This window comes from Monodelphis domestica, chromosome 1 (genome assembly GCF_027887165.1).
Source record: "Monodelphis domestica isolate mMonDom1 chromosome 1, mMonDom1.pri, whole genome shotgun sequence".
NCBI lineage: Eukaryota > Metazoa > Chordata > Mammalia > Didelphimorphia > Didelphidae > Monodelphis > Monodelphis domestica.
This window is the reverse complement of record NC_077227.1, coordinates 113,527,896-113,783,250: the sequence shown is the minus strand read 5'-3', so window position 1 is coordinate 113,783,250 and position 255,355 is coordinate 113,527,896. Positions and strand designations below refer to the sequence as shown.

Sequence of the window (255,355 nt, the reverse complement as noted above, 5' to 3'; positions counted from 1 at the left end):
TGATTGTTCTTTCACAGAAAGCTCTGCAAACATTTGAATACATCTATTGGACTCCCACATTCTCCAGTCTCAAAAAGCCCAGGGTTGGCAACCTAGCTTAAGATTCATGATATCGAGGCACTTCCCAATCTGGACATTCTAGCTTATCAATGTGTAATGGGGAAAGAGAGGGAGACTAGCTAGTAAAGCCCCAGTTCTTGGAGCATGCTCAAGTTTGTCCTTTTGGGTGGATTGTATAGGGAAAGCATAGCTTACTCCACTAATTCCAGTCCAGTACATGGCACTTTGGGGGGCCTGTTTCTAGCCATGCATGACTGAGGAGCTGATTTTCTGTGATGATATAACCGCCTAACTGGCTGAGAAGCCAGAAGGACTGACCATGCAGGGACTTAAACCAGATTTGAGTTCACCTACAAAAGGGATCACTCGAGATCCTTAGTCTTTTCTTTCCTAGAAGTGAGTACGGCAAGAACTATTTCGTAGTACCAAGTGGGGATGCCATCCTGTCTCCCCTGATCCTATCTCCTTTGATGGCCACAGACACAAGCCTCCTCTGTTTCTTTGTGTTTATTCTTCCCTCATCTTAAGTGACTGAGTATCCAGAGACAGGATTGATCAGGTTACAATTTTATGGACCTTTAAAGGTCAGCAGAGCCATCTGAGATCCAGGTGGCAACCCGAGTTGGTAGTGGAACCCACTTGAGGCAGTAGCAGTGGGGGCCAAGAGAGTAAGCCTGCGTATGGATCTGGAAGAGGCAGTCACTCCAGGACAGAGACTGCTTCAGGGATCATAAGTCCTTGTTACAGAATGAAGCATTGACTAGAGACTGACGAGCACTATCAGTCCTTGGAGCCTTGCAGGGATAGACTTAAGGATGCCCCACAAAGGAGAAAAGGACTTTCAGGGCCAGGAGTTGGGGTGCTACTCCTTTGCCATGTGTGCTTCAAGTCCACCGTCCTTTAAGTTATCTTGGGTGTGCTAGGAGAGAATATGTCTCCAGTTTGAGGAAAAGGATTTTTAGAACTCCTCTTCCTTCTGCTCGTTATCAATAAATCCCTTTTCCAAAAGCCAATGGATTCTGATTGATCCTGGGGAACATACAGGTGAGGGACCCTGGAATTATGCCATTAGAAATCCTAATTCCTCAGGTCTCTACCCTAAGTCCTTGAAGAGAATGAGAAGACAAGAGAAAGAATGAGAATGAGAAAGAGAATGAGAATATCTAAAAGTACCTTTGGAGGGGATACTATAAATATCCTCTTTAAATGTGCCCAGAACTGAATCTAATATTCCAAATATGGTCTCACTAGGATGGAATCCAATGCTAGTATCTCCTCACTTAGTTCTAGATACTATACAATTGTTTGTGGCAGCCCAAGTTTGCATCGGGCAACTAGGTGGAACAATGGATAAACCACTGGCCCTGGAGTCAGGAGGCCCGAGTTCAAATCTGATCTTAGTTCTAGCTGTGTGACCCTGGGCAAGTCACTTAGCCCTAATTGCCTCATTTTCTTCCTCTATAAAATGAGCTGGAGAAGGAAATGGCAAACTGCTCCAAATACTCAAGTGGATCTATGAATTAATCAATATAAGGCTGTCTATGATGGTTGAGAGCTAGGCCCAAAGGTCCTGGGTTCAAATTTGACATCAGATAGTTCCCAACTGTGTGACTCTGGAGAGGTCACTTAATCCCCATTGCCTAACCCTTACCACTCTTGCCTTAGAACCAATACACAGTATTGATTCTACTACAGAAGGTAAGGGTTTAAAAAAAAAAAAGAGTGCTATGAATATAGATTGCAATTTACCTAGATCTTCCCATTCTATAGGAATCTTGTTCTCTCTTTAGTTCTTCACTGGGGTTCTGCTCAAAGTCTTCAGAGGTCTTCTTTCCCTGACATTTTGCTGATATCAGTGGAGCCCTTTGGTTGTCCACATGTCATATTCATTTTTATTTCTTCAAAGGCGGTTGTATTCCATGTTTTGTTGCCATGTTAATATTAAATGTTAATAAATAATAATAATAAAATATTAATATTAAAAAGATGGGTCTTGCATTTTGCAATTTCCCAAAGGCAATTCGGGCTGCTATCTTGCTCTTATTCAATTTTGGTCTAATCCATTGTCTACTGATACTGTCTGTCCCATATACAGTTTCGGTTCCGTGATGAAATTGGAAATCAGATGGCAAAGGGTTGAGAAATGAGTGAAAGAGACTCAGTCCAGTGTTCTAGCCTATACATATATTTGGATTCTGACTCTGCCACCCACTGTATTAACTGTCCTTTCCAGCTTTATCCAAGTCATTGATAAAAAATGTTCAACAGCAGTGGAGATAGGGAAGGTCCTTGAGGCCCTTCACTGAAGACCTTCTTCTGAATTGACATTCAATCATTAATGATTTGTTTTGGGTCCGTCTAGTCCACTTGTTCTGGCTTCATCTACTTGTGACTTATCACTGCACTATTATTTATCTCAGACCTTTTCATTCTTTATACAAGAATGGTAGGAGAAACTAACTAGGAGAATGTAAGCTCCTGGAGGGCAGGGTTGCTTTCATTATTGCCTTTCTATCCCTTGCACTAAGTATAGTGCCCTATAAGTGTTTACTAAAGGCTTGTTGAAAGGAATTCTCAAACTCTGTTGAATTATATCTATTGCATTCCTTTGATACTAAGCCAGAGTTTAGTCATTCTTGCCAAGGAGCTGTATATACCTTGTTTAAGAAGGATGCAAGTTCAGTTTGGCATGACTTTTTCTTGGTGAAGAGGTGACCTCTTTGGGGTCGTTGCTTCCTTCTCACTTCCCTTTTAATAAAACCTTTTAGAATCTTTCAAGGATGAGAATTCAAGATCCCAGTATTATAGTTTGTAGACTTTATTCTCTTCCATTGGTGAAATATTGGGATATTTGACTCTCTCCAGGACTGAAGACACTCATCAATTCTCTATGATCTTTCAAGATTAATGACAATGGCTCATAAATCACATCTGCCAGCTTTTTCAGGAGGTTGCTATGGTGGAGTTTCTTTGAGCCATATGATTCCAACTCCCTAGGGCAGCGAGGCACTATCCTTTTCAGTTCAGAAGTCATTCTTCTTGGCCTAGAATCCCATGTAAAATAAGAGTCAAGCAGCTCAACCTTTTAGCTGCTACTTGTTGGCCACCGAGCAGCAGTCCTATTACTCCCTTAATTGTCTTTCTTTCCTGAATTTTCCTTTAAACACACTCACATGCACATACATGTATCCTTTTTTTTTGTTGCTCTGGGTCTTATTCTTGCTTTTGTTTTCTTACTTTTATGCTTTTATATTCTTACTCCATTATGTATTTCCATTTTCTATGTCATTTAAAAAATATAAATTGGTTAGAGAGTTCCCTGTGCATCCACATCAGTCTCTTCATTGGAACCATTTGGTTTCATATTTTAAAATTTTTGTTCTTGGGAGCTTTTCATCTTTCCTATGGTGATTTCCCCCTGTGGAATCCATCTCTTTTCTGACAACCTTTGAAATATGATTTTCTAAATTCTAGAATGTATGTTAGGTTAACCCTGGCTGTCTTTTCCTCTATCACAAATTCTAAGATGGAGTGGTTATTTCTCCCCAGGGCCCCAAACATTTCTACCTGAGCAACCAGGTCTTCCTTATTAGTATGAATCATATCTGGGTAATTACATTCTGTTTATGATCTCTTTGCCAATCTCCTCTCTTCCTCTTTCTGTCAAGGTGGTCTGCAAAAAACTCTTGTGACAATATCATTTCCATTTTTGCCTCCGTTGACCTTCACTCAAATGTCTTTAAAAAAAAAAAACCTTTACCTTCTATTTTCATATTGATTCTAAGAGAGAAGAGTGGCAAGGGCTATGGAATTGGGGTTAAGTGACTTGCCCAGGGTCACATAGCTAGGAAGTATCTGAGGCTAAATTTGAACTCAGGTCCTCCCAACTTCAGATCTGGCTCTTTATCCTCTGTGCTACCTACCTGTCCTCCAAATGTTTTCACTCATGCTTCCCCTCTTTGGTTCTTTGATTTCCTTAGAGGTGTATCTTCTTAATATGCAATGCTTTACTTCATTGGAAGCAACTACATGGTATATAGTGGGTAGACTGCAGGGCTTAAAGTCAGGAAGACCTGGGTTAAAATCTGGTGTCAGATACTTACCAACTGTATGACCTTAGGCAAGTCATGTAACTCCTGTTTACTCAAGTTTTTTCAACTACAAAATGGAGATAATAATAGCACCAACCTTACAGAGTTATTATAAGCATTGAATGGGATTGTATTTGTAAAGCACTTAGCCTAGTGCCTGGCACCAAAGTAGGTGCTATGTAAATGCTTATAAATCCCTTTCCCATTTTTTTTTGCCAGTTTCTTTTGAATAAAATATAACCTTCCAGAGCCTCATTCCAGTGACAGCTCTCATCCCACCCAAGCACTTAGCATAAAGCCTGGCACAGAAGTACTACATAAATGTTAGTTATCCTCATCATCGTCATCAACATCATCATTGCCCTCAATACCTCTGAAGGCAAGTTTGCCTTCTTGCCTGAGGATCTCGAGTTCATCTTGCTTTCTGTCCATAGCTTGTGTATTTTTGTATAGATATTTGAAGCAATGTTTTGCTTTGTCCTTTTTTTTTTTACTGACTGCTTTCTTGGCTCTGGACCCCTGTGGATGTCTGAATCACCACTGCTCTTCTTCCTACATTGTAGTCATTCTCAATGGCATCTACAGTAGCTTGGGAGATGACGTGCAAAGGAGAGTTTTCTCCCTCCACCTTCCCCTGTGATTGGCTTGAAAGGCTTTAGATTAAATTTACAAAAGCTACAAAAAGAAACCATACCAGTCCATGTTAGAGGCACTGCTCTACTTAGCCAGAAGCCTGTCACTCCTATATTTTGGGTCATGATCCAGGGATCCAAAGCCAGTTCTCCAGTACCATCTTATTGCCTTCTGAAATCTGCCTTTCTCTTCTGAATGTCTTGCCTTTGATGGCCAGCCAAGATGGACCCACCACCTATGTTCACCCTTAAGGATTTGGGTTTCTTGCCCCAGGATTCCATAACCTTTAGCAATACTTCTGAGGTTCCTTCTTGCAAGGTCATGACAGTAGAGGCCATTTGGCAGTTATTCACCAACCACTATGACCCTTCTTCTTTTGACCCAAACTGGACAATTAATCCCTTACCCAACAGCCTCCTTGGAGGGACCCCCAGTGTTATTCCTTGGAGAACAAGCAGTGGCTTCCCCCTCAGGACATAGAGGTCCTCATTTTCAATAAGAGCCTCATACAGTATCTGTTTCTTAGCTCTGCAGATTCAATGACTCTTCTTTTTCCCTTTCTTTTCTTTGTGATGTTCTTCTACCTTCCAACCCTCTTGACAGTGGTCCAGGATTCTTCCTTTGTCTCCTCAGCTCTTTTCTTCTTTGGTTCCACACGGAAGCCCTTCTTCTTCTCCACCACCATCTATCTCCTCTCATTCCACTCCCCCAGCCTTTTAAAAGGTACCTCATTCACCCTCATTACCTGGGATTCCTTGAACTCTTTTTACCTTCTCTTCTAGGAGGGAAGTAGCCACTTCCTTGACCACTCATGGCAGAAAGACAAATGTAGCAGGTTGCTACAAAACTTCCCTTGTCCTACATACTTATTAAATGTAAGATCCCAGGTCTCTGTCATCACTGTTCACAGCTCCCTCAGAGAACGCCTGTGGTGAATGCAGATCTCCTTATTAGACATGAAGTTTAATAATCTTTCATCTATACTACGCTGCCTCTCAACTCGTTATGGGAGAGAGGAGATGATATTTAAATCCAGAGCTAAAATTCACATTATAATAGATTTAGAGCCTTTCCTTTGAAACTACCCCTAATTTATCCTGTATCTGTTGTTTGTATGACATTGTTTGCATGTTACCTCCCCCATTAGACTGGGAGCTCCTTGAGAGCAGACAGTTTTTTGCCTTTTCTTTGTATCCTCAGTTTTTAGCATAGTGCCTGGCACATAGTAGGTTCTTCATAAATGCTAAATGAACATCAGAAGCCATCTAAGCCAACCTCCTCATTCTCAAATGGGCTAAGGGATTTGTCCAAGGTTACATAGGAAGGAAGCATCAGGTTCTCTGGCTTTCTTGTCCCCCCCACCTCCCCCATATTACAATTGCTGTTGAGTTTTTGTTTACTGGGATGAATTATCATTGACAAGTATTAGCTGAGCACTGCATACAAGGAGAGTATATTATTATATACCTATCAGAGCTGTGAGGGCAAACTAATCCCTGGCCCTGAGGTGAAAGGACAAACACATAGGGCACTCTGTGCTAAGGATAGATATGGACAGAGTTCATAGAAGAAGCAGTTGGAACATCAGTCAGTTAACAGTCAACAAGGAGGGGGTAACCATCTAAAACTTGCCCCTAATGCTTGGGGAGAGACTGCTTAGCCTCCTGGTACAGCTATTCTTCTCCAAGATAGCAATATAGTGAATGGAGCTTTCTGCCATTTTATAAATAGATAAATTACTAAACTATATGGATGGAGGTAAGGGGAGGAAAAAAGCATTTTTACAGTGCCTACTTTGTATTAGGTTCATTTGATCCTCAGAAGTAGATGCTATTGGGGGAAGCTGGGTGGCTCAGTGGATTGAGTCAGGCCCAGAGACAGGAGGTCCTGGGTTCAAATCTGGCCTCAAATACTTCCTAGCTGTGTGACCCTGGGCAAGTCACTTAACCCCCGTCACCTATCCCATACCAGTCTTCTGCCTTAGAACCAATATCCAGTATTGATTCTAAGATATAAGATAAGGGTTTAAAAAAAAGAAGTAAATGCTATTATTATCTTCATTTTACAATTGAGGAAACCAGGCAAACAGAGGTTAAGTGACTTGTTCAGGGTCGTAGAGCTAGTATGTGTCTAAGATCATACCTGAACTCGGGTCTTCTTGACTCTAGGCTCAGCAGGCTTAACAGAGTCAACATTGTACCATGAGCTTCCTCTGAAGTAAGGGAGAGGGAAAAGTAGAGAATGAGTGACATTGTAAGCTAGTCTGAACAAAAGGATGGCAATGACATATGTCAGCAGAAAGAGGAATGTATGGGAAGGGACTGATTGAGGGAGGAAGATGATGAGTTCCTCTGTTTTGAGTATTTTGAGCTTGGTATGCTTATGGGACATCCAGTTGGAGAAATCTGACAGGTGGTTTGGTGATGGGGACTCAATCCCAGGAGACAGATGTGATGGAGATATGTAGATAATTGAACTCATGGGAGCAGGCGAAATCATGGAGAGTGGCTGTCAAAAAAGAGGAGAAAAGGGCATAAGGATGGAGCCCTGGGAGACAATGATGGTTAAGGGACAGGGATGGGGGAAGATCGAACCAAAAAGATTAAGAAGTGATCGGAACCTGACCGATAATGAGAACAAAGAGTATTGTCATAAAAACTGGAGGAGGAGAGAGGATGCAGGGAAAGATTGGAGTCAAATGCCGCAGAGAGGTCAAGAAGAATGAGAACCAAAGGAAAGGATATTGGATTTTGCAAGAGATCATTGGTTACCTCAGAGAGACCAATTTCAGTTGTGATCAGATTGGAAGCCAGATTGCAAGTGAGTGGAAGGAAAGAAAGTGAAGCCATGAATTTAGATGACTTTTTCTAGGAGTTCAGTTGTAGAAAGGAAAAAAGATATAGGATAAGAGTTTAAGGTGACTATAGGACCAAATGAAGGTTTTATTTTAAAGATGATGATGACCTGGAACTTTTTGTAAGCATCATGGAAAGAGAGGATATGATTGAAAGAAGAAGCTCCAGGAAGAGAAGAGAAAGGAATGAGATCAAGTGCTTAAGAGGACAATTTGACCCTAGTAAGAAGGGTCATCTCCAAGAACTAGAACAAAGGAAGAAAGAATGAGGCTTGGAGTCAGAGAGGTTGGGGATATAGAACAGGGGAAAAAATGCTCATGTTGGGGACAGCTGGGTGGCTCAGTGAACTGAGAGCCAGATGTAAAGAAGGGAAATTCTGAGTTCAAATCTGACCTCAGACATTTCCTAGCTATGTGACCCTGGCAAATCATTTAACCCCTATTGCCCATATTACAGGAGAGTATTACTACTCTCCTGCCTTGTAATTGATACTAAATATTGATTCTAAGATGGAAGACAAGGATTAAAAAAAAGAAGAAGATGCTCATGATGAGTGGGCTTTTATTTTCTTAGTTAAATAGGAGTCTGTTCCTATAACGGGGAAGGGGTTGTTGTAGGAAACTTAGGAAGAGAATAGAAGGTTTTGCACTTCATTTGTGACTTCCTATTCCAATGGAAGTTGGAATTCAAGAAGGGGATGGTAGTGTTAATCCTGGGTTGGGGTTTGTGAAGGGAAGGGGGCAATAGAACAAGGGGGCATGGGATTCCAAAGCAGAGGAAAATATATCATTGAGCAGATAATTATAATGGCAATATTGTAAAGTGAAGAAAAGAAGTAGAGTAAAAATAGATTAGGGCAATGGACTAGGAGAACAGGAAGGGGTGAGGTAAAATGGATGTCAAAATGAAAATGGAGCTTAGGTTTAGGTATAATGCAGAGGAAGAGATGAGAGGATAACAGACTGTAGTTAGAAGAATTAAAGAGTTTTGCATCATGGAAGTAGAATAGTTTGAGGATGATAATGGGATCATGGGATCATGGGTATAGTCCTCTGCTTAAGGTATGGTTAGAGTGGAATGAAGAGACAAGTCACGAGAGTTGAGAAGGTTGATGCACTGGGAGGTTAGATATGTAGAAGAGAGGGGAGGGCATTCTAGGTAGGGAGAACAGGATGAGCAAAGGTATGAAGGTGGAACTAAATTTGTAGGGTATGAAGAACTGATATGGCTGAACTGTAGGGTATATACAGGGAAGCAATTGACTATAAGATTGGTCGATTGGAATATATATTGTGAGGTATTGGATGGCCACTGAAGATTTTTGAATGGGGAAGAAAATCATTCTGACAAAGGGTATATACGATAGATTAGAGCTAGGTTGGAGGTAAAGAGATTTTGGATTAGGTCTTAGCAGTGGGAATAGATCAAGGGGAGTATATGGATTTGAGAGATATTGTGGAGGCAGAATCCAAAGGACTTAGTGACTGGGACATGTGGAACATGGAAAACAGAAGAGAAATTCTGGGGTTTGGAGAATGGCTAGAGAGGAGAATAAAGATGCCAATGACAAAAACAGGGAAATCTGAGGGGATAGCACATTTCAATCTAGGCTGAGTCAGAGATGGTTCAGTTAATCTCCTAGAGGCTTTCCTTTCTAGATGTAGGCTTTGAAAGGATTGTCCCTACAGTAAAGCAAGCAATTGAATTCCACTTGCTGCTTGTGTAACTCAGAGAAAATGGCTGTAAACTCAACAAAAAGTAGACCTTGGTTGGGCACACTGTGTCTACACACTTTGTGCCACTTGTCTGATTCACCAAAAATATCCCTGACCCACCATCAGGCCTCTTACCATTCCCCGTACCCTACAAATATAGTCCCACCTTCATACCTTTGCTCATCCTGTTCCCCCTACTCAGAATGTCCTCCCCTGTCTTCTGTATGTCCAACCTCCCAATGCATCAACTTTCTCAACTCCTGTGACTTGTCTCTTCATTCCACTTTAACCATCCCTTAAGCATAGGACTATACCCAGGATCACCCTCAAACTCTTCTACTTCCATGATGCAAAATTCTTTAATTCTTCACTCTAATATCATCTCCAATAATCTGGATGGTCTGCACTGAACCATTGGCAGTCTGTTACCTGGTCTTATTTGGAACTGAAGAAGTCTCTTTTCTTCTCTCCAACCTCCTTCTTCTTCCAGGCTCTAAATTCCAGGGCTTTCTCTAACCTAATTCACTAAGCAACCCTATTTCTTTCTTTATTTTTTTCTCAATTATGAAGCATTTCCTTTTTTCTTCTTCTCATTACTTTCCTTCTTCTCATTATTTCTCCATCCACTGAGTTACCCAGCTGCCCCCTCTATAATCCTATTCTTAAACCTTGCATCTTCCATCTTTGTATGAGTCTGCACTGTATGGATTGGATTAGATGTCATTTAAAGTCTAAAAATCTACTATGTGTAGCTTCTTTAACTCTTACCTTCTGTTTTTATTGTTGTTGTTTTTTAAATCCTTACTTTCTGCAACAATGCTGTGTATTGGTTCCAAGGCAGAAGAGTGGTAAGGGCTAGGCAATAGGGGTTATGTGACTTGTCCAGGGTCACACAGCTAGGAAGTGTCTCAAGCCAGATTTGAACCTAGGACCTCCCGTCTCTAGGCCTGGTTCTCAATCCACTAAACTACCCAGCTGCCCCCTTTACCTTCTGCCTTAATATCAATTCTAAAACAGAAGAGCAATTGAGCTAGGCAATTGAGGTTAAGTAATTTGCCTAGGGTCACACAGCTCAGAAGTATTTGAGGCCAGATTTGAACCCAGGTCCTCCCAAGTTATCATTGTCACTGGAAGCTGGGGAGATTACTAAATTAAATAATATAAAGAGAAAAGGGCTCAGGACAGAGCCTCGGGGGACCACTAGGATTAGTGACCCTGATATGAAGATTTAGCAAAGGAGATAAGTGGGATTCATCAAATAGCTAGGAGAACCAGGAGAGAGTGGTGTCTTGGGATAACTTAGAGTGGAGAAAAGTACTCAGGAAGGAGTGATGGACAATGTCCAGTGCTGGACAGAAGTAAAGAAGGAAGACAAGTGATAAAAGATCATTAGATCAGAAATTAAGAGATTGCTAATAACTTAAACCCTTACCTTCTGTCTTAGAATCAATACTGTAAGTTGGTACCAAGACAGAAGCATGGGAAGGGCTAGCCAATGGGGGTACAGCTAGGAAGTGTCTGGGGCCCATTTGAACCCAAGATCTCTCCTCTCTAGTCCTGGCTCTCTATCCACCAGCTGGCCCGATAACTTTGGAGATGGCAGGTTCAGGTGAATAATGAGGTCTGAAGCCAGACTGCAGACGTTTAAGAAGAGAGGAGAGGAGAAAGGGGAGGCACAAGAGGAAGAAACAGACAGGACCAGACTCTCATTTGTAGAGATGGGAATGGGGATGATCTTGGAGGAGATACCCCAGAGAAGCCTGGCGGGGATCACGGGTACGAGGAAAGTCCCTTGTTTTTGGCAGGGGACCAGTGATATCGGGGAGGGGGGTCTGAATTGGATTTTAGGGAGACAGAGTTGCATAAAGCCGTCAGGCTCACTCTCTCTTCCGGTCATCAAAGTCCAGGGGCAAGACAAATGTTAGGGAAACCAGGTGGCGAGGGCCCAGGATGCTGTGGATGGTCTTGGCGTCTTGGATGTTCCCCAGCAGCTGCTTCATGGCCACTGGGCCCCGCTGCTCTCATCTGCCCATTCTGCCAGGGGAAGCCTTCCTAGGTTTAACTCACCCGTGGTGACCCTCAGCGGTGTAGCCCGCCTTGGCAGGCAGCTTTCCTGGGGAGGGCTGGGGGGGCACTTCTTGGAGCCGCGGTGAAAGGGGGGCATCAGAGGTGAATGAACGTCGGAGGCGCCCGTCCTCTCCGAACACCCCCCCCCTGGAGCCAAGGAGGAGGGGGAGGAGAGAGAGCTCCCCCCAAAGACTTCCATTTTTAGTGAAGTGTGAATTGAAGTTCCCAGTGCCGAGGGTGGGGGGAGTGTGAGAGGGTGGAGGAGAGCCCCGCGGGCCGAAAATGGCCCTGCCCAGGGGCCAGAACGGTGGAATGATGCTGCTGCGGGATAGTGGAGAGCACACTTGGGGGGGACCCAGTCTGTGCACTTCTGGGACTTCTCCGGCTCTGTTTAGTATCAATAAGGCCTGTTTACCTGCCTCCCAGGCTTTGATCATTCTGACAGATTTGTGTGGGAGGTGGAGAGTCTGGGGGCCTCCTCTGGAGGGGCTTCTCTCCCCAAGAAGCTTGGGCCTCCCTCCTGCAAGCCTCTTGGTGGGAGAGGAAGGTAGGGAGACACGGATCTGGATGCCTCTTCTCTCTCTCTCACCTCCAGCTTCCTGGCTGCTTTCAGGCTAGGATAGCCAGGTGCAGGCCCTGCCCCAGGCAGGATTCCACTTCCAAGAGTCCCTGGGGACAGGAAGGTGCTGAGCTCCATTCCACATCCCAGCCCCCCTCTGTGAGGCCAGAGCTGGGCGCCTCCTGCCCCACCCAGCTGTGCAGGCTCCAGTCAGCAGAAATCCTGGCAGCGTCAGCTGTGGCCGAGAGTTCCAGGGAGGCTTTGCAGCAGGAGCTGCCATTATAAGGCTCCAATCAAGATGTTTCAGAGGAAATCAAAGGCAGAGATGGGTTCCCTCCTCCTCCCTGAAGCTGGAGCTCCTGACCACTCTCCCTCCCTCCCTCCCTCCCTCCCTCTCTCTCTCTCTCTCTCTCTCTCATGCCCTCTCTGTCTGTCTCTCTCACCCTCTGTCTGTCTGTCTGTCTGCTCTTTCTCTCTCTCACCCTCTGTCTGTCTGTCTGCTCTTTCTCTCTCTCACCCTCTGTCTGTCTGTCTGTCTGTCTGTCTCTTTCTCTCTCTCTCTCTCTCTCCCTCTCTCCTCTCTCTGTCTCTGTCTCTCCTTTCTGTCTCTCTCCTCTCTCTGTCTGTCTGTCTCTCCCTCTCTCTCCTCTCTCTGTCTCTCTCCTCTCTGTCTCTGTCTCTCCTCTGTCTCTCTCCTCTCTCTCTCTCTTTCTCTCTCTCTCTCATACCCTCTCTGTCTGTCTGTCTCTCTCCCTCTCTCTCCTCTCTCTGTCTCTCTCCTCTCTCTATCTCTCTGTCTCTCTCCTCTCTCTGTCTCTGTCTGTCTGTCTCTCCCTCTCTCTCCTCTCTCTGTCTCTCTCCTCTCTGTCTCTGTCTCTCCTCTGTCTCTCTCCTCTCTCTCTCTCTTTCTCTCTCTCTCTCATACCCTCTCTGTCTGTCTGTCTCTCTCCCTCTCTCTCCTCTCTCTGTCTCTCTCCTCTCTCTGTCTCTGTCTCTGTCTCTGTCTCTCTCCTCTCTCTGTCTCTCTCCTCTCTCTATCTCTCTGTCTCTCTCCTCTCTCTGTCTCTGTCTGTCTCTCTCTCCCTCTCTCTCCTCTCTCTGTCTCTCTCCTCTCTGTCTCTGTCTCTCCTCTGTCTCTCTGTCTCTCTGTCTCTCTCTCATACCCTCTCTGTCTGTCTGTCTGTCTCTCTCACCCTCTGTCTGTCTGTCTGCTCTTTCTCTCACCCTCTGTCTGTCTGTCTGTCTGCTCTTTCTCTCTGTCTGTCTGTCTGTCTGCTCTTTCTCTCTCTCTCACCCTCTGTCTGTCTGTCTGTCTCTTTCTCTCTCTCTCTCTCTCCCTCTCTCCTCTCTCTGTCTCTCTCTCCTCTCTCTGTCTCTCTCCTCTCTCTATCTCTGTCTGTCTGTCTCTCCCTCTCTCTCCTCTCTCTGTCTCTCTCCTCTCTGTCTCTGTCTCTCCTCTGTCTCTCTCCTCTCTCTGTCTCTCTCCTCTCTCTGTCTCTCTCCTCTGTCTCTCTCCTCTCTCTGTCTCTGTCTGTCTCTCCCTCTCTCTCTGTCTCTCTCCTCTCTCTATCTCTGTCTCTCTCCTCTCTCTGTCTGTCTGTCTCTCTCTCCCTCTCTCTCCTCTCTCCCTCTCTCTCCTCTCTGTCTCTGTCTCTCCTCTGTCTCTCTCCTCTCTCTCTGTCTCTCTCTGTCTCTCTCTCTCTCACCCTCTGTCTGTCTGTCTCTTTCTCTCTCTCTCTCCCTCTCTCTCCTCTCTCTGTCTCTCTCCTCTCTCTGTCTCTGTCTCTGTCTCTGTCTCTCCTCTCTCTGTCTCTCTCCGTCTCCCTCCCCCCCACATCTCTCTCTCTCTCTCTCTCTCTCTCTCTCTCTCTCTCTCTCTCTCTCTCTCTCTCTCTCTCTCTCTCTCTCTCTCTCTCTCTCTCTCTCTCTCATACACACACTTTCTGCCCCCAAAATAGGTTAATGGAAGACTGAGAAGAATGGGAAACCGGTAAGGAATTACTTGGGGAGGGGGCTAGAGCAGCTGTGGATAAATATACCCCTTCCATGCATATGCATCACTTACACAGCTGCCGGGCCTTCTGTTCATTAGGTCCAACTGTTTTAGAGAGCAGTGTATGTCTGTGTGTTTGTATATTGTGTGAGGGTAAGTATTTAGCTTGTTCTACCTGTCTGTCTGTCTATCTGCCTATCTGTGCAATCCATCCATCCATCCATCTCTGCCTGTCTGTCCATCTATCTATCTATCTATCCATCATCCATCTCTCTCTATGTCCATCCATCCATCCATCCATCCATCCATCTACCTACCCATCTATCCATCCCTGTCTGTCTATCCATCCATCTATCTCTACCTATCCATCCACACGTTGTCTCCCCCATTACATTGGATTATAAGCTCTTCTTTGTCTCTTTTTGTATCCTCTTAGCCTAGTGGCTGTTACACAGTCGGTGCTTAGTGAATGTTGATTGATAGTTGTAGGTCTGGCCATAGGAAAAGCTCGGTGGTGATGGTGTGTTGCCCTGACCTCCCCCTTCACAGTTCCTTCACTTGTTCCCCCTTGGATGGGTGTCCTGGGATAGGTAAGAAGAATCATAAAATCATAGGCCTGGAAGGGTCCTTAAAACTCACCAAGTCCAACCCCTAATTTTACCCAGAGAAATGAAATGATTTGCTCACACAACTGAGGTGGGATTGGAATCCAGGTTCCCTGACTCCAAGATCAATGGGCTCAGCTGTGGAATCACAACTAATTCAGACTTTCTCAGCCTCGGTTTCTTCTACTGTAAACTAGAGATAATGGTCTGTAGGATGACTATATAACCTCACATGAGATGACTTGCATAAAGTGCTTCGTAAACTTTAAAGCACCGTATAAATGCCAATGACTACTGTTCTCCTTAGCATCTCTTCCAGGGCTTCAACTCTCAGCTCTATGTAGGTCATTCCTAAGTTTATATCTCTAGCTCTGACCCTGCTTCTGAGCTCCAGACTCCCATTTCTAATTATCTGTGGCCCATATTTGCCTGATTTTCCTTCTGAAACTAAGATCAATATATCCAAAACTACCCCCCCCCAAAAAGGGACCCCATCCACCAGCCTGCCCCTGGAGGCTGAATTCCTATTTCTGTTCATGAATGTTATCACCATCCACTCACTAACTGAAAGGCTCAAACTCTGCGGTCTTCTTGGATTCCTTTTTCTCTTCTTGCTCTGGTTCCTATCCAATAAGCCACCCAGTCCTATAGATTTTTAACTTGACTAGAGCAGTAGCTTCCTAAGAGATCTTCCTTTGTCTAATCTATCTTGCCCCCAACTCAAAAGTAATTTTTCTAATAGGCCTCCCTAATTACATTACTCATCTTCTAGAAAAACCTTCAGAGATGTCCTATCTAGTGCAAACTCTTCAGCCTGTCATTCAAGGCCCTTCACCATCAGCCTCCCTTTCCTGGCCGTATAGCATCCGACATTCCTTCGTATATCCTACAATCCGGACAAATGAAATTCTTCCATTCCCTGAGCAGACCCACAAACATTTTCTTGGCTTAGATGCCTTACAACACCCTTTACCCCAGATGTTTAATTCTTTCCTGTCCTTCAAGGTCCACCTCAAATTCTACCTTCTCTTAAAAAGCCTTTCCTGATATCTGCTCCCAACAATTTCTCACCACTCATTCCAAAGGATCTTTTTTACCTTTCCTGATGTGCATCACGTTCTGCCTTAGATACACTAATTTTATTTTTTAAAATTCATTTATTTATTTAGAATATTTTCCATGGTTACATGATTCATGTTTTCTCCCTCCCCTCCTCCTGGAGCTGACAAGCAATTCCCCTGGGTTATATATGAGATATCGTCATTTTGACATACTAGAAAGATCACTGGCGTTGGAGCCTGAAGCCTGGGGTTCAAATTCCACTAACTTGCTTCATGATTGTGGGCAAGATTCTGGGCCTGTTTTCTAATTTATAAACAAGGAGGTTGGTCCCAGAAGGTCTCTAAGATCCCTCCTGATACTAAAAGCCTACAGTCTGTTTTATTTTTTTAATATCGGTCTCAAAAGCAGGTTCTCTTCCTCTCTTTTGTGTCCCTCTTGGTGTCCAGCAAATGTGTGAAAAACAAATGAACTTGCGCCTGTGTGCATATGTGTGTCTAGGCCCCAGGTCTGCCTATGTGCACGTGGGTGAGCCTGTGGGGGTGGGAGGCAGGGCTGGGAGCTGCTCTTTCTCCTCCCCTCCCAGCCGCCTGCTTCCCTGGGCTTGGCAGTGTTAGAAAGGGAAATTGCTGAACAGATTGCAATTAAGGGGGATGGAGAGAGAGAGAAGCCCTAAAACGCTGCTTGACTGAGTCGTCAACTGTGTTTTACCCCAGAGCCAATCGGGTAGCTCAGAGATAGGGCTAATTCCAGGAAGTGGCTGAGCTGCTGGCTGAGGCTGCTGCTTTCCCCCAAGTTCTAGACCAGATCCATGCTTTGGGGACAAGGTGTGAGAGACAAAACACACCCAGCTTCAGCAGGGGAAGGAGTCTTCTCTTGTCTGCCTTCCCCATTCCTCTTTTCTGTCCTGCTCTTTCGGAGCTGGGAAAGCTGTCCCGTTGGTCTGAGTGGGTCTGGGGCCAGGCATGTGAGTGTAAAGCTGCCAAGATGAAAAAAAAGCTGAGATGGGTGGTAGAGAGATAGGGATGAAGGTGGGAGAAGCAAGTCCCATGCTCTCCCACCCTATCATGGTCTAGTAGAATGACTGACAAGTCTGGAGGCTTGGGTCCCAATTCTAGCCAGTCCATCCACTTAACTTCTTACTTTTTGGGGGGTTTGTTTTTATTTTAAAAACCCTTACCTTCCATCTTAGAAGCAATCTAGTGTATTGGTGCTGAGGAAGAAGGGCAGTGAGGGCTAAGCAATGGGGGTTAAATCCGGGGGTCATGCAGCCAGGAAATGTCTGAGATCAGATTTGAACCCAGGATCTCCCATCTCTAGGCTGTGCTCAACTACTTAGTCTTTGTGCCTCAATCTTGCTTTTTAAAAAATGAGGATGTTGGATTAAGTAATATCTAAGATTCTTTTCAAAGTTTTATGACTCCTTTCCCTTTCTTCTTCTATGGTCTGTGGGGCCAGGCCGGGCGAAGGCTTCTTCCACATTTGGCACCTTAATACCTTTTACTGCATCTGAGAAGTTTATTGACCCGATGGAAAATGGCAGGTTTGGACTGCAAGATCCAGTGTCTGATTCTGAGGAGCAATTCCCTGTGGCTAGTAAAAGGCCCAGGAAGGAGAAGTAAAATCCTTGTGTGGTTGAGGGCTGGGGGGATGTCTGGAGTCTGGTGGCCTTGAACAGGGATACTAAAGATTGAGGATTGCTGCCTGTCACCAAATGGGTGACAACTGGCCTTCTGAAAAAACACCTTGAAAGAGACATTTTGAAATGGGACAGCGTTCCAGGCCCCTCCCTCCATTTCCTTAAAGAGCACAACACATTCCAAGCTGCTCTTATTTCTACTAGATTTATTTGCTACTTTTTTTGACAGACGTCTAAATTATACATTGAGTTTTCCACATGACCAAACCCCTTGTCCCTCCCTTTGATTATCATTTTCCAAAGGGCCTATAAAAATGGGTCTTTAGATGGCTTAGAATGAACCCTGAAACCACAAGGAATGGAGCAGCTAAAAATACAAGGAAAGAAAGGCTTGTCTCTGAAAGAAGAAAAATAAAAGCTGACTCCAATGACAATAAAGCAAAGTGTGCTGGCCTTAGTGACATGGCATTTCCTGGGGGTCCCCAGCTGCCCCCTTGGAACCTTGGCTGAGCTGATCAGCAACAGCCAACCGTTGAGGAATGGGGGATTGGGTATCAAAGAAATAGCTTTCACTTGAGGGAATAAAGAAATTTGTCAAAATCAAGGGAAGACAGTAGCAGAGAAGGAGGGAGTAGGCTAGGAACATGTCCTCCCAGCAGCTGCCCCGAGCTTCTGGCTTCTCTAACCCTGGCATAACATTTCTAACCGTTGTAATCACTGACTTTCAGCTGTGCTCTGACATGTTCCCCTGCTCGGCCCACATCAATGACATCCTTGTTTCCATAGCAACAATCGGATAGCAAAGAGGAGGGGGTGCACTGCTTACAGGCCAGGGCAAATGAACTCAAAGTAACTGGCTGCTGGGGGTGGAGGAGAAGGGTGCTCCAGTTTCCCCCGACATTGGTCTGTATGGGGGATATGCCACAGTCAAGCCAGTGGGGCCCTTTGGCCAATTTATTCATTCCCTCCACCCTTACCCCAGGATTGAAAAAAAATGTGCCTGTCTTTAGCCTTGCTGTGAATAGGAAAATTTGTAATCCTTCTTTTAGGAGGGGGAGTGGAATCCCAACAAACATTGTTTCCATAATGGGGGCTTTAAAAAAGGAGCTTTTAAAAATTATTTCATGCTTCCCTCCTGCCCCTCCCCACAAGATGGAGGCTGGTGACTCCAGTAATTACTTTGCATTTTATTAAAAGAGCTACCTAGGAAAGTTACAAAAGGTGGCTGAGGATGTGGGAGGGCAAAAATTTAAAAGCAACTTTGCAGGCTGGTGATAAAAGTGTGAAAATATATTAGAAACAGTACATGGCTGCAGCCAGTCAAAGCCACACATTTTAAAATCAGCAATCACACCCTTTGCCCTCTGGGCTTTCAGCCTTTTAGAGTAGAAAGGGCCCTGCTTTGGAAACACTAGCATCTGGTAGTTTAGGGGCTCTGCTGGTAGCCTGGTGAGGGGGGATCCTAGTTTGCTTCCAGGCAGGCAGCTCTTCTCCCTCACCAGGAGGACCACAGATTAGGGGTGAAATGACATCCCAGATGGAGCCAAGCAATGAGTGATTTTTTAATCAATTTATGCATGACTCAGCAGGGCATCTTTTTGTGGTTGGTGAAGGATGAGAATTTTTATCAACATCCCCACCCCCACCCCCTTTAAAAATTGATGTTTCAGTTTCATATGCAAAGCTCTTTTCCAGAAAGATGGATGGAGTCCATGGTCCCAGGACTATGGGGCTGGTACCGAAAGTCAGCAGCTATGCCAGCTTGATTCTGACTTGGTCAGAACAGGCCACCTCTGGGGATGAGAAGCCAGCTGGTCTCTTTAGCCCATTCAACTTTCCACTATCCTGCCGAGACTTAAGGGTCAACTGCAGGGAAAGTTAATGTGAGGCAGACTTTCCACCAGAAACTGGACAGAGAATCTCAAATTCATTCTCTCAAAGCCTGAGCCCCTAGGCACCAGAGTACAGTCTAATTAAAGAGGTGTGGTAGCTCTGAGATAGGCCTTACTAAATTGGGGACATTTCTTAGGGCAAGAAAAAAGAAACTCTCCCAACAACTCAGAGCCACAGCAGATTCCCTTCCATCAGCCTCATGACCAACCACAGGCGGGTCCTTCAGAGTGGGGCTGGGAGCCTGGTTTTCCTGGATGTGACCTCTGGAATCACTGAACCAGTGTTCTAACAGCAAATCTTTTCCACCCTCATCCTACTCCACAAAGTTGCTGCTCTGTAAAAATTGATCTCATCTAAAAAATCGATCTGTGCAGCTTTTCTCTGTGGAATGGGTTCACAGTAAAGCGGCATTTATTTTTAAAATCTGATACCAGGGGCCTATTGTAATCATTTAAACACAGAATTCTTTGAGCTTTAGAAATCTCTTCTATAGGAGCACCACAGAGAGGCCAGCTAAGCTGAGTAGGCTGCTCCGTGCTCCACTGAACTGGAGAAGCCTGTTTATGCTAGTCTGTACCCTCGATCTAAGAGCGGTTTAAAGGACTTTTTAATTTTTCTAGAATTAAACCTCCCACCTTTCCTTACATTCCAGTTGTCATTACTGCCAGAGCCCTAAGAAATTGCTTGTCTCTGTTGCTGGGGGTGGGGGGAGGTTCAATTCTGTAGTGACTTGTTTTCAATAAAGGTTTTTTTTTTCTTTTTCCATGCCCAAAGGGGGAGGATTACATGCACATTCTCCTACCTGCATGACAAGATGGTTTAATCATCTGCTGCTCCCTCCAGTCCCCCACCCCCTTCAACATAGGAAGAATGTAGCACCAGTTCAATTGGTGATGGGAAAAATCTGACCAACACCAGGGAATGTTCGGTGTGGTTTCCAAAGTGCTAGGGGAATCCAGGGAACAGGTCAGTGAATAAACGAACTCGGCATAAGCTTTTTTCCTTCTCTCTTTTCTAAAGCCCACTGGAATGGTCTAAACTGCACTGCAATCTCTTGTTCATTTATAAGATCTCATTTTCTAATCATGTGCTTTGAGACATTTAATACTATTTCAATTATGCAGAGGAAATAATGTAATTCCTTTATTTGAAAAATGATACTGAACCTCAGAGATCAGTTAAACCTACTGCTGGAATGGGGATTCTTTTTGAAACCGTGCTGTTCCCTCTCTTTAAACAGCTGTAGCTGTACACAGATGGTCAGAAAGCAGCAAATGAGTGTTTTCAGGACAGAACTCAGCTCCCGTGGCTCCTGTGTTTCCATTCATCTAGATTTTATTTCTTCTTAGCGTTGACATTTTTGCAGACCCAGTTCATGCCGTCCTTTGAGGGAAACATGTACAGAGAAAGGCAATTTGTTAGTTGAGAGAGGCATGGAATGCCCAAAAGCGGTGCTGTCAGAAAGCCAAATCTTTTGTGCCCTCCCCTCCCTGACCACCAGCCCAGAGGCATCTGCCCATGAGCATGGCAAGTCTCTCTTCCCTTTCAGAGGGGTCTCCTGGGTTTCCCTGGCCTGACTATGGCTGGGAACTAAGTCTCCCTGGGGATGGAGGAGGAGGAAAGGCTGGCAGCAAGTGATAGTGACCTCTTCTGGTCAAGTAGGGAGGGGCCCAGAGGAACAGAAAAGAGAGAATGAGCTCCTTCTTTGGGAACTGAATGAGGGTACCCATTGTATGAACTTTGAGATGGGTCTTTGGGAACTCCCTCTGAAAAAATAAACACATCTGCCTAGATACATGTCCCATTGAGGAGCTATCAGGAAAGAATTCCAGTTATTTTTTGGCTTTTTCTAAAGATGACCTTTGCTATGGCACTAGCTGCAATAAGCCCCTTCTCTGGTGCCCCAGTGTGTTTAGTGCGACAGTGTACACTTGGGCTAAATTAAATTTCTTTTTGAGAAAACAAACCAACTGCAGTATGCATTCCTAGACATACACTGGTACACTGTACATTTACTTCTTTTTGGGGCACAGCACAGATCTGTTTAAAAAGAATTGGCCAGATTATCATAGCTCTAAGCACAACCAGACAGGAAAACTGTGGAGGAAGGTTCACTTAAAGGTACAGCAACCTTGAAAAGTGTCCTTTTCAGGAAGACTGCAGAGCAAGATAAGTAAAAATTGTTATGCTGAAAGCCAACTAGAAATTCAGCTCAGAAGCCGACACCCTGCTCACCCACACAGCCTGCCACGGACCTCTTCAACAACCTTAAGAATCATATTTGACTCCTTTCCCTTCATCTTCCATCTCTCCAGCCTTCAAAAAGATAGTGAACATTCTCAGTAGCAGAGTACAATCAGACTAGATTCCTGGCATGACTCCTCCCTGCATCTGCAGTCCATACTATCTAAAGCCCTAATCACATTTGCACACATTGGGGCATACATGACACGCAGAGTTCTGCATTCATTGTGACTGTAGGTCTATTTGCTGAACCAGAACAGCTGAGACAGCTTAAAGTAATAAATATCAGCTGACACCCTGGGCCTTTCAGAACACTAATCCCATAAACAATACATCACAGCAAAACAACAAGCAGCCATCCTATCTCCCCACTAATCTGGCCATAACCTGAATTTACAGTGATTAGAACTATGCTCACTGCCTTTAAAGAACTCCAGAGGAGAACCAGATCATTGGAGAAATGTCCTGATGACCATAGTCGAGGCGGGTTTTTGATGGGCTTTTGCTTTAGAAGCCCAGCAGCAGCAGCAGCACAGAACAGCCAGGGAGCAGGGGGAAAGAAGGAGAAAGCTCAAGGCAGGAGAGAAGGTGAACTCTAATGGATTTCCACCTTACAACTGGTCAGCTTAATTTACTTTGAAAGCTGAATGCTGGCTTTAAGGCCATTTTCTGAAAATTATTAATTTAAAGAGCACATAGATTTTAGTATCTAATTGGCTTCTAGGGAAAAAATGATTCCCTGCCAGGAGACAAAAGGGAAGATTTTACAAATCAAAGCATGATGAATAAGATAACCATTCTTTCTCTGATGGCACTGCTGAATAACTTAGCTCTTACATTCAACTTTTCATCTTCAAATACCAGTACAAACACTGATAAATCGGGCACCTCAGCACTGGTCTGCCCAGATGTCTGTTTTTTTTTTTTTAATTTAACCCAATTTAGAATCCAAAATGGTGAGAGGAGGGACAACCATCCAAATGCCACATTTTGGGTTTCCAAATGGGGAAACTATTAGTGGGAGGGTTTAGTTATACTATATGTGACTATGCAGAAACTGAACTAATAATACAGGCAAGGAGCTGGGGAAATGTTTACTCAGCTGCAAAAAGCCAAAGGGGAGGGGGCAAACTGGTGGGCAGCTCCAGGCAATGCATGTGGGAGAGAGGGATAAGGGAAAGGTCTAACAGAGCAGAACTGACGTGGCCATGCTCCTTCTAAAAGGATTGCAGTGCTACTGGCAGCCTGACCCCACAGGTAGCTCCCCTCCCTGGTAGCTGCTGGGCTAGCAAGGATAAGAGGGAAGCCTGGGGGTCATGATGCTTATTTGTGGCATAGCTGCCAAGATAGCTAGATTCCTCATTCAGTTATGTGTGGTAAAAAAGGGAAATCATATCAGGTATAAACTTCACTGCTCCTAACGTCCCTATTGGACTACTGCAACTCCTATTCTAAGGGAGAACAGAGAGGCATCAGATGACCCAAATCACGGCATAGTCACACAGGGTACCAACTTTGTTAGGATCACATTAATAAGGGACCTTAATGGTGGATTCCAACCAGAGCCAAAAGATGGATAAGAACTGTAGGAGTACAGGGTACCATGCTATAATAGGGAAGTGAGCCTTTTTAGCCCCTTTCCATATTTTATCTATCAGGCCTGAAGAGAATTTCTATTTTATAAACCTTGGAAAGCTTTTCTGTACTGTATTATGTGAATACCAAGATATTTCCCTAGGTTTAGGGTGGGGCCTAACCACTGATCAGTAAGTCGCCCAATTGTCCAGCATTGATATATCTTCATGATTGCATAGACATGCTACATTTACCAAACATAATCTCAACTACCAGTACAAAAAGCAAAGGAAACTGAGAAAAGGTTTCATAAGACAGAATCCTCTTCTGTCCCATATTCTTTTAGACCATTTGTTTTCCAATTAAGTCAAGACTGAATTAGTTCACATTGGCCTTTCATGAATAAGTGAAAAAGCATTATTAAGGGTTTACTATGTGCCAGGCACATGTTGTATGGTTTTACTTTTGAAATAGATATAGTGCAAATATAAGAGCTTGAGAAGATAACAGGAAGTAAAATGGACAATTTTGAAATATGAAATAAAGCTTTTGCACAAACAAAACCAATATGGTTAAAATTAGAAGTGAGGCAGGTAAATTGGGGTGAAGGGGAAATCTTTGCAGCAAGTTTCTCTAGTAAAGATCTCATTCCTAAGATCAATAGAGAACTGCTTTGAATTCTTAAGAATAAGAGCCATTCCCCAAATGACAAATGATTAAAGGATACAAATAGGTAGTTTTCAAAGGCAGAAATCCAAGCAATTAATAACCACATGAAAAAAATAATTTAAATCACTAATAATCAGAGAAATGCAAATTAAAGCAACTCTTTGAGGTTCCACCTTATGGCCATTAGAGCAGAAAAGGAGACAAAAAAGTAAAGTTATAAGTACTAGACAGGCTGTGGGAAAATAGGTACACTAAATGCACTATTGGTGGAACTGTGAGCTAGTCTATCCATTCTGGAAAGCAATTTGGAACTATATCCCAAAAGCTATTAAACTGCACATACCCTTTGACTAGGGTCACCACTATGTATATATCCCAAAGAAATCAAAGATGAAAGGATGTGTATATATACAAACATATGTATAGTGACTTTTAAAAATGATTGTAAAGGACTAGAAAGAGGGGGTACCCATCAACTGGGAATGATTGAGCAAGCTATGGTATATGAATGAGTGGAACACTAGATGGTTGTAAGAAATGAAGAGTTAGGCACAACTAAATGACTGAACAATAGTTTTAGAGAAACCTGAAAAGACCTCTATGCACTGATACAAAGTAAAATAAAACAGAACAAGGAGAACAATTTATGTAACAACAATACTGCAAAAACAACTTTGAAAGAGTTAAAGTCTCTGCTTGGCACAATGACAAATCACAATCTCAAGGGATTCACTACTCATCTCCTGATAGAAAGGTAATAGCCTCAGAGTACAGATTGAGACTTTTTTTTTTTTGGTGAGGGAGAGGTAACATGATCTATTTGGGAACTTGTTTTGCTTGACTTCATATATTTGTTTTGTTTTTCTTGCCTTTTCAATTTGAAGTGGGGAGGAAAAGACTAAGGACTTGAAAAATTGAATTATAAGAAAAAAATAGCTCCAGTGCTTTAGTTTAATATTCATATCTATTAAAGCCATTTACTTACAGTGAAGCAAGGTGAATTTGAGCTCTGTTTCCAAAAGCTGGAAATAGTTCCATGGCATTACCTAGCACTTATGCATTTAATTTAAAACAGGTTTAACTCATTTTCTTCATATTTGCCTCCCCCTTCCCAAATGACAATGAGACTCCCTGTTCCCTACTTTTTCTAGAGATGAATAGATTCTCTTCATTTCAACAAAACAAATCACAGAGATATGAGCAAGCCTCTATACATATAAAGCTTTGGTCTCAAACTTTGAGTCCAAAGGAAAATAAGAACTGAATTTTACCAAATCATCACACCATTCACTGTAATAAAAGGGTCCTTGAGAAACACTGATATATGTGGTCCAACAGTGATTTTCCATCATATTTTGGGCTTCTTAGAGGAGACGTGTCTCTAACTGTCTCTTTCAATGTGTACTCTTGTAACCATATATCATTTTCTCATCATTGGCAGAAGTATCAAAAGCTACAAGTGGGACTATTTTTTAGAGCATTCATGATTGCACTATCACATCAGCAAGCATTTTAAGAGGATAAGGAGCACAGCCCCTTTGCCTATAGAAATTTGACTTCTCCCATGGCATCATCAGAACCTTTAGATTAAGAAGCAGCTTCAGGCAACACTGACATTAAGCTTGGCTGCCCTTGATGACACTTCTGTTTACAACCACCACAAGAGGTAGCAAAATCATATCTTCTGAGTAGGATGGAAGTTAAAAAACAATTCCTTATGTTCTCTATTTCTAGCCCCCTCCTCACAAAAAAAAAGAAAAAAAACAACAACCCCAGAGTACAATTCAAATTTTATTTTATTTAAATATGGTAAATATTCTTAGATATAACCCACGTAAACAGAAGCTCTTGGGATGCTCAATAATTATATTTAAATTGTTAAATCTATGGATAATGGAAGACTCTATGACCAATCAAGGATAGAGAACATTAGAGGATGTAAAAATGGATAATTTTGATTATATTACATTTAAAAAGATTTTGCACAAACAAAAACAATGCAGCCAAGATTAGAAGGAAAGCAGGAAATAGGGGGGAAAAAACTTTTATAGCAAATTTCTCTGATAAAGACCTCATTTCTCAAATATAGAGAACTAAGTAAAATTTATAAGAGCCAATCTTAATTGGTGTACTCAAAGAATATGAAAAGGCAGTTTTCAGAAGAAGCTATCCATTGTCATATGAAAAAATGCTCTAAATTACCACTGATTAAAGAAATGCAAATTAAAACAACTCTGAACTACCACCTCACATCTAAAAGAAATGTTGGAGGGGATGTGAAAGGGATGGGACTGTGAACTAAATCTAACTATATTATGCCCAAAGAGCTATTAAACTGTGAGTGCCTTTTGACCCAGCAATACCATCATTACTAGGTCTATAGCCCAAAAAGATAAAAGAAAAAGGAAAAGGATCTATATGTACAAAAATATTTACAGTAGTTCTTTTTGTGGGGGCTAAGAATTAGAAATTGAAGGGATGCCCATTAATGCTATAAGAAATGATAAAGGGGGCAGTTTCATAAAAACATGGGAAGACTCACATGAACTAATGCAAAGTGAAGTGAGCAGAACCAGGAGAATTATAGTAATAACACTACTGAATGATGATCAACTGTGAATGACTTAGCTATTCTTAGCAATATAATAATCTAAGACAATTTTGAAAGACTTATGATGAAAAATGCTATCCAACTCCAGAGAAAGAACTAATGGGAATACAGATCAAAGCATACTTAAAAAAACCTTTTTTTTTTTTAAAAACAGATCATCCTTTTTAATTTTCCTTTTCTTTCTTTCTTTTTTTTTTGCAAAAGGACTAATATGTAAATATGTTTTGCATGACTGTACATGTATTATCTATATTAAATTATTTGCCTTCTCAATGAGGGGAGGGGAGAGAGGGAGAGAATATAGAAGTCAAAATTTTAAGAAACATGTTAAAAAATGTTTTAAAATGTAATTGTGGGAAAAAACCCCAAGAATACTGGCTTATTCTTGTGAAAGGGAGGAGAAAATCACCTAAAAAACCCAAACTACAAGTTAGTGAATAATTTGTATTTCTCTGCAAAGCTGACTTTAAAGCATGAATCACATATCAATGTCATGGCTAGTGGTCCTAATACTAAATTGTCCATGTGGTAATATCAGTAAAACAGATATCTAAATAGGCTCTGGACATAAGAATTAGGAAAAAGAATCAGTAATGGATGAATTCTAAAAAGAAAAGTTTATTTTGGTGGGGTAAGCATGGACTGCCATATGCTAAAGTTCAGAGTTAGTTGGAATTTTGAAGTCTAAATGTATTTGAGATTAATGTGGGTCTATGCTATCAGATACAGCTTTCTAGAACAACTTGGCCACAGATTAGGCCAAAAATTCTACTCTGTGAGGAGAGAAAAAGGGATGAACAGCCCTTGCTGGTGCTTTAGTTTAAGATTCAAACCTAATTTGTAGAAAGGGAAAACTTGACAAAGGCCTGCTTTTACTGCATTTCTGGCTGGCTCTAATTTAGATCATTTGTTCCTTATTTCCAAAACACCCAAAGAAGAAGCAAGGGAAAAGAAAAAATGCAATAAGTTTCTATGCTAAATGCCATGAATTGGAAAAGGCTTCCATAGCTTAGGCATCTTGATAAGGGAGCTGAGAAGAAATTCCAGATCTATTGTCTTCAATAACTGTTGCTTTTTTCGTTCAACCTTTACTTATTTGACATCACTACATCTCCTATAACTTCTCTGGGCCACAGGACTCTTAAGTGGGAACAGTACTTCCAGGACTAATATTCTTGCCATACTTCCGTTTCTCTCCAGGTCCTTTTTGCTCTTGACAATTTCCATTAAAAATCTGCTTAAAATCTACTATGGTCTTGGATCACAGTCACCATAAATAAGGAAAAGCACACCAGTTCAGATCTAGATCAATGCCCTCAAAAGTCAATTTCATCAATCAGAAAAGGTGCTATTGAACATTATACCTTACTTCCTTTTTCTGGAGGCACCCTTGATAATATCAGAGGAACAAAGTTTTCCATTCTATTTCACCATTCCACCCTTTTAAAATTCCAAAACAGCATTCACCTTTTCTTTTTTTTAATCTATTCCAACTAATGATATGATCCACCCACACCAATTGAATCCATTGGGAAGTATGGAGTCTAACATGTAAGTATCCCTCCCACTCTAGTGTAGCCATAATTTATCAGAAAAAGACAGGCCTTTTTAAAGCACATTATAACACAAAAGACACAAGGGATACAATTAGAGAGATACAGTCTTCAAAGAGCTATAACAGATAGAGACTGCAGGTTACCACTTTTCTGGCCTTCATATATGCCTTTGGGGTCATGAGACCTGTGGTTTGCAATGCTACCTGAATTCTTATTGAACACTTATTGTCTGGTCTTCTTTGTGGCTGTTATTAGACAACCAGTATTAAAGGCTAGCTTTTAGGAAAAGAATAAACAAGATATTTTACAAAATAATAATGTGTCAAAGTATATCCAACTAATACAAATTATTAAACTCTATAGTTTTTTCTAATAAAGCGTTTTACTTTTAAACATAATAACCTTCAGGCTTGATGAACAAAAAAGCATTAAAGGGCCCACAGTTTTAATGAGCAAAGTCAGAAGGGAATTAAATGACTTAAGTGACGTGCTAAAGTGGAAAACAAGAAAATGACTGAGTGGGCAAAAGCCTGGGTCAGGGGCATTACCTGGGGAAAGGGTCATGGTGACCTAGTACTACACAATGAATATGCTTTTCACAGAAAATTGTCAATGACCTTTATTCAATCCCAAAAGGTTAACATTAAGGGACAATAGACATCAGATTCCCTTCTTAATTAACATTTTTATTAAATAACCCATTTCAAATAATGGTTAAATTCTCTAAATTTATATCATTCTATTAACCATAATCTAATCTCATTAACCTTGAAATCCCAGTCTTAACTACCCAATTCTATACACCATGGTACTATCTACTAAACTAATTAAGTGACCTTCAAACTATTCCTCTTCCATAGAAAGTCATTATTTTTCTTATTCATAGTTCTTTCTTGGGTCTCTTGTGCTGTTTTTTCTTCTGAACTTGGTTCCTGAAGGTCTTGCTCTGAGTAGTTTCCTTTTTTCAAAATAGTACCACTGGCATATTCTTGTTCTAGCACTCTGTTTAAATTAGTCTATCTTTCCACCCATCTGGTATGCTCACCTGCCTATAATTTCTAATAAATATGCTGTGCACCAAAAAGCATTGAATTTCTTCTCTGTCATGATTTCAAAGTCAAGGGAAAAAACATGCTCTATAATTTACTCCTGGCCAATAATGGGAAGGAAAAAGGGGAGGTGAAAATAAATGAGAGAGTGATTCAGAAGAGTACTCTAAAGTTATGTCTTTCTAGTCTGATTCTATTGCTCAGAGTACTTCTAAAAATCTCTCCCTTCCCTTTCTTTGGTTCTGAAGACAAGCTTAAGGAACAAAAACCTTACTGTTTTAACTGAAGCTTTATCCCCCAACCTCCCTTCCTATATTCTGTCGAAATGAAAAAAAGATTACCATTTGCTTCTAAAATCTATTTCTCCACCCTTTTGTTCCTTAGACTCCAAGACACAATAAACTAGTGTTCTGGACTATTCTGTGAGAAAAGAAGCCCTGTAGATTCACCAAAATTGGTGTAGTAGAAGGAACACTAGTTGAGAGTCAAGAGACCAAGGTTTTAGTTTGTGGTTTATTATTAACTAACTGTGTGATCTTGGGTAAGTCTCTTTCTGATTTCAGTTCCTTCCTTTGTAAAATGAGGAGATTCGATGAAATCAACACCAAAATCCTTTCTGGATCTTAAAATTCTATCATTTTAAATGTAAAAGATTGCCTTCTTCCCTCATTCATTGGTCAGACTAATGAATATGGATAAATTCCCATGTCTACCTTAACTTTTTTTCTTTTTCAAGCTAACCACAAGTTATTAAATAAAATGATCATACTTTTACTGTTTAGATTGAATTATAATAATCAGAATAGCTCAGAAAATATTGAAAAAATTATTGAAAATTAATTTTCAGAAAGTGATTGAGGCCCAAAGAACCCCAGAATAAATACTGGAGGAGGCCTAGATGATCTGTGGCTAAAGTTAGTGCTCTCCCCTTCTGGGAAAGTAGGAGAAGACAGCTTTGTTGTGGTAATGGAGGTCAGCATTCAGGGGTGAATAACTTGTCTTTATTGAATGTTGTGGTCACTTGCTTCATGCAGAATGAGTTTCCCCTCAAACTTAGAAACCCAATGGAGGTATAGCTATGGCTGGATGCTGCCTGTGTATGTATCCTAACAGAAAGGCAAGCAGCAAACCATGAGGAAGAATGGAGACAATTCTAGGAAGTGACTGTTGTGCTTATGATAAAGTTTGTCAGGCAGTTTTAAGACATGTCCGTGTTAAATGTCTTGGGTGAAAGGGAAGAGCATCAGAAGGGAAATGGAAAGAGGTTACAGAACATAGCTCAAGTATAAAATCTTAGCTCTTATCCCAATCCACCAAGTTCAGAGAAGAGCAAACAGGTGACCTCATTAGAGACCAATGTCAGATGACAATTAGAGGTTATAAATTAAAAAAAAAATCTTCATTTTCTGTCAATACTAAGAATTGGTTCTAAGGCATAAGAGTGGTAAGAGCTAGGCAATTGGGGTTAAGTGACTTGTCCAGCGTCACACAGTTAGGAAGTATATGAGGCCACATTTGAACCCAGGTCCTCTCAACTCTAGGCCTGGTGCTCTATCCACTGGTCTACTAAGCTGCCCCAAGGTTCTAAGATTTTTAAGGTCAGTGAAATCTACCAAATACTTAAGCACTGCTGTCCAAGACTTTTATAGTATTAATACAGACCAAACAGGCAGTAACAATATATTCTATTAAGCAAACCAAATGTTTAAAGAAGAGGGATGTCTTAAATCCTCAAGGCTTTATGATAATGACACTATCTTAAGAGGCATGCAATATATGTTGTTAATTGACTAACTGATTATAATACTATCTTGTAGAGAGTATCTGAGGTTGGAGAGTATCCAAGGCTGGAACAGTTAACTATTCTTTGGGGATGTAGGTTCTTGGTTGACAGTTGTTTAAATGAACAAAATGAACGTGACATATGCAAATTTTATGTATAAAACATAGCCTGCTAGAGCTTCCCAATGGGGAAACCAATCAGTAGTAAAAAGAAATATACCAAGGAGAAGCGCAGAGGAGAAAAAAGGATGAAAATTACCAGGTCAACAAATGCACACGACTCTTGATGGCTCTATCATGTCAATATATATTTGTAAAAGCCTTTATAGTCATCTGCTTCTAGTTGTTGTAATTCTGGTATATCAAACTGCTGCTATTGTTTTGGTTGCTAAGCAAAAATGTTTTAAAAACTATTACTGTGACCTTGCTATAGAGTTGCAAATTACCTAACTGTCAAGAGTCCTTCATTTCATAGCTTTCTATGTTCAGACATTCTCTGATAGTCACTGTGCTTCTCATCACACACATCCTTGTCATCTCACCTGTACTCCTTCTGCTGTAAGGGCTGAGCAAGACTGGATTTGCCAGACTCTGTCACGGATTGTGTGTAGGTTCAGTCCTTCTGCAATCTCTGAGGCAGGGGCTGCAGTGAGCAAATCCTGCTTGTTAGCAAAGATGAGCACGGGGACACCACTCAGTTTTTCTTCATCCAGTAATTCAGCTAGTTCCTATATAATTTTAGAAAGGAAGGTGAAAATCCATACATGACTCTGTGCAACCAAATCTCACCTCTAACAAGAAAAACATTTCAAAAAGGGACACAAAACCAGGCAGGATTATTTTGTTACTCTGACATTAGGATTACTATACATGCCTCTTTTCGTTATCGCTAAAATAGCATATATGGTTATATCTACAATTTTTGTTTTATTTTATTTTCATTTTTTCTTTTTATATTTGAATATTTATAAAGGAAGGTTAACATAAATTTTATTTTGAATTTTAAAAAAGGAAAAATATTTAGAATAACTGATGGTCCCAAACCTTCCTAAACTGCTGAGATCATACTGTTAGAAAGTCAAGCTTTACACAATATTTTTGTCTGTAACTGACAAAATGACTTGCCCTTTGATGACGTTCTTGGAAGACTATGATGTTAAACTAAAATAAATAGGTACTTAGAGGCTGTAACTATTTTAATCACTGTTTTGTTGAAAACATGGACATATACCCAAATCATGTATATATTATCACCTATGTTGTCACTACATTTCATAAGCTTTCTCATATTTAGATTATGGAAGGTGATGTTCAGTTGTATGTTGGCTTTCTCTGTGCAGTAAATCTTTGTAGGAAGGCACTGCAAGCAATCACAAATATGTTATTTCACACAGAGTTTAGCTACTAAGAAATAATTTGCTCAGAAGCTAGATGGTTCATGTGGTTGATCATATAAGGACCTTTGAGATAAGATATAATTCTCCTATTTAGTTCTGGATCAAATTAATAAGGATGTTAAGTCACTATGGTATGGTAGGTAGTTCCAAAATGTATGACAAGTTCTTGATTCTATTCCTAGAGAAGAGGAAAAGCTACCAAATGTCATTTGAACAACTGTACCCAGAAACTCCATGTTGAGACTATAGAAAAGGCTCATGACCCTATACTAATGTGTGAGTCTTACCTCTCTAAAAAGGTGGACTAGTGAAGAGGGTACATTTCTGTTTCATTTAAAAGAGGAAAAAAATCAGTCTACTTTCATTTTATATAAGTCCCTTCACTTAAAAAAAAATGTGTACACAGGATACTATATATTTAAGAACAAGATGGATTTCAGGATTTACAGTTATTTGGTTTGGAGACAAGGGCAACCCACTTGGGTTACACATTTCTTACAATTTTTGTAAAAACCCCTGAGCCAGTTATGTTAATGTTGAAAGATATAAATAAAAACAAGCTATATAATAAAAAAAGAATAAAGTTCTTTTTGGCTTCATTTTTTAACAGGTCTGTGAAAGAACCTGCATCAGTTTTAATCTTCATTTTAATTCCATTTACTGTCTTATCTCTTTTATTTTATTAATATTTGCATGTAAAGACCTCAACCAATAGCCTTTGAATCAACTTCTTTTTTTGCCTGATTCAAGGCCTGTTTTGTTTGAATTTTAAAGGTTAAACAAAAAACAGCTCCTTAACTTTCAGACATTTAACAAGGTATATTAATGGAGAATCACTCATTTTGGAAATATTTGGATAGAAGAATTATTTACCTGACCCGTCTCTTCAAATCGTTTTCTGTCTGCACTGTCGATAACATATATCTATTAAAGGAAATAGGAAAGGAGTTATATTAGTTAGCAGGGATAGAAAAAATATAGTGCTGCTTCTAGAAGTGAGCAGTAAATATGAGGTTAGTTTTTCATTGAGATGTCCAGGGTGGCACCCTTTATCTCATTTGGGCATGCAAAAGAAAACATAAAATGCCTGAGAAAATTCTCTTCCTAAACACCAATATCTAGGAAGTGATGGAAGCCAAGTGTATCACACAGGCAATATTCTTGGAATTAATGTATATGATAAAGGAAGTTGCCCAGGTATGTTTCACATTTATGTTCAAAATCTAGCCTGTCTTGTTTATGGGATGAGGAGAAGACAACTGGGAAAATCGGGAGGAGAGTTCTGCTGTTGGTACAAGACAATTTGGAATTTGTTATTTCTATATATACATAACAAATCTAGAACTTTAAAAAATAATTAGAAATTAAAATTAAAATAATGCATAGACAAATACAAATCTCATCTAAAAGTAGTCTTCAACAAAAGAAACTAATCATCTTCAAAAGTAGTAAACTACTTAAAAATGCCTGTGCATAGGCAGTCAAGTTCTGTCTCATATCAAAACCAGATTCCCTTCTAAAATACAACCAAGTAAAATTCTTCTGCCAATTGCACTGTGAGTCAATCACCCAAAGCTAAGAACTAGAAAGTTCAGTCTAAAACCACTATAGAGATAATTCTTGCTCTCAAAGACCATCTATACTTTCATGGTTTTTGTTGGTTTTATTTTTCAGAGAAAATCAAAGGGAGAAGAAAGGCACAAAAAAATGTTTTGGGCCTCACTATTCCAAAATCTGATTGTTGTTATAAAATATCCAAAGAGGATCAATAAGATACAACACTATACTTCATACATGGTGATCATGTCATAAATGCTGAATAATGGACAATTTAATATAGAACATGAGATTTGAAGGTACTTCTAACTCCTAGGCTTATAATTTCTTTATTACATGAGTGGTATAAATACTTTATGTAGAAAGGAAGGGGACATATTGGCATAGTAGCCATCTTTATGCTAAGAAACATTAACCATGTAACATGGAGTTGGTTCTACTGTTATTTTGCTTGAGGGAGTAAGTCTAAACTAGATTGAAATGGATTTTATTATTAAGCAATGTACCAGAAAGATGATGACATTATATCAATAGTGATTAGAAGGATGTCCCCGTAAGGAAGGTTGCCTAGAAGATTTCATGCAGGTGACATAGAAAGGAAAGAATAAGAGTGACAGAATTTCAAAACTGAAAAGGGTCCCTAAAAAAATCTAGTCTTAACCTATACATGAAAGAATCCCCTCTATTAACATACTTTAGCAAATGGCCATCCATCTTTTGCTTTAAGGACCTTTAATAAGGGGGGAACACATTATTTGCCAAGGCAATCCATTCCTTTCTGACAATTCTACTTGTTATCAAGTTTCTTCTTAAGTCAATTTTCCCTTTTGCAATTTTTACCCATTTTTCCTGGTCCTGTGGCCTAATCCCTATTCCACATGACAGTAATTCAAATACTTGAATAGTCATCATGCTCTCCTTAAGCCTTCTGTTCCTCTGTCTAAACATCTCCAGTTCTGGTCCAAATATCATTTGTCCTCAGTATTCCAGACATGTCTAATGAAGACAGCATATAGTGGGATTGTCACTTTCTTATTCCAGGATGATATACATTTCTTAATGCAGCCTAAGATTATGTTAGGCTATCATATAACATTGATAACTCATATTGAGAGTATATCCTCTAAACCTCTCAAAATCATAGAAAAGGAGGGAAATGTGCTTGCCTGGAAGGAAGAGACTGAGTTTTAAGAGCAAGGATAGAAAGAGCTTGGAAGGTATAGTATGAAGGCAAAGACAAAGTATTTATAGTCCATCACAACATTATGTCAAGTTGGTGAAGGGTTCTAAGAAGTGGAGAGATGTGGTCCCAGGAGAAGGCTAGAATGCTGACTCAAACTCAAATAGAACTGACTGGCAAGTTCAGAGGCTGAGGGAAAACAAGAATAAAGCTTTGGCACTGATTTATAGCTAGTTGGCATTTTTATACAAATAGTCCCATAAAAACACTTCTGTGCTGTGGCAAGTATGTTTTCAAAAGTAGCCATATTTTCCCTCAATCTATACATATGTTTTTCATAGTGTTTGGCTTATCTCTAAAATCACTTTCAACATTTGGAAATGATTGTAAAATAATTCTAAGGAGAGGCCTACAAAATAGCTACCCCATTTATTATCTAAAAAATGAGTCAAGTAAAAAGCAATGGACAGGCTTGTCTAGTAGGTCTATTTTGTTTTTCTTCAACATCTTGCTTTTTTCTTCTCCACCAATTTTATCTTTTAAAAAAATGTCTATCTCCTTGTGCGGCATTGCCACTTAGGAAAATGATACTGCCTTGAGAGATGATCTATTTTCTAATTGTCTGTTAATCTTGCCATATAAAACACAAACCCATAACCAACTAAAACAAAGCATCCTGTCTTCAGCATTAAAGAACCAGAAAACCGTGGGAGTAGAAACCCAGAAGAAAAACAACTGCTTGATCACATGGTTCGATGGGGATATGATTGGGGATGTAGACTCTAAACGATCACCCTAGTACAAATATCAATAATGTGGAAATAGGTCTTGCTTAATGACACATGTAAAACCCAGTGGAATTGCTTGTTGGCTACAGGGGGGTGGGTGGGAGGAAGGGAGGGAAAGAACATGAATCATGTAACCATGGAAAAAAATTCTAAATTAAATAAATAAATAAACTTTAAAAAAAATCAAAGAACCAGAAAAAATAGAAGCTTTATTACTCTTCTAACCTTGATATTAAAATAGTGTGGACCAGGATAAACTAAATTATTAGCCCTATTCTGAAACCTTGATGTAGCTCAGGACACTTGCAATTTTGCTTAACCCAAAGATAAAGGTAAATGCACATGCCTTCTGGGAAATGACTGAAGCTCTATTTGTTCATGAAAGAAAGAATGATTTTTTTTCCTGATGTGATCGGGACTCCCAAAAGTTCATCCAACTCCATTATCCAAGGAGTAATCATTTAGTCAATGAATTGAAGGTTCTTTGTTTTTCCTCCTCTTCCCTACTGCTGCCACCTTTTGGCCACTTTGATGCTCATAAATTATCTCTCCACCAGAGGGGGAACACATCAAGAAGAAATGAAACTCATATTTTGTTAGTAGCTGGGCAAAAGTTTTGGGGAGGAATACTGAGGCTATTGATTGAAATGAGGTTTCTGGATTATCTATAAAGTTATACAAACTGTGCTATAGCTATTTCACATCAATACATTTCCACTGTTTGCTGTAGTGTAGAAATTATCTTGTTTCAGAGAATTTGAGACAGATATGAGTTCTCAGTGGAGATGAGTAGAATTATGGTATGATTTGGTTACAAGAAGATGATGGGACTTCGATATAGAAAGCTATTCCTTGTGTGAATTTTAAAAGTCTCCATCTTGGTCTAGCACCCAAAAATTGTGCACACCCACCTACACGGGCATGCGCTAGTCAATGACTAATCAGAAATAACTAACTGCCCACCTGGGCTGTCCTAAGCCAAGCTAGAGCCAACCATTGGATTTGTGAGACACAGGAAGAGAGGTAGGGAACAGCCTCTGAGATTGGCGGAACTTCCTGTGGAGAGAGCTAGGGGGAGTTGGTGTTAGGAGCTTGGAGAGAGAGGACGCCCGCAGACAGCTTTCCTTCAGATCGGTCACGTGAGTTAAGGACTGGTTCTTTCCACCTGGGCCTTTAGGCCTAAACTCCCTCTGCCTTGGTCAGAGGTTGAGTAGCCTCTTTCCCTTTTCTCTTCTCTCCTTCTCTCCCTAACCTTTTCCCTACTCCCAGTGTGATTAAACCTCCATAAACCTCATTCTGACTTGAGTGTTTCATTTTAGGAATTTCATAAGTAAATTCCTTGGCGGCCATTGTTAATATTATATAAATCTTGTAGCCACATTTGTAACCATTACTATATTATAACCTTCTCCCAGAAGCCTTAAATTTCCCCATTACACTTGAGAATCAGCAGTGGTATCTGTTTCTGTTCTTTCGAATCAGCTTGAAAAGTGGTATCTGCTCATTACTTCTAGCACACCTTTTATCTCCCCTCGACTATAGAATTAGGAAATCATGAACCAGATGCTCTTCATGCTTTTCATCTTCCTTTGGGAATAATTTGGGCTGTGTTTAGAACCTGAGTTAACCCTTTCAGGCTCTCAAGATACTAATTCCATGTGGCATCCTAATGGTTGGAAATGGTTGAATTATTGAAATTCCTTGATTTTAGCAAAATAGCTTAGAATCATATTTTCCCAACTTAAGAAGTGAAGAACTTAAAATAAACAAATAAAAAAAACTGCATCCCCAGGTGCTACAGAAAATCTGGCAAAGTGGTGCTATGGACATGGCTGAAAACCAGGCAATGCCTGATCTTAAAGGCACTAGAATACAAAATTGAGTCTAAATCTAAGATGCAACCTTGCACTGTCTGCCTGAAACTATAAAGACCCCTTCCTCATTTGCTGGGCTGAACTGATTTTTGCTCAAATATACGTAGCTTGCTGGGTACATATGAGTTACCCATAATACTGTATCTGTGTTCACATTACATAATCTTTGCATCCAGCCCATACTAGCTCTTAAATTTTCACCAAAGGACTAGGAAATTTCAGAGATCTCCTCTGGGAATCTGGCAAAGATGTGTGCCCTTATACTATCCACCTTTTAGAATTTTCCTTACTGCATCTTCTACCTGCAAAGGCCCTGATATAAACTTTATTCCTCTCCACAATCTCTCTTCTTAATCTATTTATGTATTTTTTAGTGCAATTTGAGAATGATATTTAAATGTTTAATATTAGATAAATATAAGAATGGATACTATGGGTAGGCACTTACTAGTTTTCTGAAACTAGGAGCAGTTTTTTTCTTGGAAAATTTTCATTCTTTCTCCTAGGTTTTTTTCCCCCTTTCTACTCAGCCTGTTTTTTCCACACCAACACAAACAACCAATTTGGCATCTAGGCCAAATAAGCCTTCTGCACAAAAGTTCAGATCATAGTATGGTTCTTACAACAGTGAATTACATGTAGTAGATATACAATCAGTATTTGTTGATTTGATTTTACAATACTAACATATAATTTCTGATATTATTTTCATTTGAAGATAATGAAAAATTAATTCTCAAAGCATTCTTATGAAGTAAGGGCTCTTCTATTTTAGAAAGGGGTGAAAAAAGTCTCTAAGCTTCATTAAGATGATTATAGTTAGTGTTATTCTATGATCTTTTAAATTTTGTCTTTCTGCTCAAATCACTGGAGTATGTTTATAAACAGTTAACTTGGCTAAGGTATGGAAGGGCATGATATTGTTACCAAGCAACAATCAGTGTCTTATAAAGTCTATTCCAAGAGTGCTTGCTTCACAATCCACAGCCTTCTGCTGGCCCTGCTAATAAGTTCATGATGATTAATGTTATGGCAGTGGAAATACTGACAATGAGAACATTAGAGTGTTAATGTTCCTAGCACACAGCAGGAAGGGCTTTGAATTAATGGAGCAGCCTAGGCAGTACTTACAAGTACATCAGTATTTTCAAAGTAATTCCTCCAGTATGGCCTGATTTTCCTCTGTCCACCAATGTCCCAGACATTCAGTTTAAAACCTTGTGACTGTACACTTTTGATGTTAAAGCCCTGGAAACAAAAAAGGCAGTCACTCAGTTATGCTTTGAAATCATATTGGTAACAAGGTCACATTTAACAGCTTTTTCTTCTCCCACTTCTGAGGAGGTATTGACAGAAACAAACACAGTACTAAGGAAAATTATCTACTATGAAAATAATAGGGAGGAGAAGAAGGTTAGCTCACAGTTTACCTCTCCAGTGTTGAAGAGTCAGCAGCTTACACGGTCAGAGAATTGACATATGGTTTTGTACTTCATTCTCCATCAGCAACTCTGCTTGGTTTCTATTCCAGAGAATAACATGCCCTCTTCCTTCCCCAAGAAAAGTTGATCACTAGAAACCTCATTACCATGACTCAGGTTTGGATTTGCTATATATTATCAACTCACTTGAAGTTGCCATTCCCCTCTGGAGAGCTGGAGGGTGGAGCCCTAAACTCTTCCCAAACCTTCCTTTCTAGAGGGCTCACAACCTTCCTGGTAACTCCATTCTCTATCAGCAGCACTGCCTGGTTTCCATGCCATAGAACAACACTGCCTCATATCAGGCATTCTCTGATGCTCCATCCTAGTACCCCTGTTTTCCAGCTTCTCTTGTGTGCTGTCTTTTGCCATCAGACTGTAAAGTTTCTTGAAGGCAGGGACTGTCTCCTTTTTTCATTTGTATCTGGCACATAGTAAGATTTTAATAAATGTTTATTCACTTGAACCAAATATATCTATAGTGCTTACAAGGGTTGGAAAGGTGAGATATTGAGATCAATTTTAATAGGCAAAAAAGAGCGACATCAGAGAATCTCAGAGTGGTGAAAGGTATTGAAAGTATATAACAGGGTATGCAAAAAGCTAAACTTATGCTAATACATATGTGAGAGAATGAATTTGCACTTGAATCACAGGCCCTTTATTATAGGACCATAGAGTCACATACAATCAAACCCTGAAGTGAGAAGTCATATTGTGGGCAGTGGTTGGGGAGAAATTTCCCTATCCCAAAAGAATACTTTGCATTGTTCTTTAATAGTAATCTTTAGGTAACTTGGAAATATGTATTGAATTTCAGGAGTTACTGCAATGGAGAGCTTAAAGGAAGATGAGCAAATCACAGATCGTTAGATTTATGAGTCAGGAATTAATTATGAGAACAAATGAACAAAAAAGTTCAAGGTTCAGATAACTATGATTATATTATATAAATACATTATTTTTCTCATAAGAGATACAGTGAAAAGGAATTTCATCTTGCTCAATAGAAATTAATAAGGAGAGGGAGCTCCTTCATGAACATTTGGCAGATTTGGCTATATGCCACTACCACTACTTGAGATCTGAGACCAGGACTCACCACATAGGAGGTAAGGTGGTACCAGATACAGTGTTGGTAACTGTCTTTTCCATAAAACTCTGAATGGAACAGAAATAAGTAAATGTTTGATCAACTTAGGAATGAAGACAATGGGTAAATAAATGGAGAATGTATTTTAACTCCTTGCCAAAACTATCTGAAACTGTGACTTTAGCAAAAATGTTTCTTTCAAATATACTGTTAATTCCAAACTCTGTCAAGTAAAGACATAGATGTATAGGAATATGAAGGTCAGGAAGTACAGTATGAGTCTATGTTTTCAAAGAGTGCCTTGTCCTTTTTCTGAACACCCATAAAAAAGTATCTTTTTTTCCCCTGTAAAGGATTGACACACTAGAGTATGTGTTTTTTAGTCCTTCCAGGAGAAACTATTATAATTTAGTATTCTTTGTACTGTAAGAATTGTTCAGAAGCTGTAAAATTGCTTGTTAGATAGCAGCTCAGTGACTTCAGAAATAAGGTACAAGTCAAAAATGATCACTAGTAATGAAGTACACATATCAACAATTATACTAACATAATACCAAGGTCTTAGCATTCAGAAAGAAATTGATGAATGACCCCAGGTCTGTAATGTTCTTTTTTCTCATAAATGCTAACACTACAAGGTTACTATGTACATTAGATCAATTGCTAGTCAATATATCCAGGTATTATTTAGTGAGGAGGTGATTTTTCTTCTTAAAATTTTTCTCCTTATTTCTCTTCTGAAGACAAGGAGGTACAAAGGCATTCACTAGAATTTTTCCATCCTGAACTTGTTATTATAGTTATGGCTGGATTTGTATACTGTTGTCTAAAAGTTTCAACAGATTTGCAAAATGTAGCCCTGGTACTCTCTTTATCCTAATCTTCATTTATTTCAATTCATCCTTATTAGTTCAAAGTGCCCTAATACAATTCCATTCTTGTGGAATCTTTTCTGAGAAGCTCAGTATTAAAGGTATTTTTTGATGAGCAAAAATAGTACAGAGAATTCTCGTTTCCTCAAGCACCAGCTATTTCCCTATCTTTTAGATTCATCTTAGTTGGCCTGAGCTTTAGAACATAAATTGGGGGTTATAGCCTGTGGTGATCTTCTTTTTTGTATTGTCAGTCCTACACATACTTAAAAAAAATGCATGCTCTCAAACAGCCCGAGTGTTCTTTCCACTGGTGCAATCCTCGTATCCTGAGTAATTCTTATCTGTGTCTTTTTGTAAACCCACTATAAAATATCCATCTAAAGCAGTGAGTCTTCCTCTGATTCTTTAAATATTTCATGGATTACACTCAATATTTCATGGATATAATCCTTAGGCTATTATCTTTCACTGGCCCACCTCCCTTTTTAGTAAAAATATTATGTGCCTTGTACTTAATAAAATGTGTGATTCTAAAGAATGCTGGTTCAGAATATATGTAATATAAATGTTTATTTTTAGATGGCCTAAAATATGTTGTTGGGCATTGAACTAAGAGCTTAAAGACAAAGGTTCTGTTTCTCCATCATATACTTCATGCCTTAGTCTTCTTTTTTCTAAAGGTTACTATGTATGTACCATGAACCAAAATACTGCACAGCAGAATGTGTTTACCTGTGTAGGTGTAATGTGGCTGATGTCTTCAGATGCAAGCTGCTTCAGGAGTGTAGTTTTGCCAGCATTATCCAAGCCCAGGAGAAGAATTCTCACCTCCTGGTCTGGTGCGCTCTTCAGTTTACGCAGGATTGAGAGTAAACCCTTGGGTAAATCACAAAGAAGATAGGTTACTTTGGAGCTTTACCATAAATGTCTGGATCTCATTGTACTGGCCAATAGAGTATAGATTTATTCTCACTGTACAGAGATCTTCATTATGGACAGCTTCCAGTAATGTCTTTCAAACAAATGCCATTTATTCCACCTGTTTTTTTCCTGCATATCTTATCAGGAGTACACCAATGTGCTTAAAAGTAACTTTAATAAACTGCACTACTAACCTATTATTATAGTTATGTCTAGTCTCTAATGCTGTTGTCTCAAAGTTGCAATAAGTTTGCAAGTTGTAGCCTCTATATTTTGTTTTTCCAAATCTATTTCTGTTCACCCATATCAGTCTAAAGTGCCCTATTAAAATTTCTTTCTCATGGCATCCCCTCTGAGAGTCTTGGTGTTATATGTATTTTTTTTTATAAGCACAATGACACATAAAAATTAAGTGATTTGTTAAAGCCAGTGAGGAATCCCCAAATAGTCAAGAATTAAAGAAGAGTATTTCCAACTCACCCTAAATTTGTTAATCCATAGATCCTTACTTTGAGTATTTTCTCTTTTGAAGGCTTTTAGGAAGACTACCAAGTTACTTTTTGTGTTAGGTGAGGGCATGCAAAACAATTTACATATTAGTGGGCTATTTACTTCTTCAACTAACTATCATGCTCAAAGATGACATGGGTAAACAAATGGACTAGGTAATTCTCAAATTCATCAACTAACTTAAATAAGACAAAAGCACTTCTGCAAAATAACACTCAATTCCTCAACTCTGGTTATGGATCCTTAGTATCCTGGTTGTGTCAATTACTCACTGAGGGACATTAACCCATCTTTAATGGAGAAAATATATATTTCAGAGAATCGGCATGGCTATAGTGCAGTTTATCAAACTCAAATAGAAATGGATATGTGTAGGTCTTATGGGGCTTTTAAAAGTTACAAATTAATATTATATATACTGTATTTTAATTTATTTTTTGAAATATTTTCTAAATACATTTTAATCTGGCTTGGGCTACACCTGTGAGTTTTGCATAAGCTTGAAACTTGCATTATAGTGGAGAGGGAGCTGGTCTTGTACTTATCAAGACCTAGATACAAGTCTCTAACAAGTCACTTAACATTCTTACTGACTTAAGTAACTCTCTAAGATTCTAAGTTGCAGAGCAGGTACAGATCTGCTGGGGAGGGTGGTGTTCCCAATTAAAGCAGGTATAGTCCCCAGAAATCCCATTAATGCTTGTTTTGTGTTTTTTTACCACACTCCAAATTTTTTTTTTTTAAACCCTTACCTTCCATCCTGGAGTCAATACTGTGTATTGGCTCCAAGGCAGGAGTGGTAAAGGCTAGGCAATGGGGGTCAAGTGACTTGCCCAAGGCCACACAGCTAGGAACTGTCTGAGGCCATATTTGAACCTAGGACCTCCCATCTCTAGGCCTGGTTCTCAATCCACTGAGCTACCCAGCTGCCCCCTACACACTCCAAATTTTTTCATTTTAAATCCCTCATTTCAAAACACGTATAATTTCTGTTCATCCTAAAAATAGTCAGGAAGAAACTATTAGAACTTTATAACAACACAAAATGGATAGAATAGAGACTATAGAGAAGAATGCTTTTTATATTTCTAATAGCAATTTTCCTTTGGAAAGAATATGAATACAAAAACTTGCTTTCAAAGAAAATGACACTAAAAATAGTAGCCTAATAGGTTTAGTGCTAGTGGTGACTATAATCCAATCCCACACCCTATTTTACAGATAAGGAAATTGAGACCCAGGGAGGTGAGTGCCTTGCCTAAATTATATATATGATTGTAAAGTGGCAAGGCATTTTAATCCAGGCTCTGACTCAAAATTCAGTTTCTTTTCCTCTATCTTTTCATGGCAGAATGATGAATGGCATTAGAAAGTGTAACAGCACACCAACAGACAATCCTAGTCAGTGGATCACAGGATTATAAGGGTTAGCTAAATAGGGAAGATATTTATAGAAATCAGTATTCTACCTGAAGTGAATGAAGTAAGCTGATTTAAAAGCCTGAAGGTAAAGCAAAGTAAGTTTGCCTCCATGTCTACTTGTGTAACACTGTTCATCTGTTTATTTTAAATGTTATTTGATCTGAAGTTCACAGAAATTAATATTCCTAGCAATTAATATAAATATTACTACTTTTAAAATATGCCTTTATGAACAGCTAATCATACCAGTTAATAAACTCATAGCTAGAATATGGTTTTAAGATATATTTTTAGCATCTTACCCTAATATCACTAGAATAGCATTAAAATTTTTTTTAGAAATTAAAAAAAAACCTTATTCTTAAACAAAATTCAACAATGATTTACTGTATATATAACTACAAAATATGCAGAATTATAAAAGTTCTTTTGATTTTTCTTCCCTTCACAGCCTTTTTAGTCAGAATTTAGAAATAACTCTAAGAGGGTAAGCATTAAAAGATTATAAAATATAACTTTAATTGTATGCCACCACATATATGGTAAGTAGAGCATTTATTATATTCAAAGTGGTGGACTAAATAGGTCTAATTCACATATAAAATATTGAAATGAACATTTATAGTAAATAGGCATATAAGATTGAAGTGCTATAGACATCTATTTAGGTAAATTACTGGCAAGGGCATGTGGGGAACCTAAGCTGAAATTTTTATAGCCTAGGCCATTCCAAGTTTAGATGTAGAGAGGAATACATAAAAACTTATCTGAAGGGGAATCTGAACCATACAAATGTGGGATAAACCTCCCATTGTCTGTGGCTGACACAGGTTCCCCTCAATTAACTTAAAATGGAGATGACTACTTGTATCTTTTAAAATCAACCATAGTGCCATTAGGTAGACTTTTCTAATCTCCAGAATCTTGTGACTGGACCTTATACAAGATTTGTCTACAGTCTGGTCTTCTCTTACTTCAAAGAGCTTTGAGTCTATAGCTGTTGTTATTTCCTCCATCTTACTAGGCAATCTTCAAGAACTTTAGCAGACAATCTCATTGTCTTGATATCAAGCTAGATTAGTCCTCAGAAAACAAACATTTCAGTTCAATAATAATCCTGTAATCAAAGCTTTTCCAGTTTGGTAGAACTGCTCGAAAGCTTGTGGTCTTCAAAAACCTAAGGGAGCATCTATATCACTATGAGGCATTAGAGTACTTAAATTGGAAGGAAGGAAACATGCATTTATTAAGTACCTACTATGTGACTAGCACTGTGCTAACTTTAAAAACATTATCCCATTTGATCCTCACAGTACTTTGGGAGGTAGGTGCTATTATCACCCCAATTTTACAGTAAAGACAATGGAAGCATACAATTTAAGGGAGTTGCTAAGGTAACATAACTAGTAAATGTCTGAGTTTGAATTTGAACTCAGGTCTGTCTCCAGGCCTAGCAATTCTAGTCATTGTACCATCTATCTGCAACTAATTAAGATTGGTCATTTCTATAATACAAGAAAAGTATGAATTTTCTTGGGGACGAGGATGCCAATGTTCCTTTCTACCAGTGCCAATAGGACTTTTCTTCAGAAAGATTGGATCAGTAGTACTTTGTCCAGAGAACTTTTTATATAAAGAAGTTATTGAACAGTGTTGTCAGACACAAAAGAAAAAGAAGTTGCTAATTTGTGCAAAAGGATCTCTATTAGACGCATATTGGCTTAGTTTCAAAATGTTATCTATGTTTTAATGTAATTTTATTTATTTTATTAACTATTTCCCAATCTTAAACACCTCTGATTTAGAACAATTCTCAAATGCAAAACACACTTGAAAACTACCAATATATCTAAAAACAATACACAATACAACAATAATACAAAGTAATAACAAGTAATACAAACAATACCTAGTACAGTGCTTTGAATTGTTGAGTGATGGAATGAAAGAACTGGTTTAAAATGTGGTGGAGTTAGGATCAAAATGACTTATTTTGTATTTCATACATGTGTCATATAACCATCTTAAATTATTTGAAGAAACTATCAGTGAATGAATGGGATTTTTGTTATAGTAAGCCTAACTATAAAAACAGACAAGTAGCAATTATCAATTTTTAGGTTAAGGTTTTGCAGTTTGCTAGGCCTTTTATTTCAGAAAGATGGTACTTGTATTTATACTTGGTTTCAGTTTTATAGGACTTAAAGTGAAATTACATTTGCTTCTATAATAATAGCAGTGTGAATACTAGAGTCTATTATATTAGAAAATCATTTTAAATTAGTAAAATTATAGGAGCATATGGAAAAGACTAGATAATCGGTCGGTTACAAATAATTATTTCAGAAAATTAAGGGTGACTAAAAAGCCCAACCACAGAATTCTGAAAATTCACATGGAACATGCCACACTAAGTCACATTACAGAAGCTAAAAATTTGACATTTATTTTCTATTTGGCCCAATGAAGAAGCATTTACCAGACATCCAATACTGCAGGGAACTGAGATACAAGGATAAAAATAAAAATCAGGTCATCTTATGGAATTTACATTCAACTGTAATAATATTGGACCTTCTTATAGATAAGCAAAAATTTAAACCAAACATCATAAAGAATGCTTTGTGCTAATTCTTTGTCATATATTTAAGGAAAAAATCCAGAAAGACCTCTGAAAATCAATTCATATCTGAAAGTAGATATTATAATTATTATTTGTAATTTCAAATTAAATAAACAATTTATTCAGTCCATTTGATAGATACACTGGTAAAGTTAGCCAATGATGCATTTGTCATCTTTATCTTCTGTTGGTCTGATGTGCCTATTTAACTTCAGTTCTAGTTACTTTTGGTATAAATATTTGTGTTCTTTAATGAAAGCTTTCTAATGAATAGCTCATAAACAAATGATAAATAAAAAGATAACACCAAAAAATACTTACACAAATCTGTTTAGCCTGAGGTTAATAAAACTGTTACATAGAACGTGCAAAATCTGGTTGGCAGCATCAGCTCAAACAATTCTACTTATACTTAAAAATCTGATCTGTGCAATCAATTGCTTTTTCTATATTTACTCACTGATCTCTTATTAAATATTTTAAATGTTTTCTTACTTTGATTCAGCTTTTTCTAACCCCTTCAGCCACTAAAATTTTCCAGTATTTTTAAAGGTAAAAAAAAAATTAGGGAGTGGAGAGCAACTCAAACTACAGTTTCAAACATCACCATCACTCAGGCTACAAACTACTTTTCCTTTCAAATGAATAACGGACCAGCATCCTCTTGAAGCCTGAGAGTCCTTTTTTGATAGAAACAAACTTTAAAAGATATCTTCTCAACCACTACGAAATGAACCACTCAGAAATCAATAGGGTCCAATGTAGAAAAAGTCACACTATCAGAAGTCTAAAATCTGGGAAAGTTCCAGTTTGGGTTGAGAAGTGAGAATCCGTGCTCTAAGTTGATAACCTATCCCTTCTTTGCCTGAGGTGGCCCAGAGCATTCTCATAGCTAAGCTCTTCTCTCAGGTTTGATCAACTCTAAAAAGGGGGCAAACCCGAAGTAAAAGGATGGCGCAAGGATCAGTTGGTACACGGGATCACGATGACCCTGGGCAAAGCTGGGACTCTGGGCCAGCTCTCTGAGCACCCGGGATGGGCAGGTCCCCAAACCATAACGGAGGAGGCACCAGTTAGTGCAGGAGCCTCTCTCCAGGGAAAGCCTCTCAAGTGCATTAGGCTCCCCGCTCCCCAGGGCCTGTACCTGTGAAGGCGGAGGCCAGCGAAGCCAGGCCAGGAGAGCATGCCCCCCACCCGGCGCCAGGACCTTCCCGCCACTCCCGGATGGTTGCGTGCAGGACCCCCAGGGTCCTGGGGAGGGAAGAGGGGAGGAAGGCTGAAAGCCGCACTTTACCACCCTCACTCACCCCACCCGGGCTTGGATCCAGTTCCCTCCAGTACCCGGCCCCGCGCAGCTGGGGGAGATTCCCGGGAGCCCCTTCCCCAGTTCTCCATCCCCAAGCTTCCCCCCTCCCTCAGGCCCCAGGCCTCCCATCCGGTCCGCTTCAGGTTCTCCCTGCCGTCCCCTGGGATCCCCAGCACCACGGGAACTGTCTGAGGGCGTCTCGGTCCCTTTGCCTGGTCTTGCCCGAGCCCCAGGCTCCGAGAGTTGACCGGGGGGTGGGGGGGGGGCTCGAGAGCGGCCCAGACACACACACTCACCATCCTCCCGCCGACTCCCTCCACCTCCTCCTGCCTCCCCCCGTTACCAGGGGCAACTGCGGCGGCACCGCCCGTCCCCGGCGCGGGCACCGCCCCCGACGTCTCGCCGCCGCCACACGCACAGAGGAGGAGGCTGGGGCGGAGACACGGAGGAAAGGGAAGAGGAAAGGGGTCCCGCGGCTCCCTTCCCCAAAGAGCGCAAGCGCACAGAGACGCGGTCCAGCTCGACAACCCCCCCACCCCCCGGCCAACTCCTTTTCTGCGCAGGCGTACTCCTTTTTCTGATTTAAGCCAGCGAGGGCGGGGGGGAAGGGAAATTTGCCCACGTGGCCAACCAGGGACAACCCTTCCTTTGATTGGTCCGGAAGCAGAGGCGTGGGGGGCGGAGCCAAAGGGAGGCCGAACCCTCCTGGGAGGGATGGTTTTCTCGGCAGGCGGGCTTCCTTTTGCCGTAGCAGTGCAGACGTCTTCCCTGGCATCAGGTTTGTCTTTCGGGGAACTGTCTGGGGCTGGGGGCAGAGAGGCGGCATTGCCTGCCTCAACTCTTTCTGCAGACTTCGGGGCCTGGCCTTTAATAGGGAAGAAGGATTGCTTTCTAAACAGGTTCAGGGCACGCAGTCTTCAGGTGTGGTTGCCTACAGCAGGGTTCCCATGTGCTGCTGGCTCAACGTGGCAAAAAGCGGGAGGCCCAGGTTGGAAGAGTGGCATTGCCCTTCCAGGCACTCCTTAGAAAGAAAAGAGACAGGAACCAGTAAACCATTATGCACAGATGATGATCCCCAGTGGGAAAGAAGAGGACCCCTCCCATGCATTCAGCCCCCCATCCCTCAGAACCTTGTGCTAGATTGGGTGTCCCTGGAGGTCGAGGCGTCTCTGAGACCCCCAGTGGAGAAAGGAGGGTTCTCAGAGGTCAAGGATTGACACCTGGCAAAGTTCCCTGAACTTGGACCCTGAGAATCATGATATCCTGGAGTTCCTATAGGCCCCCAAGCACCCATCCTGGAATCCAGTAGATGTGGCCGCAGCTGTTTATACTAGTGGCTAGGACATCTCCTTAGAAAGCCCCAACCCGGCATTGAGGTAGGGTCTTACAACGCTGCTTCGAGGGGCAGAACATAGTGGTATTTCTTCTCGTTTGTTTGGAAAAGGGATCTTCAGTGAAGATATGACCATTCCAATATTTTCATTTTATCTGTGCCCAAGCTCAGAAATGCTTCTTCTAAAGCACTCTTACACTTTATCTTAATGTGACATTTACATAGCAACTTAACATTCCCAAAGTGCTTTGTTGTTGTTGTTCAGTAGAGTGTGCAACTCTTCCTGACCCCTGGACCTTAGTGTCCATGGAGTTTTCTTGGCAAAGATACTAGAGTAGTTTGCCATTTACTTCCCCAGCAGATGAAGGCAAATAAAGGTTAAGTGACTTACTTAGGGTCATGCAGCTTAAGTCTCTGAAGCCAGATTTGAATTTAGGTCTTCCTGGCTCAAGACTCCGTGTTTTAGATCCGTTGAGCCCCTAGTTACCTCCTGTCACAACGGGTTTACATTACCTAATTTATCTGAAGCTAAAGTAACCAGGCGATCTAGGTGGTACAAGCATCATTATCTTCAATTTTTCAGATTAGGAAACTGAACAACAGAGTGTTTAAATATTTCAATGATCAAGTAAGGCACAGACTGGATGTAGCAATACCAGTAAATGACAAAGCAAGGATTTGAACCTATGGCTTCTGACACTAAATACAATATCCTTTTTATAACAACACAGCTATTTCTTTAGAGGAGCAGGGATGGCTTAGATTTGGAAGATTGTAAGAAGTTTTGTTTCTTAAGAGTTTGTAGTTGTAGGATCTTACTCTGGGACATACTCTTTAAAAAATTAGTTGATATATTTTGTTTTTACATCATCTACATTTCCCAGTGTATTCTTTTCTCCCCTCCCCTCTTCAGAAGATCATCCCTTATAATAAAAAAGTTTAAAAAACAGTTCAGCCAAACTAACCAACATACTGTGAAAGTCTGATATGTGCACTGTTCTATATCTATAGCTCATTTCCATAAAGAATAAGGAAGGTGGTCATCCTCCTAGTCAGGAGTCAGGTTTGTGAATCTTAAAATTTCTCAGACTCTACCTTGGATCATTTGGTTAAGGCTATTCCCCATTTTAAACAATGGAGGTACTTAGTCAGGAATGTATGTGAGAACTTTACATTACTCCACCCATACTTAGGCATACTTTAGGGGAAGATAAAGTTGTAAACTCCTGATGGAACAATGAGAAAAAGTCCCCAACTCATACTTATAGTGGAGCAAAAACCCTAAGCTAGGTGGTCTATTTTTAGATCTAATACAAAAGGGTGCTAAATACCTATAAGGGTTAAATTAATCACTAAAAGGTCAAGCAACTTAAAAAAGGCAAGCTTAGCAAAGAGATGTGAAATACTCAGAAGATATAATCTAATCAGAGAAGGTGATAACAAAAGAAGATGTGAACTAAGAATAGTCAGTTCTGGGGAAAATGTCTACTGTGCTTGGTAGATGTGAAAATTTAGGGGAGGTGACATAAGAGAAAATTTTCTTAAAAAGGAAGGAGCTTGAGGCCTCTGAAAAGGAGTTCAGCTTTAGAAGCTGAATTGGAGGTCAGGAGTCAGAGCTGACTCTCTGAACTCAGTTCAGGAGTTGAGGATTTCAGTGAAGAATTGGAGTTTTGCTTAGGACAAAATCTTTTGGTGAGTGATTAAAGACTGACTTAGTTTCTCTCTTAAAGAGAAAGGCCTCGACCAATTGGCCTGGGCCCTAGCCTTTTCTTACTATTTCCTCTTACTCTGTCTCTTTCCCTTTCCTTAATTCCTTCATTTGAATTAATTAAAATCTCCATAAAACCCAGCTGACTTGGGTATTTCATATTTGAGAATTTTTCCCATGGCGACCACTTATTTTTGATTTAAAATCAAGACACTAAAAATTATCTTTACAGTTTTGGCATTTCAAAGTCTTGAAACCCACATTTTCGCGGTCACAGGTTGCAGTAGCAGTAGGCTTTTCTGTCTAGCTAGAGTCAGTGGACTTTGCTCACAGGATAATTTCTTAATTAATCATTTGTTTTGGATGCATTTTTAGAATTAGACTTCTGTGCTTTATATGGCGTATGATGATTTTTGTTGTTGCAAGAAAGTGTAATTGTTGGCACTTAATTTCAGAGTTTAGACCGGGCCCAAAGCATCAGAAGAAGCTCAGGTCAAATTAGGGGGAAAACCCAGTTTCTAGTCATGTTTCAGGCAATGCTTCTCCAACTGGTATACATCCAGCCCAGCCTGGGGACCCACTTTCAGTTTAGGGTAGTGAGATTCAGGGTGGTTTACATGGCATCCAGTCTGTAGCTGGCACTTATCTTGAGCAGGTTTCTGCAGAGGCTGAAGGAGAATGTGCCCTCTCTGTCCCCTTTTCTGTAATTGCAGAAAGCACTTAGCAGTGATTTATCTTTTATGAAATTATTGTTGGAAAAAGTTTGATGCCAAGGGGAGGGTGATATCTTCCTCAGTTAAAATAGAAATCAAGAGACAGGTGGAAATAGAAGGCTTATGGGTAGAGAGGTTGACCAGGTGGTTGACAGTAGCAGAGGTGATGATCATCTGTGCATAATGGTTTACTGGTTCTTGCCTTATGAGATCCTTCAACTGGAGGATGTTATAGTCTACTGTAATATATGTTGAAATGCTAAATGGGTAGTCAACCAGGGTTCCATACAGTCCCTAACTGCTGGTCTGGTGGTCTCCAGACTACTGACTCTTGTGCTAAAGAAATAATCTAAATTTCTGCTTCAAAATGACCTGAGATTATTAATATATTATATTAACACAATAGCTTCATTTCTCTCATTTCTGAGATTATTTGGGTAAACTCTGACATCTAGATATTTTTTGTTCAAAAAGAGGTCCAGATTAGTAGTTATTGAGTCCAGCAAAGGACTGATGGTGATTAGTCATCCCTTTGTTTCTCTTTCCCTAGTATAGGCATGCCAAGAATTTTATGTCTTCCTTTCTTGCTTGTGTAGAGCTTGAGGAGGCTGTGAGGGTAAAAGTTCTTAGGAGAGGAGAAAGTTATTTGATTTTTTTCTGTCCAATAAGAGAATCCCAAAACCTTGGGAGCAAAAAACCTCTCAGTACTTAGAAGTCCTTTCTTCTGAGGAGAAATGTTGCTTGAAAAAAGGTTGCAATGAGGTACAGTGGGAAAGAACACTTAGCTAAGGGTCTGTAGACCTGGGTTCTAGACCTAGCTATGCGACTTTAGGAAAATCAATTCCTTCAAATATCTCACTTTCTACCTCTATAAAATAAGGGGAATTGGGGGCTACTGGTGGCTCAGTGGATTGAGATCCAGACCCAGAGATCCTGGGTTCAAATTTGACCTCAGACACTCTAGCTTCGTGACCCTGGACAAGTCACTTAACCCCCATTGCCTAGCTCTTACCAGTCTTCTGTCTTGGAACCCATACCCAGTATTGATTCCAAGATGGAAGGTAAGGGTTAAAAAAAATTTTTTTTTAATGAGGGGAATTATACTAGATGAACTCCAAGTTCTTTTCAATTCTAACATTTTATATTTTTAAGAGTAAGAGTGATTTTGTTAGGTTTGTGCAGGAGGTGAGGTAGGAAGAGTTCATCATTAAGTCAGTTTGTTTTGGTGCACATAAGTATAGCACCTGACTTGGGTGAGTACCATTTGTATAAATATTGTTCATTTGGGTTGACAGCAAGGCTCAGACCATCTTTCCTGCCCACCACCCCAATTGAGGTCTTGCTTGGGACCAGAATTTCACCCTCAATTAATCAATCAAAAAACATTATTCAGTGACTGTTATGGGCCAGGGCATTTTGCTAGGTAACGAGGATACAATTACAAAGAATGAAACAATCCCTGCTTTCAAGGAGCTTACATTCTAGTGGGGTCTACAGCATGCACATACATGTAGCACTTGGCATTGGCAATGCCCCATTATCATTCCCTGGGCTGACTTGTTAACTTGTTCAGGCCAGCCTGTCCTCACCCAGGCAGATCTGAGATTCTCCAAGAGGGTGAGGTGCTGTAGCTATAAAAATTCTCTCAAGCTCCTAGGAATCACCCTTTTGTGGCCTTCTACTAACCATTGGCCCCTGAGGACTCATTGTTGTGCTTCCCATTTAGAGGGGATCAGTCTGTAAGACACAATTTATTCTTAAGCATAAAATGTTTTTTTAAGGACAAAGCAAAAGCAAGAATTATTAAAATATCCATATTACTTAGTATGAGAGAAATGCAAGAATAATCAAAACATTTCAGTCTACCCATAAACCTCAGTCACATTCTCCCATCATTTTACCTCCATGTTTGTGGTAAAGAGTGGATATACAGAACTCTCTCCCTCTCTCCCTCCCTCCCTTTAATAAAAAAAAGAGTTAAGTTATTTATAACAGCCTTCTTCCCTTCCAAATATAAAGCACAAAAGAAGAGAAGTCTCATTGTTAATATCATTTACCCTCCATCAGAACAGGCTGATAGACACAGACAATGTCTCCCCTCCTCTCTTTTCCTAGTCAAGAGTTATATGAGGAGAGCCATCTCTAGCAAGTCTTTCAAACCCAGCCCAAGTGATGTCAGAACTTCTCCAAAGAAGTGCAGAGCCCATAGCTATGCACCTTGTCCTTTGTAGAATTTAAAATGAACAGCAAACCTGTGAGTGACTGCTTTCTATCCCCAGCCTCAGCACACTAGGGCCTCCCACCCATACAGAACTCTCACCTCCCACCTGAAGCAGAGGACTTGAGCTGCCTGCCTGTAGGTACTCCAGCCCTACCTCCCCAACGCTAGTTCCCCAGTGACCAAGCCACAAATATCATACGTTCCATTTCGTGGGTTAATTTTTCTTGCATGAGAAAACATTTATTTGTAAATGAGAAAACATTCAGTAGAACTTTTTCAGTCATATAATCGGAGAGTCAATAGGAATGGGAAGGAGACACATAAGTGGGAAAACTCATGCTTGGGGGCAACTTATAATTTTTATATTCTCATACTTCAAATTGATACTGGAGTTGCTACTTTATCAGTTATAATCTATTGTACTTCAAAAACAATCATATAAATACATCAAAAGAACATAGTACTTACATTAGTATATAGAATTAATATATCATAACACAAATAAATACAAGGTTGTTTAGAAGAGAGGTAACTAGCTGTTGGGAGCATCCATACATTTCTCCTGGAAAAGGTAACATGGAATCTCCGTCTTTAAGGAAGAGAGGAATTGTGTGAGGTGGAGGTGAGGAGGGAGTGCATTCCATCTATGGGGATGGCTAGGATTAAGGGATGGAGTATCCTCTTTAAAGGACAGAGGGAAGACTGGTTTGGCTTGATCACAGGGTTTGGGATGGGGGGCAGGTAATAAACAGTGAGCTGGGAAAGATAGGTTGATTACAGATAGGCCTGATTACAAAATGCTTTAATTGACTAATGTAAAAGATTGAATTCAAGCTGACTATTGAAGACCAGACAGTGGGGAAGGACAATGAACAACTTTATATATGACTCTATTTAAGTAATATTACCATCTTTAAAGGCAGGAGTGCTTGTGGCTTAATGAGAGGGGTTTTGGAATTTCAAGGAGAGGTTTGGATTCCACTCCTTATTTTGAATTTCACAGCAAGAACATGGGCTATTACTGTTTTGACTGTAAGGAATGTAGAAGATATTATTAGGACATACTAGACCTTTAGTCATAAATAAATGAGATGATATCTTTGAAGGAATACAACTGGGAAGGGGGTGGAATCAGAGTACCCACTGGATTGCTTGCCTGGTAGGATGTTTCACTTTGTCAGCTACCCCTGTGATTGGTGGAATTTTGGGAGACCAATGTCCTGCTAATGATTCTCAGTGCCTAAAAGTTCGATAGAGTTTAGCCTCTGACAAAACCTAATGGGAGTATAAAGTGTTCTCCCATAACACTTTAGTGGTCTGGTCTGGATTGTGGCCCTGTACCCCTTGAATTGGTCCCATGACCAACCACATCTGTTTCCCTTAATTACTCCATATCTTAAGTAAGCAGAGGTAGACAGGAGCTGCAGGAGATTAAAGTGTTCTTGCTTCAAGGTTACAACTTCGTGGTAAGAGGGTATAAGAAAGGAACATAAAGTTCTGGTCATTCTCCTCACTGTTCAGTACCCAACTTATTCTTAGATGTGAAAGGTCAGAGTCAGGGAAAGTTACCTATCTGTCCCAGGGCAGATGTCTCAAATCCAATTCATTCCTGAAATGAAGACTGGGAAGATGCTATTATCATTGACAATGATGCTCCCTTTAGACCATAGTTTCTTTCTTTCTTTTTTAATTTTCTTTTCCCCCAATTACATGTAAATATAGTTTTTAATATTTATTTTTTTTCAAAATTTTGAGTCCTGAATTCTTTATCTTCTTTCCTCATCTCTTCCCTTGGTGAGGCACTAAGCAATCTGATACAGATTTTACATGTGCAATCATGTAAAATATTTTTCTTTATTAGTCCTTTTGTAGAAGAAAACTTGAACAAAAAAAATGAAGAAAGAAAGTGTAACATAGTATATATACTTTGGTTCAGAGTCAAACTCCATTAGTTCTTTCTCTGGAGGCAGATGGCACTTTTCATCATGAGTCCTTTGGGATTGTCTTGGATCATTATATTGCTGAGAATAGCGAAGTTATTCACAATCATTCATTATACAATATTGCTATTACTGTGTACAATATTTGCCTGATTTTGCTCACTTCATTCTATATCAGTTTATGTCAGTCTTTCTAGGTTTTTTTCTGAAGTTATCCTGCCTATCATTTCTTGTAGCACAGTAGTATTTTATTATAATAATATATTATAACTTACTCAGCCATTCTCAATTGATGGACATTCCTCACTTTCTATTCTTTGCTACCATGAAAAAAGCAATTTTTGTATGTATAGGTCCTCTTCTACAACAGTTTTTTTTTTAAGAAGTTGGAAAAGACTTTATTTTTTAAAAATTTTATTTAATTAGTCAATTTAGAACATTATTCCTTGGTTACAAGAATCATATTCTTTTCCTCCCCTCCTCCCACCCCTTTCCATAGCCGACATGCAATTTCACTGGGTTTTACATGTGTCCTTGATCAAAACCTATTTCCATGTTGTTGATATTTGCACTAGGGTGATCATTTAGAGTCTCCATCCCCAATCATATCCCCCTCGACCCATATAATCAAGCAGTTGTTTTTCTTCTGTTAGACCACAGTTTCTTAACTGGGGGTCTTTGAACATTTTAAAAGAAATATTTTGATAATAGTATTTCCACATAATTGGGTTTTGGGTAAACATATATTTTTTCTCATTCTCTTGAAAAACATTCAGAGAAATGACCCATAGATTTTATCAGACTGCCAAAGAGATCCATGACACAAATAAGGTTAAGAACTTCTGTTACAGACTTAGCTGGGAAGGTTGACCTACAGACCAAGAATTTGTTCTGAGTGCCTGAGCTGGTGTTTCTGTCCTGAGCTACAATCCCTTATCTGGTACTTTTCAGACAGTATTCTTCTTTCTTGGAGAACACATTGGATGAGAAGAGAGGCAAGATGAATAGACTTGGAATATCAGAGCTGGAAGAAATCTTAAGTATTATCTAGTCCAACCCTCCATTTTTACAAATGAAGAAACAGAAGCCCAGAGGGAAAAATACTTTGCATTTTGGTAAACACAATAAATATTTGTTGAATTGATTTGGCCCAAGCCTTCACACATAGTTACTCATTGACAGAACTAGATTAGACTAGACTAGAGCCCAGATTTACTGAGTTTTAGCCCTAGGATTCCTTTCACAAGCCTCTGGGAAACTAGGCCCAGGGAAATTGTTGAAAATTTATCAGTTTAGCCACCAGTTAAAATGTTGAGGGCTGTATCATAGAGAACCATAGGAAAATAGTGACAGCTTCTATTGGTATGACGAAGATCCCTTGATATGATTTAAATAATTGCTTTTCTACTTCCTAGCTCTATGACCTTGGATTAATAATCTAACCTCTCTAAACCTGTCTCCCCTTCTACAAAATGGGAATAAAAATAAGATGCAGAATGAGGTAGTAGAAAGAGTTCTGCACTTGGGGTTGTCGACTAGAAAAAACGCAGAACTATTAAATAGTCAAAATCACTCTTTAATCAAGGGAAAAGGGGTTAGCGCTACTAAGTACAGAGACAACAGAGCTGCTTCCCAAGACTGCACAGAGTCTGCACGCCCTGGTCATTAGCCCCTGGGAGTGCCACCAGGATGGACTTTTGTTCCAGGAGGAACAAAAGAATTTGGGGAGCCTATATAACACTCTAGATGACCTTGGGGCTTGGAGAGGGATAGTTGAGTGACTCTACAATGGTAAGAAAGGAAAAAGAGGAGTTCTAGACAGGAATAACAGTGAGGGGCTGATGCCCTACAATGGACATAAAAGGGAAAGACTCAGCCCAGGGTTTACCAAGGGTCACCCTTGGTAAAGGACCTTAGCCTAGGGGGAGAAACCATTGGGACAAAAGGGATGCTTAATATTGGGTGGGATTAGCTGTTCCTACCCAAACTATCAGGAAGTCCATGGTCTGGTGAAGAGGGACCTTCCCTCAGGGGGAAACCTCTCCTGTGACAAGGTCAAAACCTGGGGTTTCTACACTCAAACTAAATAAACTGGGGATCTCTATATTTCCATGTTGACAGAGTCGAGAAATGAATTTGCATACTAGTTTAAGTGTTTGATGATTTTATAATCCCAATCCAGACAGTTTAATTTTCTGAATCTCAATTCCCTCCTCTATAAAATGCATAAATACTTATAATGCTTGCCTCCCAGGATCATTATGAAGAAAGTACTTTGTAAATTTTGAAGCATTATATAAATATCAGTTAGTATAATATCTCTGTCTATAATGTGAAGAGTGATATGCTTACTTCTTGGATGGGTGAACCAGGAAGAGGAGAGATCTAAGGTCTCTGTCCTCAGGGTGCTGACTCTCTGGTTAAAGAGACAAGACAAACCCACCTACAAAAAGTTTATTTTTCACCTACGAAAAAGATATTCTCTCAAGATTTGGATTATGACATAAGAAACGTCTCTGGCAGTTGGAACAGTAAGTTATCAATGATGACCAGCATGGTGCTAGTCTGAGTCTGTTTTATTCCTTCCTGATTATTCCTACCTTTATGTAAACAATTCAATTCAACAAGTATTTATTAAGCCCCCTATGCTTTTGAGACTTGTGCTAGGCATTGAGTCTATAAACATACACACATACAATGTTTATATTCTAGTATGGAGAAATAGTATATGCATAGAAAATAAAGTATAAAACACATACAAAGCAATTTCTGGGAGAACAGAGGGATAGAACATTAGATTTAACACTTACCAGAAGCACTGGTAATGTTGATTTGATTACTGGTCCCTAAGCTAGAGATGGGAATGAGGCCAGTGGGGCAGATGACCAGTCACTTTTCCTATGGAGAAGTGAGAGCAGCTTGGAGACCTGAGGCCTGGCTGATTATTGAAAGTGGGAAGGCATGTTTGAGGTACTCAGAAAGTAACCTCTTTGAGGGTAAGGAACATTTTTCATTTTGTCTTTGTCTTCTCAGTGCCTAGCCCAGTGCTTTGCCTGCTTTTTGGCTTGGACCAAATGGCATTCTTAGGTCACTTTTTCATATGTCTTGCATTCTCCAAATCCTCCTGATTCTTCCAAGTCAAGCTTAAGGCCCACTTGCTTTGTGGAGCCTTTCCTGACTGATGAAGCTCATACTGATGGCTGCCTTTTCTGAACCTAATCTATGATGCATATACTTTAGACCTCCAAAGCCTTCTAGACCATTCAGAATACATTAAATCAATCAAGAAACATTTATCATATATCTGTTGTGTAACTGACATGATACTTTGGGGGAGCAGACAAAATGAAGCAGTTTCTGCCTTCAAGGAGCTTGTATTCTTTCAGAGGAAATATACATATAATTTGAGTGATTTTTTTGGTGGGGAGACTAACATCTGGAAGAAATCATTTGAGCTAATCAAATAGGTCATTTTGACTGGATTGTAGAAAAAATGACAGAGTATTGTCATAAGCCTGGAAGAGATAGATTGGAACCAGGTGTTAAAACCCTTTGGATATCCAAACATTTTTACTTAATCCTAGAAGTAATAAGAAGCCACAGGAGTTTATTGAGCAGGAGTATGACATAGTTTGAGCTATCTTTTTAAGACTCTCATTTTGGCACCTATGTGAAGAATGCATAGGAAGGAGAGATTTGAGACTAATAAAGAAGCTACAAGTCTAAAATGGTGATAGATAGAAAGAATTATAGAGGTGGCTATGTAAGTAAAAAGTCAGTTGTAAGATGTTAAAGAAGTAGAATCAACAAGATGAGTGAGGGATAAGAGTGAGCTCTCTCCCTAGGAATAGAAGATTCCTAGAGTCTTTCCCTGCTGCCCTGGGGCAGGGGTAATACCTGAGCTAGTGAGAGGAGTGTCATGGGCTGGTATCTCATAGCTCTCTCCCTAGGAATAGAAGATTCCTAGAGTCTTTCCCTGCTGCCCTGGGGCAGGGGTAATACCTGAGCTAGTGAGAGGAGTGTCATGGGCTGGTATCTCATAGCCATCTTCAAACTATCTTTTTTCCTTACAGACCTGTCAAAATGTTTTTGGGAACCATATCATCCTGAGGTTGGGAACCTGAGTGACTGGAAAGATGATGGCACCCTTGACAGAAATTTAAGAAAAGGAATAGACTTAGTAGGAAAGATACTGAATTCTGTTTCAGAAAGGCTGAGTTTGAGATGTCACTATAATATGCAGTTTAAAATGCCCAGTAGTGAATTGGTGATGTAGAATTGGATACTAAGGGCTAATCCTATAGATCTGGGAGTCATCTGAACAGAGGTGATCATTAAATCATTGGGAGCTGTTGAGGTCACAGAGAGAGAATATAGAGAGGCAGAACCTTGAGGAACATGCAGCAATTAAGGGTGTTCAAAAGAAAAATGATCTGGTATAGGAAACCAAGAGAATAACAAAGAGAGGGCAGTACATTGCTGTCTAGTTGTTCACTGACTGTGAGTGAGGCAGAATTCCTTTAGGGTCAAGATTGAGTCTTTTATTTCCTCTTTAGCATAGTCAGGAAAAGGGCTGAGAGTGGTAGTCTGGGACCAGGAAGGACTTTATGGATTGCCAGCATACTAGAGTGCTAGTGCAGATGGCAGATTATATGAGTTCAAAGTGATTGATATTTGGGTCATCTTCTGAGAAAGGTACTCACTCCTATCTTCATTCTCCAACTTCCCAGTACTCTGTGAGAAAAGAAGATGGAAGTAGATTTGTCCAGCTTCAACATTGATACTCCTCGATGGGACCAGAGTACCTTCTTGGGTCGATTGAAGCATTTCTTCAACATCACAGACCCTCGGACAGCTCTTGTTTCAGAGCAGACACTGGACTGGGCCAAGATGATGGTTGAAAGTAGCCGGTGAGTGTCTAGCAGCATTGGGGTTGGACTCAGTTGGCATCCTAGGCATTAGCAATGCCTAGGTGTGTGTGTGTGTGTGTGTGTGTGTGTGTGTGTGTGTGTGTGTGTGTGTGTGTGTGTGTGTGTGTGTGAGGGGGGGGGTGGGGAACCAGTTGGGGACTTTTTTGGGGGAGGGGGGGGAGACTGACTTTTATCTTCACTCTGCTTGGGGACTGAGGGCTGCAGGCACGGTACAGTACCCCCAGGTACCAACCAAGAGCAACTGCTATATGCCAAGAAGCTCTACGACTCAGCCTTCCACCCAGACACTGGGGAAAAGATGAACGTGATTGGACGAATGTCATTTCAGGTGCCAGGAGGCATGGCTATCACAGGCTTTATGCTCCAATTCTACAGGTAGGACTGGCTGGGGCCGAGTAGGAGGACCTGATGGGATGCCAGGCCATTTGTATCTAGAGTATCCATTTTGATCTCTAGCATCCTTAAAGCTGTTGGCCATCCCCGGGACGGGGGTACTATGTTCTTATCATCGGATGCTTGACTGCTCATTTCCCACCTTTCCTTTCCCTTGACAGGACAGTGCCGGCGGTGGTTTTCTGGCAGTGGGTCAACCAGTCCTTCAATGCCTTGGTCAACTACACCAACCGGAATGCAGCATCCCCCATATCCGTCAGGTAGTGACTGATTCCCTCCTGGCCCAGGAGGCTCAGGGCTGCTGCTGCAGTTTCTTTGCAGCTCCCCTCCTTGATTCCGGGGCTAGAGGATCCCCAGAGTCTGCCTCAGCAGGGACCCAGCCTAATCCTTTCCACTCTTCCTCCAGCCCTGTTGAGAGGAGTGTTGAAGGCTGGCACCTTACTCCCACCTCAAGGCTGACTTTCTCCCACAGCCTGGTTTCTGTGTCTTTGGAGACTCAAGGCTCAGGAGCCAGCTGCACATTCCTTTCCATCAAGTCTTGCTCCTAGTGCTGCCCACAGCATCTCTTTCCTCCTCTAGGCAGATGGTTGTGTCCTATTTCACAGCGACATCCACAGCCCTGGCCACTGCCCTGGGGCTTAACATGTATGCCAAGGTACCGCTGGGCCCGTGGGCTGCCACGAGGGGGCAGCAAAGTCCTGGGGAAGTGTCTTGGGTGGGGATACCAGTGGGCTTCCTACAAATGAGAGCCGTCTGGGGCTTAGCTCCTGTTCTGAAAGCCCAGCAGATTAGGCATTGGGGTACAGGGCTGAGGGTCCCCTCAGGCTAGCTCCATGGGGGAGAAGAGGAAGGTCTGGAGCCTTGTTTTTTCCCCTTGTTTTTATATAGATTCTCAAACCTTCTCCCTTTCTTACATAGCCTGACATCTTCCACTGTCCCCACAGAAAGCCCCACCTTTGGTGGCCCGATGGGTACCCTTTGCTGCTGTTGCTGCTGCTAACTGTGTCAACATCCCTATGATGAGGCAACAGTGAGTAGGAGTATTCCCCTTCAACTTTGCTTTCTTGCTCTTGCCAAGTCCCTGCTCAAACGATCATGCATAGAGTTTTCTGTTGTATTTTCCCCCCAGTAGTAAGCAAGTTCTCTGAGGGGAGGCACTGGTTTTTGTTTATCTTAGTATCTCCACTGCCAATATTTATTGGATTGGATTTTTGGACAAAGGGGAGAGTGTGTGTGTGTGTGTGTGTGTGTGTGTGTGTGTGTGTGTGTGTGTGTTGAAATAGTTTCCCCTATTTTGTGTGCTTGTTTAAGGTGTGACCTTGCTTTCCAGACCATCTAAGGCAGTGTACAGACCAAAACAAAACTTAATTAAGAGAGGACAATAATAGATAAAATAGAACAGACACCCTCTGAAGAGATACTATTTTCCTGAATTGGGCAGTCAGTGTCATTAGGGTTGTAGTTTGCTTCTAAATATTCTGGCAGCTAAGTTAAATAGAGACAGGCAGTGAGCTATGCAGGTTTTGTTTCTGATGACTGAAAGCAGCCGGTGACCATCCATCTATGTCTAGGGAGCTCATCCACGGCATCAGTGTGACTGACAGGAACTCCCGGGAGTTGGGTCACTCACGGGTGAGCTGGAGGCATCTGTGTGTTTGGGAATGAAGGTCGGGGAGGGAAGGGAGGAAGCCAGAAGTCCTTCCAAATACTAGGCATACTCTGAGCTCTGAATTTAGGTAATAATTTACACTCATTTTCTTATGTTTTTTCTTTACTTCTTACTTCTCCTCTTTAATTCTCACTGTTGTCATGCTTGGCCATGCTGTAGGGCCTTATGGAAGGTATAGCTGGCCTTTGGGTATTGTTAGAATGGGCTGTGATCTTCTTTGCAGAGCTATTCCCTGTGCCTTTTGAATGGGCTCTGTTAGAGCTATAATGCTGTTTCTTGATTCTTGCGTGGGTGTGGGATGGTCTGGTATCTGGGGTCTCTGATGGCTTCTTCCTTTCCTCTATTCTCCCTACTCTTAGAAAGCTGCAGTCATTGGCATCTCCCAGGTGGTCATTTCCCGAATTACCATGGCAGCTCCTGGGATGAGTAAGAACTCAAGAACTCAACCTACCCTGGGACAAACCCCCCTGGAGGGAGGGAGGATGGAGATGGGGGTGGGGTCTGAGTTTTCATTATTGTATTGGTTTGACTGGATCCAGGGAAAATAGGCAGCTCTTTGCAGTGTAAACTGAGGCTGGTTAGGTTGTTGGAGGTTCTTAGGAACTTCTTCCAACCCTTCTAATATATGATTGTCACTTTTTTCTTCCCCCATGTGGCCTGGGGTTGGGGGTTGAGGTGGGATGAGGAATGTGATAGGGTCAAATTTGTTTCTAGCTTTTCCCATATAAGACTTTGTCTCTGAGATGTCCAGAGAAGAGGCAAAGGAATAGTTAGTTCACTGGTTTGATTTCAGAAGGGTATTTGGGGAAGGTTTAGGTATCACTCTTGATTTTCATTCTCTCTACTCCCTAATTCTAATCCCTTTCTAGTATTACTTCCCATCCTCATGGAAAGGCTGGAAAAGTTGGCCTTCATGAAGGTGAGTAATTCATTGGACCATGGATTTAAAGCTAGAAGGAATCAGGGGCCATCGGGTCCAATTCTCTTATTTTACAGATGAGGAAACTGAGGCTGAGTGAGGTTAAGGTCACATAGCTAGTAAGCATAGGAGGGAAAATTTGAATGCAGTTCTTCCTAAATCCAAGTTCAATACATTCTTCACGCTGCCACCTCACTTTTGTTTCTCTCTCCTCCCCCACCTGTTAGACCAAATAAACATGTACCTAGGGTTTCTTGCCTGTCCCAACTCTTCACTACTTCTACTTAATCCCCCTCTTCTCCTCAGCCTCATTTCCTAGGACTGGATTTATGATAGCCAGATCTTCTGCATAATTATTCCCCTTTTATTGTTTCCAGCCTTCCCCTAAAGAACAAGGAAGCCAAAGGGTCTCCCTTTCCCTCACCTCATTCACTATAGGTTTTCTGCTCCTCCATTTCTAGAAGGAAAATGGTGCCTAGGTCTCCTTGCTGATAGTTAGCCAGGCAGTCGTGGAAGCTCCATTGATCTGTATGTCTGCTTTTCTTTCAGAAAATTCAGTTCCTACATGCCCCTCTGCAGGTGATGCTGGCTGGGGGCTTGTGAGTATTGCTTTCTCTGGTTTGTGTTTTCAGGCATCCTGGGAGGGATACTTCATCCATATTACAGACAAATATATAAGTTGCTGGGTTATGTGACATGCCCTTGTTTAATCTTTTTGGAAAGCAAAGAGAACTGAAGGGTCAAAGGAGTCACAATTTACCACCTGGAGGGGTCTCTCTGGACCATCTCTAGAAAATACAGAGCAACTACTAACTCTTCAAGTGCCTTTTATTTCCATGAGCTTCCACAAAACTTTGCTTTGAGCAGAGATGAGTAGAGGGGACTGGCAATGACCTGGCATTGGTTTAGCTAAATCTCATAGAGTAAATTAAATCCACGGGCTCTTTATTTCCTTCTCCCCTCTCCACCCCACCGCTAGGGGCCCAAGGAGTGTAAGGAAACTCAAATCCCCAAAATCAAAGAAGCATTGTAGGTACCTATTTATTCACCATCACATCTAGACAACAGAGACATATTCCCTAGCATCCTTAATAAGCAGGGGCCTAATGCTTGACCTGTCTTTTTTCACCATGTAGTCATGCTTGTTAGGAACTTGAAAGTGACAGATTTCACTTGGGTATCAGGGAGGCTACCTGGGCACTTGAGTGGAAGAGAAGGAAGGAAAGAGACTTGGTATTGATTTGAAGGGTCCCTGGACTCTTGTGAGGCTGGAGTTGGGAATGACTTTGTATATTCTTTCCTCTTACAGTCTGGTCTTCATGGTACCTGTGGCTTGTGCCATCTTTCCACAGAGATGGTAACTCTTCATTTTTCTCTTTATTTTAGTGACTAGACCCCCTTCCCCATTCTTACTTGATGTCTTGGAGGAGGGAAGAAGGAATCATAGGAACCTAGATTTAGTGTTGTAAAGGGCCCTGGAGGGAGACCTGCCTCATCAATAAGAAGAATGAAGCTTAGAAAAGAAAAGTGACTTGCCTAGGGTCATGCAGATAATAAAAACAGAGCTGAGATTTGAATCTAGATTCTCTGACTCCAAATCTCATAATCTTTCCACCATATCTCAATGCTTCTTTTAGGACCAGAGGTCACTTCAGACAGGGCCATCATTTTAAACTCTTATCTCATTTAGCTTGGATGTCTGATAAACAAGACAGATCTTGGCATTGAGAAGAGAAAGGGAATAATTATCTTTATGGAACAGGGGCTGCTTAGATAGTGTTCATACCCATGAAACTAGGTAATAAGAGGGAACTCCTTATTAATACAAGCATCAGTCACTTTGGTTTAAATTGGCTTTTGGAACTAAATAAAGTAGATGATATATCTGTAACTAAAGCAATTATGAGCCAGGATGATTTTTCAAAAGTTGTTCTTTGTCCACAGTTAGGACAGTACCCCCCAATCCTCCCCTATCTCCAACAATGCTTGGTTTGCTTCCTGAATTATTAAAGGCATCACCATTTTTTTTCTCAGTGAGTTGGCGATCTCATGTCTGGAACCTGAGCTCCAAGACTCCATCAAAGCTAAGCATGGAGACCTCTTATCTTACGTCTACTTCAACAAAGGACTGTGAAGTACCCTTCCTTCTCTGACTATTCCAGGCTCTCAGAATTTACTTTTTCTCCTCCCCGTTCTCATATAAAAAAGCCAAGCCTAGGAGACATAGGAGGTCTTGTGTTCAAATCTGGCCTCAGACACTTCCAAATGTGTGATCTTGGACAAGACACTTAACCCCAAATACCCAACCTTTACTGTTCTTCTGCCTTGGAATCAATACTTGATTAAGGATTAAAAAAATAATAGTGAGAGAACAGAAGCCAAAATCTGAGGGACCATTTGTGAGGGTTCTGCTCTCCCAGGCCCTATCCCTAATCTTCATGCCAAGTTACTTCCTCCTCACCAAAGCGTATCATCAGCCTTGACCTAGGGCCTCTGGTCCCCAGTAGAGAAAGAATCTTCTGAGGTATGGGCAGAGTGGATTAAGAGAGTTCCCTGAGGTTGTTTTCAAGAATATGAAGGTTGGTACTTTGGAATTCTGGGTCCTAGACAGAATCATAGCCCAAGGTCTTGAGTAAACATTTACTTGACTAAGAGGGAGTAGTGGAGAAATCTCCCAATTAAGCCTTCTTAGTTATAACTACAGATATCCTGAGAAATTTTGGGGTGTCTTTTCCTCACCTCTGACACTGAATGTGACCCTAGGAGAGTCATTTAACTTCTCCCCTGGCTTCCATTTCCTTTTTTGTAAAATGAGGATAATTATACTCAAGGTATCTACCTCACAGGGTTGTGAGGATCAAATGAGATAAGGTTTACAAAGTGCTTTGAAAGCCTTAAAGCGTACCATAAATGTTAGATTACTGTTACTGTTTCCATTTCTATCACCACGATCACTTTGTCTTAAATCTTCGAGGAATCATCTGGCCAAATCCTGTGCCAATGTCTGGCTGCCAAATTTTTGCCTGCTGAGATCTCCAAAAAATTCAGGTGCTGAGGCTGGACTTCCATGGCTGGGGATTAGTGACTGAGGCCACTGACTTGGACCTATAGGCAGACTGATTGTTTACAATAGACTGTAGCTGTGAGCCATCTCTTGGGCATTTTATTGCTGTTTGAGGAGGAAACTTACCTGATTATTCTTTTTAAAAATCCAATTCATCAAGAGAGTGTATTTGGGTAGCTTTCAACTGAAACTTTCTGACAAGAGTATGCTGATGTCATTTATTTGTCCTATGCCTCCCTGGCCCCTGCCAGAAAAAATGGTTCTGAGTAGGAAATGGAAGAATGATTTTGATACAAAAAAAAAGACCCATCACCAAAGGGCTGATCTTCTTCCCTGCCCCAATGTTCCCACAAATGCTGAACTGCCCTTTGTAGTTTTGGGGTCATCTTAGTCCTCTGGAGTTCAAGCAAGCAAGAGTTTTTGTCTCTTTTCCTGACTCGAGAGGATCTCACTGTGAATTGAATAAATCTTTTAAAAGACTTTTAAGTCTTATCAATAAAAGACTGAAATATATCTTTTTTAATTTAAATTTTATTTTTGTGTTCAGTTCCACATTCTCTTCTTCCAACTCCCATTAATAAAGTAAGAAATACAATACCCATTATACATATATATATATATTTTTTTTTTCCCACATAAGCCATGTTATGAAAGGGAAAAAAAGAAGAAAGAAAAATAAAGAGAACTGCATATCAGTTCTCTGTCTGAAAGTGGACAACAGCTTTGGAGTTGTGGTGGATCATTGAATTGATCGTTATTAAGTCTTTCAGAGTCAATCTTTATTACAATATTGCTGATACTATGTAGATTGTTCTGGTTTTGCTCACTTACCTTTGCATCACTTTCTAGGTTTTTCTGAAAACATTCCTTTCATCAGTTCTCATAGCACAATTGTATTCCATCACATTCATATGCCATTATTTGTTTAACCATCTTCCAATTGATGGGCATTTCTTCAGTTTCCAATTCTTTGTTACCACAAAAAGAGCTGCTAGAAATATTTTTGTATATGGAGTGCTTTCCCTTTTTAAAAAAATCTCTTTGGGGTATAGTCCTAGTAGAGGTATTGCTGAGTTTAAAGGGAATGCATAGTTTTATAGCGCTTTGAGCATAAATCCAGATTGTTCTCCAGAATATTTACAGTTCACAGTCCACCAATAATGTACTAGTATCCATATTTTCCCACATCCCCATCCATTTGTCATTTTCCTTTTCTGTAATCTTCTGTAAACTAATATGCTAGGTGTGAGGTGATACTTCAGAACTGTTTTACTTTGCATTTCTTTCATTATTAGTATTTTCAAACACTTTTGCAATATTTTTTTCTTATTGCTCAAGCTAGCATTTCTAGTACAATATTAAATAATAGTTGTGATAATGGATATCCTTGCTTCACTCTGATCTTATTGCAAAAGCTTCTAACTTGTACCCATTGCAGGTCATACTCACTGATGATTTTAAGTAGATATTACTAATAATTTTAAGGAATGGCCCATTTATCTCTGTGCTTTCTAGTGTTTTTTTTTTAAAAACCCTTACCTTCTAGGCAGAAGAGTGGTAGGCAATGGGGGTCAAGTGACTTGCCCAGGGTCACACAGCTGGGAAGTGGCTGAGGCCATCTAGTGTTTTTAATAGGAATGGGTGTTGTACTTTGTCTGAGGCTTTTTTCTACATCTATTAAGATAATAATGTGATTTCTGATAGTTTGGCTATTAATATGGTCAGTAATGCTGATAGTGAAATATCTCATTTTAAAAGTGAGCTAGTCATTTCTTCTTAGCATGCTTTATAAGTCTCTATAGGCTTATGATGCTTGAAGTTCACAGCCTTTGCATGTATCATCTTGAGAAAAAATAAAGGGAAGAACCTTGTTTGGGTTCTTGGAACTCCCCTCCCCCATTGCCTTCCTACCCATTTCCCTCACTCTGATCCCAGAGAGAGGAACATTTACCAAGCTGGGTTTTTGTTTTTTTTCAAGTGAGGGAACAGAAATGTAGGCCTAGTTTCAGGCCACTGAAGCAGACTCTGGCTGGCACCTCAATTTATATTAATTCTGACCCTGGGAAGCAATGCTTGGTTTCTAGAAATCTTTCCTAAACCAAAGCTCCCTCCTGTCTCCCACTTTCCTAGTCTCTAGGGCAGGTATTTCTGTTCTGACCCCTATTCATTACTCCAAGATTACTCTTGTGCCCAAACCCTGAGCTTTGCAGAAAAATGTCCTGGGTCCCATGAACCATGAACAATTTTTTTCATTCATGTTCTCAAAAATCCAACCTCTCAGATCAGGAGAGAATTAGCATGACCTAGAATGTGTGAGCTCTGCCTATGCTTCCCTTTCATTTGTCATAGAATTGCTCATGAGCTAGTAGAGGGCACACTGCATCTGGAGTTAAGAGACCTGGATTCTAGGCCCAATTTTGCCACTTATTTTCTGTATGAACTCGGACAAATCACAGTCTCTCTCTATGTCTGAAATATAATCTATAAAGCAAAGGGGTTAGATTTGTAATGTAAAAATCACTGGATTTAGAGTCAACCAGGATCGACTTGAATTCCAGCTTTGCTGCTTACTGTGTGACCTTGGGTAGGTCACAATGGCTCTGGGCTTTATTTGTAAAGTAAGTTGGACTGGATGATCTCTAATATCCCTTCCACTCTAATTCTTAGGATCTATGTTATGAAAAGGAAGGAGGTGATATAACAACAATAGTACGCTACACGTTTGTGATTTTATGGCTACAAAGTCTTTTGTATAGATTAACTTTTATCCTGTAAGAACTCTGTGACAGTGAGTGGAAAGCATTATTTTTCCTGTTTTGCAGATGAAACTATAAAAGAAACCTGGAGAGATAATGTGATTTACCTCAAAGAATTCGGGTAATGGTAATCTTTGCCAGAAAAGCATTAGGTGAACTGTCCACAGTCTATAGAGACAAGAAGACTGATGGGGGTAGTTCTATTACAAAGACATCACTTGTGGGTCACTTTCCTTCTCCCAGACCAAGTCCATGAATTTGTCCCCCTAGTTCTAGCAGATTAATGTGAAAGCCAAGATGATTTGATAATCTCTTACCTAAGAATGTTGATTTTAATTTTTCATAGCCCTTTTTACTGTTATGTTCTCTTATTTCTTATGTCAGCCTTCTTAGATAACCAAAGCAGGTGTCATTATCCCCTTTTTACAAAGGAACGGAGCAAAGGAACGGAGATTCAGAAAGGTGATTTATTTAAGCTTATCCAGTAGTTAGAAGTCACTAATAAAATTCATATAGCTTCTGATAGGCATAATTTTTGTTTGATCCTTAACATTGTAGGTAGTGGTTACCATGACTTTACAGGTAAGGAAACTTGTGTAAAACAGTAAAGTGACCTACTTTTAAAAAACCCAACAAATCAAGAAAAACACCAACTGGCAGAACTAGAGTTTGAACCTAGGTTTTCTAAATATGGTATTATGTAGTACCCCAGGAAGTTTCCCCCAGAAGAATTCTGGCTGAAGCCATGGGTATTAAACTTTTTATGCTTGTCCTGTCTTGCCCTATCCCAGATCATCTGGATAAGACTTCCTTCCAAGAGATGTGTGTGGGAGAAGGTGGGGGGGGGGGGGTTGAGAAGGTGGGATTTCTGCCAAACCCAAATAATGCAAAAGGTTTGGCAAACCAAACTGCCTGGCTAAATTGGCTATTTATTTGCTGACTTCTTAATGATGTTTACAACTAGTCCTTTGTGCAGAGGACTAATTAACTCCACCAGGACAGAATAGAATCTTCCTGCTGTTGAAAGGAGCTAGGCTCCAGCTTGCTGAGCCTTACTCCCAGAGAGCATGATTTGTGGGGTTGGTGAACATATTTCTAAGAAACTGTAAGTTGGGGAAGCAGCCCTAGTTCTTTCCGCATGGGACAGCAGGATATTTGAGAGCCAAATTCCACCAGATTCCTGAGCCTATGACAACTTGATTCCTGCCGAGGAGAAGGCTAATCTTTTCTGTTTTGGCATAACTGAAGACCTCTTGGAAAAGATGGGACTAGATTGGTTGTATGTGGCCCTAGAAGGCAGAATTAGGACTAAAGCAGAGGTTAAAATGGAAGTGGATTCTGACTCAGCAATCGGAGTGCTGGTGAGGTAATTACGGTCAATTCTTTGCACTTGAGATTTTCAATTAGAAACTAGGAGTATTACATATTATATATTGAAGGGGCTCAATTTTCAGAAGTTGGGTTGAATTAAATGACTTTTGAGGTTCTTTCAATTCAGATTCCACGAAAAAGGAAATCTGACCTTCTTTCACATCTAGAAACAGCATTCTCTCCGAGATCCTCCTGTGCATATTAGAAAGTGCCTTGCAGTGTAAAGAGCCCTGAACTGGCCATTAGGATACTTGGATTATAGTACTGGCTCTGCCACTTTATTTATTTATTTATTCATTTATTTTATTTATTTATTTATTTGTTTATTTATTTATTTATTTATTTAAACCCTTACCTTCTGTCTTGGAGTCAATACTGTGTATTGGCTCCAAGGCAGAAGAGTGGTAAGGGCTAGGCAATAGGGGTCAAGTGACTTGCCCAGGGTCACACAGCTGGGAAATGTCTGAGGTCAGATTTGAACCTAGGACCTCCCATCTCTAGGACTGACTCTCAACCACCAAGCTACCCAGCTGTCCCCGCTCTGCCACTTTAAATGGCTTTGAGACCTTAGGCAAGTCACTTCCTTTTTCAGGGCTTCGGTTTCTTTGTAAAACGAAGGAATTGGAAACGAAGGTCCTTCACATTTCTCAGAAATCTAAAAAATATCTTGGTTCTCATGTGGTTGAGGGGAAGGAAAAATCAATCACTTCCGCCACACCCAATAGGGCCGCCTCACAGTAGTCTGGTCTCTTCCGGCCTCCTTCCGCCACCCTCTGGGTATGGGGCGGTCGCGTTCGACGTAATCCGGCTTACTCTTACTTTTCGTTGGCCGATGGTCTCCAGTTGGCTGTCCTTATGGACTGATCTGCTTTTGATGGGCAGGCATGAAGATCGATGATGGAAGAGCATGATCCCCAAGTGGGAAGTCGGATTGGCTGAGCGGCCCCGCTCCTGGGCGGGCTTTCGCTTGGAGGGGGCGGTACTCCTGGGGAAGAGGGGCGGAGCCGGAAGTTGGGGCGGGGGATGAGAACGAAACAGGAAGAGGAGCAGGGAAGAGGGAAGAAGGGGGAAGAGGAGGAGGAGAGGGAGGAGGAAGAGGAGGAAGAGGAGGAGGCGGCGGCTGTGGAGGAGCAGGAGCCGGAGCCGGAGCCGGAGCCGGAGGGGGATGGAGAGGAGAAGGTTCCTGGGCGGCATGGCGCTCCTGCTCCTCCAGGCGCTACCCACCCCCCTGTCAGCCAGGGCCGAGCCCTCTCAGGTAAGATAAGGGGGTCCAGAGGGAGGGGGCTACAGGACCAGAGTTGGAGAACGGAGATGGGCGCAGTGACGCGGGAGGAGAGGGGACCCCGAGCAGGGGCCGGAGAAGGCAGTAGGACGAAAGAGAGGCATCCTAAGGGGGTGCTCCGTGGCTGGGGGAGGAGGCTCAAAGAGGGTATTGGGTATGTGTGCCAGGGGGGTGGGCGTCAAGGACCCAGGGAGGTCCTCAAGAAGCCATGGTTTCGGGGGAGGGGACCAGTGAGGAGTCTGGTACTAGGGGGAGGGAGCTGTGCCAGGTTCGGAGAAGGGAACCAAAGGGACACTGAGGCTGGGATGGGGGACTCTGAAAAGGTAGAGTTTGAATTCTAAGTGGAACATCAACCCAAGGGTGGGGGGCCTAGGACCAGAGATTTCGAGTTCAAAGGGAATTCCTCCTTAGAAGTCATTTAAGTCATGCCCCAGTTTGGCTCTCACTCCCCTATCCTCACTCCTGTTTAGTATATCAGCAACTGAGGCCTAGAGAGATTAAGTGACTTGGCCAAGGTCACCACTCTGGTAGTAAGGGAAGGTGGCCATATCTGAATCCAGATCCTCTGACTCTAAATCCAGCACTTCCATGTTGTTCATAAAGATTCTACCCAAGAATGAATTGGTCCTGGGCCACCCAGGGGCAAGGACCCTGAAGGCATAGTGGTGCTGGATTAAGTGAGAAGAGTCCCAGAAGAGGATATCAGCCCTCTTTCTACATAGTACATGGCAATGAGTTGCTGTGGCTGGCAGGTTTGAAGTGGTATTTGAACTACTTTGAAGGTGAAGAATCCTTGGAGGATAAGCAGGTTAGGGTCTTCAGATAGCAAGAACTATGGATCACATCTTCCGGTCATGAAAAAGCTCTTATTGCATTTCTATTTGGCTCTCTGGGCAGGGCTTCTGGTGTTGCATTTTTGGGGGGGAGAGGGAAAGACTAAAGCAAGTGAGTGGGGTGTCCCAGCTTTTCTTGCTAGGTGGCTTCTTTGCTTTCCCAGGAGAGCAGCTGTTGGTTCTGATTTCAGCCAGGGCTGGCATTGCGAAACTGATGGGAGGAGTGCTACTGGTGCCAGTTTGGGTGGGGAGCAACAAGGGGACTCATACCTCCTCTCCTTTACATGTTACCATGGGTGCCAGGCTGCTCTCTTCTTTTGCTTTTTGGAAACAAACACAAAAAGTCTAATAGCAAACTTTAGTTTTAACTCTTGGCCATGAAGTATCATCTTCAAGACTATAGAATAGGAGATTTCCATTAAAAATGCCAATTCTTTTCAAATTTGGCCTTCCTAGTTGTGTGACTCTGGGCAAGTCACTTAACCCTAATTGTCTAGCCCTTACCACTTTATTGCCTTAGAATTCATACTAAGACAGAAGGCAAGGGTTTAAAAAACAACAAATGCCAATTCTTCACCTACTTTTTGTTAAATACATTCAAATACATCTTTATTTGATGTGGGATCTTTTTTACTCCTCATTTTCTGTCTCTGAATCTTCTTTAATGTAGACCACAGTACTTTCCATGAAATTGGTCCTTTATTTGAAACAAATTGTTACATGGAGGAAGAGATCAGAGAAGCAAAGCTTTTTTTTTACTTTGAGCCCCTCAATTCAAGTTTAGTTTTTGTGCAGTTTACATTTAGACTATCTTAATATTATTGTTTGGTTGTTTCCATTATGGACCATCTATAGAAATGCCATTCCCTCGTCTATCTAGAAAAGTTAAATCTTAATTCATTTTAGGGGTAGAGAATAGTAAGAGAATTTTGAGATCTACGAGAGAATCAAGGTGAAGGGCCCTAATGTTTGGAGTCATCCTGCCTGTACTAAACAAAAGAAAAACAAAGAATTTTGCTTTTATTTTGTGATTTTTGCCCCCATGAACATTTCTAAAATTTAGTTCCTAGTAACTTACGACATTAGTTTTCCAATTTGATTGGGGTAGAGTAACTATCTTTGAGTCTTTTATGAGTCTCTAAGGTGTCTAGGACTCTCTTACTACCCATTGATTATATCTTTAGGATGGTGCCTTTTTTGTTTGTTTGTTTAGGAATTGATGGTGGGAGCCAGGGGACTTGGGGTAGATTTTGTACTTTCAGTTGTAACTTTAAGGTGAAATAGAGCCTCTAATCATGATATTATGGATTAAGTGGCAAGAACACTAGCCTCATATTTAAATGTATCTTGCTTTTGGTTACTCTAGGTCTTATCTCGTTCCCAACAGTTTCAATACTTGTTTTGGGGGGGATAGACTACCCCTTGTACTTTGTTTCAAATGGATGGATGTTGGTTTCTGGCCAGTAGCTACTATGTAGCTTCACTTCTACCCCCCCCCCCTCAGAAGAGATTGAGTTTATGTCATGGGTGATCTCTTCATCATTCCCTCTCCCCCACATCCAAGTTCCTCGTTGTATATGTGTCTTTGCAACCCTGTAGAATGGTTTTAGATATATCCAAGACTGTGTTTTTAGTTGTAAACTTTGGAATGAAATGTGCTCAGTAATTATTAACTGATTATATCACAATCTAGTTGATTTTGAATGCTAAAGAATTTTTTTGTTTGTTTGGTTTTTTTTTTTTTTTGGTGGAAATCAGTAAACTGTGGTGGGGAGAGGAAGTGCCTCAAAGCTCATTTTGCCAAAGACAGATTTCAGGTACTCTTTGTCCTCATTTTAACGAGTGACCTCCAGCTGACTGTCCAAGTTGAGAACTCATTGTACTGGTTGCATCATTGTTAAATGGTATGGGCATCTCACTGCCTCCTGCGTTATGTGTTCTTGTCAAATATAATGAGTATTAGGAAACTTGCTTCTTCATGACCAGTTCTACACTAGAACAGCTATTTCCTCAGAGACACTGGGCAGTATAGCATAATCTCTCTGGTTTTGTGTGACCTTAGGCCCATCTCTCCCTAAGAGTTGCCCATGGCTGATGCATGATTTCTTTCAATCTATAAAGAATAAGTAGTTGACTTTTCTTCTTGACATTTTTGTCTTCTCCAGCTCAGTCACTATTTTTTAATTTAAAATTGTGCACTTAGCATCCCAGATGTGAATTAATGTTTTGGTGGTACTTCCTATTGCCACATGATAGTGACCTGATCCATGTCTGAGATCTCATTTCTGGAATAACTGCCCCAACTTTTCATTCTGCTGAATCGGACCTTTGACTTGGATAGGTGATGAAAGCACCTCCTCTGCCCTCTTCTCTCCTGCTTCATTGTATAATCTGTGCTTGTTTCTCTTGCAGTTTCTAAACAGTGATTCCTTTAATTTCTTATGTATTGTGTTGTCCATTGAGTAACTCTTCCCCTTTGTTATGGTCTATGAAGATAGGGGAGTTGTGAAGCATCCAGATTCTAGTCTATTCCCATTACACTTTTATTCCATTCTGTGTACTAAAATTAATAATTATCTAAAATCATTTCTTTGTATTTGCATGAAACTTTTCATACAGGGAGCTGAGAATAATACCCAACTATCTCATTTGCCTTTACAGTATCCTGGTAGCATTTTCAGTTCTCAGCTCAGAAAAACTGACATATAAGATAAAGAAAGTGTTTTAATCTACTTTATTCAATTCTGTTTTATAGTCTGGAGACCAAAATTTATCTAATATTTAGTAATCTCTCATAGGGGTATCCTTGTGTGTGGGGTGTTAACTTTTTATTATTCTGTCTTTGATAATTTTCTTCTTGTGGTCTGTCTCCTCCCCTTCCCCCTTTAGTCTCTTAGCTTAGGATAGACAAACCACTGTAACCAACAGATCTCCTGTGTGATTATTAAATGTCTTTATCGATCATGAATTTCATTTACTCTTCAATTTGGTGATATTTACCACTGGTCAACTTATGGTCAACTAACAATGAGCATTTTAGCTCCGAACAAAGCCCACTTTTAATCTGTAGTTTAACTAGTGAGTTATTTTTCATTTTCTGTCTCCTAAGTGAATTTTGTCTAATCTTTCTTATTTCCAGAAAATCTATTAGCATTCTTTTCTTTCTTACCTTGGTAAGCCTACTGGTTAATGATTCTCTCTTCTTCTTTGTTCTGTTTGATGCCAGGGACTAGTTTGTACTAACTAAAGAGCAATTGAATTATTTTTAAATTTCTTTCTGTATTATCACACTAGTCCATAAATCTCAACTTATCCCTACTAAATTCAGACATTTTGGGATGTTTTCAGATTTTCCAGCCCTAGGGACACCTGAGCTTTCCTGGATCTCAGTGACTCTGAAGTGCTTATATGGTGAATATCTGCTTTTAGCTGAGAACCCTCTTTCCTCTATCTGAGGGGTAAATCTTCCTCAGTAATTGAGTGGAAGAAGAGATGCTGTAAGCATATAGTGTTTATTACTTTCTGAAGCTTCCCATTTCTCAGGTCCCTCAACATTCACAAAACTAATAGAGACTCTTCTTCATGCTTTTTCTAGGTTTCCAGGAAGTACTTTCTAGGTATTTCCCCCTCCCTACACTTCCCCTGGACCAGGTTGTGATACTATGTGGGGTCATTCTGGAGTCCTTGAGCCACCATTTGTGGGTACCATTAGGAGTCATTGATCTCATTGTACTTCCTTCCCATATTTCTCTGTATCCTCTACAAGTACCAGAGGATACTGACTTGGCAAAGAATAATGAGCAGAAGTTGGGTCTTTTGTCATTTGTCTGAATCAGTGTATTCAGTAAGCCAAAGCTGAGGTCTTCTCTCTGTGGCCATCTTCAGTAGTTCCACTAGGTGGAGCAAAGACTGGCCAAAAAATTGTGAGCAGGCTTGGAAGATACAGAAATGACAAAGAGGCATACAAATCAACATATAAAACTTAGGGATATGAGATGTGATGAATGTTAAAGCACTTTTTGGAAACTCCTAAATATGCCTTGGCCTTTCTTAATTCTCCTCGCTCCCAGTAGAAGGTAAAAGACTTTTTCATTTTTTGTGTTTTTCAGTGTTTAGCACTCTGACACATAGTAAGCTCTTCATAAATGTTATTTTTTATTTGTTCCTTCCTCCTGCTTTTCTGACCTTTCCTCAGTCTTGCAGGATCGTTATCCATGTCTGGTCTTCTAGATATGAATAACTCCCAAGGCTTCATCTTGGGCTTTCTATCACTACACTATTTCTTGGTGATTTTATGATAAGGTCTTAACTGTCATCTCTGCAGATGACTCCCAAATCTACATATTCAATCCTTACTTTTCTGAGCTCCACTTCCAACATTATAAGCTGCTTCCTTGACATTTCCTCCTATATGTTCCATAGATACTCAAATTCAGATCTAATTGTCTTTTCTCTTAAATTCACCCCTCCTCTTAACTTTCCTGCTTTGTCTAGGACACCATAATCATTCTAGTTCATTCAGATTTATAACAAGCATATTGAACTCTTTACTCTTTCTCATCTCCATGCCTGATCCCTCTCCCATACCAATTAATTTTCAAGTCTTAATTGATTTTATCTCCAAAAACCTCCCATCTGTCTTCTCCCCACTACCTTGATCACCACTTTAGTTAATCTCTTCATCATTACTTGCCTAGACTATTGCAGTATCTCCTAATTGGACTTCCTTCTTGTTCCTCTCTTTGAATTCATCTTCCACACAGCTACCAAATTGATGCTCCTAAATTTCCATAATAACACCAAATACCTGTTCAAGGAGCTTCAATGATTTCTGATTGTCTCAAACTCCACCTTTTGGCATTTCTAACCCTTCACAGTCTGGCTTTACCTCATGCAGTTTACATTTCAGCCCAGCTAATCTCCTTGATACTCCCTGGGCATAAGATTTTATCTCCTATATCCTTAGTAAAGGTTTGTCCACCTGTGCCTAGAGTACTCTTCTCTCCTCACTTCTGTTTGACAATCTCTAGCTCATTTCAAGTGTTACCTTTTGCAGGAGACTGTTACCAGTCCCCTCTCTTGTTAGTGCTCCCTACTCCTTTGAAATAATTTTGACTTTATTTTGTGTGTATTTTGTATTTATTTATTTGTGTACATGTTGTTCCTCTCCAGTAGAATGAAAGCTGCAGAGACTTTTCTCTTTGAATTCCCAGTATTTAGCCATAGTGCCTGGCACTTAGTGGGTGCTTGATAGATAAGTATTAAACTTAATGTTCCACTATGTAGCCATAGCTTTGATTTATCTGGTTTTGATTTTGATATTTCTATAGCTTATTTTGTGGGAAATGAAATTCTCTTGTAGGTATTACAATTAGATGACATTGTTATTCTAAGGCCAGGTGTTGGTTCAGGATCTCAGGTGTTTCAGTCAACTGTTTTGGAAATAGATAAAAATAAAATTAGGACATTGTAAGAATATTTGTGGTTTCAAAAGGTTGACTTCTAGAGTGAAAAGTTATGTCTGTTTTGATTTTTAAATATTAAACACCATACATCTTGTGTTATAACTTATTACACATTCTCCCAGATCAGCAACTTGTGCTAAAATAGTATAAAAATATGAATATTTTTCACAAGACACTACTTTTATTTCATTCACAATATTATCTGCTCCCCTTATTTAAGATTATTCCACTTGGCATTTTCACTATAGTTGAAAAAAAAAGCAGGACCTATTTTGTGAGGTTTATATATTTTTTATTTTCTTTTTTAGTAGTCCAGTTAGGAGAAGAATTGTATGATTTTTTTATCCCTAATGAGCAGCTGAAGAGGAATACAGTATCCTACAAGAATTTGCTTACAGAGGCAAATTGATATCCATCTTGGGCATTTCCTTTTTTTTTTTTAACTTTTTAGCCTTTTGATTTTATATCTAGAAGTTGTTTGGTAGCTGGCCTTTAACTTTGGAGAATTACAGATTTGGGCAAAGTCTCAAAGAAGAGCAGGACTGGTAGTCATCATAAAAATAAGGATATTTAGACCTTCAGAAAGACCACCTGCTCTTCTGCTGCTACTAAAGGTTGGCCCTAAAGCCTGTATCCAGAAAGAAGTTTGGAATGTATTATTCTGAGATCTCCAAGGCTAGAGAGTATGCTTAACAAAAACAAAAACAAATTGGTATCAATTCTAAGCAGAAGAGCAACAAGGGCTAAGCATTCTAGATTAAGTTATTTGCCCAGGGTCACACAGGTAGGAAATGTCTGAGATCAGATTTTAACCCAGGTCTTCTTGCCTTGAGGCCTGGTGCTCTGTCTATTGAGCCACTTAGCTGTCCCCCCACCTGCCATTCATTGGTAGAGAATTCTGATTAAGGCTAAATTGTTGAAACAGAACTCTATATAGTGCTTATATAGATTGTATTAGAGAATATTTTTCTTTTTAGCAGTTACAAAATCCAGCTAATTTTTAAAAAATCAGATTTGTTAAATGATTAGACCTCTTAAGTTATTTAATAAAAATACCACTGAAGGAATGTCCAAACTGTGTAGTAACCACTGTTATCCAAAATCTCATTTTAAAATTAGTTTAGCTGACATAGTTTTGCTTATTTATAGTGTTTAGTACATGGTAGGTACTTAATAAATGCTTTTTGATGATTGCTGTCCTTAAACTTCCTTTGCATTTAGGACATAGTTTTGCCTATTCACTTTCTTTTGATCATAATGAAGGGGAAAGATTGATTTGGTGTTATCCATCCTTATCTACTACAGAGATCATTTATGCTTTTTTTGGTGGGAGAGAGGTGAGGTGAGAGGTAGAATGGGAGTGTGAAGACCAACCCAAACTTGCTTTATCAGGGACTGCATATATGTTTCATTTTGACATGGGAAAAAGGAAAAGCTTGGTCAGCACATCTTTTCCATGTCAGGTTTCCAGATAACTTGAGCCTTCTTTAGTGCACTTGAATGACTGATGCCTGACTTAAAGGTGCTTGGAATATCAAAGCAGATATGATAAAGGGTTGAGCTGTTTGAGATGGCTCCATGGGAAAAGTCTTCACAGAGTGAGGGAAAACTTAGAAGTGCATTCTGGTTTAAAGGAAATTCTACCATGATAGTACATTGGAATGAGCTCTGAATTATAAATTAGCTTTAGGTTGTTGTTAGACTTGGCTCTGTCACCTGCTGACCCTGTGACCTAACAGTTCATTTAACTTCCAAGAGATTCTCTTCTTTCATCTCTAAAATTGGGTTAAAGGTACTTGCTCTATCTTCTTATAGGGTTGATTTGAGGACCAGATGAGATAATTTTAATATACTATTGCAAATAATTATGATTATTATTGAATTTTCTCTTGAGAAAGTCCTACAGTGGTTCATTGTGGTGCAGAGATGATCCTGAGTTCTGGGAGGATGTGCCAGACATCCCGCCAACCTGGAAAGGTCCCAAGGACTGGCCCAGCAACAGCCTGTCCAAGGACCAGCCTCACTAAGTTTGGAGGGGCTCATTAACAGAAGCCTGGGTTCTGAGTAAATGAAGGGTTTTTTGGCAGCAGCAATTCTTGGAGATAATTAAGGTGTGGCAGAGGGAAATTATACATCCTTGAAGTATAATTATTAATGATCCTCACTTCCTAGTTCTTATTCTCTAGAATAGCATTGAAGTGTAGGACCTATTCTCCTTTCGCTCCTTTGGGTGTCATCAGATCCTGATACCATTTAAGCAAGATTTTTTATCCTGAGTAATTGGGGAAAACTCAGAAGAATATATATATATATTTTTTTTTTCTCATAGAGAGAGGTACAAAAAGATCAGAGAGTATTAGGAAGAACTAAGGAAATTGCACCTGTTTTTTTGTGTGTATGTGTGTGTGTTTGTGAAAATGTTGGGTGCTGACTTTATTTTATTTCTCCTCCTGATGAGGGTGACTGCCCTTTAGTCTCAGCAATAAGTGGTTTTCCCTTTATTCTGCTACTTCCTTTGTCACCCAGGCCCCATCTTGAGTTATTTATGGTGCTGTTTTGCTTTTTATTATCTATGTATCTCTCAGTTGTATAGGTATTGTTGAATGTGGGAAAATCAGCTGCCTTCAGCATGTAGCCTGGGGTACTCTGTGGAAGCTGATTGGATAGTCACTTTTAGCCAGACTGTATGAGTCACTCTATGTCAGGAGTATCATTATCGATATTGTTGCCCTTTATCCTAGGGAATGGTTAGTTATTTGTTTTAACAGTTTTATTTTTTTATATCATGTGGTGGAAAGAGTGTTAGATTTGGAAAAAGAAGCACTGGTTTGAGGCCTAATTAGATTTTCAGGGACTTGAAGAGGTGCCCAATGAATGGGATATGGGAATACTCTGATTGTGAAATGATCATTCCTCATCCAACGATCTCAGAAAAACTGCCATCTGGGTGAAAATTGGATTATGAACAGGATAATGGGGGTATGATTATATCAGTAATCAGCCATGTGGTTGGCTAGCCACAACCCTGGGCAGCTCCCTGTCCACTTGCTTTCCTTATAGGTAACTATAAGGTACCTTATAGGTAACTATAAGTCTCTTCTACCAGCATAAAGTTTATTTAAAATATTTTTCATTGGTATCTTTATTTTACTAAATTTCTAATTATTAAATTAATTTCCTAATAGATCTTTCCCTTTTCCCTAGCAGATAGACATCCCTAATAATCCCCCCCCCCCAAAAAAAAATCCCAGTTAAACAAAACTAACCAACACATTGGAAAAAGTCTTGACATTATATATTCTGACATTCCACATCCATAGTCTCCCAGCTCTGCAATATGAAGGCAACACTTTCTCACAACTCTTATTTGGGACCAAGTTTGGTCATTATAATTTCACATGATTCATTTTCATTTTCTGCTAATTTTTGTTTTATTATATTCTGTTTTGTTGTTTGATCCTTTTCATGTATGTGGGATGGTTTTGCTTCATTTTGTATTTGGTCATATGAAATTTTATAATTTTCTAATATCATATTCATCATATCCTTTAGTACAGTAATCATTCCTTACATTCACGTGCCACATCTCATTTAGTCATTCTCTAAACAAAAGACTTCTACTTTATTTCCATTAAATTGCTACTACAAAAAGTGCCTTTCTAAATATTTTGGTGTATCTAAGGTCTTCATTTTTGTCATTGATATCCTTGGGGTATATGTCTATCAGTGCCACATCCCAGGGCATGTATAAAAGTATATATGACCACTGTCTACCTCAGTTTCCTCAACTGTAAAATGAGGATGATAATATCCTCAGGGTCATAAAGATTGAAAGAGATGATATTTATAAAGTGCTTAACATACACTTAAATTTTTTTTTTAAGTTTCTGGGTCAAAGGTATAGACATTTTAGTTACTTAGCAGAATCTCAAATAGATTTCCCGAATTATTGGATCTAATTGATGGCTCTACCAACAGTGTATTAGTATGTCTATTTTTCCACAACCATTCCAACATTAACTCTTCAATTTTATTAACCTTAATTTTCTGGGTGTGAGGTGAAACCTAAAGAGTTGTTTTAATTTGTAGTTCTTTTATTAGGGATTTGGAGCAACATTTTATATGGTCATAAGAGTTTGCAATTGAGGCAACAAGTGCTTCAGTAGATAGAGAGCTAAGCCTGTTCTCAGGAGAACCTGGGTTCAAATCTGGCCTCAGACACTTTCTAGCCGTATGACTCTGGCAAGTCACTTAAACCCAGTTACCTAGACTTTATTGCTTTTCTGCCTTGGAACCACTATTTTAAATTGCTTCTAAGCCAGAAAGTAAGGATTAAAAAAAAAAAGTTTATAGTCCTTTTTTGAGAATGATTGGTTTATATTTGCAATCTTTTGAAGAATGTCATTTGGTCTTATGTTTTTATTAGATGCCTATGTATCTTGGATATCAGATCCTCATCAGATGCTTACTGCTAACATTTTCTCCCCTAAATCTATCACTTCTATTCTTGTTGCACTTTTATTAATTTTGTTTGTGCTAAGGATTTTAAATTTTATGTAATCAAATCATGTATTTTGTCTTTTGTGATTGCTTCTATCCCTTGTTTGATTAACAGTTCAACTCTTAATCGCAAGGTGTTTCTTGTGATTCTCTTCTAATGTTTTTATTGTATGACCTTTAATATTTAGGTCATGTATTCATTACAATATATTGTAGTATATGATATAGAGTGTTTGCCTACTTCTAATTATTCCCAGTATTGTGAGGTTTCAACAAAAATGTGTGATGAAACAAGCCTTTATAGTAACCCAGAGAACGAGCTCTTCTTATTTGAGCTTCCTGTCCAAGTTGTGCTTGGCTCTGATTAATGTGTCTGCTTGTTGATGAAACTTGTCTTTTTTTTATCCTGTTCTTAGTCTAATTTTTCAACTGTAGTGCTTTTCAGGAGGATATGCAAAATATGCCTATTGGAGATAGTCTGATCTTGAAACTTGTTAGTCCTTAATAGTATTTTGTACACATCCCATTTGATTTGAGTTGGATTATTTACATGGCAGAGAAGATGAACAAGGCTGCCTTTGTTGAAGCCAAAGTGGTAACTTTAGGGAACAACTCATTAATTATATGTGATAGCCAACTCTCAGGCATCTTTTACAGGCCAGTGTTGTTTCTGAGAATAGAAACAAAAACTGGTTGTCAGAGTTATAAATTTTTGTGGACTGATCAATTATCAACAGCAGAAGTTTTTTCAATTCCATGGCATGTTAAAGTGGAAAAGAATGAAACAGAACAGGAGAGAGAACAAAGAAGCTGTCCTGTTTCAGTTTTTGCTCTCTATTTCTCTTGCTTTGTTTAGGCTTTTGTGGGTATACAATTGACTAAGGGCCTCACAAATTCTGCCTTCCTCTGTCTCCCTTCTTCCCTCCCTCACTCCCCAAGAAGAAAAACAAAGTGATTCCAGACTTTATTATGTACTATACAAATAGGAAGAATGATGTGGTAAGACACCTCACAAAGTAGAGGAATTCTTGTATGTCTTTCTGTTCTCAGATCTGCCTCATTCATGAGAAGGATTCTTACTATGTCAGGGTGAAAAAAATCGAAACAAGTTTTTTTATAAAATTAAATATAATAATGAGAGGCAGCATGGCCAAGTAAGTAGTCAGAGGACAACTTGGGTTGAAAATCTCTTCTCGCTTATACTTAGTTCTTAGGCAAGACATTTAACTTAAAAAAAATTAATTCAATTTAATTTTTGCATGTGGATACAATTTTCAATAATCATTTTCTAACATTTTGTAGTCCATGTTTTCTCCCTCCCTCCTGTCTCCACTCTCTAAGACAGCAGGTAACATGATATAGGTTAATGCATGTGTTATCATTAATAAATATTTCCATGTTTGTCATGTTGTGAAAGAAAATACATATCACTTATGCAAGCAAAAAACTCAAGGAAATAAATTGAAAAAAGCTTGCATTCATACTGCAGTCCATCTGTGGTGGTGGATAACCTTTTCCATCATGAGTCCCTTGGCGCTGTCTTGGATCCTTGCATTGATGATAAGTTAAGTCATTCACAGTTGATCAGTGAATATTATTGCTGTTACTGTGTATGACATTGTTCTGCTCATTTCACTTTGCATCACTTCCTAGAAGTCTTTTCAGGATTTTTTGTGATCATTCTGTTAAGGCATTTAACGTAAGGCATAAGTTCCTGTTTTGCATCATAAAAGCCCATTTGCATTGGTAGAGGGAGTTTCCTCATAGGAAATTCCACATATCCATAAAATCACAAGTCCATTAGCTCCTCCCCAAATGCATCATATATCTATATGTGTGTATGTGCCTGAAATGATAAATTAGCCCTATGCTTACCTCCGAGGCTCTTCTACCTTCTGACTTCAGTCTGGATTTCAAACATTGTCTCTCCAGTGTTTTAGGGACTTTCTGCTTTAGATATAGTCTGATCTTTCTTCACTGTCCCCTAGACACATGCTTTGATTAATGCCATGTCTACTCCCCACAGTGCCCTCTCCCACCATTCATCTTGTCCACATCTTAATCTATTTGAGGCCTAGTTTAAGGCTTGCTCTGAAGCTTTCTCTGCTTGTTCCAGTGTATAACCATTTGTGCCTTCTTTGACCTCCTGTATTTAGCACTTTTGGCCATACTGCTCGTTTAATATTTAATTAGATTGTCTCAGAACATTTTTTTTTTTGTGTTTGTGTATTTCACTTGTCTTCCCAAGTAGGTTGGAAACAACCTACTTGGAGGGGAGTAGAGAATCATTTGATATCTTTTTTTTTTTTAATATCACCATAGTTCTGTCTAATATTCTTCCCCTTTCTATTCCCAGAGAGCCATTCCATCTAGGAAATGGTATATATTTTTTAAACCTTTACATTCCACCTTAGAATCAATACTATGTATTTGTTCCAAGGCAAAAGAGCTGTAAGGGCCAAGCAAAGGGGATTAAGTGACTTGCTCAGGATCACACAGCTAGGAAGTGTCTGAAGATAGATTTGAACCCCCAAGACTTTCCAGTTTCTAGGCCTGGTACTCAATCCATTGAGCCTACTAGCTTCTCCCAAGAAATAGAAATTTTTTTTAGAGCAAAAGAAGATAAAATAGCCATAAAGAATCAATATATAGGGAAACGTTTAAAAATATGTATAATAAACACTTATGGATTTCCCATTTTTGCAGAGTAGCAGTTCTACTTCTTTATGTCTTATATAGAACTGAGCTGAGAACTATAGGAATGAATAACTATGTATTGCTGATCTAAACTAAGGAGGTCCATTTTCCTTTGTCTTTTCTCTCTATAATATAGAGATAGAGAAGGGAATATCTCATTAGGATTTTTACCAAAATTCCAGACTTCCCCTCTTTCCACCAGTCCTTATCTCTATTACTTCTCATTTTTACGCTATGAGAGAGAAGCTCTAATTGATGTGGAAATATTATTTCTTGGTGCATATTCATTCTTTTCTGAAAAGCATTTGCTTATGCTAAATGTTGGGAAAGTTATAGATTCATGGGGACTTACCTGTCTCCATTTCTTCAGAAGAGCCAAAAGTGAGATGACAACAATAGGTGTCTAGGGGTTTTGGAAGAAAAGTATTCTGTGGTGTGTCACTTTGCCTATACTGCCCTGCAAATGGGAAAGGTTTGCCTTATTCTTGCATCAGCAAGCCTGGCCCACATCTGCATTGGCTCAACCCCAGTACACACATACTGCCAGTTTTTCTTAGTTTCTTTCAGCCAAGGAATTCTCAACATCAAATGCCTTTCCAGTTACCAGAGCTAAGTTTTGCAAATCTAGTCTTCCTGGGTTTAGAAGAAAACCTTTGGCATTCCTACAACATGATTACTTAAGAATTTGTTGGTGCTGTAATAGGGGATTATTTTGGTGGAAATGGTAATTTAAAATCAAATCTGCCAATCTCCTTCCTTCCAACTAAGACTTAATGTACATTTATTAGGACACAAGTGGATTTGGTGTTTACTTTTGAGAAGGCCCAAGTGAGACAATTTTCCAAGTGTCTTGAACCAACAGCTGAACTATTAGTCATTTTCATTCATTTTTGCTTAGTTTTGTACATTGTTTTTAGGCCTGCTTCTAGTTTAAAATACCAAAATTATTTTGGAGACTTGATAGAGACTTGTTGGTATTTTTTAATTTAAGAGTTTTCTTCTCATTGGTGTTCTTTCCTTGTCTGCTGGTCTATACTCAGTCCTTGGAAAAACTTAGGCTGGCAAAGAGATAATAAAAAAGGGGAAAGAACTTACTCGTACAAAAAATATATTTATAGATGTTTTTTGTGGTGGCAAAGAATTGGAAATTGAAGGGATGTTCATCAATTGAGCCATGGCTAAGCAAACTGGTAAATGTTGGTAATGGGATAATACTATTGTGCTATAAGAAATGATAAACAAGATGATTTCAGAAAAAGCTAGAAAGATCTGCAGAAACTGATGCAGAGTAAAATAAGTACAACTGGGAGAACATTGTACACAATAACAGCAATACTGGATGATGAGTATCTGTGAAAACTTGGCTACTCTCAGCAATGCAATGATCTGGGACAATCCTGAAAGACTTGTGAGGAATGCCATCTACCTCCAGAAAAAAAAATTGTTGAAGTCATCTTTCACATTTATGTATTTATGGTTTTATTTTGGTTTTGGTTATGCGTGGTTTGCTCTTATAACAGTGACTAATACGGAAGTGTGTTTTGCATGACAATAAAAATTTCATTTTATATATATATATGTGTGTGTATGCGTGTGTGTATATGTGTGTGTGTGTGTATGCATATATAAATTGAAAGCATTAAAAAAAAAGGACAGACACTATTTCCTATTCAAAATCCATTATTGCCAAGCAAGTCTCTCTAGCATGGAGTTATTCTATCCAACAAAGAATAGGCCAAATGTATTGTAGATGGAGAAAACTTAGTGTCTAGGGGGTTGGTATAGATCAAATTCCAAATATTTAGGATCAGCAGATCTTCCATTGCATAGTCCTCTTTGAATGGTCATATGGGCAACTTTTGTGTAGGGAACAGATTAAAAATTTGGCCATTCTTAACTATTAACTCATCTGTGCTCAAGAATGGGGTCAGGAAGGGGATTTTGGAGGCTGAGGGCTCAGGCCTTACCTGTTTGTTTTCTTTCAAACATCAAAAGTTTCACAGCATAGCAAGCTTGGTATCCTGTTTCTGGACTGTTAAAGTTCAGTCCCACTCTTTTTCCTGACTCCATCAGCATAATACGTTTTTGTGGGGTTTCTAATTTTCCTTAGTGTTGTGACCATTAGTCATCAAATACTATATTTTCCCCAGAGTTGAGATAATAAATCCTCTCATAATAAGTTGCTCTCATACATTGTTGTTGTTTTTTTTAACCAAAAGACACGTAGAAGGATATATGCCATAATGAAAAGATAAGTGTATCTCCTTGAAGTTGGTCATTACGTCATAGGTAGTTTATAGTAATACAAAATTAAATGTTAACATTTTTATCACTGTTTTGTTTAGGGTGATATGAACTGAGGGAGAAGAGAAGCTGAACTGGACTACAAGAGTAAGCTATGAAATATTTTAGGAGTGATGAGTAATCGTAAAATTGCTACATTTCAGTAGGATATAATTCAGATTGGTGATAGTTCCATGTGTGTATTCCTTTAAAAAGAGGATAGTTTATTTAGCATTGTTGCAGTTTGGTAGACTGCTGACTAAAGTTATTTGGGGTAGGATGTGACCTACCTTTGGCACATCATGGATATGAGCCCAGATTTCTTACATAAAGGAACATTTTTTTCAGGAGATAAGAAATTGCTGATGTTTATCCTGTCTTGTGAATTCCCCAAACTGACTCCATATGTCACTAGACATGGTGTAGCAAAGGGTGAACTCGTATTTGTTGTAATAAGGCATGCTTTCTGTCAGTCAGGCCTTTCCTGTCTTAAGACTGTTAGTGTAAAAAAAACCCTTTTTTTCTTTCGTGTGTATGTATAGAGTATTTTAAAAATAAAATCGAATTTTTTCAGTCAATGAAAATCTTTTTTCATCTTTCCAGTTCTCCAGCCCCCATTGAGAAAGAAAGAAAAACCAAACCAAACCAAGCTCTGTTACAGACAGGGTCAGGCAAACCAAATTCCCATATTTGTCATGTTAGTTTTGGCATATTATAAATAAATTATATCTACAAATATATATATGTATATAACATATATATGTAATATATGTATAAAAATATGTATAATCAATCTGTACTCTGATGCCATCACTTCTCTGCCAGAAGGTAGGTAGTTTACTTCATCATGATCCCTCTAGAATCATGATTGGTCATTTTGGTGATCAGAATTCCCAAGTCTTTCAAAGTTGTTTGTCTTTATGATATTGTTGTTATTGTTCTTAGTAAATTGTCTTAATACTGCTTACTTCACAGTATGTCAGTTCATATAGTAATTCTCATGTTTCTCTGAAATAATTCCCATCATCATTTTTGATAGCACAATAGTTATATCATATTCATTTACCATAACTTGTTCAGCCATTCCTCAATTGATGGACACCCCCTCAGCTTCTACTTCTTTGCCACTCCAAAAATATTGCTATAAGTATTTTTGACCACCCATGTGTTTCCATAGCTTTCTTTGATCATTTTGGCATGTGGATGGTATAGTAGTGATATTGTTAGGTCAGAGGGTGTGCACAATTTAGTAACTTTTGGGGCAAGATTCCAAATTACTTTCCAGAAAGGCCAAATCAGTTTGCAATTCATATAAAGTACTATTAACTTTTTCAGTTTAGTTTTTTACCATTTCACTTAAAGACAAAGAATCTATTGACTGAATTGTTTTGAGTGGTACTTAGAACAACTAATTGATGATTATTCTTGGAAAATGAGAAATAACACATGATACTTCAGATTATCATCATCATTCATTTCATACCTCTCAGGAATGTGGTACTGTATTTGGACCCATGAATTTTCCACAATTTATTAGATATGGTTCATTTCCCCAAAGAGAAATTGGGGTATCAGTACTCAAGTACACTGTGTGTGTGTATGTGAATTTAGAACCTTGCACAGTGCTATTATTATGAAGGCCCTTTTAAAATACTCTTTGATGATAACTTACACTAGTATATTATATAGGAAGATAGACATGTGCCATGATGAATGCAAAAGACAACTTTTGGAGCTTGGAAATTTTGAAGAAAACAAATTTGGGTTTTGTAAAGCTTATTTGGAGGTCTGATATCTACAGAAATGGTCCTGTCTGTTAGCCCTAGCTGAACTATAGGAATCCTTGTCTCATGTTATCATTGTTGCCACTGATGGGCAAAGTTTGGGTTTTGGCAAAGCTTGTGTGGCTTGAGCATTACCTGAGGTGGAAATAAGAGGGCAAAATTAGGCAGTTGCCATGCAGAGGTGGTAGGTAAAGCACTGTTCCCTCTCCATGGATGAGAAAAATTAGATTGAGAAGAGAAATACAGAAAAATTTAATTAATTAAATTTAATTTAAATTGTGAATCTTTCAGAAGCAACATACAAGTTAAATTTAGTCTATGTTTTCCTGGCCACTTGGAAGCTACATTAGGACTTGCTGTACCTCTTGTAAGGCAAGTGAAGAAAGACATTGGCATCTTGTACATGCTCAGTTTGTTTATGAAATAGGAGCTCCCTGGGGAGGAAAGGATCTCAGAAGTCAGTGTACAGATGAAGCCCAGTTTTTGGTGTCTGGGGTGTATAGATGCTGGTAGAGATAAGGTACTCTCTAATTTCCTCATGGCTATCTCTGTACCAGCCTTTTGGAAGGCTGCGGTAGGGCTAGTAACAGTGATGGACTTGCCATGTTACCATAAGAATGCTGCATTTTGCTTCTTAGAAATATGATGGGAGAGGTTTCCATGAAACTATTGCTTACTGTTATTTTTTTAGGGGAAACAATGTCTTAACTTTATTCTAATCCAGAATTATGATGGTTTTTTGTACATTTGGAAACTTTATCTAAAGTATATCTTGATTTTCCCTGAACTGTGGAAGGCTAATGTTACTAGAAGTAGCCTCTGACTTTGTCATGTTGCAGACTTAAATTCTCTAGCAGAACCAGGGTTGGCAGCTACCTGGGCATCTTCAGTTTACAGCACATCCTCAGTGGTGTTCCACAGCAGCTGTCTGAAGTTTTTTTTTTTTAATGTACTTGAACTGATGTCATTTCCCTTTTGGCAAATGGTTTGGGCTTTGCTGTGTCTGAGAGATGTCACGAGAAGGTGGGGGGTGGGACAGAGCAGGGAAGGGGGAATGAGGAAAGCAGGAGGGAGGGAGGGAGCCTGCTTGGTTGGTCCCAGTACTGTTTACTTAATATTCTTTGCTAAGGAAGCTCAATTTAAATAGGATTGCAGCCACAGTCTGCTTGCATTAGACGGGACATGGTTATTAAAGACCTTTAACTTTTAAGAGCCTTTTGTTCTAAACCTAAGTGTGTGGACGATGCTGTTGCAGGATGCCTTTCCTTTGGGGTCTTAGACAGGTAATTCAATTGGTTTTGTGTTCTGTGTTTGGGGAATAAGTGAGGGAGGGAAGCTTGTAAATGTTTTGGGTGGAAGAAATGTTTTAGAAAATGTCTCCCAGTTTATGACAGGCTAGCTCCCACACAACAATTCCCTTTCATCCCTTCTTTCCCCTTACTTGATCCTCACTTCCTTATCCTAACCTTCAAAACCACTCTAGTCACAGGCTGTTTTGAATTCTCCCACGTGCCACCTCTTTTTGTCATAGCTCTGGTAGTCCTACAGATCCCCGAAAACTGGACTATGATACTTTATGGAGACAGGATTTTGGGTGGTTGGGGGAGAGAAATGAGGAATAAGGCCAACAGTGAAATCTTTTACTCCTCTTCCATTTTTATTTGGCTGGCTACCAGAGACAAATCACAGTATTGCATTTTTAAAAGGGGTTGGTTCTTTGTGAGAGCTTCTTTCTTTTGAATTCCCAGGGTACTGTATTAATTCTTGTTTACAACTTGTAGTGATGGCTCCAGGGCTTAGTGGACACAAGCAGGTGTCAGGAAGGGCAATGTGGAAGTGGGCACAGAACACTCACAGCACTGACTTTCCAAGCAAGTGGACCCCAGTTACAGAGATCAGGAGTGAGTTGCTTTGTGAATTGCTATCTGAAGAAGCAAGCCCAAAGCTATAGCTGGTAACCTAGCAGGGAATTAGCAACAGATTGCTGCTGCCAAAAATTTGTCCAATGACTTTCTGAGAGTTAGAATCCAGTGGAGGCCACCCCTATCCCCCTTTTCACTCCCCCTTGGTCTAAGAAACATGGCCCTATAGGAATGTGTAACTTTAACCATACTCAGAACTATGAAGGGCAGGTCGGAACTGGACTCTCCACTTGAGCTGTGTTCTTGTCCCTGCCTGTGATAAAGAATATCTAAGAAAGACAGAGCAGTAGGAACAAACCAAATAGGCTTAAAAGTGAAGCATTAAAGTTGGTTAGATTTACTTTTTCTTAAAGAAAAAAAAGGAGGGGGGTTGCTTGACCACATTGGTTGAATATTTAGTTTATAGTTGAATATTATATTAATTAATTATTAATTAAGATTAATTAGTTGAATATTTAGTTCTTTATAGTTTTCATAAGAAGCAATAAGGATCTGAGAAGCTTGAAACATGTCATTGATAATTGTTGTTAATTCTTTTAGTGTGTTCCCTCTGAGACAACTAAAAGGCAAGTGGTATTTTGTCACTCTTCTGAACTCCTCCAAATAAAAAGATTCCTTTTAAAAAAAATTTACAAGAAGGAGCAGAGGGGTCATGAGCAGTGCTGAAAACAGAACTTAGATGGCCTTAGCCTACTGCAATACACAGCAGAGGGAAGCCCACAGTGCTTTTTTTCATTGCTAGTGGGTTTAGGACAGAAGCAATTACAGAAAGACAAGATGACTCTAGAGAGCTGCCTCCCCTAGAGGGAGTGGGAAGGCTAGTGGTTCAAAGCCTGCAGTCAGGTGGGTGAGATCTTGTGTTTTGTGACATTTTTGAAAACCATTTGATATCAGTTCTTATATTCTCTTCTGAAATTCAGGATAACTTTACAGAGTTAACCCATATCAGCCAGCTGGTAGCTAGGATGTGGTAGGAAATTGATAGTAAGTTCTAGAAAAGACTATTTAGGTATATGGGTAGAAGTTGTTACCAGCTTCTGAATTCAGGCTTCAGATGAGACTTTGATTATTTAAAAAAATGCCTCCATGTAAAATCCGAGATCTTAGCTTTTTGGAAGAACAGCACTGAGAAACAAGTTCGATTCAACAGGCTTGTTTTTTAAAATTTGCTTTTTAAAATAATTTAATTTAGAATATTTTTTCCATGGTTACATGATTCTTTTTGTTTTTTAAAATAATTTAATTTAGAATATTTTTCCATGGTTATATGATTCATGGTTTTTTCCCTCCCCTCCTCCCATTTTTTTAAAAGATATTTTATTTGACCAATTATAGGTAATGACTTTTCCACATAAGTTTTTTTTTTTTAAACCCTTACCTTCCGTCTTGGAGTCAATACTGTGTATTGGCTCCAAGGCAGAAGAGTGGTAAGGGCTAGGCAATGGGGGTCAAGTGACTTGCCCAGGGTCACACAATTGGGAAGTGTCTGAGGTCAGATTTGAACCTAGGACCTCCCGTCTCTAGGCCTACATAAGTTTTCTGAAGTTGAAAGTCCTAAATTATCTCCCTTTCCCTTCTCTCCCCCTTCCCAAAGATGGTAAGCAATTTGATCTGGATTATACATGTTGTATTATCATGCAAAACATCCCTTTATGTTGGTTATTGTTATAAGAGAATACTCATATATAATCAAAACCCCCCAAATAAAAACCCAAATAAACTGAAGTGAAAAATAGTATGCTTTGATTTGCATTCTGATTCCAACAGTTCTTTCTCTGGAGGTGGATATCAACACACATGTGTCATTAAGAATGTTGTTTTGATTTTCACATAAATGTGATGGAAAGCTACCACTTATGATTCAAAGTAGACAAAGGTCAGGTCAGATTTGTCAGAGGCAGTACAGAACTTTGCCTTTCTCTCTGTTAATGGACTTTATGGACTAAATGAAATAGAAAATTACTAAAGACAATCTATCTAATGCATGTCTTGCAGGGCCAGCATCTGTAAGGAGGAAATGGACATAAGACTTTTCTTCAAAAAAAAAGTCAGATATTCTTTCACATTTGATGCCAGGCCTCTTCTCATGGGACTTAAGTTGGCAATCCACAGGAACAGCTAAAGATCAGTTTTTCACTGTGAAATTCATTCAATAAGTATCTGTTGTTTGCTATGTGTAGAGCCCTGTTGGTAGGTGCCATGGGACACACAGAGATGATTTTCTCTATTTTATTATTTTTCCAGTTACATGTAAAAACAGTTTTTAACATTTGTTTTTAAAAAAATTGAGTTCCAAATTCTCTTTCCCTTTTCCTCCTCTCCACCATTGAGAAGGCAAGCAATTTGATATATATGTGCAGTCATGCAAAACATTTCCATATTGTCAGTACTGTTATCAATTGGTGAATTAGTTGTTATAAATTTGACTCAGTTCTCTACATATTTGAGGAATGAGGACTTTATCAGAGAAACTTAATGTTAGATTACCCCCTCCCTACATTTTCTGTTTTACTTCTAACCTTGGCTGCAAACTCTTTTCAATTTAATCAAAACCACCTATTTTATATCCCATAATGTTCTTTGTCTCTTGGTCATGTCTTCTTTCCTTATCCATAGATTTGATGGCAAACTATTCCATGCTCCCCTAATTTGCTTAATGATATTACCCTTTATGACCTATTTTTTTGCCATACTGTTTTCCAGAAGTTTTTGTTAAATAGTTAATTTTTGCCCCCAAACCTTAGTATAAAGGTCACAAAAACCTTTGTATAAAGGTGATTATGGCACATTTTTTGCCTTCAAGGAGTTTGCCATCCTGATATGTCTAGACAAGACATCTGGGTAAAAGAAATGGTTTAGAAAATGTCCCTTTTTTTTGCCACAGGGCACTTTCCCCAGAGCAATTCCCAGCCTTCCCTTCTTTCTCCTACTTGGTATTCACTTCCTTATCCAAAACCCCAAATCTACCCTAGTAAGAACTAAGACTAAGATAAGTGCCTTAAAGAATTGTCTCATTCTTTATACTTGTGTCCCTACTACCTAGTGCAGTAGGTGCTTAATAAATGCTTTTTTGGCTTAAAAAAAATCACAAGAAAACAATTAGAAGAATTAGAAGAAGGAGAGAATACCTCTAACTGAGAGAATCATTGAGATCCTTTGAGGAGATGATATTTGAGTCACAACAATAATATCAGTTGCTTTTCTGCTTATTGGGTAGAAGTCCAGTTAAGTGAGTTTCTATTGCTAAAATACTGGTTCAGCTAGGTAGAATATCGTATACAGAGGATCAGTGGAATATTTCTTTTCACACTGAAAGCTACCCTTCCCCTGCCAAAGCACTTGTTCTGAACAGTAGATTTCCTGAGGCCAGAAGTAAATAAACAGTTAAGCCATAAGGGAGAACTAGTGAAGGCTGATTATCATTGTCTATAGTGTAACCTTCCCAGGAAGAATATACTTGCCATTGTAATAAAGAGGGCATGAGGCTTTTTTTTTGTAATTAAAAAATTTTCATGTTTTAAAATGCAAAAAACAACCCCTTTTATTTTAATAAGGTAAAAACCATTTTTAGCTTTTTCTGTTATACAAAAACAGGTAGCAGGCCCGATCTTCTGGGTTGGATATTGTTAGACCCATTCTAGATCATACTCAGGGCCTGGAAAATTCCCAAGTGTGATCCTGAAGTAGATTAAAATGTAATTGGGAAATGTTAAAAAAAATAAATAAAAACCTGATATAACAGATGTTGTTAATTCTGTTTGTTTTTTTAACTTAATATGTGGCTACAGAGATCCATTTTTTTTTTAATTTAAAGATATTTTATTTTCCCAATTATATGTAATAGCAATTTTCCACATGTTCTTTATAAGATCCAAACTATTTCTCTGCCTCTCTCCCTTCCCTTCCTACTACCTGAGATGGTAAGCAATTTGATCCAGGTTATACTTACATGTTCATGCGAAACATTTCCATTTTGGTCATTGATGTGAGAGAACACTCATAAAACCAGGCCCCCAAAATAAAAACACAAATAAAATGAAAAATAGTATTTTTTTATCTGCATTCTGACTCCAAAAGTTCTTTCTCTGGAAGTAGATGACATTCTTTTTTTGTAAGTCCTTCAGAATTATCCCGGATCATTGTATTGCTGAGAGTAGCTAAATCTATCACAGTTGATCATTCCACAGTTTTGCTGTTATTATGTACTATGTTTTCCTGGTTCTGCTTATTTCACTCTGTATCAATTCATTGTAAGTCTTTCCAGCTTTTTCAGAAATCAAGTCCTGTTCATAATATTTTACAGCACGAGAGTATTCTATCACTATCATTTACCACAATTTGTTCAACCATTCCCTCAATTTCCAATTCTTTGCCACACCAAAGAGATCCATTTCTATTTGAGTTTGACATCACTGGTCTAGATCATCAGGAAAATATTGTGCCAGTAGCTGTGGTTGCCCATGTGTCCAGAAAGTGTTCATGTTCTTTCTAAGAAAAGAAGAAATGAAAGGTGTAGTTACAAACATTTTATGGATGGAGGAAACAGGGCCGGGGGGGGGGGGGGGGGGGGGGCGAGAGGTAATGTTGGAAGAAGAGCATTAGATTTGGATTTAGAGAGATAGAGTTCAGATTTTGGCTTTTAACATGTACTACATGTGTGCCCAACAGCAAGTCAATGAAGTTTTTTAGATCATAGTTTTCTCTTCTGTAAAATGAAAGAATTGGACTAGGTAGCTTCTAAGGTCCACTCTACTTCAAAACTATACCCCTATGATAATAAGTAAAGTTACTTATTCACCACTACAGTGCCTGTGGTATAGCTCTCACACCAGGAGAATTACTTGGATCAAATGAGTTAGTTTTTGCCTGTAATCCCTTCTGCTGGGAGCCAGAGGATGTGGGCCACTTGAGCTTGGGGGTTCTGAGCTGCAGTGGTCTAAATGGATAATGTACCTGTACTGTATGGCACTAATATAGTAAGCTTCTAGGAGCAGGAGCCATCAGGTTGCAAAAGGAAGGGCATACCAGCCCAGATCAGAAACAGAATAGGCCAGAATGCCACATAAGAAGTGGGATTGGAATTATGAGTGACCACTGTGCTTCCAGACTGGGGTAGATAAGAAGACCCAGTCTCAAAACCAAAAAAGAATATGAACTGCCTTTTATTAAGCCCCCTCTTTTTTATTCCCCCTGAGTCAATGTGTAGGACTGAGCATCACATTGTGGCCATTGTGACCTGATTGGGCTTGCTCCCTTCTCTCACAGTTCTTGCCTACAGGCAGGGCACACAAGTTCAGCAAGAGCCTGGCTTGGAGAGAAGACTTCTGCTTAATTCAAATAGATAGCAAAGAGGATGTTGTTATTTGAACTACCAAAGGTTAAAGCATAAATCTTGGGTTGAATTTTTTTTTAAGTCCCGTAAGTAATACAACCTCAGAAAATATGTAGATTCTTTTCATTCTTTTAAAAAGAAAAAGAAGACAGAGATTCAGATCTAAGTCCTTTTGGATAATATATGCGAATTCTTGAACCCCAACCATGTCTGTTCAAAGAGTCTATTTCAGAGGCTCAAGTCTTGTTTTTCATTACATTCCTGTTATCAGAGTAAAGAAAACTCAGTTGACTGAAGAGTAACTCAGTGGATAGGAGGAATGTAACTGCTGATTTTGAAACTTTAATCCTGAATGGAGCCAAAGAAAACAATCACTTCCTCCAGAGATAGCCTTTAATGTTTAATACATGCCTCTCCTCCCTCTTTACTTGGAGAGGTAAATACCCATCCAGTAAAAATATAACAATTTTGGCCTAGTTTTGAAACTAATGCTATGTTAAAAACATTTTCCCTCACTCCTTCATTCTTTGGCACACAGATAACAGTGTTACTCCTCTTTCTCCCTAGTATGTTCTCAGCACTTCTTGACTATTTGCCGATTTAGGTTTAGCAGTATTGAATTGAAATGGAGCCTATTGTATTGCTAGTTGCCTCTTTGACTTGTCCTGTTGCTGGCATGGAACCCTGAACTCCATAAATTGCTTTTAGCTTTTTGTGGCTTTAGTGATTTGAACCTGGAAATTGAATGTTACCTGAACTTGCATCTCCCCCGCCCCCCCCCCCCCCCATAGGAACAAAGAGATACACTAGGAGTTGCTTACTTTTGTCCTTTGCCAAAGAGAAACGCTTATTTTAACCTGGATTTTGTCTTAGTATCAATTCTTATCAGAAGAGCAGCAAGGGCTAGGCAGTTGAGGTTAAGTGACTTGCCCACAGTCTCACAGCTAAGAAATATCTGTGACCAGATTTGAACCCAAGTCCTTCCAGCTCCAGGCCTGGCATGGCACTCTATCCACTGTGCTATCTAGTTGCTTTAAAAGAAAGACACTTTCAATGATGTCAGACACAAGAAGTGTCCAGGAGAGAGGAAATATGGATGGGGGGGGGGGGGCACATTTGATTTAATACAGCAAACATTTGCTAAGTGCTTTCTAGGTTTGAAGCACCAAACCAACGTTTATACTTTGATAATTTTATACATCAATGGTTTCATTGATGTGGATTTTCCATGTAAACAGATAAATTATATGTGTTAGGTGTGACGCTGGGAAAAAAAGAGAGAAACAAAGTACTATAGGGAAATTTGAGGAAGATGCCAATTCTTTTCTTGAAAAATATCCTGGGATCTCCTTGAACTGAATTTCACACAAACGATTGGTTCTCTTGGGACTTAATCCAGTAGAAACAGTTATTTTGTCATTCAGACCCCGCCCTATTGGACATCATCGAGTTTGCACACGTGTTTTAAATGAACCTACCCCAAAACAGGGCCTCCTGGCTCAAAGTCCTGTTTTTAAGTATTGAACAGTTTGTCATGTGGTTCTCATTTAGAGTTTGGAGATCATAGTTTACCCACTAGCCAATACTTTGAAAGCTTCTAGAACTTCCACTGTGGAGCCTATGATAAGACCCATCACTAAAACTAGGCAGATTTCCAGAAGGAATCTAGATCTCTCCTTTGTCTTATGAGATTCTTAGTTTTAGGAAACAGGCTTGTGATTTGCCTCATTCTCACAAGCTTGCCATGTGATGTTTGGGCCCAGGGATAGGCAAACTGTGTTAAGTGCCATAAAAGAGGCACAGATGAATTAATATAAATATTAAGTAAGGAAGGAATACTCCCAGCTTGGGAGAATCAGAGAGGGACTCATGAAGGACATGATACTTCAATCAAAATAGTATCAGTTACAACTACAGCCAATTAATAAAACAAACTAAAATTGCATAGCTGCAGCCTTGATTTGATTCTAGCTTCGGTTTGTAATATATGGTTATGAAGCATGAGCTATTTTATTTTATTTTTAAACCCTTACCTTCCATCTTGGAGTCAATACTGTGTATTGGCTCCAAGGCAGAAGAGTGGTAAGGGCTAGGCAATGGGGGTCAAGTGATTTGCCCAGGGTCACACCGCTGGGAAGTGTCTGAGACCAGATTTGAACCTAGGACCTTCCATCTCTAAGTCTGACTCTCAATCCACTGAGCCACCCAGCTGCCCCCCATGAGCTATTTTAAGGAGAATTAAAATGATGTATCCTGTTGAATGATATTACTAACTTCATAATAGAAGTAAGTCTCTCCGGGGTACCTCTCAGATGTGCAGCCCTGGGCTACATTATACTGTGTCAACAACTGAGAAGTGGGTTACCCTTGTCCTTGAGGAGTTCCCATTCTGATGGGGGAAGGCACAAAAATCCACACAAAACAATTAGGGAACAATTAAGTCAGGATGTAATTAATGCTAAATTGTGTGGTGTAAACTTGTGTTACTGAAGTTGAGAGAAAAGCAGTCTTTGTCAGTGATGACTAAAAGAGAAAGTTTGGATGAGCAAGAGTACTAAAAAGGGAAAATGAGTCAAGGGGCTTGAAAGGAAGAGGAGCTGAGGTGCTCTCATAAGTGGAAAACAGGACTGATGGAAGTCAGGGTGTGCTTTCTACTGTCATTCCAAGCAGTGTGTTTGTCTACTTCCCTCCATATTTATAAGTAGCTCAGTGGTTTGGAATCTTAATTCCTAAACTGTCCCCTCAACTAATGGCCATCAATTTGGAACTTAGCCTGTTGGAAACAGTTGACAAGCAATCACTTTGCCAGCAGGTAGAGGAGACTTAGCAGTTCTGGAATAGAAATTGTCATTTTCCTCTCTGTGAACTTTCTCTTAGGAACTATTAAGCAGCAATTTTTGACAATAGTGCTGTACTCAGAGCCAGGTTTCTGTTCATGCTTAATGTAACTTACCTTTACTAGTGAGGGAAATAAATGCTTCTTCAAATAATCTGAAATCTCTTTTAGACTTGCAAAGTGCAAAGCTTTATCATTAGTCTGTGTGATGAAGAGAGAGCCGTTAGTTTCTTATGTCTGATCATTTATCTGGTATTCGCTTGCATGAAAGCCATTTTTAATAAACTTCTTTCTCTCTAAAGCAAAAGTAAATGGTTTTATAGTGCCATAAGATTATAGAATTAAAGCTGGGACGTTAAGGCTATTGAGACCAACTCCTTCATTTTGCAGATGAGGAAACTGAGGCACTGAGTGGTTAAGTGGTTTTACTGAGGATCCAAAAGCTATTGAGTGTCTTGAGGCAGGATTCAAATCCATGCCACTCTGACTTTGGGTTTACATCATATTGAACTAATCTGAAATTTTTATTGATCATAAATCTTGTACTAGTCTCCAGATAGGCAAATACATTAAAAATATTATTGAATACTTAACCCTTTGGCACTTCACAAGGCTTCTGCAATGGAATACTATTTCTCAGGAAGTGAAAAATTACCTTTAAAACTAGTATGGTCTTAGGGGACAACCACTATCACTCCAACATGGTAAAATGGAATTATTTAAAACTTTATTAAAATATATCCATAAACATAAACTTGCATCCTCATTATTTCTTAGCTCCTGAAAAATACTTTTCTTCTGTATTTAGAGATATTTTGTTTTACTAAGTGTCCTTAGTACAATAAAGAGGAGCAGCTAGGTCACTCAGTGATGGACAACCTTTTGAGCTTGGTGTGTCAAAATTCGCCAAAAAACTGAAGATAACTTGGGTGGTGTGTTACTTCGAGAAAAAACCCATAATTTCACAATATTTATAGTTTAAGTAACAAAAATGTATAATTGTAATATATGACTGTATTTAACAAACCACAAACTAATTATTTAAGTTACCTGCTTAGTGACTTCTTTGTTCATCTGCCAGTCAGTTTCTTTTGTTGGTCTTGATATTATGTAACTTGTATAGGGTGTTGTGAATTAAGATAAGTGAGGGGGAGGGGAGATTCTTTAACTAACCTGCCTATTAGTGACTTTTTTGTTGCTGAATTTCATTGACTAAATCTTCACTTGGAGGTTGGTATTTTGTACATTTCAAGCTCAAGCAAGTGCTATTAACTTCATCTGTCAATCTGTTTCTTTTGTTGGTTTTGATATTATTTAATGCTGAGAATAAGGTCTCAAAAAATTACTTAGAAGGAAAAATTGTGAGTAAAGTCATTGCTATATTTTTCAGGGTGTTAAAAGTGTCTGGTAATCAGTTCCAGGGACTCCTCCATTGCACATGGACTGGAACCTCACCCAGTCTTCAGCCCCTTTCCTCCCTGGTGGCTGGCCCAAGATACTGGGAGAGCAGTGTCTACCGCTCACCAGCCTGCCTGCTCCTTCTGCCCTTATGCTTCTCTTTCCCACCCCAAGGGAGGGAACCCCACTCACCCCCACCACCTGGCATGCTCTGCCCACCGCTCGCCTCCCACCCCCATAGCCAGGCTGACCCAGGCCTGGCCAGGGGATGGCTGCCAACGTGTGGTTCCCCCGGAGGAGGTGCACTAAGTCCGCATGTGGCCGCGTGTCATCGAAAATGTCTGTGCTGACACGCGTGTCATAGGTTTGCCATCATGGACCTAGGTGCTCAGTGGATAGAGAGCCAGACCTGGAGTCAGGAGGACCTGGATTCAAATTTAGTCTGAGATACTTTCTAACTTTGTGACCTTGGGCAAGTCACTTAACTCTAATAGCTTAGCACTTACTGCTCTTCTGCCTTGGAATGGATACTTAGTTCTAAGAGAGAAGGTAGAGTTAAAAAAAAAAGTATAGAAAAGGAATGAGAGGGAGAGAAAGTAGATTGCCAAATGTCAGAAAATTATTATTAAACATTTTATCTATATGTAATCTGGAAAAAATAGAATTAGAAAAAGAAAAAGTATCAACCAAACATTATAAAAATACTCAGAAGGAGTTCAAAATGTTGTTTAGTAGTTTTTCAGTCATGATTCTGTGACCCCATTTGGGGTTTTCTTGACAAAGATACTGGAGTGGTTTGCCATTTCCTTCTCCAGCATCTTTTACAGATGAAGAAACTTAAGTGACTTTCCTAGAGTCACAAAACTAGGAACTATTTGAGCCCAGATTTGAATCTGGGTCTTCCTGACTCCAGACCTGGAGCTCTATCCACTATGTTACCTACACACACATAAAAGGTTAGTTTTGTTACAATCATGTTAGATTTAACATATACTTTAAAAAAACTATATGTAAAAGAAGTTTATTGTTTTATATGCTTTTTGTATATTGAAACATTTGTTGATAAATTCATAATAAAATAGTTAAGATAAATAAAAGTATGGTTAAATTTCAGTTAAGTGAAATAATAATGATTCATTTTTATGTAGCATCTTAAGGGTGAAAAAGCACTTTTCCCAGAATAGCCTTGAGTATAAGTAAATGTCTTCAATTTTCCATTGAGGAAAAAGGAGGTATAGCTTAAGTGATATGTTCAGAGTCAGCACTGTGTAAATATCAGAACTAGAATTTGAATTCATTTTTCCTATAGTTTAGAGGAAAGAATTGTAAACTAGGAGATAGGAGACCTGAGTTGTAGTCCTAATGTTTTCATTAACTTTTGTTTGACCATACATAGGCAAATCATGTAATTTCTTGGAACCTTAGCTTCTTTATCTGTCAAATGCAAATTATGGTAACTACCTTGCCTACCTATTTCATAGGGAATTTTTGAGGGTTAAGTGATATCTCTATGAAAAAGCTTTAAAAAGTAACTAGTATTATATAAATGTTGGGGAATGACACACTTTTGAAGGAGTTTGGAGATTTTTTCTCATGCTATCAGAAAGACAGGACTTTACCAAATATATGGAAATTTTGCAGACTTTATTACCAAAGAAGAGGACTGAAAAAAAAATCCCAAACTACCTACCCATGTGCTTACTTTCCTGTCAATAAAAAATCTTTATTAGAATGATTTATCTAGGCTAGAGCCACTCTGCTGTCATTCCTGGCTGTACCCATTTGCTCTCCACTTCTGCATGGACCCCTGCAAATAGTAGTTTCAATGCATGGTCAAACTAACCCTTGCGCTGTGACTGGGGAGGGGCCTCCAGATGTACTACCGAAATGAAGATAGGGACTTGATTGCCTTTTTTTTCAGTGATGAGGAGCTAGGCACGGCCACTTTCTATATTAAAGAAGAGATCTTCAAGATTTACATTCAAAAGAAGGAATATAAGTGGGACCATTGTCCTCCTTGTGTCCAGAAGGTTCCCATGAACATTGTACATACCCCAGTGTGATCTGTGATGGCTGCAGTGGGCCAGTAGTAGGGAATCACTTCAAGCATAGTCTGTCTTGGCAACACCTATGAGGGCAAAGGCCTTCACAAAGAGAATAACATGATTACCTTTCAAAATTCCTTCAACCACTTGCTTGAGTGGACCTGCCGATATTGGCTTCAGAAGAGGAGACATGGGCCTTTCCTCCCCTTTGGTGAGTGAATTGAGGTTGTCAGATGCTTTCCCCTTGACCCTATAAATCAGAATGCTCCATAGGCACAAACTGATGGGATTCCTCCAGGAGCAAAACAAGCTAGTAACAACAGGATCTCAGTATTACTTTCTTGCAGAACAAAAGTGAAAATGTTGCAGCTGTCCTTAACCCTCTAGTTTAACATCCCATGTAGAGTATGATGGAAAAAGAAGCAAAACGATTCCATCCTCTCACCCCAGCAATGAGAAGGGGAGCCCTCAGCCGTAACAGTTAAATTAGTCTCTTGTAATAAAACTATTATAATTTATGAGGTTTATTAAAGATTATTAGAAATCAAGGAAATAAAATACAAAATAAGAAAAGCATGTGCCTAGGGCACTAGCCCATTCACAATTCACTTACTACATCTTGCATGAGTAGAGAGACGCGTTTGCTTAGAAGTGGAAGAAGGGACTTTTGGGAGGCAGAGAGCCCTTTAAATACTAAATTGTGTTCTCTCACTCAGGTGAGGACTCAGATGAGATTATAGGGAATTCTGGGAAGTACCAAGGACTTCTGGGGATTGAAGTCCAGGGTTCAAATCTCCATTTTACACAGCCAGACAAAAACAGTTCTGAAATGGAAATGACCATCTCTGAGAAAATGTAGAAGATAAATTTGGCCTCTTGCATGCAAGTGCATAAGAACCCATTAGCTCAACAACAGACAGAGGCTGGTAACTATTCAGGAGGAGATGACGATTGGATTCACTTGTCTTCCAAAGAAGTGGATCTTTCCACAAGTAAACTTCAGTCCCTACAAATGCCAGAATCAGATGGTCCAAACTCTATGGACCATTCTTCAAAGGGGATTATAAGGCTCAGGGAAGTTGCATTATACCTACATCTTTCCCCCAAAATAGATTTGTGCTTGATTGAATCCCCTCTCCCAGATGTTGTTCATGGGCTTCTCTAATGTGGATAGCTTGCTCACCAGATTCTTGCCGACCAAAAACTACACCATTGGGATTGCTCATGATACCATCTAGTATTTCAAGTATCTACCTCATCCATAAGAGATTCCTACTCTTCTAAAACTTCCTCACCTAACTTTTCTGTCCTGTAATCCCAATGACTTGAGTTAAACGCATCTTTGTGAAGACTCTTATTTCTTTGTTCAGTCATGTTAGAAGCTATATTAGTTCACTTTTTGCTTAGGTCATTGTAAGCACCCAATCACCCACCTCAGACCATTGTTTCAAGGAGGGAGGCAGGAAACAGAGGATGATAGAACTAGCTCATCTCTGATTTTGTGAAGGAACAAATTCCTAACAAGGCGGAAACTAGGAGGAGAGCATGAAGGCCAAGTAAAGGGTAGGTTTTTCCTACTCTTTGTTTCTATTTTTCCTTAGCTATAGTGTAGGAGAACTATTCTAGTTTATGCCAGTTGTCTTAAATCTCTGTAACCATTCTTCAGTTAAACTTGTGAAGAATTAATGTTGCTTTCTTTTGGTGAGAAAAAAATCACCATATCCAACACTGTTTAATAAGCATTCAACCTTAAAAAACAAAAAATCTATTTCTATACACACACACCAAGAGCATTCTTGATGAAGGTATGGGATGAAAACAAGCAAGCTTTTATAAACATTATTCTATAATAGTCTATATCCTTATAGTTATATAAGTGACTGAAATATGTAGAGAATATAAAATCCTGTATTCATGGATTATAAAAATATTTCATTCAGTAAAGCAGAATGCCCTCTTAAAGGCTGTCTTCAAACAAGTTTTTTTCCTTATGTATTAGACTCAAAAGTTCCTTAAGCACTTTAACAGTGGAAAAAACTATGTTCAACCCCCCCCCCCCATTATTAATATTAAAAGCCATAAACAGGGAGCTATACACTTGATAAAGTTGTTGCCACTGTTATGGAGGATGTCCAGTATAGAGTCCAAATTCTTGATTGATGGTAAGACATTCCAGATGCTCCTCTTTGCATATAACACTGTGTTAATTACCTTAAATACTATGGATGAGATTCGGAATCCCTTAAAAGAATTTCCAGACTTGCTATTATTCATGTAGGAAAAACCAAATGAATGGGGGGGAATATATATATATATATATATATATATATATATATATATATGTATGTATGCAGTTGGATATGAAGTTAGATTCTATAGACAAAGTCCAGCAGTACCTATATCTTTGGTAGGTACCATAAAATGACAACGAATGGGACCAGAAATAATTATAGGAGGAGAGTGGACTGAATTAAGTGCTTTTAGTGAACCGACATGTCTTCCTGAAATGAAAGCCCACCTTTAATGATAGTATCATTCTGTTGTTGCTCTGTGAATAGTTGTAAGTGGTAGAACACTAATCTCCAAAGGACTAAAGATGTGCATCATCCAAGAGAAGTGTGGAATCACATGATAGCTATGGTGTAAAGGTTAACATCAGAGAGATATTTGAGTAGAAAATGAATTGAGATTGTGGAGCAAGAGCAAGCCATGAGGAATAACCTATGTGCTTCATCCACATGATGACAAGAGAAGAGGGCCCTAAGCACATTGGATGAACTCTCTTTAGAGGAGTCTAGGGAACTCAAAAACCATGGACAAAACACATGTTGTATGAGAAATTGCAGATGGATTGTCACAATCAGTAAACATTAAGCATTTATGATGTGCTAGGCACTGTGCACCAGAGATACAAAAAGGCAAAACACAGTACCTGCTCTCAATGAGCTCATAATCTAATGGTAGAGACAACAAGCAAATAAATCTACAGATTTTTATATATAGTAGGCAAGGATGAAGAGGGAGAAAACATTCTGGGCATGGGGGACAGCCAGTGAAAATGCCCAGAGCTGAGAAATGGAACATCTTGTTCATGGAACAGCAAGGAGGCCAATGCCCCTGAAATTAAGAGTATTTCTAGATGGTGATCTATATTGTCCAAGGAGAACCCCACAGTGATCATCACCAATCCACTGAAGTACTAAGTGATGTTATAAATATTATAAACTTGGACTTGCAATCAGAATGGTTTTTTGTTCTTAACTTTTAGCAGAAAAAGGTAAAAGAAAAACCTATATGACCTATTTATTCAAAACAAAACACTAAAATCAAGGTCCCTATACAATGTGTCCTGAGAGGATCATATATATTCAGTTCCCTTCATCTGTACAGTGGGCAAAATGATAATCAGAATGGTCACCCAGAGATCCTACAGTTTCTTTAATCGTCAAATGAAAGAGAGAGTTCTATTCAGTTTTGTCTTGGACTGACCAGGGAAAGAAAAACAGTCTTTAAAAAAATATAGGAAAGGCATATAGTGGTTCAATGGATAGATAGCCATGCCTGGAGACAGAAGGTCCTGGGTTCAAATGTGACCTCAGATACTTCTTAGCTTTGTGACCCTGGGCAAGTCACTTAACCTCAGTTGCCCAGCCCTTACTGCTCTTCTACCTGGTATTAATTCAAGACAGGAGGTCAGGCTTTATTAAAGAAAAGAAAAAAAAGAAAAGAAAGGAATGAAAACAAATTTACTGGGCTAATATAGTTAGCACTGAGCATAGTAGTTCACTGAATAATTTTTACACTTTGAAATTTTTTTCTTTAAGGACTGTGATTATTGAAGGGTTATATTGTTGGCCAAAAGGCATTCCTCATCTATGCCTCTTCTTGAGTTCCTGTAGATAGTTTTCCTGTTTTTTTGTTTCCTCTACGTCATAGATGATAGTTACTTAATCTTTACTGTGGAGGAAAAAGACCAAATGCCAATTACATATTTCTGCTGAAATGAAATTTAACATTACTTTGTTTAGTTCTTGTGTGAGAAAACAACCTATAAGCTATGATTCTTGGCTTTAGAGTATGGAAGTATGTAAAACAGAAGAAGGGAATAGGTCTGAGTAGGACTGGGCAAAGTTCACACTGATTACTTCATAAACAGTCCCTCACTGATCTCTAGTATGCCAAAGGGCTAAACCACCTCAATATGCCACCTACTATTTTAGGCCTCATCTCTCGTGACTAATTCATGCCAAAGGTACCAATATGCTTGGTGGATTTATTGTGAGATAGGGAACTATTGGACTTTTTCACTGGCATCCATAGCAATGAAAGTGGCATGTTAACCCACTTGGAGCCTAGGCATGTGATTTGGAAAACCAAATTGTCATTCTCTTTGGCAACTGCTTGCAAGACAAATGCTGCAGACCTAGCAAAAGCCAACATTTTGTTAGGCTAAGATCAAGTTGTGTATTGGCTAGAACTTGCTAAATGTCCTTATTTTACTGAGGAGGAAACTGATACCTGAAGAGGTAATATGATTTGACCAAGGTCTCTACTTGGACCATTGACCTCTCCATTATATATTACAACCTAATGAAAGCACTTACTTGCAATTTCTGTGTAATCAGTAAGGACCTTGTTGACCGGTATCATAGAATCAGAGATTTAGGGCAGGAAGTGAACTAAAGACCTCATCTAGAACACAGAGAAGAGATCTGAGGCCAAGCTCACAAGAAAAGGGATCTGAGGCCAGGGTTGCATAGGTAGTATGAGCTGGTACTTGAAATCGGTTGTGCTATGTTTTCTGTTGCCCCACATCATTAGCTAAGTTGTCAAGGCTTGCCAAATTCAGCTTAATGAAATAGGCCTTGCACTTGTTCTCCCTTTCAACTTATTAGGGTGAATCCAAATTAGTGAGAACTCACATTTATAAAGCACATTAACATTGACAAAGCACTTTTCCTTATAACTTGTGAGGTATTAGCCCCAATTTTTAGTACCTCAGGAAACTTGGGCCCAGATGATCATGGTTGACATATATAGAGAGAATTAAGCTTTACAGTGCACTTTACATACGTTATCTCATCTTATACAATTTACACACTTAACTGCCTTACATTTTGCTTCCCCTCCATGAAATAGGATACTATATCATATCCTCCTACTTTTTTTTTTAATCTTTACCTTCTGTCTTAAAATCAATACTACCTATTAGTTTCAAGACAAAAGAGCAATAAGACTAAGCAGTTGGAGTTAAAAGTAACTTGTCATGCAGCTGCTAAGAAGTATCTGAAGCTAGATTTGAAACCAGGCCCTCCCATGTCTTGGCCTGGCTCTATCCATTGAGCCACCTGGCTGTTCTTATATGCTACTGCTTAGCTCTTACCTCTTAGACTATTATGAGTCTCACAACAACATTATGAAGAATATTTCACATGTATTATTAGCATGTTTTAAAATGAGGATTGGAGAGTTTAAGTGATTTCTCCAATGTCATGCATAAGAGTCAGAACATGAATTCGGGTCTTCTGATGTCCTAGACTAGTGCTCTTTTCACTATTCCATGATTTTTGGCAATGTACCGAAAGTCTGTCACTTAGGAAAGATGAAATTCTTTGAGGACCCACTTTGTGCCCAGCCCTCTACTAGGCACTATTAAGATAGTGGGTGTCCAGAAGTAGTAAATGATATAAACCCTTTCTTCTTGGAGGACAAGTAAAACACACACACAGGAAGCAATTATAGAGCACTTAAGTATTAAATTTCATGTACATAAGTACAATTTAAAGAAAGGTGAATGACTAACATAATCACATAATGTTTCATGTAGGCAACGAGACTTGATCTGGGCTTTGAAGGAGAAATACATTAATAATTGAAACTTATACTACTTTTTAAGGTTTGTAGAATGTTTTACATATGCTCTAGATCGGTGGAAAGGTGGAAGAAGGACATTATAGATAAGGAATAAATCAGGTATGTCTAAAGGGATAGTAAGAAATGAAGTTTGTTTGGAAGAATGGAAGGTGAGATTGAATAAGGTGAGGCCACAACTTAACGAAGGTCTTGAAACCCATATAGAGAAGTTTAGACTTGATTCAAGCAGCAGTGGAGAAACACTTTAGATTCTTGAACAGGGAAGTGGCATGACAAAGGTTATGTCTTAGGAAAGTCCATCTGTTAAATTAGTAAGTTAAGAGGCTTAGCTTTCATATAGATGAGTATAAGAAAGATTCATTAATGTGACTTACAGTGTAAACCGTAGAAGGGGCTTCTTAATGGGTGTCTAATTTTAAACATGCTCATTCATTAATGACTTGAGTCTGGCACCTTAGAGAATGCTTGATATGGTGGATGGAGAGAGAGCTATACAATCAAGAAGACTTGGATTCATATCTCTATTCTGATATAATGGCTATATGAGTGGCTAAATCCTCATACCTCTCAAGTGACCTAGGCCAGAGATGTTAAATACACAGGCCACATTACCTATCCAGATTAAAATGTGATTGAAAAATGTCTAACAAAATAAGTAAAAATATATTAAAACATGTTGTTTTCTGAGTCAGTATGCAGCCAGAATGATTTAGCTGCCCCCATTTTTAATTTGAGTTTGACATCAACTGATCTAGGCAACCCTAAAAGATTATAAGTTGCATCAAGGAAGTTCCTCACCAGTAGCCAATGGAATCACAGATACAATCCCTATCCATGACTTTTAAGTAAGCTGAACACAGGAGTCAGGGAGTAAATACGGATTCTTTTTATGAATCTAGAAAGTCAAGAAGACAAAACTTCTATATTAGGGGAAGAAACTAGGCTCAATTTTCCTACTTTGCCTAATGTTAAAATTTGTGGTTTTTGTTTTGACACAATTAAGAATTCCCCCAATGCCTCTTTTAAAGTTCATTTCCTGAAAACAGTTTGTGATTGTTAACAAAAAGAAGGGATGGTGTGACTTTAATTGTGACAGTGTGATACAAACATTGGCGATTGTATTTGACCAGAGTTTTATTGTTTCTCAATGTTGACTATTTTTTTATCCCTACTGTTTAGCACAGTCTATAGCAAATAGTATGTGGTTTAAAAAATCTCAGTTTTAAAAATGTATTTTATAATTAATATACATTTTTCTTTCCCTCCTACCCCCTAAATTAAAAGGAAAAAAAGAAAAAAGCCCTATAACAAATATGCATAGTTAAGCAAAATATTCCTACATTTGCCCATGTCTCATCGTGCATCTTGAATCCATCACCTTTAATATGTTGGGAGATGGGTAGCAGAGGTCATAATTAGTCCTCTGCAACCATGGTTTGACATTGCATTTATTAGAGTTTTAATTTTTCAGAGCTGTTTGTCTTTATAATGCCATTGTTATTGTACATGTTGGTCTCTCGATACTGCTTATTTCACTTTGCATCAGTTCAAACAAGTTTCAGCTTTCTCTAAAGCCATTTATTTCTTCATTTCTTCCAGCACAGTAGTATTTCCTTACATTCCTCTACTAGTTTGTTCAGCTATTCCTTAAGTGATGGCAACCTCTTTAGTTTCTAGTTTTTTGCCATTACAAAAAGCACTACTGTAAATATTTTTATACATATGGATCCTTTTCCTCATAAATGTGTGTTGAATGGTTTCATATTGTTCTCTTGGCCCAATATCCAGACATCTTTCAGTTTTTTTTAATCCTATATTCATTTCCTATATAGTATAGTAGTATTCCATTTACATTGATATATCACAGCCATTTATTCAGCCATTCATTCCCCAGTTATTAGAAACACATTTTGTTTCCATCTTTTTGTTATAAATAATGCTACTATGAACTTTTTTGTATACATATTTTCCTGATGACATCTCAGTACTAAAATCTGTTTCAAAAAGTAGAACAGTTTAGTACATTTTTTTTTTCAGAATTACAAATTATCTTCCACAACAATCGAACCAACTCTCAGCAATGAATTAGTTTTTTCAGTGCCTCTCTTCCTATCGCCCCCTCCAGTAATGAATTTTCCTATCTCGTGGTATCTCTACTGGTTAGTATGTGATGTAATATTCAGGGTTTTAAATTTTATATTTGATTTTAAACATTCTTTAAGATAGTTATTATTTCTATTGTTAGACAATTAAATTCTTAACATACTTTTCACATTCCTTGATACTTGGACTGTTTGTTTAGTGGGAAAGATCTCTAAATTTTACAGATTTTGGTCAGTTTTCTACAAATTGTATTTATTTGTTTATTTAAACCCTTACCTTCAGTCTTAGAATTAATACTATGTATTGGTTCTGAGGCAGAAGAGTGGTAAGGGATAGGCAGTCGGGGTTAAGTGACTTGCCTAGGGTTACACAGCTAGGAAGTGTCTGAGGTCAGATTTGAACATAGGACTTCCCATCTCTAGGCCTGGCTCTTAATCCTCTGAGCCACCCAGCTACCCCCTAATTTTCTATACATTTTAGAGAAAAGGCTTTTACAAGAATTATTTAAGCAGATATTTTTTACCTAATCTATATCTTTTCTTTTTATTCTATTTATGTAAAAACCTTTTGATTGTATATAATCATGATAGTTTCTTGGATTTTATGATCTTCTATTCCACATTAGCTTATAAATTTTTCCCCTCTCCATAATTATGAAATATATAGCCTTTTACTCTCCTAGATTTTTAAAGATGGCATACCTTTTTATATTTAGATCTGTTTGGAATTTATTGTGGCATAAGGCCATAATCTTATCTATCCATGGTTTTCCTCTAATTTGCTTTCCTATTTTTAATCTAATATTTGATAGTTTTGATAATCTGCTTTGTACTGTGGATAGAGATCTAATAGTATTAGGGCACTTTTGTTTCTATTTTTTATTCATTATATCCCTTGATATCCTTGACCTTTTATTTCTCCAGATGAATTTGTTATTGTCTAATTCTGTAGTGTATTCTTTTAGTTGTTTGATTGGGATGTCCAACCCATTGTAAACTCCTTGAGGGCAAGGTCTCTCTCAACTGTATCTTTGTATCCCCAACACTTAGTTTAGTGTCTTGAATATAATAGATATTTAATAAATACATGTTGGTTGATTTTGGGGGGGTCTAATATTAAATCTGAAGAATAATAAGTATAGTTTTTTTCTATCATGATATAGTCTAGACATAAATAGTGAGTTTCCAGTTACTTAGGTCTTCCTTTATTCTGTATTGTATTATATTTTAGTTTTATTTGTTCTGTCTGGACTTTAAGATTCATGATAATCTCTGGATCCACCTGAAAATTGCCTGAATTGTTAATAGAATCAGAAGAGTCCTCAGAAGACATCTGGTTCAACCTGTAAGAATCCTCCCTTACATAGTATTCTTGATAGGTGGTTGATCATCCAGCCCCATGGGGACAAACCTATGGTATATGTGCCAGAGGGTGCACTCAGAGCCCCCTCTGTGGGCATGTGCCCCATTGGCCCAGAACAGAGTTCACCGGAGTTTGTTATTAGAAAGCCAGAGCAGGAGGCATCTGGGTAGCTCAGTAGATTGAGAACCAGGCCTAGAGATGGGAGATCCTAGGTTCAAATCTGACATCAGACACTACCTAGCTATATGACCCTGGGCAAGTTCCCTAACCCTTATCCCCCTTAAGACTTTTGAGAGGGGAGAAACCTACCACCTAAGGCAATCTAATCTACATTTATATCTCTAATTATTAGGAAAATACTTCTTTTATCAAGCTTAAATTTGTCTTCCTGATTACTCATTCTTCTAGGTCTGCCCTATAGAGTCAAAGTACACTTGATTCTTCTTCCTCATGATAATCTTTCAAGCTTAGCTTAGTTTGGAAGGTTGCTATTATGTCCCATTTTGTCTTCTCCAGGTTAACTTTCTCAGTTCTTCCAGCTGGTTTTGATATGACATAGTCTCCATTTCTCCTCATCATCTTTGTCCCATATTGGGATGCACTCTTTTTTTTTTAACCCTTACCTTCCATCTTGGAGTCAATACTGTATATTGGCTCCAAGGCAGAAGAGTGGTAAGGGCTAGGCAATGGGGGTCAAGTGACTTGCCCAGGGTCACACAGCTAGGAAGTAGCTGAGGCCAGATTTGAACCTAGGACCTCCCGTCTCTAGGCCTGACTCTCAATCCACTGAGCTACCCAGCTGCGGGATGCACTCTTAATATGCCAGAGTGTGACACTGGCATATGTAGTCCAGACACAAATTGGTTGTTGTGGAATTCTAGAACAATAAAGCCTGACAGAGTTTGATGAAAGAGAGACCAGGATCTACAATTCTCAGGGTCGTAGATTGAGATATAATCAACCTTGCAGATAATCTTGCTCTACCACCTCATTTAAAGAAAACCAAGGTCTAGAGAGGAAAACTCTCTTGCCCAAGATCACCTCTTTGTTCCCTGATTCCACATTCCACCATCTGTCTCCAAAGATCAGATAACCAGTTAATTATGGAACCAAGACTAGAATTAGGAACAAGAACACTTATATCCCACCTTCTAACTCAGGATGTTTTCCACTATTATGTACTACTTTTTTTGATCCATTTTTCTACTCAGGACTAGTCTTCAGGCTCTTGTTTCTCTTCTTCCCCAAGTTCTTTCACATTTAAGAGTCTTGTATCCTGAAACAATATCCCCCCCCCAACCTTTTTTCCCCATTCTCTTCATCTACCCAGATCTCCAGTAGCTTCTAATTTATTCAATACAATAAAAATTTTTTTAAGAAATCAATCTAGCATTTAAAACACTCCGTAGTCTTAGTACCAACCTTTCCAGTTTTATTTCTTGTCACCTCCTCTCTCCAGAACTCTTCATTCCAGTCAGACTGGCCTGATAGCTATTTACCATAAAGGACATTGCAGCTTTCATCTCTGTTCCTTGTTACAGATTTCCCCCATTCCATACTTCCTCTCCATCTTTCTTATACAGAATCCCTAACTTCTGCACAACCTGGGCACAACCTTCTACAAAAAGACTTTTCCTGATCTCCAAATTATTTTGTTGTTTAGTCGTTTTTCAGTTGTGTCTGATTCTTTGTGACCCCTTTTGGGGTTTTCTTGATAAAGATACTGAAATGGTTTGTCATTTCCTTCTCCAGCTTATTTTACAGGTGAGGAAACTGATGTAAATAGGATTAAGTGACTTGCCAATGTCACACAGCAAGTAAGTGTCTGAAGACAAATTTGAATTTAGGAAGTCTTCCTGACTCCAGGTCTAGCACTGTATATCCACAGTGCCACCTAACTTCCCACTTGTTAGCTGTCCCAGTTGTTAATACTCTAGTTTTGGAGCTAGAAGGAACCTTAAAGGTTAGGCTTCTCTAACTTTGGTAATTTTGTATTACTTTGTACCTTCTTTTTCATTTGTCATATTTCCACTGCATAATGTAAGCTGTTTGAGGAAAAACATGCTTCACTTGTGTCCTTATATTATATAGTGCCTTATATTGTGGGGCACTTGATAAATGTTTCTTGAGTTTTATTGAACTATGTGACAAAAGGGCCTGAGAAACCAAGGTGAGGGGTTATCTTAAAGGAAAATAGTTTTCCTTTTAGAAGTCCAGAGATATTTCCAAAGTGAATTGAAAACTACCATATGTGACTGTTAACAATTAATTTGGATTTTCTATTTCAATATATATTTTGAATTTTAAAGCTATGGAAAATTGGAGGCTGCCATTTTGCCGTAAGTATGTTTCTGTCTCTCTTTCTCTCTCTTTTAAATATCTCTTCTTGCTTCCTACCATCAGAGAAAAACAGAGATGTTTTTCTGAATGTTGCCTCTATTAATCTACCAGGCAGTTGAACTCTATTACATGATTCTATTTCCTTTCCTCCCTTCAAAAGAAAATCCTCACATCTCCAAGTTATTAGTTCAGAACTGTAGTCCTTTGTGTCAGGTGCTTTAGGCATAGTTGTTGTCAGCTGGAAGGATTTTCCAACCCAATGGTGCCAGCAAATTAAAATTGGTAGGTGTGGATCATAAACGGTGTCTCTGGCTATACATTGGTATTTTAAAGAGTTCTTGCTCTGGTGAAGTAGACCTTTATTCCATTCAGAATTGTAATTGTAAGACATGAAAATTGCTAAGGAAAATAGTATAAGTCCTTCAGTTTTTGCTACTACCAGACAAATGAAATAATTTGCATAGGTATAAATAACCAGGATGGTCATCCTTTTGTTTTTAATTTTAATTTTTTTAAAGAACAGAGATTTTATTTACTTTTTTATTCTAAATTCTCTTTCTTCTCTTTCTGCCTCCCTCATCCATTAAGAATGCAAGAAATCCAAACCTATTACAAGGATGTATCATCATGCAAAACAAATTTTGTCATTAGTCATGTTTAAAAAAAAAGGTAAGAAAAAGAAAAGGGGGGTGAAGCCCATCACCTTGCCGAATAGCATGCTTCATCAATAGCCTTTTGGAACTGTGGCAAGTCATCATGTTGATCAGAGTTATTAAATATTTCAAAGTTGATTATGTTTACAATATTGCTGTTGTGTAGATTGGCTCCTGATTCTGCTCACTTCACTTTGTATCAGTTGTAAACACTAAAATTAATCTCAATAATAAAAATAATATATTTTAGGAGATTTATTAAAGATCATTAGAAGTAAAGAAATAAGAAAGTAACAAATTAAAAAAAAAAGCCCACGTGCCCCACCCCTGTGCTTACCACCAACATCCTTGCCAGGAAGCCAAATAGCCGAGCAGGATGGCCCACTGAATTATTTATCCTCTGTCTACAGGAAGTACGTAGTGACAGGAAGTGTGGGCTCCCAGGAAATGTAGTTCTTTTTTAGGGTAACATTTTCAATTATATGCAGTTCATATTGATCTTTTTGGTTTTTCTGAACCCATTCTCTTTTATTGTTTCTTATAGTGCAGTAGTATTCCATCACATTTATGTACTATAGCTTGCTCAGCCATTTTCCAGTTGATGGGCATTCCTTTAGTTTCTAATTATTTGTCAGTTATCTTTCATTTAAAAAAAAATGGTTTCCAGTTCTGTGCCTTTTTTTTACCCAAGATAATTTTCCTTTTGTTCCTTGTTTAACAAAATGTATAACAGATTGACCATTTATTTGCTTTGGGCTACCAGCACAAATTCTTAATGAAATTATTAAAAATTACCTTTGTATTTATTGCTGATCTGAAAGACTTTAAAAAAAAGATAGTTGGAATTCATCTAGGCCTCTCATTTTATAGAATCTGAGAGAAGATAAATGATTTGTCCAAATCTTATAGAATCTGTCTGAATCCAGATCTTCTGCCTTCAAACCTAGCAGTTGTTCCTTTCTCTTATGTTGCCTTTATAATAAATTCCACAAGTCTTTAACATGTTTTGTGGTAATGGAATTTCATCAAATTGAATTAATTGCTCAAAACCACATTTCCATACTTATAACATCTAGAAAGTTGGAATTTAGTCTTTCTAGGTGAATAGTACATGAAAAGAAGAAGCTAGGTCTCATGTTCATACCATTTCTCCCATCTGCTGGATTTTTTTTTCTGCACATCTCATTGTCAGTTCAGCCAGCATTTATTACATATCTCCTTAGTGCAGAGCACTGTGCTGCACCTCAAGGAAGATGGAAAATTTAGAAAAGCCAAAGTTCCTATACTCATGGAACATATGGCCTAGTAGAAGATGTATTCTTAGATAGTTATGCTACAAAGTAGTACATGAGAAATATAAGCAAAGTGCTGTCTGAAGGGAGGTGTGGGAAAAGATAGGGTTAGAGTTTGAGTTGGTGGTTGGATGCCTATATGGACAAGTCAGGACAGTTAAAGGATAATTGTTCCTTAATGTGAAGGTCAAGTAACTTCCAAATCTTGATATCCAGCCCTCCAATCTTGTCCCTCCACCTGGAAATTCCATTAATAGCTCATCATCATTATCCTCCTTACCTTCTCCCCCCAGAGAATCCCAAATCTTCATGTACTCTAAATATTTCTTACTGCTGATGGGAATATCACCATCTTCCAGCTCTCTCAGTTTCAAACCTCTATAATCTCATTGATTTTTTTCCCCTCATTCGTATTCCCATTTCTGGTCAACTGCAAGTGCTTTTGATTCTGACCCCATAGTGTTTCCCACATTCTTCCCCTTCTTTCCATTCATACCACTACCCTGGTTTAGGGCTTTATCACAAATCACTCCCCCTTGTCAATTTGTCCTATGTATAACTGACAAAAATAATTTTCTTAAGGCACAAACCTGACCATGTCAGTCCCCTGTTCAAAAGCCCTCAGTGATTGTCTCTCTGTTGTCTTTAAGATGAAATATAAGTTCAGCCCAGTATTCAAGACCCTTTACAATTTGCCTCTGATCTTTTTAGCCTTCATTTCACACATAAGGAGCTGCATGCTGTAAGTAAGTAGATGAAGAGCTGGCCTTAGAGTCAAACCTGGGCTCTAGTTCTGTCTCTGGCTGGATGACTGTAGACAAATCACTGAAACTCTCAATGCTTTAGGCAACTCTCTAAGACTGTAGGTTACAAAGGAGCGGCAGACTTGCATTGGTAGAAATAATTTTTCATTCTGGAGTTTGGGGGTAGGAGTGGTTCTTCTATCAAAGGGATCCCATATGTCCAGTCTCTTTCCCCATTCCTATTATTCAGTCTGTGTTTAAGCCAAATTGGACTAAACTCTATCCATACTTCCAAAAAGTAACACAAGCTGTTCTCCATGGCTGAAAGACATACTTCTTTACTACCTCTGTGTTCCTTGTATTCCTTCAAGATTCAGGGGCCTATTCTTGGAGATCTTCCTTCAAAATCCTAGTGAGTAATGTTTTTTCTATTCTCAGTTTATGTTATAATTGTCTATGTACATGTATCCTTCCAGTAAGATCCTTTGTGGCAGTTCCTTTTTTTTTCCCCCCTTTATCTTCTGCATCTGGCTGGCATGGATGCCTTAGATATAGTGTATGTACATGTTAGTGAAATTGAATTGTTTCAGGTTGGATCTGCCCTACCACTTTCAATACAGATTGTACACCAAAAAGTTACTTCATTAAAGACGAGGTAGGAAGCGTAGTTCTGTTTGGGTATAGTAAATTCATTATAACTAGATCAACCCAAGTAATTTACTATTACTATGGCATATATATTGTTTTATTTAAATGACACATGTATTATTTCATTTAAGAGATGCCTGCTTTGAAGTGGTATCCATTTTGTAATGGAATAATGTCTCTATGTGTTGCTTGCTGTTGTTGACGATTAAATGTGCCTGCTTGCCACATGTTAGATGTCCCTTTTACCTCTATAATGATATGATAAACTCTTCTTTTTGGCTTATAAATCCCTTTGCAACCTGGATTCAATCTGTCTTTTGAGTTGCATTATACATCAAAAAGCAATTTTGTTACTACTTTATTAAATTTAATATGTGTAAAAAAGTTTCATATGCAGAAGGTTAGAAATAAACTAGAAATTTAGTTTCATATATGGTCAGTTCTACTGTAACTTGACATGTATTCCCCAAAAGCACCACAAAATTATGTAATAAAAACCACTGGGATTATGAGGGGGAAATGAGATTAGGGACCCAATGCTCAAACATTTTGTCAATGACACATTAAAAAAAAAGATAGGCCCTTAAGAAAAGAGACCAAGGTGGAAAGTGTATGTAGGGGGTGGTATTTGCCAACCCTCTTCTGCCCAAAACTTTTGCTACATAAGAAAACATACAACAAATACAGTATTTTATCTAGGAAAAGAACTGAAGTTTACTTGTGGAAGTGGGCATTGGAAAGGTTGCTGATTGTGAATTATTGTCAAGTAGCAGAGGAAATCATGCAAAAAGAAAAGGAAGTTTGCATTATGTTTAACATGTTCCCTAACTTATCAGTTGCTTTGGAACACATTTGTGTATTCAAAACAAGCCTTATAGCAACGTTGTTTGTTATGTCTTCTTTTTTGTTCTTTGTATATTGAAATATTTGTTTTTAAGTTTTCAAAAAGAAAGTTTAAGAAACAAAAGGAAGTAGTTTAAAGGGCAATTAACAAAACATTTCCTTTTTATTAAGCTACATTCTCTTCTCCCATTCCTACTTTGTCTTTCTCCTACTACTCCCTATGCTAAGAACAGTTTACAATCCCATAGGGTTTACCAAATAGGAGCCTGTATGTTCCAGTTGGAGTTGAGGTGCTGTTTGGATGGCTGTTGGGTTTATCAGAAGGTCAGCCTTGGATTTTTGACCACTGTTGGCTCTTGATTGTCCTTGTTTCCTTTAGATGGTCCATTAATTGGTAATACAAATATGGAACATAGAGATATGTGGGTGAGGTTCCCACTAGCATAGAAAAGGAAGACTAAAGGGACTATTAACAATGTCTTTATTGGAAACTCATTAATCACAATTTGAGAGCATTTTGCCAAATTATACCATTGTGGTGACCAGCTTGAATAAGAAAAGATATAGTCCTTCTTTACTGTCTTTCTTTTTGGACTTGGGTGCCCTATAGACTTCAGGAAGAAAGGTGGGGAAAAGTCATTGAAATAGACCATGTGTCCATTTGGCACTTCAGGGATTTTTGGAGATGGGGGTATGTGTGATCACTATAGGAAACTGGGAGGCTAGCTAGCCTTTTGCTCCACTGGAAAGTTTTGAAAAGTTAGATTTGAGGCTTCTGATGATTTTGATGCTGATCATTCTGAGAAGGGAGAGGTAAGGCAGAGAAAAATCAGATCCTGCTGTCTTAGGAGAGAAAGGGAGGGTGAAAGGAGCCACTGACAACATTTAGGAAGATGCATTTTTTGAGACTTCAAGTTTGTTCTGGTTCATGCTTGTTTGCACATACTCAAAAACAGTTGGCCTGCCTGTATCTTTGCTTATGAGATTTTCCTGGGGAAGCAGTGTCATAGGATTCTTTCATGTATCACAGGATGTGACCTCTATTAGAATCTGTGCGGCCACTTTGAACTGGACTCTTAGGAACTGATGCCAGAAGGATGGCATTTGTAGAGGATGCTAGGCTTAAAGGGAATGTTAATGCTCCCGTGAAACCTGAAATTAGAGTTTGTGTGTCCTAGCAAAACCAGCAAGCTTGGATTTACTTTCCCTAAATATAACAGGAGAGTGACTCAGCCTTAAAGGAGGCATCTCATGGAAGAGCTTCAGATTTTTACACTTGGGGCTGTGTGGAGAGAAAAGAATTCTCAGGGTGGGATTCCATTAGAGAAGGAAAATCTGTTTAGGAGTTCAGAATAACATCTCAAGGACATTTTGTTATTGTCATAGGCCCAGTGGGTTAAGATATCTCTTATTTCAAAGAAAGCAAGCCATTAGACTATCCTATCTCCTTATCTCCTCTGACCTTTAGAAGTCAGAAGAGCCACTCCTAAGGACATAGCTACCTCTTCATAACCTCCCCCCTAGCCTGGTGAAAGCCTGTGATGAAGCCCATGCTGTGATGGGGCTCCTGCGCCTAGATTGTAAGTTTGGCCCCCAGACCATGGGATATTGAACAGAGTGGGTGGGGGTTTGCATTAGGAATCTATAAAATGCTTATATCTGTACCCATTGCTTTGGGCATCGCCATTGGGGCATGACCCTTCTCATGAGATTTAAACCTTGCTTCTGTTCACCAAACAGTCTCTATTTCTTTAAGCCATATTGTCTCATTCAGGGCCAACTCGTGGCAAAAGTTCTAGGTTACCTTTGGTAGCCCTTGAATTTATAGGTAACAGTGGGTCTGCTAGTTGTCATTATGTTTCTGACCCTTGATTTCCTCATCTGTAAAATGAGAAGATTGACTATATGACTTTTCTTTCCAGCTTTAAGTCTATGGAGTTATACTAGATCTAAAAATTTCTGGCTGACCCTCAAGTTTTAATTCTTCTCATCTCATATTTGGGGTTTTAAGATTTTGAGATTAGTACTTCTACTTTGATGTATTCTCTCTCAGTCCACCTGTGCCTCCCACTCCCTCTTTATGTTTTATCTTAGCCCAATTTCTCTGGATAGAAATCTAGTGGAAGTGACTATTTCTGTTGCTTATATGTGCTGTTGATGGTTGTTTGTATTTGGGAATGACAAAATATTCCAGTCATGTTTGCATTATTTCTAGAATAAGAGAGAGACAGACAAATATATTGTCATGGGGTGGGGATAGAACAATGAATTTGAAATCTGGAGCCCTAGGTTTGGATCCCATTGGAAACAGTTAGGTGTTGTGTGATCCTGGGTAAGAAACTTAAACTCTAAATGTCATTATCCTCCTAAATAAAATGGGGTTAATAATAATTCGCTATCTACTTCACAGGGTTGTTGTGAGGAATGTGCTTTGAAATGCTATACAAATGCTAGGAAGTGGTGGTCATGGTTACTATTTTGATTACTTTCCTTGTCATAGTTTACAAATGCTTCCCTCCTCCACCCCTACCCTTTTCTCAAGCACATCTATCCTTGGATATGTGAGAGATCCGAAATTCCCAAGGGTTGTCCTGGATCAGCAAAGGGGTGGGGATCCACAAGCAGTAGAGTTGTTTTTCAGTCCTGAGTATGAGGCTTGTTTTCTAGTCCTTCTCATTTAATTTCAGAGAGAGCAGAGTTATTACCTGCACCATAGCCCTGAGCCCTGAAAACAGTAATTCAAAAAATAGTTTGTTTATACCATTGGCCAAGTGGAAAAGTATAACAGAATAAAATAAGGACTGGGAACTGAGGAGCCCACCATGTGACTGAAGTTTCCATTGGCAGTCTTCTGTCTGGATGGTGTGCTATGTGCAAGGTCAGCTTGGGAAGGAGTCGGAAACCCAGTGCTGTCATTTTGTTTTCCCTTTGGAGGAGGGCTATTTTCTTTAGGATTAGTGAAGTAGGCAAAGCCGGAGGTATTAGATGACTCTGTGGAATGCATCATGCTTAAAACACTTTGCAGTCAAGATTAGTTTAAGAAAGCTCTTGCATCCTAATGGGGGTGTGATTTTTTTTTTCTCTCTCCCTCCACCCACTAGTGCATTGAAATGGAATATGGCAGCTGTTGGACCTGCTGCTTAGCAACCTTTCCTCCACAACAGTCCCAGACAAGGGATGTACATGAATCCTGGGACCAATATAGACTTAAGGGGTATTTTGATGAGAAAAGTTCAAATTGGAATTGGGCCAGGCCCTTAAGTGTGAAGAGTTTCAGTGGCAGCAGGGTTTTTGTCCTTTTTGGAAACAGATTGTAGTGTAATCTGCAATATAACCTAAGTGATCAAGTTTGAATACATAGTGTTCTTCCTGTCTGACTAGAATCCTGGAATAAACACTACAATGAATATTCCAAGAAATTTCACAGGGGGAAAGAAAATTTTATTTTAAACGCTGCTGCTAATTAAATTACTATGCCACCATTCTGTTCAATAATGAAAAAATGCAGAGATTCTTACTTGTGCCCAAGTTAATTAAATCATCTCCCATCCCCCCAAATGTTACTTTTTACAAAAATGTTTTGTGTCCTGGGTTTCCTACCTTAGTAAGCCATATCTGTGCTTCTTTTTCTATAACTGCAGCACATCTGGAATGATCTACATGTTGGGATAAGAGAAGGGTTGTGGTGCTGTATAACCTGGAAGATTTGGATGAGAAGAGAAACTTATTAAAAGTTGTAATGTAATGCATTGAAATCTTTTTGATCTTAGGATAAGGAAACCTGTGTGGGGATCAACAACCAGAGCTACATATGTGATACAGGACACTGCTGTGGACAGTCTCAGTGCTGCAACTACTACTATGAACTCTGGTGTAAGTTCATGCCTTTGGGGTATTTGGTTTCTTGTAGTCCATGTAGACTGGCTGTGATGTTGTGGGGGCTGGCGACTCTTTCTAGATTATCTTGATGAGTGGGGAAGCAGATTGTGTGTGTGGTCCCTGTGGGATGTTCCATGCAGTTTGGGGGATGTCTTTAGGCTTTATAGATAGAGGCTCATAGAATCCCTTGCCACCTTGAGAACATGCCATGACTATTTCTGACAATGTGATCAGAAACCTGAGGGAGAAGAGGAGGCCTGCCTTAGGATACTGTGCTTTTCCTTGGAATCCTACTTTGATATCTTGATGGCTTGTGCTGCACAGACCAGTGGCCTAACTGGGAACTGCTGCTAGTTACGGATATAATCTGAAGTCCTAAGCTTCCTAGCCTTATAGGGGGCTAGAAGGTGGTCATATTTTAATGACTTCTGTTCTCAAGAATGGAACTACTGACAGGTACAGAAGACTATGGAAGGGCCCCAAGGTAGGATTTCCTCCTTGGGATTACCCTCTCTGCATCCACAAGTGCTCAGCTTCACCTTCTTTCACTGAGTAAGGGAGGTACCTGTATTTGTCTCTGTCTGTCTCTCTGTCTCTGTCTCTCTCTCAGCTGCAGATAAGGAGTCCCAAAGTTTTTGTGGGTTATACTTCTAAGATTTCCCTACCTAACTTGAGAAGTAGAAATAGGGTCTTTTGAACATGTTAGAGCAAGATCTGATAATGCTGTTTTGACTGATTAGCAAGATAGGAAATGTATTCTACGGTTCACTAAATTTATCTGTCATAAGAGTTGAGGTGGAAAGAGCTTACTAACTTGAACACCTTGGTTGCAATCTTCAGATGTTGAGGCCCTTTTAAATAGATATGGCTAACAGGTAAGAGTATATTAACACTTTGGTATTCATATCTAAAATCTTAAGTAGTGGCTAGTAGAGATCTTTCTTCTATCAAAGAGGGAAGATCAGTATAGATTTATTATATTGAGAAAAATGCTGAACATGGAGTTGAGAGACCTGGTTTGGAATTCCATTTCTGACACTTAATTGCTGTGTGACTGTAGGCAAATTGCTTAACTCCTCTGGGATTCATTTTCCTCATATAAAATGGGGTAACAGTAGTACTTAGCTAGTAGTGTTGCTTTAAAGATCTAATGAGATATGTAAGAGAGCTGCTTTGCAAAGCAAAGATTTGTATAAATTAAAGATTTATATAAATATTATCTATTGTACATCTGTGATCTCCAACCCTTCTGGAGTTGTGGCATCATTTTGGCTAGTAGAGTAGAAAGAGTAAATATGGGGCTGGGAGTCAGAAGAAACTTGTTTCTGGTCCCACTGCTACTTGATTTCACTTTGCTGGTTTTATTTTTAATTAAAATTAGTTAGCATTCATTTGGTCTTGAGAATTTAAAGCTGCACTTGATTGCTACCAACCTAAGATTGGGAATTATTTGTTAAAATATACACTTGGTGTGGTTCTAGTTAAGACTTCCCTTACTAGGACCATCTGGGAGGTTGTATTTCCTATGAGGCAGTAGAAAGAAGAGAAATTTGCTTGACCCTTGGGGTGGATTTGGATTGCATCAGTGTTTTATTTATCACTTACCTAATTTTAAAGGCCAATGATTAAGGGTGACTAGCCTGAAATTCTACCCCTGCTTGTCTCTGAACTCTACTATTGCCTGACCTGGAAACATTATATAGGTTCTGTAGAACATTCCTTTGAAGGGTGAGTAATTTCACCCTCTCATCATCTGAAACAGAGAGGCCTGTGAAAAACCCAGCTCATTTTGAAGCTAGTAGATCACCTGGCTGCACCGACAGTCCTCAGGTGGCTGTGTGTGCCATGTCTGGGTCTGCCCTTTCCTTTTTTCTTTTGCTCCAGAGACTTCATATCAAGGAGATTGCTATCACTCACCCAGGCATCTCATAGTTTTATTGATGCAGTTGATGCCATTATTTCCTCCTTTAGTCTTTGAGGAGGTGACTTTTCTCTTCAAGGCTAATCCTTCTACATGTTCCTTGAGCCCCCATTCATCTCCATGCTCTAATTTTTAATCTCTTCCTCTCTATCTGCTGGTTCTCTTCACTGCTGCCTAAAGACACTCCAAGATCTTCCCTATCCTCACAGATCTTGGTTGATCTGATCATAACTGCTTATCAGTTCTCCTATATCCTTTCTCTCTTGCTTAAGGAGCTTCATCACTCAACCAGAAATTTCTCTTTCTAGAGTTGCCAGTGATCTCTTAATCACCAAATTTAGTGACCTTTTTTTAATCCTTATCCTTCTTGTTTTGTCTGCATCACTACTGACTGCCCTTTCTTCCTGGATGTTCCCTTTAGGTTTCTGTGATTATGCTTTTTTGGTTTACCTCCTATCAGATTGCCACCTTCTTTTCCTTCCCCTTTGCTGGATATTTATCCATGTCGCACCTTTGAATTGTGATGCATGCCCAGGCTTTTCTTTTTTTTCTCTTTACATTCTCTTATTAGTGACCTTATTAGCTCCTATGGTCCCAGTTATATCAGTGGTGATGACCAAGAGATCTTTATATCCATCCAAAGTCTTGTCTCCTGTTAGACGTTTTGATTTGGTTATTCCATAGGTATCTCTGATTCAACATGTCCAGAACAACTTGTTATCTTTCCCCTTTAATTCATGCCTGTTGCAGACTTCCTTTTTACAAGTCAAAGGCATTCTGATCTTCCCAGTCTCTTAGGCTCACAATTTCAGTGTTGTCCTCAGCTTCTCATTCTCACCAATCATATCAGTGGACAAATCTTGTCACTCTATCTCTACAATATTTCTCATGTACCTTCCCTTCTTTCCATTCATGTAATAAGCACTCTAGTTCAGACCCTCATCCCCTTTACCATTCTAGAGCAGTAATTTTCTAATGGGTCTCCCTGCTTTGGGCCTTTATCAACTTCATTCTATTCTTTAAGCAGCTTCCAGTAGTTCTCCTAAAGTAAATCTTATCATATTCACCTGCTCTAATCAATTACTTTTAGTAGTTCCTTGTTACCTTCAGGATCAAATGTATAGACCATCTCTCTGTTGGTTTGTGCAGCCCTTCGCATTGTAACCTCTTCTCACATTTCTAATCTTCTTACATATTTTACACCTCTCTGCATGCTCTTGCTCTGGTTTCACCGACTTTCTTGCTGTTGGTCACACATGACCCTCTACTTCCTGGCAGCATAACTTTGCATTGGTATTCCCAATGCTTCCAGGCCCCCCTCCCATCACCTACAACTTCTACCTTTTCTGCCTGACTTCCTCAAGATTCAGTTGAAATACTTTCGCCTTTCTCAGTCCTTCCCACTACTTGAACCTTCCCTTTGAGATTACCTTCCATTTATAATATGTCTTATAAGTGCACAGTTATTTGTGTATAAATACTATTATAGGTAAAGTTAAGATAACTGGAAGATAGGAGCAAACACACTGTAGGGGAGTTCTTTTAGGACAGGGACTGCATTTTGTCTTTATATTACCAACTCTTAGTACAGTGCCTAGTTCATACTGACTTCCTAATAAATGCTGTTGGCTGGCTGAAAGACATTCTATAGGAGGATCTTTATATCTATCCAAAGTCTTGTCTCCTGAGCTTTGGTTATGTACCATCAACTGTCTGTTAGACATTTTGATTTGTTTATTCCATAAATATCTCTGATTCAACTTGTCCAGAACAACTTGTCATCTTTTATTGGTTTGACCTCTTATCCTTTCCCCTACTGCTCTCTCACCTAAGTGATTTTCTACCTATCATGTATGTGCTTCCACTGCTGGTCCTGATACGAATGTGAATAAGGGGTAGACATATATATTCAAATTTGCACTATTCAAAGGCATAATCATGTTAAATATAGATATTAGTTTTAGTTCTATAGAAAAGTGTGTAGCAAATTTTAATATATTTATTTATAATATAATTTAATAAAAATCTTTTCTGAGGATTCATTATTTGGACTAATTAAGACTTGCCTACTAGTTGTCTCTCTTATTAACATGTAAGCTGTTTGAGGGCAAGGACAGGTTTTCTTTTTTCTTTGTATTCTTTGCCCTGATTAAAGTGTTTATTTTGCCACTTGATTGTTGATCATGCCTTTTGTCTAGATGTCCCATTCATGGGCCTATTCCTTCTGTGTTGAACCAACCCTAGTGACAAAGGAAAACGATAAAGCAAAAACTTTGAATATAGTATATTCTGGCCTGTGGCCTCTCCTGATTTTGTGTGAAAAAGCAAGAGTTATCTTTTATTATCTCTTCTTTTGGATGTTCAGTGGTTTTTCCATTACTTAGAGTTCAGAGAGCATCATATATTTCCATGTTTTCTCCTTTCCCTTCAGTTATTAAAACAAAGAGATTCTTTGCATTGCCTCTTTGGGTTATCAGCAAATGCCTGAGCTATGGATGAATGAATATCAGGACATCCTATAAACAGATAACGTGAAATCAGTACTCACTATGAAAAAGTGTTTTTTGGTGGTACAAGCTGTGTTGAGTCCTTAAGGGTTCCTGGGAGATTAGTTGTTACATTTTTCAGGGTTGAAATAGTACTGAAAAATTAATTAATGTTTCTATCGTTCTGGACTTCCACAATGTAGATGAAGTAATTCCAGATACTAGAATTTAAATAGAAATTTTAAGTTTTGCTCCAGATTAGACCACATAAGGAATGGGAGAAACATCATGTGAGCAGGGGGAGAAGTAGAAACATTCTGTCCAGGGAGATTAATTACAGGTAATGAGGTATGTTCATCCTGGCTATTGTTGTGGGTTTGCTTTTTGGATGAGTGAAACTGTAGACCACTTGCCCAGATAACTATGTCTCCTATCCCTTCCTACCACTTGGAAACAATCCTCTAGACTGTTTTGGATGGATTGTTTGTCTGCACCTACACAGTGCTTTGCACACAAAAGCATTATTCCCTACTTCCTCCTTTCTCTTTTTTTCCCTCTCTGTGGGTTGAAGAGGGGATGGTTTGAAAGGCCAGTTATTGGAAATGGATCTTAGTAGCCTGTGGGAGTGGTTCCTTCAGACAAGACCTCTCCCTCTTATTTTCCTTTCCCCTACAGTTGGTGGGAAATCAAGCCTGGCATTTCCAGAAGAGTCTGGTAATTAATAAAGTTTGCAACTGGACTATCAGAAGCCAAAAGGGGAAAGTGTACCCCAGGAGAAACCCTACTAATCTTACAAATAGGAAACAGAAAAGTAGGAAACAATTATTATTTTGAAAAGAGTAGAGGGCATATGGACTGGCAAACATAATGTATAAAGTAGTTGGACAAACTGTATTTAAATATTTAAAATAGACCCCTTTCTGGGTTCAGTTCCTTTTTCTCTGACCCTTATAAAATAGAGACCTTCCTTCCGCTTGCTTTGCTTTTTGGGAATCTGTGGTAGCAAGGCCTGAAAGGAGCAAATGAAGCTGATGTTTCTTTTCAGATGGACAAGACCCTCTGGGGGCTTTGGCTGCTAAGTAGGCCGAGGGGGTCCCATGTGCCCAGAATTCAGCTATCAGAGCCCAGTAGATAGGGAATGTGGCAAGAGAGAGTCACAGAAGTGAGACAGCCAGCCGTCTGGCATTTTATTTTCAGTTCTGGTAGATTTAAGTTTGGCAGCTTTTCTTGGCATATCATCTCCATGCATGCAGCCAGTGGTACTCTGACCTTCCTTTGATATTCCTTAGCAGTTAGTATATGCTGTTTAATTGCTAACTGTCCTATTTCCCCAACTAGTTTGTAATGTTGAGGGCCAGGACCAAGTCTTACTTGTCTTTGCATCCCCCCCCCTCCCCCAAAAGGAGCATGGTGCAGAATTCTAGGTCATCAGGGAGCCAGGAAGACCTGAATTCAAGTCATTCCTGTACTTTACCAGGGTTTGTGACCCTAGGCAAGTCTTTGAGCCTCTCTCTGCCCTAGGCAACTCTGAGTTTATAAATGGATTCTGAGACCATATTTGAATCCAGGTCCTCAACTCCTGGTCTGGTACTCAATCTCCTGTGCCACCTAGCTGCCCCAAAATAGCTTATCTTTTACAGGAAGTAGCAGGGATAATTTGTAACTCATTCTGAAACTCTGGCAGTGACCAAGATTCCAAAAGCCAGTTTCTTCTGCTGGAAATGGTCATCAGATTCCTGGTATTTCACTTCCTCACAGTGAATCTTCCAGTATTTTTCCTCTAATGTTTTTGGCCTCTCTCCTGATGGAGAAAAGCTATACATGAGGATCCCCACCCCAGGAAAAGAACAGTGAATTTTGAATTGAGCCCCTAGTTCTCACATCAACCCTTTCTGTCCTTTGCCATTTTTGAACCTACTTTCACCAGTACCTTCTAGATTTTCATTGAAATGGAGAAAGAGGTAAGGATTTTTTCCATTCTGATGATGGTGGGGGAGGGGATAGGGAAGATTTAGCCAGGAAATCCTTAGAAGAGTTCCTTTTAGAGTATATTTCTAACCCTGCTTAACTGCTATTAAATACTGGAGGACTGTAAGCCCCAAAAGTCTTGCTACTACCTATCTTCCCCTATCCATATTAACTGGGAACTGTTAACTCCCTTCCTACCTTAACCCTGTCCCCATCACCTCCTTCCCCCACAATGATCTGGACTTGGTTAATAACTTCTTGTATTTCTCTTGCTCTCTTATTCTCCCTGTTGACACAAGCAAAGGAGGTATCATCAGGCCTGTAGATATCTCTAGATCTGATTCTAATAAAGCAGTTTTGGGCAATGTTGGGTGGGATTCCCTTGTATCTTTGGTTGGGATGGCACATATTTTCTTATGCCCAGTCTTACACAGAGGAGGCAATCAAGACCCAGGAAGAGGAAGTAACTGATAAACATTTGTTAAGTGCAGATAAAAGCTTCTTGGAAGACACACATGGATTGGCTTTTGGCTTTTAAGTTATTTAATTTCAGAACCAAATTCTGTTACTTTGGGCAAAACACTTAACCTCTCTCTGTCTGTTTCTTCATCTGCAAAATGAGGGAATTGAACTAGATGACTTCCAGACATCCCTTCTAGGTCTAAATCTGTGTTCTTATGATCCAGTAATTCTAATCAGTGGTGAACTAGATAGGAACTTTGAGTAATCACAGATAAATTCCTCTTTGTAGATGACTTTACCCGTATTTGCATTTTCATGTGATAGTTGGGGGGGTTGGTCAGAGGGAGAATATTTCTAGATAATTTTTCAAAGATTACAATTAAGCTTAGTGTTATTGAATTCATTTAATGGCAATAGTTCCATTTCCCTATTATATTTATCATCAGTTTGTCTTAAGAATGTTTACCCCAAAATTAGAGATAACAATAATATACCATTCTGTATCCTCCATTACAGATATTCTTTAATTGGTTTTCTGAGAGGCATAGAAAGAAATGGGAAGTTGCTCTAGATCTAATTCTTTGTCAAGGTTGTGTTAGAGCTTTGGGTTAAAAAAAAAAATTAAAAGGGGGCAGCTAGGCACCTTAATGGTTAGAGCACCAGACCTGGAACTGGGAGGACTTGGGTTCAAATTTGACCTGACACTTTCGAGCCGTGTAACCTTGGGCCAGTCATTTAATCCTAGTTGCCTAGCCCTTGCTGTTCTCCTGTCTTAGAATTGATACTAATACAGAAGGTAAGGCTTTTAAAAAAATAAAAAAATTAAAACATTCTATTACTTCTTGATCTGTTCTCATGTCTACTGGCAAATTGTCTAATGATTTAAGTGAAGTAATCAAACCTCTAATAGTCTGAACTTCCCAAGAACTGACCTTTTACAGGGAAAGAGTATGTGGAGTTTTGAGGTGCCTTGCCCAGTCTGCATTGTCAGGAAATCCTTCTGAAGTTCTGTTGGTAAAACTATTTCTGCTGAGTGACTGAGAACTTTTGCATATCCCTGTGCCTTCGCCATATGCCAGATATCAGTCCCTGAGGCTATCAAGGAGATATACTTTGGCTTAATACAAGAGAATTTCCCACAAGTAGAACAGTGACATTTTCCCAAGCTTATAATGAACTCTGAGGTGCATGACTTGGTCCTTACATTGGATTATGCTTTTAAAAACATTTTTCCATTTTCCCAAAGATGACAAGATTCCCCACAATGAGGTCACAGCTTCTAAAGCAGTCCCCAAAGAATGCAGTCTCTGGGTTTTTTTGTTGTGTGGTGTTTTTTTTTGTTTAGTTTTAGTTTTCTTTTTTAAACTCTCCTTTTTTCCTTGTTTGTGAAATCTTGCTGGAGAACAGAATTTCATGAGAAGTTTGCACAACTCCACAAGGATTAGTCCAGACATTTCTCCTTCAAGAAGACAGTGATGCCAGTTTTACTTGGATGGGTGGCTTTAGTTAGTCTTGTGTGGGTAATAGCAGAATGAGTTCTGCCCCACTTCCCACATATTTCTAGTTAAGTAAAACCTGTTCATTAGTGCCCAGTCATGCCACTAGATTGGCTTTACTTCTAGCTCAGTTTTCCCTTCAAGTGTCTGAGAAAAATTTTTGGTTGGCTTAACTCACCCTTGCAAATAGACATCTGCTTACTCGCCCTAGGCAAGCCATGATTTATATTAGGTAATTGGAGAAGAATGTTGGCTTCTCATGTTTTACTATTAGTGCTACCTCCTAGGAAGAAGACAGATCAATTCAAAATAATTCCTGTAGGGATATGACAAATACAAATATGCAGAATTTATCACTGAAAAAAAATCTCAATTGTGTTTCTTCATCAAGAACTTCAGCTAAATGTAAAACTTTTTCACACCTTGGTTAGAAAGAGAACAAAACAAAAAATGGGGAAAATAAGTTATAAGTTGATTTGCTAAACAGCAATGACTTTTTACATATCTTACACATTTCCATCTCTGTGTAGAATCTCTACCCAGATGCTCTGCTGTACTTCAACTTTGTCATGTCCAAACCTGAATTCATCTTCCTTGATTAAGCTGTTCTTCCCCTGTGGTGCTCTCATCATCTCATGTACTCTACCTTCTAGCCACACTAGACTACCCAGTGTTCTTCTTTTTCAATTCTGCCCTCCCTTTTATCTCCATGCCTTTAATCAAACAAAACTAAAAACACCTGTCAGTTTCAGTGTCTTCTTTCACAAAGGGCTAACTCATGTGTCACATCTGTGTAGCCTTTTCTCCTGATCCCACTAATAATGTTAAAAAAAAAAGAGTGAGAGAGAGAGAGAGAGAGAGAGAGAGAGAGAGAGAGAGAGAGAGAGAGAGAGAGAGAGAGAGAGAGAGAGAGAGAGAGAGAGAATATAGTTGTCTTGAAGTACTTGGAGGTTTATCACATGGAAGAGTGTGATTTTTTTTTTATTTGAAAAAAAAAGATTTTTGATTTGTTGTCCTTGGTTCTATGGGGCTGAACTAGGAGTGGCAGTAGAATTTTCAGAGCGAAATATAAGCTTCATAATAAAGAAAAATATCCTAATACCTGTAGCTGTCCAAAAGTTGAGTGGCTTGCCTCAATAGATCTCTTCATGGAAAGGTTGAATGAATTCTTGTTAGGGATGTTGTCGAAGGTTCTCTTGGTTAGAGCTAGATGACTCTTGAGGCACCTTTCAACTCAGAGATTCTCTGATTTGTGAGATCAGGGGCACCTTGTTTGTGTCCTGGATCCTCCTTTGGCAGTCCATCAATGTTGATGGACCCTTTCTCAGAAAAAAATCCTTTTAAATATGTAACACAAAATACAAAGGATTACAAAGGAAAGCCTTTTATATTGAAATAGTTATCAAAGTACAGTTGGCGGTAGTGGGGCTAGGTGGCTCAGTGGACAGAAAGAAGGCCAGGGCTGGAGATAGGAAGGTCCTGGGTTTAAATATGGCTTCAGACACTTCCTAGTTATGTGACTCTGGACAAGTCACTTAATCTTAGTTGCCCAGCCCTTTTTGCTATTTTGCCTTGGATCCAATTCTAAGACAGAAGGTGAGGTTTTAAAAAAATACAGGGAGGAAAGGAATCAAGTTCACAGATTCCAGGTTAAGAACCTTGCCTTATGACAATCATAAGTTCTATAGCAATGTGACTTATTTCCCTGTCTGACCCCACTGGTTGCAGCTTAGAGACCTGGTAGGAGAGAGTCAGGGAGGTGTTATTGCAGGATTCTTCAGAGTTCTTTCTAGTAATGATAGATGATGTTATTCCTTTTCATTCACTGAGTCAGCTAGATGGTACAGTGGATAAAACACTGGGTTTGAAGTTAGGAAGACCCAAGTTCAAATTCCACTTCAGACATTTACTAGTTTTACTTTATTGAACAAATTACTTCACCTCTGTTTCCTTAACTATAAAATGAGGATAACCTTGCAGCTTTATTTTAAGAATCAAGTGAGATAATATTTGAAAAGTGATTAGCACAGTATCTGGCACATAGTAGGTACGATATAAATGCTCATTTCCTCCTCTCCTCTCATAATTACAGGTAGTATTTCTTTGATTCTCCATGCATTGTGCTCTTTGGATAGAGAACAATATTTTAAAAAATATATTTTTGGAGGCAGCTGGATAGCTCAGTGGATTGAGAGCCAGGCCTAGAAATGGGAGGTCCTGGGTTCTAATCTGACCTCAAACACTTCTTAGCTATGTGACCCTGGGCAAGTCATTTCACCCCCATTGCCTAGCCCTTACCACTCTTCTGCCTTGGAACCAATATACAGTTTTGATTCCAAGACAGAAGGTGAGAGTTTTTTTTACATTAAAAAAAAACGTAAAAAAATCAAACAAATGACTTAGATCAGGGTTTCTGAACCTGGGGTCCACTAATTTATTTTGTTAATATTTTGATAACCATATTTTAATATAATTGGTTTCCTTTGTAGTCCTCTGAATTTTATGTCTTTTCAAACATTGTTCTGAAAAAAGGACCAGACTGCTAAAGAAAGGTCCATGGCATAAGAATCTCTTAAGGGGCATCTGGGTGGCTCAGTGGATTGAGAGCCAGGCCTAGAGACAGGAGGTCCTTAGTTCAGATCTGGCCTCAGACACTTCCTAGCTGTGTGACCCTGGGCAAGTCACTTAACCCTCATTGCCTATCCCTTACTGATCTTCTGCCTTGTAACCAATACATAGTATTGACTCCCAAGACGGAAGGTAAAGGTTTATAAAAAAAGTTTTTAAAAGTTTTTATTCACAAATTTAAAAACCACCAACAAAGACAAATTTAAAACAAAGGACAAAATCTTTCATAAAAATCTCAGTATTTAACAAAATAGAACCAACTGTATTAACAGAATGCCATTTGGTGTCTCTTTCTAAGCCCATTTGAAGCCTTTTTTTTTTTAAACCCTGACCTTCTACCTTAGAATCAATACTTGTATTGATTCTAAGGCAGAAGAGTGGTAAGGGCTAGGCAATGGGGGTCAAGTGACTTGCCCAGGGTTACACAGCTAGGAAGTGTCTGAGGCCAGATTTGAACCTATGACCTTCAGTCTCTAGGCCTGGCTCTCAATCCACTGAGATACCCTGCTGCCTCCTGAAGTCTTTTATATACATAGTTACAGTCAGTTCTGGTCTTCACAAGTCCTTTTGGCCATACAATAAAAGTCCTTCCATATTTCTTTGTTTTTTATATTTAATTTTTATGGCACCATTATATTCTGTTACATTAATATGCCAGCATCTCTCCAGCCATTCTCTAGTCATTAGACATGGGGGTTGTTTTCAGTTTGGTTTGGGGGGTGGGGGGGTTGTTTTGTTTTGCAATTACAATAAATAGGATAAATAAATAATAGAACTTGTGTGACCTTTAGAGTCACTTGACTTCTGGGCTTTATGTGTAAAATGAGGAGATTGGACTGGGTGGCCTCTGGTGTCAACTCCAGACCGATAATTCTTCCGATACTCTTGTGAACTAGGAATATGTTGTTGCTGTTAGGCTCTTTCTATTACATTTTAAAGTTAAAAGTTCTAGGAATTCTGTCCAAAGTATGATCCATTTTGTGACCCACATATATTCCTTTCCAAAATCCTCATCATGCCACTTTACAATTCCACTAACAATTGCCAACCCTTATTTTTTTTTTGGTAGTGGAAGCACTATTTTTGCCACTTTAATAGACATAAGAGGATCTCTTAAGGTTTTCTTAAGCATATTTCTCTGATTATTGGGTAATTTGAGCATGTGATTATTAATTATCTTTATTTTTTCTTTCCAAAATTGTGGTTGCCCTTTGATCTCTAGGGATTACTCTTTAGGGTTATTGTAGCTAACCTCTTGCATAACTCAAAAGGTAGATCCTAATTAAATTATTTCACATTCATGTAACACTTTCCACAACAACCCTGGGTGCAAACTAAGCTTATCTCCATCTGACAGAGGAGGAGACTGAGGCTGAGAGAAGTTACATGGCTGCTGAATGAGTAAAGTTCAGCACTGGAATTGGAATCCAGACCTTTTGACTCCATGCCAGCTCTCACATAGTGCTGAGGAGGGCAGAGACTCCAAACTGAGATAGTATCCCTAGACTTACCTTTTCAATGTAAAGGAGAGGAGGCCTACTGTCCACCTCTCCCACCTCTGATGATACCAGGCAGAGAAAGTTTGATCATATACTGACACCTGCTGACAATGAAAGTTCTCAGACAGATTCCTTCACCAGGGCTCACAGTTGCTACTTACTCATTGCTGCCATCTTTGTGTTTACAGATGGTTAACTTCAGAAAGAGGCTTGAGGAAGAGATCTGGTAGAAGCTCCTCCCTAAAGAACTTGGCAAGAAGTATTTTAACATAAATAGACATTTTCTGGGAAGGTATAATCTAATAACCGGGCAGAAACAGATCCTTTTTAAAGTCTCCTTCAGAGAGTGGCTGTGTTTGCTTCCTTTCGGAAACTAAGGCTATTTCTCTTTGTTTTTAATTCAATTGTGTTTTATTTTCACTCCCAAATTTTCTCTAAACATGTATTATCAAGGGGGCAGCTGGGTGGCTCAGTAGATTGAGAGCCAGGCCTAGAGACAGGAGGTCATAGGTTCAAACCTGACCTCAGGCACTTCCCAGCTATGTGACCCTGGGCAAGTCACTTAACCCCCATTGCGTAGCCCTTACCACTCTTCTGCCTTGTAACCAATACACAGTATTGATTCTAAGACAGAAGGTGAGGGTTTTAAAAGGAAAAAAAAAAGAATCTCTTATTTAGAGTATTAGCAGAAGCAGTCCGAATTTTTGTTTTAAGTACTTCAGACTTTATTTGGTAAAATATGAAAATAGGAAGAACAAGAAATGAGCTACCTATCCAGAAATTCTTGAGGAAAGCCCCAAGAAGGGCTGGTACAGCCATGCTGCTAGGCTTGAAGTGCCCAGGCCCGTGTGAGAGTTATCTCTGAAGTAGAGAAGCAGAGGAGAGAAGGAAGATATTGGGTTGATAGGCAAGTGAGGAGGAAGACATTAGAAAAACCTTCCTGGTATTAGACAGTTTTAGTGCACTAGAATATATCAGCAAGAAGGACATTTCTAAGGGAACAGTTGGGCCCTGGGGCAAATTAGAACTTGTTTTTAACTTGTGGGAATCTGTTCTAGAAGGTGCAGGCAAATGCTTGATAGAGAGGAGAAATGATCAGACTTTTTAGCATCATTTTTGCCACTAGCAAGCTGTGTGACCTTAAGTAAGCAAGGTGTTTAATCTTACTGGATCTTGGTTTCTTTATTTCAGAGTTTGAAAAAATTGGACCAAATTATTAATTCTATAAAGTCCATCATTAAGAAAAGCTCTTTACTTGTGAAGGTTTTGGAATAAGTAGGTGGGAACTAAGACTCTGAGAGCTTAGCTGGACTGTGGGGTTTGGATCTTATTTTTCATTTTTAATAAATATCCCCTATATCAGGTATCCATGAACATTTGTTTTTAAATATAGGGTGGCCCAGACATCTTCATGCATGTTCAAGTTCTCGAAGCTTGAAACTGCACAAAGACTTTTGGTATAAAAACTATATTGTAATATAATTTGTTTCCTTTGTAATAATATGTGTTTTATGCATTTAAAACATTCTAGAAAGGATCCATATCTTCACCAGACTGCTAATAGTGTCATGACCACCAGAGAAATTAAAAACCTGGGTCTTCCCATTCACTTTTGGGGAATGTTTTTGCTTTTCTTCAGTCTTCAGAAGAGGGAAAAGAGATGAGATTTGGAGGAAAAAAATTTTTTTAACTCTACCTTCTGTCTTAGAATCAGTTGATTCTAAGGCAAAAGAATAATAAAGACTAGGCAATTGGGGTTAAATGACTTGCTCAGGGTCACACAGCTAGGAAGTATCTGAGGCCATATTTGAACCCAGATCTTTCCAACTCTAGGCCTGGCACTCTATCCATTGTTATTTAGTTGCCCTTGAAGAATCTCAAGCACCATCCCACCTCTTTTCTCCTCCTCTTTCCTCCCCCAAAAGGGAAGGAAATAATATCTTGCTAGATGATAGTCTGCAGTTCTAACAGATGACCAGTGCTCATGGAGTTCATGCTACAAGGCCTTGTACTATGGGTGGGAATATTAAATGAACCAGTTCCAAAGGTCATGGTGGCTGACCTGTTTTGGTCCTCCAAAGCTAATGGGGGTTTTTACACTCCTCTTCTGTTCTGGTCAACATGGCAAGAGTCCATGAGGTATGTCTGTATTCTGGCTATAGATTCCCCAGGTGGGCTACAGAGTCAGTTTTCCCTGCCAGAAGGAATTTGTAGCTATGACATGTTGTTTTGAAAGTTGTCTGCCTCTTGCCCATATTCACTGTGTGCATGGCTGTCTGCCTCTCTCCCTCTTTCTCTCTCCCACCTTTGCTCCCAGGGTTCTGGCTGGTGTGGACTATTATAATCATCCTGAGCTGCTGCTGCGTTTGCCACCACCGCCGGGCCAAGCATCGCCTGCAGGCCCAGCAGCGGCAACATGAAATTAACTTGATTGCCTACCGGGAAGCCCATAACTACTCAGCGCTGCCATTTTATTTCAGTACGTACATCGAAAATCGATTTCACATCACCGCCTGGGGTCTCCAGGAACCTGGCTCAGAGGATGTGGTGTCTGGGGACAAGGGAATTGTGGGGGGATCGGGGAAAGACTCAATACACAGCAACAGCAGGGGTCTGCATCATGGTGGGGGGAGTGCTCCTTCTACACAGAGAGGAGCAAGTGCCTTGGACACAGCTCTCAGAAATCCCAGGGTCATCCTAAAGGTGACAATGACTGGTGACTGACCAGGAGTGGTTTCTTGTTAGACCTCTGCTCCTTTACCAGGCTTTGGGGGCAATTTTCACTGAGAAGGAGGTCATCTGAATCATGGTTTGGATAAACTGGAATTTAGAGCCCAAAGCTATCTTGTCCAGTTATCAGCCTGGCCCTCTCCTCTAACCCCAAGGATCTTCATGTCTCTCTGGCCCCCTATTCTGTGGGTCAATCTGGGTTCAGAATACTGGTGGACTAGCTGGCATTTGAGCCTCCTAGAACAAAGAAGTTTGGTGACTCTTTTCTAAGAGAACACACCTAATTTAGCTAAGACTTCTCACGTGGCAAGCTGACCAGCTTGCTCCCAGCCACCTCCCAGTGCTTTAAAAAAAAAAAAAAACAAAGAGAATCATTTGAATCTCAAGTTGGTTAAAACCCATCTAGTTCAGGTTCTTGCCTCTTAGCATCCTGGAAAGATAACTATCTTTTCCCCAAAACATTTTTATTAGCATCATAGAAAGGAGAACAGTTTGCATTTCTGAGCCCTGTGTCCCCTGTGCCTGGCTTCTTCCCAGCGCATGGTCTTCTGCTCTATTTAGGGGCAGGGGCAGGGGAGAGAATAGAAAGGGGGTGCTCAGAGCACATGTGGGAGTTGTCACTCCAAGCTCCAGCTTTAAAGGACTCCTAAGAATAGACCTAGTCGGGATCACCTGAATGATGCCCACTTGGAAATGACTCCATTTAAATCAAATCAACTGGTATTATGCACTTACTATGTGCTTCCCCCTCTTTTGCCATTTACTTCATTATTGTCAGGAACTTTGGGGCAGGTTGGGATCAAACAAAAGGACAAAGGGATTTCCTTAATATCATCTCAGTTCCCCCCAGAGTGGTGCCAGACTAGGCCTTTAAGACCTTGAAAACCCAAATCTCTTCCCACCCTTCACCCCCAGTTTTCTCCCTCTGGCTTTCTCTTCCCTCTTTCTCCTTGTCTTCCCTTCTCTCCCCCTATTTCCTACTCTCTCCCTCCCCCCATATGCCTCTCCTCCCCCCCCCCCCAGCATTGTAGACATCATATTTAGGGGTGGGGAGTGGTGCACATGGACTTTGCGTGTTGAACTCTATCCTGGAACCATTGCCCAAGCAGTAATTTCTCCTCCCTGCCTCCCCGTTTTAGGGTTTTTGCCAAACTATTTACTACCTCCTTATGAGGAAGTGGTGAACCGACCTCCAACCCCTCCCCCACCATACAGTGCCTTACAGCTACAGCAGCAACAGCAACAGCAGCAGCAGCAGCAGCAGCAGCAGCAACAACAGCAGGTGGTCCCTGTCTGCAATAGTCCCTCAGGCCCTGACCCCCTCAGGAGCCTTCCGGAGGCACAAACGAGCCCACTGTCCGTGCCTGGCAGCAGCAGGAACAGCACCAGATCAAGCACTGAGGACCCTGAGCCCTCCACATTGCTGGTGGACCAAGAGGCTACCAAAGCCTCTGGCATGGAGCCAGGCAGCTCTGGGGCCTGTCTGGGGGAGCTGGGTGATGCAGGGTCTTTCCTAGATAAGGACTCAGAGTGTAAGGAAGAGTTACTGAAAGATTATAGCTCTGAGAGCTTGGAGCACAGCAGCGCCTTTCCTGACAGCAAAGACAAGACACCTGGGAGGCACCGACGCTTCACTGGAGACTCGGGCATTGAGGTGTGCATCTGCAACCGAGGCCACCACGAGGACGATCTCAAAGAACTCAACGGGCTCCTTGATGACGCCCTGGACAGCGCCCTGGACTTCTGTGATAGCTGCCAAGCAAGGCCTCCTGGGGATGAGGAAGAGGGCCTCTACCACCTCTCTGAGGAGCAAGCCCGGGAACATGGCCACCACCACTTGCCCCGCCAGCCAGCGTGCATCTTGTTGAATACGATCAATGAGCAGGACTCCCCTAATTCCCAGAGCAACAGCTCTCCCAGCTAGAGCTGGCCAGCCTGAGAAGAACTTAGAAAAGCAACAAGGAATGGGGAGGGGAGGGGAGGGCAGGGCAGCCAAGAGTCTAACTGGGTGGTAAGGAAAGTGCTGCTGCTTTTTCTTCTATCTGTATTTCTGCCCTTCCTCCCCCAGATGTAGTTGGAGGTAGGATTGCCTCTCTCCTACAGAAGTCCTGGGGGTGGATAGAGGGAAAGGGTATTGATTCTCTCACTGTATTCTTCCCTGCTCCACTCCCCCACCCCACCTCCCTTCTGAGCTTCTTTTTAAAAATCACATCTCAGCTGCCTGCCCACATCAGGTGGTGTGCATTTTAAAAAATGTGTTCAAGGGGCCAGGCTTGGACCCTGCCCTTGTTCTTGGGGATGGAGTGGCTTCTGCTCTTTGGTTTTAGGCTTAGAGAACCGTTACATCCCAGTTAGTAAGTAGGCAACAGGGTCCCACCACTGGGGAAATTAAAAAAAAAAATCAACCTAGCCTGGGCTCCATGTGGACCCTAGACTTGGGTTCACAGTTGTCACAGAGCTGGAATTTGATCTTTTCTTGGAAAAGACTTGTTATTGCGGGGTAGAATGGGGAGAACAGTTCTCTAGGATGTATGTGGGGGTTTGTCAGATCAAATTTTTCTAAATGATGGTCAGTGTCAAGAGTCCTCTGGGGATGAAGGTGAAGCCTCTTTCCTAGGAGATTCTGGCCATCCTTAATCTAGATTAGCTTGAAAGGGTTCTACTAGTGTTCTTTCTTCAAAACAAAACCACGTACTGCAAACTAAGCTAAAAATATGAATGTACCTGGGTGGGCAGCAGAAGAGTTCGTTTTTATTAAGGGCAGACTGGGGCCCTTTCTGGTTCAGACCTCTGAGGACCATGGCTGCACCTAAGCTAAAGAGAAACTGTTACATCAGGGAGTTTGGAAGATGTAGGGAGAAGTTGCTTTTGAATTATTGGGGAGGGTGTGGAGGTGGCTGCAAACTGTTACATATGGAAATGCTGTGATGGGGTGGATGGGGCTACATCTGCTCTAGGGAGAGTACGGCCTTGCCTTCATTCTTACTAAGCTGATGATTAACATCTCTCCCTCCAACCCCATCTTTGCATCTTCTTCACTTTCCCCCAGCCCATGGCCTTTGTGCCTTCACACTTCACTAGTATGCCGAAGAAACGGACAAAACAGGCTGAGTGGCCCTTGAAAAGGGTCAACCCAGGCCTTCAGCCTGTTCCCTAGGCAGTATTTTCCCTTGGATCCCATGATCCTTTTTTAAAAAAAATATATTGACCACTTGGAAGAAATAACTGAATTGTTTGGGTTTGTTTGTTTTTCCCCTCTTTCTTTATTAAATGCTGGTACTTTGCCAGCATCACCTAGGTATGGCCAAGTGCTCAGCTCAGGTCTGAGTGGTTGGCTTTTCAATGAATAGTGGCCCTCTCAGATTATTATTACTGAAGTTTGGCATCAGGTAAACAGAGGGGATATTGTTACAATTAATCTGAGAAGATAAGGCAAACCAAAAACTGAGATTAACATTCCCTGACCCAATCCTATCCATATGAAGAAGGGTTTGCCTTTTTTTCACCCCCACTCCCAAATGATGTTCAGATTAGATCACGGACATTATGGGAAGAAAGTGGGAGGGGGAAAGGCTGTGGGGGTGAGTAAGCACCCCGACTGTATTTGATAAAACCAAAATCCATCTTGAACAAGGTGAAAATCAAAATACACTGACTTTTTGAATAACCTGTGTGTGTCTGTCTCATTGTGTGTGAGCCACGGGTACAAAAGCCCCGTGTTTCCTGTGAATATACTTTGAAGCAGCCATTGTGCGCATCTTAACCAAAATGTTTGGAGCAAATTTTGGCTCTCCCAAGGGAACTTACTTTAAGCATTTACCTGTTTACTGAGCAAAAGCCCTAGGCAATTCTTATATGCCTGGGTGTGTTCAGCAGAGCCCTCAATGGCAGTCCACTGTTTTTGCCAGAGAAACTTTGCTGGATGTAGAGGTTTTACTCTACTCATGGTTGCAATTTGCACATCACTGCATTAAACCCCGGCGGTCTGGGTTCTGTTTCCAGTAAGTGGAATCCTGTCTAGACGTGTCTGCGTGAGCATTATTTGCTGAGCTCCTGTCACCTTCTCCTGCTCCCCCTGCTGCTCTTGGGCCTCAGCTCACAGGCCCCAGGGTATGGTGCTGATGACTACGAGGGACAGAAAGCAGGCCCAGAGTCACTAGCTGAAGTTGAGATTGGATCGTCAGCAGCAAGCTTGGCCTGGTTGTTGCCCAGACATCTGACTTTACCTGGAACTGCCAAGGAGAGCTGGCAGAATCCCATGTGGAGTTCCTGCCACCCTTGGATGAGGCTTGATCACAGTTGAGCAAGTATATAGATGAAAGAGCCATGACAGGTCCTCGATTGCCTTTTCATCTTTTTTTTCCCCAAAGCAACTCACTATAAAATGTCTGAACAGCGAGCAAGTTTTACCAAAGTGAATCCTGTTTCAATCAAACGGGACATTGGGATGCACTGTGGTCTCCTTGGGTTTTTCTCCTCAGATTGGAATAGGGCGCTAGACCAAGAGTGATGTCTCCCATCCTGAGACATAAGAGGAAAAGAAATAAAATGGTGAAATTGGGCTTGATTTATCAACAGTGACCAGATCATGGTCAGTGAATCTGAGCCCTGCCCGTGCTGAAGGGTCAGCTGGTTGGTGATAGAGTGGGATTTGGGGGGGAAAGGGGAGAGAGGTTGTATTTAAACTTAACTGCTTCCTCTTACCTCCCAGAAGAGGTAGAGATCTTGGTTTTCCTGGTGAATGAGGACAATGGGTGTGAGTTGGGTTTGGTGCTACAGTTAGAAGATTAGCCAAATGCTGACACATTCCTGTGTGTTTGCATGTGTACAAGTGTGTTCGGCGCATTGCCATTTGTTGGGTGTTGTGAATATGTGTATTTTAAGCAATAAGATTTAGCTGGTCAGACTTCTCTGGGCAGCCTTACTGACACTTTTCCTGTGATGTGATTGTTCTGAAGACAGAGTGGCTCCTACCACTGTGAGATGCCCAAATAAAAACCAATCCAAGATTTGGTGCTCCTTTTTTTTTCTTCCCTTTTTTGGGGGAAAGAGTTCTGTAGTTTTCTATTCATCCTCTGAGAGGAGAGTCAAACCTGGGCTCAGAGGTGGTGAAATCATCTCTTAATCCATGACTCTTCTCCATAGGAAATCCCTTCAAAACTCCTTTTAGATAGGGGTGTGTGAACTAGATAGATTTCTAATGTGTACAGTACTCAAATTTACACAAGCATGTTAAAACCAGAAACAAATAAGTAGAGAGACATTTTGTTAGTGCTTCCCAAGTTTTTAAAACATTGTTTTAAGAAAAAAGGAAATACATGGTTGGATTATTAATTTGTTGGAAAAGTAGTGGATTAACAAGCATTTATGAAAAATGAAGACAAAAATAAAACAAGCCATGAACCATGAGGAGCTTATATTTAAGTAAGAAAAGAGCTTAGTTCCGAAATCCAGCTTAACAAATATCAGAGTTCCTCCTGCTTACCCAAGTTTATGTTAGGCTCCGAGGGTCTTCACTCCTACTGCCTTGCTGCCTTATGGAACTTAGCAGTTAAGGAAGTAGGGCATTTTGTGTTAGCTGGTTAAGGACAATGGACACTTGGGTTGTAGGATTGAAATTTGGAGAAGACCTTAGATTAATCCATCCCTCTCATTTTGCAGATGAGGAAACCAAGGTTCCAGAGGAAGGAAGTCTGAAGTAGTAAATGTTGGAATCTGTTTTCCAAATCCAGTGCCCTTTACAGTGTAGTGAAATTTTAGAGGAGAGGATAGATATATGACTGGAGAAGTCCAAGTTGACTTCATGGATGTGGGCTAGCATTTGAGCTACATCTTTAAGGATGGATAAGATTTGGCTAAATGAGGAGGAAAGCATTCCCCACATGGGCAACAATGTGTGTGCAAGCAAGAATCAGGCTGGTGAGGGAAGGAGTCTGTGTAGCTCTTGAGGCTTTTTTAAAGTAAAATTTCAAGCTCTCTGAGTCTGTTTCTTCCCACTTGTACTGGAAGCTGCCTGATGAGTTTTGACACTGGAAAAAGGAACAGATCTGAAGTATCCAGGTGGTGCTGTAGTGCATAGAGCACTGGACCTGGAGTCTGAAACAAATTCACATCTTGGTCTCAGATACTAGCCAAGTGACCCTGGACAAGTCTTTCAACCTCTTGTCTGCCTCAGTTTCCTCATCATTAAAATGGAGATAACAGCACCTACCTCGAAGGATAGTGTGAGGAACAAATGGGGTAATGTATTAAGTACTTCCGTAAACCTTAAGGCATTACCAAAATGCTATTCTCTATCCCTTCCCTTTTTTTAATCTTCATAAGCAAAATGCAGCTATCTCCTCCACATTGTGACTTTCCCCTCAATATATCATGGGTCAGCATAAGAAATTAAAAGGGAAATTTGTGAGAGAGGCTACAGATGACACATGAAGGCCAGCAGGTGACACAGAAAAAGGTTTAGAAACTATATAGCCTATGATCTAATATTTAACCCAAACTTTACAATAAGGTACTGTAAACATCCCAAAAAAGAAAAAGAAAAATGTAGACTTTTTTTGGTACAAATTGAGGGGCCAAAATATTTTACATGGATTTTCTAGACCTAGAGGGCACTGCCATCCTTCCCCCTCACCCATGTGGAATTCTCAGGGTTTTCTCCCAATAAAAAGGGAGTTTGGGACTGGGATGAGAGGCTTTAATTCTGCCCCTAACCCCTGTTTGACTTCAGACTAGTCATTCTTACCCTTTTTTTCTCCAAAGTAACTATGCTACAGCTCTCTAGGTGAGGACCACGGGCAAATATGCCAATTATAGTGCCATATAGCATGGGGGAAAAAAAAGACTTGGAAGACCTAAAATTTCAAGAAATGAGATAAAAGGTAGAGAATTTTGCCAACTTTCAAGCTCCATATAAATGAATGATAACCATTTTGTATAAAACATTCCTTCTCCCATTTTCTGCAGCAATGGGGGTGTAGTGTGAGGAGTGGACTGAAGAATCAACCGAATCGGCCAGAAATATGGTTGGCTAGGAGCTAGTCTCCCACATTATGGAAGATATGACTGGCCTTCTCTTTAGACTCTTGGTTCCTGGGGCTGAAACTTTCTGAGAGAGTTGGGAATAGGTGGAATTGTCATTTAACTTCTAGGTCTAGGTAGGTACTCACAGTCTCTCTCCCCATACAAGTACACCTTGTCTTGGCTCCTTACATTCCACAAGTCCAGTAAAGTCACCAAGTATTAAGTACCTACTATCTGAGAATACAAAGAAAACTTTAAAAAGATCCTTGCCCTCAAGGAGCTCACAGTCTAATTAATTAACAGGAGTGACAACATGCAAACAACTCTGTGGCTTTCTAGATTATCTCAGAGGGAAAAACTAGACCAAAGGGGACAAGACTTAAAGAAGGTAGAATTTTTAGCTCTAACTAAGGAAGAGATGGAGAGCAAGAGCATTCCAGGCACAGGGAATAGCCAGTGAAAATGCACGGAGTTGGGAGAGAGTGTCTTGTAAAAGGAATAGCATGGAGACCACTGTCACTGAATTGGAGAATAAATAGAGGTGATTAAAATGTGAGATGCCTGGAAAGATAATTTGTGGAGGATTTTAAAAGCCCAAAAGATTTCTGTTTGATCTGGAGTTATTAAGGAGTCACCCGAGTTGATTGAATGAGTAGAGGAGGGAGGTCAGCAGTCATGAAGTGCCGAAGAATGCACAAAGTCCTGTGCTAGGTCTGGAGATTTAAAAATAATGAAAATTAGTCCCTGCCTTCAAAGAGCTTTCATTCTACTGAGAGAATATGACATGGACACAAATGGCTAAGTACGAGATGATTCGAGTATGTATAGTCTACAAACTGGGCTCTCTTATCTGGCAGCAGGGAGGGTTTACTATGGCTTAATCCCAATCCCAACTCCCCTTCTTCCTATACCTCTCCACCAAAAGGTTCTAAAATATTTAAAGATAATAGAAGCAAGGGCTATTTTTTGACTTTGTGTCTTCCCAGAGAGAATTTTATCTCCTCTTGCTAAAATATAAAAGTGCTCATTGGTTTGTGGGGGAGAGAGCATAATATTTTAAACAGAAGATTTCTCTCAGCCCCTACAATACCCCTTCACCTCCCCGCCTTATAATCTTATGTTTCTCTATTGCAACATCTCTGAAGGAGCCAAATCCTGCTAGAAAATGTTACACAGCAGACACTCACGTTGCAGCCCTTGAAGGAACAGTTCCCTGCCCATCTCCCAACTGGGCAGCTGCTCCTGTGTTGGCAGCAGGAGACTGAGCCTGAGGAAGGGTACCCAGGACAAGTATGTTGCCCATTCAGAATACTTCTCCCTTCCTTGGCCACAGAGTCAAAAAAGGTTTATGATTTTGATTTTGATAACAAAATAACAATATTTGTTAGTATGTGACTGATTAGACTTACTCCTCACATAACATTTAAGAAATATTTTTCAATGTACATTATTTCCTTTCATCTTTTTTTTTAGTCCTTTCCAACTTAGAATTGATATTGTGTATTAGTTCTAAGATAGAAGAGCGGTAAGGGTTAGGCAATGTAGGTGTAGGTTAAGTGAGTTGCCCAGGATCACACAGCTAGGAAGTGTCTGGGGCCAGATTGAACTCCCATCTCTGGGCCTGGCTCTCAATTCACTAAGAAATCTAGCTGCCTTCACCTTCTTCTTCTTCCCCTACCTTTAATCTTGTGAGATAGGCAACTCTGGGACTCCAAGGGGTGAAGGAACTTCACTTGATCACACCTCTTTTCTTGATACCCTGCCACCCACTCTTCCTTAACCCCTCATGAACAGATACCTGGGCAGAATGCAGAATTAGGAGGACAGTCTCCAGGCAAAGAGGGGTTGGTTTGGGAAGATGAGAACCAGGACCTAGTTTCTATGGAGTTGTTAGTTGAGGTGCACTCAGCATTGCAAGCATCTCCTTGAAGGAAGGCATTTGAGAAACCATCTAGTATTCTAGACAAGAAAGCCTCTCGATGATATACCCAACAAGCCACTGACACTGTTGAAAGACTTGGAGACTTGAGTGAAGGAACCTGTTCTTTCCTTTCACTTTTGGACAGCTCTAACATGTTAAGAGACTTTCATCAAGTCTAAATTTGTTTTCTTAAAATGGGGTGCCTTCTAAATCCTGATGTCAGCTATAAAGGAATTCCACTGGGGCAGTGAGGTGGCTCCTTGGATAGAGTGCCAGACTTAAAGAGTTGGGAGGACCTGGGTTCAAATATGACTTCAGACACTTCCTAGTAGCTGTGTGACCCTGGATATGTCACTTAACCCCAATCCTCAGCCCCTACTGCTCTTCTGCCTTGGCCCCAATACTTGTATCAATTCTAAGACAGAGGGTAAGAGTTAAGTGGGGAAAAAAGGAATTCCATTGTCTCCATTTAAAATTAATTTCTTGTTAAAACTATAGAATAAATTCCATAATTCCAACAAATATTTATTAAGTGCAAGTGTGAAAGATGGGTCTACCCTGGAGCATCTCTGGAGATATTCATTGGAACAAGGATTGAGTACTTCCAGGACTCGGCGTTGTCCAGTGCAAATCTTATTGCACTGAGTCAGTTAACTAATGTTTATTAAGTGCCTACTGTGTGCTAGGCACTGGAGAGAAAAAGAAAGGCCAAAAAAACAAGCCCCTGCTCTCAAGGAGCTCAGAGTTTAATGAAGAAGATCACATGTGAACAAACAGCCATCAGACAGGCAAGATTCATGCTTTAGGATAAATTGGAGGTCACCTCAAGGAAGGTGATGAGAATTCTGTTTCCTTTTCTGCCTCCACACCAGATTGTTTTCTGTCCCTTTCTGGGGGGAAGGGAGCAGCTAAACCTGCTCATCAGCTTTCTCCAACAAAGGCCCAAACCCAGCCTAGTCCCCCTGGGGGGAGAAAGGGAGAAAGCTGTTGATGGACAAGTTTTTCAAGACTGCTACTGATGAGAGAGGAACATGAAAGGTAGTTTTAAAGAAGCTTATTTCCCCCTGGCCTAAAGACTGAAACAGGTTTGGATCAGGCTTTGGAGGACCCAGAGCCTGGGGCCAAACCTGTAGTTTTCTAATCTATCAGTATGGATGGCACAGAATAGAAATAATGTTGATTGACATATTTAGGACTAATGGAGACTGATCCTATGGAGCATGGCAGAATGTAGTGGATAGAGAGAGAGGGAGAGCTAGGTAGGGCAGTGGGCTTAGAATCAGGTGAGTTCAAATGTGACCACAGACACTTAATAGCTATGTGACCCTGGCCAAGTCACTTAACCCTGTTTGCCTTGGTTTTTTCATCTGCAAAATAAGATGGAGAAGGAAATGGCAAATCACTCCAATATCTTTGGCAAGAAAACCCCAGATGAAGTCACGAAAAATCAGTATGACAAAAAAGTGACTAAACCACAAAAATTTCTCATGCCTTTGTTTCTTAGGACTATATAATAAAAAAACTATGAATTATATTTATTGTTAACATAAATATATTATGTGATACAATAATGTATGTGAAAACATTTTGACAACTTCAAAGCACTATACAAACATCAGGCAGACTGAAAAATAACAAGGTGAAAAGAGCTGCCTCTGGATGGAACAGGATCTTTCATTAAAAGTCTGCAAACAGCCTCTGGCCAGGTATAGTGCAGACTTTTTTTCTTGTTCCGAGGATTAAATGACCCCTAAGAGTCTGAGAATATGTGGAACTTGCGGAGAAACAGGTTTTAGCTCAATATAAAGGACATCACATAGTATGTGTCAGGGGCAGAATCTGAACCAAATTCTTCCTGATCCCAGAAACAGTCGCTCTCTTTCGGGCCTCACTGCCTTTAGAACTCTGGTTGGCCCTGATGTCTGGATTTTTTGTTTTTGTTATTAAACCTTTACCTTCTGTCTTAGAATTGATACAGAGTGTTGGTTCTGAGGCAGAAGAGTGGTCAGTGATAGGCAATTAGCATTATGTGACTTGTCCAGGGTCACCCAGCTAGGAATTGTCTGAGGCCAGGTTTGAACCCAGGACATCCTGTCTCCAGACCTTGCTATACCCACTGAAGCACTTTAGCTACCGCCTTGCTCAGTAACTACTTTGAAAGCAACATGGGTCTGTGGTTTCTATGGGCCAAGAAGGCCATGCCAACCCCCGAAAGTATGGAAGAAAGCATTTTCAGCAGACATGAAGAAACCTGGAAGCTATGAGATGGGGTGGTGGTGGGGTGCCAGGGACTGTGCTTGGAGGGAGTGCTTGACTGACCACCCACCTCTCCACAAGCCCAGTATTTTTTTTTTTAACCGCCTTGCCAAAAGCAGCAACAGCCAAAGACAACCATCAACCCGGGAAGGGGAAATCCCCCCCCCCCCTTGGAGAATAGGGTTCAGCCAGAGATTAGCCACCCCTGCTCCCTATAACCCTACCCCACCCCCCTACCTCATGGCCTCTGAATGAAGGAGGCTGGAGATCCAGGGATGGGCCAGCTCGTTTCCCCAAGCCCTCAAGCTCCGTCCAAGGGTGCTGCATCTCTGTTGGGTATATCAGAGCAGTGGGTAGTTGGCAGAGCTCTGCTAGGCCACTGCTACTATAGAAAGGGTGCTGCCACTCTGTCCTACCAGATAAGACAGATCTTCTTGTTAAATGAGGGACCAAACTACTAACAAACATTATGTTTGGGCTTCCTTGTTCCATGTATCCCTGGCACTGTTAGATTGGGATGGGTGGGAGAGACTGCGAGGAGCACATGGAGTTGAAGGAAATGTGTCCAAAGTAACAAAAGTATAGGCCAAAGAGCTGTCCAGGTGGCTCAGACTAGAGTATTTGGGTTCAGGGGAGGGCAGAGACAGGAAAGGTCTCCTCCCTCAGGCCTGACCTCCTGAGCTGAACCTTGAAAGAAACCAAGGATTCCAAGAGGCAGAATGGGGGAGGGGGTGCAGCCAGTAGAAAGACCGGAGATGGGACGTGGAGCATCATGTGTGAAGAACAGTGTGTAGGTCTGGGACCTTGCAGTGCCAGCAGATGAATAATGTGAAAGAAAACCCAAAAAAGTCCCCTTCCCTCAAGCCCTTCCAGCCAGGCAAGGGGTGGGGAGTAGCTCGTGGTCCCAAATGCTCCTTGATGGATTTGTTACCCAACACCCTGGTACAGAGTGGTAAAAGCCAGGGATAAAAGTCCAGCCACAGGGGACAGCTGGGTAGCTCAGTGGATTGAGAGCCAGGCCTAGAGACAGGAGGTCCTGGGTTCAAATCTGACCTCAGATACTTCCTAGCTCTGTGACCCTGGGCAAGTCACTTTACCTTCATTGCCATATTGGTTCTAAGGCAGAAGGTAAGGGTTTAAATTTTTTTTTTAATTAAAAATTAAAAAAAAAAAAAGGTCAGCCACATGTTAAATACTGGAGGATGCTGTCTGAAAAGGGGGAAGCACTAAAGAAAATTTTATAGAAGCAGCCAGAGAAGTAAAACAGACTAGTTTTTGAGCTAGAAGGTGCTTTTAAAATGGTTTGACCCCATCTTTATCCAAATAAGGAAACTAAGGTCCAAAGTAGGAAGTATGCTACTTGCTAACTATATCCTGAAATCCCAGTTCAAAATGGTAATAGTATGTGAGAACAAAAGGTCCAGAGAAGCTCAGCAGATAGAATCAGGCCTAGAGGTGGGAGACCTGGGTTCAAATGGAGCCTCAGATATTTCCTAGCTGTTTGACCCTGGGCAGGTCACTTAATCCCTATTATCTAGCTCTTACTACCCTTTTGCCTTGGAACTGATACTTAATATTGATCCTAAGACAGGAGGTAAGGATTTAAAAAACAAACAACCAACCAAAACCAGAGAGTTGAAGGCAATAGAGGTGGTCCTTTGAATTATAGGGGATCTTGATAATTTTTGTAGAGTGCCAAGACATGGAATCCCTATCTGAATGGACTTGGGAGAATCATATAGTTTGAGTAGAAGCCCTTAGCTTACATCTGACTCAGGATTGGGGATAGGAAAGGAAGGAGACAGTTGTGGTAGTGGAGGCAGCTAGGTAGCTCAGTGGATAGAGGGCTGGACCTGGAATCAGAAAGCCCCAAGTTTAAATCTGGCCTCAGGCACTAACCAAGACTCTGGGCAAATCACTCAACTTCTATATGCCTTAATCCACTGGGGAAAGACATGGCAAATCACTCTGGTATCTTTGCAAAGAAAGTTCCATAATTGAGGCATGAAGAGAGTTGGATATGACTGAACAATAAGAAATAGGCAGTGAGGCAAGGTCTAGGCAGGGATGTGTTGGTAGATGTTTAACAACTGGTTCTCCCCCAAATACCACATACTTTTAAGATTAATCTGAATGAACATTTTTCTATCACTTCCTTAAGTTTAGGCCACCAACAAAACAATACATCAAAGCCTGATTTATAGCATCTGTTGGTTTCCAAAGCATGAATGATCACACCCCAAAATGTTTAAAATTAATTTATTTGCTTCTTGGTTACATTAAAATCCCCAGGTTTTATCCCTTCTCTCCCCTCCTCATACCATAGAAGGCATCACCTGACAAAATATGTATATTTAAATTATGTCTTGTATTTCTGTTTATTTGTTCTTTCTCTGACAGTGGACATTCACAAGTTATTTTTCAAATATGAATTCTGTACACTGAAAAGTTAACAAGTGACTCTTAAGAGCTGGCACAGCTTGCTCTAGCTGGACTGTCCAATATTCAGAATGGTTATAACTGGAGTATATTTTTAGATTGAAGGGAAAGAAGCAGCAGAGGCTAATGGGGCAAGTAGTCCATGTTTCTGCCCTCCCTACCCCCAGCTGACTGAATCTGCATCACACAAATGTCCACAGACTGCCCCTCTAGTCTTGTAGGTCACAAGGGGCTAAGGAAGTGTGTGCGGAGAGTTCAGTGTAACCCTTCTCTTCTGCAGAGTACAGGTCAGACCAGCCAGTGGTGGCTCAGGAGCGTCATCTTCAGAAACAGCAGCATTTAGTGTGTCATGTTTCAGGGATAGCATGTGACTCTCAGAATAAAGTAAAATAGGGAAAAGGGCCCACTCTTGGGAATCAGAACAAGACCTGTAATGTACACCTGGAAAGGTAGGTTGGAAACAGACTAAGGAGAGACTGGAATGTCTGGCTGAGGCTTGTTGGGGTGGCTTCCTCCTTCACTTGGTTTGATGGCCCAGTTTGAAGCCAATGGGATGTTTCCTTTTGAGCAGCAGCTTTTGGGTCAGTAACAAGGTATGGGCAAAACAAAGACATGGAAGGTCTCTGGTTACTGGATATGGCTTGTGATGGACAACAGAGGGTGAGGCCAAGGGTTTGAGAGGCTTTCAGGAACACGTGGTGGATGAAATGTGTGTGTCCACATAGTATATATCTTGTTTAAGTTCTGTAACTCTAGAATCCTGCCCTCCTATGGACTCCTTCCCCGATAAGTCTGCCCGTAGTACTATGTGTGTGTGTGTGTGGGGGGGGGGGGGGTTGTCACATTCAAAGAACTTAAACTGATGTTGCTGCCAGGTTTGGATAGGATTTTTCAGGAGGTCTGAGCATCCTGGGCACAGCACTATTGGCTCACTGGAGAAGCTAACCTTGCTCTGATCTTGTAACCTGATCTAGTGGGTTATCAAAGCAGAGCCTGGCTCTGGAATATTTAAAACTGGGGTAATGGCTTGTGGGGAAATTGCTCTCTCCTTGGCCTCCAGAGAGCATTCCCAAGGGAAAACCTCCAGAGAACAGATATGGGGAGTGAGCACACTGCTTGCTAGTTTTCCTGTGCTCTCTGTCATATGGTAGGTGGTAAACTTAAGGCAAGAGTCCTATCAGATGAACAAGTACTTATGGGTATGAGTTCCACTGTGGGTAGGGATGGGAGGAGGGAACTTCTAAATTGATGAAATCTTCATTCCCTTTTGTTGTTTCATAGCAAGGAAGCTAAATGTCTGTTCTGACCCTCTTCTAAAGTTGAGCCAGATGAAAGGGAACATTCCATCCAGCTTGACTGATCCACTAATCATCACATATGTGCAAAATGCTTTATCTATTTTGAGCACATTTGAAATGCTCCATTCTGTCCTGCCCCAGCCTTCCACCCCACAGTGCCTCACAACCCCTTCACCTTTCTGGGCAAAGAACCTGGTGGGTGGGGCAGTTGACTGGAGCTCCTCGAGGAATCAGTCTAGCTTACTATTCAAAGACTGGGTGGTGGTTGTGTTTTCCAGCAGCTTAAATAATGGGTGAATTTGGGAGGTGGCAATGCTGTCCCTTCTAGTACTTTCTAGTAGTCTTCCCTCCTAGCCAAGATCTTTGAAAGTAACTGAGGGGGCCCCTTTCTCAAGTAGATTCCCAGAGGTAGTATCAGTAGGACTGAACCATTAGTGCTTGCCCAGGTTGGCCACCCATGGCAACTGTAGGTCGGCTCAAGTTTTTAAGTACTTTGTCTAGTTCTCTAAGCTGTTCTTGGACTGTCTTTGTAGCAAGAAGAGAATTTGGGAAAGAAAATTGCCCCTCCAGGATGGACTTGGATTGGGAGGTAAGGGGAGCCAGGACTCTTAATTATCAATCAGCATTAGATTTTCAACCCTTCTCTGATAGGAGACTTAACTTGATAGAGAGGGGGAAATGTTTGCCTCTCTGTCAGACACTCTCCTGCTCCTTCACAGGCAGGGATTCTCCTGTGGATCTCCATCTCTGGAGGTAGGACCATTGGTATCCATTATTTGTCTAACCCAATACAACTAAAGTCCAGAGGATGCCCCTGACTCTCACTTGGGCCCTGACCTCAATCTTCCTCCAGCCCTTTTGAAAGACCACCACCCCCTTGACCATACAGTAGTCCTCATCTTTTAGAGGAAAAGGTTTGGATGAGCTGAGAGTGCAGTGCTGGTCTACATGAAAAGACAGTCATGCTTGCCTCTTTGGTATATTGAAGACCTATCAAGTGTGAGGATATTTCTGTCCCCTTGTGATAATAAACTAGCACAAAGGGGGCTTGGAACCTTGAAATTTATCTCCTGAAAATCCCCTGACTGTCTGAGTGTCCAAGTGTGGGGTGGGAATTGATGTAGAATCTGGATCCCTAGAGAGTTGGCTAAGTCTTCATCAGGGGCTCAGCCTTCAGTTATAATAGCTATGAGAACCCTGTGTTTTTCTGGGTCTGGAGAGGGATCAGAGGGATATGAAGAAGCACTGTTCTAAATCTTAGTCTAACTTTCAGGGAGACAAGAACACTAATTTGGGTGATGCTGCTGGTAAGCCTGGGGCCACCAGGCCTTTTTAATTGCAACTCGCTACAATCAGGACATGGCATACAAAGAATGGCCCAAGAGACTGGACACATAAATGTACCCAGGTAGAGGCAACAAGCCAGGAGGGCAGAAATCATTCAGGACAAAAACTCCTGGCCTACCTACCAGGACTAAGGCTGATGAAAAGAAGAAGGATGATTTTCCAGAATAGAGTGGAGGTAGGAAGGAAATGAATGACAGGAATTCTATGCTATAGTCTAATAGAAAGATATATCCCTGAAGCTGGGGAGATACAGACAACTTTGGAGGGTCTCAGCTTCCAACTAAAGCTCTTCTTCATCACTTCCCTTTGCATTTTACTTATGATTGCTCCTAAGGTGATAGGGGAGAATCTGGCTGTTCTCTAGGCACTGAGTTCAGCCTCTCTCCAGCCTTTCCGCAGCTTGACCTTTAACTTGAAGGGAATTATCTGAAATACTACTCCACTCAACCCATCTAAAGAAGGGAGTTCTCCATCATCAGGAACTTCCAGGTCAAATCTCTGTAGGATCCAGGCCAGAAAGAGGAATAACTCTGACCGGGCCAAGAACTCCCCAACACAAACTCGGGGTCCACTTCCAAAGGGAAAGTAGCTGGCATTTGGAATGATGAGTTGGTCCTTATTCTTGTCCAGGAATCGTTCTGTGGAAGAGTCAGTCAGTGGGTCAACAAGAGGAACCGTGTTCCCCCTGGAAATAAAGCATTATGCCAGATGCCTTAAAAGTTGAGGCACTGCTGGTTTGAAGGGCAAAACATGCTGCCCCTTGGATAACCCTCAGCCTGAGGAAGCGACAGCTTCAACCATAAGGAAGAGCAGGATGGTAAAATACATGACTTCCCACCCCATAGAAGTTTGGGTTTGATGTGCTTAGGAACCCCTTGTTTCAGGACTCTTGCTCTTAGCATAGTGCTAGACAAACAAGATTATTAATAAATTGCTAGATGACCAATTGACTGACTCACCTGGCATAAACCGTTCTGGCTCATTCCACTGTGTAGGGTCATGATGGATGGACCATAGGTTGATATAGATCCTGGTGCCTTTGGGGATGGTGTATTCTCCAATGCTGTGAGGAGAGGATCCATCACTTCACATGATACTGTCCCTATTCCCCTTCTTTCCCCTGCTTAGGAATCTCTCCTTATTTTTGCCTTCTACTTTTTAATAAAACTGATTTTCCTAAGATCACTAATGATTTTCTAATGGCCAAATAGCCAAAGACAGTGGACTTTTCTCAGGCCACCTACCCTGCTTGCCCCCTCTGCTGACCCTGACTCCCTTTTTAATACCCTATCTTCCCTTGGCTTCTATGTCTGGCTTCTATGATTTGCACCCACTTCTCCAACAGCTTCCTCTTCAGTTTCTTTCATTTGCCTTCAAAATCCATATTTTAAATGTAGGCATCCCCCAGTCTCTGTCCTCAGCCCTCTCCTCTCTATTTGTCGTCCTATAAGACAGTCATCTGCTTTCAATTTCAGCTCTTAATTGCATTGATGACCCCCAGATCTGTGTCTCTAGCCCTAACCTCTTTCCCCAAACCAGACCTACATTTTCATCTGCCCCTTGAACAGCTCTATTCTTAGCAACTCTTGAGCTGGAATCCCTACTCTGTTACTGCAAAATGACCAGTGACTAGTGTCTACTAGTAGGCTACAGCCAGGATCCCTGTTATATGCCCTAAAAGCAATATCTCCTCCTGCAGTTTAGAACTGGCTACAGGTGTGTGAAGTTGTCAAGCTCTTTTCTTGCCTGCAAACAATGTCACAATCTCAATATGTCATCTTTTCCTTCCAAACAAACCTCCTCCTTCCGATTTTCTCATTATTGTTGATATCATCATTCTTGAAGCCAACCAGGCTTGGAATCTTGAAGTCGTTTTGCATTTCTCCTTCCTTACTTTTCACATCCAGTGATTTTCTAGATCCTATCATTTTTCCCTCTGATTACCTCTCATGGGCACACCCAGTTCAACCTCTCATCATTTCTTAAATTCTTCTGTTGCAGTAGCCTTATAATAGGTTCCTTTGCCACTAGGCTTTCCCTAATCCAAAACACACCAAAGCCCGAAACATCTTCCAAAAGTTAATGCTACTTATGTTAACACTCAGAACTTTCAGTAACTCCTCATTACTCAGATCAGTCATCTAAAGTTGCTGTTGTGGTGGTGGGTGATTTTTTTTTTTGTAGTTGCTGTGGTCAACGGTTATGTTCATTGCCTTTAAGGGCTGAATGGTCAGCTCAGAAGGAGAAAGAAGCTTTCAGAGTTAGGGTCAGAAATGTCACGAGTGAGTATTAGACTGATATAAGTGAAGGGTAGGCTTGGTTGTGTTAAGAGACAAGGCTGTGACTCACTGTCATGGGCTGGGTGGGATGGGATTTAGTCCATCTTCCCATCTTCCAGTTGGTTGATCACTCACCCTGCCCTCACTTTGAAGTAACATCCATATTCTTCAGTGACATTCAAAGGACTCCACAGTCTGATCCAGCCTACTTTTCTAGCCATATTCCGCAGAACTCCCTCTCACTTACCCTTCAGTTTTCCCAAATTGGTACTTTCAGGATTCATCTTGCTCTTTCCTGCCTCCATGTATTTATTCTCAGTTTCTGATGCTGAGAATATACTCCTTCCCCACTTGATTCTTGCAGTGCCTCCCACCCTTCAAAGCCCAACTCAGTTGTCATCTCTTCCATGAAACCTTTCTTGATCCCTCCAGCCAGAAGGGCTCTCCCCTTACTGAGATCTTTTAATAGCACCAGATCTATACTTCTAGGCACTTATCACATCCTGGATTGTATTCTAGTTAAATGTGTCTCTGCCTTATCTCCTTTCTTAGATTATAAACTTTCAAAAGTCAAGGATCATTTCTTATTTATCCCCGTACCCCTTCTCAGAGCTTAAGGTTCTGAATATAGTATGTCTAATAGATATTTGTCAAATTGATTTGGAAAAGTCACTTAATTCCTTTCTTCCCTGGGATTTGTTTCTCCTTTCTCCTTTATCAATCTTTTTTTTTTAATCCTTACCTTCTGTCTTACTAAGTAGCAGTTCCATGGCATGGGGGCAGCTAGGTGGCTTAGTGGATTGAGAGCTTGGTCCAGAGATGGGACATCCTGAGTTCAAATCTAGCTATATGACCTTGGACAAGTCACTTAACCCCCATTTGCCAGCCCTTCCTGGTCTTTTGCCTTGGAAATGCTACAATCTGTCCATGGCAGTGGAAATGGATAGGCACTAGACTGAAAGAATCCTTTTCCTTTTCTCTCTCTTTTTGATTATTATTAAAATGCTATATATTTCTATATATATATTTGCAGGTTAATTGATGGGTGGACTATTGAGTGAGTTGAGAAAAAAGGGATGGATTGGTTAGTGGATTTACTAATATGTTAGTGAATCATTGGGTGATTCAGCATGTTGATGATCTGTATTTCAATAAGTGGAAAAGGGAATTAGGCATACCTGGTGTCAGTCCATGCCATGTGAGGGATGAGTAAGGGAGCCACTGGTCGTATACGGAGTACCTCACGTATAGTGGATTCCAGGTGGAGAAGCTGGTTCCTGTCACTGAGTACAGGAGTTCGGCCAAAGCCAATTTTCTGGTCAATTTCCTTCTGAATTTCCTCCTTTACCTGGGGGTCAGAGGGAGGACCATTCATGGCACCAACTTCTAGACCAAAGAAAGGACTGGTGTATGTCTGTGTGTATGTCTGTGTGTCTTTGTATGGAGGAATAGCTGTATGTGTATCTATGTGTGACATGAACTTCCAGGACATGAGTCCAGAGGTGAACTCAGTACCCTTGTGAAATGGGTGGGATGGGGACAATGAGGTATGTGCTTATGGGTGATGAGCAAACAGCGGAGCCATGAGCTTTTAGACATTTAGAGTTGTCCTCGCCAGTGTTTGGAGGGTAAGGATTGGGGGAAAGGCTTAGATGCATGTTTGAACAATTGGGGCTCAAGCAGCATTAGTGCTAAATTGTCACTGGTCTGTATTTCTCCTTTAATACTGTTTACATTCCAGGGGCTTGGAGATGGGTGGCAGGAGATGGCCCACTTCCCTGGCTCAGGGGATGCCAGATGACAGTCCTACCTGGGGATGGTGCAGCAAGAAGGCAATGCACCATCTGACAACAGTGCTGGTTGTTTCCACGCCAGCTCCAAAGATGTCCCCCACCGTCATCAGTATGTGCTCATCTGTGATCTCTGGTTCCTGGACCAGTGGATTATCACTGTCCAACTTGGCTTTCAGCAGTGCATCCAGGAGGTTGTTGACAGAATCTATGTTGAATTTTTCCTGGGAGGATGGGAGTGGGAAATGGATCAACAGGACTTTCCTTTTCTACCTTCTCCACAATCCAGAGCCCCTTCCCCTCTCCCTAATTTCCTTCTCCTGCCCAAGAACCTGTGTCCAGGAGTGAGAATATGGAGATGAAACCATTGTCATCCACTTGGACACCGAATCAGGGTTCTTGCCAACATCCCCACCCCTTCTTCTGACCCCTCCATGCTTGCACTATTGTTCGCATACCTTCTGAATTTCCAGTTTTTTCTTCAGGAGCTCATTCCGCAGTGTGACGCTATCTTTTAACAGCGCCAGATCTTTGTTCGGGAACAGCTAGAAAGATAGAAGGGACAGAAAGGGAAGCTTTAAGGTAGATCTGTTCTCTGTACCCACCCACCTCCTTTACAGCTTCTAGAGTCTAGACTCTTGACTCTCCCTCCTATTATTTTATCTTCTCAACAAGTCTTACCCTTCATAATTCCTTCCTTACTATATACCCATCCTCCACCAAGCTGTGGAGAAGACAGATGGATAATCCTGGGGGACCCCAGGCTGGGGAAGCCTAGTTGAAGGGGCCTGGCTTTCCCCTTTCCATCTTTAGCCAGTCAAAAATCTGTGTGTGTGTGTGTGTGTGTTTGAGAACCTGTTGTATTCCCAACCTTGTTCTTGGCATCAACTGGGGGAGGTGGTGGCAGGGTGGACAGGAGAGCAGAAGATTCAGTTTGGTTGGGGAAAGATACATACACATATATACAGTCTATAGGCAGCTAGCTGGCTCAGTGGATTGAGAGCCAGACCTGGAATTGGGAGGTCTTGGGTGCAAGCCTGGCCTCAGACATTTCCTAACTGTATGACCTGGGCAAGTCATTTAATCCTCATTGCCTAGCCCTTACCACTCATCTACCTTGGAGCCAATACACAATATTCATTCTAAGGCCAAAGGTAAGGGTTTAAAAAGAAAAAAAAAAGAAAAAAAAGAAGAGGCTGTAATTCAGGACTGGACTTCTATAGCTCAGCTAGTTAATAGCTGTAGCAGTTCAGAGGAGGGAGAGGTCAATGTGGACTTTAACTTTCAGGGAAAGTTTCCTGGAGGAGGTGGGACTCAAAATTAATCTTAAATCTAAGAATGGGAAAGACTGGGATTAGGAGATTAAGTGACTTGACCAAACGGGTGTGTGAGAGGGAAAAGTAGGGAGGGAAAGAGGGAGAGGAAGAGAAAGAAGGGGAGAAGGGGAGTAAAAGAGAGAGAGAGAGAGACAGAGAGGGAGAGAGGGAGAGGGAGGGAGGGAGGAAGAGACACACAGACAGAAAGACAGACAGACAGACAGATCCTTCCTCTCCCTGGGACTTCTACTGCAGGGCAAGGTCCTATAGCTCTTGCCTGAATCCAGGGAAAGATGTCAACTAGGCTGTCTTTGCACAGAGTTTTGAGGATGTTATTACTGTAGTCCATCATGATCTCGAAGTCCTCATCGTCTTTATTCCAGGAGCTGCTGAAGCAAAACTGGCAGATCACATTGGACGAAGCCAGAAAAATATCTGTAGCGGGGTCCTGGATCTTTCCCTGAGCGGCAGCCAGGGATTTACACAGAGTGTTGGCCTCTTGGCAGACTAGAGAGATGAAGAAGGGAAGGCGTGGATGAGGGTGAGGTAGGACGAGATGAGGAGGGAGGGACCCCCAGCAGCCTACCTCTCAAAGACAGCCCCCGCCTCCAGGTATCGTGCTGCCCGGGACAGACTGTTTGAGGATGACCACCAGGTGTCAGCAACAGCCTGGTATCAGTCCGTGTGTGTCCCCTCCCTCCCCCTCTCCCCCCATTGGTGACCACTACTAGGTCCTGAGCCCAGGCACGTCCCTACCTCGCCCAGGCCCCCTCCCTGATGGTCCCTAGAAGCCACAGGTTCTGGCACTCACTGAGCTTTTCCAGTTTCTGGGAGCCATCTTTCAACAATGAGAAGGACGACTGAACCAGCTTGCGATACATCCGCCACTGGGGACCGTACTCGCTGAAGGCGATCCCCTTGCCGGAGCCGCTCAGGATGTCTGTGGTTACCTTTGGAATCAAGGAAGACTGAATTCAGGGTTTCTCATGTTTGCATCCCTTCCCCCACTGAGCAGTGGTGACCCCCAAGCAGCCAAAGTGCTGGGAAAATCTTTGAACTCCAGAACACAACCTCTGTGTGTCAGCATCGCCCTGCCTCCTCCCCTCCCCTTCCGCCCTATTCGAGCCATTGCCCGGCACTGTCAATCCCGCCTTTGTAACAGCTCTCCTGAATGCTCCCTTCTCTCCTCCGCCGGGCCACCACCCTGCGCCATGCTCTTGAGGCAGACCCACACTACTGGGATAGCCTTCTGGATTGCCTTCCCGGCATTAAACCTCTCCCCATTTCAAACTGTTCCCCAATCAGCTGATAAACTGGCTAGGTGCAGATCTGGCTGTCGCTCCCGACATCCCTTCATTCAGGAAACTCCAGTGTCTCCCTATTTTCACTGGCTGTCTTCCATGTGTGGAATGTCCTTCCTTTTCAACTCTGGCTTGCCTTCCTGTTCCCAGCTAAAATCTCATTTTCTACAAGAAGTCTTTCCAAATTCCCCTTAATGCTAGGGCCTTTCCTCTGTTGATTATCTCTGGCTTATCCTGTTTTCATCTTGTTTATACATGGTTTTTGTGTTGTTGTCCTCCTTTAGACTGAGAGCAGGATGTCTTTTGCCTTTTTTTGAATTCCCAGTACTTAATGCAGTACCTGGCACAAAGTAGGCACTTAATACACGTTTGTTGACTGAATGAATGAACAAGGGCTTAAGAGATATGACACAACCACCAGATGACCTGTGGAAAGTCATTTCCCTTCTCTGGATGTAATTTAATTCAACAAACATTTATTAAGTACATTTTCCCCCTCTATAAAATTAAGAAATTGGACTAGATGGTCTTGATCATTCCTTCCATGAGTTTATAAATTACTTTGTCTCCCTAATTCTTTGTTTGCTCTTCTGCAACATGGGTAGGTTGGGGAATTTCTCAGCCTGGGCCTGAGAAGCCAGAATAGGAAGAGCTTCCCCCAGAAAAGTCTAGGTCCCAGGTTCTATGGGGAAGAGGTGTTAGGTGCTCTTTTCTGGTATATCCTCTCTCCCTTAGAGATCCTAGGGGAGAGGGAAATGAAGAGTGAGGCTGAAGAGAGATGCTATCAGACAAAATCCCTCTGCCATCATCTAAATCTAAATGAGTCAATCAGCAAACCTTCCTATATACCAGTAACAATGTTAGGGGCTAGGGGTAAGAAGGCAAAAATGAATGAAAAGAAACTTACATACAACTGGGTGCCATTTACATGATAAACACAGTCTGGAGGTTGGTTCAGAGTCTTCTTCCCAGAGGTAAAGAACTTGGAGATTGACCCAATCACCCTCTCCCCATGCTACCCAAATAAGTTTTTCCATCTTTGGCCCCGTCTACTTCCCATCTCTGTTGTGCACCAACCCAGACTGGCCCTTCTCTAGCCTTGAAGAAAGAAGTGTCTAGAGAATATAAGCCCTGATTAGACTAAAGTTCTTAGCAGCCAGCTGTCAAATAAAGGGCTAACATAGAAAATCAGAGAGGGGGTCATAGGATTTAGATCTGATACAGACTTTAGAAATGATGTCATCCAATCCTATCATTTTACAAATGATAAAACTGAGGATCCTCTGGGGAAGTGACTTGCTAGAGGATTCACAGGTAGCAGAGGTAGGATACAAACTGAAAGTTGTCAGGTCCTCTGTCTCCGAAATCCATTGCCAGATGATAAGTGATTGGAGGGATGCCCTTCTAGGGGAAGTGACTACTCTTGAAACTGTTGATATCCCCTTGAAGGGATAAAGCAGTGAGATGGGTACCCAAGTACTGCAGTAGAATCATAGACCTTTCCTTCTGCTTTTTCCCCCTTTCCTCTTTCCAAATTAATTTCCTTCTTCCTTTTACATCCTCAAATCCCAATCCATTTGCTGCTTTTTCAGCCTTTACTGATCAATCTTAAAGGGAAAATTCTAGAAGGAGTTTCTGTTAGGGTTCTCCAAAACAAATAGAGGAGAGGAAGCTGAGCAAGGTAGGAGCTGGAAAGTAGAGGGAAAGGGAAACTATCATCTGGAACAGACAGAAAAACTGGCTCTCACAGATGACTTTTGGCTTTCTCTGAGACTTTCTCCAGCTTATTTCTGCTAAGACTAGTTGCTCCCATTTTGCTGATAAGAAAGTTGAAGCCCAGAAAGACATGATTTTGCTGATATTGCCCATTGAGTCACAGACTGAACCCATTTCTCCTTATTCCCAGACTATTTGGCCATGCTACTTCTCACCCAAGTCCAGAAAAAGGGGGTATGCCTCTTCTTGTACAGTTAAGTAGCCCCAAAGCTTATCTTCACACCCCTTACCCCCATTTGGATCTAGGTCAGATATGGCTCTTCCATGATCCTCCTTCCCAGTGGTTACCAGCAGTCATCCAATGCTTACCATTCGGGGGCGGCTGGCAAAGTCCTTGCCCTTCTTGAGAAGCACTTCTTTGGCAGCTGAGAAATGGTTCACTACCACAGAGTACTGAGGGCCCATCCAAAAGGCAAAGGTATTGCCATACTTCTCCTTAAGCTTGGTGAAGTAGACGTGTGCTGGGTCGTGGAAGTTCATATATGGAAGACTCCCCAGGATGGGCAGATGGGGCATACATATGAGATATTTCTTACCCATGCTCCCCTGCTTCTGCCAGATGTAGTACAGCAAGGTCAGCAGGGAAATTGTGAGGAACCACCACATCCTGGTTTTGGAGTGGCTAAATTGAAAGTCTATGGAGGTCTGAAGCAGACTGTGAGAGGTATGAGCAAAAGAAGGCAGGCAAACTGGGGCTCTGCAGTACTCCAGCTGCCTTATTAATGACAGCCCTGCTTGATCACCTTGACTTTTGTAATGTTTTTACAGGCCTGGTGAAATCTCCTCTGGAACTGAGCCAGGCCTGGGACCTCTCCCTTGGGGAAGTAAGAGGAGGAGGGAGAGGTGGGGGTGATCACTAACAGGGTCAGGGCCTTGTAACCTTCTGCAGTTCTGTAACCACCTGCAGTTCCCATTTGTGGGGGGCCAGTTGGTCTAGGACAGCCCTTAGACACCAGTAGTGAAATCATATACAATTTGGCTCAGAGAGTTTCCTTCTTTTCAAATGGCTTTAATTAAGCTTTAAAATCAACCAATAATATATTTAACTGAAGGCATTGAGGTGGCACAGTGGACAGAGCACCAGTTCTGGAATCAGGAAGACTCCTCTTAGTCATTTCAAATCTAGCCTCAGACATTTACCAGCTTTGAAACTCAACTCTGTTTGCCTCAATTTTCTCATCTGCAAAATGGCAAACCTCTCCAGAATCTTGGCCAAGAAAATCCCAAATGGATCGCAAAGAGTCAGACACAACTGAAAAATGACTGAAAATTTTAATTGAGTGCATTAGGTGTTGAGAGAGATACAATAGAACTATGAGGCACGGTTCCTGTTCTCCAAAAGCTTATAGTTTTGTTTGGGGGTACAAGACTGATCAAGGACTAAAATGTGTGATTAACATTATAGATTGGTAGCAACTCAGAGGAGCCAGAAATCATAGTACACTGGGGTGATCAGAGGAGACTTCAGCAGGGTTAGGGTAGGTTGAATTTAGGGCAAGGATTCTTGACCTGGAGTTTTGTGAATTTGGTTTAAAGATTTTTTTGTGGATAACTATTTCCATATAATTGGTTCCCTATAATAATAAAATAACCCTATGTATTTTATTTTATACACTTCAAGACATCATTCTGAGAAAGGGTCTTTAAGTCTCACTGTACTGCCAAAAGGGTCCATGACTTAAATGGAATGAAGAGCCTTTGATCTAGAGAGTTAACAAGGAAGGAAAACCGCATAGAGAAAGATGTCAAGATAGCAATGAATCTAGCCTGAGAAGGGGCAGAAAGATCAGTCCAGCTGCAGAGAAAGGCTTTTGCAGAATATAGGTTAAAGTAGGACTCTATTTTGGAGGGACTTGAATGGCAGGCTAAATAGTTTGTGTGTGTGTGTGTGTGTGTGTGTGTGTGTGTGTGTGTGTGTGTGTTTTAAACCCTTACTTTATATCTTAGTAACAACTTTAAGACAGAAAGGCAAAGGCTAGGCAAATGTAGTTAAGTGACTTACTTAGGATCACATAGTTAAGACATACCTGAGGTCAGATTTGAATCCAGGGCCTCCTGACTCTAGGTCTAGCATTCTTTTTCTCTCTCTCTCTTTCTCTCTCTCTCTCTTCCTTCCTTCCTTCCTTCCTTCCTTCCTTCCTTCCTTCCTTCCTTCCTTTCTTCCTTTCTTTCTTTCTTCCTTCCTTCCTTTCTTTCTTTCTTTCTTTCTTTCTTTCTTTCTTTCTTTCTTTCTTTCTTTCTTTCTTTCTTTCTTTCTTTCTTTCTTTCTTTCTTTCTTTCTTTCTTTCTTTCTTTCTTTCTTTCTTTCTTTCTTTCTTTCTTTCTTTCTTTCTTTCTTTCTTCCTTTCTTCCTTTCTTCCTTTCTTCCTTTCTTCCTTTCTTCCTTTCTTCCTTTCTTCCTTTCTTCCTTTCTTCCTTTCTTCCTTTCTTCCTTTCTTCCTTTCTTCCTTTCTTCCTTTCTTCCTTTCTTCCTTTCTTCCTTTCTTCCTTTCTTCCTTCCTTTCTTCCTTTCTTTCTTTCTTTCCTTCTTTCCTTCTTCCCTTCTTCCCTTCTTCCCTTCTTCCCTTCTTTCCTTCTTTCCTTCTTTCCTTCTTCTTTCCTTCTTTCCTTCTTTCTTTCCTTCTTTCTCTCTTTCTTTTTTTTTAATAAACCCTTACCTTCCATCTTGGAATCAATACTGTGTATTTGTTCCAAGGCAGAAGAATGGTAAGGACTAGGCAATGGGGGTTAAGTGACTTGCCCAGGTTCACATAGCTAGGAAGGATCTGAGGCTAGATTTGAACCTAGGGCCTCCCATCTCTAGGCCTGGCTCAAAATCCACTGAGCTACCCAGCTGCCCCCTAGGTCTAGCATTCTATCCATTTTGCTATCTAGGTACCTCTTGATATATTTTAAGTAGATGTGCCATGGAAGTTTCTTGAGCAGAGGAGTAACATGATTAAGGTTATACTCAGGCCAATGAATCTGGTTGTCCTGGCCAGGATGAACTAAAGGGAAAAGCCTTTCCTAGTTAAAGATGAACTACTGGGGCGAAGACCTGCCCTGTAGTATGATAGTCCTTTTAAATGTTTATTATTTTGTGGAATATTTCCAAATTACATGTAAAATTTTTCTTAATAATTTTTTAATATGATTTTTAAGGTGCTAATGGATAGAGAGCCAGGGATACAGCCCAGAGATCCTGGGTTCAAAACTGGTTCTCAGACACTTCCTAGCTGTGTGACCCTGGGCAAGTCACTTAACCCCTCCATACCTAGTTCTTACTACTCTTCTGCCTTGGAACCAATACACAATACTGATTCTAAGACAGAAGGTAAGGGCTGGAAGGAAGGAAGAAGAAAGGAAAGAAGGAAGGGAAAGAAAGAAGAAGAAAAAGAAAGAAAGGACCATTAGATTTGTCAATTAAGATAATGTTAGTAACTTTAGAGAGAACAGTTCAGGGGACTTAGCCACAAAAAAGAGAAGAGAGATATGGGACTATGGCTAGCAGGAATAGAAAGATCAAGGGAGGGTTTTCTGAGGGTGGAGAAAACATGGATGAATTTGTAGGCAAGAGGGAAGCATCTAGTAGACAGGGAGAGATTACAGTTAAATGATAGAGTACAGCTGAGAGACAGGGCAATCTTCTGAAGAAGATGAGATAGATGAATATAATAACATTTTATTACATGGTAGAAAGAACAAATATCAAGAATACAAGGAAAAATAGGAAATCATATGAAGTGAGATAGAATGAAAAAATTAAACAATACATATACACTGACTATAATTATTTCAGGAATAGTAAAATCAATAAAATCCAGAAAAATCTCAGGAAAATAGGGCTCAAAAGGGTAAAAAAATATACATATTACATATTTCTAAACCCTTACCTTCTATCTTAAAATCAATACTAAATATCAGTTCTAAGTCAGAAGAGTGACTTGCCCAGGGTCACACAGGTAGAATGTGTCTGAGGCCAGATTTGAACCCAAGTCTCTAGGCCTGGCTCTCTCTCTGCTGAGCCACCTAAGTCACATAGTACATTTTAAAAATAAATAATGGGCTTTTATTTTTGCATTTGATTTTTTTTAAAAAATGTTTATTTGTGTATTTAGGTACATTTTTGGACCTGCCAACATTTATTAAACATCTATTCTGGGTCAAGGACTATACTGGTGTAATGAAAGAACTGACCAATGAGGATCCACTCCTTTAAGCATCTGTAGATATTTCCCTGCCTGGTTCCTGTCTAAGCAACCACTTGGAAAGCTGGTGATCTGGCCATGTGTGATCAAGTTGCTGCTGTGTGAAAATGAAGTCTTCTAATTGGCTGAGGAGCTGAAAGGACAGATGATGCAGCATGTGCCCAGCCAGAATTGAGTTAAAATACAAAAGGGTCTTAACTATCTTTTACACTTTTTCTTCAGGCATTGAGTGAGGCAAGAACTATTGTGAGCTACTGGATGGGAGAGTGGAAGCAATTTGCATTTCCTACTCAGCTGCCACCAGCACTCCGCATCCTGGTTTCTTTTGCATTGTTCTTCCCTATCTTAAGTGAATGGGTGTCTTTCAGTGGGATCCTTCATAGACAACAGCAAGGTCACACAGTAACCTTATGAGCTCTATCAGAGCTGCCAGAGACTCCACCAACAACCAGAGGCAGCAGCAGAGTCCACTAGGAGTAGCACTGGAGCCTCAGCAGACACATGGGGAAAGCGAATTACCCGAGGACTAGGGTGGCTTCAGGAGCACGACTCTTGAGGAGAGAAAGACTGTCTGTAGACCATCAAAAGCATGGACACTTGAACCCTGGTAGAAAGCTATACCCGAGGGGAAAAGACCTCACAAAGGGGAAAAAAAGACTCCCAAGGCCAAGGTTTAAATGAATCACTCTCTGCTCTATGTGGATACACATGGGAGCCCCATCTTAACATTTGTTACAAGCAGGCAACCACAGCATGCTCAAACCCAACCCGATGTGGGGATCTTTACATTAGCCTTAAACGAGAGTCTTGGCTTCTTCAGAGTGACGCAGGGTGCAAACTCTAAGAGAAGTTGGCCATCCTTTGGGAAGAGTGTGAGTACAGAGAATAGTAACCAGAAAGGTTTTTCTGCTAAGTGCTTTAGATACAAATACACAAAAAACACTAGTTTCAGGGAGCTTATATTACAAGGAGGGAAGAGAATAAGTTTAGATGTAACTATATATATAATATTAAAAGGTTGTTTGTCTTTTGTTTCAAAGAAGAGCAGGTACATCACAGGGTAATGTCTTGACTCATGTGTGAACTGGATTTAAGGGAAACAGTTGTACAAAGTTGTCAGCCTCTTTCTTCCAGAGTCATTGAAGCCCAGTGGCATGACAAAAGTCAGGACTACTGGCAATAGCCCAGGATGCAGTGGATGACTTTTGCATCATCTATGACTGTCCAAGCTCGAAGTGCTCCATAGTAGCACCTACCTTAGCTGCCTTCATGGCCTTCATGGCCGCTGGAGCAAACTGTTCTCACCTGCCCATAATAATAAATATGATCATTAAATATAAAGCATTTAGGGATGGAGAGAACTAGTGATTGGAGGGATTAAGGAAGGCCTCATGTGGATGATGATACTTGAGTTGTACCCAAAAGGAAAAGGCAGGGAGTAAGAAGGGCATTCCAGGAGTGGAGGAAGGCAAAGCTATAGAAACAGATGATGGAGTGCCATTGTAAGGAATAAAGGGAAGGCCAATTTCACTGAATGGTAGAATTCAGGAAGGGAAGTGATATATGAGAATGGAAAAAATAGGTTGGGATCAGGTTGTAAAAGACTTTAAAAACTAAATAAGAGCTTATATATTTTATTTTAGAGAAAATAGGGAACCACTGGAGTTTCTTGTGTGGCAGACTGACAGGGCCAGGCTTGTATTTTAGAAAAAAACACTTAAGGGCTGCATGGGGGATGGCCTGAAGTGGGAAGAGTGGGAAGATCAACTAGGAGACTGTTGCAATCGTTTAGGCAAAAGATGGAAAGGGCTTGAACTAATGGCTTGAACAAGGGTTATGTGAGCAGAGAAAGTCATATGGGAGATATGTGGAGGTAGAAATGGCAAGATTTATTGGATATATAGAATGAGGAGTTAAGGAAAACACAAAAGTTGCAAACCTGAAAGACTAGTATGTTTGAAATAAATAGGGAAGTTTGGAAAAGGGATGAATTTCTTTTTTTTTTAATTTTATAATATTTTATTTGATCATTTCCAAGCATTATTCATTAAAGACAAAGATCATTTTCTTTTCCTCCCTCCCACCCCCCATAACCGACGCGTGATTCCACTGGATATCACATGTGTTCTTGATTCGAACCCATTGCCATGTTGTTAATATTTGCATTAGAGTGTTCGTTTAGAGTCTCTCCTCTGTCATGTCCCCTCAACCACTGTAGTCAGGCAGTTGCTTTTCCTTGGTGTTTCTACTCCCACAGTTTATCCTCTGCTTATGAATAGTGTTTTTTCTCCTAGATCCCTGCAGATTGTTCAGGGACATTACACCGTCACTAATGGAGAAGTCCATTACCTTCGATTGTACCACAGTGTATCAGTCTCTGTGTACAATGTTTTCCTGGTTCTGCTCCTCTCACTCTGCATCACTTCCTGGAGGTCATTCCAGTCTCCATGGAATTCCTCCACTTTATTATTCCTTTTAGCACAATAGTATTCCATCACCAACATATACTACAATTTGTTCAGCCATTCCCCAATTGAAGGGCATCCAAAAAGGGATGAATTTCAAGGAAATTAATTCATTTTCAAACATGTCTCCAATTTGAAAAGTCATTTATTTTGAAATGTCCAATGGACAGTTAGCAAAGTGAGTCTGAAGGTCAGGGGAGAACCTGAGGCTAGAAATATGGATCTTCAAGTTATCTTTACAGAGATGATAACTAAACCTAGGCAAGTTGATGATATCACTGAAAGAGTATGTAGTGAAAGAACAGAAGAAGGCCTAGGGCAGAACTGTTGTGATCACTCAGAGTTTGGGAGTGTGATATGGATGATGAGCTAACAAAGGAGTTTGAGAAGAAATGATTAGATAAGGAGGGGAACTTGAAAGGGGTGGTGTCATGAAAACCCAGAGGCTGTTTTCATAGGTTTTTAGTTTCTATTAAGTTTAATGTAGGTAAGGATTTAAATTGTAAGTAATATTATACTAGCAGACCCTGTGTTGACACTATTTCCTTTAAACAGGTTAGTGGGAGGCCTGCTTATCAGAATATATAGGAAAGAAGAAGAAAATTGGGGAAATCAAGGGGTTTTGAGATGAAGAGAAGGAGAAAAGAGAAAGCTCATTGTGAATGGCCTCAATTTTCTCAATAAAAGGAAGGTCCTCAGTGGAGGAGGGAGAAAAGTTGGAAGTTTGAAGGGAGAAAAGAAGTTTTAGAACAGCTTTTGCAAGGAGTAAATTAGAGGATTGATTAGTGAGAAATAAAAGGATTGCCTTGCTGCAGTGAAAGCCCTGTTGAATTATTGATGACTGCAGTATTCTAGGTAATCATCTCCAGGTGCCATTCAAAGAAAATATACATCAATAGTACATGCAACAGACATAGCACAGAGTAAATCATTGCACAACAGGGATAAATTATATACATGCTATATTATATGAATGCATCATTGCAGTCAATATATTTCTATATATGAGAAAATTAGCATAAGAACAAAGAAAGCCAAGCAATCACATCATTAGCCTCACAAAATAACCCAAACACTCATAAACAGCAACATATATATAAATAAGCCAACATCAAAACTATGCACAGCTATCAGGCAAATATTAGTAAGACTGAAGTAAATAATCTTGCATAAGCAAATAAAAAACTTAAGCAAAATTAAAACAAGCAGCAACTAAGGCATCAATGGGCATTTGCAATTACATGCATGTTTGGCTATATGTGTAACCACTTTAACACAGAATTGGGTATTGCTTAGCTGGGGAGAAGATCTGTTGTGTCAAGTTTAATAGAGTCAGGGAACCTTACAGCACCAGGCCTGGAGTCAGGAGATCCTGGGTTCAAATGTGGCCTCAGATACTTCCTAGCTTTGTGACCCTGGACAAGGCATTTAATCCCAATCACCTAGCCCTTGTTCTGTCTTAGACAGAAAGTGAGAAAGAGTTTAATGGGGTCACCTGAGTAAAGATTATAAAGGGGAGCAAGAGAGGAATCCATTGATGTTAACTTTGGCAGGGGAGCAGACACATTCCCATGTGAAGGCATCCCTTTCTCATATTTTGGCTCACTTTAGTTTACCTTTATGTTATTGGTCTCTCTCTGCTGTTAGACTCTCCTATTTATGAAAATTCATTCTTGCTTAGAAGTACTGTTTAGTGTGCCTTTATTGCATTGATAATGTTTGTTTGTTTATCATCATTCTAAGAAGGCCTTCTCTGCCCCCTTAAAGGAAAACCAGTCTAACTTGACTCAAACTGTTGCTCTTCTTACCATATCCTATCCCTTGGGAGCAAGCTACCAAACATTTTCTAATTTTCTAACGAAGTCAAACTCCAAAATAAAATTGTAAATACACGGATATGAAAGATAGCATGCTTTGATATGCAGCCGTCCAATGTCCAACTCCACATTTCTTTCTCTGGAGGTGGATAGTGTTCCCCATCATAAATCTTTCAGAATTGTCCCAGAACATTGCATTGATGAGAGTAGCCAAGTTTTCAGTTGATCATTGTTCTTGTTACTGTGTATAATGGTCTCCTGGTTCTACTTATTTTGCTCTGCATCTATTTCTACAGATCTTTCCAGCTTTTTCTCAAATCACTCTGCTCATCATTTCTAATAGCACAATAGTATCCCACCACCATATACCACAATTTGTTCAGCCATTCCCCAATTGATTTTGAATTGAAATGAAAATCCCCTCAATTTTCAACTCTTTCCACCACTAGAAGAGCTGCTATAAATATTTTTTTACAAGTAGGTCCTTTCTTTTCGGTCCTCTTTTGATCCACGTGTCCAAAGTCAACCTGCAGCACTTTCTTTCATGGCCATACAAGATGTGCTGGGTGGCACCAGTTACTTCTTAGTACTACTGGAGGGTCAGTGACAGCCCACTGATAGCCAGATGACAGTCAATGACTAATGTGCCTTTTGTGGGCTGGATACAACTAGTACAGGGCGGTTAATGATAGAGAGCATCTTCAAACTTAAGGAAGTCTAACTCGGCACCATTGCCACCAGCATGCTCCATTCCCTCATTAACAGTTTAACCTGAGATTACCTATCACCCCTCCAGCTTGGCCTTTTGAATCAGGACTTTGGTTCCCGCTACAGATCCAATAAGGCTTAGATCCCCACAGTGAGAGTCGTAGCATCTGCACTTTGGGACCTGAACCATGGCTGGTGGGAATATAACAAAGTTTCTAAGATTGATCTCCTATAACTCAGTTTTACTGTTAAAAAAAAAAAGTCCTTAAGTGAATATACCTTGGCTCTTTGACCTCCATTGTCCTTTGGCCTCTACATTCCATCGTTAAAACGCATGTGGAACCCTTGTAGTCCAGTCCTCTGGATGTCTTATATAACCATCACTCCTTTAAAAAAATACATTAAAAATATTTGTTTTTTTGTTGATTTCACATTGCCTAGATTCCCCTCTGTATCTTTTCTCTTCCCCCTTCCAGAGAATTATGTCATATTATAAAAGAAAGTTTTTTTTTTTAAAACCCTTACCTTCTGTCTTGGAGTCAATACTGTGTATTGGCTCCAAGGCAGAAGAGTGGTAAGGGCTAGGCAATGGAGGTCAAGTGACTTGCCCAAGGTCACACAGCTGGGAAGTGTCTGAGGTCAAACTTGAACCTAGGACCTCCCATCTCTAGGCCTGGTTCTCAATCCACTGAGCTACCCAGCTGCCCCCATAAAAGAAAGTTTTTAAAGATAGAGGAAGAAAGGAAAACACTGAGCAAAACTGGACTGAAAAAAATCTGATGTTATCAGCCATGTTTTATACCCATGCACTTTGATCTCTACAAAGCTTCATCCCTCTTTAGATATCACCACAGGTTTGCTCACATGATCAGAGAGCCAGAATATTTGGAATGACATGAGATTAGTCTTTCCTAAGGCTGACAGTGTACTGAATGCAGAATGCTACCCTTCTCTGGCAGGCAGCATTGAACTCGGCATGGGTCAAGCTGTGTCCATGGATGGTTGTCAGTTCATACCCCCAACATGGCTCCAAATATATAGTCTTTGAACTTCCTGGTGACAGACCACTTCAGAATAAAAATGTCCAACTTGTATATGAGATAATGAAGCTTGTACTTGTTCAGTTCTGTTAGTGATTGCAGCTAGATTCTGGGGACTATCACTTTTATTTCATCATCTGTCAACTGAAAGGATTAGGCTAGATAAGCTGTGCCAACCAAGCAACAAGCATTTACTAAGTTTTACCTTGGACATGTGAGGAACCATGCTAAGTACTGGGGAGGCTCCAGGTGTTTACATTCAAATAGGGAAGATAACATCTCCATGTGGAAATATATACAAAACATACATAATGAGCACAAGGTAAGTTTTGGGAGAGAGCATGCAAAAACCGGGACAGAGGGGACCAAGAAAGGCTTTTAATATAGAAAGTGGCACTTCAGGAAACCAACAATTCTAAGAGGCAAAGATGAGAGGGGAATACATTTCAGGCATGGGAAACAGCTAATGCAAAGGGGGGGGATATGAGTTGGAGGATAATAATGAGTAGTCCAGAATAGCTGGATGCCAATAGGCATGGAATAGATTAATGTATAAGAAAGATAGGAAGGGGCCAAGTTGTGAAGAGATTTAAATGCCAAAGGATTCTGTATTTGATACTAGGAAAAATAAGAAGCCATTCATTTTAGTATTTATTCATCTTTGTAAAAATGTTGAATGAAATAATGAGAAGAAGATCTCTTTGATATAATGTTGGAGATCTCCTTCTAGGTTAGCTGTTCTTCATTGATAGCTATTGCACTGTTTTGTTTTGTATTTTTTTTAACATTTTGCTAATGTATTTCAGTATAATTGGTTTTCTTTGTAATCCCATGTATTTTTTTTTCTGCATTAAAAAACATTATTCTGAGAAGGGGCCCATAACACAATAAAAGGTTAAGAATCTCCATTTTATGTTGACTTGAAGACATATATCAATATTCTTTGGTTGTCCAACAGTTGAGAATCCATTGGGTTTGATGAAAACCAGAGGAAGTGGAAGTGTATGAGGCCAGGTTGCTTCAGAAGATAGCAGATGGGATCTAGGTAGACTGGATAGGTCACCATGGATGGCACTGGTTGTCAGACCCAATATGAAGACATTAGAAGGTAGTAGAAAGGAAGGGAGAGAGTATAAGAAAAGTAGGAAGGTCACCAAAGACAAACTGGGAGAATTTCATGGCAATCATATAATGGTCCCTTTAGTATAGGTGCTAGAGACTGTAATAGGGAAGTTAAACAAAAGGGATCAAACTATATAGATGAGTCCTCACAAGGTTCAGGAAGGGAGAAGGTTCACACACACACACACACACTCACACAGAGTCCACCAGTGTGAAGGGATCACTCACTCAACCTCTCCTTAAAAGATGATCCAATTCCCAGGCAGCTCCAAAGTTGGTTTCCTTCAGAGATACACTTCCACAACCTCTCTGTCTGCTTCCCAGAGAGAGAGAGTATCAGTTGCCAGTTTTCCAACTGCCTTAGAATGCTCACCCAGTCCTTGCTTTGTGGAATCTTGGTTTGAAGACTGTCAGCCAGCCTTGCTAAATTCCTTTGCCACAAGTCTGATAATCAGACCCTTCTTAATGTTAGAGATAGGCTAAAAGATAGATAGAGCATTTACTAAGCTCTTACCATGTGCTAGCCATTGTATTAGATGTAAAAGTCACAAACCAAGAAAATAAGACAGTTCTGAGTCTCGAGCTTATTTATATATATGTGATATATATGATATAATATATAAATACATATTTAAAATTAAATCCTTACCTTCTATCTTAGAATCAATTCTGTGTATTGGTTCCAAGGCAGAAGAGCAGTAAGGGGTAGACAATGGGGATTAAGTGACTTGCCCAGGGTAACACAGCTAGAAAGTGTCTGAGGTCAAATTTGAACCCAGGACCTACTGTCTCTGAATCCACTGAGTCACCCAGCTGCCCCCGAAGTATTTATATTCTATTAGAGTAAAAAAGAGAGTTAGAAAGAAAAAGTTGAAGAGAGATGGGATTGAAGACAGAATGAGGGTGCCTTTGTGGGGACTAGGCAGTGCAATGTGGAGGTGGAGCAGGCCAAGAAGTGGAGAATGGAATTAAGATAGTTTTAACAAACCTAAATCTTTTATTATATACATATCCCCCAGGGAGCAGCTGTGGGAATAATAAACTTTCTGTGTTGCATAACTCAAATTCCAATTTACAAAGACATCTCTCACTCTTCTCTTATTCTCATGGGGCTTACGGTTCCTGCTCCTCCCCAAATGTTACTTGAATATCAGTCTAGATGTCCTGCTTCTGTTGCTATTTATTCTCAGTAAAATATCATTACTAGTAGGTATGTGAGTACTCTAAGCTCCATTACAAGAACTCCATTGTCCTGATAATAGCCCTGTTTGTACATCAGTACCTAAATTCATCCCCTTGTTACCTCAACCTGGCCTCTTATGGTTTTATATTTCTGTGGTCTCCTGGGCAAAAGAGTTCCCCCTCCTGTTAGGTTCCAGGAAGCTTGCTGAAACACTTTACAGTCCCATACTATCCTATATTCTTTGAGATAAAATGTTTGTGAAAAGCAGTAAGGTTATACATTCCTTTTTTGTTTGTTTGTTTGTTTTGTTTTTAATACTATGTATTGGTTACAAGGCAGAAGAGTGGCAAGGGTTAGGTGATGGGGGTTAAGTGACTTGCCCAGAGTCACACAGCTGAGAAGTGTCTGAGGTCAAATTTGAACCTAGGACTGCCCATCTCTAGGTCTGACTCTCAATTCACTTAGCCACCCAGCTACCCCCTGCCTTTTCCATTTTCTTTTTTCTTTTTTTAGGTTTTTTCTTCTTCTTTTTTTTTTAGTTTTTAAACATTATTTTATTTGGTCATTTTCATACATTATTCATTCCACTGGGTATCACATGTGTCCTTGTTCCGAACCCATTTCCTTGCTGTTGGTATTTGCATTAGGGTGCTCATTTAGAGTCTCTCCTTAATCATATCCCCTCAACCCCTGTAGTCAAGCAGTTGCCTTTCTTCAGTATTTTTACTCTCACAGTTTGTCCTCTGCTTAAGGATAGTGTTTTTTCTCATAGATCCCTGCAAATTGTTCAGGGACATTGCATTGCCACTAATGGAGAAGTCCATAACCTTCGATTGTACCACAATGTATCAGTCTCTGTGTACAATGTTCTCCTGGTTCTGCTCCTCTCGCTCTGCATCACTTCCTGGAGGTTGTTCCAGTCTCCATGGAATTCCTCCACTTTATTATTCCTTTGAGCACCAGTAGTATTCCATCACCAACATATACCACAATTTGTTCAGCCATTCCCCAATTGAAGGGCATCCCCTCATTTTCCAATTTTTGGCCACCACAAAGAGTGCAGCTATGAATATTCTTGTACAAGTCTTTTTCCTTATTATCTCCCTGGGGTACAAGCCCAACAGTGCTATGGCTGGATCAAAGGGCAGACAGTCTTTTATCAGCCTTTGGGCATAGTTCCAAATTGCCCTCCAGAATGGTTGGATCAATTCACAACTCCAACAGCAATGAATTAATGTCTCCACTTTGCCACATCCCCTCCAGCATTCATTACTTTCCTTTTCTGTCATGTTGGCCGATCTGCTAGGTGTGAAGTGATACCTCAGAGTTGTTTTGATTTGCATCTCTCTGATTATAAGAGATTTAGAGCACTTTTTCATGTGCTTTTTAATAGTTTTGATTTCTTTAACTGAAAACTGCCTATTCATGTCCCTTGCCCATTTTTCAATTGGAGAATGGCTTGATTTTTTGTACAACTGGTTTAGCTCTTTATAAATTTGAGTAATTAGACCTTTGTCAGAGGTTTTTGTTATGAAGATTGTTTTCCAATTTGTTGCTTCCCTTCTAATTTTAATTACATTGGTTTTGTTTGTACAAAAACTTTTTAATTTGATGTAGTCAAAATTATTTATTTTACATTTTGTGATTCTTTCTAAGTCTTGCTTGGTTTTAAAATCTTTCCCTTCCCAAAGGTCTGACATGTATACTATTCTGTGTTCACCTAATTTACTTATAGTTTCCTTCTTTATATTCAAGTCATTCACCCATTCTGAGTTTATCTTGGTGTAGGGTGTGAGGTGTTGATCCAAACCTAGTCTCTCCCACGCTGTCTTCCAATTTTCCCAGCAGTTTTTATCAAATAGTGGATTTTTGTCCCAAAAGCTGGGGTCTTTGGGTTTGTCATAGACTGTCTTGCTGAAGTAATTTACCCCAAGTCTATTTCACCCATCCTCCTTTCTGTCTCTTAGCCAGTACCAAATTGTTTTGATGACCACTGCTTTATAATATAGTTTGAGATCTGGGACTGCAAGGCCACATTCCTTTGTATTTTTTCATTATTTCCCTAGATATCCTTGATCTTTTGTTCTTCCAAATGAACTTTGTTATGGTTTTCTCTAATTCAGTAAAAAAGTTTTTTGGAAGTTCAATGGGTATGGCACTAAATAGATAGATAAGTTTGGGTAGGATGGTCATTTTTATTATGTTAGCTCATCCCATCCATGAGCAATCAATGTTTTTTCCAATTTTTTAGATCTAGTTTTAATTGTATGGAGAGTGTTTTGTAGTTGTGTTCATATAGTTCCTATGTTTGTCTCGGCAGATAGATTCCTAAGTATTTTATATTGTCTCGGGTGACTTTAAATGGAATTTCTCTAATTCTTGCTGCTGAACTGGGTTGGAGATATATAGAAATACTGATGACTAATGTGGGTTTATTTTTGCATTCTACAACTTTGTTTGTTGTTGATTATTTCGACTAGCATTTTGGTTGATTCTCTAGGATTCCTTAAATAAATCATCATATCATCCGCAAAGAGTGACAGCTTGGTCTCCTCATTGCCAATTTTAATACCTTCAGTTTCTTTTTCTTCTCTAATTGCTACTGCTAGTGTTTCTAGTACAATATTAAATAATAAAGGTGATAAAGGGAATTCTTGTTTTACTCCTGATCTTATTGGGAATGCTTCGAGTTTATCCCCATTGCAGATGATGTTTGCTGATGGTTTAAGATATATACTGTTTATTATTTTTAGGAAAGGCCCTTCTATTCCTATACTTTCTAGTGTTTTCAATAAGAATGGGTGTTGTATTTTATCAAAGGATTTTTCTGCATCTATTGAGATAATCATGTGATTTTTGTCAGTTTGCTTGTTAATATGGTCAATTATGTGGATGGTTTTCCCAATATTGAACCATCCTTGCATTCCTGGTATGAATCCTACCTGATCATAGTGGATAACCCTTGTGATGACTTGCTGGAGTCTTTTTGCTAATATCCTATTTAAGATTTTTGCATCTATATTCATTAGGGAGATTGGCCTATAGTTTTCTTTCTCTGTTTTTAATCTGCCTAGCTTTGGGATCAGTACCATGTTTGTGTCATAAAAATAATTTGGTAGAACCCCTTCTTGGCTTATTCTGTCAAATAGATTGTGTAATATTGGGATTAGTTGTTCTTTGAATGTTTGATAGAATTCATTTGTGAATCCATCTGGACATGGGGATTTTTTCTTAGGGAGTTCTTTGATGGCTTGTTCAATTTCTTTTTCTGATATGGGGTTGTTTAGGTAGTCTATTTCTTCCTTTGTTAGTCTAGGCAATTTATATTTTTGCAAGTATTCATCCATATCACCTAGATCGCCACATTTGTTGCCACATAATTGGGCATGGTAGTTTTTAACGATTGCCTTAATTTCCTCTTCATTAGAGGTGAGGTCTCCCTTTTCATCTTGGATACTGTCAATTTGTTTTTTTCTTTCCTTTTTTTAATTAGACTAATACTTTGTCTATTTTATTTGTTTTTTCAAAGTACCAGCTTTTATTCTTATTTATTAAATCAATAGTTCTTTGATTTTCAATTTTATTGATTTCTCCTTTGATTTTTAGGATCTCTAATTTAGTCTTCATCTGAGGATTTTTAATTTGTTCACTTTCTAGTTTTTTAATTTTCATGCCCAATTCATTGACCTCTGCCTTTCTTAATTTGTTTATATATGAACTCAAGGATATAAATTTCCCCCTGAGTACTGCTTTGACTGCATTCCATAGGTTTTGAAAGGATGTTTCACCATTTCTTCAATGAAGTTATTGTTTCTATGATTTGTTCTTTAACTAGCCGATTTTGGAGAATCATATTGTTTAATTTCCAATTAATTTTTGATTTATCTCTCCATGTACCCTTACTAATTATTTTCATTGCACTGTGGTCCGAGAAGGTTGCATTTATTATTCCTGCCCTTTTGCACTTGTTTGCAATGTTTTTGTGCCCTAATACATGGTCAATTTTTGTGAATGTACCATGTGCTGCTGAAAAGAAGGTGTATTCCTTTTTGTCCCTATTTATTTTTCTCCACATGTCTACTAACTCTAATTTTTCTAAGACTTAATTTGCTTCTCTCACCTCTTTCTTATTTATTTTTTGGTTTGATTTATCTAGTTCAGATAGAGGAAGGTTCAGATCTCCCACTAGTATAGTTTTTCTATCTATTTCATCCTTGAGCTCCTCTAGTTTCTCCTTTAGAAATTTGGATGCTATGCCATTTGGTGCATACATATTGAGTACAGATGTTTCCTCGTTGTCTATACTGCCTTTTATCAGGATGTAATTACCTTCCCTATCTCTTTTAACTAGATTTATTTTTACTTTGGCTTTGTCAGATATCATGATTGTGACTCTTGCCTTCTTTTTATCATTTGATGCCCAATAGATTTGGCTCCATCCTCTTACTTTCACCCTATGCGTATCTACCTTCCTCATGTGTGTTTCTTGCAGACAGCATATGGTAGGATTTTGGATTCTAATCCACTCTGCTATTCGCTTGCGTTTTATGGGTGAGTTCATTCCATTCACATTCAGAGTTATGATTACTAGCTGTGTATTTCCCAGCATTTTGATTTCTACTCCTGGTTCTGCCTTTTCTTCTTTCACTATTTTCTTCTACACCAATGTTTGTTTATAATCAGTCCCCCTAGTTCCCCCCCTTATTTTACTTCCCTTTCTACCCCCCCTCCCTTCTTATTCCCCCCTTTACTTTCCTCTGTAGTCTTTTTAAAATTGCTCCCCCCACCCTCTCCCTCCCTTGTATTGTTTCCCTCCCCACCAGTCCATTTTTTACCCTTCTACTCCCCTATAGGGCGCAAATCTATTCTCTGCCCTAATGGATTGGATTGTTCTTCCCTCTTTGGGTCAGTTTCAAAGCACATAAGTTTTGAGTATTTACTATCTCCAACCTCTTTACCCTTCCAGTGTATCAATGTTCTCCTCACTCCCGCCACGAGCTTCTTTGTGACATAAAAATTACCCCCATTTGTTTCTTTTCTCATTTCTTTTAGTATTAATCTCTTTTTTGTTAGCTCTGGTTGTATACACACACACACACATATATGTATTTATGCATGCATATATCTATATACCTATTTGTGTCTTGTCCTTTCATCCTATACAGTTTGTCACTGTTCCCTTTAAGTGTAATTCTTCTAGATGCCCAGGTGATAGCAACAGATTTTAAGAGTTACCAATGACCTCTTTTCTTATAGGGATACATATCATTTTAACTTATTGAGTCTCTTAAACATTTTTTTGTTTTTGTTTTGTTTTTCTTTTCCCCTTCTTTTTTAATTACCTTTTGGTGATTCTTTGAGTTCTGTGCTTGGACATCAAATTTTCTGTTCAGGTCTAGTCTTTTCTTTACAAATGCTTGGAATTCTTCTATTTTGTTGAATGACCATACTTTCCCCTGTAAGAATTTAGTCAGTTTTGCTGGGTAGTTGATTCTTGGTTGTAGACCTTGTTCCCTTGCTTTCCAGAGTATCATATTCCATGCCTTTCGGTCCTTCAGTGTGGATGCAGCGAGATCCTGTGTTATCCTCACTGTGTTTCCGTGGTATCTGAATGGCTTCTTGGCAGCTTGTAATATCTTTTCTTTGGTCTGATAGTTTTTGAATTTGGCTATAACATTCCTGGGTGTTGTCAGTTGGGGATTAAGTACAGGAAGTGATCTGTGGATTCTTTCAATCTCCACTTTCCCCTCTTGTTCTAGGATATCAGGACAGTTTTCCTGAATAATTTCCTGTAGTATTACATCCAGGATTTTTCTTTTGTCATGGTCTTCTGGTAGACCAATGATTCTTAAATTGTCTCTTCTCGAATGATTTTTAAATCGTCTGTTTTGTGGATGAGATGCTTCATATTTTCCTCAATTTTTTCATTCTTTTCATTTTGTTTTATAGTGTCCTGCTGCCTTGTGAGGTCACTTAATTCCAGTTGTTGTATTCTGGTTCTTAAAGGCTGGATTTCATCCCTAGATTTTTGGTCATCCTTTTCCTTCTGGTCTGATTTTCTTTGAAGGTCATCTTTCATCCTCTTTACCTTGTCTTTCATCTCCTTTGCCTCATTTTCCAGCTGGTTGATTTTGGCTTTCAAGACATTATTTTCTCGTTTTAGTTCAAGTGCCTCTGCTTCCAGATGACTTATCTTAATTTTTAAGTTCTTTTCCCAATTGTCTTCAGCCTCTCTTAATTGTGTTTTGAGTTCTTCCACAGCTTGTATCCAATTCGCTAGGATTTCTTATTTATCATTTGCTGATCTTTCCCCCTCTGTTCTGTTTGCTGAGTAGAAGCTGTCTATTATAGTTTCTTTCTTCTTTTTTCTGTTGTTTGCTCAATTCACCCCTTCTTTACTCCCCGTATTTGTCTATGCTCTTGCTCCTCTCATTTTTTTGGTTTTGGGGGCTTCTGTCAGTCTCCCCTCTTCAAGCTTTAACAGTAGATCTCTTGGTGTAGTCTCTGGTGGGGGGTTGTTGGGGTTTGATCTTCCCTGTCCTCTGGTGGCTTTTGATTAGATTAAAGTCCAGCAGTCAATGAGGATGGGTGTGGAGCCTGGGCTTCCCTGAGTTCTGGAGTCTTTTGATGGGATTAAGTTCAGCTTAGTTGGGCTGGGTGTGCTCTGAGTCCAAAACTTCCTGGAAGGCTGGAGAAAATATGGAGGATCTCTAAAGCTCTGGCCAGGCTGCCAGGTCTATGCTCCCTCTCTAGCTCCTTCCCCACCATCTGTGTTGAACGTTCTGAACTTGGCCAGCCCTGCTCGCAAGGTATGCCCTTCAGACCAGCACCTTTGCCTGCCCAGAAGTTCCCGCTGCTGCTGTAATCTCAGTGCTCTGGGTGGGAGGAGGGATGGGTCCTGGGACCTTCCTTCTGTCTTCCCCTTAAACCCGAGTGTTCTCAGATTCTGGCTTTTCAGGGGGCGTACCTTTTGAATTAAGTCCAGCAGGAGGGTTCCTTGGCTCTGTCTTGTTGTTAAGTTTGGTTTTCAGTACCCTGGGAGCATTCAGTTTGTGATCGGTTAGGAAGGGTATTCAGAGGTCTGAACTTCTGTTCCTTCTAGGCCACCATCTTGACTTCGCCCCCTCAGGGTATATATTCCTATGATTAAAAACTGAAGCTTTTGAGATTACTTCCAAATACAATTGGGAGTACAATCCAAATACAATAAATCCTTACTTATTATCTAAGTAACAACTTTAAGAAAGAAAAGCAAGGGGCAGGCAAATGAGGTTAAGCAATTTGTCCAGGGCCACACAGTTAGGAAGTGTCTAAGGCCAAATTTGAACTCAGGTTTTCTTGACTCCAGGCCTGGTGCTCTATCCACTGTGCCATCTAGCTACCTCTCTCAGGGATATGTTCAAAGGTATTTTCTTGAGACAATAGAGCTGACTTTATTGTCTAATCCACTAGGAACTCTAAAAGTAGGAAACTGAAGCTGGATGTGGGAAGGAGATGCAGTTTTTCCGTACCCCTCAAATTTCACTGCATAGTAACCTTGAAATCTTCTCTTCTACAAGGTGTTTCCAGTTCATTTAGCCATTACTCAGTGACATCTTTTCCAATTCCCTCAACACATTGAGACCATCCTCTGATTGTCAATACCCTCCCTCCTGGAAATAGACATAATACTCCAGATGAACTCTGATCATATGCTTGATTTTTTTTTTTTTTTAAGAACAGCCCCTAAATTTTTAAAGCTAAAGAAGAAACAAGGAGAGAGCAATGCCATTTTGGCCAAAGAGGAGACATAACTATCAGCTAGCTTTGATGATCATCCCCAAAGAAGACTCTAGATATGGCCTGAAAACAACAGCTTTCTGGAATTTAATTTCATCCCAGTTCCATCAGTATACTGGCCTATGATATGTTGTATGATCTTTAGTATTTAGGTCACACATCCATTTTGAATTTACTGTAAGAAATGGCATAGAAAGTTGAACAAAACCTCATTCTTGCTGGACTGATTTCTAGTTTTCCCAGAAGTTCTTATCAAATTGGGAGTTTTTTCTTAGGTAATTTGTGTTTTACAGCCAACATCTCTTTCCCCTTCTGTCTTCTGAGAGATACCTACAAAGAAGCACACAATATTATTATTAAAGAGAAATAGAACCAGTTAATGCCAGAAGTTTCAAAGAGCTAAATTAAAGCTTGATATAAGAAAATTCTCCTAATGGTTAGAGTTGGTAAAAAGAGGAATGTTATGCTTTGGAGATAATTCTCTTATTGAGGTCTTCAAATGAAAGCTGGGCATATTTTGTGGGATATGTTATATGAGAAATAGCTTTTCAGGTATGATTGGTTACTGAGATTCCTTCCAACTCTGTGAAAACTGAAATCTAGAAAAAGTACACAATCTGAGGAGAATATTAGGGAATACTTCCAGGCAGGAAGATCAAAGAAGACTTCAAGGGAAAATGGCACCTAAACTGAGCCTTGAAGGATGAACATTTCAGTAGGTGGAGAGGAGGTGAGAGTGCAGTCAAGGCAGGGGAAATTTAATGAAGTCTCCGACAATATCTAGATGCCGGGGACTGCTGAATGTGATCAGAAATAGTTCACTTTGGTTATAATGTAGAGTGCACAAGGGGATTAATATGAAATAAGGCTAGATAGTAAATTGGTTTCAGGTTATAGTGGGCTCTACAGGCTAAGTAAGGAGAGTTTGCATTTTATCCTGTCAGCAATAAGGAGCTACAGAAGGTTTTCACACAAAGAAGTGATATGATCAGACCTATGCATTAGGAAGATGATTTTTGGTAGATGAAGAGAGTAGAGACTGGAAGCTGGGGGACCATTTAGGAGGTTATGGCTATGGTCTAATCAAGAGGAGAGGAGACCAATATTATAGCTGACATTTATAAAGTACTTTATGCTTTGCAAAACCCTTTACATATATCCTCTCTGTTGGATCCTTACAACTAATAAGGGGTGGGTGCTAGTATTATCTTTATTTTACAGGTGAGAAAACTGAGATTTAGAGACTTGCTGAGGGTCACACATCTAGCAGATATCTGAATCAGGATTTGAAGTTAGGTCTTCCTGACTCAAAGTCCATCTCCTTAGCCAAGCCTGGCTCTTTCCACCTGATTTACCTTTTCAGTCCTCCTATAATGAAGCCTTCCTCATCCCTCCAATTTAAGGGTGACTTATTTGATTTCATAGTACTCCCTGGGTCCCTTTTGGCATTTATGACATCCTATTTTGCACTACTACCAGATTGCAAACTCCATGAGGGAAAGGCTACCATGTTTTGCACCCTCCTCCCCCCCCCCCCCTCCCCATCTACAAGGCGCTGTACTAGGCTGACTTAAATGAAAGTCTGGAATGCACTGTTAAAGACTTCCCATTTACAGTCACATTTACATTGATTGTGGGCGGTGACCATTCACTCAGGCCTGGAATAAGGAGGGGTTACTATGGCTACTTCCTCCGAATCAAGTATGTGGGGGACCAATTTGAGGATGCTAGCACAGACGTACAGCCTCTCCAGCACAGGCGTATCCAAGCGCATGCGCCCTGGGTCCTTTCTCGATTCGCATTGTTTTTCAGTTTCTCTTGGTCCCAGTGACTTGCCGTCGTGACCCACAGAGCAATTGACAGTCCGCTGCAATGGCCGCGGGAGCGCCCGAATCCCAGTCGCGATTCGGCCACTCGGTGAAGGGGTTGCTCACCGAAAAGGTGAATGCCTGCGGTACCGACGTGATCGCCCTTACCAAGCAGGTGCTGAAGGGCTCACGGAGCTCAGAGGTGAGCAGGGAAGGCGAGGCAGGGAAACTTTTGGGCGGGCGCAGCGGCTGCGTGCGGAAGCCGCGCTGCATTCTGGGATTTGTAGATTTCTTCAGAATCTGAGCCTGAAGGCAAAGCGGTCCAACCTGGGAACTGTAGTCTATTGACTTGTAGGAGAGACGTGAGGGCTAGAGTTCGGGTAGTCAAGTTTCTTAAAGTTCAAGAGAGAACATTGAGGAGTCTCAGAATTGGAAGGAACTGGCGGGGGCTGGTGGGGGGGAGAAGAGAGACGGCCTTCTAGGCCAATCCCCCAGGCAATAGTAGGATCATCATATTTTAAAAGAGAAGATCCCAGATATCTTCTATCCTAAATGGCTCATTTTGTGAATGAAGTCAGAAAAGATCTGAGATCATCTCTCCTACAAATTTAAATTTCATGAATAAAGCCTAGACAGGTTAAGTGATGTGCCCAGGGTCACACAGCTAGTAGAAGACTTTAAACCTTCTATTCTGTGTCTAGATGCAGAATTCTTTCCTCTACACCACGAGGTCTCAACCTCTTTATTAGCATATCAAAGGATTTTATAATGTTAGGTCTGAAAATAATCTTAGAGCTAAGGAAATGGAAAAGGATTTACCCCATTCTATTCATCCCACATTTAAAATGTGCTCCCCATGTGCAAGACACTACTGCCCTTCGTCATAAAGAGTAGGGACCTTGGGCTCTGCATGTGAGTGATGCTTTCCATATCCTGATGTGCGTTCCCTTCCTGGATTTGGTCAAGATTGGCCATCCCCTCTGACCCCAGAATCTTTCCTTTTATCTCCCATATCCTAGTTTTGCAACTGATCCTGTCACCTTTTGCAAAACCAGCCAGGATTTATTCCTTCCTAAAATAATCTCTTTAGCTAATAGATGGGCTTTTCTTGCCTCCCTAAACTAACAATTAGCATTTTATTGGCTTTCCTACACTTCAGTTTCAGGGCTTATTGACTGAGGCAGAATAGTGTTAATAATAATAATAGTTATAATAATAGAATAATAGTTAGAGAACTAGTTAGAGAACATTGGACTTTGAAGTTAGAAAAACAGGATTAAGGTACAGCCTTGCTTACCTCCTAGAGATCTATCTTGAGGCTAATCATTTTGCCTCTGATCCTTAAATTCCCTCTTCTGTGAAGTGGGGCTAAGAGTATTCACATTTACTGCCTTACAGGGTTGTTGTAAAGATCAAATGAGTACTGTCAGTCAATCAGTGAACATTTATCAAGCCCTTGCTTTATTCCAGGCACAGTGCTTAAACACTGGGGATACCAAAAGGGGAAAAGAACAGTTGCCATCCTCAAGGAGTTTACAAGCCAATGGGGGAGATGACATGCAAACAAATATACACAAAGCAAGCTGTACAGGATAAATAGGAAATAATTAACAGAGAGAAGGCACTGAAATTAGGAGAAATTGAGGAAAGCTTCCTGTAAAAGATGGGATTTTAGTTGGGACTTAAAGGAAGCCAGAGAGAAGATTAGTTAGAATGGAGAAGGGAGAAAATTCCAGGCATGGGAGAAGGCTAGAGAGAATGCCTAGAGTTGAGCAGATGGAGTGTGTTGTTTATGGAACAGCAGGAAGCCAATGTCACTGGACCTGAGAGTTTGGGGGGGGGGGGGGGGGAGTAAAGTGTAAAATACTGGGAAAGTAAGAGAGGGCTCAAACAAATCATTTTGTATTTGGTCCTGAAGGCAATAGGAAACCAATAGGAACTAATATTATAGTAATACACATTTATATGGAATTTAGAACTGGACAGAAGTTGCCCAAGGTAGCAAAGTCATAATTTGAACCCAGCTCTTCTTACTTCAAATCTATTGCTTTTTTTTTTAATTACATATAGCTGAATAAATGAATCCTTTTAGCTTATGACACCAGCCTCTCTAACCAGAAGAACTTTTCCATGGGTCATGTACCCATAAGCCTCTGTGGGGGCTTAGAATTGGGCATTGCAAAAAGGAAAGGAAAGTGAGAACTCAGGTAGTGATCATGACTATAGTGATGGTGATTCGGGCTCCTTGAACCCAGGAGAACATGTAAAGGGAAAGTTGGGACTCATTGTTAGTGGCTGGAGCCTCTGTGTCCTATGAGGGGAAACTACTGCACATTAGGCCCAAACCCATTGGTGTGTGTAGCCCCACACCACTTAGGAGTATCAGAAGAACGAGATATTTGTCCTGGGAAAGGGAAGATCTCAGGGAACAGTAGCTATCTACAAGGCTTTGGAGAGCTGTCACAGAGAAGAGGAATTAAGGGTTTTGGGGGGACCAATAGGTACAAGGGCCACCTATGACTTCTGTGACCTTGGGCAAGTCTCTGGGCCTCAGTTTCTTTATCTGTAAAAGGAAGGATTTGGACTCGATGATCTCCAAGATTCCTTCAAACCCTAAACCCTACCATCCTGGAAGCTATAGGTTGCAGACCTAGGCTTAATGTAAAGGAGAATCAAAGAACTGGAGCTATCAAAAGAGGAGAAGGGACTGCCTCATGAGGGGAGGGCCATTGCCATTCGGTAGAGGTCTTCAGGGAGAGACTGAATGTCTGTTTATTTGTCAGGCGTGCTGTAGGGGCAATGCTTGCTCAGATTCCATCTGGACCGGATGGCCGGTGGGGTCTCTTCCAATTCTGAAGTTTGGTGATTCTTAGCCTCCCCTTTGGTCCTGACACCTTCCCAACACACGTCCCTTTCAGTCTTTTGAGGAAGCCGGAATCAGTGAGATCCCCCCCCCCCCCCCAGCAGTTTCAGAGTGCTTCGCTTCTGAAGCCGTGGCCTTTAGAACAGATGCCAGAGCCGTGCCAGGCTTGCCGCGGAGCCAGGGAAATGCATTCTCCGCGTGAACAAATGGAAAATTAGCCTCCATTACATCTTGAGTGTATGTGCGGTGGGAGGCGGGAGGGGGCAACAGCTGCACTCAGAAGATTGCAGGAAGTTTGGAAATTGTGTTGATGATTACCATTTTTATTTCTGTCTTTCAGCTGCTGGGTCAAGCAGCGCGAAACATGGTACTGCAGGAAGATGCCATCTTGCACTCGGAAGATGTAAGGAGCGTTTTCTTTGAAGAGTTGGGTTGTCTAAGGACAGCGTCGCTGTGTCGCTGCCATGAAGTGGACGGTTATATTTCTGTGTGTGTTTGTTTTCTGTTCACAGAGTTTAAGGAAAATGGCAATTATAACCACTCATCTTCAGTACCAGTAAGTACGGGGTCTGTGCCACGGCCTCCGGATGCTGCTTCGTCATTACCCTTCACTTCTTTCTCTCTGCTTTTGGGAGTCAGCACAATTTCCACGTGTGCGTGTGCGTGTGTGTGTGCGCGCACACATGTGTGATGGTGGTGTTGGGGGCAACTTCAAAGTGTGCTGACTGGAAAAGATCCCCAAAGCTACAGAGAAAGTTGGGGAGGTGGGCAAAGAGGAGGGGGAAATCTCTGTAGGGACAGTCTGTCTGTGCCTGCTCGTGATCTCCCCGGGGCAGCCACAGGGGCAGGAGGGGTGTTGGGGGGCCGAGGGGCCTGGTGGGAACGATGGGAAGGAAGCATTCCTTGGCTTGGGACTTTATCCCTGTGGTTCACACTGAAGCACTCGTGTCCAGGACGTACAGAGCACACTCATAGGTTAAAAAAAAATACTACTATGTATTGGTTCTAAGACAGAAGAGCAGCAAGGGCAAGTAGACATTGGGGGTTGTGACTTGTCTAGAGAATCAAACTGATAGGCCAGATTTGAACTCAGTACCTCCCATCTCTAGGTCTGGTTCTCAATCCACTGAGCCACCCAGTTGCCCCCACAAATGATTTTTTAAGAGATCCTCCCCACCCCACCCCCAGGATTCCTAAAATGATCACACGGTAGTTTTAATAAACCTCATTTATTCTTCCTCCTATTTGCTTCAGTTTCTTTTTTTCTGTTTTGTAGCCTAGCCTAGGAGGAGGACATTGGGGTGCTTCTTTGTTCCCTTTATTTCCTTTGGAGGAATGTTCCATTGCATTTGAGCTTCTGTGACTCACCCACCGTACCCACGTGGCTGTTCTCTGGGCGGACGTCCCCAGGGTGAATTAGAGCCGAGGCCCATCCCACGACAGCGCTGGCTGGTGCCCGAAGGACAGGATGGGGGTCGGGGGTGGGGAGCCATCTTGGCAGCCAGGATGCCCCAGGCAGGAGCGGGATCCTTTAGAATGACGGCACCAAAGAAGGCGGCAAAAACTGGGCTCTTATTTTACTCGTGCGATTCCTCCCCTGTTCACTGAGTCGGAATATAATTCTTATTTTCCTCTTCTTTTTCACTGAGGCAAGAAGCTATCCAGAAGAAGTAAGTCATCCCGGGGGCCTGGGGTGGCCTGGGGTGGGGAGGGAGCAGCTTGGCTTGGAGCAGCTGGGGGGGGGCAGAATTTGGGTCACTACAGGCTGGCTCAGACGCCCCTAAAGATGCTCATTACTTCCATGCTTGCTGCTCGTTGGGTCCTAACAGTTTATGCAAACAGCGTCTAAAACCAAATTTAATCATTTTTAATTGGCAGCATCAATTCCGTACTAATGGATTATGAGCATTTGTTGAATTGAATTGTTTAATGGGCTCCAGTGAATAAAATTGTTGGCTCTGTAAGCCCTTTGCCAACCAGGAATATTTCTTTCATCCTATTCAAAGCACTTGCTCCCTGCTACATAATAGGCACTTAATACCTTAAAAAAACCTTCCCTTCTGCCTTAGAATCCATGCTAAGGATCCATTCCCAGGCTGAAGAGCAGTCAGGGCGAGGCCATGGGGGTTAAGTGACTTGCCCAGGGTCACCCAGTGAAGAGGTGTAGGAGGTCAGATGTGAACCCCCTTATCTCTAAGCCTGGCTCTCTCCACGGAGCCACCCAGCTGCCCCAAGAAATGCTTCTTCGCCAATCGGTCAGGGAGATAAAATGTGCCCCCTGCATCCTGCTTATAACATTGATGTGTTTAGCAAATCTTTTCCCCTTCCTGCCACTGGCAGTGCCAGGAGCCGAGTCCACTGCCCCAATATGAGAACTCCCGATCGAGATTGGGAGGAGGGGGAAGAGGTCTCCAGGGGACAGAGAATATTTAAAAATGAAAGTGAAAAAAAAAGTTTGTTTACCAAATGAACCTTTTTCTCCATCTGATTTGCAGTGTTGAACTGTCTTCAAACCTACAGGACCAGCTGAAACACTTGCTGAAGTGAAACGACATCTGGAAAGCCCCAAAGCGCATTTCTCAGAGCCTTGCTTGGTGCTGCCCAGCTTGTATCCCCCCATTTACGGAGGAGAAATTTTTTAAAAAATTATTTATTGAATGAATTAATTTAGATTATTTTTCCATGGTTCCATGATTTGTGTTCTTTCCCTACCCCCTCCCAGAACCCACAAGCCATTCCACTGGGTTGTACATGTGTCATTGTCTGAGAAGAGAATGGTGGTGGGCTGCCGCTTTTCCCCATATTGGGGGGGCTTCTCTCCCCACCGAAGGGCCACATCAAAGGCAAAACACCAAACCCATGGCCAAACTCAGGAGGACCATTTGGTTCTGCATGGGCCAAACTGCTCCCTCTCCTGGAATTCTTCATTTACTCTGTTTTAATTTTAATAAAACCCGAATTAAGAGAAATCTGTTATTTCTAGTGCACTTTTTCTGAGCATTGAAATCCCCTTTAATATAGAGAAAGTCATAGGGCTTAAATGCAATAATAGAGCCTCTGCTGTGGCATGCTGGCTGAATTCAGAATGACCAGCTGAGGGGTGGCGAGGTGGCACAGAGGATAGATCGACAAGCCTGGAGTCAGGAGGTTCTGGGTTCAAATGTGGACTCAGAAGCTGGGTGACCCTAGGCAAGTCACTTAACTCCAAATGCCTAGCCCTTACTCCTATCTTAGCATGGATACTAACATAGAAAAAAAAGGGTCAAAAAAAAGGAAAGAAAGAAAGCAACACCAGCTGACCAGGTAGGGAAAGAATGATGGATGATGGATAGTCTATTTGTGAGTTTGCCTCTTCAGTAAGACGAGACATCTCCACTTTGATTCTCTCAGTATTTATTCATTAAAGGCCCCTCCATGGACCACGCCACAGATATGGAATACCTGCTATTTTCTCAGCTTCTTTACAGTTTTTTTATGTATTATAGTTTATATTATATTTATATGCATTATGTATTACAGTTGTTTGGCAAAATGTACCTCAGCAGCCAGCTGTAGCCTCCTCCCTTGACCTGAATTCTTAGATTTTATTTTTCATTTTTGGCTTTCCTGATCTCTGATTAAGTGGCCTTGAATTCATTTTGTAATCCTGAAAATCGTTAGCAAACGCATTATTCATGACCTGCTCTTCTTGCCAAATGCCAAGGAATACAAATTATGTCTTTTACGGTAGTGGTTGTGAAAGATGGTGTTGTGTCAGTGACCCTTGTCTAGTAATTGGTTTTTTTTTCCTTAGGTAGAAAGCCTTAGTGGAACAAGGCATTTATTTTTTTTATAATATAATATTATTTATATATATTATATATATAATTTTTTATTTTAATAAATTTCCACATGAGTTTTCCAAAGTTATATAATCCAAATGGTGTCCCTCTCTTCTTCCCTTCCACTTCCTGGGTCTGGCAAGCAATTCGATATGGATTTGAAATGTATTTATCATACAAAACATGGAAATAGGACATTTTGGAGATCAGAAGCATTATCAGGTCATATCCTGAGCATCTCTGCCAGGAACTGGGTCATCCTGACTCCAGGTCCTCATTAGTCTATCCACTGGGCTGTCCCCCTACACACAGACAATTTCTAGGTATGGTTTTTTTTTTTTATGACAATCATGGTAAATATGCATTTTTTGGTTCTGCAAGCCCTGATAGTTCTTTATAATTGAGTTCCTCATGTGATGCATGGCTTTATACTCTGCCCTTGTTAAACCAAGAAAATGATGTGAACAATCCGCGAAACACCGAGTCACAGACATCATTAAAATGGTTTATCCCAAAGTGCAGCCATCCCTGACTTTCCCCCAGTTAATTACGAAACTTACAAGGCGACGCCATCCCAAGAACAGAGACGTCTGGGGGCGGGGCTCCTTTACAGTACCGTTAGTTGGGCTCCATCAGCCGGCTCCGGCTCCCGCTCCTGCCCTCTCGGCCTCTGGTATAAAAACGTTCTCGCGGGAAGATTAATAAAGTGCTCTCTGAGCAATAGTGGGAAAAGGAGATCTGGGATGCAGCCGGGTTGTTGGGGTAGTCCACCGTCCCTAGCTCGCCCACCACGGTCCGGGCAAAGGTGCTGGGTGCCGGAGGGCAGGGCAGGGATTGGCCGAGGTCTCTAGTAGCTCTGCCTCGTGTGGAGGGGCTGGCCGGCCCACAGAACGAGCCCCTACACTAGGGAGGGAAAAGGAAGTAGTGAGTGTGGTTCTTGCCAGGTTACCCCTTCCTTACGACCAGATTTACTCCTCCCTAGCTTCGTCCCAGTGTCACCCCATCCTTGCCGTTCTCCTGGCTGGCTTCCTTCCCCGCCCCCAGTCCCTCTGACCCTTCCCCCGTCCTCAGGTCCCAGAACCACACCCCCTTTTCTCTCCTAATGACATCCCCCGACTGCCGTGGCAGAACTTTTAAGTGAACTTTGGGTGCCAGGGCACCGGGGCATGGGACTCCTGCTGAGCCAGAGACTGGGGCAAGGCTCAGGTCTGGGGGTCTTGGCGCAGAGGTAGGGGTGCCGAGTCTGGGTGGGGTGCTCAGCCCCAGAAGAGGGTGGTATGGCCCCGTGCCCTCCCCACACCCTGGACCCTCGCTGGCACCGTAGCAGCTGGGAGCCCCACACTGGGGCTGTCTATTTCAGAACTACTCTGGGGTGGTGTTAAAGAAGAGAGAGAATCTCCCCCCCCCTTTTTTTTCATCTTTTCTTTTTACTCCATTATACAGGCTTATGAGAGGAGTTCACCATTTGTCAGGACCTGTTCCTCTCAATCCTCCCTCTTTCTATTTGTTAATTGGACCCCTGTCACTCCATTGCTAATACAAATCATTAATGAACAAAAGCTGCAGACTTAAAGGATGTTAGCTAGCAATTGAAAAGTTCTAATCTTCAACCACCATTCCCTTGGTTGTTTGGATATGAAATGGTTCACACCATCATCTTACAATTTGTATTATGCTTTTATTTTCCCTTGAACCCTTGCTCTGACTATAGAAATTTGTCAGGAACAGATTTGACATCAGCCCTGGTTATAGAGTAAATCGACTCTGTTTGACTTTGGGTGAGAGTCAGAGCTATCAATCATTCATGCAGTAACCAGATTCGGGAATATTCAGAATCAATTTTGTAAGAGAATAATCATAAAAAACCACCCAAACAAAAACAAAAACACTAAAATGAAAAATCGCATGCTTTGATCTGTTTCCCAACTCTGACAATTCTTTCTTTGGGGGTAGATAGTATTCTTTGTCATCAGTCCCTCAGAATTACCCTGAATCATTGTATTGCTGACAGTTGCTAAGTCTATCACAGTTACATCCCACACTATTACAGTTACTGTGTACAATGATCTCCTGGTTCTGCTTATTTCATCTGCATCAGTTCATGTAGGTTTTTCCAGTCTTTCTGAAATCATCCTATTCATCATTTCTTATAAGACAAGAGTATTCCATCATCAATATGAACCACAATTTGTTCAGCCATTCTCCAATTGATGGACATTCCTTGTGGTTCGCCACCACAAAAAGCGCAGCCATAAATATTTTGTATAAGTAGGTCCTTTCCCCCTTTTTTCCTCTGGTCTCTAGATACAGACCTAGAAGTGATATTACTAGATCAAAGGGTATGCATTGTTTTATAGCCCTTTGGGCATCAGAAGGAGCTTACATTCTAATGGAAGAGTCAACACATATGTAAGGTTTTAGCTACAAATCAGATGGAAAAGCTCCAGGGTCCTTAGGATGCAGCAGCAGAGCAAATGTTAGTGCCTCTTCTTAATGTGAGTTTCTCATGTAGCCATTTAAGGGGACCAAGGACTTAAGTGACAAAAGCTCAGTGGGTCTTTGGTGGCTGTGGTTAAGTACCTGCTGGGGTACTTAACTGATTCTTGTGTCCAACTCTTTGAAATCCCATTTGGGTTGGTTTTTGTTTTTGTTTTTTGTGATTTTGGGAGGGCAAAGAGACCAGAGTGGTTTACCATTTTCTTCTCTGGCTCATTTTTCAGATGAGAAAGCTGAAGCAAACAGGGTTAAATGACTTGCCCAGAGTCACCCAGCTAGTAAGTATCTGAGGCCAGATTTAAACTCAGGAAAATGAATCTTCCTGATTCCAGGCCTGGCACTCTATCCACAGGACCACCTCATTGCCCTCTTCAGGGAGAAATTATTTAATTTATCCCCAGGGACATTGACTGTGGCCTGCTCATGCCTGATTGTCTGGAGAAATGCTAGATTTTGGACTTGGGTAGTAGACGTGGTAAAGGTTGTTATGCCCTTAGCCAGTTGGTTGGTGAGAAGAGACATATCATCAGAATTGATATGACAGAGGCTCAAGTGAGATTCTATGGGGATATTTTTCTTTCCATTTTATTTGGGAATACAAACCAGAAATCATAGTATTAAAGACATATATTCATCTGCAAATCATCTGTATTTTCAAGATATTATATTTGAGGGAGAGCAATGGTTGAAATCATATCCAACTTCAGAGAGACATCAGCCCAGGAAGAACATATAATGCTTTATCTAACCTGTTTCATGAAAGTTTCATATTCCACTGACAAAAACTTTGGTGCCTTCTAATCACTTTTCAGAACACTATTAATCTTCTATTCTCACCTCTCCCAGAGAGCTTATATTTTTAGCAATAACTCCCCAGAGACCTGATCCTAGATCTCTGAGGTCAGAATTTGGTGACCAAAGGTAAGATTGGCCTTGATACTATTCCCTTACAAACAGCAACAATAAAAGCTGGCCTTTATACAGAGCTTAAAGCTGACTTTTGACATCTAGAATCTTCTTCTCCTCGAGGAAGAAGTGGCCAAGAAATACCTTGATTAATTACCACATGGAGAAGTTCAGTTTCCAGACTCCTAATGTGAATTTTATTCATGACTACGGAGAGAAGCTTGGAGAAACTGGAATCAAAGATGAAAGTTAGGGCATTGTCTGTCTCTTTGAGGGAGCAGGGCAGAGGTTCAGAACCATGGTCAGCCTCAAATATTGGGGAGGGCAGAGAGCTGATGAATGCCATTATCCTTCAGGTGCTTTGTGCCTGTGGCATGTATGGTACATATATATATATATATATATATATATATATATATATATATATATATATATATATATATAGCTTAAACTTTTTGACAAGCTGTTGAAATTCCCAGACTGGTAAAGCCCCTGGCACTGTTTCATGTACTATGTCACTTTTTTTTAACCATCATGCTTGCACATGTCCACATATCCAGGAGTTATGGTTCAAATCTTTCCTCTAATTTAATGTAGTCTCTTTCCTATAGATTGTTGCCAGATTAAGCCCAAGTGACAGTCTTAGTAAAGCTTCCCTGGATTTGTTTTTAAGGCCATCTCATTTGATAACTAGATAATACTTGTAAAAAATGCTTAGCATAATGCCTGGCACATAGTAGAGCCTTTATAAGTGCTAATTCCAAGCCCTCTTTTCTTCCCCCAAGTCACAGTCAGAATAAAGCTCCCCTGGTTTTGGCTTTTCTGTGTTGAGCAGAATTTCTTAATCTGGGGTCTGTGAACTTGTTAAAAAAATTTTTTTATAACTGTTTTTCAATCTAATTTGTTTCCTGGTTTATTTTAAACATTTAAAAACATTACTCTTCAAAAGGGCTCCCTAATCTTCACTAGACTTCTCAAGGGGCGTCTGTGACACCAAAAAGCTGAGAACCCATGATATAAAGGAAGAACTAACCCTTCTCTTCATGGGGCAACTAGTGGATCAACATTTTAGTGAATTCAGATCATGTCTCAGATACTAGCTATATGACCCTGGGCAAGTCATAGAACTCCATTTGCCTCAATTTCCTCATTTGTAAAATGAGCTGGAGAAGGAAATGGCAAACCACTCCAGTATCTCTGCAAGAAAACTCCAAATGAAGTTACAAAGACTGAAATGACTCAACAACTACCTTGGGTATCTGGTCTCGGATTTAATATTGCTATTGTGATATACATCTGGGCAAAAGAAAAGGAGAAATGATAAACTCTTTTTTCCTCAGAAACTTAAACCATTAGATACTTTTCCTGAGACTGAAAAGTGTGAAAGTTCTCCAAGGCCTTTCAGAAGAGCCCTTCTCCCCCACCCCTTTTTAAAAACCCCTATCTTCTGTCTTAGAATCAATACTGAATATTGGTTTCAAGGCAGAAGAGTAGGAAGGGCTAGGCAGTGGGTTTTAAGTGACTTGCCCAGGGTCACACAGCTAGGAAGTGTCCTAGGCCAGATATGACCTCAGGGACTCCCATCTCTAAGTGTGGCTCTCAATCTGCACTGAGCTGCCCACCTGCCCTCAGCCACATTATTTCTTGTTGAATCTGTCCCTAAACTAAAATCCTGTACATTTGGCTTGGCTGTGGATACAGACTTTGCTTTCTAGTTGTTGTTGGGTTTTTTCCTCCCATTTGATTTACTGTCCTCTGTGACTGATGCCAAACTTGGTTTTGCTTGGTCTAAGTAATTCTGTTGCAGCCTGGAAGAGAGCTGTACTTCAATGACGTCTGTGCTAGCCTTGAATTGCCTGGAGAAGTCAAGGCACATAAAGTTTTAGGGGCAGGTTGTTGTCTTTTAAAAGTTCAAATCATCACTTCAAGTACAGTGTGAAATGTTTGCCTTGGTATTATCTTCTAGGTGAATTGTGAAGTCAAGCTGGAAACAGGATTTTAAAACAAATGTTGCCTTTTCTAGTCACAAGGTAGAGGCACTATTAGCTTTGAAATTGTCTTGGAATATGTACCTTGAAAGGCCATTCATTAAAAGGCTCTGTTTTTCACCTTGTTATTCCTTCTTAGTTTCTTTCGTGGATTTCTTCTTCTTCTAGCCTTCTCCCCTCCACCCTCCAAATGTGGGCTTTTCTCAAGGTTCTCTCCTTACTGCTCTTTTTCAGGTTGATTTTATCTATTCCTTTGGCTTTTACTATCACCTCTATGTGGTTGACTTCCAGAATTTTAATCTCTTAATCTGTCCCCTGAACTCCAGACAGCATTCTAGGGTATGTCCCTCCACCTGAATTCCCCTGTTAGCACTTCCAACTCAGCGTGCCCAGAACTGCCCCTCCAGTCAACTTCCCTATTTTTTGTTGATGGTGCCACCATTCTCAAGAATCACAGACTTGACAGATGGAAGGGACTCCAGTGCCTATCTAGTCCATTCCACGTAGGAAAAGAATTCCCACTATATGGGGCCATCTACAAGGGGTTGTTTAGCTCCTGTTTGAAGAGGAGGGGGAACCTACCACTTCTTTTTAAACATTAAATTAATTTGTTTTCAGATCTACATTCTCTCTTCCTCCCTCTCCCCTCCTTCAACACTCCAAAGTTGAGAAAGCAAGAACAATTCTTGCATTGGTCGTGTCCACAAAAAAAAAAAGTCTCAATCTGCACTCTGAGTGTACTCTCTCTATCAGGAAGGTAGCAGGTTTCATCTTCAGTCCTCTGGGATTGTGGTTGGTCATTACACAGGTCCTAAGTTTTTCAAAGTTACCTATTCGACATTGTAGAAAGCATTCTCCTGGTTCTGGTCAATTCACTCTACATTAGTTCATGCAAGTCATTCTGAGTTTCTCTGAAATATCATCTTCATTATTTCTTATTGCACAATAGTATTCCATCACATTCATTTACCATAACTTGTTTGGTCAATGATGAGCAACCACACAGTTTCCAGTTCTTTTCCACTACAAAAAGAGCTGCTATAAATATTTCCATCCATACAAATCCTTTCCTTCTTTCTTTTGTCATCTTGTGTGTGTGTGTGTGTGTGTGTGTTTGTGTGTGGTATAGACCTAGCAGAGATATCACTGAGTCAAAGAGTATGCAGAGTTTAATAGCTTTTCAGTTCTAGCTCCAAATTGCTTTTCAGAATGGACCAGTTCATAGCTGCTCTAAAAGGAAATTAACATGACTGTTTCATATACTTCCTCCAGAATTTGTCATTTTCTTTAAAAAAAAAAAACTTTGCCAATATGATTGGTGTGAGGTAGAACCCCAGAGATGTTTAATTTGTACTTTTGGAACTATTTGTGATTTCAGAGCCTATTTTCACAGTTATTGATGGTTTGAATTTCTTCCTCTGAAAACTGCATATTCATATCCTTTGGCCACTTATCAGTTACAGAATGAGCCCACCACCACTTGAAGCAGTCTGTTTCCCTTTTGGACAGCTCTTTTTAGAAACCTCAAAATCATCTACTACTTCAGCCCATATCCAATCAGTTTCCAAGATTCCACCTCGACAATATTCTTTCCATTCCTACTGTCAACACCCTAATTCAGGCTTTTGTTCTTTTATAGCCTCACATCAGACTCAGATTTGAACTATTGTAATGGGCAGAAATAATTTCTTGTTTACTTTTGTTTCTCTTATAATCAGCCACATCTTACTCATGAACACACAGTGGGTGCTTAACAAATATTTGCTGGACTTTCATGAATCCATTTCTCCCTGCATCTTGGGGAAAACCTGGGCTTGAGTTTTAGAGATTTTGGAATTATGGGGAGAAGGGCAGAAGCCTTTACCCTTCTCTCTCATTGTATTCTTATTATGCAATTGGTTTAGGTGAGTATTTGGGAGGAGCTCTGTTCTGGAAAGGTCTCCTCACATTTGCTGAAGAAATTGGATTCTGTGCTCCATGACTGGTCATTGCTAAACCAATCACCCTTGGGGACAAGGAACTGGAAGAAGTTATTGGTAAGAAGCTACAGTAGAGAGTAATGTAAATAGAACCCGAATGATTCAAATTCAACAAATATTCAACGATTATAGAGTGTCTGCTATATATAAAATGCGAGGTCCTTGCAGGTAGAGACTCTTACTTTAGTATTTGTATCCCTAGTTTCTAGGACAATGCATAGCATACAGTAGGTGCTCATTGATTGATTGATTGGTAGGAGGAAGGCATTTGATAAAATTTTGTTGAGATGGCACTGTGGTGGCCGTTGTATGAATGTACTTCTGTCCATATTTCTTTCTAGTGTCACTTCTGACAAGCTAGCTAGAGACTCAGTAAAGCTCTCTGTGGCCAGTTTATATAAAGGAAGAGAAATAACATGGATGATGACAGATAAATTAACATTCAGACTGAAGTATTGTTATAAGATTAGGCCCAGTAGTCTTGATGCCATCATGGCAGCCTCCCCTTAAGGGAAGCTGTAGCGAATGGAATCTATGCGTGGAAATTATTGTTACAAGATTAGGCCTGGTAGAAGCAAGAGAACTTTGGGCACAGTAACAGCAATATTGTGCGACGATCACCTGTGAATGACTTAACTATTCTCAGCAGTACAAAAATCCAAGACAATTCTGAATGGGCTAATGATGAAAAGGCTAATGATCTCCAGAGAAAGATCGGATGGAGTCTGAATGCAGAGAGAAGCATACTATTTTGTACTTTATTTTATTCTTACATTTTGTTTTTGGTCTGTGTTTTCTTTCACCACCTGACTAATAGGGATATATTTCACATGACTGCACATATATAATTTATATCAAACTGCCTTCTCAATGATGGAGGAGAAGAGGAGTAGGGGAGAGAGAGAGAGAGAGAGAGAGAGAGAGAGAGAGAGAGAGAGAGAGAGAGAGAGAGAGAGAGAGAGAGAGAGAGACAAAGAGAGAGAGAGAGAGAGACAGACAGAGAGAGAGAGAGAGAGAGACAGAGAAAGAGAGAGAGAGAGAGAGAATGAGCGAGAGAGAGACAGAGAGAGAGAGACAGAGAGAGAGAGACAGAGAGAGAGACAGAGAGAGACAGAGAGAGAGAGAGAGAGAGAGAGAGAGAGAGAGAGACAAAGAGAGAGAGAGAGAGAGAGAGAGAGACAGACAGAGAGAGAGAGAGAGAGAGAGACAGAGAAAGAGAGAGAGAGAGAGAGAATGAGCGAGAGAGAGACAGAGAGAGAGAGACAGAGAGAGAGAGACAGAGAGAGAGACAGAGAGAGACAGAGAGAGAGAGAGAGAGAGAGAGAGAGAGAGAGAGAGAGAGAGAGAATTTAAAACTCCAAAACTTTAAAGATGACTCCAACAATTCTTTCTCTGGTGGTGGATGGCATTTCCCATCATAAGTCTTTCAGGATTGTCCCTGATCATTGTTTTGCTAAGAGTAGCCAGGTTTTCACAGATAATCATCATCCAATATTGCTGTTATTGTGTTCAATGTTCTCCCAGTTCTGAAAAGCATACAATCTTTCATAGTTTTAAGGAAGAAAGCAGATGCTGAAACTAATTCATACTAAAGTATAATGGACTATAGCATTAATGTGTTCATCTTTTCATTTCAAAGTAGTCTGTTAGCCCAAAGTAAAGAATCTCCAGTTTCAGAGAGGATGGTTTTTGAACAAAGGTTACTTACCATTGCCTCTCAATTTGCCTTGCCCAGAGGCTGGTTCTGATCTGTGTTTTCCAGCACTAACTTCAAACTGAAGGAATCTCAGTGGGTAATAGACTAAAATTGCCTTCATCTTCTGTGTTCTTGGTCCTTAACTTTTGGTTTCCATGGAAATGTCAGCAGGAAAATTCTCAAAGAGAGTTTAAAAAAAAAAAAAGAATTATCTCCAGTGCTTTATGTAAAGCTTCCAACAAGATTGTTATTGTGTCCTAGAATACCTTACCTTTTTCGTGGTGCTAAAATAATTTTTCACATATATTATCTCATTTGTTAAAAGGCAGTGGAAAGAGGCTTGGACTGAGAATCAAAAGAGAATCTGTAAATTCTACTTTTCTGGCTATGCTATTTAGGAACTGGCCAAGCCACTTAAACCCTTACTTTTCTTATCTTGTTAAAATTAAAATTAAATTAGTTTCTCTACTAAAAGTATTATATTTTTAGAGGTTTATTAAAGATTATTAGAATTAAGAAATAAAGAAAATACAAAATAAGAAAGCAAGTGCCTAGGCACAGAGCCCATTCACAGCCTTACATCTTGCCTGTGTGTGCTTATAAGTGGAAGCTGAGAGAGAGCTAGGCAGTACAGTCAGTTTAAATACCCATTTTGTTCTCCGTCCAGGTGAGGACTCTCGTGATATTATAGGGCATTCTGGGAAGTGCCAAGGACTTCTGGGGATTGAAGTCTGGGGTTCAAATCTCCATTTTTACAATCTGTAAAATGGGTATAATAATACCTGCTCACATAGTTGTTGTCCAGGTCAAATGAGATAATGTATAGACTGTATATGATGGGTCCTCAGAACCAATGCTAGATTATGGCATCAACTAGAGATACTGCATTTTAAATCAATATGGTAGGTAGCTGGCTCAGTGGATTGAGAGCCAGGGCTAGAGATGGGAGGTCCTGGGTTCAAGTTTGACTCTCAGACACTTACTCACTATGTGACCCTGGGCAAGTCACTTAACCCCCATTGCCTAGCCCTTACCACCATTCTTCTTTGGAACCAATACACAATATTGACTCCAAGAAGGTAACAATTTTTCAAAAAGTCACTATGGTATACCTGCAAAAGTCAGTTTGCAATCCAGTACTTAGAGGCAATTTGGGTCTATCAGTTCATGTCCATTCCAGAGTTCTCCCTTCCCTGAACTCCTTTTCCTGTTAGATTTTACTCCTTCACCACACTACTTAAGCTCCTTAGGGTTTTGTTTTCTTTCCCCGCCATGCTGTGAACTTCTTGAGGACAAGGTGCACAGTGTCTTAATGATCCTTTACGTCCTCATGGTGCTTAGCAGAGAACTGAGCCTTGTTGGGGCTCACTAAATACCTGTTCCATAAATGAGTGAAGACATCTCAATTTCGGGTGGTCAGTTTGTTTCAGCAACACTTTCTCTCTTCAGACTTCCCATGAAAATTCCAGCCCAAAGTTGTCAGCTTTTTTACAATGGAGGGATTCCTGGGAATGAGAAAGAATGGAAATTTGATGCAAATTGCACATTTAAGGTGGGTCAGCCAACCTCATTTTTCATTATTTTCCTTTTGTAACTCTATTGTGTCCCCAGAATCCTTGTACAGACATATTATTGATCAATTTTTTTTTTTAAATCCTCACCTTCCGCCTTGGAGTCAATACAGTGTATTGGCTCCAAGGCAGAAGAGTGGTAAGGGCTAGGCAATGGGGGTCAAGTGACTTGCCCAGGGTCACACAGCTGGGAAGTGTCTGAGGCCAGATTTGAACCTAGAACCTCCCCTCTCTAGGCCTGGCTCTCAATCCACTGAGCTACTCAGCTACCCCCTGATCAAGATTTTGAAGACCAATATGGAAAGGGCAACGAGATAGCACAGTGGACAAAGTGTCAGACCTGTATTCAGGAGGACCTGGGTTCAAATCTGGCCTCAGATTCTTCCTAACTGTGTGACTCTGGGCAAGTCACTTATCCCCCTTACTTTTCTTCTGCCTTAGAATTGATACTAAGACAGTAGGTAAAGGTTTAAAAAAAAAGAATGATATGGGAAGGGATAGTAGGAAGTAGCATTCATGTCAGTCACTAAAGCATTTTTAGAGTCTAATAATAACCACAACTGGCACACCCTCAAGTAAAGAAGAGGATAGAGCTTTCTTTGTGTAATGGTTTTTTGTTCCATAGAGCCCTCAGCTCTTCTCAGGTTCTATCTTGGCATCTTTCATGCCAAGAAGACCTTGATGGAAAAAATCATTTCAGGTATACTGAGGAAATGCCATATGTCCTTTTCTGCCTTAAAATTTTTTTGTTAAATGATTTATTAAAAATTTAATATTGACTATCAATACAACTTCCTTAGTAATTACTTACATCTGAATTAATTAATTTAGGTACATACAATTCTCCTCTCTCTAAAAGCAGGGGTTTGGGACTCACAAGGAGTCAGTGGATAGATTTCAAGAGGTCTTTGAATTTGGATGGGAAAAAAACAACATTCACATATTTATTTGAATGTCATTGATTTCCTTTGTAATCCTATGTATTTTAGTTTATATATTGAAAAACGTTCAGGGAAAGATTCCCTAGATTTTACCAGCCTGCCAAAGGGAGCGATGATACAAAAAAAGTTAAGAACCCCTTCTCTGGAATATCATAAGATCTAGACCTGGAAGGGACCTTTGAAGCCATCTATTCCAGCTCTTTCATTTTATATCCCATCAGGATTATTTGTCATTCACTCTCATTTATTTTTCCTCAAATAATCAGGAGGCCAAGTGGAGAGGGTGACGGTTCTATAGTCAGGAAGACCTGAATTCAATCTGATCTCTGAGAGTAGCTGTGTGACACAAGTCACACAATTCTATTGATCTTCATTTCCCCAACTGAAAAAAGAGAGAAATAATAATAGTACTTGGCTTTTGACTCTTGCCTCCTGCAGAGACCTGAATATTGTTTTTTTCCCCCCACCGGCAGACATTCCCCCAGACTACCAAAGTAAAGTTTGTAAAGAGTTCTGTTCTTTGTTTTAGACAGCAGCCATCCATGCAGGTGTTTTCTGCAAGGCTGATTGAATGGACTTCATGTTTTTAAGTGCCCACAGTAGGAGAGATGCTCTATAGAAAGAACACTTTCCTCTTTTCCAGTTTGGACAATAGATAGAAAGTAGCTCTGAAAAAAACCAAAAAAACAAATGCTAGATTGCCCTAAAAACAAACAAATAACACGGATGAATTGTTGTAAGAACCATTCATGTGGCAGATTCTAGAGCCACCCACTTATTGGAGAAGGATGGCAGAACTTTGGAGCAGGAAAGGACTTTGGAAGTTATAGAGTCCAACCTCCTCACTTCAAAGATGAAGGAAATGGGGCTCCAAAATTTTTCTTATGCTACTGGTAAATGACAAAAGAAAAACCAGGCCTTTTAGGTCCAGCTCTTTGAATAGAGCACTAGGCCTGGAGTCCAGAAGGTTTATTTTTTTGAGTTCAAATCTAGCCTCAGATAGGTCACTTAACCCTGTTTGTCTCAGTTTCTTCATCTGAAAATTGAGCAACTGAAAAATGAAGGAAATGGCAAACCATTCCAGTATCTCCGCCAAGAAACCCCAAATAGAATTACAAAGAGTTGGACACGATTGAACAACACCACACATTATAATTACTAGTGCAGGAGAATAGATGAAAAAAATTTAAAGATTTTTAACAAAAAGGATCGAACCAGATAACCAAATGAACCGATTTCCTAAGAGTTCTAGTTAGTCAAGGCTTTGTTATTTTTGTTTTCTTTTTCTGCAGTGTCTCTACTGGGGGAATAACACAAAATTATAAAATTTACTTCTGCATTTGATGAGTTTAGTCCAAGAAACAAGTGTTGTTATTTTTGTTGAGTCATTTTCAGTCATGTGTTCCCTTTGGAACACATGTGATCCCTTTTGGGTGTTTTCTTGGCAAAGATATAGGATTGGTTTTCTATTTTCTTCTCCAGCTCATTTTTTTTGAAACCTTTACCTTCCATCTTAGAATCAATACTGTGTATTGGTTCTAAGGCAGAAGAGTGGTAAGGGTTAGGCAATGGGGTCAAGTGACTTGCCCAGGGTCACACAGCTGGGAAGTATCTGAGACCAGATATGAACCTAGGACCTCCCATCTCTAAGCCTGGCTCTCAATCCACTGAGCCACCCAGCTCTCCCCTTCAATATATTTTTTAAAAGGCTTAATCTTCAATCTGAGTCTATCATTTGTCTCTTTGAAGGTGGAGCGCATAGAAGCTAACATCTTAATAGAAAAATAGTAAGTACATAGATAAATAGTTACAGGCTACATGTAAAGAAAATACATATGAATAAAATAGACAGTGAGGGAGAGAAGGAAGAAACTAGCAGTTGAGAGAATCAGAAGAGCCATCATGTAGAAGAAGGTGCTTGAACTGTGTATTGATGGAAGACAGGGATTCTATGAAGCAGGAGTGAGGAGTGAGTGCATTCCAGGCAGGCAGGTAACTAACATTTATTAAGCACTTACTATGTACCAGGAACTCTAGAGTACCAAGGTATACACATATAAGCAAAGAGAAATACAATACTGCCCTCAAGGACCTTATATTCTTTTTTTTTTTAATTTTAATATTATTTTATTTGGTCGTTTTCATACATTATTCACTGGAAACAAAGATCTTTTTCTTTTCCTCCCCTCCCCTCCCCCCCCCCCACCTTTCCCTCTCCCATAGCCGACGCATGATTCCACTGGTTATCACATGTGTTCTTGACTCGAACCCATTTCCCTGTTGTTGGAGTTTGCATTATAGTGTTCATTTAGAGTCTCTCCTCAGTCTTATCTCCTCCAACCCTGTAGTCAAGCAGTTGCTTTTCAGCGGTGTTTTTACTCCCACAGTTTATCCTCTGCTTGTGGGTAGTATTTTTTTTTAGATCCCTGCAGATTGTTCAGGGATTGCATTGATACTAATGGAGAAGTCCATCACCTTCGATTGTACCACAATGTATCAGTCTCTGTGTACAATGTTTTCCTGGTTCTGCTCCTCTCGCTCTGCATTACTTCCTGGAGGTTGTTCCAGTCTCCATGGAACTTCTCCACTTTATTATTCCTTTTAGCACAATAAGGACCTTATATTCTAATGGAAGAAGACAACATAAAAGGAATCCCAAGAGAGCTGGTGTGTATGTGTGTGGGGTGGGTGGGCATGGGTGCGGGTGTATTTGTGTAGATTTCAGGTGGTCCCCAAGCAACAGATTAGGGTCAGGTTATAAAGGGCTTTAAAAACTCAACAGCTTATAGTGTGTCCTCAAGGCACAAATAGGGAGCCGGAGTTTGTTAGGTAGGAAAGTGACATGGTCAGATCTGCATTTAAGAAAAATCTCTTTGGCTGGGTCATTATCCATGCACTAGTCCCTCATGTTGAGAGGCCCCCAAGAGTCCAAAGAGTGGGTCCTCTTCTTTCTTAGTGCCCTCCTTGGCTTCCATGTGTTCAGTTATCATCTCTAGGCTGCCAGGTCTATTAAAGCTACACATCTAATCCCTCCTGGGCATCACCAGCCATATGCTGAGCATTTCCCTTGGGATGACCCATTAGCACCTTAAACTCAGCATTTCCAAAACAGAATTCACTGCCCCCCCCCCCCCCCCGATAAACCCACCCCTCTTCCAACTGCCCTAATGTATTGAGTAGTTTTAGTTGTTCAGGCTGGCACCCTCCATGACATGCCCCTTGCTCATCCCTCATATCCAGTCAATTGTCAGTTCTAGTTGATTTTGCCAGCACTTCTTTTCTGGTTCAAGCCCTTGTTTTAGTACCTTTCAACTGGACTATCTCAATAGTTTCCTAGTTGATCTCTCTTCTTCTGATCTCTACCCTTGCCCATCCATTCTCTGCACAATTGCCAAAGCATTATTGTTCTTTGTTAAGTTGTGCCTAACTCTTTATGACACCACTAGAGGTTTTCTTGGCAAAGAGAATGGAGTGACTTGCTATTTCCTTCTTGCCCATTTTACAGATGAGGAAACTGAGGCGAATATGGCTAAGTAACTTGCCCAGCCTCACACAGCTAGTAAGTGTCTGAAGCCAGATCTGAACTCACTGAGATGAGTCCTCCTGACTCCAGGCCTGGTACTGTATCCATTTTGCCACCTAGCTGCTCCCAATATTTTTTTTTTAAACCCTCACCTTCAGTCTTAGAATCAATACTGTGTATTGCTTCTAAGGCAGAAGAGTGGTAAGGGAAAGGCAATGGGGGTCAAGTGACTTGCCCAGGGTCACACAACTGGTAAGTGTCTGAGGCCAGGTTTGAACCCAGGACCTCCCATCTCTGGACCTGGCTCTCAATCCACTGAGCTACCCAGCTGCCCCCACAAACCCAATATTATTGAAGCTCAAATCTAACCAAATCACTCCTCTGCTCCAGAATCTTTAGTGGTTACCTATTGCCTCTGGGATAAAATACAGACTGCCCAGACACATTTCACGCCCCCCCCCCATCTTTTGGTCAAATTGACCTTCTTGCTACTCCCTGAACTTACTTAATTTCCTATCTCTTTTTTCCCCTATTTCTTTAGACTGTTCTCCACACCTTCTCCTCCTAGAATCTTTAGCTTCCTTGCTCAATTGCCCCCTATGCCCTGTCCAAAGCCTCCTCTCATCCTGCTGACCTCTTGTTAACATTGTTCCCCTCCTCTATTTCCTCGCAATGTAGCTGTTGTATTTCCCAGCAAAATGGAGGGTCGTGGAGGACTAGAAGCACTAGTTATCTTCTCTCATATTCCCAGCACTTGGCTTAGGCTCTGCACAAAATCTGTGCTCAGAAAATACAAGTCACAGAAGCATCGTGCATTAATACTCTGCTATCCATGGAGGTTACTCGGTAATCTCTTTGTGGGTCACAATGAAGCTTTCATCAGCATCATTCTTTTTTCCTCTCAGTACATTGTGAAGAATCTTGTGGGTGGCTCAGTGGATTGAGAGCCAGTCCTAGAGATGAGAAGGTTCTAGACATTCCCCAGCCGTGTGACCCTGGGCAAGTCATTTGACCCCCATTGCCTAGCCCTTACTGCTCTTCTGCCTTGGAACTAATACCCAGTATTGATTCCAAGACGGAAGGGAAGGGTTTAAAAAAAAGAATCTTCTTTCTGAGGTCTCACACAGCAGGGCATCTCTCCCTTTCCCCTCTTTTCCTGAGAATTTTGGTGTCAAGAGAATCTTAACATCCCTCGTGTACCTGTCAGCATCTTGCTACATAAGCTCGACCCCCCCAAAGTGTTTCTAGGCCACCCACTAGCCCTCTCCCTATTTCGGCTATCATTCGGTGGGTCCGATAGCTCTCTTGACCTTGGACAGGATTTGTAACACTCTGCACATTCGAGTGGGTTTATCTCCACAGAAAGCCTCTCCCATGCGGCGTGCCTTCTCCCTTTCAGCTGGCAGATGTGCTCATGTCTTTAGATCAGCTCCAAGTCCATGAAATGGGAATAATTGATACTGAAGGAAGATAAAAGCGGAACAGCTGTGTGTCCTAGAAATGTAACCTTGTGCATCTGGGAGGGAGAAGGCGCTTATCTGTTTAATGGAAGACCTTTAAAGAGAAATGAATGAACTGTGAAGCAGCCTGACAAGGAGCTGCTCTACACATCTATTTCTTCCTGTTAACTGCTGCAATTTGTGATGAAGGGTGCCAGCTCCACTTAGGCTTTGGGGGCTGGCTTGGAGGGGGTGCTGGGGGGCCCTTTTTAGCCCCAAGAAGTGAACCATTAAGGTCTCCTGTTGAAACAGCAACACCTCAATTGCTGATGCAGCCCGGAATCTGTGCCTTGTCCCTTCCCCCAATGCCCATGTTTATCCATTTAAGAGAAGACTAGAAGATGATAGCAGGAAAATGACCTTGGAGCTAAGCTAGCCTGGAATTGACCCAAAATCTTTGTGCAAGGTTGTGAAGTGTTGAAATCTCTGCCGTAGGAATGAGGCACGTCAGTCAGTCAAAACAAGTTCATGTAATGCTTACTACATGCCAGGTAGGCAGCCAGGTGGCTCCGTGGATAGAGCTCTGGGTCTGGAGTCAGGGACACCTAAGTTCAAATCCAGCCTCAGACACTTATTAGCTGTGTGACCCTGAGCAAGTCACTTAACTTCTGTTTGCTTTAATCCACTGGAGAGGAAAATGGCAAACCCCTCCAGCAGCCTTGCCAAGAAAACACTCTGTCCAGCATCCGTGTCACAGACACGACCGAATGACTCAACGACGATTGTGCCAGGTTCTCTCCTGAGGGCTGGAGATACAAAGAGAAGGAAAAAGGAACCAAAGGTCCAACCACACCCCCGCCATCCCTGCTTTCAAAGATTGTACATTCTTTTGAGAAAGACGCTGTGTGAAGATCTAAATATATATGGAGTAGATGAAGATAATCTGAAAGGGGAAGAAGCCACAGCCTCTGAGAGGCCCAGGAAAGGCTTCCCCACAGAAGATGGGGTTGAAGATGAGGCTTGAAGGAAAGGAGGGAAAACTGACCAGAAGAAGCGAGGGGGAAGAGCATTTCAGAGATGGGAGACGGCTCATGCCAAAGCCTGGAGAGGAGAGACAGGGCTGTGTTGGGGTCACGGAGGGAAGGACATAGGATGGAGTTTGGTGAAAGAAGGCTAGCAAAGGAGGAAGGGCCAGGGAAAGAGCTTTCAGTGTCAGACAAGGAAGTGAACAGAACCTGGAGAACAAAAAACCACGTGGCAGGTAAAAAGGTAAAAAAAAAAATCTGAAAGATTTAAGAACTCTGGAGCAATGCAATGAACAAGCAGGATGCTAAAGGATCGGTGATGAAGAATGGGACCCGGCTCTGGGCAGAAAGGACATGGACTAAAGATGCAGAATGAGACACTCATTTTTGGACATGGACAATATGGAGATTTGCTTTGCTTGCTTATATATATATATATATATATATTCCTTACAGACTTTTTTTTTCTTTTCTTCCAGTGGGAGGGTAAGGAGAAAATAAATGTTTGTTAGCTGGGGGGGGGGGGGGAGACAAACAGAGGGGTTGCTGATAGGGGAGTTCATACTTCAGATCAGGAGTATCCATATTAATCCTAATGCTCCTGAGCCGAGCAAGCGTTATACAGATTACTGCTCCCCATCACACTATGCTAAGTACTGGGGATTTGTTGTTTAGTTGTTTCAGTCGTGTCTGACTCTTCATAACCTCATTTGTGGTTTTCTTGGCCAAGATGCTGGAGTAGTTTTCCATTTCCTTCTCTAGCTCATTTCACAAGTGAGGAAACTGAGGCAAACAGGGTTAAATGACTTGTCAAGGGTCACACAGTCAGTGTCTGAAGCCAGATTTGAACTCATGAAGATGAGTCTTCCTGATAAGACGCTGGAATTGGAGTCAGGAAGACTCGTCTTCATGATAATTGATAATTCTAAGTGGTAGTGAGGCTAAAGTCAATCTGTATAAACTCTACTTTAATATGCTGAGACTCCACAAGGTGGTGGTGGTGGTACCAGGATGGATGCTTTAAGAGAGTCCAAAAATGGAGCAGATGAACTCTTCGCTACCAATAGGCATTTGGGGTTGCTTTTGTGGGTGGCTGCTACACTTCCAGTCTAGATGAGATGGGAGACCCAGTCTCAGAAATAAAATAAAATAAAATAAAAGGAAGACAAAACCCTTTTAATGTGCATAATCAAGCAATACAAAGACCTGTGTGGCTCATATCTAAAAACATACGCCTCATTTCTGTACCTGGAGCCCATCACTCTGTCAGGAGTGGGGAGCAGGCTTGTCAATGGTCCTCTGAACTTGTGGTTGGTGGTTCCTGAGCTGAGCTGAGCATTGAAGGAAACTGGGGATTCCAAAAGGTACAGGTGAGGAGGAAGATGGGCATTCCACACCTGGAGAACAGTCCATGTGGGGCACCGAGAGAGAAGAGGAGATGCTCATTTGGGGCAGGGGGCTAATATGTAAGTTTGGTTGGAATATAGCATATGCAAAGGGGCAGGTAATATGAAATTAGACTGGAAAGGTATAGAGGGCTAATTATTTAATTTAAGTGTTGTCAGAGGGAACAGAACTTAGCCTTATTCTGTTTGGTCCCGGAGTAGAAAACCAAGAGGATGAAAGTTATGGAAGTACAAAGTTAGGCTTGTCCTAAAGAAAAATTACCTAACAATTTTAGTTTTCAAATGAATGATTCTAATGAATCAGTGTTTGGAATGGGCTGCCTCGGCAGGTTATGGGTTCCCTCCCTTTCACTGAAGTTCTTTAAGCAAAAGCTGGATGTCCCCTTATTAAAAATGTTGCCATAGGAATTCTTTTGGGGGTATTAATGGGACCAGATGGCCACTGAGGTTCCTTCCAATTCTTTTTTTTTTAACCCTTACATTTAATCTTCGATTCAATACTACGAATTGGTTCCAAGGCAGAAGAGTGGCAAGGGCTAGCTAGGCAATGAGGGTTAAGTGACTTGCCCAGGGTCACACAGCTGGGAAGTGTCTGAGGCCACATTTGAACCCAGGACCTCCCATCTCTGGGCATGACTCTCCATCCACTAAGCCTCCCAACTGCCCCTGAACCCAGGACTTCTTGCTTCTAGGTCTGGCTTTCAATCCATTGAGCCATCCAGCTGCCCTTGGTCCTTTCCAATTCTAAGATCCTGTGGAAGCGAGGCTGAAGAGTTTGTGCTGAGAGCAGAGACTGTTACCCTTTTAGCTTTATTTCCTTAGTATCTGGTGAAGTGCCTGCCCACATTTAATAAATGTCTGTTGATTGATAAGAATTCATCTGAAGAAGAAGATCTGGGACTGCAAGCTCAGTATAAGTCAACACCGATAGGGCAGTATAACTTCATATGTATAATGGGTACATTACTGCTTGCTTTCTTCAGTGGTGGGGTAGGAGCTGGAGACAGGGAGAGAATTTGAAACTCAAAATTTTTAAAATAACAAATCTTAAAGAAATCCCCAGTGAGAGGCAGCTAGGTAGCACAGTGGATCTATAGAAGAAGGCCTGGCGTTTGGAAAACCTGGGTTCAAATTTAGCCTTAGACATTTTCTAGCCCTGTGACCCTGGGCAAGTCACTGAGCCCTCAAATGCCTAGCCTTTGTTTCTCTTCTGTCTTAGAACTGATACTAAGACAGAGTATGGGTTAAAAAGAAAAGGAAAAACCCCAATGGTATGGCAGTTAAAAAAAAACAAACAAACATAAACAACACTAATTTAGTCTTTAGGCTTCATTAAGAGATGAGAGGTCATCCTACTATAGTCTGACCTTGTCAGATCACATCGGAAGTTTGGGGTTTCGTTCTGGATACTACATTTTAGGAAAGTCATTGACAAATTGAAGAATGTATCTAGATGTAGAAAATCAAGACGGGACTTCAGGAGTCTTGGAGTCATTGGAGAATGTAGAACAAAGAATTTAGAACAGCCCATATCTGAACAAGATCCCCCTCTACCCTATTCCTTAGATTTAGATGGTCTATGAAGGTTCTCTCATCTCAGATCTGTAAAATAAGGAGCCACTGAAGGTTTTTGAGAAGGAGAGTTCCATAATCTGATTCGTGCCTTAGGAAAATAATGTTGATAGCTGTATGAAGCATAAAATGAAGAGTTTGTTGTTGTTCATGTGTCTGAATCTTTGTGATCCCATGAACCGTCAATACTGCCCACAGGGTTTTCTTGGCAAAGATACTGGAGTGGTTTGCCATTTCCTTCTCCAGTGGATTAAGTCAAACAGAGGTTAAGTGACTTGCCTAAGGTCACTTAGATAGTAAGTATCTGAGGTTGAATTTGAGTTCAGACTCTATCTACTGAACCAGGAGAAAGGAGAGACTAAAGCCAGGGTAGCAAATTAGGAGGATCATAGGATCAGAGGCTTAGAACTAAAAGGGGTCATATACATCTTCTAGTCCAACTACCACATTTTACAGATGAGGAATCTGAAGCCCGGAGAAGTTAATTAATTTGCCCCAAATCATATGGGTAGCGATTAAGTGGCCAAATCAAGATTCATACATAGGTTTCTGACTCCAAATCTAGCCCTCTTGCCATTGTTCTACCACATTCCTGACTATTATAATAGTTCACACAAGAATTGATGAGATTCTAAACTAGACTGGTAACTAAGGGAATAGAGAAAAGGGGACAGACATGAGAAATGTTGAAGAGGTAGAATGAAGACTTGGCAACTAGTTGGAAATGGTGGGAAGATGGAAGAGTCTGGGATACTTCTAGAAATGCAAGCTGGAATGACTTGGGAAGATGATAGTATCAATAGAAATTTTCCAAAGGAAAATCCCCAAATTATTTTAGCATAAAATTAAAATCCAGTTAAGAGCAGATTTTTCCATTTCCTTTAGACTTAGTCTTGAACCAGATTTCTCTTGCAGTGGAAGGATTAAGGTGTGCTAATTGGACAAGTTATTTATATCAAAAGATCTAGGGACAGAAGAGATGAAAATGTAACTGGTGCTAATTGAAGGTTAATTATCTCCTGTATATGATTGGATAGCAAGTATTGAGAGGCTCAATTCCTGGGGAACTTGCCCTTAATTTCCAACTCTTCTGACTATTTGACTGCATCTGGGATCACAAAAGGGGGTAGAAAAAGGTTTTTTATCCATTCAAATAACTTCCAAATGTCATATTATAGACAATGTATGCTTGAATTATATTTTCTTTCTTAGTACCATTGTTAGAAAAACTAGGAGAAGATAAAGCACATTGGCACCAGAAAACTTCTCCTTTTTTCTTTTATTCTGAAGATTAAATTGAAGGGATAGAAGGAATCTTAATATCAAATAGAGTATACTTCTGCAATAGTTCTAGAATCAACTGATTTTTCCTTTCCTCTTCCACTAACATCACTCTAGCCTATAACCTTATTACTTCTCTGTTAGGTTTTTCTAACAAGTCTTTTTGCTTCTGGTTCTCCACTCCACCCATTGCTTCCCACTCTGAATAATTCTTTAGATCCCTGCTAGAGTTGTCTTCTTTCTTTTTTAAAAATCCTTACTTGCTGTCTTCATAATAACTCTAACACAGAAGGGCAAAAGCTAGGCAAATCAGCTTAATTGACTTGCTCAGGGTCACACAGCTAGAAAGTGTTTGAGGCCAAATTTGAATGCAGGTCCTCCTGACACCGGGCCTGGTATTCTATCCACTGAGCCACCTAGCTGCCCCCTAGAGCCATCTTCTTAAAACACAGTCTTGACAATGCTCTTGTTTGAGAAATTTCTCTGATTCCCTGACTCTAACAAGTAAAATACATATTCTCCAGTTTGGCATTCAAGAAAGGCAGCATTGTAATAGTGGAAAAAACCATTAGATTTGAAATTCAGAGACCTGGATTCGAGTTCTTGTTCTGATATTAACAGTGTCACAACCTCACAGAACCTCAGTTTCTCCATTTGTAAAATTGTTCCAATCATATTTACATTATACTGCTTACAGGATTGTTGTAAAGGAAATATAAGCCGTAACATGTCATATAAATGTGAATTATTATTAAAAGTAGAGTTTAGAATAGAGATTAGGGGTAAAGGTGGAAGTCATCTGTTTAGAGTTGAAAACTGAATTCAGGGGACCTGATGAGATGACTTCCAAAATGTACAGTGAGAAAAAAAAAATAGGACCCAGTATAGGGCCTTGGGAGTGGTGGTGATAGTGGTGCATTTAAGGGAGGGAGAGACCAATGCCTAGAGGCCAGAAAATGGATATCGATCTTTCAAAGGAGACTAAGTAGGAATAATCTAACAGGGGAAGACCAAGAGAAGACCAGGAGGCAGGGGTTGTCAGCAAACTTGGGCAAGTTTGTAAGCTGTAGGAAAGGAGAGAATAAAGTACAAAGATTAAACATAGGACAGGGACAAAGAACTGTCCAGAAGAGGGCAAACTCTCAGAGAAGATGGAAGAAGATAAGATCAAAGGCACCAACAGAGAGTTGGCCTTGGCAGCAAGGGCCTCTTGTTTCTCAAGGACTAAAAGATAGGAAGAGAGATGATGTAGAGCAGTTTTGAGTTATAGAGTAGGAGAGTCAAGGGAGCCAGATGGCCTCTATGTTCTCAGTGAGGTAGAAGGTCAAACTTTTTGCTGAGAGAGATAGTGGTGGGAGGCAATTAAGTGATGGTTGAGGAAAGTTTGAGGAAAGAAACCTTGGAATAGCAAATCTGCAGAATCTGATGGAGTCAGGGAAGGAAGAATAAAAAGACTCCTGTGAGGCAGGGAGAGCACACTTAGGATCACTTAACAAAATTGTTTTGTGCCCAATTAGTGTAGTTATGTGACTTTTTTCAGCAATAGGAGCAGAGAAAATGAATGCATGGTGAGGGTAATTAGTGTTGGAGCTTGGGAAGAGATGAGTAAGGATGAGACAAGGGACTCAAGGTTAGAGAATAGTATAGAATTGAACAGGCCAACCAGAACATCAAGACTGAATTTTGGAGAATGAAGTAAGAGCATAGGAGATCAGGGAGGGCTGGAAGAACTGAAGGTTAGGGTGAAGATAGAGACAAGATTTTGGAAGAATGAGGCAGAGGGTGAGAAGGAAGGAGAGAGGACTGTGATCAGAGAAAAGAATCGCAGAATTCAGAATCCAGGAGAGAATACAGTTATGGTTGGTGGAAAGATCTAAGAGGGGACCATCCCTGTGCAATAGATGAGGTGTGGAGTAAAGGTTAGTGGAGTTGAGAATGATAAACTGTATATTGAAATTTCCAAATATGAGGGGCAAGGGCTGGAAGAAAATGGAAGAATCAGTGAGGTCCTAAACTCAAGTTCTCCCTGAGTCTCAGTTTCTCTGTTTTTTAAATGGGGGGGGGGGTGAGATTCCTTTTGGCTGTAGGTCTATGACAGGAAGAATGATCAGGGGGCAGAGAGATGCCTGAAACAGAGGGAAAGAGGAGATGTTGACGAATGACAGTGGCAAATGGGAAGTCTAGAAGTAGTGGTGGTGATCACAGAGTATGTGTCTTCTTCCTGGAATAGTGTATCAAAGAATACGAGAGAAGAAGCACTTAGTATTGGAGCGAGCCTTTGGGGATACAGTATCTTCTGGGGAAACTTAGTTTTCATGAACTCCAAGCAATAGAAAGAGTGCAAGGTAAAGAAAGCTTATTTGCAACAAGGAAGGGGTTCTGGAGGGCATGACGACTAGTAGAGATCAAGGACACATAGGTGGGGATAAGAATACAGGTCCCAGGAGGAAGGGATTTTTTGTTTCAGGAGATGAAAACCCTGAATCACAAGAGTAAGCTTAGTTAATAGGAGCTGTAAATGTGCCTGCTATAGGAATAAAGGAAAACCATTTGATTGGGAACCTTGTTTGAAGGTCAGCATAGAATTGGGTCAGAGGGGTGAGTAGGAGAAGGGGAGGGAAGAGAAGGCAGAGATGGCCTCTTCTTCCACAGCTGGTCACTCCAGACCCAAGGGCAACTGGGGCTGAAGTCAGGGATTTCTTTTTTTTAATTTTTATTTATTTTTTTAATTTTATTTTATTTGATCATTTCCAAGCATTATTCATTAAAGACATAGATCATTTTCTTTTCCTCCCCCCCCACCCCCCCCACCCCCCATAGCCGATGCGTAAATCCACTGGGCGTTACATATTTTCTTGATTTGAACCCATTGCTATGTTGATAGTATTTGCATTAGAGTGTTCATTTAGAGTCTATCCTCTGTCATGTCCCCTCAACCTCTGTATTCAGGCAGTTGCTTTTTCTCGGTGTTTCCACTCCCATAGTTTATCCTTTGCTTATGAATGGTGTTTTTTTCTCCTGGATCCCTGCAAGTTGTTCAGGGACATTACACCGCCCCTAATGGAGAAGTCCATTACGTTCGATTATACCACAGTGTATTAGTCTCTGTGTACAATGTTCTCCTGGTTCTGCTCCTCTCGCTCTGCATCATGAAGTCAGGGATTTCTATGTGGGTATCCAGGTTATTAAATGATTGGTGTTCAGTTCTCCTAGGTTGTACTGAATTCATCCTGGATGCTAACCTCATACCCTCCTCCCAAGAGGGCAGAGGGTGAGGCACACACAGAAACTAGCCTGAATGCAGAGTGGGCACTCACTCCCCAACCTTCAAGCCCCTGAAACTTAAACCTTGATGGTATCCTTGGTACCCTGAGTCTTAGGATCCCTGATGGATCTGCTCCATCCACATCTCTTGTGGATATAAGCCATGGCTCAGGCAATGTGTTAAATGAGAGTGCTCTTAGCTCAGGTTCACTGCAACTGTCTTAGGGTCTCTGAGGCTCAGACCCTCCTTTAGGAATGTTTTAGGACTCAACGCCACAATCCCTGATGAAGTGCCCGCCATATGCAGGACCCTATGGTAAATGCAAGGAGAATTCTAGGATTAAGGAAAAACATGGCCTCTGTTTTCCTGGAAGCTGGAATCTGGTAGAAGGATGAGATATATTCAGAAGTAACTTAGTACTGAATGAAATATTCATGCCTAGAAGGGGCACAAAGTTCTTTTTGAGAGAATAAAGACTGGGGAGAATTAGGGAAGCCTTTTGGGAAGAGATGGCATTTGAGCTGGACCTTGAGACATGTGCAAGATTTTAATAGATGGTGATGGGGGAGGGGGGGAAGGAGGAAGAATTCTAGGCACAGGGAGTGAATATGAGTGAAAGACCAAAGGCAGGAAATTGTAGGACATCTGCAGTGAGTGATGAGGAAGAGTGGGCCAAAGAATAGCACATCTATCGATTGAGGTGGGAATATGATAAGATAACCAAAAGGTAGCTAGGAGAGGATTGGACTTTGTGTGCATGTATGTGAGTGTGTGTGTATTTAGGGGAAGGGAGAGGAACAAGCATTAATTAAAGGCCCTTTGTGGACTAGGCTTTGTGCTTTACAGATTTTATCTCCTTTGATCCTCACAATAGCCCTGTAAGGTAAAGACTGTTGCCCATTTTACAGTAGAAGCAAAGGTGAAAGTGTCTTGCCTGGGTCAGTAAGTGTTTGAGGTCAAATTTGAACTCGGGTCTTCCTGACTCCAAAGAATAAGGACCTCAAATCAATAAGGCCCATGGTGGAAAGAATGCTGGCTCTGGAGCTGGCTTCAACTCTTACTTCTGAGGCTTATTACCTTTGTGACCTTGATCAGGTCACTTTACTTCCCTAAGCCTCAATTTCTCCAGTTGTAACATTCAATGAACATTTATTAAATACCAAATATGTGTCAGGCTCTGTGCTAAGTGATGAGGCAAAAGACAGTCCCTGCTCTCAAGGAATTTATAATCTAATGAAGATATCTCTGAGGTTCTTTCCAGCTCTAAATTGGTGATCCATTTACTTATTTAGTGATCTTTCTAATGTATTTGTTTGCATTTCTCCAGGGGATGATCACAAGTCCATTGAAGCTCAAAGAAGGATGGGACGCCAAGCCTGAACAGTACCCTGCTCCAGCTGTGGACAGTTGTGGCAAAAAAGGTGAGACAGCTCCTGAAGCTGGGGATGGAAAAAGACAGTCTCTCCCTTCTTCTGTGCCTGAATCTTCCCCTTCATCTCCTACCCCCATTCAGTTAGCATACACCAGGAAATAAATTGCAAGAAGCTCCATAATTCTAGAGGATGAATAAGGACAAATTAATTATTTTTAGAAGGTGCTAATTAAAATTTCACAGCAAATCACCTGAATAAAAGACATGTGGAGCCAAGTGAAATGAAAAGACTTGCTCTCTCCTAAGAAGTCAGAGTTCTGGTGCCACTCAGTGGACTGAAGTGGAACTGAGAAGCCGCATGTATTCCTGGCTAGCCTGAGACAGATGGTATGTGAAATGGGGGAGACAGCTTCAGAAATGATGGTTGATGAAGAATTTCTGGGAAATCTTTTTCTTATGTCTTTTTGTGTCTTTCCTTCCTTCCTTCCTTCCTTCCTTCCTTCCTTCCTTCCTTCCTTCCTTCCTTCCTTCCTTCCTTCCTTCCTTCCTTCCTTCCTTCCTTCCTTCCTTCCTTCCTTCCTTCCTTCATATTGGTTTTAAGGCAGATGATCGGTAAGGGCTAGACAATAGGAGTTAAGTGACTTGCCCAGGGTCACACAGCTAGGAAGTATCTGAGACCAGATTTGGACCCAGGACCTCCCGTCTCTAAGCCTGGCTCTCAATCCACTGAGCTACCCAGCTGCCCCTCTTCCTATACATTCTGAAGGTATTGTGGACTTAGTCCTGTATTTATCCATCAGGACCTACCTTTGGCTGATTGCCTTGTAGAGGGGATGGTAAGAGGTTACAACATCTTTCATCTATGAACCCAAACAAAATACAAATGAAATTGGAAAGTCAATTGAGTCATATCCTTTGGATCAACCCAGCCTCCTAGGTCACCAAGGGAACACAATTGAAAAGAACCTGCCACCAGGCACCTAGCTGTGCCAGTCAGTCAATAAACTTTTATCAAGCACCTACTGTATGCCAGGTAGTGTGCTAAGTGCTGGGGATAATACGAGGAAAGGCAAAGGAAAACCTCTGCTCTCAAAGAGCTCACAGTCTAATGGATGACTAGGAATATTTAAAAAAATATATATTATTTCATTTTTCCAATTTCATGTAAATACTCTTTTAAGCATTCATTTTTCTTAAATTTTGATTTCCAATTTCCTTCCTCCCTTTTTCCTTCCCCCTCCCTCCCTGTCACTGAGATGGTAAGTGATTTGATCCAGGTTATACATAGGCTATGATACAAAACATATTTCCACATTAGTCATGTTGGGGAAGAAAAAGGCTCATAAAAACTCTCCAATGAGGCAGCTGAGTAGCTCAGTAGATTGAGAGCCAGGCCTAGAGTAGGGAGGTCCTAGGTTCAAATCTGACCTCAGACACTTCCCAGCTGTCTGACCCTGGGCAAGTCACTTGACTCCCATTGCCTAGCCCTTACCACTCTTCTGCCTTAGAACCAATACATAGTGGTGATTCCAAGACAGAAGGTGAGAGTTAAAAAAAAAAAAAACCCTCCAAGCCACAAAGAAAATAAAGTTAAAAAAGTGTGCCTTGATCTGAATTCAGACTCCATTAGCTCTTTCTCTGGAGAGGGATAGCATTTTTTATCATGAGTCCTTTGGAATTATCTTGGATCATTTTATTGTTGGAACAGCTCTGACTAGGAGTACTGAATGTCATCTTAAAGGATGCCTCTCATAGAATGCCTCAAGGATCTGTCAACACTGACCCATTTTTTGGATGAAGGCACACAAAGCACACACTTTCACTTTGTGGTGTGGTCCATGAAGCTTGGAGGAATGGCTAATAACAGACTGAAATCCATAAGTTCTAGACAGGTGTGGATGATAGGCTGCATGGAATAGAAATGAAATTGAATTGAGATGACTGCCAAGTTCTACACTTGGTTCCAAAACTTCAGCCTCATAAATGTAGGACAGGCTAGACAATTACACCTTTTAAAAAGATCTGCAGGGGCAGCTAGGTCATTTAGTGGCTGGACGAGAGCAAGGCCTGGAGATGGGAGGCCCTGGCAAGTCACTTAACCCCCATTGCCTAGCCCTGACCATTCATCTGTTTTCTAAGGCAGAAGGTAAGGGTTTTTTTTTTTTAAGAGATCTGCAAGTTTAGTGGACTGCAAATGGTCAGCAATACGATGTAGCAGCCAAGAAAGCAGGGGCCCTTCTAATCTACAAGAAAAGAAGCATAGAATCTCAAATGAGGGAGGGAGGGAGTTCTGTAGTATTTAAGACATACACCTCTAGAGTACTGTATTCAGTTCTAATCCTACATTTTAGGATAGATGCTGACAATTTGGAGCAGATCCAGAGTAGAGAAGCCAGAATGGGGAAAGGACTAGACAACATGCCATATGAATGTTACTTGAAAGAACGCCAGATGTATAGCTTGGGGAAGATAAGACTTAAATGGGACATGAGAGCTCTCTTTAAACTGTCTCTAACAAATCCAATCCATTTTCCATTCTCTCTTCCACATGACATCCCTTCTAGGGACTATACACCAGGGGGCAGCTGTCTAGCTCAATGGATTGAGAGCCAGGCCTAGAGATGGGAGATCCTAGGTTCAAATGTGGCCTCAGACACTACCTAGCTGTGTGACCCTGGGCAAGTCACTTGACCCCCATTGCCTAACCCTTACCACTCTTCTGCCTTGGAACCAATACATAGTAATGATTCTTAGGTGGAAGGTAAGGGTTTAAAAAAATAAAAAGAAATAAAAGACTATATATCTGTAAGGCACACACTTTAGCAGTAGTCTTGTAACCAGCCTTGTACTCTGATTATTTTATCAGCTTCTAGAAAGGATGCCATGTGGAAGATGGATTGTACTTGTTTGATTTGGTCCCCAAAGGCAGGACTAGGGAGGAAAGTAAATGAAAGTTGAAGAAAAAGTAAGTCTTAGACTAAATGTCAGGCTTGATCTAAAGAAGTAAAAACTTCTTAACCATTAAGGTTGGCCAAAATTTGAATGCATCTCCTAGAAAGCTAAGGAGTTCCCCCTCACTGAACTCTCTAAGCAGGGACTGGAATGACCTTTTAAAAATATAAAGTTTATTTAATTAATTAATTAATTTAGAATATTTTTCCCATGGTTCCATGATTCATGTTCTTTCCCTCTCCTCCTCCTCCCACCCCCTTCCTGTAGCCAATGAGCAATTCCACTGGGTTTAACATGTCATTGATTAAGATCTATTCCCATATAATTAATATTTGCAATAGAGTGATCATTTAAAGCCCAAATCCCCATCGAACCATGTTATCAGTCATGTTTTTCTTCTGTGTTTCTGCTCCCACAGTTCTTCCTCTGGATGTGGATAGCGTTCTTTTTCATATGTCCCTCCTCATTGCATTGTTACTAGTAGAGAAGTCCATTATATTTGATTGTCCCACAGTGTATTCGTCTCTGAGTACAATGTTCTCCTGGTTCTGCTCCTTTCACTCTGTACCAATTCCTGGAGGTGGAAGGACCACTTCTTGCTGCAGAGAAGATACTCTTTCAGGTATGAATTGGACAAGATGTCCTTCGAGGTCCCTCACGACACTGGGATTTATAAGTCTATGAATGCTGATATTGTCATCTTTCTTCTCTACATCACACTTAAGCACGCCCTTGGGAGAGTATTAGACCCAGTTCTGGATTCCAAGCATAAAAAAGAAAAATTGAGAACTTGGAGAGGTTCAGAAAGCAAAATCACTAAGACTTCAACCCTTCAGGGATATCTATTTAATCGGCATGAGCACTTCTGGGCTGCTCCCAAAGCCTCTCTACTGAACTAGATGAGCTTCCAGTCGATGAGCCTCTCTGAACCTACCAGGCTAGTCCTCTGATAACAGAGGACTGCCATGGAACAAATGCTAACCAAAGGCTTTCCAGCTTGATAAAGTCTGCCAAAGCTTGTTCCTTGCCGGTGTATAGCCTTTAGAAACCCAGGATCCCCTCTGTGGTACCATGAAGCATCACGGTAGGACTTTGATGTAATCAAGAAAGACTAGGGGACAGCTGGGTGGTTCAGTGGATTGAGAGCCAGGCCCAGAGAAGGGAGATCCTGGGTTCAAATCTGGCCTCAGCCACTTCCTAGCTGTGTGACCCTGGGCAAGTCACTTAACCCCCATTGCCCAGCCCTTACTGCTCTTCTGCCTTGGAGCCAATACACAGTATTGACTCCAAGATGGAAGGTAAGTATTTTAAAAAAAGAAAGAAAGAAAGAAAGAAAGAAAGAAAGAAAGAAAGAAAGAAAGAAAGAAAGAAAGAAAGAAAGAAGAGAAAGAGAGAAAGAGAGAAAGAGAGAAAGAGAGAAAGAGAGAAAGAGAGAAAGAGAGAAAGAAAGAAAGAAAGAAAGAAAGAAAGAAAGAAAGAAAGAAAGAAAGAAAGAAAGAAAGAAAGAAAGAAAGAAAGAAAGAAAGAAAGAAAGAAAGAAAGAAAGAAAGAAAGACTAAAGCATTAGGGGAAAATGGGGAGGAAAGGTTTAATGGAATGGGGCTATCCATCTTAAAGAAGAGACATTTGAGGAATAATTTAATCATAGGATCATAGATGTAGAACTCGAAGGGACCTTGGAGGTTATCTGGTTGAACCTTCATTTGACAGTTAAAAAAGGAAGCCCAGAGGAGTTAAAATAGTAGCCCAAGGTATAGGAGAAGTAAGGGTTAGAGCTAGCATTTGAACCTAGATCCTCTCACGCCACATCAAGCACTCTTTCTTTTTTGCCAAGCGGAAGCCCAGAACAGTCCAGTACTCCACGGTTATTTGGTGGCAAAGCCAAGATCTGAGCTGGTCGTCTGACTCCAACTTCAGTCCCCTGTGCTACGCTACCTCCAGAATTCACTGAACGTCTCTGTGACTTAGTCCTGGGCGATGCACTTGTAGGGAATAAAAGAAAGAACTATGAGACGTCTTAAAGAAACTCGTAACCTGATTATTTAATAATAGTCTCCAAGTATTTGAAGGGCTTTCCCGTAGTGTGGGGGATGGCCACTCTGCAGGGAAAATGTCTTGAAGCTGGGCAGAAAGAAGACTTTCTTATTGGGGAAAGCCGGGGGGGAGGGGGGGTCAAACTTGGACTCAGGCCTCAAGAGGACTTCAAGATGTTGCTAGGAATAGGAAGGACCCCATGTTCTCTGGGATACTTACCTCTGACCCCCTCCCCCCCATTAAGGCTTGGAAAGAGACCAGATGAAGTCTCTACCAGGAGCTGGCACAAGATGGCGCTAGTAGAGAGGCAGTGGCCCAAGTGGATGGCCTCCCAAACTGGTTTCTTCCCTTGAGTGGGACGGGGAGAGAGTCTCTCCCCTACTCCCGGGTCCCAGGCTCCAAGCTGGGTAGTGCCATCAGGAAGCAGTAGTCTCAGTTTGGGGAGGTGGGGAGCTCTGCCCTTTTGCCCAAGAAAACGCACACGTCCTCGGTCTTCCTCTGGCCTCTGACAGCCCGCAGCAGAAGAGACAAACCTCTTTCAGAGCCTTGAGCTTGGCTCAGTTTCCTCCCCTCGGAAAAGGGAGCCCCGGGGCCCTTCCAGCCCTAAGGGCTCCTGGTTCTCGGAATCTATTCATCCTAAAAATTGGGGGGACAGCTTTTCCCTCCAAATGACTTCTTGGATCAAAGCTGTTATCTCCATCCTTTGGTTCGGCGACAGAGACTTTACTGAGAAATCCCCAAAGGCTGTGGAGGCTCACTCCCAGAGCGAGCCACTGGGGGGGGGGGGGCCGTGGGGGGGGGGCTGACTCCTCCCCTGGCCACGCATAGCTGAAAAGGCCATGGCTCGAGGCCAAAGCAGGAGCCTAGCTTGCTTCTCCTGTGGATTCTTGGCCTTTCCTCCTGCTCCAAGGAAGCAATTAATAGAACTTCACTAATTCTGTCTTGTCCCTTTGGGAATTCTGCTGAGTGGTCCTGGCCCTAGGAAGGAATGTGAATCTAGGCGGGACGGCGCAGGGGGCCCCAGGGCCAAGGAACAACTAGCTGGGTTCATAAATATTATTGACTAGGGATTTTCCTGGGGGACCTCCGGCCTCTCCTCTCCGGTCTGCCGGCGTTCCTTCGCTGGAGACAACTTGGGAGTCTCCTGGCTGGCGCCTGCCTTGGGGTCCCTGGTAGAGGGTAGGAGGCTGATGCACCAGATTGCAAATGAAGCCCTTTGCAAATCTGACACTGTGCGAGCATTCGCAGAATAAAAACCTACAGCGCGGGCTCTTGCAGCTTCATTCCAGTCTCCTTTTATCGCTGATCCTGCAGTTCCTGCGAGCACAACTCCCACTGAGGTTGATGGGAATGTTACGTGCATGGAAGTTCAGGACTTAATCTCTGCCTGCTGAGTGAGCTTTGCTTGTCTTGGACAGGCTGCTGTACCAAACCCCTTCCCCAACAGGGACACGCTCTCCCATCCCTTCACGTAAGCAGGGTCAGAGGCTGGCGATGTCTACCAGGCAAGCGAGGGGCCAGCTTAGCGCTGCCCTCTGGGCTACCCCAATGCCTCCCCATTGCTTTGTCTTTCAGTCAGCCAGCAAGCATTTATTAAGCATTTACTGGGTACCAGGCACAGAGCTAAATTCTGGGGATTTGGTTCCCAAAGAAAGACAAAAATTGTCCCCATTTTTTTTTTAAACCATACCTCCTATCTTAGAATTGAAACTATCCAGGGGGCGGCTGGGTAGCTCAGTGGATTGAGAGCCAGGCCTAGAGACAGGAGGTCCTAGGTTCAAATCTGGGACACTTCCCAGCTGTGTGACCCTGGATAAGTCACTTAACTCCCATTGCCTAGTCCTTACCACTCTTGTGCCTTGGAACCAATACACAGTATGGACTCCAAGATGGAAGGTAAAGGTTAAAAAAAAAAGAAGAGTTGAAACTATCCATTCCAAGGCAGCAAGACCCAGGCAACTGGGGTTAAATGACTTGCCCAAGGTCACCCAGCTAGGAAGTGTCTTAGGCTAGATTTGAACCCTGGTTCTCTCTACTCTGGGCTTGGCACTTATCCCTTGTGCTACCTACCTGTCCCTGATCTAAATCTTATCAGCAGACCTAGGCTTATTGATTCTCTAGCTAAATTGAAAATTGATGGTCTTTTCTTTTTGCTGTTGTTGTTGTTTTTGTTTTACTCTGTTTTATATGTTGGTTGGGACCTGTGATTCTAGCCACATAGGGAGTGCTGATTTGAGGAAACACCTTCTACCCATGCAGATGGGTGACAATTGTTCAATCTTCAGCATTAGAGAGTTATGCCAAGGGGACACTGCCAGGGTGGCATGAATCTAGTAAGTGGCAGAAGTGGGATGTGAATTGAGATCTACCTGAATCTGAGGCTGGTTCTCCATCCATTATGGCACACTACCTCTCATACTAGGGCAGCTACTGAGTGGTCCAGCAGATGAAGTGTCAGGCCTGGAATCAGGAAGACTCCTCTTCCCGAGTTCAATCTGGCCACAGGCACTTACTAGCTGTGGGATCCCTGGACAAGTCACTTAACCCTGTTTCTCTCAGTTTGCTCATCTGTAAAATGAGCTGGAGAAGGAAAAGGCAAACCACTCCAGTATCTCTGCCAAGAAAAGCCCAAATGGGGTCCCAAAGAGTCAGACACAACTGAAAAACAACCAAACAACAGAAACCTCTTATGCCTCTGTTTCTTAGAAAGACTAAAAAAAATTGTGTGTGAAAGCATTTTGAAAACTTTAAAGCAGTATGCAAATGTCAGGGATGATTATTATCATTGGAGTGTAGGGAAAAGAGCTTGGGAACTGGGGATCAGGAGATTTACATGTTAATCCTCCCTTTCCTGCTTACATACACGATCTGTGTGAGATTGGTCAAGTCACTTCATCTTTCTAGGTCTTGGTTTCCTCACATCCCTAAAATGAAGACATTACATTTGGCTTCTCCAGTTCAATAAATGTTTATCAAGTATCTACGACTGGCAAGGTGCTCTAATATCTAGTGTGTTAGATTTTCTTCCCCTTAGCTCCTGTTGCCTCTTGGGATTTGGTTTTAAGAATACACCTATCGTGACACCTAAATCCCTTTGCTATCTCAGTCTGGATTTTAGTAAAAATTTTTAGAGTTGTTATCTTGTGCATAATAAATACTAAAGTTTTGAGCTCACATAGACCAGGTTCAATTTTAGAGGATTCTCAATAAGTATTCCCTTGGGCTTGTGCCCGAGTCAAGGGTTTCTTCTGAACACATCAGGATTTGGTTTATGTCCACATTTCTATCACAACAGGAAAAAAGAAGTCTTGGCTCCCATGCAAGCACTCAGGCGAACAAAACATCTAATATATAGGGTAGATTTTATATCACCTCAGAATGAGAGTTAGATACTGTTTAAGTCCCACCTTCTACGCAAGGACAGAAAGCAAAAAAGAACCGAAACCTGAGCCCATAAACAATTGAGCTATTTCTACTCCTATAGGATCTATATTTCATCTCTGGTCTTTCAGACTTTTGAGACCCTTAGAAAAGAGAAAGAACTTAGAATTGCTAGCAAGTTGATTCTCCTCCTTTTCACTGAACAATCTACAGGTCTTCAAGTACCAGCAAACTGCCAGGTTTAGGTTTGCTCCTCCTTGCTGTGGTTCAAATGCCTTGTTATTACTCAGTTCTGATGCCTGTAGTTCCCAGCTTAAACCAGGTCCTTGGCTTGGTCCAAGAGCTCCTCTGCTTGTGCACTGCCCCTCCACTGCTGAAATCCTCTGCTTGTGCAAGTCTCTCTCCAGGGAACCAAATCCATGTTTATATTTTCCCCTTCTTTCGCCTCTATCTGACCTCTTCCCTCCCTCTCCAGTGCACTTGAGTCCATGTGTTACCCTTTTACAGGGCATAGTTCTGGTGTGTGAACCAGCAGTGAACTGGAATCAATTCCAAAATGAAGAGTTTATTAGTGGGCAACTGCCCATGGATTAGATATCTTGTCTAGGAACATTATACCTTTTCTAAGCTACACAGGAAGCAAGAAATACTTACTCAGACCATAGAGGAAGACCCTCCTAGATGAGCCTAAAACATAGAGAACAGTTGGCTTCCTCCAAGACTTTGGATCACTTTTGGATCATTCTGCCAATAATCTGGACTGTTCTGCTTCATCATTGGATAGTCTGAGGTTCCTTGGGAGAAAACAAGATGAGGATGTATTGAATCTGAATGTGTGTTCACAACCTTCTACAATAGCCTGGGACCTGGAGCCCCCCAAGTTTGCAATATCTTGGATTCTATGAGCTCTTCCCTTATTTCCATGTTTGTAGAATTGACCAAGAAGTACTTGGCATTATGGTCCAAACAGGACTTGACTTTGCCTCATTTCTATATTTAATTCATAAAAGACAGCAATCAAGCAACCTGGGGAGCATTGCAGAGGCCCCTTGGGGAGAAGCTGAGAGACCCTAGCTGTTTATGCTAATCTGACATATAACTGCCATCCTAATTGTAGCAGCAGGGCAGCGTGAGTCTTCCGCTCTATCCCAGAGTTAAGAAGTCTTCTCACAACCATGCTTTTGTGCATATTCCATGAGCATCTCCTAGGAAGGCAAAGCCCCTAAATGTCAGGTCACCCGGAAAAGAGCAACTGGGAAGGCCTGGTGAGGTCTTAGGGGTGATCTTAGGTGGCTTAATCTTTCATTAACCTTCTTCCTCTGCTTATTCACTTCATTATTTCTTTCAGCTGGATTGATATCAAGACATGCAGGAAAGGATTGGGTGGGAATGTGAGGGGATTTTCTAAAAAGATTTTTTTAATAATATGTAAATAGGTTTTGAACAATGATACATGTATAACCCAGTAGAATTGCTTGTCAGCTCTAGGAAGGGGGAGGGAGGAAGGATGGAAAAATCATGAATCATGTAACCATGGAAAAATATTCCAAATAAATTATATCAAAAAAATCTTTAAAAAAAGAAGATAGCAGAGATGACAGAGCTGATTCATCCCAGAAGAAGAAATCTTTTTCTTTTTTTTTAAACCCTTAACGTCTATCCTAGAACTGATATTATGTACTGGTCCAAAGCAGAAGAGCAGTAAGGGCTAGGCAATTGAGGTTAAGTGACTTGCCCAAAGTCACACAGCTAAGAAGTATCTGAGGCCAGATTTGAACTTGGGTCCTCCTGTCTTCAGGCCTGGCTCTCTAGTTGTCTTTTCTTAAAGATTTTTGCCTTGGTGGTAGAGGACCAGCAGTCTCTAAAAAGTGCTGGCTGTTTCAGCATCTCTTTTTCAGATAATGAAAAAAAGATCAGTACTTCTTAGAGAGGAGCTTGGCTTTGATGTACAAAGCTATTGAGGATGCCCCGTATAGTTGGAGACCCAGAAGAGACCTTAGAAGTCATTTAATGCAATTGCTTCACTTCATAGATGAGAAAACTACAGTCTAGGGAAGTGAGTTGATTCACCAAGTCACAGGATCAGAGAGCTGGAGTTTGGCTTTTGGGGAGCATATGAAGTTGGCAGTGCTGGAAGCTCCCCATTATCCCAAATTGGACTGTACTAGTCACACTATTCTAATTATATTTCTGTTTCTTAGAAGTCCTCCCAGATAAGTGCCTCATTTTACAAATGAGAAAACCAAGGCCTAGAAAAGCAAAGTTACTTATCTAAGGTCATAGGATCCTAGGTCTCCCACTGACTTTGTTGGGATCATAGGAAAATGGAGACCCCAGGATTCCAAACCATCAGCCCCTCCCCGACCCTACTAACACTGGACTATGCCAGTGTACTAGCCTGGCCCAGTTACATTTCTATTTCTAAGAGAGCATCTAGTTCAACCTCCTCATTTTATAATTGAGGAAACAGGTCAAATTACTTGCCTGTGTTCATGGGATCAAAGATCTACAGCTGGAGGAGATGTTATAGGCCATCCAGATTCACCTTTTCATTTTGCATTTGGGGAAACTGAGACCCAGAGAGGTCAAGTGGCTTGTTGGAGGATGCCTAAGTAATAAGCATTAGGGGTAGTCTTTAAACCTCTTACTCCAGTCAATATTCTTTTTTCCTGTACCACATGGCTTTCTCCATACAAGATAAAGGAAATAGAGAGTAATGGCCAAAAGAGAATTTTATAATTGATTCTGAAAGTGAGAGGGAATCAATGAATTCAGAAAGATTAGATTGGGGCCAGGTTGTGAAGGACTTAAAAAACTAAACAGAGCAATTGACAGTTTTTCTCAGCAGCAAAAGTCACTGGAGCTTATTAATCAGGTCTATGTTTAAGGAAAATCCCTTTTGCAGCAGTGTGAGGGATGAACTGGGATAAGGAAAGACTTGAAGCAGGGAGACCAGTTATTTGGAAGCCATTGCAATAATCCAGAATAGTGGTGGTGAGAACCTGAACGAAGGTGGCAGCGGTGTGAGGAGAGAGATCCTTCCTGGTCAGGTGGAAGAAATGTAGGGGAAGAACCTGTAGGATTTAGCAAGTGAATGGCTTTGTGGAATGAGGATGAGTGAAGAATCAAAGATAATTTTTGGGGATTAGAAGAATGCTGGCACCTTCAATAGAAACAGGGAAGTTTGGGAGAAAGGAGAGTTGGAAAGAAAGTTCTGTTTTGGATATATTGATTGTGAGATGTTTGGGGACATCCAGTTTGAAATGTCTAATAGGTAATTGGTCAAGCAAGACTAGAACTCAAGGGAGGCATCAGGGTTGGAAATTTCGATCTGTAAGACACCTCCAAAGAGATGGTAACTAAACTGATGAACACTGATAAGATTGTGGAGAGAACGTATGTAGAGAGAAGAGGACCTAGGACAAAGCTTTGAGGAACAGCCATAGTTGATGGTTCAGTGGATTGAGGAACTAGAGATGGGAGGTCTTGGTTCAAATCTGGCCTCAGACACATCCTAGCTATGTGACCCTGGGCAAGTCACTTAACCCCATATGCCTAACCCTTACTGCTCTTCTGCCTTGGAACCAATATCAAGGCAGAAGGTAAAGGTTTTAGGGGAAAAAAGTTGTTTGACAGGTAGGAGAACCAGGAGAGCTAGATCACAAAAGCCCAGAGCTGAGAGTATCCAAGAAGGAGAAGGTTGTCATAAAAGTCAAATTTAGCTGATATTGTCAAGAAGACTCTCGGATTTGTCTATTAAGATATCACTGGCAAATTTGGAGAAGATGGTTTCAATGGAGTGATGAGGTCAGAAGTCAGATTGTAAAGAGTTGAAGAGTTAAAGGAGTAGGGCAATAAGTATAAATAACTTTTTTCCATGAGTTGGTTGAGAAAGGGAAGAGTGATTAAAAGTTTTTAAGTATGGAGGGGACGTGGCATATTTGAAGACAGTGGGGAAAGAATCAGCAGATAGGGAGAAGTTGATGATTTGCTGGGCAATGATTGAGATTGTTATCTTCTAGAGAATATAAGAGGGGATGGGATCAAGAGCACATTCTGAGGGCTGGCTTTGGCAAGAAGGATCACCTCCCTGTCAGAGGCTGGAAAAAAGGAAGAGAGGATGGGATACTGGATCAAAGGCTTTTGAGATAAAGAGATGAGAGGAAGCTCACTTCAGAGAGTCTTACTTTTCTTAAGTAAAATGGAAGGTCCTCAGTTGAGAGCGTAGGAAGAGATCTGGGAAGTTTGGGAAGAGAAGAAGAGTTTGAAATAGCTTTAGTGAGGGATGAAGTAGAGAATCACTTAGGAAGGAATAAAAGGATTGCCTTGCTGCAGGGAGGGCCCAGTGGAAGTAAGATAACATGAATTTACTATGTACTCAGTCAGCATGATTTTATGACTTACTTTAACTCCACTTATTCACTCATGATGAAGAACTGAAGAGGTGGATGTCAGGATTAATTCAGGGTCAAGATTTGGCAACAGGTGAACTTCAACATGATAAGAGCACAAGGGATTCAAGAGTAAAGTGTAGTGTGGAGTTGAATTGGTGAATTATAGGACCAAGGAACAAAATTATAGGAAAGGGATAAAAATGAAGTAATAGCAGGGGTAACTGCCAGAGAAAATAAGGGGGGAGAAGGGTTTGGAAGTAGAAGGGTAATGCATAGGATTAGATGGGAAAAGGCATAAAGAAAGATGGACTAAAAGGAGGGAAAGATTAAATCCTTTGTTTGAGTCAAAAAGAGCAACACAGTTTTCTCTCCAAAACTAAAAAGTAGGCACAGAATACTTTCCACTGGGGTAGAGCATATTATTTGTATGTAGTTGTGTATGTTGTATATGTTATATGACAACATTTTGTTTTAGAGCAAAGGCTATCTGGTCTTATCTCAAGGAAAATTAAAACTCCAGCTTTAAGTGAATGGGGGTGGGTGGTAGAGGGAGGGAATAGGAAGGCTATGCAATATTTTCATTGTGCATGGGAAATCTGACACTTTACCAATAGTAACAGCAATGAAGGCTAACTTTTTTATTTTTAAAAATCCTAAACTTGGCAAACACTACTATAATGAGCATTTCCATATAGATAGATAGAAAAGGAGGATTAAACATGGTACTCTGAATCTATTACATAAGGCTTGCTTTTCTTTTAAAATTTATAATAAATCCATCATGTAGTTTTGCTTGCAGATTTTTTATTTTATTTTCAGTTTTGAATTTTCTCCCTTTCACCTTCTCCTCCCCCAGTCATTGAGAAAGAAAGAAAAACAAATACATATAGTCAAGAGAACAAATTCCTGCATTAGTCACGTCTAAAAAAATGCTTCAATATGCACTTTCTAGCCCTTCACTTCTCCATCTGAAGGTGGATAGTACAGCATGTAATTTTCAAAACTGCCCTGTTTGTCTGTGATTCTTTCTGGTCTATCTTCACTTCTTTTCCATATGTTCCAAAGATATCTTTTGATTACTTTCTTTCCTCTCCCCCCCTTCCCTTCCTTCCCTCTTCCTCTCCCCCTCCCTCCCTCCTCTCTCTCTCCCTTCCTACCTCCTTCTCTCTCTCTCTCCCTCTCTCTCTCTCTCTCTCTCTCTCTCTCTCTCTCTCTCTCTCTCTCTCTCTCTCTCTCTCTCTCTCTCTCTCTCTCCCTCTTCCCTCCCCCCTCTCTCTTGTTCTCCCCCCTCTCTCCCTCTCTCTCTCTCTTTCACTCTCTCTCACTCTAGTACTTACTCTCTCTCCCTCCTCCTCTCTCTAGAAACTGAGAAAAAATAAAGGCAAAAGACTTGTTAAAATATGCATAGTTAAGCAAAACAAATCTCTAAATTGGTCATATCAGAAAATGTGTATCTTTTATTGCATCTTGAAACTTTAAACTCTCTGCCAGGAAGAGGGTCCTTTCTTATTTCTTTGGAAGGTACCACCAGTCAGTGCAACCTGGGTATCATACTTGATACTTCATCCCCCTCCCCCACATTTCTAATCTGTTCTTAAATCTTGTCATTTATAACCTTTTAATAGTTTTCCTATGTATCCCTTCTACTCTATGATATGACCATGATCCTTGGGTACACCTAGACTATTTTAATCACTTTATGGTTGCTATTGAAACCTGCCTCAAATTTCTCCCCATTCTCTAGTCAGCTGCCAAAAGTGATTTTATTAAGATAGGTGACCATGTCAACCTCCTAGTCAGTAAATTCCATTGATTTCCTATTATTTAAGGTTTTTCATAACCTGGCCCCTTCCTACCTTTTCATCCTTCTGATTCCCCTCCACGTACTCTGCAATCCAGCTACACAAGTTTATTTGTTGTTCCTCACCCATAATACTCTATGCCTTTCACTGACTGTCCCCCATGCCTTGGCTTTGTCTCTTCTTACGATTACCCTAAACTCTTGTATGACTTTGCTCCAATTCTACCTCCTCCAGGAGCTCTTTCCAATCCCTACCCTGTATCAAACTCCAGGATCTTTCCTCTGAGATTAACTGCTATTTATATTTTATATATCTTGCATGTAGTTATTTACATATTGTCTCTTCATTACAACATGAACTTTTTGAACTAAGGACCATGCTTTTGTCTTCCTTAACATATTGCCTGGCACAGATTAAGTATATGATAAATGCTTACTGACTGAATGACTGACATGTATAAAAAGTGTTGTGGTAAGGGATGTCTTACAGGTACCAAAAGGGCCGTATTCTATTATTAAACTATTACACATGATATATTTACTAAACAATAAGGCAAAAGCAAGAATAATCATATCAAGAAATAGGCAAGGTTATTTTAGGCTCATTAATGTTGTTGGTTGCTAGTACTCAGTCATATATAAAAATACTGTCCAAAGTCATGTCAATTCATTGCACAATAAAAATCACTGTGATTTGAATATAAGCCCTAATGAAATGTTATTGCTTTTTAATTTATATAATGCCTGTTGATTTATGGATTTGTTTAAATAAACCTTTGTATCTTTTAAAATGTCTAAAAAAGAATAATTATACCATTTACTCATTAGGAGGGAAAAAGAAGGAATAATCATAACATCTACTTAATAGAAGGTAAAAGCCTTTTTAATAACTTTTAAGATTAATGACAAAAACTCCATTTTTATTAGTCAGTCAGTAAGTATTCATTATATACTTATATGTCAGGGAAGTGAGCATGAGTATAGAAACCCAGGTGTCCACACAACTCTCTTGATCCTTGACTGAAGGCTTTGATGTCCTTGATCTTTTTAGGGAACAATCTAGGCAAAACTGCTTCTTTGCTATCTGCTACGTTTGTCCTCACAGCCCTCTAGCTTTTCAACTACCCAAGGCCTGATGAAGCAATGTCAAGCACTTTTAGTACATAGCCACCCTTGGCAGAGCAGTGAGAAATCATTAAGCTATTTCAGTGACAAGCAGTTAATTTCTTTCTCCTTCTCCAGCTATATGTAGAAATAGGACTAGTTAACCTAGCTAGATCTTCAAGAAGCAAGGAATTTTTTAAAATTAATAGGTTCTCAGCAAAGCAATACTTCTTCACCAATTGGCAGAGTTCACAGCAAAGCAGAAACAAAGCCAGTCTTTCCTTCTGCCTCTCCTTAAGTCATACAGGGCAATAAGGAGGAACACAGGCAAGTTGCTAAGAAGTTCTGCTCCTCTTAGTCTATAGATGGCTCTAAATCATGTCTTCACACAGGGGAAGGATTCAGCTTCTTTGTAACCAACTTCAAGCAGCTTCAATGCTCCCCTCCAATCAGACAGCTTCTTAAATTAATTGTAAAGCCTGCCTTCAGCTGTGTTCAGTTCCTGTTGGCATCTGTCTTCTCTATTCCCTAACCTACCTTTCTCTTTGTTTCCTTTGTCTTCTGTCCATGGCTTCTTTTGACTCTTCATAACTCAGTTTCTTCTCATCAACTATCTTCTAGAAATTCTTTTCCCACCCTCTACTATTCTAAATAGGGACTTTATTGTAATACATTTACTTGACATTTCTACCTTATAAAGAAAAAAATTTTTTTGAGGCAAATAGAGTTAAGTGACTTGCCCAGGGTCACACAACTAGTAGGTGACTGAAACTGGATTTGAACTCAAGTCTTCCTGACTCTAAGCCCAGCATTCTATCTATTGTGCCACCTAGCTGCCCCATTATAAAGAAAAATTTTAAAAATCTTTCAGGTATGATTCCAACAGTCCTTTAGCTACACATATTCCCTAAATTTAATAGTTTATCAGCTATGTTCTTTGAAACTATGAAAAAGTCATCTATACAAAAACTTATGGACTACAATGCATTTTGTTGTTTAATTTGTTTAGTCATTTTAGTCATGTTTGACTCTCTATGACATGGTTTGCCATTTCCTTCTCTCACAATGCACTGTGGCTTAATTCAGTACTCTAATTAATAACAATAATAGCTAGTACTTAATAGTACTAATAAAATAGTACTTTAAAGTTTGCAAAGCACTTTACATATATCATCTCATTTGATTCTCAGAAGAACCCTGTAAGATAGGTGCCTTTTTTATCCCCATTTTATAGATGAGGAAACTAAAGTGAGTGACTAGCCCAAGGTCATACAGGTAGTAAATATCTTGGGCAGAATCTGAACTAAGATGTTTCTGACTTAAGAGTACTCTCCATTATACCATCAACTCACTACTATAGTTCAATGTGATTCTTTTAATTAATGTTGTTATTGACTGTTTTCTTATAATATTTGTTGTTTTTTCATTTGCTATTTTCTTTAGGGAGACCTATGGGTCTTGTGTTATCTCCAATCATCTTGCCTTCAAGGTCATTCACTTTGGTTTGTATAGAATTCATATTTTTCTTTTTTGTTTTTAAAATAGTTTTACTTTTTCCCCTCTGACAATTTTCCTTCCACTTTAGCATATTTTAAAACTCTAAATCTATTATTCTTTCTTTCTGAATTTCTGTTTTTTTTTGAGAAATTTTCCATCATGTATATAATTTCTCTTACTCTGATTTTTGTGTTTTTAAGTTCTATACTGAGAGTTCTATTTCCAAACTCGATTAACTTCCAATGTCTTCTTTTAATAGTTTAATTTCTCTTTTAAACTGCTCCAGATTGTTCCATGACTGTTGTGGAGTGGGTGGGATTTTCTTTTTAACAGGTAATTTTGCTTCATTTTCTTTCATAGTAGGATACTTATTCTAGGTATTTTGGATTCTTTTTGAGGTTTTATTCATTCGTCCTCTGACATTTTGATCCCCTCTTTCGGATGACATGCTTGTAAACTGGGTTTGTATTCAGGCTTTATCTCTTGAATTTGGGGTCTTTCTGATTTTCTCTTAGATTCCTAATAATCCTTTCCTTTTTGGTCCCTCCTCCTTTCACTGCTATAACAGAGGCCAGGTCGGGTTTTGGTTGCCTTCATTGTTCTTGTAGTAAGGCAGGACCTGAACAAATTCCCTAAGGAAGTGTTGACTTCGACTCGGTTTCTAGCCTCCCCTTCTTAAGGGGCTGATGCTCATTCCCTCTGTAGCTGGGTTTTTCTCCTGCTAAGCACTGAATGTATCTTCCATCTCTCTCCCTCTAGTTGCTCTCTTCATGTGGCTGGGCAAAATCAGTGTTTGCCACCTCTTGTGGGCTGAGGCAGAGTTTAGGCTGAGTCATTGCTGTTGGAGGAGTGGGCAGATGTCACATCTGGACACTGAATCACAAGGCTGCAAGTTTGCTTACACTCATTGTGCTGGGCGCAGAGTGGGTGGTGTTAGGATGATATGGAGTGGGAGCCCTAAGTATTTAAATTCTCTGGCTTCTTTATGAGATGTTTACCTTGTATATTTGTGTGCCTTTCTTGTAGATTTAATGTTAGTCACTCTATATCTGGTGTGTAATGCCTTTATGGATTTGGAGTTGCTGAAAGCAATTATCTCACCAGCTTCTAGTTGATCACATGACTTGCTTATTCGTAATGGTAAGCCATGTGAAGGATATCTGAGTGCCAGTGGAGAAATATGCCAAAGTGGAGAAAGAGCACAGTTCAGAGACTTAGATACTCACACAGAGATGGTCAGCTCATCTCCATCCAGCTCGCCAGGCTTGATGGGTAGTTAGTTACAAAACATTAGAATCAGATGACAAGGTTGGTGAATCAGGTGGTTGGTTGGTAGCTGAGCAAATCATCCTGTTTTGGGCAATTGCAAGTGTGGCAATTAAATGAAGGAAACTGGCCCATTCATCTCTTAGAGAATGGAGTTCTTTTGCCTAAGGACTATTCTGAAGGAAAAGAGCTAGAGGAGCCCTTAGAAGTTAGGAGGAAAAGTATCTGCCGCCCTGAGCCTTAGGTATGTGGTAAAGGTTTGGTCAGACAAAGACTAACATATTATTTTAAAGATAATGTAAATATGGCCCCAGATCCATATGGATGAGGAGAGAAAGACCATCGGTCACAGAACAAGCAGTGAGAGCTGGGTCAGAGCTGTGAGCACAAGTTCTGTTTGCTCAGCTCCAGACTTCCCCAAAGATGCTGATGTGAGCCAACTCTGTCCTCCTACCTGGCAAGGGGTGGGGGGAAGGGTTAGATGGGCTAAAGCACACCAGTGGGACTTCACAAAGCATCACATGAACTGAATAAGGTCTGCAGAATAGGGAAGCTTGATTCTCTAAGAACAGTTGTGGAGTCACTCATTTGTGTGTGTGACTTCAGGAAGTGCCAAAAGGAGGGAAATGAGAGAGAAAAAAAATGACTGGAAAATTCTTTTGGAAAGGTAAAATGGTACCACTGTTTTCTTTCTGTTCCTGGCCTTGGAGGATGTTCATTCCTGCTAAAAATCACCCTATGTGTTTAAATAAACACTCTACCAGTCCTGAGAAATCCTTTGGTTTCCCAGAGGGCGGATGTGATTTAGGAGAAGGCAAGGTGGCTTCTGAGGAGAGAACTACTGGATCTGGTGTTTACCTACCTCCTGTTTTCCTTCTGGAAATTCAGCAAGTTTAGCTTGGGTCTAAAATCTGACTCTGCAAGCATTTTGAATACTTTTAATATTAGGTAATTTCCTTAAGTAGAAATGCTTCCCTATAAAGTTTAGGGTTTATATTGAAAATGAAAACCCATACATTATATGTTTCACATGCTATTATAAAACAAATCCAAAGTAAATGATATATATATATATATATATGTATTTTCATAATCCTGTATTTTGACAGTTCTTTCTGATACGTTATGGAATTTAAAGACTTTCTACTTAGCCTTTGTGGACCAGGGAATCATAGAGGTCACTGTTTTGTATTTTATCTTGATTTGTTGCTGTGGATTATTTCAGTCAGTGGATGTTATGTGCGCAAGAGGCTTTTGGTAGGAATGTCTGATTTATTTAAAATTAAATGGGCTCAAAGAGGGTTACACAGAACCTGAAAGAGGAGAGAGGCAGGGGAAAACTGTTTATTAAACAACCTACTCTGTGTCAGGCACCCTGCTAAGCATTTTACACTTGTTATCTCATATGAAACAGAACAAGAAGTCTATCTTTTCAGAAGACCACTAAATAATTAAAGGACATCAAATTCACCTGGGCTTGGAGTCTCTCTCTCTCTCTCTCTCTCTCTCTCTCTCTCTCCTCTCTCTCTCTCTCTCTCTCTCTCTCTCTCTCTCTCTCTCTCTCTCTCTCTCTCTCTCTCTCTCTCTCTCTCTCTCTCTCTCTCTCTCTCTCTCTCTCTCTCTCTCTCTCTCTCTCTCTCTCACTGATAACTAGGTAAAGGCACCCTGAGGCAGAAGGACCCCAGAAGAATCCTTGAGTCACAGGATGAGGCTTCCAGCAATAACACCATTCCAATCATGCCTCCATCAGAGAAACTCCACTGGAGGAACCGATTTAAGGTTAGATGCTAAGTTAACCCACTTAAGTTTAGGTACTTAGACTATGGAAGGCAATTAGCTTCATAGGACTTTGGTAAGTGCAAAAATCCTCTTTTCCTTCTAAGAAATCCTATTTACATTTCAGAGGAACTTCAATTCTTTATTTTTCAGCTGACAAAAGGTCAGTATGACCTTTTGATATTTTTTTCTAGGGAGTCTAACATTTCCAGTTACACCATTAATAATAACTGATGTTTTACAGATATTTAAGTTTTGCCAAACACTTTAGCAGATTATTTAATTTGAGTTTCACCACAACCATGTGAGGTAGGTGTTATTAGCCCTATTTTACAGATAAGGAAGCCTGGGTTTTGTTAACTCCCAAGTTCAATGCTTCATTCCCACCTCCCCCATTGATAACAATAATGTACTGTCAGTTTATTTTGAAAGTGCAAGAAATATATTTGGCACCTCTGCCCCACACCTGACTCTTGTTTTGGAAGGGATATACATGGCATTTACAAGGCTTCAAATCCTTTTCTCTCAGTTGCCTTGCAAACCAATTCTGACTCTATAGTTATGGAGGGACATCTTGGGACCTTGGGACCTCCTTACTGGAAATCTCCCCTGTGCCTCTCAGGTAATATTCTTATGCCCTCATTCACTAAAAGTCCTCCTCTTCTACTTCACTTGGGTATTGGGAATTGTGCCAATGGAATACAAGCTTTTGCAGCTCCTACCAAATTGAAAGATGCTTGGTGATGGGCTGTCATTTGGACAACTAGGCTGGCAAAGGTGCTCATCAGGAGCTGAACTTTGGCATATGTGACGGGTTTTTAGGAAATAACATTTCTCCAAAGCCATTTACTGTTTATTCCCAAGTAGAGGAACAGGCAATCAACAAGAATTTATCAAGAACCTGCCATGTGCCTCACCCAGTGCAAAGCAACAGAGATAGGACTGTGACCTGGGGTATTGGAAAGATTACCCTGTGAAATTCTGAGAGACTTGCATTATCAAAATATTTGATCTAAATAAGGGATCCTTAACCTTTTTTATGGTTGTAGACCCTGTTGGCAGTCTGGTGAGGTATATAGAGTCCTTTTTAGAATAGTATTTTAAAATGCATACCATAAAATACATAGGTATGCAAAGAGAACCAATTATATTGAAATATTATTAAAATGTTTTTTAAAAAATTGAGTTCATGGACCCCAGGTTAAGAACTCCTAAGCTAAGGGTAGCAAGGTGATGAGGAAGATGGAGTGTCTAGCCTCAAGTCAGGGAGACAATTTTCCTGAGTTCAAATTTGACCTCAGACTCTTACTAGGTATGTGACCTTGGGCAAGTCACTTAACCTTGCTTGACTCAGTTTCCTCATCTGGAAAATGAGCTAAAGAAGGAAATAGCAAATCACTCCATGATTTTTTCCAAGAAAAACCCAAATGGAGTCACAGTTGAATACTACTGAACCATTTAAACAACAAGTTATTTCTAAAGCTGCATTAATCCAAAATTTCTGTCCATAACTTTTTTTCTGGTCATTTTTCATTTAACTACCTACTCCTAACTTTTGACTAGTATCCCTAAAGCTCCTTACATTAAAAAAAAATAATTGTGGATGTGAGTGTGAGTAGTGGGAGAGCACGAGGTTGGATTGAGGAAAAATGAATGGAAACCAAATATTGTAATATCTTTATAAAATGTGCTTGTAAAAAAAGTTCACTTTAAGGTTTCAGGATCATCACTTTAAGTGCCTTCTTTTAATTTGACATTCATTTATTAAGGCAGGCAGAAAGGGCAAGTATTGCCCCTTTTTACAGAAGAGAAAACTGAGTATCTGAAAGATGAACAGCTCACTCAAGGTCATATAGAAAATGGCAAAGGTCAAGATTTCATCTTTCTATCCCACCATGCTTCAGCCTTAGTCCACAATTCTCACATGTGGAGTCACATTTAAAACTCTTTGTGGTCTGGATCTAGCCTAGATTTCCAGGGTTGTTACCTGTCTTAAGCTCATCGACCGGTTAGCTTTAGGCATACCGCCCTTCTCCCACCTCTGGGCTTTAGCACTAGCTGCATCCTCCATGCCTGGAACACTTTCTGCCCTCATTTCCATCGTTGGGAGGTCTAGCTTCCTTCAAAGCTTAGCACTGAACAGTATTAAAAGTATTAGTTAATACTTTTGACACTTTAATAAACAAATTTATTAAGATTATAACATGTTAAGTTAAAATTAGTTACTTTATTAATAAATCAATTTTAATATTGTTTAGTTAAATTAATACTTGCTTTCAAAAGGTCTCCTACACAAGACCTCTCCTGATCCTCCCCGGGCTTCCCCTCCCTCCTCCACTTTATACTTTGTATCTATTTATACAGACATAGATACAAAGTAGAGAGGGCCATTTGAGGTTGGCATAGAGAACATCTGCAGGATTCTTTCGCTGACGGCAGGCGGAGCTGCGGTTCTACAAGTCTCCCGAGGGTGCCTCCTCAATGCCAATGCGCTTCTACCATCGGCAGGCACTCGAAAACACGTGGCTTTGGGAAGAACTAGCCGGCCAGCTGTAAATGATGCCCCCTTGCCACCCATACAGCACGCAACTGTTCACGCCAAGGGAGTGGGGTTCCCTGGCATGACTCTAATGCCCTTGGGCAACAAAAACTGTCTTTAGCTTCAGGCACGCTTCCATCTCTCCTCCAAGCTGGCTACTTTCTGTTACCCTGCTGAGGCCCCTACCAGCGGTGCTAGAGCAGGGTACTCTGCGCCTGCACTGAGTCCAGCGGAATATGCAATGAGATGAGAGGCGGCCAACACAGGCATCAGCCCGAAGGAAGCGCGAAATACATGCTGCAGGGCAGAGCCCCGAATCTGACACTGCACATGCAAAAAAAGCACGAGCCTCCGTCTACTATCAAGTTCCCGGAGGAGAGCGCCCGGGCTGGAGGTATGTTCGAATTTCATTGGCTGGGCCTTGGGCGGCCCCACCTTTTTCTGGAGAACTCCGATCTCTAATTGGTTTTTGTGTCCTTGCTGACCACGCCTCCTCCCCTCACACATACACAAGAGTCACGCGCCTTGCAGTTGGAAACTTGGCGTGGTGAGGGGGCCGGGGCAAAGATCGCCCCACCCCCTTACTTTTCTATTGGCCCATGGAGCAGCCGGCGGCCACGCCCTCATTCCAGCCCCCTAACTGAGAGGGCGGGTGCTGTCTCCTGACTGGTTGGCCTACGTGCTCTTCAAGTTGGTGCCCGACCGCTCCCGCCTCCTCCCCCTCCCCACTCGGGCTAGAGGTCCAGTATTTGGCCCGGGCAGTGTCAGTGTCAGCAAGGGAAGGGGGCAGCGAGGCGCTGGGGTAGGACTCCCGGTGGCAGCCCAACTGAGGTGCCGGTGCCTGCGCCTCGGGCAGCCAGAGAGAAGGATGAAGCCGCAGCCGGAGCAGCCCCCTTATGATTGGCTGTGGCGGTTGTAAGCCCGGAGTAAAGATGGCGGGCGGGCCGGTGGCCGCCGCACTGCCCACTTGGAAGATGGCGGCGCGCCGCAGCCCCAGTGCCCACGGCCGGGAGGTCTTGCGGGTGGTGGCGGGGCTGCTGCTGATGCTGAGCTGCTGCTGCGGTAGGGGCAGCTGCGCGGGGGGTGGCGAGGCGGAGGAGACGGTAATCATCGGGCTGAGGCTGGAAGACACGAACGACGTGTCGTTCATGGAAGGGGGGGCGCTGCGGGTGAGCGAGCGAACCCGGGTCAAGTTGCGGGTCTACGGGCAGAACATCAACAACGAGACCTGGTCTCGCATCGCCTTCACCGAGGAGAAGCGGGAGCAGCAGGGCCAAGGGGAGAGGGGGACTGGGGGCTCCCTGCAGCCGGAGCCAGAGAGCGGCCCCCAGCGCTGCGGCATCCGCACCTCGGACATCATCGTTCAGCCCCACATCACCCTCAATCGCCGCACGTCGGGCATCATCGAGATCGAAATCAAGCCTCTGCGCAAGACGGAGAAGAGCAAATCCTACTACCTGTGCACGTCGCTCTCCACCCCGCCCGTGGCGGCCAGCGACCCCGGCTCGGCTGGCAGCCCCGTGGGGGGCAAAGGCGGCCGCGGTGTAGCTGGGCTCCCCCCGCCCCCGTGGGCAGAGACCACCTGGATCTACCACGATGGAGAGGACACGAAGATGATCGTGGGGGAGGAGAAGAAGTTCTTGTTACCTTTCTGGCTGCAGGTGATCTTCATCTCGCTGTTGCTCTGCCTCTCCGGGATGTTCAGCGGCCTCAACCTGGGACTGATGGCGCTGGACCCCATGGAGCTGCGTATCGTGCAGAACTGCGGCACGGAGAAGGAGAAGAATTACGCCAAGCGCATCGAGCCCGTGCGCAGGCAAGGCAACTACCTGCTGTGCTCCCTGCTGCTGGGCAACGTGCTGGTCAACACTACCCTCACCATCCTGCTGGACGACATCGCTGGCTCCGGCCTGGTGGCCGTGGTGGTTTCCACCATTGGCATAGTCATCTTTGGGGAGATTGTGCCCCAGGCCATCTGTTCCCGGCACGGCCTGGCAGTAGGCGCCAACACCATCTTCCTCACCAAGTTTTTCATGATGATGACCTTTCCTGCCTCCTACCCGGTCAGCAAGCTGCTGGACTGCGTCCTGGGCCAGGAGATCGGCACAGTCTACAACCGCGAGAAGCTGCTAGAGATGCTTCGCGTCACCGACCCCTACAACGACCTCGTTAAGGAGGAGCTCAACATTATTCAAGGGGCGCTGGAGCTCCGCACCAAGACGGTGGAGGACGTGATGACTCCACTTCGGGACTGCTTCATGATCACTGGAGAGGCAATCCTGGATTTCAACACGATGTCAGAGATCATGGAGAGCGGCTACACTCGCATCCCCGTCTTCGAAGGGGAGCGCTCCAACATTGTGGACCTTCTCTTTGTCAAGGACTTGGCTTTCGTTGATCCCGATGACTCCACTCCCTTGAAAACCATTACGAAGTTTTACAATCACCCTTTGCATTTTGTTTTCAATGACACTAAGCTGGACGCCATGCTGGAAGAGTTTAAGAAAGGTGGGCGAATTTGGTACCCTTTGTTGCTTTGCTGTTGCTGCTGCTTCTTCCCTGCCTCTTTCCTTCTCTCCCCTAGTTTCTCCTCCCCTGCTCCCCGAGGGTGGTCAGTTGACTGGAACTCTTCCCTCCCTACTTTCTATCTTATTGCATGGATGGGAGGGAGGAGGAAGGGAGGGGTTTAAAAATGTGAAGGGGCTGGCGGGGGGCTTCCAAGCTTGTCCTTTAAAATGTACGGTCTTAAATCCGTTGTTTCATCCCTTTACGGGCAGTCTCAAAGGTACTAATGCTGGGGGGCTTTGGATCCTGGTGGTTATAGGCGCTTCTGCTGTCCTGCTTTGGCTCTGAATGGGGAGGGAAGATTAAGGCGATTTCGGCGTGCTGCAGTTGTTGGCTCGACTGGTTCCCGTTGCAGACTCTCTTGCCTACTATTTTACAATAGCTCTTAGGGACTTAGCCCAACCATTTCCCAAACCTTCGTCTTTCCGGAGTTTGGAAAATGCTATTTCTTGTGCACCATTTCATGGTTGTGTTAATCCCTTAGGGCAAACAGGCTTGCTACACGGTACTTGGTTTTCCCTTCACTAGTCTACCAATGGGGGCTGGGAGGGAGGGAGGTGAACAGAGTACCACAGAAAAATTGAGCCGCCTAGATGTGACCTGCTTCAGCGAGAGAAGAGCTTTTTAGAACCAGGTTAGTTATTAGCATGTAATTTGGGAAGACCAAAGTTAACCTTTCACCAAGGTTATATCTGTGCTTAACTTTCTTGTCAATTTGTTTTTACATTTACAGGAAACAACTAATAGAATTTCCAAAGCCAAATATGGGTTCTGCACAAGTTTGACCCTTAACCTGCTGCATCCCTTTATTAATAATTGTTTGTTTAGGTCTTAGTAATTCTGACCTAATAAGTTTTCTTTTTAACCTTGACTACCTGGTACATTCAGGTGAAGTATGTTAGCAATGCTGGGATCCAAGGTTGTTTGTAGGAAAGAGTAGCCTATAGACTGATTTGCTTGTGGTATGACTTGGGTCCTTTTATCCAGCAAGAACTTGGTAGCCAGATTTTTTTATTGTAAAGGTAGGAATGTGTGTTGGTTAAAATTCAATTAGTTTATTTTCTAGTAGATCTCTTTGAAAATAAAGGGGCTTGGTTTCTGATTAAAATGATCTAAAGGGGACAGCCTTAGGTGGCTCTGAATAGAGTCAGGCCTGGAGACTGAAGTCCTAGGTGTTCACATTTGGCCTCAGACACTTTGTGTATGACTCTGGGCAAGTCATTTAACCCAATTGCCTAGCCCTTACCACTCTTCTGCCTTGGAACTGATACTTATTGATTCTAAAACAGAAGGTTAGTTATAAAAAATAAGAGAATCAAGGTTTGTATGTTACTTTTTAATAACTGGGTTTTAACACCTTTTGAAATTCCTGGAAATCTTTTTGATTTCTGACAGCCTCCTAACTAAAAAAGCCCGGGTGGCTTCCTACTTGTGAGAATTAGAAATACTTATCAACAGTATATTCCTTAATTACATTGCCCAGATGAAATAATAACAGTAAAATACTGAATACTTGAGTAATGAATAATAGCTCACTTAAGTTTTCTGCTTTCCTTACACGAGTCCTATGAAATAATTAGTGAATTTTTGCAGAAACCAGGCTTCTATGAGATAGCCTTACAGTAGCCTTATTCCTTACCTTCTCTCTAAATCTATTTGCTCTGCTTCTCTCTCTGGAGACCACCATTCTCCCTTTCTCCCCTGCTTGTGACCTTGGTGTCACCTTTAACTCTTCCTCACCTCTAAAAACCAGTAAGTTACCAACTCCTACTGATCTACCTCCACAATATCTCTCATTACCACCCACTTTGTATATTGCAGTAGTCTTCTCACAGGTCTTTTTGTTTCCAATCCCCTTTTGTGCCCCTGCTAGAATAATTTTTCTTATGCTTTGTCATATTATTTCTCTACTCATAAATTTCTGGTCATTCTAATATCCACCCAGTAAAATTCAAACTCTTTTATCAGTCATTCCTTGGTATTACCACCTTCTTTCATTTATTTCAGTCAAATATAACTGTGCCCCTCCTCTCCCTGCACTACTGACTACCCTGCATTCTCCTGAATTCTCAATGCCAGGAGTGCCTCCTTCTCCCCTTGTCCTCAGTTGAATTCCTACCCTCCTTTAAACTCAACTCAGATGCCATCTTCTGCTTAGTTTTCCTTGAGCCTCCTCTTGCTACCTTTCAGACTTCCCTTAGTACTTCATTTTGCAGCCCTTTAACACAATGTGAAATTCTTGTGTATTATAGCTGTCTATTTTTGTTGGCATATCCTTCTGCTAGACAGCAAGTTCCTTAAGGGCAGTGACCAAGTCTAAACAAACTACATTCTATCAGTTTCTCAGCACTTGGTATCTCCTTGACAAATATTTGTTCAATGAATGAATGAGTGGCCACATGAATATAGCAGAAAGGAATCTATAAGATGGTAATTTACATTGGGTTTTTTAAAAAAAGATTGGCCAATAAAGCCTCAGTTTATTTGAAAAGAAAGTGTCCATAATCACTAATGAATCAAGAAGCATTTATTAAATCCTTTCTATGTGCCAGGCTCTGTGTTAAGTGCTGGGATTCAAAGGCAAAAAATATAGTCCCTGCCTTCAAGGAGCCCATGTTCTAGCAGGGCAGATGTCATGCACATGAAAGATATAAGTAGGGTAAAGGATTCTATTTGTTCTTTCACTACTCTTCAGTTGACTAAAATGCATTTACCTCTTTCCTACCTAACAGCACAATGATTTCAACATAGAAAAATTACACAAAACTAAGCCTAAATACTTTTTCTTCTAATGCAAAACAGTGAGAATGATGTTGCCTTTTATATAGTTCTTTCTTTCTTTCACTGTTTCCTTCAGTCTGGCTAATACTCACATTGTTCTCTCTGCTTTAGGTACCTTACCTACACCTCAGTTTATAAATCTTGGTTTTCTGCTCTTGACTTCACTCAAAATTTTTGAGTGATTTTGCACAAGTTACCCTTTAATAGTCCATTTGTGGTTGTCTTCTATCATTTCCTTATACCTTAACTTTATCTTCTTTTCTTGAGAAACTTGCTTCTCAAATGCCCATCTTCATTCAACTAAAATATTTTGAAATGTTTTAAAAGAACTCTGTCTTACACAATTAGTAGTGTGTAATGTTCAGTGCTTGCCTGAAAACCAGTGTGATTCAGGAATAGTTAAGGAGATGGTACAAATTAATTGTTTAGACTCAAAAAAAAGAAAATACAAGGGATATTTGAAAGGCTAAAAACTTCCTAGTGAAGCTTAGAGTGGTATCTTGCCACTAGATTTTTGTTTATATCTTGGGGTCATAAGGCATTTGCTGCTTCATTTTAATCAACTTGTAATAGGAAATTGAAGTACTTTTTCAAGACTCTGGTTGTAAATGTTGACTTTGTCATAATGCTTGAAGGAAGATATCTTTAATCATCTATCATTAAACTAAGGAGGAATTATTTTTCATTCTGTCTTTCAAATCCTCTTCCCAGGGATGATGAGCTTTAGGCTTTTAATGTTTCTCTCTGGTGTGGCTTCAGTTTTCTTAGGTGTAAATTGCAAACATTTCACTTGATAGCTGCTTCCCTTTTTACTCTCTACTTATTCTGATGTATTGTGAACTGGTAATCATGTCCCTCCAAGGATTTATCTTCTGGGGGCTGGGAGAGGTAGTGTTAGTATTTGGGGGTACCCTGCAGAAGGGAGATTTGTCACTTATAGTCTCCAAAATAAGTTTCCCAAATGTAGCAATGTTTTTATTTTCTTGCCTTTTCCTTCCCTCAATTTGCTGAAGCTGAATTGCTCAATAGTCAAGATCTCCTGGAAAAAGTAACTATTTTAGTTGGAAGTGGGGAGTGAGGGTAGGTGGGATTTCTACACTGAAGGTTTTGTGTAATAGTGAGTCATTTGAATTATCCTTCAGCATGGAAGGAATAGAAAAGTTCAGTAATATGAATAAAAAGGAAAGTGTGTTGACAGAGGTATGTGTATAGATATATTTCTTTGATACTGAACATACCTCAGTTGCTATCCCATTTTTCTGTGTTTTCTTAGCATGTGTGGTTCTAAATCCAAGGCATTCGGTGTCTAGTTCTTACATGAAGAAGCAACAAGAATTTGCCTTGAAACTGTTGTGAATTAATATTTTATAGCATTAGTAGCCTTTAATGGCCCAAAGTTCCTCTCAGAGCCACTACTTGTCATGAGTTCTCAGTCTCAGTTCCTCATCTGCTACAGTTTTGATGCTAGACACATTGAATTTTGATCATTTTATTTTTGTTACCTCTATAAAAAATCCATTTCTAATGAACAGCTTTTTTTTTTCCCCAAATGACCCTGCCCCCATGTAGTTGGTTTTGTGATACTAGATCGAAATAAGAGAATAATCTGTGTGAACCTCTTTGGCTAGGTTACAGGAATCTAACTTTTTGAGGCAAAGCAGTGCCGTGGGGGGGAAGGGAACATCCAGTTAAAATGGACAAAATTGTAACCTACACTGGAGGCTCTCTCTGATTCACTTGTCAAAGTCCTTCTTTATAAATGGGTAGAGACAATAATAGCTTCCAGATTTAACTGTGATGAGCCTGAAGAATTAGTAATCCACTGTTGTTTTTATCCTTAGCTTTGCAACTGTTACATTGCAATATCCTAGTGCCCTCTGGGTTACAGTACTAGGGCATTAGCCAGGCTCTGTTCTTATATTCCTTCTGACTGGCTTCCTTCCCTCTTCCCTCTGCTGAGAACAAGTGGAAAAAAATGATGTGGTCTAGATTTCTAGATAATGATGTTCTTTGAGAATATAGAGACAAATAGGTAATGAGCACAGCCCAAGTATATTTTTGTCTTGAGCTTTTAACATTTAATAGCTGAATTTCTTCCTTAATACAATATTAGTTTGAGAACTACATATATGTTGGCTGGATTCTAGAATGTCTATTTTTATAGGTGCCTAAAGTTATGGTACCCAACTTGGGCAGTTCTGAGGATTCTATGTGTTATTATATTGAGCCTTCAGAGCCCACATGTAACATGCATAAGATGAAGTTTTTCACATATATATGAATAATGTATTATGCTATGTATATTATATATATATGATATAAACATATTTCATGTTATTTTATATATAAGCCCTGAAATGGAAAGGGGGAAATTGTGGACTCACAGAGCTGGAATAGACCAGAGATCATTTAGTACAGATCGACTACTCTATTCAATAAGTGTGAAAAATAAAGCCCCCAAAGGCTTATTTAAGGGTACATAGCTAGTTCATGGAAGAATTAGGACTATAACCTAGATTTCCTGATTATTAGTGTTTTTATTTTTGTTTTTAAATCCTTACTTTTCACCTTAGAATCGATACCATGTAATGGTTGTAAGGCAGAAGAGTGGTAAGGGCTAGGCAATGGGGGCTAAGTGACTTGTCCAGGGTTACATTAAAAACAAAACAAAACAAACAAACAAACAAAAAAAAAACAAACAGAGGGCAGCTCAGTGGATTGAGAGCCAGGCCTAAGAAATTCAAGGCCCTAGGTTTAAATCTGGCCTCAGACACTTTCTAGCTGTGTGACCCTGGGCAAGTCACTTAATCCCCCATTGTCTAGCCCTTTCCACTCTCTTCTGCCTTGGAACCAATACACAATATTGTTTCTAAGATGGAAGATAAGGATTAAAAAAATGTACCTCTATTATACATTTTACCATCATTAAAGTTCATTAATCAAATATACACAGTAAGAAATAAATCTTTTTGTATATCCTTTAAATTTAACAAACATAGAACCAGAATTTTTAACAGATAATTACCCAAATGACCCCTTTCCAAGTCCCCTCCCTTCAGCTTTGTTTTCTTCCTTTTTTGTACTTGCCAACATTGTGTAAACTGATTCTTTGGAGTTCCTTTTGCATCACCCCATGAACATCTTGCTACATTTCCTCATGTGTGTCCTATTTGTGCCTTTTTGGAGTGCATAATATTCCATTGTAGCAATATATATCTTACTTCATTCAGTCACTCTCCAATGGGTGATATACAGGTTATTTCTAATTTTTTTGCTTTTAGAAATAAAGCAACTATGAATACACACACATACACAAAGCATAGTAGCAGCTTTATTTCCAGCTAGGGCCTCTTTTCTAAGTTTTTAATTGATAAAATCTTATAATAGGAATAATTAGATAAGGCCAGTGTTCTATTTACAGTGTAGTATATGCAGCCTTTCTACTTAAGAGTCCTTGGAAAAGGAAAATTAAAGTTTAGGGTTGCAAGCAGTTTTGATTGGACCAGTAATCTTGATGCTAACAATTTGGTCATCCTTAACTTCTGTCTTTTTATGGGTAGGTATTGGTACCATAAATAATTAACCCAGGTTTCTGTATTTTATTTTCTGTTTCAAATCTCTCTACCAAGATCAGATTGGGAGTATATTTTGAGTAAGGGGCTGATGATATAGAGACTACCTGGTGCTGGGTGGTTATGTATTGGGTATTGTTTCCATTGTAATAGGCCTGATGACAAATATTTATTTTGCTGGTGTCCCTTTGCAATTTATTTACTCTTATGGCTGTTTCCTTGATGCTAAAGAACACACACAGTCTGCTCAGTTTAAGGCAGTGAAGACTAAATTGGGATCATAGGTTGAAATTTCTTTGGTGCTTTCTATTTCTGTTTGCATTGTAAAGCTGGAAGGTTCCCCTTGGAGTTCTGGCCAAAGTATTTGGATTTTACTTTCTCACTGACGGGTATATCTGCTCTTTGAATGGCAGTTCATTTCTCCAAACCTCTTCTTTTTCTTCATATTTATATAACCAGAGGCTGCCTCTTGTGAGGTAGAATTTCTCTTGGTATTTAGAAGGCTGGAACTTGGTCAACTGGCCAGATTGAAACAGAGGTCAAATCAAGAAAGAAAGTATCTTGTTGGCCAATTTGGTGATTAATTTAGCATTATCTAGACCAGGCAGGAAGAGGACTTATTCTCTTCTTCCCATGGTTTCCTGAACTAAATGCAGTCTGTCTCCTGTTTACCTTATAATACTGTCATCAGGATGACCGAAAGATTTCAGACATTCTGAAAAGCTACTAATCCCCAATCCTTAGTAAATTCAATCTCAATTTAAAACATCAATAACAAGGAGGATCACAATAGAATCTAATTAGCCAGGAGAATGTTTCATCATGCATGGCAATCCTTGGACTGCCTATGCATTTTTTTTTAAAACCCTTGCCTTCCATCTTGGAATCAATACTGTATATCTATTCTAAGGCAGAAGAGTGTTAAGGGCTAGGCAATGAGGGTTAAGTGACTTGCCCAGGGTCACACAGCTGGGAAGGGTCTGAGGTCAAATTTGAACCCAGGACCTCCTGTCTAGGCCTGGCTCTCAATCCACTGAGCCACCCAGCTGCCCCCCTGCCTATGCATTTTTGAGCAAGCTACTCTACTCTGACTAGGCAGTTGAGAGCCATCTGACTAGGCTCTTTCCCCTAGATTTCAGAGAAGTAGATAATTTCTAGTGAGATTTGTTAAACTTTAGGCACAGAGAGACCGTTTGTTAACCTTAATGTCTGAAAGTGTATTCCAGCTTTGGATATTCAGAGGAACAGTTTGAGTTTATTTTAGTTTCATGTCTTCCCCTCATCATTTCCTTAAAAACATAAGAGAGACTAAAAGAGGAGAAAGAGCCACATTATTTCTTTGCACATTAGATATATGTCATAAAGCTGACAAAAGTCTTTGTTTTTCCTTTTAGTTTCCAGTTAATCCAGTGCCACAAGCTCTGAGATTGGATTGCTTTGTGTTCAGTCACTTTACTTAGGGCTAAGTATAAGCACTGATGTGATCTCTCTTCCCCCAGTTTCATTGCTGGGTGTAGAGATCATCCTTTTTGGTGCTATTTCTCCCCCTACTGCCTATTCCCCCTCTTCCTTCTTCCCCAAGTGCTAAGGCTATCAATCTGATGTGTCTTCCCTGGCTATAATGGTTTTTGGTATCACTCCGAAGACTTTTTAACAAGGCCACTGTGGGCCATTTGTGTTTACAGTTTATATAGATATTGAAATCCTAGAAGTAAGACCGAGTTTGTTCTGTGACTGAATGCTCACTTTGTTGCTTCATAGAATAGGGAAGAAGAAAGAGGATGTATTGTGGAAGATATGGGCTTCAATTCCATGATCAAATGGAATGTCTGTGTTCTCTTTTTTTTTAATTAAGGAAGACAGAATTATTAAGTTATTTTGTTCATTATTTTCCAAGCTTTTGTTTATTCATTCAGTTTGTACTTTGTGGGGTGCTGGGTGCTAAGAACTTCTTAGAAGCCCAAGACAGTAAGGGCAGCTAGGTAGCTCAGTGGATTAAGAACGAGGCCTGGAGATGGGAGATCCCTGGGTTTAAATATGACTTTTGACACTTATAGCTGTGCGACTCTGGACAAGTCACTTAACCCCTATTGCCTAGCCCTTACCGCTCTTCTGCCTTAGACAGAAGGTAAGGTTTAAAAAAACAGAAACCTGATTTTGACACTGGTCTCATTTAAAAACTTCTCCTATCTTTTTTGTCTCCTTGTTTCCTCCCCCTCCCCCCTTTAAATTAAAGGGGAAGTGATACAGACAGCAATTATAGGTAAAAGATAGTAGAAAACATGAGCATGTTACCTTAGGGCAGTGATGGTGAACCTTTTATAGATGAAGTGCTGGGCCCCCCTCCCCAGAGACCACATGTTGTGCCCCTCCCCCCCAACCTCCACAGGGAAGGGAGAAAGAGCTCCCATTGGGCTGCTGAGTGGAGGGATGGGTGAAGTGAAGAATGTCCTCAGTGAGTGTAGAGAGGGGGAGGAGAGTGTCCGAGTGCTGTGCTCTGCTCCCCTCCAGCTCTGCCTCCTGTGAACCACCCACCTTATCCCCTGTGTGCTCCCATTGGGCTGCTAGGCAGAGTGGTGGGGGATGTGAAAAAATATCATCAGACACAGTGGAGATGGGGAGGGAAGCTGCTCTTCCTGAGTCCCTCTGCCTTTCTATTAACAAACATGTGGGCAGCCACATGCCCACAGAGAGCACTCTTATATGCCATAGGTTCACCATCCCTGCCTTGGGGAAAACCCGCTAGTCTTTGTCCTAGATACCCTCTGGAATAAAGATATTCAAGAAGAGTACATAATTTCTTTGCAAACAAAATGAATCTAGTTCACTGGACTATGTGGTCATCTGCATCATCAGGGTCTAGATACTGGCATTTTTCATCTTTAAGCAGTTGCATTTTATTGGCAAAGCTAAGAATTCTGGAACTATAAATTGTCCCTTCCTTCCTTCTGCTCTCTCCATTTTGTTAAGACCTTGGAGTTGTTTGGGATTTAAAGACAATATGATAAAAGATATATGCTTTTGACTAAGTGGGGGTTTCAACAGTACACCATTTGTAAAATGTACCATAGCTATTTTTTTTGTCTGGTTTGTTTGCTTGCTTCCTTCCTTTTTTTCTTCTAAAAAATTATTACCTTCTGTTTTAAAAATATTGGTTCCAAGGCAGAAGAGTGGTAAGGGGTAGGCAATGGGGGTTAAGTGACTTGCCTAGGTTCACACATCAAGGTAGTGTCTGAGGTCATATTTCAGCCCAGGTCTTCCAAACTGTAGCTCTGGTCCTTTTCACTGAGCCATGCACCTGCCCCTTCTGACCAACTGAGGCATTGAGAGATTGAAAAGATTTATTATTTGCTATCTAATTACTATCTAGCTCTCCATATAAGGGATGTGGGAAAAATGTTGACCATAGGAGTGATGGTTGGCCTTTGCCATATTATATGTATGCGCACATACACATACATCTATATATCTAGCGGTCTTATTAGTGCTTGTCTCTCCTAGGTATACACTATCCTTGGTTTTCTTTAGGTCATTTAGGAGATAGTTAAAAAAAATAAAACAATTCACTGTCTTATTCACATTCTAAATGTGTCTTTCAGAAAAGTTCCCTGGACAGTTGAGCTTCAGGTAAGTCCCAGGGAGCAGGATGGATTGAATAAAAGTATGAAGGCTTTTGCACTAGGGGTTTATAGAGAAGGGGGAGTTTTACTGCTGTCATCTTATCATTATATTAGCAAACAAAGCCTCAGTTTATCCATATCTGCTTGTCTTCACTGAAGATATGGATTGATTCTTCCTGGGTGCTCTGTTTGCTGGTTGTTAGATTGGAGAGAGCTCTATATAGAAGGAGAGAAAAGTTAGTAGCAGAGTCATTTAGCCAGACATCTGAGAAACTAGATTGGCTAGACAAGCTTGGGTCTTTACTTGTTTCTTTTAACTTCTTTTGATTGAGAGATCATTTGACAGGAATTATTTAGTTTCTGTAAATTTGATTATTAGGCATAGATAGTTTTTCTTTATTCTCATGGGTGTTCTATCAGAGAGACCTCCCTTGAAAGATCACTGTGGTATGTTCACAAGGTAGAATGGCTTGGGCTGATTTCATTTTGATTTGTAGATCTCAGAATTTGAATCAGCAGTTTGAGAGACTCCTCTCATTACTATATTTGTTTGAAATTTGATTTGTTTTTATGTCATATGTAGCAGTAGTTGGATTGGAATACATCCCACAAAATACTGAGCCTACTTGAGCTGTTTCCCCCTAAGTGGACAGGACATACCAAACCAACTTCTACTACATATATATGGGTTAATTGTCCTTGTCATTGCTGCTTGTCAGAATTTGTGTGGGTGTTTGATTGTGAGACTGATATTATTTAGTGATACCTAGGGATTTTAGAGTATATATCTGTGACTGATAGTTTTATTGAGAGTTTATGAATATTTCAGATTTTTGAACTTTCAAAGTTATGTTCCTTACAAAGAATTCTGGACCTTCCAGATAGAATGGATGTGAGAATTTGATTGATTGTTCTACACTAATCTTGGATTTTCTTCCTTTGTCCCTTCATCCCTTCGTCCCTTTTTCTCTTCCTCCCTCCTTCCCTCCCTCCCTCTCTTTCTCTCTCTTTCTTTCTTTCTTTCTTTCTTTCTTTCTTTCTTTCTTTCTTTCTTTCTTTCTTTCTTTCTTTCTTTCTTTCTTTCTTTCTTTCTTTCTTTCTTTCTTTCTTTCTTTCTTTCTTTCTTTCTTTCTTTCTTTCTTTCTTTCTTTCTTTCTTTCTTTCTTTCTTTCTTTCTTTCTTTCTTTCCGCCCTCCCCCCTTCCCTTCCCTTCCCTTCCCTTCCCTTCCCTTCCCTTCCCTTCCCTTCCCTTCCCTTCCCTTCCCTTCCCTTCCCTTCCCTTCCCTTCCCTTCCCTTCCCTTCCCTCCCCTCCCCTCCCCTCCCCTCCTTCCTTTCCCTTCCCTCCCCTCCCCTCCCCTCCCCTCCTCTCCCTTCCCCTCCTGCCTTCCTTCCTCAGTATTGGTTCCAAGAAAGAAGAGAGAAAGGCTAGGCAACTGGAGTTAAATGACTTGCTCAGGATCATACAGTTAGGAAGTGTCTGAGGCTATAACTGAAACCAGGACCTCCCATCTCCAGACCTGGTTCTCTATCCAATGAGCGACCTTGATGCCTTCCCCTTGAACTTTCAGTAGGTTAATGGAGACATTAATCTTCACATTGTTTGAAACACCTAGCTAATGTCTCATGAAGAACAAAGGTAAGAATTGCTCATTAACTGGTCTTGAGTGTCAGACATACTAACAGTGCTAATAGCTGTTTGTAATACCAAGTACTTTTGAAAACCATGTTAATTGATGTTTGTTATTCCTATGATTTGATATCACTAGACTTTTCTGGATAATAAACACTTTTGCTTATGTTTTGTACAAAATTATTTCCATTTTTTTCTGTATTTATTGGGGAAAGTTTAGAAATTGGTAGTTCTCTGTTATTTTGTATTCTCCAAGAGTCTCCTCAGTGTGTTTTATAGTTTCACAATTTTTCTACTTAGCTGACAGAACAGTGTTATAATATCTAAGGGTCTTTCCTTCTATGATAAATCAAATCTTAAAATGTAGATTCATATCCTATTATAGAATAAGTTAGCACAAATGCTTTACTACTTTTTTTTTTCTGAGTCAGCTTTGTAA

At 40.7% G+C, this 255,355-nt stretch overlaps 7 protein-coding genes across 18 annotated transcripts in view; 5 read left to right on the top strand and 2 right to left on the bottom strand.

Moving 5' to 3' along the window:
* Positions 1 to 17,467: 17,467 nt before the first annotated feature.
* Positions 17,468 to 48,111, bottom strand: ARL3 (ADP ribosylation factor like GTPase 3). The gene is made up of 6 exons (XM_007479093.3): positions 47,979 to 48,111; positions 41,633 to 41,776; positions 38,583 to 38,699; positions 32,926 to 32,976; positions 31,198 to 31,383; positions 17,468 to 20,552 (listed from the first exon to the last, which is right to left on the bottom strand). Exons 1-6 carry the CDS (start codon positions 47,979 to 47,981, stop codon positions 20,505 to 20,507), a joined length of 549 nt encoding a protein of 182 aa, XP_007479155.1. The 5' UTR covers positions 47,982 to 48,111; the 3' UTR covers positions 17,468 to 20,504.
* Positions 48,112 to 48,294: 183 nt separating this feature from the next.
* On the top strand, positions 48,295 to 67,955 carry SFXN2 (sideroflexin 2). 5 transcript variants are annotated; one of them, XM_056804660.1, is made up of 14 exons: positions 48,295 to 48,460; positions 56,549 to 56,712; positions 58,002 to 58,128; positions 60,328 to 60,507; positions 60,733 to 60,903; positions 61,083 to 61,181; positions 61,501 to 61,576; positions 61,866 to 61,951; positions 62,493 to 62,553; positions 62,950 to 63,016; positions 63,460 to 63,509; positions 64,059 to 64,108; positions 64,819 to 64,866; positions 65,544 to 67,955. In XM_056804660.1, exons 4-14 carry the CDS (start codon positions 60,347 to 60,349, stop codon positions 65,641 to 65,643), a joined length of 969 nt encoding a protein of 322 aa, XP_056660638.1. In that variant the 5' UTR covers positions 48,295 to 48,460; positions 56,549 to 56,712; positions 58,002 to 58,128; positions 60,328 to 60,346; the 3' UTR covers positions 65,644 to 67,955. The 5 variants fall into 5 exon arrangements, with proteins under 5 accessions (XP_056660638.1, XP_056660640.1, XP_056660646.1 ...); XM_056804662.1 differs by lacking the exon at positions 56,549 to 56,712; XM_056804668.1 differs by lacking the exon at positions 58,002 to 58,128.
* Positions 67,956 to 71,823: 3,868 nt separating this feature from the next.
* On the top strand, positions 71,824 to 143,013 carry WBP1L (WW domain binding protein 1 like). 3 transcript variants are annotated; one of them, XM_056804628.1, is made up of 5 exons: positions 115,359 to 115,425; positions 117,816 to 117,856; positions 122,706 to 122,808; positions 137,592 to 137,753; positions 139,144 to 143,013. In XM_056804628.1, exons 1-5 carry the CDS (start codon positions 115,374 to 115,376, stop codon positions 139,926 to 139,928), a joined length of 1,143 nt encoding a protein of 380 aa, XP_056660606.1. In that variant the 5' UTR covers positions 115,359 to 115,373; the 3' UTR covers positions 139,929 to 143,013. The 3 variants fall into 3 exon arrangements, with proteins under 3 accessions (XP_001378815.2, XP_007479151.1, XP_056660606.1); XM_001378778.4 differs by lacking the exons at positions 115,359 to 115,425; positions 117,816 to 117,856 and adding an exon at positions 71,824 to 71,955; XM_007479089.3 differs by lacking the exons at positions 115,359 to 115,425; positions 117,816 to 117,856 and adding an exon at positions 90,607 to 90,827.
* On the top strand, positions 122,708 to 190,691 carry BORCS7 (BLOC-1 related complex subunit 7). 2 transcript variants are annotated; one of them, XM_001369150.4, is made up of 6 exons: positions 122,708 to 122,808; positions 184,864 to 185,061; positions 188,063 to 188,125; positions 188,235 to 188,278; positions 189,372 to 189,392; positions 190,218 to 190,691. In XM_001369150.4, the coding sequence occupies exons 2-6, from the start codon at positions 184,924 to 184,926 to the stop codon at positions 190,267 to 190,269; spliced, it is 318 nt and encodes a 105-aa protein (XP_001369187.1). In that variant the 5' UTR covers positions 122,708 to 122,808; positions 184,864 to 184,923; the 3' UTR covers positions 190,270 to 190,691. The 2 variants fall into 2 exon arrangements, with proteins under 2 accessions (XP_001369187.1, XP_056660660.1); XM_056804682.1 differs by lacking the exon at positions 122,708 to 122,808 and adding an exon at positions 165,295 to 167,809 and having other exon boundaries at positions 188,063 to 190,691.
* LOC100028896 (steroid 17-alpha-hydroxylase/17,20 lyase) lies at positions 151,448 to 163,479 on the bottom strand. The gene is made up of 8 exons (XM_056804623.1): positions 163,060 to 163,479; positions 160,485 to 160,623; positions 159,951 to 160,180; positions 158,816 to 158,902; positions 158,378 to 158,581; positions 157,746 to 157,915; positions 155,248 to 155,351; positions 151,448 to 154,926 (listed from the first exon to the last, which is right to left on the bottom strand). Exons 1-8 carry the CDS (start codon positions 163,354 to 163,356, stop codon positions 154,649 to 154,651), a joined length of 1,509 nt encoding a protein of 502 aa, XP_056660601.1. The 5' UTR covers positions 163,357 to 163,479; the 3' UTR covers positions 151,448 to 154,648.
* A 2,018-nt stretch (positions 190,692 to 192,709) lies between the features above and the next one.
* On the top strand, positions 192,710 to 202,707 carry AS3MT (arsenite methyltransferase). Its single transcript, XM_056815518.1, is given in 7 exon segments — positions 192,710 to 192,771; positions 194,441 to 194,591; positions 195,069 to 195,098; positions 195,100 to 195,193; positions 196,739 to 196,837; positions 198,838 to 198,969; positions 202,006 to 202,707. Coding segments are annotated over 7 exon segments (765 nt in total). The 3' UTR covers positions 202,203 to 202,707.
* Positions 202,708 to 240,379: 37,672 nt separating this feature from the next.
* CNNM2 (cyclin and CBS domain divalent metal cation transport mediator 2) overlaps positions 240,380 to 255,355 on the top strand; it is a 182,733-nt gene continuing 167,757 nt past the window's right edge. For all 5 annotated transcript variants that reach the window (XR_460417.3, XM_016425392.2, XM_001369115.4 and 2 more), the window contains exon 1: positions 240,380 to 243,255. Coding sequence is in view for 4 of the 5 variants with exons in the window: in XM_016425392.2 (XP_016280878.1) it covers positions 241,644 to 243,255 (1,612 nt within the window). In the remaining variant the exon portion in view is untranslated. The remainder of the gene's footprint in view (positions 243,256 to 255,355) is intronic.

Excerpts from the sequence above, each read along its gene's own strand:
- ARL3 (XM_007479093.3), bottom strand. Across the intron at positions 31,384-32,925 it reads GATTTGAAGAGACGGGTCAG|GAACTAGCTGAATTACTGGA; the intron begins GTAAATAATTCT and ends AAAATTATATAG. Across the intron at positions 20,553-31,197 it reads TTACAGCAGAAGGAGTACAG|GACGGCATGAACTGGGTCTG; the intron begins GTGAGATGACAA and ends TTTCCCTCAAAG.
- SFXN2 (XM_056804650.1), top strand. The coding sequence starts at position 60,347 with ATGGAAGTAGATTTGTCCAGCTTCAACATTGATACTCCTCGATGGGAC. Across the intron at positions 61,952-62,492 it reads ATCCCTATGATGAGGCAACA|GGAGCTCATCCACGGCATCA; the intron begins GTGAGTAGGAGT and ends ATCTATGTCTAG. Across the intron at positions 62,554-62,949 it reads GGGAGTTGGGTCACTCACGG|AAAGCTGCAGTCATTGGCAT; the intron begins GTGAGCTGGAGG and ends CCCTACTCTTAG.
- WBP1L (XM_056804628.1), top strand. The coding sequence starts at position 115,374 with ATGTATCATCATGCAAAACAAATTTTGTCATTAGTCATGTTTAAAAAA. Across the intron at positions 115,426-117,815 it reads AGTCATGTTTAAAAAAAAAG|ATTCAGGGGCCTATTCTTGG; the intron begins GTAAGAAAAAGA and ends TATTCCTTCAAG. Across the intron at positions 122,809-137,591 it reads CTACTACTATGAACTCTGGT|GGTTCTGGCTGGTGTGGACT; the intron begins GTAAGTTCATGC and ends CTTTGCTCCCAG.
- LOC100028896 (XM_056804623.1), bottom strand. The coding sequence starts at position 163,356 with ATGTGGTGGTTCCTCACAATTTCCCTGCTGACCTTGCTGTACTACATC. Across the intron at positions 157,916-158,377 it reads TCTTGCTGCACCATCCCCAG|GTAAAGGAGGAAATTCAGAA; the intron begins GTAGGACTGTCA and ends TCTGACCCCCAG. Across the intron at positions 154,927-155,247 it reads GCCAGAACGGTTTATGCCAG|AACGATTCCTGGACAAGAAT; the intron begins GTGAGTCAGTCA and ends ACTCTTCCACAG.
- BORCS7 (XM_056804682.1), top strand. The coding sequence starts at position 184,924 with ATGGCCGCGGGAGCGCCCGAATCCCAGTCGCGATTCGGCCACTCGGTG. Across the intron at positions 185,062-188,062 it reads AGGGCTCACGGAGCTCAGAG|CTGCTGGGTCAAGCAGCGCG; the intron begins GTGAGCAGGGAA and ends TCTGTCTTTCAG.